Genomic DNA, 265,822 nt, shown 5'->3' with positions numbered 1-265,822 from the left:
TAGAGAAAGCTGCAGGGTTGCTATTGCCTTAGTCGGCAAAGTATCTCTCGGACTGCTATTGAATTTCCCTCGCAGCAAAATCCCTGAGCTGGAGGCCTATCCCCATTTTACAGAGAGGGAAACTAGAGGATTGCAGGTGTATTTTCCTATAAATTCCATTAGACCCGGTAGGGTTTACTTCCAATATGTATAGGTTTGCACTATAAGGGAATACTTGGGAGTAAGACCCAACATTCCAGGATAGCCTTCAGCATGAGTTACAGTATAAAATAAATTATTTTTTATTATTAAATAAATAATTAAATTTGTATTAATTACCGGTAAATTCACCCATAGATCTCAGAGTGGTTCAAAATACCTCATAAAAATGAGAACAACCCCCACAAACCATATATATATATATATATGTGTGAACACTACAGTATATTATATAAAACACTATATTTTTCAAAGTATTTTTTATTAATTTTCCAAATTATTACAAATCAAACTGAATTACTGTACTTTAATCGAATACAATTTCTTAAAATCAGGTTTCCCGCTCCTGTTGCAAACATATGCAGCGTGGGGGTGTCAGGTGGGCTGTTGCCCTGGGCACATTTGGGGGAGGCTAAAACAGGCGCCCTCCCGGCAGAGATCTGGCACACAAGGGCCTGCTCGTTGGGGGCGAGGGATGGGCTAGTGGAGGGTGAAGCTCATGCCCCACCTGGCGATGAGGGCCTGGTGAACATGCTCCTCCCCTGCCTGGCGCACATACGCACACACTCACCCTGGGTGCTAGTGGAGGTGCTATGCCTCTTACTCCTGCTGCTACTCCTAATGCAGCTTTTAAAGGCAAAGGCACCCTAGCCAAACAGAAAATGGCAACCCTATAACTGAATAGGTTGAATACCTCTGCCGCACCCTTTACAATTCCTTACAGGCTTTGCTGTAAAGGTAAAGGGTAAAGGGACCCCTGACCATTAGGTCAAGTCATGGCTGACTCTGGGGTTGCGGCGCTCATCTCGCTTTATTGGCCGAGGGAGCCAGTGTACAGCATCCGGGTCATGTGGCCAGCATGACAAAGCCGCTTCTGGCAAACCAGAGCAGCACACGGAAACACCATTTACCTTCCCACCGGAGTGGTACCTATTTATCTACTTGCACTTTGACGTGCTTTCAAACTGCTAGGTTGGCAGGAGCAGGGACTGAGCAACAGGAGCTCACCCCGTCGTGGGGATTCGATCCGCCGACCTTCCGATCGGCAAGCCCTAGGCTCTGTGGTTTAACCCACAGCGGCACTCTACTGTAGGCTTTGCTCTACTGTATATTTAATTTGTGCATTAAAATTTTACCTGCAAACAATGTCTGTTGATTCTGGGTGGTAAAAAAAGAAAGAAAGAAAGAAAGAAAGGCCACATTTTGAACTCAACATTTTGATTGCCTTTATTAAGAACAATGAAGTTAGCATTTTTACCATGCCAGTCCATGTGACACTTGTGTTTGCTTCCTTTCGCCACCACGAGGCCCTTCCTCAGTTGTTGTTTTTTTTTTTAAAACACGGTGTACATATTTCCTCTGCTTTTATGACTGAGGAAGGCAAATAGTGTGTTCTCTTTCCCCTTTAACTGCCACCTTTCCATCATGCTCCTTTTGCGTGCTGTGACCAGCTTGTTGTCCCTCCCTCCTGCATGCTTCTAGCATCCTCTGTTCTGAACATTATGCTCGGCAGTGACATTTGAACAAATATGTCAGGTCTACCTGGCATTTTACCCTTATGAACTGTCAGGCGGTAAGGAGAGGGAAGCAAAGAGATCTGACACATTTGTTCACATGGCCCTGTCAAGAACACTGTTGAGGACTTGGCAGAAAGGTAGCTGTCAGACGGCTTTGAAAAAAGGCAATTCACCTGTAAACTTCTGGGGAAAGGCAGCTATTCAGCTACAAGCTGGGAGGGAGGTGGAAAACCATTTCTGCTGCTGTCTGTCAAGGGGGCTGTTAACAATTCGCGGCCTTATCGTTATCCATTCTCCGCCTCTCTCTCTCTCTCTCTCTCAAGATGACTTACAGGCAGAATACATAACCAAGTATTATCAAGAGGATATTGTAGAGCTGGGAAAAGGTTCGGGAAACTGATACAGGGGCTGGAGCAACAACTTCCCTTGGAGGAAAGGTTGCAGCATTTTGGACTTTTCTGTTTAGAGAAAAGGAGGGGCAAAAGCGGTGACACAAAAGAAGCGTTTACAATTATGCGTGGAGAAGGCAGATAGGGAAATTTCTCTCTGTCTTGTAACGCCAGAAGTCGTGGACATCCAACCAAGCTGAGCGTTGGAAGACTCGGGACAGATAACAGAAAGTACTTATTCACACAGTCCATAGTTAAACTGTGGAACTCGCTCCCACAAGAGGCAGCGGGGACCACCAACCTGGATGGATTTAAAAGAAGGCTAGACAAATTCATGGAGAATAACATCAAACAATTACTGGCTTGATAACTGTGCTCCACCACCAGAGCCCAACTGCTTCTGAATTCTAGTTGCTGGAAACCACAGGAGAGTTCTGCTGTCTTCCTATCCTGCTTGTGGGTTTTCCACAAGCAGCTGGTTAGCCTCTGTGATAATATGATGCCTGACTAGATGGGCCATTGGCTTAAGTTCTTAAACTGCCTTTTGGCATAGCTCTGCTTCTCCTTTACACCTGTGGGTGTGGCAATAGATGTTCTGGACCAGGCTTCCTCAAACTCGGCCCTCCAGATGTTTTTGGCCTACAACTCCCATGATCCCTAGCTAGCAGGACCAGCGGTCAGGGATGATGGGAATTGTAGTCTCAAAACATCTGGAGGGCCGAGTTTGAGGAAGCCTGTTCTGGACTGTTGCCTTGCCTCGGTAAAGGACTGGATGAGAGCCAACAACGTGAAACTCGATGGATGCAACATTTGTATGGTCAATCCTGACCACATCTAAAGGGAGACCATGAGAAACTTCCTACATACATATCATTTGAAGAATACCTGCATGAGAAGGAAAACCATGCACTGCCAATTAAAAATCCATCAACTGAGAGATTGGTGGCAGCTGGCTAACATATCGGAATTGCAAAAGGTATTTTAGAAGTGCTTATCATTTGGGATGGAAATCACGTGTGTAATTTATTTCTGGAGGGTGGAGACTGAAAGCTTCTGTGTGTATGTCCTGTGAACCACTAAGAGGAAGAAGAATGTTTCAAAACTTCCTGCACCATCGGTCTCACCATTTAAAAACACAGGTGCTTTTGTCCTGGCTGGAAACAGCGAGGCATCTCAGGGGAGTTCGATGTTATGTTTTGCAGGCTTATTCATCATCTTGACCTAATCAGTTGGAAGGCTTGGTGGCAGAGCAAGCCTCTGGAAATGGAACCGGGGGAGATAAGACCAACATCCGTTCCTGCATTGCAGTAGAGGTCTCATATTGCAGCCCTCAAGATCCGTCTGTCTCACCCGCCGTGCAAGGCTGCGGCTGTGTGTATGGGGAGACGTGCAGTTGGAGACGACCTTCAGCTAGGGAATGACTTCAGGAGGAAAATAATACACTGGCCATGATTCACAAGAGACAGTCATCCGAACTGTATATCAGAAAGCAAGCTTCCTTCCTCCTCCCCCGCAAAATATTAGCAGCCGCTCCTGTCTGCCTGTGAACATGCAAGTGCCGCGCACTGATGTGGTTTTTTACCACCAAAGCACAGAAACAAAATTAACGGCAGGAATGAAACAGAGAGAGGCTTCCAAGATCCTTGCAGTCTGGTGTTCTCGCAAGAGAGGAACGTGGGGCTGAGCTCACACATTCGTTGAAATGCCCATATCTAAATACAGTATTCATGCTGGGTAACATCTATATAGTGCTTCCATACCTTTCAGCCTTCTGATCTGAGCAGGTGCTGCCCATATGCAGGGATGCACTCTCCTGTGAACGGAATAAAGAAAATGTTCCTGAATCGGACCACTGGTTCATATAGTTCAGCATTATCTGCACTGACTGGTCTTAGGTCTCCACAGTTTTGGGAGGGGGTTTTCTTAGTCCTATTTGGATATGCTGGAGATCAAACCTGGGACATTCCCCATATACGGCCTGTGAGAATGTTGACAATAGTTGGAGAGGATATATTGATTAAATGCTACCCTTCCTCACTCACGCTAGTGAGCTAGTAGCAGAGCACATTCCCTTGTACATTGCAAAAAGCTAGTTGATGGAATCGTGAGAATCATTTGAGTTAAGCAATCCAGTCTGGCTTACATGGCATGGAGAAAGCAGATACAGAGAAAAGTCCCCCCCCCCCGCATAACTCTAGAACTCATAGACATCCAACGAAGTTGAATGCTGGGAGATACATTCAGATAAAAGAAAGAACTTCTTAACACACTGCTTGTTTAAACTATGGAACTCCCTGCCACAAGAGGCAGTGATGGCCACCAACCTGAATGGCTTTAAAAGAGCATTAGACAAATTCTTGGAGGATAAGGCTTCTCAACGGCTACTAGGCATGATAGCTATCTTCTATCAAGAGACCATATGCTTGTGAATACTGGTTGCTGGAAACTGCAGGAGGGGAGGGGAGTGTTCTTGCACTCGAGTCCTGCTTGTGGGCTTCCCACAGGCATCTCCTTTGGCCGTTGTGAGGCTCTTTTTATGAGTGTATCAGCCCAACAGTGAAAGAAGATCAATAGGTCAGCGCAAGGACAGTCTGGGAAGATCAGAGGTTCCTCTCTGTCTACCCTTCACTTGAAAGTATGTTAGCCTACAGTGCAAGCTGAGCAGCACTTCGAACAACCAGCCTCCACTATTGGCTGCTAAAAAATATGCAGCCTTTGAACATGGGCTCATGCCTGTAAATTACTCTCAAAGCAATGTTGCATTTATTCCAGTGCACATGGCAGTTTATTTTGTTTTGGGCATGTTTCAGCCAAAGGTTTTTCCCACAGACTGTGCACAGATCTGTGTGTATGTGTGTGGTTTTTAAAGAAACTGTTATTAATTTTGCTTTGCTAAAGCAGCTGCTTGCTAATCACGCTGTCATCTTTGCCGCAGTACGCTCTGTGTGTACATGTGTGCTTTCTGTGTGCATGCCAGAACATGGTGGGTTAATTAAACATGGTGGTGCCATTGGCAAAGAGGCTTCTGTGTGTGAGTCACACACTTGCATTTGATTAGTAGTCTTCAGCGGAAGGTGAGGTTCCTTGTCCTGTCAATTTAAAGTGAGCTGAGAGTTGGCATAATTCCGCACATCTTGGTAATTAACACCCTTGAATGAGTCAACTGTGCGGACTAATAAAGTCAAGACCATTGGTCACATGACACACCCAGCTTGCCAGTTCCTTTGGCAGGAAATTTGGATGTAAGAAAATATGGGATTGTGCACCAAAATGCCAAAGTTCTCATGCATGCTTAAGATAGCAAAACTTGTACATAGAATATGGCCATTTATAAACAGCGACAGAACCATTAGGGTCTGGTGAACCGTCTGCAAGTTTCTGAGGCTGAAGTGAAGCAGGACTGGATCCTTGGATAAGAGGATACATGCAACCCACGGGTAAGAACAGATATAAAATTAATATTGTTGTATAATGTTGAATCTCTCAGAACGAGATGAGCCTATTTGAAATGTTGATAAGTGTTGCTTATGCAGCAGAGCAAACAAACATTGAAGCCTTAAGATTATCTTATTGTTGTGCTTTACTCTGATGTTTATGAGAATTGCTTCGGGCTTTGCTTACCTTAGAGAGATGGCATCTAGAAAACTGAGGATGCCGATGGGAAATAAATGGAAATGAAAAAAAGAAGAAGCTCGAATCCTCATGATTATTGCTAAGATTTATTACAATTTTATCCCACCCTTCCTCCAAGGTTTTCACCGCCCCATTTTATGCTCACAACAACCCTGGTAAGGCTTGTGAGATTGGGAGATAGTGACAGGCCCAAGGTAAATTAGGGAGCTTCAGGACTGAGTGGGGATTTGAACCTGAATTGTCCTTCCCTGAGATCTGTAACACACTGGCTATCAGTTACATCAGAGGTGGGGAACCTCAGGCATGTGGCCCTCCAGATCTCGCCATCTGGCCCTCGGAGCTCTCACCAGGCCACACATCTCCCCAAACCTGCCCCACACTCCGTGTTTTCCCCTAAGGCTGGAATCTTTCATTGAACCCTGACTATTCCTCTTGCTAGCCTAGATGGAAGATACAGAGTATGTGCAAAGTGCGCAGAAACGAGCCTTCTGTAGAAACTAACACTCATTGCTTTGGCTGCTTTCGCCTCTGGCCCTGTTTATCACTGATATGTGGTCCTTGGAAGGGAGCCCAGAAGGGAACCCTTGAGCTGAAAAGGGTTCCGAGATATGAGAGGAGATATATCTCAAGGGCTGTCACATGGCAGAGGGAAGAAGCTTGTTTTCTCCTGCTGTGGAATGTAGGACCCATACCAATGGCTTCAAGTTACAAGAAAGGAGATTCTGATGATGCATCTGGAATAACTTTCTGACGGAGCTGTTTGACAGTGGAGAGCCAGTGTGGTGTAGTGGTTAAGAGCAGCAGACTCGTAATCTGGGGAACTGGGTTCGTGTCTCCACTCCTCCACATGCAGCTGCTGGGTGACCTTGGGCTAGTCACACTTCTTTGAAGTCTCTCAGCCCCACTCGCCTCACAGAGTGTTTGTTGTGGGGGAGGAAGGGAAAGGAGAATGTTAGCCGCTTTGAGACTCCTTCGGGTAGTGAAAAGCGGGATATCAAATCCAAACTCCTCCTCCTCCTCCTCCTCCTCCTCCTCCTCCTCCTCCTCCTCCTCCTCCTCTTCTTCTTCTCCTCCTCCTTCCTTGGAGGTTTCCAAGCAGAGGTTGGATGGTCATCTGCCATGGATGCTTTAGTTGAGATTCCTGCATTGCAGGGGCTTGGACTAGATGACCCTTGGGGTCCCTTCCAACTCTACAATTCTATAATTCTATGAACCCTGATCTATATATAGCTATGCCAGGTGTGGTGGGGCTGAGTTATGGAGCTGCTGGTGTCACTGCAGCTTATCTGAAAGTCACCCCATTGAACATTAGTGGAGCTTAAGTCTAAGTGTGCTCAAGGTTATGTTGTTATCAGGAGAAATCCAGATTTGCCATGGAGTAGACAGCCAACAGAGGGCTGCTGCTAAAATCTTCTGTTCGTTGACATTCACACTTTGCATCTTTAAGTATACATTTCAAGTTAGGTGTGCACCTAGAAATGTGTAAGGAGGCTCTCAAACCACAGATAAAAGGGGTGATGCAGGTGCAGAGACGTTCTGTCTGATGACTACCTGGGAGAAGGAGAAAGATTTGCTGATTAAGGAACTCCTAGGAACTCCCAGCCTTGGAATAATTGAAGGCACCAGCCTGGGGTCAGCTGTGAGATGCTAATTCTATGGGCATGCACACATAGCCAGTTCCAGTGTAGACAATTGGAGCACACATTCTCATGGGAAATAGTAGCATGAGCAAAATAAGGAGCAGTCTCTTCCCCTAGTTAAGTATATTCAGACATACTGTACTTGGTAAGGATTGCTAATTAAGGAGTTGTATGGTTCACTCTCTCATCAGTGCCTCCAGAATGAGATGAAGAGAGTTTGATACTGTACTGGTGTCGGAATCCTTGGATTCCTTCCTTGCCTTGCAAGACTAAGATAATGGAATTCCAGTGATGGTATGAAGTGTACTTTATAAGAGAATCTCCCTAGAGCAATATGGGGTCTGAATGTGCAAAACAACCACATGAAAACTAGGAGAGGCGAGAAGCACATTTATGAAATTACATCACAGCAAAACGTTCTTCATAATTATTAATTGGAGCCTTAAGTCTGAACCCAGAAAAATTTCACACGGGTGCTTCATAATTCTTCCTGCTCTTGGATTGCCCCAGTGCCTGAAGCCAAATATTTTATGTTGCCATTTGAATTGGATGGGTGGGATTGCGCTTTCCCCTTTCCTGCCCCCACATTTGCAAGGACATGCGCTGGTAAGTAATACTAGGCGCTGCAGAAATTGAGGCAGTGGGAACAAATGCACAGCACTGAACATGCCAGCAAAAGTCTTCCGAGACTTACAGTGCAAACTTAACCATGTCTACTCTGAAGGGAAACCCCCTTGAGTTAAATGGGATCTACTCCGACAGGGAAGTGTATATAATAGGATTGTGTAACCTGAATCAATGTAAGATCTTTTAAAACATGGAAAAGGTGAGAATGCAAACAGGAGTGTGGATTCTAGAACAAACCCTGACATTCCACACAGGCAATTGAAATAATATACAGTGGTACCTCGGGTTAAGTATGCTTCAGGTTAAGAACGGACCTCCAGAACGAATTAAGTACTTAACCCGAGGTACCACTGTACAGCCTATTTTGAAACGAATGGGGTTACGCTAGAAAGGATTAGACTTACCAGTTATTTATCTCAAAACTAGTTGCATTCAATGCTAAGGCTGGGTTACACGTTGTACTGAACGCAGAGATGGAATGCAATGCAGTCCTGTAAGTGTCTACTCAGAAGTTTCACTGTTCTTAATGGAACCTACTCCTGGGTAAAAGTGCCTAGGATTGCTTCACTGGATCATCAAAACTGCAGTCAACCTTGACCCTTGACCATTGATCAGCCAAACTGGAACTGATGGGAACTGGAGTCTAACTTACCTAATCTAGTCTCCAGCAATGGCTGGTCAAATGTCCCTGAATCACTCACACAACTATCTGTAGCTGATCTTCCACAGTCTCTGATACCCCTAGATATATTGCCCTTTAGCTTGGAGGTTCCACTCTAAATCACTGAAATATTGCCTCCCCCATTTGTCTAATTCCTTTAAAATAAAAGAAAAACTCTACACAGTGCTTTTTTTTTTAGTATTACTTCACACCCATTGGGACGCGGGTGGCGCTGTGGGTTAAACCACAGAGCCTAGGGCTTGCTGATCAGAAGGTCGGCTGTTCAAATCCCCACGACGGGGTGAGCTCCCATTGCTCGGTCCCAGCTCCTGCCCACCTGGCAGTTCGAAAGCACATCAAAGTGCAAGTAGATAAATAGGTACCACACCGGCAGGAAGGTAAACGGCATTTCTTTGCGCTGCTCTGGTTTGCCAGAAGCGGCTTTGTCATGCTGGCCACAGGACCCGGAAGCTATACGCTGGCTCCCTCGGCCAGTAACGCGAGATGAGCGCCGCAACCCCAGAGTCGGACACGACTGGACCTAATGGTAAGGTGTCCCTTTACCTTTACCTCACACACATTATCGGCCTAAATCCATAACATAGGGCAGTATTATGTATGCATTGCAAATGGGAGACTTGAGACAGACAGATTGTGGCTTCCCTAAGGCCATCAGAACAGGTATAGCAGAGATGAGAGTAGGACTCAGGTTGTACCTGAGTCATAGCTGTCTAGCCTACAGTGCTGCATCACCAGGGCAATCCTACACGTGTTTTCTTGGAAGAAGGCCCTTTAAGTTCAACAGGACATATGCCCAGATAAGTGTATGTAGAGGTTGCCACCTAATTCTTGCTTGAAATCTAGCCAGATCCTCTCTGCCTCCTGCCGCACAAACGTAAATCCACGTTCTAAACCAGCCTTCTTCTCCCATATGAATTAAGATCTTCCACAGAGGACCTTCTCCAGATCTTTCACTATTGGAGGAGAGGTGGGTTGGGACTGGTAACCGAGGACAGAGTCTTCTTTGTGGTGGCACTCCGAACTCCATGACAAAGTTAACTTTTTATCATTTTGGTGCTAGGCTAAGCCCCTTTTTATTTCCCGGGCCATTTAGCTTGGTACTTTGAATGCTGCTTTTTATCTGATTTTGCAGCTGCTGCTGTTACTCACAGATTTCTTGTTATTACATTTGTTTTTCATTTTACTGTTGTGTTTTTAATCTGTGCCATGGGTATAGCCAAGGGGAGGGCAGGGAGGGGCAGCTGCCCCCCTAAATCAATTAAAAATACATAGCAAACAAACTGAGGTTCTGTCCCCCCCCCCCCAAGATGGCTACACCCATGATCTATGTTATAAATCATTCCAAGAATTTCTGCAAATGTTTAGAGTAACAATCCTTTGTGTGCTTATCTGGGATTAAGTCCCATTTAATTCACTGGGAGTTGCTCCTGTGTAAACATGGGGTTGTACCACACCTTACTCAGAGTAGACCCATTGAAATTAATGGGCATGACTAACTTTGGTCCATTAATTTCAATGGCTCCACTGTGCATAGGACTTAAGTGGATGCAACCTCTGCATAGGATTGTGCTATAGCTAAATAGTAATGCAATCTTATCCATGTCTACTCAGAAGTAAGCCCCGTTTGAGTTCAATGGGGCTTACTCTCAAGTAAGTGTGTGTAAATTGAACTGTAGCCTAAATATACTATCTAGCAGTCACAGCAAAATCAATTGGGGAACGAACTGTATATGTTAATTATGAAGAAGGCACACAGTCTAAATTAACATTACTTACATATCATGCAGGTGGATAAACCTAAATAGGCCTGATCCTCAGCTACTCTGTTTGGGCAAAGAACAGGGCTTACTTATGAAGAAACCAACACTTCTGAGGACAGAGGTAATTACACCAAATTACTGCACTCATGCAGACAAACCCAATTCCCAGTGGCTATATATAGTTGTGTAGATGCGAAATGTGAGTGTTTGTATTTTCATTAGGCAGCCATGTAATTTAAGATATGTCATGACACAAGCCAAAGGATTACAAAGTAATTTCTGAGGCTATGCCACACATAGAGGCAGCAGCCGTGACCACCGTGAAGGCATGATCTCATTCCTAAATACACGTTTCTCTGCCCTCAGCAATAGAGCACGAGCTTTAATTAATTCTTTTCCACTGGCAAATTGCACCCAGAATGTGTGCATTAGTTTATAATTCAGACTTCCACGCATTTACTCAGTATGTACCCTTCCTTTCCATAATGGATCACACAAGGTGGTTTTCTCCCTGAGCTTTTTGTACTTTTTAAGAAAAACAAATCCTGGCTCCAGCATATTTCCTGATCTTAGACAAAAATCAAAGAGAACCACCTTTTACACCTAGGTTCTATTTTTAAAATGCCAGCTGTGTTTAGATGTAACAGAAAACCTTGGTGAGGCTTCACACCAAATGAAGTCAGCATAATAAAATTAAAATAAACCCAAATCTCATTTTAGAGTTATCAGAATAACCTTCCGTGGGCCTTGGGTTGGTGTGTTTCCCTCTGCAAGAAGGGGCAGAAGATTAACTGCAGTTTAGTATGTTGTTCAGACCATAAACAGTGGTTAATCTTAACTACGGTTACTTGAAACAAGCAAGCTTCGTAAGCTGTGCTATGAATTTGGCCTGTTTCAACAGGTTAAACACAGTTCATCTGGGTATAGACGACGTGGCAGGTTGCGGTTAATCCAAAACTGAAGTGAAAGTTTCTGAAATCTCCTTGCAGATGTGCTGGAGGACAAGTGCAATAACTCATTCTTATTATGCTAAACTGTGGCTTAGCATTATGCCCAAACCAAGGCTGTTTAATGGGATTCCACACAATTTAAAATACATCCCATGTGTGCTTTTTTCCATTATCCACACAAACATCCATATCCAAATGGCAGCTTGCATTCCCCCCCTTTAATGTGGATTTTCCTGACCCATGGATAATGCAACAAGGAAGAAAATCACATAAAGCACATGTTGTTCAATTGTGGGTATACTAAAATGCATTATGTGGGGTTCTTTGGATGTGTGTGGTGATGTTTTGCTGGGTGCCATTTTTCACCACACACCCTACTTCCATTGACAAGGGCTCCTTAGTAGGCGCTGTGTGTGTGTGTGTGTGTGTGTGTGTGACTGTGAACATGCTCAAAATGGACCTCACAAGCCATAGTCACGAAAAAACCATACAAACAAAAACACAAAAATAGCAAAAACAAAAGCTCCAAATATCACCTCTGTGTTGTGTGGGTGCTCGGGACTCAGCAGCTGACAGACTCAACAGGAAGCCTCCAATCAGCAGCGGAGGACTCAATTTACAAACGGAACACACTCAACAGGAAGCGGAACACGTTCTAATTCTGAGGCAAAGTTCACAAACCGAAATGCCTACCTCCGGGTTTACAGCATTCTTAATCCAAGTTGTTCATAAACTAAGGTGTTCTAAAACCAAGGTACTACTGCACTTACATCATAGATATTTCATCTTATTAAGCCGAGATGAGCAGTGTGTCTGTGCCTCCTCTTCCATCCTCCATTCTCAGCATGGTACAATTAATTTAGGACATCATGGGAAACTTTGGTTACTGGGTTGAAACAAGTCAGGATCCACAACACATTTTGATTTTTATTTTTTTTAAGATCCTGGCTTGTTCCAAAACAGGTAACTATAGTTTTCTAGTTACAGGTATACCAAGAAAGAAGGGAAGCAGCAATGTGCAGGCCCCATTCATATTTTGGCTTATTAAGTCAAGCTACACATGTCAACCCAGGTGGCACGGTAGGTTAAACCACAGAGTCTAGGGCTTGCTGATCAGAAGGTCGGCGGTTTGAATCCCTGCCACGGGGTGAGCTCCTGTTGCTTGGTCCCAGCTCCTGCCCACCTAGCAGTTTGAAAGTACATCAAAGTGCAAGTAGATAAATAGCGGGAAGGTAAACGGTGTTTCCGTGTGCTGCTCTGGTTCGCCAGAAGTGGCTTTGTCATGCTGGCCACATGACCTGGAAGCTGTCTGCGGACAAACGCCGGCTCCCTTGGCCTATAGAGCGAGATGAGTGCTGCAACCCGAGTCAGACACAACTGGACCTGATGGTCAGGGGTCAATTTACTTTTACCTTTTACACATGTCAAAAGCAAGGGATAAGGAATCTGTAGCTCTACAGACATAATTCCCATAATTTATATGCCAATAAAGGTGTTGAATTGAATTGAATTGAATTCCCATAATTCCTAACCATTCAACATGTTGGCTGGGGTGGAGCTATCTTCACACATCTCAAGGGCTGTCACATGGAGGATGGAGAAAGCTTGTTTTCTCCTGCCCCGGAGGGTAGGGACTGAACCAATGGCTTTACAAAAAAGGAGATTCCAACTAAACATCAGGAAGAACTTTCTCATAGTAAGAGCTGTTCAACAGTGAAACAGTCTCCTTTGGGAGGTGTGAACTCTCCTTCACTGGAGGTTTTTAAACAGAAATTGTATGGCCATCTGTCATGGATGCTTTAGCTGAGATTCCTGAATTGCAGAGGTTTGGACTAGATCAGTGTTTTTCAACCACTGTTCCGCGGCACACTAGTGTGCCGCGAGATGTTGCCTGGTGTGCCGTGGGAAAAATTGAAAAATTCAAGAGAATTACTTTATATATAGTCAATATAGGCACAGAGTTAAATTTTTTAACATTTTCTAATGGTGGTGTGCCTCGTGATTTTTTTCATGAAACAAGTGTGCCTTTGCCCAAAAAAGGTTGAAAAACACTGGACTAGATGACACTTGGTGTCCCTTCCAACTATACAATTCTATGATGAAAGCTAGAGTCCAACAATATCTGGAGGGCCATAACTTCCCTATCTGTGGTACAAAACACAAGGACTGTGTACTAAATACAAATTGATTTGTTCATGTTTTTTTATGATACTGGTACTTGATATTTTGTGAGTTCTTACTCTCTTGCTCTCTCCCTTCGGAAAAGAGTTCCGGATAAAGAAGTGTTGTTCTTTTAAAGTTCATGGCTCTGCTAATGGATTGTTGGGAGAGCGAGGGATGGAGTTGCACTTTATTTTCTCATTATTGTACATGATGTCTTTATATTGGTTTGAGAGTAAAATATTAAACATTTATTTCAGGAATTGCCCTTGAGGACAAGAAACAGCTCAAAACACAGAAGTCTTTAGATTCTGATAATAAAAATTCCAGGGCACTTGCAGCCTTGTTTGTATTTTGGGTTGGTGGATTCCTGCTGCTGCAGTAATAGATTTCCTTTCCTTTCCTTTCCTTTCCTTTCCTTTCCTTTCCTTTCCTTTCCTTTCCTTCCCTTCCCTTCCCTTCCCTTCCCTTCCCTTCCCTTCCTTTCCCTTCCTTCCTTCCTTCCTTCCTTCCTTCCTTCCTTCCTTCCTTCCTTCCTTCCTTCCTTCCTTCCTTCCTTCCTTCCTTCCTTCCTTCTTTCTTTCTTTCTTTCTTTCTTTCTTTCATTCTCTCTCTTTCCTTCTTTCCTTTCTTCTTGAATTAACAGCCAACATTTATTGAGCCAGAAAATGTGTCATTGGAGATGAATTTACTATGTTTATTCATTTATTATATTGGAAGCCCACCTTTTAAAAATACATTATTTTTTCATTGAAAATAAAAACGTCAGCATCAAACCATAGATATTCTGTTACTTTAAATATTATTTTAAATAATTTTAAATATACTGTTGACGATATGTTTAGGTGCAAATTTTGAAACAATTCAGATAAACTTAATAGAAATGCAATACATCTCACCATAGTGGGGGAGACTGTGCAATCGAGTGACCTTTGTGCCTGCTCAGTCTGCTGCCTAGCTGCTGCGTGTTGATGGTCAACTTCAAGGCCCCTTGTGGCTCTTCATCCTTAAGCCCGGCTTGGACCAGGCAACCCATCAAGCAGAAGCTTCCTTCAGTTAGAGGGCCATCATCTGTAGGATATACATGGCTGCTTCTCTATGGTGAAGCTGCAGGGTGGTGGTCCACAGACAGGCAAAACACTGCCTCCTTCCCTACAGACCCTCTCAGATGCAGAGGTGAACTTCTTGATGACTCCATCACCCTCTGAGGCTCAGTGGCGGCCCAGGAGAGGGCCTACTCTGTGATGGCCCCTAACCTGAGGAACTCTCTACCCAGATGGCTGGCGCCTTCACTCTACAGCTTTCTGCAAGTGCTGAAGGCACCCTTTTTTCATCTTGGCTTTGACACTTGAGATGTATATTGTTAGGTCTCAGCCTTATCTCTGTGGATGCAAGTTGTCTTAAATTGTTATTAAGATTGTGCCTTAATTGTAACTTGCCTTGGCACCGAAGGGTGGATATAAAACAACAACAACAACAACAACAACAACAACAACAACAACAACAACAACGGAGGACCCCATGTGGCAGATGATCTAAACAGGTTAATGGAATGGGCCTTGTTCTCATTCTCCCTGCTGGATGCCAAAAAAGAGTTGAAACAGCCAGAGCAGGGGGCAGGTGCTAGGTACACTAGTGGGTTTGATGGCTCATAACACCTGATTGGCTCTCGAAACACTCATGCTCATTGGCTACATTCAAATGAAGGCAAGCTACTGCATTATCAACCTAAGCAAGTTTTGCTTCCTTTTTCTGGTTATCTGACTATAACTTTTGATTTGTTGTTGTTGTTCAGTCGTTCAGTCGTGTCCGACTCTTCGTGACCCCATGGACCAGAGCACGCCAGGCACGCCTATCCTTCACTGCTTCTCACAGTTTGGCCAAACTCAGGCTAGTCGCTTCGAGAACACTGTCCAACCATCTCATCCTCTGTCATCCCCTTCTCCTTGTGCCCTCCATCTTTCCCAACATCAGGGTCTTTTCTAGGGAGTCTTCTCTTCTCATGAGGTGGCCAAAGTATTGGAGCCTCAACTTCAGGACTTGTCCTTCCAGTGAGCACTCAGGGCTGATTTCTTTAAGGATGGATAATTTTGATCTTTCTGCAGTCCATGGGACTCTCAAGAGTCTCCTCCAGCACCATAATTCAAAAGCATCAATTCTTCGGCGACCAGTCTTCTTTATGGTCCAGCTCTCACTTCCATACATTACTACTGGGAAAACTATAGCTTTAACTATACGGACCTTTGTCGGCAAGGTGATGTCTCTGCTTTTTAAGATGCTGTCTATGTTTGTCATTCCTTTCCTCCCAAGAAGCAGGCGTCTTTTAATTTTGTGACTGATGTCACCATCTGCAGTGATCATGGAGCCCAAGAAAGTGAAATCTCTCACTGCCTCCATTTCTTCCCCTTCTATTTGCCAGGAGGTGATGGGACCAGTGGCCATGATCTTAGTTTTTTTGATGTTAAGCTTCAGACCATATTTTGCGCTCTCCTCTTTCACCCTCATTAAAAGGTTCTTTAATTCCTCCTCACTTTCTGCCATCAAGGTTGTGTCATCACCATATATGGATAATTGAACAAACTTTGTTGCTTTACATTCTTCATTAATTTATCTTTCAATTGTTATATAATTTTATGGTATTACTCCAAAGAAAAGTAGTGTTATGAGCCATCAAACCTCAGAAATACACTTTTTCCCAAAAGGTTTCTACAATTTTGGTCACTAGTATACATGGAAATTATTAAATAGTGGGTGGACATAGCAGACGACACAGTGATTCTCCAAGCAGCTCTCTTTATTCTCAGGCTGGAACAGAAATGAACTGAAGGGCTGAGCCAGCGTGCTTATATAGTACTCAGTAACATGCAACAGTAACAACTCTCTCTCTAGCTACCCAATCCGTGAGTGGCACTCTCAATCCTTCATTTGCATGTGTGGACCTGAGTGAGAACTGCAGCCACGGTAGGCAGAGTGAAACTATATACACAACACCCCTAGTGGCGTAGGGTGTGAACTTCAATACATAACAGAAATCTACTTCTGCCAAGCTACAAAATGATTGGCTATGTGGAACGTAAATCAATAGAAATGAAAAAGAGAAGTTAATTGTGTATGAACACATGGGAGGTTTTGATTAAGAGCCCGTACAGGGAAGTGGACAGAGGGTTTGGTACAAATCTCTGTTTACCCATGAGATTTCACTTTCTTGGGTTCCATGATCACTGCAGATGGTGACAGCAGTCACGAAATTAGAAGACGCCTGCTTTTTAGGAGAAAAGCAATGACAAACCTAGACAGCATCTTAAAAAGCAAAGACATCACCTTGCCAACAAAGGTCCGTATAGTTAAAGCTATGGTTTTCCCAGTAGTGAGAGCTGGACCATCAAGAAGGCTGATCGCCGAAGAATTGATGCTTTTGAATTATGGTGCTGGAGAAGACTCTTGAGAGTCCCATGGACTGCAAGAAGATCAAACCTATCCATTCTCAAAGAAATCAGCCCTGAGTGCTCACTAGAAGGACAGCTCCTGAAGTTGAGGCTCCAGTACTTTGGCCACCTCATGAGAAGAGAAGACTCCCTAGAAAAAGACCCTGATGTTGGGAAAGATGGAGGGCACAAGGAGAAGGGGACGACAGAGGATGAGATGGTTGGACAGTGTTCTCGAAGCTACTAACATGAGTTTGGCCAAACTACGAGAGGCAGTGAAAGATAGGCGTGCCTGGCGTGCTCTGGTCCATGGGGTCACGAAGAGTCGGACACGACTGAACGACTGAACAACAACAACATCATGTTTGACCAGTCGCCTTCTCTCATCCTAACTTACTTCACGGGGTTGTTGTGAGAATCTTGGTGGTGGTGGTTGTGGGGATAAATCCTATATGTGTGATAAATGACAGATGGGCAACACTGAGTTTGTGGGATCTGCTCGTTGTTTTTACAAGAAGTTTGGCAAATAGCTGTACTGGAAAGATTGTCTCAGAAACTTCAAGTAATGAGAGGTCAAAGAGAGACGGACAAGTTTTTGGCAGACTGGTTTTTGTTTATTGATTTTATAAATAGCCAGGAATCTGGTAGAACAGTTCCAACTGCATATGAAATGGTTTGGGTTTTTAAAAAAAGGAAAAATAGGATCATTTTAAGAAGGGTTAGAGGAATTAAGAAAAATGAAATGTGGATCTAATTAATGGAGTCATTTGTTTTTATTATAGGTTATAAAAAAATGAATGCTGTAAGGGAAAAAATTAGTGTTATATATTGTAGCAGATCGAATATTACATTACACAGAAGATTTTTAATCCTGCTTGTAGACTATATAGTGTTTTAAATAAATGTAATTTGAAGACTAAAAAAAAAACCTCTCCTAGTGGGGGAGGAGGGCTTAATTTATATTTATACTTTAATCAATATTATTTTCGTAATACAGTTTGCTAGGAAAAATATTTTTTAAAAAATGAATGTAGAAAAATTACAAGACTTCTGATACCCCAGGACCTGGAGCCAGGTGCAAAAGCGTGGCTGACCATTAGGTCCAGTCGTGTCCGACTCTGGGGTTGTGGCGCTCATCTCGCGTTACTGGCCGAGGGAGCCGGCGTAAAGCTTCCGGGTCATGTGGCCAGCATGACTAAGCCGCTTCTGGCGAACCAGAGCAGCGCACGGAAACACCGTTTACCTTCCCGCCGGAGCAGTACCTATTCATCTACTTGCACTTTGACGTGCTTTCGAACTGCTAGGTGGGCAGGAGCAGGGACCAAGCAACGGGAGCTCACCCCGTCGGGTGATTCGAACCGGCAACATTCTGATCAGCAAGCCCTAGGCTCTGTGCTTTAACCCACAGAACTTAATTAAAAAGTCTGGTCACACTAGAATCTACTTTCCCCCACCAGGAGGTTTTCTTCATATCAGCAGCCAAATTTAGAAGAGGGGGGGGGGAACCCTTTTTTGTTGTGATGCAACCGGGAACCAGAAACCTTGCTGATCTACTTCAAACCACTCAGAAATCTACCAGTAGATCCTGATCTATCTTCTGCCAAACCCTGTGGTGGTGATGATGATGATAACAATAATAATAATAATTTCATTTATGAATTGGTTCTTACGAAGCATCTCAAAGTGATTTCATCGTACAATTAAAAAATGTATAAAACAATTGTATATACATAAAAACAGATAAAACAATCACGAGTATTAAAAAAAACCCACCATTTCAAAACCAATACAGATCATGACTAGGAGAAAATAATATTCTCTTAGAATGCTGTTGAAAGAGAGAAGTCTTCAGCAGATGCTGAACAACAGCAGAGAAGGCAATTGTCTAAACTGTAACAGGAGAGACTAGTTCTAAAGGGTAGGTTCTGCCACTATAAAGGCCTGATTCTGACATTGTGTGGAAATGACTTCCTGATGAGATGGAATCTGTAGGATGCCCTCTATGGCAGAGCACAGTGATTGGTTGGGAATATAAAGGACGAGATGCTCTTTTAAGTATCGGAGTTCCCAAGCTGTACAGGGCATTACAGTATACCATTCTTTCAGACAGAGGTGATATTCTTTCCAATGAGCCGCTCAGCTGCCACTTTTTTTCACCAGTGACATTTTTTGGGTCAACTTCAGCCTCACATATATTCCCAATAGAGGCCATCCATCAAGATGACCAAAGCTGATTCAGTCCCAGGCTCAAACCAGTGAGTCTAGGGTGAGTCAAATCACCACTTCTTTCAAGGTGCAGGGTATTAATCTGCCCTGTGGAAATGTGCCCTGAATACCTCATGCCTTTGCACATTCTCTGAACGGGGCTGAATGGTTGTAAGCAAAACTTGTGTGTTTTTTTTTAAAAAAAACAGAGCTATACTGTCTCTAAACACTGTTTTAATTATTCTGGCTCGTAGGATTCATTTATTTTTTAATCGTCTATGAGCTGTTCAAGTTTGGGGGATACTGTGGGACCAGCGTCTTTGAAATAACTTCGTTTTCTACCTTCTGGTTTCTTAACAGCTCAGAGAAAAATAACTCTGGAAGGTGAAGAGGCCCTTCTCTCATTAAGGCTGTGTTTATAAGCATACTTACCAAGGAGGACATTCCAATGAAATCAAGGCTGGGTCCAGCTGCATCAGCCTCTGTAGTCAGCTGCCTGAAACTTAAGTGTGTTTGCATTTTCATTTTCTCAAACACAGATAGCTGAACTTTGAGACGACTAAAAGGAAAGGCTCTGAATGACTCAGGCTGTTGTGTGGTGGTATAGATCTCGCTTGCAAGTCAGGTCCTCTTTCAGATAAAAGGCGCAGCAAAGCCCGGCCGCCACTCTGCAAACCAGTTTGTACAGGAAGGCCACCGCCCCTTCTGAAACCTCGGTGTGACTGGGAAAGGGGGCTAAACACAGTTGTTAAGTTATTTCGAGAGATTAGTTATCGGAACCGGAGGAAAACTAGCCACAATGGCTGCCTGTTTTGCAAGAGAAAAAAGGACGGGCGGGAGCAGTGGTAGCAGGAGTCATTCCCTTGCCTCTAGGGTTGGTGTTGGAAGGCAGCATCTGTGGGTCAAAAGGCCCTGGGAGGGCCTACAAGGAACAGGAGAAGCTGTTCACACCTGCCCTGTCCCTCTGGGCAGTGGTGAGGATTGGAAATCTGCATCACTGCCCAGAGGGGGAGAACAGGCTGCTTGCTGTTCTTGCCGCTTGACAGCTGCCAGGTACAAGGAACAGCTGTCACCTGCTCTCTCATTCCAGGAAACAGACTGGAGAAGGAGCTCAAAGTAGATGCCTCTAGCAGGGTCAAGGAAGGAGTCCTCCACAAGTTGTATTGCCAAGACCTCCCCCTGTACTCACAGAACCTGGGGTGGCTCTGCTTGCTTTCCTAGCTCAAGAAACATAGGTGGTAGCAACAGGGATGTTGCCTTTGTTCAATCCAGTGTTGTCGTCGTACAATTCAGCAGGGAGAAGGATGGGGACAAAACCAGAATTAGAGAGCTCCCCCTCTCATTGGCTCTGGTTCCATTTACCGGTGGCCTCCTTGCACCCTGTCCCAATGGAAACCAGACTCCACCGCCCAAAGGTATTGTAAATTCCTTTACTAGGAATGAAACTTGGCCTGAACAGGTGAAAACTAGAAACCCTAATGACTAGAGATAAAGATTCAAAAGCCCAACCCAAAATATGCCCTAGTTAGTGGAGCACAGAGGTAAACAGGAAGAGAAGTGGAAATCTTATGCACTCGCACTAACTTGGGTGTAAGTCTCACTTAACTCTCTGGTATTTCCTTCCAAGTCAATGTGCCATAGGTTGGGTTGCACACCTGATAATGCCAGTTGTCCCTCCTCTAGAGTCAAAACGATGAATTTATGAGTCACAGAGTGACAGCACCTGGTGAAAAAAAATGTTTTGCTTTTCCTGACTTGTCTTTTACAGACTGGATGCATATCGGTTATGTAACTCACCCGTATTTCTGCTTTAGGACAACAGGAAAGATTAGAAAAAGTTTGTGATTCCTGTGCCCCTACATTCTATTGCTAAATCTGATGCAGGAAAATGAAGCAGTAGAGTTATTGAGATTGTCCAAATGGACTGTACCAGTTCAGAATATATACAGTAGGTTATGCCCTATGAGGAATGGTCGAAAGAGCTGAGAATAGCTAACCTGGGAAAGAGTAAGACGAGATGTGATAGCAGTCTTCCAATATCTAAAGGGCTGGCATGCAGAACATGAAGAGGTTGCTGGAAGCTCTTTTTAAGCCATCCAAATTGGTGCCCATCTCATGGGAGCAAATTCCATGGTTTAACTAAGCACGAGCAGCAGACTCGTAATCTGGGGAACCGGGTTCGCATCTCTGCTCCTCCACATGCAGCTGCTGGGTGACCTTGGGCTAGTCACACTTCTTTGAAGTCTCCCAGCCCCACTCACCTCACAGAGTGTTTGTTGTGGGGGAGGAAGGGAAAGGAGAATGTTAGCCGCTTTGAGACTCCTTCGGGTAGTGAAAAGCGGGATATCAAATCAAACTCTACTTCTTTTTCACTGTGTGGCGGAGTCCTTTTTTTGTCTGTCCTGAATCTATCAGCATTCATCTTCAATGGATGACCCTGGGTTCTAGCAGTAGGAAAGAAAGACAAAAATGTATCCTTATCCATTTTATCCACACCATGTATAATATTATGCAGCTATCCTCTTATCAAGTGCAGCCACAACATAGGTTTGTACGTCACCATGATGGCATTGGCAGTTTTGTTTTCAATTCCTTCCCTAGCGATCCCTAGCAACTGCTCCATAGTGGGTCAACATCTTCACCAAGCTACCCACTGCGACCCCAAGGTCTCTTTCCTGGTAAGTCACTGCCAGTTCAGATGCCAGGAGCATATAAGTGAAAACTGGACTTTCTGCCTCAATGTGCATCACTTTTCACTTGCTTGCATTGAACTTCACTTGCTTCCATTTTACTGCCCATTCAGCCACTTTGGAAATATCCTTTTGGAGCTCTTCACAATCCTTTTTTGTTTTAACCACCCTGAAATAATTTAGTATCATCAGCAAACTTGGCTTCCTCACCCTTGACTCTAGATCATTTATGGGCAAGTTATGGTCCCAATACCGATCCTTAGGGGCCTCTGCTTTTTGCATCCCTCCATTGGAAAAGATGGAGCAGACTTGCTCTCTGTGTTTATGAGGGCAGGCTTAGAACCAATGTGTGGACATTGCAGGGAAGCAGATACACTGGAAGAAACCTAATGGAGAGAGCTTTTTGACCGTGGAACCAACTGCATTGGGGAACCATGGGCTCTGCTTTTCCAAAGGTATTGAAATAGAGGTTGGATGGCCACTTGCCCAGGATGCTGTAGTTGCATCCTGCATTGGTCAGGAGGCTGGAGTCAATGACCTCTAGGTTCGCTTCCCATTCTTGTGATTCTGCAGTGTTTATGAATGCTCCTCTACTCCCTACAAGTAGAAGAAGTACACAACAGGGAGTGAGTTGGGCTAGAAGCTCTCTCTGTGGTTTACTTCTTCCTTTTACTTCCCTCTCCTGCAGCCATAACTGGTGCCGTGGATTCTACCATTTCATAATTCTACCACCTTGTTCTACTGGGGACTAGAAGATTCCAATGTATTTGCTATGCCATGGGGACAATACTTCATGAAGGTAGACACAGGGGTGTTTGTTACATTCTTTATTCTTGTAGGCTACTCTGTCCCAAACATTAGTGGTAACAATGGCTCAGTCCAGATGTGAAACTGCATCACCTCTTAACCCTGGGAGAGATTCAAAGCACTCCATTTACTTGTCATAAGCAAAGGAAGAATAAAACAATATTGGCATTTGACAGAGTGGTCAGGGTCCTCTCACTCCCAGATGTCCTGTAAACAACAGAATTAATGGCTCGACATAATATTTGGCTTATTTATTTTAGGGGGAAATATTACACCCCACCCTTCCAAAGCTCTTACACCACTCAAGGTGGCTTGCAACAATAACCCCCCCCCCAAACTGCAGGGGGATGGACTAGATGACCCTCAACTGCACAAAAAAGAAACTGATTTTCTAAAACTTTATAACGCAGAAAAATAAACTACCCCAGCTTGCCTGGGCATGATGCTACTGCTGCTTTTGAAAAAAATCCCAGTTTCAAGTGTATATAGCATTGTTCATTGTGTATACCTCACATTTCCTCCAAGGAGCTCAAGGTGGTGTAAATGGTTCTCACCCTCTTGATTTTATTCCCACAACAACCCTGCGAGACAGGCTGGGCTGAGAGAGTAGCTGGCCCAAGGTCACCCAGAGACTTGGGATTTGGACTCTGGTCCCCTAGGTCCTAGTCTGACACTCTAACCCATGGGTAGGCAGACTAAGGCCCAGGGGCCAGATCCGGCCCAATCGCCTTCTAAATCCAGCCCGTGGAATCAGCTTGTTTTTACATGAATAGAATGTAATTTAATTTAAAATGCACCTCTGGGTTATTTGTGGGGCATAGGAATTCATTCCCCCCCCAAAAAAATATAGTCCAGCCCCCCCCCCCCCGCAAGGTCTGAGGGACAGTGGATCGCCCCCCTGCTGAAAAAGTTTGCTGATCCCTGCTCTAACCACAACTACTTACTTCTAGGGAACTCTACAGCTCCCAGGCTTCTCGGTGGTGGTGTTGCGGAGTCACGATACCGAAACTGATGCAAGTTAAAACCATAAAATATATCTCCTATGCCGTGTTTAGCCTTTTCCAGTTAAGCAGCCAGGGCATGAAGTATGACCTCTTGGGTTCTCCTTATCAATAGTGCAAACTTTAGCTGTGAAACTTTCTCCCCCAAGCCAAAAGTCAAGAATACTGCTACCCCCCTTTTATGGGCTTCCCTAAGGATAACTCCCCACCCTCATGCTGGCCTCAAAGGAGTTCCTGCAGTTCCTTTGTTCTCTTCCAATCCCATGGAATCCCCCCCCCCCCAGATTAGCCCTCCAGGCCCTCCTCCCTCTTACTGATGTCACACTGTGCTCTGATCACCCTGCATCTCCCTGGAAACCCCCAGCTGAGACAAAGGCCCCTTTGGCATGATAATCCAAAGCATGTCCCACCCCATTTTTAGTATTTTAAGAGTTGCAAAGTCCCTTTTTCCAAGCATAAATAACAAAGCAATTATCAATCACCCATGCACATGATGTACGAGCAGGACAGATGCCCTTTCATTTGCGAATTAGGCCGATTAGTACTGTATTAAATTGTGAAATAGACAAGTTTCTCCCAAATCTCCCCCCTCTCTCTTATATTGTTGTTGTTGTTGTTGTTGTTGTTGTTGTTGTTGTTGTTGTTGTTGTTGTTCAGTCGTTCAGTTGTGTCCGACTCTTCATGACCCCATGGACCAGAGCACGCCAGGCACCCCTATCCTCCACTGCCTCCCGCAGTTTGGCCAAACTCATGCCAGTCGCTTCGAGAACACTGTCCAACCATCTCATCCTCTGTCGTCTGTCCCCTTCTCCTTGTGCCCTCCATCTTTCCCAACATCAGGGTCTTTTCCAGGGAGTCTTCTCTTCTCATGAGGTGGCCAAAGTACCGGAGCCTCAACTTCAGGATCTGTCCTTCCAGTGAGCACTCAGGGCTGATTTCTTTAAGGATGGATAGGTTTGATCTTTTTGCAGTCCATGGGACTCTCAAGAGTCTCCTCCAGCACCATAATTCAAAAGCATCAATTCTTCGGCAATCAGCCTTCTTTATGAGAAGCGATCAGCCCTCTCTTATACGGGGACTTTATATCACCCAGGGGTTGCTCAGACCAGGGTTTAGTCTAACATGAAAGTGGAAAATAATAATAATCTATGTGTTTGTGTGGTTGGGCATATGTTATTTAACAAGGAGGTAGTTTCTGAAAAAGAAACAGATGAGAAAAGAGAATTAGGAAATAAAGATGAATATTGGTTCCTTACAAATCTTCATTTAATCTCACTGTAAACATGTGGTACAGTGACAATAAAGTATTTCTATTTCTATAACCTTACATTAATAGTTTATTATGGGACTATGAGAATAGTGTATTAATTGACTAATCAAAGGCATTCATTGAATCACACTGAACTCTACTTATAAACAGTATGCAGCTATACAATCATTTACATACAGAAGAGCATGCAGTTGTGCCAAGGTGATTCCTCTCACATTATGCTGAGCATGTTAACTTTTCTTTTGTTTCAGGATGGGGGCCCTCAGCTTCAGTCATGCTTTGGGAAGGAAGTAAGTCTTGGCACCCAACTGTAGGTTAAGAAAGGGAGATAATCTCTTCCCCCAAATAACAGGAGGGGGGCATCCCCTTACTCCTCCATTCATTTATGTTCTTCCTTTCAGTTACAAAAAGGTCAGGGGTGGCCAAGGGGCTGGCTGCTTATGCAGAAGAGGAAAAAAACTTGTCTTAGAATAAACCCTGGTCCAGACCCTGCTTTAATGTGTCTATGATTGGCACAACAAAATAAAAAATAAAAAAATTCCTTCCAGTAGCACCTTAGAGACCAACTAAGTTTGTTCTTGGTATGACCTTTTGTGTGCATGCACACTTACTTCTTTTATTTTTTATTTTGTTTTGACTACGGCAGAACAACATGGCTACCTACCTGTAACTGGAACTATGATTGGCATGTTAGCTTCCACACATTTTGTTTCGATAGTCATCACTGTTACTGTTTACACTGGTGGGCAAACTTGACAGAATGTGGCCTGTTTTTATCACCCCCCCCCTTTCTCCGATACCCTTTTCTGTTTTCGGCATACGCACAGGAATTGCTGTACCTGTGTATGCATACCTTTATTATTATTCAAAACCTGAAATTCTTCCCTTGGGGGGGGGGTTCCCCAGCCGGTTTCTCCCACCATTCATCTGCGTCCAGCCAATCCATTACACTTAGCTGGTCCATCTGCACTATGCTGACCTCCATGTTGTCTTGACCTCTTGGTAAAACCCACCTGCCAGGAAGCTAACGTACCAGCTCCACTCACCCACAAGAACCATTTCTGTGTGATAATGAGACACTGGTGGTGTCTGTGGGTGTATAACAGGTTATTTTTACTTACTGAATTGTCCGCAAAGCGAGTAAATATGAATTAAATGAAGAAATTTGATGATGATGATGATGACGACATAATGTGGATGATATGAAAAGCATCTGAGCACGAACAGTACATGTTCCACAACAAGTTCCCATCTGGAAACCCACGTGTAGTATCATCCAAAATATCTATAAAGTTCCTGTTACATTTGTAGAGACACCTTTTGCACAGCCGTGACTCTTTATCATCTGGCAAAAGGGACAAAACAGGGTGGTTTTGAATTAAGGCAAGGAAAGTGCATTATCTTCACATGGGAACCCAAATCTAGGAGGGAAAACACCACAAGGAAGATCATTTACAACAAATGAGGAACTAAAACTTATTGGTTGAGCGGCTCAAGAAAGACTTGCAAATTGGACTTGATATAAAGCTTTCACAAAGCAAAAAAATAAAATAAAAATAAAATAAGTTTAGAGCTGCGAAGGAACATATGAAGCAAAAGCAGGAACTACAATATGTGAACTGGAAGTTCTTCCCCATGTAGTTCTACAAAGGCCAGCCTTGTTTTTTCTACCCTACTTCTTTGTTGGCTTGCATCCATCTCAGGTGAGGCGTCAAACGGTTGGAAGGTTGCAGCACCTGCCACTGTGGCTGTAGAGACCAATGGGGGAGACATGTTTTGCTGCAGCTGGGGCAGATGAAGATGTCTGGTTGTGCAATGCAACATTTATTTGTACAAATCAACATTTCAAGGAGGAAACTGGCTAATTCCTCATGCTGACCAGGATTCCAGAACTCTCACGTTTCCTGTAACTGGGTACGTTCCATGCAACACGGGAAATGCTAAGCTTTTACAGGGTATTGGTGGCTATTTCTCTCGCTTTGCAAAACTCCCAGATTAATTATGGGAAAGTATGGCTGTGAAGCTGGCTGGATCCCCTCTCTGAAGCTATTTTTTTTAGCATACCAGTTAATCCAGACCGTCCAGCTGCTCCTTCTGCTGGCAACCTCTTTCCAATGCATGCTTACTCTGAAGCAAATACAGTAATAGTGTTCAGTGAGGCCAACTCTCAGAAAAGTGTGTACAGAATCGAGGCCTTACAGCGGAATCCTATATGTGTCTACTCAGAAGGAAGTCCCGTTGTTTGCAGTGGGGCTTATTCCATAGGATTGCAACCTTAACAATCTTAAAAAAAACAAATTCTGTAAGGAAGATCTAAAATGTGTGTATGTGTGTGTATTTTACGCTTTTATCTGTCCAGCTGTGACATGAATATGTGCCAGTAACTAGGGAAGCTATATAAATTCTTAGGGTAAAGGAATGTTAACAATGCAGACATCAAACAATTAGGTCTATCAGTATTTGAAAAAGTATTTGGTAAGAGAAGGAGCTGTGTTTGCTCAGCTTCTTTGAAGGGAACATCAACTTCAATAGCGAAGTTGTTACGTTTATATGCTAGGTAAAGTCATGTAAAATTTGATCTGGGGAAAATGCATTTCTTCACCCTCCAACTGCCTTATCACTCACCATTATTCTCCCTTCTCAACTCCCTATTTCCTTGCTCCACTTCCCACCTCTCCTCCCACTCCAAAAACAATGAACACTGCAGCTTTGCATTCTGGGTAAGGGACTGGTTTGAGATAAGGGGATCATTCTCTGCTCCTGATGGAAATGATCCTTCCCCTTCTCAAAGCCAGCTCCTGGATGAAGAGACAAGTGTTGAAAACACGCTGCCTAGCTTTCAATTCCAACTTGAAGGTTTCCCACAGGTACCTGGTCAGGCACTTTGAAAACAAGATGCTGCACTAGACGGGACATTACCTGATCTGGCAGGTTCCTCTTATGTTCTTAAGACACTATTGCAAAGTTTATGAGCAGGTTCTGGAATCTCCCTACCTTTAGATGCGTTCCTTGAAATGCTTCTTGGATCTGTCATGTCAATGCTCCAAATTGCCATATTCCCAGTCATTGCTTACACAATGGCAACCAAGTGGTGAGATTATTGAATATTGTACTGAGAGCCACATAAGAGGAAAGAAAGCAAAATTGCTAGTATAATTGAAGTTGTACCTGTAGCTCTAGCCCCATCTGGTGACATAAATGTGAACTTGCTGTGTCCTGAAAAAATGCCTAAATTCTTTATTTGCAGCAGCAAGCAAATGAATGAATATGTGTAAAACTCTCACACTTCAGCTGCCCTTATTTACAAAGGACGAGCTCTGTTTTCTGCTGCCTGTCTGTACCCAGAACATAATTATTCCTAATTTGTCCTTGTTTTGGCTTTCTGGGGGTGCCATGTTAAAATGTCACATGGGAATCCCTTGCAGTTGACCACAGTGCCTGGAGACAGGCAGTCAAGCTGTGTATCTGTAGCAGTGACCAGAGGAGAAATGACTGCTGGGAGGAGATCAGAGAGAAGAAACACCATGGTGCATCTGAAGCAGCACAACCGGATGCCTTCATCTGCCCCAGCTGCAACAAAACATGCCTCTCCCACAGACGGATGCCAACATACTAAGTTGCTAGAGTAGTACAGTAATTCTTCAAAGCTCAGCTCCCTCTGCTGGGAGTCTCTTGAAGTTACATCTCAAAGTGTTCCCCAGCAAGCATGGCCAATGGTCAGGGATAATGGCAATTGTGGTCCAACAATACCAGGAGGACTGCAGGTTCCCCATCCCTTTTGTTTATCCATTCCCTGGAGGCCCGGTGGGATTTTAAATAATGTAGTCACTTAAAACGCTAACAATGAAAGGAATATGTCCAACATATAGATACTTATTAGCAGAACATGAAGGAAAATGGAAATTGAAAGATTATTATGAGATAAAGGAACACCTTCAGAGCTGGTGGCACTACAGGCAATTAAATAAAATCTTCAAGGAAGATAATAAGAGAGGATTCACTTACATAGTTTCCAAATTCCAAAAGGATATAATAGATGATAATTCTAAATTGTTAAAGAAGGGGTATGATATTCTGTTGGAATGGGAAACTAAAGATGAGGAAGTTAAAGCAGTAATGATTAACTGGGTGCAGGACATAGGTCATAACATACAATTTGAGGATTGGATAAGGCTTTGGAAAGTGAACTTGAAATTTACGGATTGCATACTGTTGAAAGAGAATTATATGAAAATGATGTACAGGTGCTACATTACACCATTAAAACTGGCCAAAATGTACAAAACAGAAGAAAAAAATTGTTGGAGATGTAAAGAAGGGGAAGGTACATTTTATCATATGTGGTGGGATTGTAAGATTATTTTTAAAAATCGGGAAATGATATATAATGAATTGGATTTTTTTTAAATAAAAAAATAACCTTTGTGAAAATAACAGAAGCCTTCTTGTTAGGTATTTTAGGACAAGAAATGCCGAAGAAAAACCGGACATTATTTATGTATGCTACTACAGCAGCAAGGCTCCTAATCGCAAAAAAAATTGGAAGAGTATAACGGTACCAAATGTGGAAGATTGGCATAATAATAATTATACCCCGCCCATCTGGCTGAGTTTTCCCAGCCACTCTGGGCGGCTTCCAACAGAATGTTATAATACAATAATCTATTAAACATTAAAAGCTTCCCTAAACAGGGCTGCTTTCAGATGTCTCCTAAAAGTCTGGTAGTTGCTTTCCTCTTTGACATCTGGTGGGAGGGCGTTCCACAGGGCGGGTGCCACTACCGAGAAGGCCCTCTGCCTGGTTCCCTGTAACTTGGCTTCTCGTAGCGAGGGAACCGCCAGAAGGCCCTTGGCAAGTAAAACTATTATCATATCAAAATATGGCAAGAAAGATAGGAGAAGTCAGGGAAACAACAAAAAAGAAAATAGAGAAAGATTGGAAAGCATTTAAAGATTATATACGGAACTCAGTGGAAAGGACCAACCTTCTGATAAACGTATGAGTGGACCCAACAAAAACCAACAAGGAGGAATAACAAGCTCAGGTATACAGAGAAACTTAGTTATAGAAACCGCAATAAAAGACTAGGCTGGAAGTTAGCACCAGGTGATGGGGGTGTGAAAGAATGCATTATGTTTATTTGTTTCATGCTTATATTTAATCTATGTATGTTAATCTATATTGTGTTCTATTTTCTTCTTCTCCTTTTCTTTTTTCTTTGATAAATGATAAAATGTGTAATATTTTTAAAAAACCTAATAAATTTTATTTTAATAAAAAAGGAGAAATACCATCTAAAGAACAATGGCAAGAAAAATTGATGAACTATGCAGAATTGGCAAAGCTAACAGATAAACTGCGTGAAAAGGACAATAGCAACTTTGGAAAAGAATGGGAACCTTTTACAACATACTTGCAGAAACAAACAAACAAAATGGACTCGTTGGCAGGATTTAAATAAACATTTACAACTTTATTTACAGAGAACAAGAAATATAATTAGTGATAACAGAACTTTATGTATAAACAGCAGAATGTAACATTTGGTGTAAGAAACCAGAAATAAATTGGGGGAAGTCAACAGGGAGGGGGAAACTAGAAAATGGATGTTAAATGATGATACTGAATATTTGTTATGAGAAAAGAAAATCAATAAAAATTATTATAAAAAAGAAAAAAAGTGGGAATAATCTAGCGATGCCTCCACTTCACAGGGTGACAGCATAATGACCCACCGATGGACCCCAGAAACATCACAGGTGTGGCAAGCATTCTTTCTTTGTAAATAAACTTGTACTCAGAAACTGTGACAGCAATAGTTAAATACCCTATACAGCAATGTATACCTCTTCCTTTTGGTTGTTGTTGCTCTGCTTAGTAACTACTCAGGTTTATTTAATATATACAAATTTGTATCTCCACTTTTTCTGGTGCCTGCACACCATTCAGGCTGGCTAACAATTAAAACCAACCTACACACAAATAATAATAATAAAGAGAGAGAGAGATGAAGCAGGCCCACGGAAATTTCCCTTTTCTTTTTGGGCCTGAGCTATGGGATTGAGGCATGTTTTTTTGGCTCCTGGATCGCTGCAGAACAGACTGGCCTCCATCTTTACTTTCAGTAACAACGCCCAATAAATTTGTGTTATCAATGCTGCTTTTGCAATTAAGCTTTAACGTAACCCTCAAGAGTTCACTTTTTGCAGTTCATTTCACATATGGACTGATTCATGAACACTTCCCCATATCCTATGATTGCAAGGTTCACTCAGAAGCCTTATAGGTGAGACACCTTGTCAAAAGCTTTTTGACAATCCATGAATACACTTACCAGATCTCAAGATGCTTTGTCTAAAGTGTTTTGCAATCCATCTAGTTTTTATGATATTTTCACTGCTGCTGTTTGTTTGCTTTATTGCTGCCTTGTCTTTGCTGGTTCAATGATATTGACTTAATAAATGCTTATGGCTTCCTTGAACTATGAGAAAAGGGCATTGTACAAATATTTTAAACATATAATCCATCACCCTCAGTGTCTTGGTCAGGTATGCTATAATTTACCTTGATCACTAAATTACCGGTACTTTTGAGACCTGGTATTTATGTAGAGGTACCGGTAATTCTGTAGAGAAGACTGCTGCTCCTTTTACTTTTTTGGTTTTTGTCTGCACAGGGTTTCTATCCAGGGAAAACCAAAGCTGCTCCAATTTACCTTTATTTGGCTTGGAGAAATCAGCATATGCCTTTACATTGTGACCTTCTCCTACATGGTACACTACATTCCTTTGACATCTTTGACTGGCAATCATTTATGTACAATCACTCATTGCCATGTTCCACCTGTCCTACTGATCATAAACCCATCTCCCTGTATTCCTAATGCTCAAATCACTGACTACCACAAACTAGACCCTTACCACATATCTCTGGTAAGAGGGTATCAGTTGGTTAGCCAAGGAATGCGCCTTGATTTCTGCCCTGTATGCATTGTTATTTGTATGATAGTATGGGTGAAACACTTATCTCATTACCTTCCAGCTGAGTGTCTTGACCAGTTTTGTCTGCCAGGCTTGGTTTTGTTTCTGTTGTTGTTGTCGTTTTTTTTTTGTTTTTTGTTTTTTTTAAAAGCTTACATTTTTACTAGAAGATCTGCACCCTGCTTATGTGCATAGGAGGCAAGTGAGCCAGGTTGCCCTAGCTTAGGTCCTAGATGTGCCCAGATATTCAGCTTGACTTTCTGTGAGGCTTTGTGAGCTGAGGCTCCTGCTCATTGAACTGTCTCCCTCACAAGCTAGCCCTAAATTTATGCTGCAGGCAGCAAGATTTCAAAGGCCTAGTTACATGGGGGACTGCAAGTTGAGGGAAGTCAGTAGGGAAGGGGGAAATAGAAATTTGAATGTAATGTAATGATTGCGGATATTGTTATAAGAGAAAAAAAACCTAATAAAAATGATTAGAAAAAAGACAAACACAAGCTGAACTTTTGAAACCATTGTAACTGTTATTGGTTGTGAGAGTTCTAGCTTCATATTAATTAGATCACTGAAATGCGTGCTCTCAATCCATTGGCCTATCTGTTTAAGCAGTGCTTATGAACAGGATGGAAGTTAGCAAAGATGGCCTCTGTTAAAAATGGGATCCCATGCTATGGGTGGTAAGGCTTTGAGGGAAGGGAACAGTCAACTGATCACATCTGTTGTGTAGGACAGCAGGACACATGTGTAGCCAATATGGTGCCCTCCAGATATTTTTGGACTACAACTCCCATCAGCCCCAGCCAGGGAGGAGAGGAGTTGTAGTCCAGAAATATGGTGAGGACAGCACAATACACACACATACATATTATCCAACACTGAATGGGTGAATGTTTGGGCATGAGAGAGGGTGCTCACATAGGAACATGACATAGAAGATACTGCATACACAAAAACATATCCTCAAAGTAGGCTACGTACCAGTCCTCCATACTGGGGAAATCCCATGTCAGATCTGCATTTCCCTCTCCTGTAAATCCATACACAAATACCACCAATATTTTCATGGTTACAACTTAAGGCCCCCAATTAAGTATACAACCATATCAAGGATTACTATTTTGTCTTATGAATTCTACACCATCCAGGAAGGTTTTAAGACAGGGGTCAGCAAACTTTTTCAGCAGGGGGCTAGTCCGCTGTCCCTCAGACCATGTGGGGAGCTGGACACATTCTACTCATGTAAAAACACGCTGATTCCCGGACCATCCATGGGCTGGATTTAGAAGGCGATTGGGCCTTAGTTTGCCTACCCATGCTTTAAGATCTCACATGAAGTATGTAATCCAGCCCTGCCTGTCCCTTTAGTGACACAGCTAAAAACGTCAAAACAAAGTAAAAAAAATTCCTTCCAGTAGCACCTTAGAAACCAACTAAGTTTATTTTTGGTATAAGCTTTCGTGTGCACGTACACTTCTTCAGATACACTGAAAATGCAAGCTGAACTGTGATCTGATTACATTTTCTAAACACGTTGCAGCCTTTGGACTCTTGTGGGGATTCATCATGAGTCACAAGATGCTTGAAGCATTGTTCCCCACTCAGCAACTCTCCACGGGCCCCAGCAACGAGAATTTCATCAGGTTGCAGATAAAATCTTCACGTGTGTGTCAGATCAATCAGAGAGTGCATCTGAATATCCCTGCTGTCATTGAACCAATCCTGTTACAAATTCCTTTGTTCAAACTGGGGAACCCCTCCCATACCAACAGGCCTAAGGCATTTACAAGACCAACTATAGAAACCTGAAACCTTAAAGCAGCTCAAGTCAACATGACTTTCAGCCTGACATTGTGACTGTTGTTGGCATACGAGAAGGGAGGAAACATTGATCAGGCTTTGTTCCCAGTAGCTAATAGTTTGGAAAACAGATGCAAGGCATCAAACTGGGGCATCAAAAATCGTAAATACAATATGGCGTATAATGTGCCCAGTGTAGGGTTTCCACATATGGGCTTTGTTAGGGTATCTGCCCATATTACCTAACCTAACTAGAAACAAGGTCTGGTTGAATTTCACACTAAACCTTGGCTTGTGATGATAGGAATGAGTTTCAGTAAGTCTAAGGCTTTTTTCTCTTGACTGGCAGCTGACTGAGCGTTTCCATCCGATCTGGGTGAACGAGGAGTCGACTACCAAAATAAGGGCGACTAAATGGTCTCCCGCCCTTGCCCAAAGATATGCGGATTTTATCCAAAAAGAACTTCCTGGGGTCCAGCCGGACATAGGACTAGCCACATGTGACCCCATCAAGTGTTTGAATTTTTTCTCCTGCCTGACAGGAGTTTTAACTTGTTTTTTTAATTTATCTGTGTATAGTGGTAATAAGGATTTTAAACTTGGCGCACCTTGGTTCAACTCCTCCTGCAAACAAGCCAGACTCCATCTACGTACTATATATAAGGACTATAAACTTTCTGGTGCTTCTACTTTACCTCCAGCTTACTCCCAGGCTAAAACAGCATACAAACAGGCCCAGAAAATGGCCAAACGGGAGTGGCAATTAAATCGCTGGCAGATGATAGTAGCGGCCTCAAAATCTCAAAATTCCCAGAAATTTTGGTCCTTAATAAATAGAAGAACGAGGAAATACCCCTTGGCGGTTATTCCGGCCCCTACTTGGGAACAGTTCCTGAGAAAGTACTTCTCCGTGGCAGAGACCTCAACCACTCACTTGGGTCCGTCTTTTAGTTCCCTTCCTGTTTGCCCAAATACCGACCCCACTGAAATTCTTGAACTGATAGCGCAGCTGAAAATTGGTAAGGCCCCTGGGCCAGATCTGATTCCAGCTGAGGCTATAAAGCTTCATTCTGTATGGTGGGCAGGGATACTGGCTAAAGCTTTTGATGCAATTAATGCCACTGGCTCGATACCAGCAATATGGAAGGAGGCCATTATAATTCCTATCTATAAAAAGCCCCCCCCCCGGTGACCCAGGGAACTACAGGAGCATTAGCCTGTTATCGATCATCGGGAAAATATACGCCCGTTTTCTGTTGGTAAGGTTGACAAAGTGGTCTGACGAGGCTAATTTGATTGGCCACGAACAAGCCGGTTTTAGATTAAACCGATCCACAACAGATCAGGCTATTGTCCTACATCACTTAGCCCAGAAATATTCGACACCCCGACGGGGCCAGCTATGCGCTGCCTTCATAGATCTGAAGGCGGCGTTCGACAGTATCCCGAGAAAAATACTATGGGATAAACTTGCCCGTTGGGGAATTGACAGAAGACTTTTGTGGCTTATTTCCCAACTTCATGATGGGTCTGTGGCCAGGGTGAGACTAACACCTGCTGGCGATCTAACTAACCTTGTGCCAATAAATAGGGGAGTACGCCAGGGTTGCATTTTAGCACCATTTCTTTTTAACTTATTCATCAGTGACATGAGGAAGCCTCTAGCCGACTCACACAAATTCATCCACGCTCCGCGCATAGCAGATTATCGTTGCCCACTACTTCTCTACGCAGATGATGCGGTGTTACTCTCCTACTCTAGGGTGGGTTTAAGGAGGGCACTTAAGATTCTTGTGACCTACTGCCATACAAACCACTTGTCTATTAACCACTCCAAGTCCAAAGTATTGATATTTTCAAGGAGTAGGAAAATCTATTCGTGGAAACTGGAGGGTAGGAAAATTGAACAAGTGTATAAATTCAAGTATTTAGGAATTTATTTTCAGTATAATATGGGGTGGAAATCACAAGTTGAATACTTATACAATAAGACAAAAGCCCTCACTCACTCTCTCCTCCGTTTTTTCTTTTCTGAGGGGGCGTTATACATCCCTGCGGCTTTGAAAGTGTACAACATTAAAGTGACGGCCACAATGGCCTACGCTGCCCCTTTATGGGCCGCTTTTGCAAATCTCGCACCTTTAGAGTCGCTTCAAAGCCAATTCTTACGTCGACTCTTAAAACTACCACCATGCGTAAGTAATGCAGCCATTCGCCTAGAAATGAAGATCCCCTCAGTGGAGTCAGTTTTGTGGAGGCGAGCTTTGATTTACTGGCTAACCCTTTGGCATAAACTCCCGAACCACTATCTTATTCAGTGCATGTGGCGGGATGATTTCACAAATCTGTGGGCTGGAAAAATCCATGCCAAATTGCTGACCTATGAGATCTCACCTTCTGATTTACTCAAATTAGATCTTACTGCAGCAAAAAGGTGTATAAACCAAATTCTGGACGATGTGGAGCTATATAAAAATCTCTTAACTGGTGGGGGAGTTTGTTCGCCGTTAAATATCGGCATTACCCCTATCTACAAAGTTCCATCTTATTTAACATCACTCACGGTTGCTTCACATCGTTATGCCTTCATTAGAGCTAGGTTTAATGTTTTTCCATCGAACGTGCTGAGTCATAGATTTACTAAGGGCCAAGTTTCTCCTATGTGTGCCTGTGAAAACAAATCAACTGAATCTCTACAGCATGTTATATTCAACTGCCCTATGTACAGATCGATACGTGCCAGTATATTAAATCCGATAATTCAGTCCATTGCTGATAAGCCAGTTGACCTACGTCTTGCTTGGGTTCTCCAAGATGTGGACCCTTATATAACTCTACAGGTTGCTAGATTCCTAACAGCCGTCATCTCGCACAAGAGACAAAATGGGATGTCAGCCGATTACTGATGATTAGATATGTTTTTTTTCCCAAAAATAGAATTAGACATTGGTTTTAGTTTTGGGTGCCTAAATTTTAACTTTAATTCTTTTTATATATGTTTTATCGAAGTGATAATATTGGTCCCTGTGAGTTGTGTTATTATATCCGCGGCCTGTATTGGGTTATCGTTTTATTTGATTTTATCTGATTTTTGATTGACTGCTTGTATTGTATTGTATGACGGGCGCAAATGCCGAATAAACACCTATCTATCTATCTCCAGCGACCATGAGGAGAATGGAAGTTTCTGCTTCTGTTTTTCCATTCACTGTAGTTTACCATTCTGCCTGAATCCTAAACTGTAGTTAATCTTAAGAGTTGGTTGAAACAAGTCAGCTTCAAAGCCATGTTTTGAAGTCATCTTGTTTCAAACTAGAAGAAAAAATGACTGCCAAGTGCTCCAGATGCCAGAAATCTACTGTATCGCAGGCCCAAGGCATTAAATTTCTTCTTTAAGAGTACATTTTTAAGAAACAGTGCTCACTTTCAAGGTATACTGCTGTTTAACTGCATACTAAATCCAAGCACTCCCAGATGTATACAGATTGGATGGGGGAACCCAGCCAGATGGGCAGGGTATGAACAAATAAATAAATAAACAAATAAATAAATAAATAAATAAATAAATAAATATTTTTATTATACACAGCTGTACTATCACGTGTTGATGCTTCTCAACAAGACTATTTACATGGAGCTAATTAACTATGTTTTTAAATATCTATCTAAATTTATGTCCCAATAATATTTAAGTATCAACACATAACTGTTTCCAGGAGTTAGGACAGTATATTTCATGCCTACAAAGATTATATTGCATAAGCCCTTGAGAATAACTACAGGTCCCTCTTTCCACATTTAAAACTTATTCACCAATCACTAAATATAGCTATCACCTCTGATTCCTTGTTTGGAACGAGATTCACCCTTAACTGACTGGCACAAATTTTTGCAGCAGTCAATTTCCATGTGAAACAAAACTGCCGTAGGCTATGTGTTGTTTGCAACCACAAAAAATCACCCTGGAACTAAGCTTTAGACAAGGGTGCCTTCCAGAGAACACTTAGGTAAAGCAGGCTTAACAGTTGATTCATTCTATGGAGCCTTTTTTCAAGTAAGAACCACCTGTTTGAGAAGAGGAAAAATGAGTTTTTGGGCCGATAAGCAAGTTATTAGGCAGTCTTCTAAAAGCTGGAGAAGCTCCACAGTGGCAGTTATTCACTTTTGGCCACTAGGTGCCTCATTGATCGCTTCCCCCCCCCCCCCCAATATATCAGACTCCTTTTATGGAGGTTGCATAGTGCAATTCAAGGTCTGGTTGCTAGAACATAATTATTGCTGTGGACTACAAGTCTGAATTTATTCTGAGACTGCCCAAGGCTATGGGAACTGATATCAAAACAACTGTACAACTGTCAATGGTTCCTCACAATGGCTCTACATGTCTTACTCAGATGTAAGCTCTGTTGAGTTCAATAGGGAATACTCCCAGATAAGTACCGGTAGCAACCTAATATTGGGAAACAACCCTGTTCAGTTACTTTAAAACACTCATTTTGTTTATTCACAACCCACATTGCACCCTTGCACAGATCACACAGATTCCCATGGGCAAAGAGGAGTGGAAGAACCATAGATACAGGATAGCTGGAAAAGTCTGCACATGATACACTGGAATATCCTGAACACTAGACAAGTGCAAAAGAATATCCTGAACAGAGTCTACATCGCCATTTTTTACATGAAAACCTCTGTTTCAGTCTCCCTATGCTCCCAATTATTGCCAGACTTTTAAAGCGAGGCACGGAAAGCACTGGCTTTTTTTGGGGCGGGGGCACAGCCGTTGTGGACAACTTGAGACAGGGCAGCTTACCCGGCAATTTCACAAGCAATCTCAACAATTCAAGATTTCTACCCACTTAGTAGACCCCTAGCCATCTTTAACTTATAACTTATAACTTTTTCTACTAATTGCTGTCAGTACAGACAGAAGCAGAACAGGAGGAGCGTATGAAAATAAACAAAAGCAAACTTCTGACCACGTTACAAAAATCACCGCTCCTTTTTCAAAAGCAAATCTAAAACATCAATTTATTTATGCTTTAAACGGAGGTCGTATTAAACTTCTCCTGGGTAAAGCAGCATAACTACCACTAAAAAAATAAAATAAAATAAAAAAGAAACCTACACGCACGAATTAAGCAGTATTCAGAGTGGAAAACCAAGAGGTCGCTATCCTATATAACAAATGCACCGTTTATTCTGCAGCTCAGCCAAACCTCAATGCAGAGACTCTGCAAGCCACGCCCCCTCCGGTTTTTAATTCCGGGTGCAGAGAAAAGCCAATAAGACTCCGCCCATAAGCACCGCCCTGAATCCAAGCAAAGGACACGTCAGCCGAATCCTGATGACCCGGATGTTTTAGAGGCTGCTTGGCCCAATTCTTCTTGCTTATAACTTTTTTTTTTTTAATGCTACACTGACTAACTCTCTGCTATTATCCTAACACTCGTAGCTCCGCGGTAGAGATAATAATTCTATCGAGAGAAACGGGGCGGCGGCGGTTGGGGATGTGGAACTGACAGGCGGCAGCGGAAGTACTCAGTGAGGAGAGCGGCCGTTGGTCGGCGGAAGTCCCGCCTCCCAGGCCGTTGCGCCGCGTGTGCTTTCGTGGGCGAGTACGGCAGCCGCGCGGAGTCAGTCCCGTTCTTCCTTTCGAGCTCGAGAGGCAGAAGGAGGCGGCGATGGCTCCCAAGGGCGGCAGCGGCGGCAGCAGCGGCGGGGCCCGGCAGCAGTCCGAGGAGGAGCTTCTCCTGCAGGATTTCAGCCGTAACTTGTCGGCCAAGTCGTCGGCGCTCTTCTTCGGCAACGCGTTCATCGTCTCTGCCATCCCCATCTGTGAGTGAGGAAGGGTTGGGTTGCCACGTCTCTCTCTCTCCCCCCTGGAAGAGCTGCTCTGTCAGCAGCGGGGGAGGCTCCTCCCGGGGCGCGGTCTTCGGGCGAATCCGGATAGGGAAGGCCTTATGTATTCGGTGTTCGAAGGGGACCCCCGAAGGTCATCCAGCCCAACCCTCTGCTGCAGTGCAGGAGCCACAGCTAGAGAGGCCCTGACGACCTTGTTGTTGTTGTTCAGTTGTTCAGTCGTGTCCGACTCTTCGTGACCCCATGGACCAGAGCACCCAGGCACGCCTATCCTCCACTGCCTCCCGCAGTTTGGCCAAACTCATGTTAGTAGCTTTGAGAATACTGTCCAACCATCTCATCCTCTGTCGTCCCCTTCTCCTTGTGCCCTCAATCTTCCCCAACATCAGGGTCTTTTCTAAGGTGTCTTCTCTTCTCATGAGGTGGCCAAAGTATTGGAGCCTCAACTTCAGGATCTGTCCTTGCAGTGAGCACTCAGGGCTGATTTCTTTAAGGATGGATAAGTGTGATCTTTTTGCAGTCCATGGGACTCTCAAGAGTCTCCTCCAGCACCATAATTCAAAAGCATCAATTCTTCGGCGATCAGTCTTCTTATGGTCCAGCTCTCACTTCCATACATTACTACTGGGGAAACCATGGCTTTAACTATACGGACCTTTGTCAGCAAGGTGATGTCTCTGCTTTTTAAGATGCTGTCTAGGTTTGTCATTGCTTTTCTCCCAAGAAGCAGGCGTCTTTTAATTTCGTGACTGCTGTCACCATCTGCAGTGATCATGGAGCCCAAGAAAGTAAAATCTCTCACTGCCTAGAATCACGGAAGTGCAGAAATGGAAGGGATCCCCTCCAGGGGTCATCTAGCCTAACCCCCCCTTACTGCAATGCAGGAATCTCAACTTAAAGCATCCATTTCATATGAGGCTATTCAACTTCTGCCTAAAAACCTCCCAAGGAAGGTGTGCCTCACCCACTGTTAGCAATGGAGATAGGAAAGCTAAGAGCTAAATGGCGCCTTAAACCTAGGATATGGGCGCCACAATGCACTTTTTTAAAAAAATAACAAGAATACAAAGCTGGAAATGAATGAATGGCAGCTAAAATATTACGTTCATTTTTCACATGGTCCAGTCCTTCCCCTGTCCACCCCCCTAATATTTTTAAGAGGGTCTCTTCTTCAGTCTCTGGAGAGTAGCTGGAAGTGGGAAGGCAGAAAAAGGTCCTCCTTTCCTTCCACTCTGCAGTTTTAATCTGCACCCAGAGCTCAGAAACTGCTCAGGCTAATGAAATTCCCTGTCGCAAAAATGTGCCTAGAACAATGGGAGTTTGTCGAAGAAGCTGAAATTACTGTTAGAAATTTCTTCCTGATGTTTAGTTGGAAGCTCTTTTCTTGTAACTTGAATCTGCATATATTCCAGCTGTACATGTTCTTAAGCTTAAAATGGTATTTCCTCTTCCTCTTTAGGGTGGTTTCTGGCCTTCTCTTAACCTCAAAGCTGTTATTCACTGTGGACACATATCACAGTGGGATATAAGAAATACTGTTGTTGTTGTTGTTAAAATATGTCTTTTTTTGAATACCACAAAGAGAATATGCAAATATTGTTATGTGGTTCATATTATCCACTTTGGTATAGATTGAGTGAGGCAAAAAAAAGTAACAGCTTGTAATATATACTTCAGGCTCTATGCAAGATTATAGCAGTGCCTGAATATCACTGATCCTCACTAAAGGGGATAATGTGCTGATGTGAGACAAATTAACAAAACTGGGGGGACAACAGAAACTGAGTTTCCTGTGGATTGTTGTTCTGCGTGGGTTTCCTGGGGAAAAGTGGCCAGGCAAAGGCAAAACCACAGACCTGTGCCTAGAAAGCACTAGACAAACCTAAAACTGCCCAAACCCATGTTTTCTAGGCACAGGACAAGTGGAAGTGTGGAAAGCCCTAAGTCAAGTTTCTAGGGTCTGCGTGTGTTTTAAGGATTTGAAGAACGAAAGGTTTCAAAAACTAGTAAGAAGAATAGACCACTAGGTGGCATTGCTACACCTTTGATGGGATTTATCATGTTCGTTGACTAGTTAGTAAAATGAAAAGAAAAGGCAAATGTGCTTGAAATCAGTTTCACGCAATGCTTCTGAAGCTATTCATCCTTGTGAGTGTGGCATTCTGTTACTTGTTGGGTCAGTCCAAAGATGACTTATTTCTTTCCTTTCAGATATTCCCTTTCCTTTATTATTTTGCACGGTGCTGTTCAGGCAAAGGAAGACCTATGTGGTAGAAGGTAGAATAGAAAGATTAGCCAAAACAGTATGTAAACTGGAGATAAATTGTTCAGCTAATCACATGAGTAAGCTGTCTTATTATAGAGGTGGGCCCGTTGGTCCATCTAACTAAACTGACTGGCAGTGGCTTTCCAGGGGTTAAAACTGGAGACACGTTCTGCGTGTAAAGCAGATGCTCTAGTGCTGAGCTGTGGCCATTCTTTTGAATGAAGAAGGAAGCTTTAACAATAAGACAGTATATCTAGTTGATAACGTCTTGAAGAAATCAAGTCATTTATGTGTTGAGGTATTGATGTCCGGCCTGCTGTGCCACTTACTGTGGAGACTTCAAAAATCTTAACCACCTGCACAATGTTTTGTCCTTAGGGCTCTACTGGCGAATATGGCACATGGATCTTGTTCAGTCGGCTGTTCTCTACAGCGTTATGACCCTTGTCAGTACATATCTGGTGGCTTTTGCCTACAAGAACGTAAAGTTTGTTCTTAAGCACAAGTAAGCATTTGGACAGTTCGTTTATATTTAGGATGCTTGGGGTGGGTTGTGTTTATGGGGAAAATGCATGGGAGCTAGCAAACATCTTGTGATATCCCCTCAGACTACATCACCCTGGCTACTAAAAACCAATTCAGATCAGCCTTGCTGTATTTTTGGAGATGGTCTTTGGAGGGTCTATGAAGCAAGACAGTTCCAGAACTAGGCAATATCCGTTATCCGTTAAAGTTAATATCATAGCTTTACATGACCTTTAATTTTGGACAAAAATATTTTGAATGGATGTCTTCTTTGGAAGAAAGACCAGGGTGGTCCAACTTTTTGTACCAAGTGGGCTGCAATAGTACACAGAACCCACAGGCCACACACTGAATTAACGTTTCTATATACTATTGTATATTATATACTATTGTATATACTATATACTATATACTATAGTATATGCTATATATACTATATACTATTTCTATATACTATTGTATATACTATTGTAAATTAAAGTGTTCACAATAGATTTAATAGAAACAATTAATATATAATTAAATATATACAATTAAATTCACAATTAATAGATTTAATTATTAAATGGATTTAATACTCAAACAGATGTATGCACTTTCGTTAAGAATGCATGACACAAAAAATAAGGCTTTAAGGTTTTTTTTTATCTTGAACATTGCCGAGGGCTGCCAAAAACACCTGGTGGGCTGCAGGTTAGACCATCCTGACTTAGACCCTAGTAAATATTCATGCATCCTGCTCCTAGTTAGATGGTTCCAACTGTTTGTTTCTCCATCAGTGAACTCTGTGTTGTATCTAACAGTTATATTTGGAGTAAACCTACAAACATCAATGGGCCTAAGTTAGTCTTGGCTATTCTTTTCAGTGAACCCATTAACATTGGTTACAACCCTGTGATTGGAACAGTTGAGATGGGGCTTGCTGGCCTTGTGGCTCCACAATATGGTCAGTGGGTCTTTCACATCACATTCCAGTGCATACCTAATGGCACTTTCAGGGTCATGTGCGGAGGGAATTTTATGAAATGCCTAGTATCCTTGAATTTATTCTGATACCTCCCCCCTCCCCCAAAAAATCTGGAATGTAAAATGCTTTCTCTTTCAGAGTAGCCCAGAAGAGGGAAGATGCCGTTTCCAAAGAAGTAACTCGAAAGCTCTCTGAAGCAGACAATAGGAAGATGTCACGCAAGGAGAAAGATGAGAGGTGACGGTCAAATGCATTGTACAGCTTTGTTTGCAGGCAGCCAGAATTGCACCCCTCTGTTCATAAAGAGGGATTTATTTCTGTGGTTTTCTGTTTGTTTTGACCGTTTGTTTTCTCTTTGTTTTCAACCCTACTTGACTATATAACTTGATGCATTAGAAATGCTTTAAAAAGCTCTTCAGTGGTGCTAGATTGAATACTTGGCAGTAACTTCCCAACCTAAGCTTCTAATTCTTCATTAAGTTACTATTTCATAGCAGGAGATTCAATCTTGCTTTATTAAGTTTGAGTTATGTGCTTTTTTTTTTTTAAAAAAAAAGATCTCTAATAGTTGGAAACAAAGGCTACATTCAGATAGCAATTTTTTTACCTTTCTCCTGATGCATCCATACATGATAATTCCAACATTTTATGCAATCTTTCACACAGTGTAAAAACTGCTTTTGGAAATCTAATGGAAGTTTGGCGCTCATTACTGTGTTTCAAAAACAAACAAACCCCAAACCCTGTTTGCCTATTGACAGCTGGCAGGTGCCTTCACTGTACTCCTTTTGACTCTTAAATAAAATATCCTTTTCCCAGAAACTGGAATTTAGCATCTAGGTCATTTGTCAGTGGAAAAAAATATGCCTAAATTGCTTGAAATTGAAATTGCTGCTTTTGCCTCTGCAGAATTTTGTGGAAGAAGAACGAAGTAGCAGACTACGAAGCAACCACATTCTCCATCTTCTACAACAATACACTCTTCCTGGTCTTGGTCATCATAGCTTCCTTTTTTTTGTTGAAGAACTTCAATCCCACCGTGTATCCTTTCCTTCCAAAAAATTTCAAGTACTTCGAGATAGATGGGTTGCATAAGTCAGGTGCAGTAGCTGTACTGTGGTACCTCAGGTTACAGGCGCTTCAGGTTACAGACGCTTCAGGTTACAGACTCCGCTAACCCAAAAATAGTACCTCGGGTTAAGAACTTTGCTTCAGGATGAGAACAGAAATCACACGGTGGCGGGAGGCCCATTACCTAAAGTGGTACCTCAGGTTAAGAGCGGTTTCAGGTTAAGAACAGACCTCCGGAACGAATTAAGTTCGTAACCAGAGGTACCACTGTACTCTCAAGGGATATAGTTTCAGGGCCTGTAATTCAAAGAAACCAGAAACATTATGGATACAGTTGTAGCAAGAACAGACAACTTTGCACATGCTACCACAACTGTAGAGCAAATAGTTCCAGGGCACCATGAGGACAAAGCAAATAGTCCTACCAGTAATAGAACAGAACAGAATATATGGACACTATTGTGACACAATTTTATTACAGTGACCAGCTAACTGAATATGCCTAAATTGCTTGAAACATTCAGCTAACTGAATGTTACTGAAGCGGAGGTACTTGGGACATTCAGGTTCTTAATCTGTGTAAAAGTTTCCAGTCCTCCTTAGGATTCTCCCACCCTCTGGAAATGTAGGCATTCTAAAAATAAAAAAATGCTTTTAATGGCAACTGCCATATGTCATTTTCTGGAAATATTTCCTCCCTTTTGCACGGCCACCAGTAACCCACAAACAGAAAGAAGCCTCTGTTGATGTGGGGAAGCTTTTGTGGCATTATTGATACTCATTCTAAACTCAGATATATAAACCAATTGCCAAATGGCACGTTAAACCCTGGTTACAGTTGCCACAGTAGAATGTCTAGGCACAATTAGTTCGTCAAGGAAATTTATTATTATCACTATTACTCATTTTATTTCTATATTCATTTTATTTTTTTTCCTTTATATTTTTAAGAGAAAATTTCAAAGTGGTTTGTAACGTCTTAAAACATCAAATACAGTAAAACAAAACAGAACAAAACAAAACAGATTAAAGCTTCAAGGAAAATACTGAATTTCGGATCCTTCTCTAAGTTACATTTACTTTCCCCATATTTATTTACCTACTTAATTTATAGAGCTGTCCTGTAACAGAAGTACTCTAGGAATCCAGTGTGGTTTGATGGTTAGAGTGTCAGACTAGGACTTGGGAGATGAGGGTTCAAATCCTCACTCGGGTCATGAAGTTCACTGGGTGACCATGGGCCAGTCACAGCCTCTTAGCCTACCTCACAGGGTTGTTGTAGGGATTAACTGAGGAGCGGGTGAACCATGTACTCTTTGGAAAAAAAGGTGGGCTATAAATGCAATAGATAAACTCTTCTGCTTACCTGCTTAAGAAACCTGGAGAGGCCAGCCAGATGGAGATGTCAGTCGCCAACCTGGCACCCAGAGATCTGCACATGGTTGCAATTGGACCCGCTCCAGGGGGTAATCTCTAACACCCCTCTAACACGCCAGTATCAAGGGGGTCAGTGTTTCCCCTTGGGCACAAGTACTGTTGTTTGTGCCAAGGTCCTGCACAGTACAAATGAGTTGTGCATAGGCCTTATGCTCAGGGTAGGTTACTTCAGATGTGGCTTCCTGTGGGGCTTTCTAACTAGCTGCACTTTACATGGGGGTCAATTGACAGGTTTCCTGGCACCAGGTAGCATTGCTTTCCAGCCACAGTGGCACATTCCTCAGCTGTTCCATAGGACTGGGCTATAGGTACCAGGGCAACAGCTTATTTTACTGGAGGGTGGCTGTCTAGGGCAGGGGTAGGCAACCTAAGGCCCATGGGCCGGATGCCGCCCAATCGTCTTCTCAATCCAGCCCACAGACGGTCCAGGAATCAGCGTGTTTTTACATGAGTAGAATGTGTCCTTTTATTTAAAATGCATCTCTGGGTTATTTGTGGGGCATAGGAATTCGTGCTTCCCTCTCCAATGGCAGTTGCTAGCTAGTCCTTTGATCACAAGCTCCTTTACTTATATAGAATCATAGAACTGCACTTGGAGGGGGGGGTCATCTAGTCCAGCGATCTGCAATGCAGGGATCTTTTTTGCCCAGCGCAAGGCTCAAACCCATGACCCTGAGATTAAAGTCTCGCACCCTACCAACTCAGCTATCTCACAGGTCTCTTGCTTCTGGGATGGGATGCATAGTACTGGGCATAGTTCTTGGACTTGAGATGATAGATCCCTATTTATGCAACATCCTATTTTTGTAGCATTTGTGATGGTAGTGAGCATTGGGAGATACACTTAACCACCCTGAGTGTTTGGGCTTTCATCCTTAACATGCCGCTTTATCAGAAACTACATCCTGTCCATCAGCGCTTCGTCTGGATTGATTGCTTTGCTGTCTACAGGTTCCAAGTAGACAGAATTGTTTGAATGGGTCAGTCCTTCCAGCCATACTCAGCAGCCTGGATAGAGAGGTGTTGCTTTTTTCTAGCTTGAAAACATGAGAAACTATTTTTTACGAGAAAACAGCACGGAAACACAGATTATGGTTCCTTCATAAAATAACAAAAATGAGTGCACCAGGTACTGCCATTTTAGCCCATGAAATTGTTTTTCAAAACACAAATATGTTACAAATAAGTTGCTCTTTTTTCTGCCAGTGAGATGGGCTTTGTTGACTTCGAGCAATGACTTCATCCCGTAACCTTTTGTAATCATGTTTGAATAAAAGCTTAAAAGAAAATACAGCCTGAAGCTTCTAACATTGTGATATTGTCCTGTTCTCTACATTGCAGTCTTTAAATTTTTTTTCACTGTTTAGTTGAACTTGCTCTTAGGAAAATGCATAGATTGCAGCCTTTGCCCAGCTTTTCCAGTCCTTTTATCTTGTGGGTAAGGAATGTCTTCCTTCTTGCTTCCATAGCTGAAAAGATTCTCACCCCCATCATAGGGTGAAAACTGAAAATGTGAGTTTCCATCATCTTATTCGGTTCAGACTTGTTAATTCACAGCAGTTGCCAATAGTGAAATAGCATGCCATAAAAATACATCCTACTTTAATTAAAACTGAACTCACCTTGTGCTAAACTGAAATGGGAGGAGTTTGAATATTCTAGTTTAGTCCCATGTTTCCCTTTCTGTATGCACCTCTTAATGCTATTGGGTATATGCCACAATTCTGGATCTGCTACATGCAGTAGTTTTAACAGTCTACCCTCCCCCAAAAAACCACTACCCTTCATATTATAATAACCAAATGGAAGCAATGATTGAAGGTGTAGCAACAAGGACAGAAGCTTAACAAAAGATGATTCAGTTAAGAGGAGTGATCACTGATATTATTAATTTGGTATAAATCACTGTCTAAAGAAATTTTGCATGTGGGATGCCCAAGGCTTTCTCCAGTAGTAGGAACCCTAGCATTTGAAATGAAACTGCATGTAACAGTCATCTAATAATTTAAGTCTGTGAACAAGGCCTGTCAATCAAGATGCCCAAAAGTTTTTCTAGCATGAGGTCACAAACAGTTAACATTTCTTTATGGAAGGGTGGGCTGCAGGTTCACCACCTGTTATCTTTCATTCTGTTGGGTGGCACCCCATTCCCTCTTTTTTTTTTTTTTTTTGTAAACTCTGCTTCCTTTAGGCCAGTGGTGGCCAAACTTGGCCCTCCAGCTGTTTTGGGACTACAAGTCCCATCATCCCTGACCACTGGTCCTGTTAGCTAAGGATGGGAGTTGTAGTCCCAAAACAGCTGGAGGGCCAAGTTTGGCCACCACTGCTTTAGGGTGCTGTATCCTCAAAACTATTGAAAATAAGCTACATATGACAGGTATGATGATGTCCAGGGCATTACCGAACTGTGTCAGGATTTCATTGGGCAAAAAACTTTGGGGATGTAGCAGTCGATTCCATGAATTAAGTTTAATTGTTCTCTTATCCTTTCTGCTGTCGATCAGCAGCAACTAGGTGACTTTTCTCTGGAACAGTGGTGATGGAATAACCCTTGTTAAATTGCTTAAAATGTGAAGGCATTGGAGGTGGGAGGGAGAAGCAGAGACAGCCTGAGGATTTCTGTGAAGCCATGTAGGCCGTTTCAGATGAAGAAAAACTTCGAATAAATCTTTCGAAGAAGAGAGTGTGTCTAAGGCAATCAAAGTTATCCTGACCTCCCTCTCCCCCCTGATCCCACTGCATTCCATACTTCAAATCAATGTACATTAATAGTCACTGCTATCTTATGAGAGACACTGCCCTTTAAATCTGTCTTTAGCTAATGCTCTCGATGAATGAACGTTTTCTTTCCTATCAGGCACTCTGCGTAATGTGGTTATCCCAACTGGGAAAGAAAAGTAATATGTATTGATTTTCAAGGTAATGAATCAGAAAGATCCAGTCCTATTTTAATCCTAATAATGTAGGCTCTCCACCACTACTCTCCCCCCCTCCCGCTCCACCCACTCCAAATTAATGGATCCAAAGTAATTAAGCTAGGTGCATAAAATGCCTTTATTATGTCCAAGCAGAAATAGAAAGCAGTTCCTAGTATACAGCAGCTGAATTCATTTACACAGACCATTGCTTTGATTAAACACATTAAAAGAGGAAAAAGTATATTTGTTCTTTAGAACTCAGTGCCTTCTGTAAACTCCGTTGCTAGGACTGTCCGATGAACAGTTCAAATGCAAAGGCCCTGCTCGATGGAGGGGAGGGAGGAGGAGGCTGCCATTCAGAAGCTTAAGCTTCGCACATGGTGGAACCTATATGTGCAAATGCACCTTTGCTGCTTTCTGTGAGAAGGTACATGTTTCATGTTCTAACCCAGACTTCCCTGTAAGTTCATTGCAGCGGCTGGAGCAAATCTTTGGTGAAGAATGAAAACGAGAGATCTGCTCGTGCCGCTGAAATGAGCTGAAGGAAGTTGTGCCGGGCAGAGAAAGACAATGCATTGAAGCTTTGCCGCCCAGACCAGATGAATGGAGTTGAGTACATGTGCATAATGACCCTCCCCACCAGGTGAACTGGAAGATTTGTGGGTATTGAACTTGGCTTTATGGCCATTTGCCTTTAGCAACAAGAGCAATTATCCACGAAAGCAGGTTTCACATCAGTTGCTCCAGATCCAGGCTATCGTAAGCAAAAAAGATGAAATGCTTGTTCACTATTTCGGGGTAAGGGTACTCATCTGAGAATGTTAGGTAATATGAAATTGCTGCTGATAAGGTACAGCAACAAAAAGGAAGCCCATTGTGTAGCAGTGGGTATTTAGTATGCTTCAGGATCTGGGTCTTGGGCTGCAATCCTATGGATTAGGCCCCACTGAGTACGCAGATTGCGGTTCGAGTCGGTCCTTTACAGTGCAGGCTGTAAAATAAAAGGATATTTGTACTTTCCATATAAATATGGTGTTCCCTGCTCAAAGGCCTTGGCACCTCCCCATCCCCAATTGTATGCACTTATATAATTTATTACAGGGGTGTGGAGCAACTCCAGATGTTGTTGGACAATTATCTGTTGGCCATGCTGGCTGGGGTTGATACAAGTTAGAGTCAAAGATCTGTAGGCTCTCAGGTTCCCCACTTGTGTTTCATAGTAAGGTAAAGGGACCCCAGTCACAGATGACTCTGGGGTTGCGGCGCTCATCTCGTGTTACTGGCCAAGGGAGCCGGCGTACAGCTTCCGGGTCATGTGGCCAGCATGACAAAGCCGCTTCTGGTTAACCAGAGCAGTGCACGGAAATGCCATTTACCTTCCCGCCGGAGCGGTACCTATTTATCTACTTGCACTTTTGACGTGCTTTCGAACTGCTAGGTGGGCAGGAGCTGGGACCGAGCAACGGGAGCTCACCCCATCGCAGGGATTCAAACCACCGACCTTCTGATCAGCAAGCCCTAGGCTCTGTGGTTTAACCCACAGTGCCACCCGTGTCCCTGTGTTTCATAGTAGTGGATCTCAAAATCACTCTCAACACTTCAATTAGACATGAAAAAGTGGACCTATCCACAAACGTAATAAAACATATCAGCTGAGAAGACCTCATTTCTGTTGGCCAAGCCCATGATAAGGTCTTTGCAGCCCACAAAATCAAAGTATTCGTGGAAAGTAAAAGATGACAGGATTGTCATGAAATGGTGCTTTCAAATGCAATGGTTTGGAGGGTTTCTAAAATACACATATGAGAGAGATATACAAATCGAGAGGCACAGAACAGCTGCATTTCATCACTGTAGGATCATTGCCAATTGAATACAACCATGCAAATGGAGCAGGATAGTGGGAAGAAGGGAGAGGAGATCTCCTTATCTGTATTAATAATCTGCCCATCGAATGGGACAGATGGATGCCAACAACAACACCTACCCATCAAATGATTGCTTTCAAGACCAGAACAGTGTGAGATCAGCCTTCTACCTGGCTGTTCTGCCTAGGGCAGATGGATCTTGTACTCCAAAACATTGGAGGGCATCAGGTTGGGGAAAGCTGTTTTAGACTCTTTCTAGCTCTTTGATTGCTGATGCTTATGGGCTGATTTACACACAACACTTGCAATTTTCAGTAATGCTGACTTCTAGCCACACTGCAAAAGGAGCTTGCCAAAACCAGCCAGCTTCCATTTGCACTTGGCAAAGCTTGCTGTTTTTGGCGTCCCACCACTGGTACTTTAAAAAGATGCTCTTGTCCATCACAGGCCATCCTGTGCCACTGGCATGTGCGTGTTAAGTCCAGTGCTTGGCAATGCTTACCATTAAGCAGCACAAGATCACTGAAAACCACAGCTGCCATGTGCCAAAACAAGGATTGGGAACCAAAACCCATGATGTAATGATGATCCTAAATACATATTGGAAAGAAAAGTGAGAAAAGGCAGGGGAGGTTGGGCAAACAAAAACATTTCCTAGGATTCATAAAACTGATGAAGTGCTTACAAATCGCATCAGGCTTTTTGATGGAGGTACAAAAGGGGAAATGGAACCCTTCCCAATCAGAAAATTGTAGAACCCTGCACATTTTGTACATTTATTATACATTATATTAGTTAAGTTTAAGTAATCAAAGTTGCAGTAACTACGTCTACAAGCTGCCAAAAGTAAAGCAGGTTTCTAATAAAAGAGCATTTAATTACGGCATTTTTGATTTGCAGCAGCAAAATGATTATGTGACTTTTACTTGCCTAGCCTAGCCTCTTTCAGCCTGATCCTAAGCACGTTGACTCAGGTGGGGGGACCTCTGTTTTGATGGTGCAAACCTCTAGGGGGGAACATGTGGCCCTCTCCAGATGTTTTTGGACTCCCAGCTCCCATCAACCACTATGGCCAGCCGTTAAGGATAAATGGGTGTTGTTTTCCAGCAACATCTGGAGAGCTGAAGGCAAACCACCTCTGCTTTAAGCAAGTGATAGAACTACAGTCTTTACTCTTTTTCTTTTTTAAATGCAGTAAAGCTAATGGCTACAATCCAGCTTAAGCACTGTGAAGTCTCTCCACACCCCCCATTCCAGGCATGTGCATTCAATCCTGTGAACTTTTCATTGAAATTAAATCCCAGTGTGTTCAATAGGGCTTACTTACTCCCTGGTAAGGGTGCATAGGAGTGTGTCAATGGTTGCTTAGCTTTGGATGGATCATGGCCATTCCCCCCAACCCCCCATGAATCTGGAGCTACCACATGCCTCTGAAATCCTAAAATAACTGGCAGGCACAGATGCCATCCTCTGTAATTCTTTGATTTTCTGTCTTTAAAGGGACATCCTGTCCTCCCCTAAACCAAGTCCAAACTAGGCTAGTACCCTAGAACTCAGATTCAGCATAAAAAAATGCAAATGGAAAAACCCCCCGAACTGACTCATCTTCGAGATAGCTCGAAGAATTTTTATGCTTGAAATTGTCTGATATGTGTCTTTGACCTAAGCCTTTACCTGTATCTGGCTTTTGTGTTTGTTGAAAAAATATATCTGTACATCCTTCTTCTAATTTCCAAGTAACAAAACTTAGAAGAAATCTTTTATTGTTTCTTTACAATGTGTATTTTCACTGCATAAATGGGAAGTGCCGAGAGGATAATAAGGTTTCAACAGGGAGCAGGCACGACCCGGCGAGAAGTTGTGCACAAACTCTGCAGAAATGAATGCTAGCGCACAATCTCATTCGTTTCAACAGGGCTTGTGCTGGAGAACCTGACCGTAGTAAAAAAGAAGAAGAAGCAAAAAAGCAAAGGCAATCTCAGCTGTAAAGAGAGATTGGCTGTGCTTTTGGATTCCGGCCAGGGGTGTAGCAAGGGGGTGTGTGTGGAGCGCCCCATGTTCCATAATGGAGGGGGTGACAAATTATCAAGGAACAATTACTGCCCTACTAGGGCGGTTCATAAAAAACCTTTTTTTTTTTTAAATGCCTGCTCCAAAGGTCTTATCTTACTATACTAGGGATTATATAGCTATATATGAAATTTCATGCATATCGGTTAATATCTTGACCCTCCTCCACCACTTGGCTGTTTTCCTATGTCGTGAAGGCTGAAATTTCAGTTCAGTGGAGCACTTACTGTTCCCAACCCTAACCCTGTGGAAAGCCATCTAATTAGACTTTAATTTGATTTTGAGATGTTTTTAGGAGGTAATTTAATTATTGTTTGATTTTATACCAATGTTATATATCTGATGTTAGCCACCCTGAGCCCGACTTCGGCCGGGGAGGGCGGGATATAAATAAAAGTTTTATTATTATTATTACTACTTGTTATTATTCCTTTGTAAGAAAATATGAAATAAAGTAAAACCATTTTTGCAGGGGGGGGAATCAATGGGGGGGTGGTGACAAGAAATTTCCCGCACCGGGTACCACCTGACCTTCCTACGCCTCGGGGGGGGGGGGGCAAAATTTTTTTTGCCCCCGGGTACCAATTTACCTTGCTACGTCCCTGATTCCGGTGCAGCACGGCACCTTGGAGAATCTAGTAAACAACAGAGACTGCCGAATAATTCTAACCGGATAGTATTGACTTGGTACTGTACTAAGTACAGAGTGCTATTTTAGCCATGCAGTCCAGTTTAATCATGCAATGCATTAGGATCTGTAGTCCTTCTTGGTGTAAGGTTTGTTTCCCAAGATGTTATCGATCTCGTTCACAATGTGGGACGTCATCTTCGGAAGAACCTGTAAGCATAAAAGCAGGCAGCATACGTTCAGGATCGTTACGTGCTTTCAGTTAACCAATTAAAACAAAAACAACATTTTGCTCCAAAGGGATGCAGGTAAAGATGTGTTATGTGATGTGTTCAGAATTTACATACGTCTGAATAAATTTGCCTGTTTTGATCATCCATTTGCTTCGGCTCATCACAAAGCAGGATTTTGTACTTGCCTGTATGGCACCAAGATTCTCTATTAGCTGCTCTGGATTGGAAGATCCTAGGAGGACAGAGCTCACACCCTCGTTACGTAGACACCATGCTGGGAAGACAGAAAAGCCCATGGCTGTGTTAGGGCCGGTATCGGCTGATGCTGGTGAGCAACCTTAGTTCAGAGGCTTATCTCATGCAGTGGTTAAGACCTTATCATTCGGACATTTTTCCAGATAGGTTTTTGGTTTTGTTTTTTTAACACCGCTGTGATAAGAAGAAATTATGTGGCACCTGGCTACAAACAAAACTTGCTTATGCCCCATTTGCAAACTCTATTGCTGGGACCTGTCAGGGACAGGCTAGACCATGGGTAGGCAAACTAAGGCCCGGAGGCCAGATCTGACCCAATTGCCTTCTAAATTTGGCCCGCAGACGGTCCAGGAATCAAGAATTTGTTCATTTTCTTTTTCAAAATATAGTCTGGCCCCCCACAAGGTCTGAGGGACAGTGGACTGGTGCCCTGCTGAAAATGTTTGCTGACCCCTGGGCTAGACACTGAAGAGTGGTCACTGTGTACAGAGGAGAGGACATCGGGAGAATGGGGTGTTGGAGACTGACTTGGATCAGTGACCTGGGGGAACCTGTAACAGCCAGGAGACGAGAGTCAGAGGCAGGAGAAGCTGCAGGATTGAAGAATGAAGAACAGGCGCAGGAGGAGGAAGAGATAGATCAGGCTGGTGTAGAGTCGAAGGCTTACACATCTCCTTCTCCTGCCTGCACCTCTCCTGCTCTGCTATCTTCCAGGACCAGAAGAGGATTGAAGAGAGAGGAGCAGAAGCAGGTTGCATGCTGACGCAGTCTTCACTTGCTTGTGTGTAGTTCAGGTGGGAAAGATACATAACCCGAGGCCTCTCTATTGCTGCAACAGCCTCACCGGGTGCACGGCTAAGAGTAGCTGAGGAACCTGTGACTGATAGACATGCCTTTTCCTAACTTGCAAGTGTACTTTTGACAATAAATAGTTAATTCTGCCCTCTGGACATTCCGCGCTGTGGCAGGACACCTTTTCAGCTCAAGGGCCACATTCCCTCTCTAGGCAGCCTTCCAAGGGCCACATGTCAGAGGTAGGTAGAGCCAGAAGCAAAAAGCAGGCAGAGCAGCAAAATAAATGAAATTAGGAGCACACAGGTGATAGTGCCGAGGTGAACCAAAACTTATTCTGTGCAGCCACTTTGGGCTACTGGCTTCTGGGGAACGTCCATTGCCATCACGTACCGCCTTTGCTTTCTCCCCGGTTGCAGATGACGAGAAGCTTGCTCCTTTGCTGGTTTGCAAAACTGTGAGGAGCGCTTCACGGCTTACATTGTCTAGGCAGCAGCCAGAGAAGTGGGATTGGGCAGCGTTGCTTACCTTGGTTTTCCAGTGTGGAGGATGCTTCTGGTAACTGACAGGAAGAGATGGAGGAGTGAGGTGAGGGGCAGGTTGGTGCAGTGCAGGTGCTGCGGCAGGAGCAGGGAATTAGCTCCACTGCTGTGTCCGCACCATGCCTGACTCCCTAGTGCCTCGCCCCTCTCCGCTACCAGCAGTGGCCTCAGCATTCGAAAGCCAGGTAACCAGCACTGCCCCCATCTTGCTGGCTGCTACAGAATCTGGATTGTTTTGTTTTCGTTTTTTTAAAAGAAAAAAAACTTATTCCTGCAGTGAATGTATTAGCTGATTTTTTGAAAAGTCATCTGCCAGGGCCAGCCAGAAGTGATATCCCCGAGGCTATTTGAACTTCATCGGACCATTTATGTCCCACCCCATCAGCCCTGTGAAACATTTAAATTGTGTCTTTGGCAAGGCAAGAACGAGACAGCACAGTTAAACATGATTAATGGTCTCTCTCGAATTTCTGCGCTGTGTTAGCTCTATTTTCGCAGCCTGAGTCAATCAGGGCTACACAGCTGTTGGGAGGGAACTGTGCTAGTGGGGGAAAGAAGTATAAAGGGGGGGGGAATCCAGTCCTGCTCATGATTATTTCATAGCAATCGCTAGCCCAACTTTGTTGCTGTCGTCCATAAAAAGAGCTATTCTTCCCACCCCCAAAGATAATGCAGTCAGTAGCTGTATCTAGTAGGCGACAAGGTACTTGGATGTCTTTGTAAATATTTGCATTCTATAACCAGGCTTGCTGTATTGTTGGGTAAAACAATAGACATCCTGGAAAATAAAGCATTTTTACCGCAGCAACAGGTGGAAGGAAATTAGGGGATAAATCACAAGTCAGGTGTAGAGCATTTCTTTTCTGGCAGAAAATCCCAGGCTTGATCCTTGGCATCTCCAATTAAAAGGGTCTCAGAGCCAGAGGATATACCGTATTTTTTGCTCCATAAGACGCACTTTTTTCCTCCTAAAAAGTAAGGGGAAATACCTGTGCGTCTTATGGAGCGAATGGTGGTCCCTGGAGCTGAATTGCCCAGGAGCCAAAAGCAGATTGTGCTTTTTATTTTACAAAGAGAAAAGGGAGTGTTGAAAGGACCCCGTTCAGCAGCTGATCAGAAATAGATCGGGAGAGAGATAAGAGTCCCGGCTCCCTTTCAGCCCCGCCCTCGACTGTTGAATGTGCTGCAGAGGGAGGTTGTTTGTTTCCCCAGCAACATGTGACTGGCTGATTAGATTATCTGACTGGAAACAGTAGAAATGGCTCCTTTTCCTTAAGATTTTTCAGAAATGTGAGTTAAACCCCATAAAAATGGGGCTTTTCCTCTTTGTGTTTCCCCCTTTGCAAAAGGAGCTTTGCTTTTCCCCCTTTGCAAAAAAAGCTGCAAAACCTTTAGCTGATCCTCAAAAATACAACAAAAAAACAAACAAACCAGGGCTTTTCCCTTTGCAAAAAAGCTGCAAAGCCTTTAGCTGATCCTAAAAAAAGGCCTTTTGCCTTTGCAAAAACAGCTGCAAAACTTTCAGCTGATCCTCAAAAAAGCCAGGGCTTTTGCCTTTGCAAAAAAGCTGCAAAACTTTTAGCTGATCCTCAAAAAAACAACAAACAAACAGGGCTTTTAGAGGAGGAAAACCAGAAAAATGTTTTTTTCCTGGGTTTCCTCCTCTAAAAATGAGGTGCGCCCTATGGTCCAGTGCGTCCTATGGAGCGAAAAATACGGTATCTGCCTGAGACCCCCAGGAGATCTACTGCTAGAATAAAAAAAAACTGGGCTACATGGAGCAACGTTCTGATTCAGTATAAGGCAGCATCATACACTAATTCCCTGCTAGGTCTCCATGGGTCACCTGGAGATTTGGCTTGCATCCATATTGGGAGGGACTTTGCAGGTGGAAATCGGGGAGAAGTTTGATCCAGTTCACATTTTTAGGTAAACTTACCTAATTTGTGCTGCCCAAAACAAGGTGTAAACTAAAACAAAAGCAATCTTCAAATCTCGCAGTTCTTTGAATTTTGCAATGCAGTTATCAAGTCAAGTAACACATACAAAAATGCATGTACTGGAATGCTGTTGTTCAGTCGTGTCCGACTCTTCGTGACCCCCATGGACCAGAGCACGCCAGACACCCCTATCCTCCACTGCCTCCGGAATAAAATGTACATAAAAATGCACAAATCAGTGGAAAAAATGCCATAAAAATGAATTATGTCGGGGGGAAACGGCTTTGTAAAAAATGTGTGAATTTGGCAAAACTGCATACAAATCCATGTATATTAGATTGAATTCACTAAAATGGAGATGAAATTTCACAAGGACTTGTATTTGAATTGCAAACTGATGTGGAAGTGTGGAGAACTGATAAAATTTGGAAAGTGAGAGCAACAAAAATTGACAGATTGGCCCATCCCTACTTGCAAGCGCAAAACCACAGGAGCTGAGAATACCAGTGTAGAGAATCAGTGAGGGACCAGGGACCAGTGTGTGTCCCACTTCAGCCTGAAAAACCCAAGTCTAAATCAGTACACTATCTTGCCTCTGTCAGTCATGGCAATGTCCTTTGCAAATATGAGAAGAACAATTATCCCCTGCCAGAAGCTGTTATCTGATCAGATTCTGCTTTGTGGGAATTATCTCAGTTACAAGGGGATCAGAAGGTTGGCGGTTTGAATCCCCGCGACGGGTGAGCTCCCGTTGCTCGGTCCCTGCTCCTGCCCACCTAGCAGTTTGAAAGCATGTCAAAGTGCAAGTAGATAAATAGGTACCGCTCTGGCGGGAAGGTAAACGGCGTTTCTGTGCGCTGCTCTGGTTCACCAGAGTCATGCTGGCCACATGACCCGGAAGCTGTCTGCGGACAAATGCCGGCTCCTTCGGCCAGTAAAGCAAGATGAGCACTGCAACCCCAGAGCCGTCCATGACTGCACTTAATGGTCAGGGGTCTCTTTTACAAGGGGATTTATCTTTATTGCCCTAACTGTGAACTGTCCTAGTTTTTTGAAATGACTTCCTTCTAAATCAGGGATAGTTAATGTGGTTCCTGCCAGATGTGGAACTTCAACTCCCATCAGCCCCAGCCAACATAGCCAATGGTCAGTGGCGATGGGAACAGTTGTCCAACAACATCTGGAAGCCGTTATATTGGAGACCCCCATAGCTTTTCATCTTTGCTGGCAAGTCTTTTAGCCTCTTTCCCAGAGGGATGCTGCATCTGTTCCTTAGGATTTCACGGTACCCTCAATTTGTTTCAATCAGGGTTGCAATTAATTAATGTTTAATTTGTTAATGATTATTTGATTAAACCCTTTTAATCAGCCAGATAGCGTCCCTAATTTAATCAGCCAGCAGGTTTTTGTTTTTTTAAAAAAATATTTTAAATGAAAGTACTATCTTAAAAGAGCATCCCCCTTTTCTTTCACATAGTAGGGATCTTCTAAGATTATGCTTGCTATGAAAATGTGGTGCACATTATATAGAAACACGTATGCTTCCTACTTCAGAAATATGGTTTTACCCCTTAAGTAAATATATGCAATCATAATCAATAACCATAAAGCAGCTGAAACTCATATGAGAAGGGGCATGGTTCAGAGGTAGAACAAAAGGCCTTAGGTTCACTCCTTGGCATGCATCTCGAAGTAGGGCTGGGAAAGAACTCTGTATGAAATGCTAGAGAATAATAAAAATAAGAATAATTTATTATTTATTCTGATTTCCCCAGCCACTCTGGGTCAATACTGACCTAGATCTGAGTATAGTTGTACCTTGGTTGTCAAATGCCTTGGTATTTGTACGTTTGTACGTTTCGAATGATCGAAACTCAGAAGTGAGTGTTCCTGTTTCTGAACTTTTTTTTGGAAGCCGAATGTCCGATGCGGCTTCTGCTATTGTTTCTGGCATGCCTGCACTATCGGAAGCCAATCGCAAGCCGCACCTTGGTTTCCAAATGTTTGGGAAGTTGAACCGACTTCTAGAATGCATTCTGTTCAAAAACCAAGGTACAACTTTATATGATAGCTTCCTATGATCCTTAATTGATCATAAGAAGCTTGATTAAGTTGGGTGTTGTTTCTTTATGCCACCCTCAGCTTTGGAAAAGCAGTATAGAAATGATTTAGATAAATGATGACACAACCTTGATGGCAGAAAGTGAGGAGGAATTAAAGAACCTTTTAATGAGGGTGAAAGAGGAGAGCGCAAAATATGGTCTGAAGCTCAACATAAAAAAAACTAAGTTCGTGGCCACTGGTCCCATCACCTCCTGGCAAACAGAAGGGAAAGAAATGGAGGCAGTGAGAGATTTGACTTTCTTGGGCTCCATGATCACTGCAGATGGTGACAGCAGTCATGAAATTAAAAGACGCCTGCTTCTTGGGAGGAAAGGAATGACAAACCTAGACAGCATCTTAAAAAGCAGAGACATCACCTTGCCAACAAAGGTCCGTATAGTTAAAGCTTCCCAGTAGTAATGTATGGAAGTGAGAGCTGGACCATCAAGAAGACTGATCGCCGAAGAATTGATACTTTTGAATTATGGTGCTGGAGGAGACTCTTGAGAGTCCCATGGACTGCAGAAAGATCAAACTTATCCACCCTTAAAGAAATCAGCCCTGAGTGCTCACTGGAAGGACAGATCCTGAAGTTGAGGCTCCAGTACTTTGGCCACCTCATGAGAAGAGAAGACTCCCTGGAAAAGACCCTGATGTTGGGAAAGATGGAGGGCACAAGGAGAAGGGGACGACAGAGGATGAGATGGTTGGACAGTGTTCTCGAAGCGACTAGCATGAGTTTGGCCAAACCGCGGGAGGCAGTGGAGGATAGGGGTGCCTGGCGTGCTCTGGTCCATGCGGTCACGAAGAGTCGGACATGACTGAATGACTGAACAACAACAATAAATAAAATTAACTATTGAAGACCACTGCGACCAACTCTCAAAAAAGGCGTTGGATAAGTACCTCCTTTGCACCACAAGTAGCTCACAGTGCCAGCCCAACTGAACATCACTAATGATATAGGTGGTTTTTTGGGGGGTGGGGTGGGGTGTTTTCATCTATGTGTTATAGTCATAATAATAGTCCATTAGTGGTGGAGTAAGGGACTACATTGTAATCAAAGAGGGATTCTCTACCCCACCCCCTAACATTTGTGGTATGAAAAGTTACAGGATTTCAGCAGAAAGTTACACGATATGCACTGATTGGAAGTGACGCAGTGTGACTGCCCCAAAACCTGAGCAGGCACAAACAGTATTGAATGCGGAGTTGTGTCTGACTTTGCTGATAGCATCATGAATACGAATAGTTATGAATGCACAATGCAAAAGACATCTGGAGGTGCCCAGAGAGGGACTCCCAGAATCACTCACCAACAGCCAGCTGAGGTAGGGTGCACCCAAGGCGTTCAGCAATGGGGAAGAGATCTTTCAGCTTCGATTGCTGTTTTCTCCCCTCCTCGCTCACAATCTTCTCCTTTAGCCACTGATAGCACTGGGGAAACAGAAGACAATAAGCTGTTAAAACTAAGACAAACCTTAGAACTCTGCAGTTTAAATCATGCCCAAATAGGAGCACTGCACTGTTAGAGCTGCTCTATAAGTCACAATAGGGATGTGGGTGGCGCTGTGGGTTAAACCACAGAGCCTAGGGCTTGCCGATCAGAAGGTCGGCAGTTCGAATCCCCGTGACGGGGTGAGCTCCCGTTGCTCGGTCCCTGCTCCTGCCAACCTAGCAGTTCGAAAGCACGTCAAAGTGCAAGTAGATAAATAGGTACCACTCTGGCGGGAAGGTAAACAGTGTTTCTGTGCATTGCTCTGGGTCGCCAGAAGCGGCTTAGTCATGCTGGCCACATGACCCGGAAGCTGTACACCAGCTCACTCGGCCAATAAAGCGAGATGAACACCGCAACCCCAGAGTTGTCCGCGACTGGACCTAATGGTCAGGGGTCCCTTTACCTTTACCTTTATATGTCACAATTGCCATGGGTACCGGCAACTCACTGTGTAAGCTGAGGCCATAGAGTAGCATTTCCCCATCAGCAACGGCAGGGGCGCTATGTGTAACATGCGATAGCTTGAGCACATGCAGTGAACACTAAACATTATGGCAGAGGGATGGGAAACTGGGCACAGGGATTTCTGCTGCAGTTGCCTCTGGTATGATGTGTTGGCCAACTCAGAGGAGTGTCTTCTCTGGGCAGTACCTGTTTTACAATGTTTTAGTGCTCTCTGGGTGAAAGAAGGAGCTCAATGAATTTATGAATGCTATGCGCTCTGGAGAGAAACGGGAAATGAGCTCCTGGCTCTCACTCGCAGAGCCAGCCAGCAAACAAAAACTCAGTTATCCTTTGGCCACAAATCTCTAGTGCTGGACAAATTCATTTCCCTTAAACCTGTGGAGCTTTGATGATTGCTTTCAAACATACCAAAATGATTTAAGTGTGCTTGCCATCCTTCAAAATGTCAAACAGGTTGCTGTGAGGGGCATGGGGGGGCGGGTTGGCAACAGTGACAGTATGTCACAGATAACAGGCTATACTAAACAGGCTGCAACAGCAGCCAGTCAATGTGTCTGGGCAATTCATGTCATATGTCCTTGTTAAGTTCCTTTAAAAAAGGCTTAGAAGCAATTCTGGATACAATTTGTGGCTGACATGCCAGCTTGATTTAATCAATAACGCAAGGAACGAAAACACTGATCTAAGTGTTTCAGAGCAGACTAAAGGCTGAGGAGGGACATCTGTTGGTCCTCAGTATATATATCGAGGCTGGGAAACCTTTTTCAGCCTGAGAGATGCATTCATTCCCTTGTGGGCAACCATCGGGGGCCATGTGCAAATGGTGGACGGTGTCAAGAGGCAAAAATGTGTAGCAGCACACAGCTGGCCAACTGTTTGATGGCATCCCAATCTGGTGCAAAGATGCACAGCCGCGGAAAAGTTTAAACTGTCTCTAGGTCTCCTCCACCTCTACCTCTTGCGTCGTGAAAGCCTATCATGCATTCTTTTTTATGATTTTTATTGGTTTTCCATACAAATTAATCTTATATATTACCTTACATTTACAACTTAACCTTCATCTTTTTCGACCTCAATCTTCTTACAATACAACACAATACAAAACAATACAATACAAACCACCCAGCAAACAAAACCCCCAACCCCAACCCTCCCACCTCATTCCCCCCCTGTACTTCCCCCCTTTCTTCCTCTGTTTTATTCTTCATCCTGATTGATTCTCACGGTTTTACACTTCTTAAAAGCCTATCATGCATTCTTATCTAGCCCCACACCATGAATCTTAATAATCAGGGAAGCAAGAAGAGATAACATGGAAACATGTATGTAACAGGCAACTTGGATGTTCTCCAAGAAGACTTAATGAAATCAGAATCTCTATCCACTTTATGAATAAAATCAAAATGGTAAGCAATGGGATAGGCTTGTATCTAATGCTAGTCATACTCAGCGTAGACCTCAGCAGCAATGTTCTCATTAATGCTGAAATCTTGATTGTGAAGGGAATTATTATTATTGTTGTTGCTATTTATTAAATTTGTATACCGCCCTTTACTTGTAGATCTCAGGGGAAATTATTTCCGTCATTCAAACATGTGCTCCTTCACACTTTTCACCTACCATCCTGAGCTCAGAAAAGACGTTTCTCTAGAGCATGGGGGGAAATACGTCGTGATTGTACAAGTGGTTAGCATGGGGGGAAATACCTTCAAAGAAGCCCTTGAGCTTTCTGGAATTCCATTGGCGTATTTCCCCGTGACAACCCCACAGGCGAGAGGGGACCACGTCATTGCTCCAACTCCTGCAGAACAACCAATCAGACAACGGATAGCACTGAGATAATGTTAACAAGATCCTGTAGACACCACACACACACACACACACACACACACGAGTTACGGATTACCTAAGCAAATAAAAGCAAATATATACCCGCAAATGATTAAAGTGCCATTGAAAGACTACATCATTTGGCCTTTATAGTTTAGAAAAACAGAAGACTGAGCTGCCAGGGGTTGGAGGGCCGGAGTCGACATGATAGAGTTTTATAAAACTACAGAAGGTGTGGAGAAGAGAGATGTTTTTCTCCCTCCTTCATAATAATAGAAATTGGGAGCATCCAATAGAACCATTGCTTAGTGGGCAGAACCACAGCAGATTCCTGACAGTGGGACCAGTGCTGCTTTACTGGGAGTGGGAGGGAGAGGGATGAAGGCCATATCTTGTGCGGATTCCCCAGCAGAGCTGATTCAGTATTCCCACAGCAGTCTCTGCACAGCTTCCACCTCTTTGGTAAGCGACTCCATTGCTGGGCAAGCCGCCCCCCAAATGAAATTGATTGGCAGGAGGTCAGGGAGAGGCAGAAACAAGCAATTCTTCCCGCAAAGCATAATGAAAACATGAAATTCGTCGGCACGGACATTGGGATGGATGCAACTCAGACGGCTTTCGGAGGGGAAGAAAGCAAATTCATGGAGGAGGATGGGTCTGCTGGCAGCTGTCATCATGAAGACTGAACGGGGCCTCTCCTTGAAAGGCAGTGGATATTAGTCACTGGGAAGCAACAATGGGGAGAGAACTATATATATATTTTTAGTGATTTAAACAATTTCTGTATCGCTGGACTACAATTGTCTTGCAAGGAGTGTACAAGAAATACAATACAGAAAAGGTAAAAATAATTGTTAACTATAAAATCAGACTTCAAGTTAAAATGCCTGCTGGAATAACAATAATGAAAAGTATCAGTAGGACCTCAGCTGGAAGATTGTTCCATAAAATTGGACCCACAACAATAATGCATGGCTTCCCCAAGGTTCATCTAGTCCAGCCCCAAGTAATACAGGAATCCTGCCCACCGATGTTCCTGAGTGGGCTCGAACCACCAACCTTCTGGTTAATAGCCAGATGCTTTGACCCATTGTGCCACTGGGGGGGGGGGGGTTTCCCCACGTTACTTGGATGTGGACGCGGTGGCGCGGTGGTCTAAACCACTTAACCTCTTGGGTTTGCTGATCAGAAGGTTGGTGGTTCGAGTGCACGTGATGGGGTGAGCTCCCGCTCCTCTGTCCCAGCTTATGCCAACCTATCAGTTCAAAAGCACACCAATGCAAGTAGATAAATAGGTACCGCTGCAGCAGGAAGGTAAACTGCGTTTCCATGTGCTCTGGCTTACATCATGGTGTTCCATTGTGTTAGAAGCGGTTTAGTCATGCTGGCCACATGACCCGGAAAGCTGTCTGTGGACAAATGCCAGCTCCTCGGCCTGAAAGCAAGATGAGCGCCACAACTCCATAGTCACCTTTGACCAGCACTTAACCATCCAGTGGTCCTTTACCTTACCTCTACTATTTCAAAGAGGCTTTCTCCCTAGTAAGTGTTCTAAGGATTGCAGCCCATGGCACTTTTTGGTGTGGGGAAAGGAACATACTAGAACATCGTAGTTAAGCTTCTGCTTCTTTGGCCTGACACCATGCACCACTATGGACCTGCTATAGGATTCTGATGACACTATACAAATTATAATAACAGAGGAAAGCCATCGAAGCAGCCAGTCAGACATGCTGTCACTTACCTCTTTGCACAGTGATAATTGCTGCTGGCAAGAGAACTATTGCACCTCTGATACTTATTGAACAGCAGGGGCTAGGAAATATTTCCCGAGTAGACACCCTTTGAATAGAAATGATTCGTTCCTCATTCCCACGCGAATATTAACAACGCAGCCTTTCAGACATTACCTATCTTGTGATACAGTTCCGGCAACTGAACCTCTACTTTCTCTCTTTGGAAAAGGTGGTATTCTGCTTGTTCACCACCGGGTGGAATCATATTAAAACTGCCTCGCTACAGAATAGGCTTCCTGCAGAGAGTCAGCAAAAAAAAAAGAATAGCACATTAGCGGAGAGTTCTCCTGGGAGAAATGACAGAGCATTAATCAAATCAACCTCTTCCAAGACTGTGCACGATACAGATGTTTTATTAGGGTTGTAATGTTAATACATTTGAACAAATGATTAAAAGAACATCGGATTAACTGGAAGCCCTTAAAAAAAAAAAAGAGTACAGTCGTACTTTGGTTCTCGAACGCCTTGCGAGTCAAATGTTTTGGCTCCCTAACGCCACAAACCGAAGTGAGGTTTGCGAATGATGTTTTGTAGCCCAACGTCCGTTGCGGCCTCCACGGCTTCTGATTCAGTGCAGGAAGCTCCTGCAGCCAATCGGAAGCCGCGCCTTGGTTTTCAAATGTTTTTGGAAGTCGAACGGACTTCCGGAATGGATTCTATTCAAGAACCAAGGTACAGCTGTACTTTAAAAAGGTGCAAATGACAGGGAACATCTTCTGCCCTGCTTGTGACAAGGCATCACTTAAATGCACCTGCCTGTACCGCGAACACATGCAGCCTGCTTTTCTTCTCTTGAATTGTTTTTCTTATATGCATGTCTATGTAGATTTCATCACTTCTTTCGAGATTTCTATCTATCTATCCCCCACCCCACCCCACCAATGATCACATTACCTACCACAGCAAAAGGGGTGTGGGCTGTCGAATTTTGGATTGCTTCCAAGTACGGTAGGTGGCTCCTAGAGCTGCTGCTGCTACCACAACTTACTCTGATTAATTAATTAATTAATTAATATACTACTTAGTGCCAAAATAGGCTTCTAAGTGGTTTAGAAAAACAGAGGAACCAGGAACACAAACACTGCTAATGAATACTTTCCCGCTGCAAGCTGGTTTTCAGCTCACCTTTTGTACTGTTAGGGGCATTACGCTTTTACTATGTGCCCATGCTGGTATGTTTCCTGAGTTGCTGTAAATAACTAAAATAATAATAATAATAATAATAATAATAATAATAATAATAATGATGATGATGATGTCCCAATGAGCACAGCACAGCTGCAGAGGGTGGGAAAGGCTAATTTCCAATTAACGCGGGCAGTCATCTTTCTGTCTGTCTGTATGTCTGTCTAAAATGATGCTTAAAAATAATAACCAAATATTGAATTAGTGCTAAGTGCTTATGCATTCATGTCCTTATAAATTCAAGCTTGATTGCCCATTGCTGAACACAAAACTTTTTTTTAAAAAAAAAAATACACAAAGTTTTTAACATTTGAACTGGAAGTGCAGATTGGAAGCACTTATCTAGAGAAAATGCACTAAAATGACAGCGAGTAGGAAGGCAGTGGGGAGTCCATTTGTTTAAAAAAATCATTTTAAAATGTGTTATGGAGCTATTACTGAACTTTAAAAAAAGTATATAGATGGACCCGTGCTTAAGAGATTTTAGCATAAATACAGTGGTACCTCTGGTTACAAACTTAATTCGTTCTGGAGGTCCGTTCTACCTGAAACCGTTCTTAACCTGAGATATCTGTTTAGCTAATGGGGCCTCCCACTGCCGCCGCATGATTTCTTTTCTCATTCTGAGGTAAAGTTCTTAACCTGAGGTACTACTTCCGGGTTAGAGGAGTCTGTAACCCGAGGTGTTTGTAACCTGAGGTATCACTGTAAAACTTAAGTGATAACAGGAGTGAAAAAGTAATAGCGAAGGTATGCTGAGGTGGGCAGTTGGTTTTGGCAATAGGGTTACTTTCTTAATATTTAACTGCACACATCAAAACCCCCAACCTTTTAAATAAATAATAAATAATAAATAAATAAATAAATAATGAGAAGTGCTATGACTGTCTCTACCAGCTATGTTCTTCTCCTCTTCTAAAAAAGCTAGACTTTTGGAGCCTGAGAAAAGACTGAAAAATTGGAAGGAAACACAGGAATGTAATGATTGGACGACGCACTGTGTGGATGCCCGTAAAAATGAGGGAGCAGACCATGGCAATTCCACACATCACACCGTGGTGCTGTTTCAATGCTTGCAGCTGTAATAACGCTGGATCCTCTTGCAAAGCTACCTTACCATTATTTCCATGGCACTCCAACGGGAAGTTCCCCAGTACATGGCCATGCCTTGGTTTATCACGTGAGTCATCGCTCGGACGATCTCTAAATTGGAAGAGAGAGAGAGAACAGAACCATATCATATGCAAGTGCAAGCAAGGTGGTTAGCAGAAATGTGCAATTGGGACCAAGGGTGTGTGTGTGTGTGGTGTGTGAGAGAGAGAGAGATGCAACAAGTTCGTACACTTAGCAATCCTCCCTAAAAGAAAGCTGGCCTTTTCTTATTTATCTTTCCGTATGTTGGCCTGCAGCTTAGGCTACAAAGGTTGGAGTCCAATCCTGCATTTATAAGTTCCAGTTACAGGTGGGTAGCCGTGTTGGTCTGCCATAGTCGAAACAAAATAAAATTTCTTTCCAGTAGCACCTTAGAGACCAACTGAGTTTGTTCTTGGTATGAGCTTTGTGTGCATGCACACTTCTTCAGAAAGAAATTTTCTATTTTGTTCCTGCATTTATAGATTGCCTCTTTTATGCGTTGAGAATCAAAGGTAACCGTGGAAGAAAAGGCTTCCCCCTTTACATATCAGGTGGTATGAACGTTCTTATATTTTGCGTGTGAAGACCCCCAGGAGCTACCCCATAAATAATTACACACATGACACAGAATTTAGTTTTAGGTTATTGGCATAATTTTGGCCACAACTTTATTGATTACAGATAGTGAGTGTTAGTTAAGGTAGGTAGCCATGTTAGTCTGCCATAGTCAAAACAAATAAAAATAAAAAAAATCCTTCCAGTAGCACCTTAGAGACCAACTAAGTTTGTTCTTGGTATGAGCTTTCGTGTGCTTCAGATACAGATACTGAGTGGTTTGTTTAGGCATTGGTTCGACTAGGCTGCACCTGACCTCAGCAGGACACAGCACTGATGACTGGGCCCACCATATCGTCAGTGCAGGTAAACACCATGGGGGAGCAACTGCTACGGGCACGTGACTCAAGCTCACCCCAAAATGCTCCCAGGGACTCTTGTGTGGTCCTATCCCTCGAAAGGGGTCAACAAAAGCATGGCGAATCCCTGGATTCCTTTGATGGAATAACTTTTGCCATTGGGAGGGCCCTGGTTCTCTGACCTGCCCTCCACACCACCATTGAACCAATGCCTAACTGCCAAACCTTACAAAGTTGTGATGATTTGCTACGCAGCAGGCAAACCCAAGTGGCACCAGCCAATCACCCAAATGGGAAAATTCCTACCGGGCCCTGCCCCAAAAGCAGACGACCCACGATGGCATAGCAAGGTCAAAGCAAGACCCTAAATATAGGGAAGGGTGGGCGGGTGATCCGGTGCAAGAAGCGAAAAGAGGAAGTTCAATGCAATGTGCAGCGGTATATAAAGATCCCTGGGTTAATACACAAAATTCCCATTGGCCAGATCTGCCCAACAACTGAGGGACCTCCAATCGAGTTGTTGTGGCTATCCAATCACTCCCACCCACACAACAGTGAGGTCAGTCCTGATGATCTCACCGCAACACGTGCCCTCTGTGAGGAGGACCCGATTTACGCAATAGTGCACAGTAACCCCCCACCTTATGCACATTTAACTTGTGCGCATTCAGCTTTTATGAGCATGGCAAAATAATATTTTTAAAAATATTAAACGGGGTGGGGTTCTGGGGAAAATGAACTTGGCAAACCCTCCCACCACTAAGCCCACTGGGTTTTGACTATACATAAGTTTGACTTTAGGTGTGACCCCCAGAACATATCCCTCACAGAAGTTGCAGACTTACTAAGAGAATATGCAACCATATACATGTCTGACCACCTGCATGTTGTTGACGCAACTAGAGTCAAAATAAGGATAGAGAAAGGATATTGAAACAGCTTTTGTAGATCTCAGTGTGTGCATGCCAACCTAGGTGTTGATGATGGGCCTATTTCTTTTTTTGGGCCCCCCCCTTTTTTTTTTTTTTCCCCCCCCCCCCCCCCCCCCCCCCCCCTCCATCACCTGATGCTCTCTGGCTGGTCATCTGGGCATCCTGGAATTTGGCCCCCTAGCTGCACCATCTTCATGAAATATTCACATATCCCATGATAGCCCTATGGCAGGGGTCAGCAAACTTTTTCAGCAGGGGGTCGGTCCACTGTCCCTCAGACCTTGTGGGGGGCCTGACTATATTGGGGGGGGGGAAATGAACAAATTCCTATGCCCCACAAATAACCCAGGGATGCATTTTAAATAAAAGCACACATTCTACTCATGTAAAACATGCTGATTCCTGGACTGCCCACGGGCTGGATTTAGAAGGCGATTTAGAAGGCCTTAGTTTGCCTACCCATGCCCTATGGCATGGTCACGATAAATAAACTCACTGCAGCCCACCAGGTTGTGGGTTAATATCGGGTAGATTCAGTCAACACACCTTGCAAATGTCTAAGAATCATCTGTCTCTAGATGTTCTGTGTTTACACCTGGATTTCTGTTTGTGGAAACTGAGATGCTGCTGGGCAACTTTGAGCCCCACATCACATCTCTGGGGCTGATCGCAGACGCAAAATATTATCCTTACTTTCACACAGATGAACCCTGGCAAATCATTACCAGGAATATGAAAGGTTGCCAAAGGCTATTATTACAAATTGTATTTGCTATTATTTTGTGAGAGGCCAGTGTAATTTATGTACAACTGAGGAGAATCAGCACATTTTGTGAGTTTCCTACTAAGCAAAACACACACCTGTCCACAAAGAGAAAAGTTTAAAACTTAAACAACACAAGAGGGCAGCATTGTAGAAAGAGATATATGGGAATACTAACTTTTTGGGGTTCTTTTTGCTTTTAAACTTCATTGCATCAATTTCTCAAGTGGAAATCAGCTTATTGATCCAAGGGCAAGTTGTGCAAGGCTTGCACAGTTGTGCTTTTGTACAAATACCTCTATTTGGGCCCAGGGCATGGTCTAAAGTGGCAACCTTGCTAAAGCTAAGCGAGATAAGTGCCTAGATCAGAGACCACCCAGACTGCAGCCCCATGCATGTCACCCAAGCAGAACATGGTCACCATGTGGATAGGCTTGTCCTCCATGAATTCGCCTAATCTTCTTTTAAAGCCACCCAACTTGGTGGCCATCACTGCCCTCAGAGGGAGCAAGTTCTATCATTTAACTGTGTGTTACATGAAGAACGACTCCCTTTTTATAGAAAGGAAGCCTACAATTGAAACATAAATAAATTTCAGTGGGTCGATTCCTACAGCCATTTTGGGACGATGGCTGTCCTGCTGGTTCTGTCATGAGGAAATTGGTGCGCTCACAAAGACTCTGACATGGCTTGTGCCCGTGCAGGACGCTGCAAGGCGCGAAAAGATGAATTCATCCTCTATCTGCATTTCCTGTGTGTAACTGCAAACAGAGCAACAGGAACACTAGGAGTGGTGTGTCAAAAACTGATCTAGACTTCATGCAGCACAGAGCACCACTAAGGAAACAACTGCCTCACCCTGTCTGGCATGACTAGAATTCTGAAAAGACCAAACTTTCATCCACAGTCACCATGAATTAAGGTAGTGATGACAACTGAACCGTCCACTGGGCCTCTGCACACTTCTTCTCCTCCAGCTTGCACTGTAGATCTTGCACTGAGCTAGGGGTTAGGCTAGATGACTGCTAAGGTCAACTCTATAATTCTTTGAGGTAGTTGACTCATTCTCCCTTAGGGCTGGCCATGTTTGGTTGTGGCTCTCCGTGGTGTCCAACAGACTTCTTTCCCAAGACCTGCTGCCTAGTCCTTTTTACTGGAGATGCCAGAGATCAAACATGGATGCAGATCACAAGCTCCATCATTGTGTGACAGTTTGAAAACAACCGCATCATTTTGTCTTCTATCCTGCGACACATACATTGGATTATTACAGTGCTGCTGCTGCCCTTCCCACAGCCCAGAATATATTCCATCTAACCCTCTGAGCTTTTTGAAATCACTGCAAGATCAGAAAAGCCAAGCCAACTAGTGACCAGAAAACAGTATACATGTTTTTTCTTTAATGAAATGTGTAAACTGTGCCAGTTTCTAGGTGCCTCGCTTAGTCATCCATCTATTGAGTTGACAGCGCAGGGGATGATTACATTAGTGCTTCTTAACGCCTCCAGGAATTTTTCACTGTAGAGTTTATTATCTCCCATGCCCCAGCCATTTATTTTTATTCAAGGCATTGTTGCTTTTTGGAAGTTAACTCTTTTATATCTTGCTGCACAATCTTTTGCTTGAACGAGGAAAACCGTATCAGTCAACACAGAGTTGCCAACTTTTGGTCTTAGGGGAGGGAAACACTTTGAGAGTGTTACTTCCCTGACCTTCAAAGAGTAACAGGGCCCCCCCAGTCATGGATCTCCCCACATTGCATCTCATGGGTACCTCCAACGTTTCAAGATAAATCCATCATAATATGAACCCATTTCACAGTAATTAGGCAGCAAAGGTGTGGAACAGTATGAACTAGGTCTTCTTTCATACAACCATAGATTGTAGAGTTGGAAAGGGTCCAAAGAGTCTGCTAGATGGCCATGCGACCTCAGTTGAAAAACCTTCAGTGAAGGAGAGTCCACTGTGTTCTTTCAGCATCCTCAGTCCTCTTTGTGCTCATCTTTCTGAGACGAAGGCCCTAACTTTCAAAGCAGGGACTGCAATTGTTGTGGGTGCTACAAAATTCCCATTCCACAGAAGAAAAATTGGCAATGCTCAGAACCACCCCTGCAACCTCCCCCCCCCCCACCAACCCAGGCAAAACACCTACAGTCAAAAGAAATGATACATATACAACAGAAGCAGGAAACACTCAAATAGACAACACATCACAACCTCCATATCGTTGAGCCTTTCATTCACTGGCACCTGCAGTCCTGGCTCTGCAGTTTCTAGTCTCTTGCCATTGCTATCCTATCTCGCTTCAGACCAATGCCGATGCTGTTGATTTTTTAAGAACAAATCATGATAGTAAAAGCAGGTTCCAGTAGCCAAAGCTGTTGCTGTACTTGAGCACTGTGGCTCGTTGGGAGGAAACACTGTATCGCATCCAGTCTTAATTGCACCCGTTTAGAAAAACAAAACACACAACAAGCCAAAAGATGGCTTCATCCCCCAGGGCCAGAACATCAGAACTTGTGTGTATGTGTGTGCGCGCACACGCACACACACATGAGCAGTTCAGAGTGACAGAGTGCACTGTTGCCATGGAAACTCCACACATGGTAGGGATGCCAACAAATTACCCCTGCCTTCCCTATTAGCAAGATCCCATGCACATTTCTTTGGAAATAATTCCTACGGACTACATTGGAAGTTACACCAGTGGATATAGGATTTCAACCTTATTCTCTTCACTTCTGATAAAGGAATAAAGCAATGCCTCTGATTACTGCATGTCCAGAAAGGAGTAACGAGAAAGATATTCACAAAAGAGGACTGAAGCAAAGTATTCTGGAATGTTCAGAGTTCCTGCCCGCCCCCCTCGGTATTGTTGCTGCATGTCACTCTAATCTCTGAGCAGTGTGAGATTCCAGGCATTCCAGGTGCTCACCCAGGGTTCCTGTTCCCTTTTGGAAAGAGTTACACCAGAGACTGTGGTGTCTTTATGATATATGGTTTATTTACACATACAGTATATACAACCTGAAACTACAATGGAAGGGTCCACAGCACTAACACCACCAAAAGGGTCTAGTTTCGCCCATTCCCGCAGCCTTGGATTCAAACAGAAATCAAACATTGCTCTCAAATGCTGCTCTGACTCTCTCTCCAGTTTGCTGCTTTATTTGTAGGCCACATCACTGCTAACTTCTGCTCTAAAACTCCAAAGAACTTTGTCCTTCTAACTAACCACAAGCTGGGAGGGACCCCAGCCACTTGCCATCTCACACAGAGTCCCTTGGTTTCTCTTAATGGCCCATCACCCAGGCTATCACCAACACATGAAGCTAGCCTGGCTTATATCTTAACATTTGATGGATCCAGGGGGTTAGAAGGGTCTCACACAGAAGATATAGAAAGCTCCCCCCCCCGGCCCCAAACTCATAACAATATGTTAGAGTGTTATTCTCCTCGGCATCTTTAATGCCATTTGTGATAGGTAACATAGATAATGGAATAGAATTTTAAAGCTGGAAGTGACCACAAGGGTCCCACAATGCAGGAATCTTTTGCCCAACGTGGGGCTCAAACCCACGACCCTGAGATTTAAGAATCTCCTGCTCTACCAACTGAGCTGTCCCAGGTCCTCGACTACTGTTGTAAATGGGCTAAAATAGCTTAGCTTCCTCCCCCTGTCAACTCTGTCAATTACAGTTCCATGGATATTGAACTTGCACAGAAGCTCCCTCTCTCTTGCCAGCGAATCATAGCAACGCTCCTTTCTGTGTGACACTCAAATCACACGAACAGCCGCACAGCGAGAGTATTTCCAAAGGACAGCGGTGCAAGGGATGTAATTATCACAAACACCATGTGGAGCTCTTTGTTTTCTCTTGTCTATCTGCCGCGTGCGCGCGCATGTGCGTGTGTGCAGCCTCCCACGAACTGCTTAATTCCCTGTCAGTCTAGAATGTGAACAATGAAGTGCGGTATCCATTATTCTTCCTTCACCCAGAGATTGACTTATTTCGCTGCTGCAGCCACCAATGCACACCGATGCACCTTCTTCACATATTAACCCCTCAGATATGCCCATAGGGGGGACGACATGAGGCAGCAGAGAATGGGAGGAGATGGTGAGAGGGTGGACCAAGTGGTGCTTGGCAATAAATCAAGCCTGAAGAAGGAAGAGTAGGATTGAGGAAGGATCAAAAGCTTGAAGGCAAACCTCCTTCCTATTCCACTACCCCTTCAGATTGTTGCTGTTCCTGAAGCAGGATGTGCAGAAGATAGATTTGGATCCACGGGTAGATTGTCATATGCCCTCTTTTCTCAGGGCACATCCTCTTTTTCATGGGTAGAGTCGTCATAGTTAAAAGTAGAAGTTGTTGTGTATTGATTCAAGGGTTATCATATCTGTATTACTACTGTCTGTATTCACATTAGGGGAAAGTAACTGCCTTCCTGTTCCAGAAGGAACAGCTACAGTACAATTGGTTCATTCAAGTTGCTGCATTTGGATCCTCATTCTTATTGGTTCCCACCAAAAGGCAGCTTTGTGACTGCTTGAGATTGTTCCCTCCAAAACATATCCTTTCTAGCCAGTCTACTGTCCATGTAAATGTAGCTTCCCTCTCCTCAGTTCCCCAGTCTTGTTTACTTGTATTTCACTTTGTGCAAAAGCGGCAAGTAAAGAAGTGTGGTGTTGACTTGTGGAACAGCCGTGAAGGCTGCTGGGAAAGGTCAGGATCATCCGCTAAGGAGAAAGAGCTGAGTGGCTGGCAGCAAGCAGCAAAGACAGTGCAAGTTCTGCTGATGCCATACATTGTACAGATTGTCCAACGGTAGGGACAGCTTACTAGGTGAACCATGAAGAGGGACTGTAGGAAATAAATGTCCCTAAGGCTGAAATCCTACACCTAGTTACCTGGGATGAAGCTCCATGTGACAATGAGATTTACTTCTGGGTCGACATGTATAGGATTGCACCAACAGCCTCTGGTGTAGTGGTTAAGAGCGGTAGACTCGTAATCTGGGGAACTGGGTTCGTGTCTACACTCCTCCACTTGCAGCTGATGGGTGACCTTGGGCTAGTCACACTTCTTTGAAGTCTCTCAGCCCCATTCACCTCACAGAGTGTTTGTTGTGGGGGAGGAAGGGAAAGGAGAATGTTAGCCGCTTTGAGACCCCTTCGGGTAGTGATAAAGCGGGGTATCAAATCCAAACTCCTCCTCCTCCTCCTCCTCCTCCTCCTCCTCCTCCTCCTCTTCTTCTTCTTCTCACCTTCTGGGTTGCACAGATGGCTGTCAGAGGTGCTGCCATTCTGCTGGCAATATTTCAAATTGTCTTCAGTGCCTCAAGTGGAAGCACTTAGTGGAAGCGTAAATACTTGTCACTATAACCAAGAGGGGGAGCTGCAAAAATGTGTAGACGGAGCTGACAAACCTCCCTCCTCGATCATCTGCTCTCTGATGTGTATTTATCCCTGCTGAGGATTAATGGGATAAGTCACGAAAGGGCTTTTACTGCTTGTGTGTTAGTGCAACGGAGAGGCTGGGCAATTGCCTGTACATCTGCAGAAGCAAACAGGGAGGGAGGCTTCAAAAAGGTGCTGCAGCCCTGTGGCTTGAGGCAGAAGATAAGGAGGGTGATGCTGCCTGAGCAGTCACTACAGAGGCTGTATCAGGGGCGTCACCGGACGAAATAAATCTTGCAGCACAACCCTTTGCACTTTTGTCTATTTAGAAGTTTAGCCCCAGTGAGTTCAGTAGGACTTACTCTCTGGTAAGTGTGTTTAGCAGCCGTGGGGATCCTTTTTCAGTCTGGGGGGCATATTACCTTCTGGGTGAATTTCAGGGGCCACACACCAATGCTGAGTGGGGAAATTAATAATAATAATAGGAAGCGATAAAAGATCAGACATTAAAAACTTCCCTAAACAGGGTTGCCTTCAGATGTCTTCTAAAAGTCAGATAATTGTTTATTTCCTTGACATCAGATGGGAGGGCATTACACAGGGCGGGTGCCACTGCCAGAAGACCCTCTGCCTGGTTCCCTGTAACTTCACTTCTCGCAGTGAGGGAACCGCCAGAAGGCCCTCAGAGTTGGACCTCAGTGCCCAGGCTGAACGGGTATAAATAATAATAATAATAATAATAATAATAATAATAATAATAATAAATACTGGGCTGAAGCCATTTATAGTATGGATTAGCTTCAGTTACAGCAGCACAAACTGTGCCTTTCACCAGTGGAGCCAATGTGTAATACTTTTCCTCAAAAGCAGGACACACAGGAAGCCCCCATTCCCTTCCTTTCTTGTGAGGTAGAACTGGTGGGGCTGTTGCATCAGCCTTCCTAGTTTTTATGCTCCAAAACAGCCTTTAGCTTATGGCTGTAGAAGGGAGATAAAGGCTACCTTTCTCCAACCCGCCTGTCAAAGCTGCAAAAACCCACCTTTTTGCCACACAGGATTTTCTCCGCTCTTAGTGTGTGTAGAATCGCAGGATGTTTATGGGCCCTTTAAGTTATGCTGCCTCAATCCTTTGATGTGGCACATTTCTCTTAAGAAAAACAGGTGCTCACAGTTCAAAGTGGGAAGCTTACAACAGGAGATGCTTGAAAAAGCATGAAGCAGATGGCACAGAACATCCAGGGTCAAAACAGACAAAGCAGAATGCTAACAGCTGAGAGGGGTATTGGTACAGATGCACATAGCCGTCAGAAACTAGAACTCGTCAAAAATGGGAATCGCAAGAAGGCAGCCTGGTACTTCTCTAGCTAACAAGAGCCGGGGCAGCAAACTCCATGCTGCTGCTGCTGCTTCTTCTTCTTCTTCTTCTTCTTCTTCTTCTTCTTCTTCTTCTTCTTCTTCTTCTTCTTCTTCTTCTTCTTCTTTTCTCTCTCTCTCTCTCTCTCTCTCTCTCTCTCTCTCTCTCTCTCTCTCACACACACACACACACACAACTTAATGTTATATGTAACAACTTAATGTTATATGTACCATGATTGCAATCCTGTACAAGGTTAGGCGTCTCAAATCCCATTGACTTCAATTATCTTTATAGTTAGTAGGTTACTGGGCTTTAAGAGGTTTTTAGCTATGTGCAAGATTGCAGGCCTGTTTTTATATTTCTATATATTATAACTGACTGAGCAAAAAGGTTATGTCTCCCTCCAAGATACAAGACATGTTATGCTCCGTGACCCCATCAACTGCGGGCAAATTTGCACTAGACTCAGTCTCCAGTGAAAACTCTCAACCCTACAACCGTAGGGCATTGTCAGCAAGCATCACATCAAAGCAGCCTTTCAGAAATTGATATTGGCATCCGTTCCAATTTACACTAAAGGGCTGCATCGTTTTGCTTTGCAACATCTTAAAAATTCATCTACGCAGAGATTAATCTACATGTAGGGAAATTGTTCCTGATCTGTGTATTTGGGGGGAAACAAAAGGCCATGTCACAGATTATGTGTTTGGAGTAAGGAGTTCTCCAGCTGAGCCTGGGCTCAGCAGAGGTACACTGACTGAAGTCATTTATCCTGGCTGAGATGGAGATAACTCTGGTGTAAGTCCTCTATCCTAGCTCAGCCAGTTCAGCTGGGACTCAGCCAAGGCTGGGGTAAATCCCTTAAAAGTGGTGTTTTTAGGGTGTGGCAGAAGGAGACTTGCTCCGATTTCAAACTCCATTCAGCCTGGTCATGAGATCTAGCAAACCAGCAGAAGCCACATTGGCAAAAAGCTTTATTTTAAAGGCTTATTTTCCCTCTGAGCGAGCAATGGTAAGATACATCAAAATAATTTACTCCCGTGTAAACAACACTGGTTTTCTATAGTTTTTATTGTGACCACAATCTCTGTAACATTTTATTTCCATAGTTGGAGACTGAGGCTGAAAAGAAATTGTGAAAACCCATACAAACCCCTGCAGCCAACTTTAATTTGTTTGACTATGTCAGGAAAAAGAAATATTTACATACAGGGAGTGGATGGCATCAAAGTTGCTGTGGGGATATTAATAATCTGGCCCTGGGGTTATAAAACACAGTTAACATATTCTTCCACAGAGCTGAATCCACACACAACTTTCTCAAGAATGGAAATGTGAAAGACTCCAAGAGATTAAGATTGAGATGTTTTTCAAGCAATTTCCCTCACATGAATACTTGAGGAGAGCCATTTTTCTATTGGGGCATGATTGGTATAAGCTCCTGAGCTGTGGCCAGCCAAGCAAAAACTTTTATTAAATCTCTCACTGACCTTCCATTGGGGTATTGTTGTCTGGTCGATTTGCAAAGACGACGTCCACATACTCAAGCTGCAGCCTCTGGAGAGAGCCTTTTAATCCTAGAAGTAAAATAGGGAAGCATTAGAAAGAGAGAATAAAAGAGAGAAGACGACGTGCGGAACCCATGACAAAGAATCTGATGACTCAAAAATATCATGGGCTTGAACCATCTTTAAATCTGTTGCAGAGATTGGTGACGTTATGCTGTCTATTAAAAACAACCAAAGCATGAGTTTATACAGAATTCATGGCCTTCCACATTTTTAATTTTTTTTTATAAAAAAATCATAATTACACTGAAACTTGGATTGGAGTCGACAAGCATTTAACCACAGTATCCTTCTGCGCTTGTCAAACTGTAGCCTCGGGGGACAAAGCTGATAGCGCAGATTTTGTTTCACAGTACATCTAATCAAAATCGTGTCAGAGTGAATTATTTTGCATACTCCGCCTCTCCCTGCAAGACTGCACTGGTATATTGTTCCATGGAATTAAGCCCTGCCACTCAGCGAACCAATAGGATTTAAAATCTGGAGGTGAATCTGGCACTCTAATACAGTATACAGTCATGATTTCCAACCTGGTTCAATGCTGCCGAAGGCAGATTGCAAACAGGTATCCCTGCAGCAGGGATGAGCAAACCCCTGTGAATTTTGATTTCCAAGTCTAAAGTTCAGTTCTTCTTCATTCCTACGTCAGTTTGTGATTATTATTATTTTAAGTGAAAAAGGTCCTCCAGAAAATTCACCAGCTTTTTAGCGCAAAATTCTCTCAGTATGTACATTTTTGTATGCAATTTTACCTAATATGCATATTTTTGAACTGCGCATTTCCCCCAATGCAACGCATGCATGCTATTCTTACTTACTGTATTTTTCCGTGTATAACACACCCCCTATTTTGGGAGACTACAATTTAAGAAAATGGGGGGAGATGGCCCAGAGCTGTTGAGCATTTTTTTTAGGGGTGCCCTGAATTGGGGTGCTTTAATAGTTGTTGCCAATAATCACTCAGCTGACTCACAAACGCTGAGAGTCACGCGTCAACAAAGCAAACAGGCGTCTGCCCGCTCGCCGCCAGCAATTGCCCGCCCAATTGTCGCAGCAGAAGCAAATCAGAAAGAGCCCTTGCCGCAGACGCCAATTGAAAGATACTCGGAGTCGAGTGTGAATTTCATGCTCTTTATTCAGCTCATAGTAGTGAGGAATGTAGTTCCCCCAAAACGTTTGCTATTGTTCTGGGACCAGTCAGACTGCTGCAATCTCAATCCTATTGTTCTAGGACCAATCAGCCTGCTGCAGTTTGGATCCTATTCAACTCAGTACATAACACCCCTCCCCTCTAAGTTCCAGTCCTGCCTGGGAGGTTGCATCCATAGTCCTCAAGGTACGCTGGTCGCCTACGTGTGCGTTGCGGCCTGGGCTGGTCGCCTACGTGTGCGTTGCGGCCTGGTCAGGGGTTCTGGTTCTGGCTCGTGTTCCAAGGCTGCTGGTTGTGATGGGGCTGTTTGGTCTGGCGCAACCAGCTCGCTCTGTCGTGGCTCTGGTTCCGGTGCCCCGGGCGATTTCGAATGTCTCCTCTCCGCAGACGCTAAAGAATATCGCCCTCTTCTTGGCATCGTTGGTGACCCCTTTAGCTTCTAGAAGAAAGGTGAAATGGGTGGCGTATCCTTCCCAGTCTCCTGATGCTGGGTTGAACGGCGAGAAGCTGCTGTCCGTTGCCATCTTGAGTTCCTTGGGACCCAGAGCTGAAGCCTGGATACACGGTGCGAGGCAGCTGTGTGGCAGGTGGCGTTGCTGCGGTGCTGTGGGTGGCAGTCAGCTCAGCGGGATCCCACCTTCGTCGCCAGTGAAAGATACTCGGAGTAGAGTGTGAATTTCATGCTCTTTATTCAGCTCATAGTAGTGAGGAATGTAGTTCCCCCAAAACGTTTGCTTTATATACACTATTTACACAATGGGCCCCACGTGATTGGCTAATTCCGGGATACTCCTGTATGCCAATCAGAGTGCAGATTCACTTCTACCTGGAGCTGGATTGGGTGGCTCCTGCGGACCAATCAGACTGCTGCAATCTCAATCCTATTGTTCTGGGACCAGTCAGACTGCTGCAGTTTGGATCCTATTCAACTCAGTACATAACACCAATCACCCACCAAACTGCCACAGCAACAGCCAATCCTAAGCAGCCCTAGCCTCAGACACCAAGCACCCACCCAATCACCAGTGACAAGCTGCTGCTCGCGGCTGAAACAAATCGCCCCTCCCCCCTCTGCGCTATCCATGTATAAGATGAACCCCGATTTTTAATATTCTTTTTGAGTAAAAAAAAACCCTCATCTTAGACATGGAAATGTATGGTATATATGCATTTTAATACACAGTTTGCCTTACTATAAGTATTTTTGTACACATTACTGGCAAAGTGATTGTTCCATCCGGACAAGTGTTTTGGCTTGCCAGATGGAGCAATCTCCCCTTCTCCTCACCCATCCAATGTTCTGGGGGTTCTCTCCAAGCCATTGGGGGTTGCATGGGGTAGGAGAGGGGGGAAAGTCCCATTGCCCTTACGCATGGCTTCCACAGGCAGGGCTCACTAGGTGCACCCTGCCCTAAGCACAAATCTGGTCTTAAACATGGACTCAGTACATCTTAAGCCACTAATCCTTAGCTTCAGCTCTTTACTTGCAAGCAACTGAAAAGCAGTGCAGGAATGGCAACATTGGTGGGCTGTTGCCAACTACTCAGATTCATTGAAATTAATGGACATAATTAACTCAGATCCTCTAAGTGTCCCTATTTTCGAGGGACAGTCCCGGATTTACAGAAACCACCCCGGTTTCTGATTTGATCCCGGAATGTCCCGCTTTTCCTTAGGACGCCCCTATTTTCATTGGAGAAATGTTGGAGGGTACGTTAACTTAAGTCCACTCCTTTCAGTAGGTCTACTCTGAGTATAACTGAGCTGGGAAGAACCCAAGGCTATTGCAATATTATGCCAAATGCAGTGCTTTTTTCTAAAAAAAATGTTTAGGGGTACTCTCATTTTCCTACTCATATTGAAATACTGCCCCTCAATGAAGCCAAACTTAGATTCAGAAAATGTTTAGGGGTATGCGTACCCCTGCACCATCCTCCCAAAAAAAGCACTGGCCAAATGTATGGGAAGCACTTTACCATAATAACACATTATCACATGCACACCAAATATTTTTTATTCATACTTATATACCTTCAATAATGTGTTTTCTTGAGAGTCCTCTTTCTGTTTCAGCTCTGCAAGGAGAAAAGGCATACATTTTCATGTGAGCATTGTTGTTCCATACCCTTTGACTTACAAACGGGATTCTGCTGCGTCAAAAATAGTCTCATAGGACATTTCGCTAATAGCTAATACCCTTGGTTAAAGCAAACAACTGGCTATATTGAACTGGTATCCAAAAACAATTATCACACATTGCTATATCAACCTGCTTTAAAAATAATAATAATAAGATTTTAACTTTGGCTTCAGCAATACATGAATAATTCTACATAAGTGCTTTTACAATTCACAATCCGGATCTGGTCTTTCATAGTTATCTATCTGTATCACTACATACGGTAGTTTGCCAGGGCAGAGAATTTAAATAGACCAGTCCAGTTGCAATGTGGATTCTCTCTGGGCTGATAGGTTAAAATTCTTAAGCAGAGAAGGCTCCCTAAATTAGGGTTGCCGTGTGTCCTCTGTCCCACAGACATGTCCTCTTTTTCAGGGTTAAAATTTGGGACAAATTCCATTTATTTGCTTTGAATGGCCGTCATAGCATTCTCTCTTTTTTTGCTCTTCAAAATATGGCAACCCTACCTAAATGGCCTGGGTGTTTTGAAAGCTGAAACAGCAACACTCCCTATTTGTACACAGCATATAATAATGCACAAGCAGTAGTGATCCAATAACAAAACCTCTCTCTCTCTCTGTGTGTGTGTGTGTGTGTGTGTGTTCACGCACATAAAACCAACCCAAAGCCTCTTGGTTCAATTAGAAAGACCATTTCCAACTTCCTTTTAAAAAAGCCTTTTCAAACAGAAATCTGAACGAAGTCAAATAACTCCAATTTGTGATGCAGCTCCCTGCAATACCAAAAATTCTCTTTCAGTGTTAGTTCTTAAAAAACAAACAAAACCAATGACCACAGCAGGGGAGGAGGAAGCCTCTTGGCCACCTGGGGGTGGGGGGTCCTGACGTCACGATACACGTCAGGATGGACTGCGCATGTGCGGAAATGCCACACATGTGCATTCCATCTGGGCTGGCACTGCTGCTCCCGCGGTGAATGAGTGAGCCGCCAAGCGAACGGTGGCTTGTGGGGCTGCCCCGTCTGTCCGTAAAGTAGCACAGACGGGGGTCGGGGGCGGGGCTCGGCTTGGGGAAAGCGGGAGGGGCTGCCGAGTGTCACCCCCCTCCCCTGGAACACGGGCCACCCCACCCCCATCGCACCTCCCTTGCTACGCCACTGGACCACAGGTTTCAGTGTTGCTTTTCTTCTCCTTCAACTCTGCTGTCCGTAATAAGAGCCTGAGTGTTGACAGTAAGACACACAGGGGTTTCTGAACACACGCACCCCCAGTTTCGGAAGTCCGTGGAAAGTTATACTGCAGCTAAAATTGCAAACTGGAAAGCAGCCAGACACACTTACTTAATAGGAAGGAGTTCAAAGATGTTTGGCATGTAGGCTACATTCAAAGTCTGCATTTTAGCTTAATTCACCAGAAGGAAATCTTCATGCTAATTATCCAGGATTAGATTCCTATGTATCAAAGAGACCATTTCCTCCCCTACGTAGCAAGGACATGCTATGAAAGGAGCTGGATTCTGATTAAACTCTCATCTGAGCAGCAGGAAAGAAGGCAATGGCTACCCGATCCCCAGAGGGTCCTCAGTTCCTGAAATGGCCATTTTAAGAGTGCAAAAATATTTTTTTGGCTTCATCAGCATGCTTTTGATTTTGTGTGTGTGTGTGTGTGCGCGCGCTTGTGTTCATTTTCTTCCCCAGCCTGCATGCTGCAGCTGGAAGATAGACAGGAACAGCCTTGTTTGTGGACTGCAATCTAAGAAGTATGATTTGAATTTTTAGTTTTCGCTTCACCGGAACCTATGGACTTCAAGCACTAGAGGGGGGGGTGGTCCGTTGGCCTGTTCTTATGTTCTTAAATTATTTTCTCATTGAAGGCAGCAAAATCACACAAGCACTGCACCCCTCTCTGCCAGTAAAAAAAATACAATAACAAAACATTAAATACCGTAACTGTTTCCTTCCCTTTTATGACACCTAAAATCAGTTGCCTCACTCTGTCTGTCAGATGAAGTGTTTTTATTTTAAATGACTTAATTTTTTTTTAAAGCCTATTCAACTTTGAATAATTTTGCCTACAGTTCAAAGGGTGGGTTGGGCACAACAGAAGTAATAATAATAATAATAATAATAATAATAATAATAATAATTTATTTCTACCCAGCCACTCTGGGCGGCTTCCAACAAAAGATTAAAAATACATTAAAACATCAGTCATTAAAAACTTCCCTAAATAGGGCTGCCTTCAGATGTCTTCTAAATGTCATATAGTTGTTTATTTCTTTGACATCTGATTGGAGGGCGTTCCAAGTAATTTTAGCCAGCAAGATTTGTACAGAGATCCTGTGAACAGGGAGAAAGATTCCCCCCCCCCTTTCCATTTAGGCCAACATGGGGAGAGAGAGAGAGAGGTGGTCACATTTTATTTTAAACAATATGGTCCTTTTGATCTGGTCTCGCTACAGGGAGTGATCTGAGCTTATATCTCAGGGGTCAGGCAGATATTTTTAACTTTCTGGCATTAAATAAAATGCTGCCATTTTTGGCAAAGGCTGAATATTATTTCCTCCTTACTGGTGAACATTATGCAGTATGCACACTTTTTAAACTGAGTTTGGAGGAATGAGTGAGATGCTATTTATATATACCGTATCTTTATTATGCCTGCAATCCTGCACCCATTTAGACTGCTGAAATTGATTCAAATGGTCTGTTAAGCAGCCTAACTGTGCGGAGAATTGCAATTTCATGTATGTATGTATGTATGCATGCATGTAATTTAAATCTTTCTAGGCTACCTCATAGGGAAAAGCCCTCTCAAGTTGGCTTACATTAAAAAAAGAAAAGGGGGGAATAACACAATTGCAATAAAACACTATCGTGTTAAAACAGCAGTTAAAACGTTTTATAAATGGCTTGGATGAAGGAATTGAGGGGATGCTCATCAAATTTGCAGAGGACACCAAACTGTGAGGGGTAGCTAATGCTGCAGAAGGCAGAATCAGGATTCAAAATGACCATAACAGATTGGAGAACTGGGCGCAAGCTAAGAAAATGAATTTCAGTAGGGGCAAATGTAAGGTTCTGCACTTAGGCAGGAAGAACCAGATGCACAGATATAGGATGGGGACACCTGGCTTACTAGCAGTACATGTGAAAAGGATCTAGGGGTCTTGGTAGACCACCAACTTAACATGAGTCAACAGTGTGATGCAGCAGCAAAAAAGGCTAGTACTATTCTAGGCCGCATCAACAGAAGTACAGTGTCCAGATCACTATGATTCTATGATTCTAGTGCCACTCTATTCTGCCTTAGTCAGACCACACCTGGAATACCGTGTCCAATTCTGGGCACCACAATTTAAGAGGGATGTTGACAAGCTGGAACGTGTGCAGAGGAGGGCAACCAAGATGATCAAGGGTTTGGAAACTAAGCCTTATGAGGAGTGCTTAATAATAATAATAATAATAATATTTTATACCCCACCCTTCCTGATCAAAACCGGGCTCAGGGTGGCTAACAACAGACATAAAACACTGATGAAAAACAACTTTTAAAACAGCTTATAAACAGCATAAATACAACATAAATGTGGCATCACCAAGGCCAACTGGCCAGATTAGTCTTGCTAGGGCCAGCAAGGAAACCAGGGAAGAAAATTAATGTGGGGTCTCAGTAGGGTTTCTCCATAGAAAAAGAGGAAGGGAAAAGGAAAGAAGGGTCAGGCGGAATAGCTCTGTCTTACAGGCCCTGCGGAAGGAGATCAAGTCCTGGAGGGCCCTAGTCTCATGGCATTCCACCAGGTTGGAGCCATCACTGAAAAGGCCCTGGACCTGGTGGAGAATAATCTGGCTTCTTTAAGGCCCGGGATCCTTAAGCTATTATTTTTCGTGGACCTTAAGGTCCTTTGCGGGACATACCAGGAAAGGCGGTCCCGTAAGTACGAGGGTCCTAGGCTGCATAGGGCTTTAAAGGTCAAAACCAGCACCTTAAACCTTGAAGAAGCTGGGTATGTTTAGCCTGGAAAAGAGGAGACTGAGAGGAGATATGATAGCCATCTTCAGATTATCTTAAGGGCTGTCAGTGTCACATGGAGGAGGGAACAAGCTTGTTTTCTCCTGCTCTGGAGGGTAGGACTCGAACCAATGGCTTCAGGTTGCAAGAAAGGAGATTCTGACTAAACAACTGGAAAAACTTTCTGACAGCAAGGCCTGGGGTCAGTTGCTCCCACTGCTCCCTAAAGTTTCATTTGGGGTCATTTGAAGGAGAGAATTGGGTGGCGATAAGAAAAGTTTAGTACTTCGCCCTTTTGCCTGCTGACCTTCCCCCATAATTATCTTGGCAAATGCTAAACATTACTTAGCACAAGGGTGGGGAACCTCCAGACGTTGTTGGGCAAACATAGCCAGGGATGTTGGGAGCTGGCCCAACCACATCTGCAGGGTCACAGGTTTCCCTCCCCAGGGATTTTTCCCCCAGCTGAAACTCTCCAGAACTCAGTTCCGGCACCTCTCAGGTGGGCGCCATTATCATTCTAAGAGAACAAGGGAGGTCTTCATCGTGAGTTCTGGCCCCTCTTTTTCTAGAAAGATAGTACTGCCCAACCTTGATATAACAAGTGGTATGAAGAAGCTAAGAAAGTGATGGGGAAATGTAGTTACAAATGTGAGCTAGCACACTTGTGAATCAGAATGGATGCCCATTAAATAGCCACTTAAACAGGCAATGGTTCCTAATTAGGATGACGGCTCAAGAAACGCATAGTCTGAAAGCTACCTAGGATAACTCCGCTCTCAGGTTTAAAAATTGACAGCTCTTCAAAGAAAGCAAATTATCTTTGAGGTTACACCAACCTAAATGCATTTTGATGGTACAAAGCCATGCAATACATTTTTTTTTTACTTTTAATAACAAATGTTTTCTACAACACAATGATTAAAAGGAAACTTACTTTCCTCCCCAGTAGAGTTTTGTTGTAATGACCAGACTTGACCTCCTAAACAAATAGAACACATAAAAATTGAAAAACAGGCCATTATGTTTTTTCCAACTGCATCCTTCCTAATACAGCCATGCCTAAAATTCACCCATAAAGACGAAAGGGAAACAGCAATAGCTCTTACATCATAAAAAACTCTTCCATCAAAACTGTGCAGTTATAGAGCAAGATCGATACAGAACCTGACAGAATGTTGGCACTGTGATCCACACACACAAAGGGTGTGTACACATTACTGGTTTAGAATGCAGCTAGTTCCTTATTTTTCTTAATTCAGATTTGGACCAGGCATTATTGCCTTTGCCCTAGTCATTCCCAGGCCGGCCGCTTCTTCCACATAACACCAGCAAAGAGCAACTTGGAGGAGGTTAAGCAGCCTGAAAAGTAGAAGAATACTAGGCTAGTGTTGGTCTGATTTGTGGGCAGGTTCGCCCAGGACCGGCACTAGGGCTTCTTGCGCTCTATGTGAACCACCTTCTGGCGCCCCCCCCCCCCGCCAAAGCCTGCTTTAGCGGGAGGTGGGGGTGGTGGTGAGGCAAGGTGTTGACAGCTCTAGACTTTTTGCATCTGCTTATTCCCTCTTCAAGCTCCCAGTAGCGACCAGGGACCAGCCCCGTCCCCGCTCCGGCAGGGCTAAAAGGCCTCGTCATAGGTGGCCTGTTTCTTTCTCACCCCCGACCCCGAGAAGGTGACGGCTCCCTTCTAAATCCCCTCATGGGACTTCACCTGCCGAGGCGGAACCGCCCCGCCTGCCCCGCCGCCCGCCCCACAAGCACCCGACCGCCCATGGGGGCAGGGGAAGGCCGCCGGCGGGGCCGCGCGGCTCCCCCCGCTCGCTGCGCTCAGAGACGGGGCTGGGCGGCCGGCTTGCAGCCCGCCCGGGGGCAGCATAGGTGGCAGCGGCTGTGCCGCTGGTGTGCGAGCGCCCGCCCGTGGAGGCGGGTTGAGGAGGGGGCGCCCGGTATGCCGGTGGGCTCGCGGGGGCACCCCTGGGGGGGGCCGGCACCCTGGCACGCCACGCCACCAGCCCCAACGGACGAGACAGGGCTGGCTAGCCCATCCCGCCCAAGCCTGGCCAGCGCCCCCTCGATTTTGGCGCCCTAGGCAATTGCCTAGTTCGCCTAAATGGACGCGCCGGCCCTGGGTTTGTCAAGCCTTTGTAAAGCAAAGGCCCAAGATTCAGAGTAGCTCTGTGAGTCCTGATTTAGTACTCCCAATTCTACCATTGCATACCAAGAATTGAATGCTTAAATCTTTACATTACCTCCAGCATTTCTTTTTTATTATGCTTCCCAAAATCACCTCGGCCCTGTGGGAGGAATAAAAAAGCCCAGATGCACCATTTGGAAGAAATGTTTTTGGACATAACAGTATGGTATCACACCCGTTTATCGTTTTATGCTAACTGTTACAGGTCTATTTATTGCATTCAGTTGTTCATTCATTCACAATATCAGTGCTTGAGTGATTTGCACAATTTCATTGCAAGTCAGTATTGATGCTGCTTTGAAATAATCCATCTGCTCCCCGCTGTATGTATAGGCACTTCTGAGCTTGAAGGATCACCAGCAATAGCTAGTCTTGATGCCACTTGGTAGTCATCTTCTAAATCTGGGATGGAGAACCTCCAGATATTGTTGGACTTCAACTCCCATCAGCCTCAGCTAGCATAGCCAGTGGTCAGGGATGATGGGAGTTTTTGACACATCACAGGAGGAACCATCTTGGCTTAATTAGCTCTTGACACATGTTGATCACATGATTTAAAAGTGTCTACTACACAGATTAAATACACATGGGTCTGGCCTAATACACATGAGTCTAATACACAGGGTCTAGCTATGTTTTAGCACTCATGGACTTAATTAAATTCTAACACCTACTGGACACAGGGATTTAAGGGTGTTTAGCACCTGCAATTCATAACAATATTTTATGTATGATGGAATAATTTTTTAAAAACAACAACAACCCAGAACACAACTGAAATATTCAGTTGAGAAATTAGCACATCAACACATGGTAGAGATTAGTACCAGACAGCCATAGGGCCATTTTTTCCCTAATGCCCCTTGTTACTAATGCATGTTTGCTAAAGTCTTCTGTTCTGGCCAGGTGCTGCAGCAGAGCTGCAAGTTAGTTTCTTTAACTGGATCCAACAAAGTAAGCACAGATACTTACTTTCCAGCTGCATACACCTCTGCTGTGTCAAACAGGTTTACTCCACTCTCGTATGCGATAGTCATTAGCTGTTCCGCAACCTTTGGGAAAGGGAAACATGACATTAGTCCTAGAGAATACGAAAGGTAGCATCACATTCTAGTGTGCTGTGCTGCAGAAACTACCCATAATAGAGCGCAGGTTTGCATAGAGAAGGACCAAGGAACTTCACCCAAACAAAACCCCAATTTTTAAACCATACCGAATGGAATAGCTGTCAACTTTTCCCTTTTTTAAAAAGGGAAATTCCTTTATTCCGAATAGGATTCCTCGCAAGAAAAGGGGAAAGTTGACAGCTATGGGTGTGGCAGTGCAGGAAAGAGGACTGCTGCTGCTTCTACTGTCACTCCCCATTTACTCAGTAGTGGCTGGTGCTCATTTGGACAGACAGAGCCAACTAGTTATGTGTCAGGGAACTGTCTCCGGCTCAGCGCAGGGTGGTGCAAGGGCTTTCGGGATGCTACAGAGACCCTCAGCAACACCTGAGAAGCAGCACTTCCTCTTCCAGCGGGAGCAGCAGCGATGCCTCAAATGGGGAAGGGGAGGAGGTTCAGGGAACTGGCAGCCAAGTTTCTGGGGATTTTAGAGAGACCTCACAGCCCACTGGCACAGAGGGAGGCCCGCCACTTCCGCCCCCCCTCCAATTGCGCAGAGGGGTGCCACGTAGGGAAAGAAGGAGGGGATTTCGTATCCCTGGACTCTTATGCTGGGGGAGAAACCGGAAAGGGGCACTCCCGGATTCTGCTGGTGGATGAGACAGACGTGATTTGTTAGCTCTGCACTGTAAATAGTTTTGCACAATGAAACCATTAAAAGGAAGCTACGGAGTTCGGCTGGTCACTCACGAGCAATTAACTGAGGGCTTTACATTATGGTTTGTCCCATCTTCCTCACTGCTGAAGTCTACATGGGCCACAATGAGACTAAGGAGCAGGAAGGTGGCAGGTAGAGCTACCCCCTGGACTGGTTCCCAGTAAGAAGGTGGGAAGTGGGGGCTGGCGAGAGCAGACTGAAGTGGGTGGGGCAGCACCCCATTCACCCTAAGGAACCAGCCTCCGCTGCATTTGTCACCCAAAAAAGTAAGAAGAATGAGAATTATAGCGTTGGAAGGCTTAGGATCTCCCACCTGCTACAATGCAAGAATCTTTCACACAATGTGAGGCTCAGACCCAACGAATGAGAGTCTCATGCTTTCCTGACTGAGCTGTTTTGAAGACACAAAGTACCATAAATTTGGCCTCCGCAACAAAGCAAAAATAGTATATAACCATATTCATTTCCACAGTTTCATGTTGGGCAGTCAACTACACATTTGAAAAACCAAGCATTAGCAGCCACAGCAGTAATTACAGACGTCACAAATGGTTGTGATTTATTTTGCAAGCTTATTCAGGGTCGGCTATGATGATGGAGCTAGCATAGCTGAATCAGCGTTGCCATTATATGAAGTACAATGGTCAGGGGATTGAAGAAACTTGACCATTGCAATAATGATGATGAAATAGCTGGTCAGAAGGAAATTATGAAAACCAGGCTGCTTGTTTTATAGTTGCATCAAAACGGCGTCTTGTTTTAGCGGCAGGAAAGGCAAACCGAAATGACCATTTAAAACAATTAAAAATCTCTCCATTGTAGGTGAATGTGCATAGTACATCCAGCATTTTTGAAGTGCTTTCCTTATTTATTCTGGGACTGGTGCCATCTCTTTCCATTGTTACAACCAGGCCCCATCTGTAGTATTGTATCGCTTATGACAGTTATAGCTTCCCTCAAAGAAATCTGTGAAGAGTAGCAGAGCTACAATACTCAAAATTCCCTGGGAAAATGGAGTGGTTGTTACTCAGATAACTGAAGCTCTGTGAGGGGAATAGGGGCATCAAATCACTCTCAGTGCTCTTAACAAACTACAGCTCCCAGGATTCTTTGGGGGAAGCCATGACAGTTTAAAGGAGTATGATACTGCTTTAAATGTAAAGTGCAGATAGGGGCCTAAAACTAGCCTGCACAACTCCTGACCTACCAAGCCAAAATCAGCTTATCTCTTGCTCACCGTAAGCAGGATAAACCCATGTGGTTGTTGCCTGAAGGCATGGCAGCAAAGCTCTCCCAACCTGGGCTCAGAATCAAACTTGGGAATACTGGAAAGCCAGATCTAAAATGAAATGTGCCTTTTCAAAGCTCCAAACTTTCTTGCTCGCTTGGATAAAAAAAAGAAGTCCTGGCTCCTCAACCATCTCCAACATCTTCCAACCCCCTATACCCACCGCCCACAGGTCCCAAACACACTCTCTGGTCCCTCGCCTCCTTGTTGGCAGTGCCACAGGAATGGTGACAATGGCAACCGAAGAGGCAAAATGGAAACTTTCTCCCACCCTACTCTCTGTTGCTCAGACTGATTGATGTTGTGGAGTAGATCAGGGTTTGGGGACTGGATCCAGCCAGTGGGACTGATTCTTATTTCCTCCGTTGATGGCTGGGTGGGACCAACCACCTGTCGGTTATCATACAGCCATAGCATTGTAGAGTTCGAGGGTCCTTTAGTCCAACCCCCAATGCAATGCCTGATGTCACCATGACCCAGAAAATCCAGGGTGGGGGAAATAGCGGTTCATTTCAAGGAAAGTAATGCAGGGCTCCTCAAGGGCTGTCGATTCATTCCTTTATTTCACAACATTTGGCTAACTGGGCTGCAACTGGAATGAGGAGTCCCAGGTCCATTTGCAGAGCTGGCTGTTACCGGTAAACAGGGTGAGTTAGTCCACCTCAGAGATATCACTAGAGGAGCAGAAAACAGTCTGTTTTGTATTTATTATTCTTTCTTGATCATCATGACAAAACCATGTTGATTTTCTGCCTCAGGTGCCAAGACTATTCTTGGGCTAAGTGTCTCTTAGGGATGTTTTCAGCTGAATCACACACGCTTCAGTTATGTCTGCTGCTGATCTCCCAGAAGGCAAAGTTACAGAGAAAGCACTTGTTATTTCTATTGCCAAACACAGCCTTCATTAACCTGGTGGCTTCTAAGTGTCTTGGACTACAACTCCCATCAGCCTCAGCCAGCTGGCTGGGACTGATGGGAGTTGTAGTTCAAAACATTTGAAGTCTATCAGGTTGGTGAAGGCTGGCTTCACTCCTGAAACTTAGACATAACAGTCTGCAGGTGACAAAGTGCTTGTAAAAGTCATTTGTGGCTGCCTAAGATTTTGGCACTTTATTTCATTCCCTGCAGCATTTCCTCCTGTCACAGTGTTCCACTTACTGGATTAGTCCCGTAATCAGTCATTGTCTTTCCCTACTGCATATAACCCCTCTTATTTGAAGCGAATAAAATAAGCCTTGGACAATTTGTGGAAGGGAAAAAAATATATCTCCATGTAGCAGTTTTTTCCTGGCCATTCTCCTGCATTTAAATGTTCTTCAAATGGCACTTCCGTGTCACTATTGCTTTTTTGAAATAATTTAAACTATTGATCAGAAGAAGATAGCTTAACTATAGGAGATGACAGAGAAAACTCATTCTTAAATGTCTCCCCCCCTTTTTTTTTTTACATCTCTAGTTAAGGCTTAAAATTGGGTTGTCAGGCCTTTAGTGCATTGATTGGTCACATTAAATAAAATTGCATGTTGCCGAACATCAATACAGGTGCCCCGTTTAAGGACTCTGAAGGAAAGTAATCTCCTCTTAAGGGAATGTGCTACCATGATGCCCTTGGTGAAGCCTTAATTTTAGTCCATTACTATGTTGGCATGACCAAAGAACTGAATCAGGGGAAACGACCTCTCAGTCACCTTCTGTGTTTCTGGCCTTTTACCTTATCTGCTGGGCAGGAATCACCAGGAAGACTGCATTGTAATAATGATAAGAATAAAACTTTTGTTGTTCAGTTGTTCAGTCATGTCCAACTCTTCGTGACCCCACGGACCAGAGCATGCCAGGCATGCCTATCCTTCACTGCCTCTCGCAGTTTGGCCAAACTCATGTTGGTAGCTTCGAGAACACTGTCCAACCACCTCATCCTCTGTCGTCCCCTTCTCCTTGTGCCCTCCATCTTTCCCAACATCAGGGTCTTTTCCAGGGAGTCTTCCCTTCTCATGAGGTGGCCAAGGTACTGGAGCCTCAACTTCAGGATCTGTCCTTCCAGTGAGCACTCAGGGCTGATTTCTTTAAGAATGGATAGGTTTGATCTTCTTGCAGTCCATGGGACTCTCAAGAGTCTCCTCCAGCACCATAATTCAAAAGCATCAATTCTTCGGCAATCAGCCTTCTTTATGGTCCAGCTCTTACTTCTGTACATTACTACTGGGAAAAGCATAGCTTTAACTCTACGGACCTTTGTTGGCAAGGTGATGTCTTTGCTTTTTAAGATGGTGCTTTGGGATTGGGATGTAGACTGATCTTCTCCAATCCTCTGGCCACTGCTGAGTTTTCCAAACTTGCTAGCATATTGAGTGTAGCACCTTAACAGCATCATCTTTTAAAATTTTAAATAGTTCAGCTGGAATATCATCACTTCCACTGGCTATCTATCTGGCTATATCTATCTATCTATCTATCTATCTATCTATCTATCTATCTATCTATCTATCATCATCATTATCTATCTATCTATCTATCTATCTATCTATCTATCTATCATCTACCATCTATCTATCTTTCTATCTATCTGTCTGTCTATCTATCTGGCTGCAAAAGATTGTGTATTTGACCTACAGAGGCAAGTTCTCTTTAGAGTGGGTGCTGAATGCTTGGGTTTGACAAATGTTAGGGTATAATTAGAACTTGCATGTTGGCATCAGGAATAGCCAGACCCAAGTGTATGCTAGGGGTAGTCAGAGGTGTGATGGACTCACTGATAAGCCTCTGTAAAAATGCTAGTAAAGTAGGCACACTTCCTGGGTTGTGTGTTGGACGTTGTAATCCTAGCCAAATCAGCAAGTGTTAATGAAGTCAGAAAGACTTCTTTGTGAGGTGACCTCCTGGGGTGGGGATAAACAATTAGGGGGTTCAGAGCATCAAAATATTAGGTGTTCACACAGCACAGGATCAAAGGATGTGAGAATGCAAATGTGAGGCATCTCCCTGTGTTAGAAAAGGAGAGCCTAGCCCTAGAAGCTATGGAGTGTGAGCCAGGAATGTTGGAACCAGGAAGCAGAGAGGTTACGATGGGATGTTCCCTGCAGAGCAAGAGAGGTTGCAAAGAAGGGACGCTGATGCTGCTACTATGGAATAAGCTGGCATGTTTTGGGGTGCTGGTGCTGCTGCTAGCCCCTCTGTTGAAGGCTCTAGGTTGCATGTACAGTATATGAAAATAAACCATATGTCATAAAGACACTATTGCCTCGATTGTACCTAATTTTCCAAAAGAAACAAAAACACTGGGCGAGCGCCTGAAGTCTCACATACCGCTCAGCTGAGACTGGGGCAATTCATAACAGGTATAAATTAAAAGGATAAGCAGAACAATGGAAGCTCACCCCAAGTGTCCTGTCAACGCAGGAAACAGTTTGTAAAATAGCATGGACTTAGTTCAGTAAATTAGCTCATAGGATGGAATCAATTCAATTTTTTTTTGGAAAGGTGTAAAATTAAATTTAAATTTGGCAAATATCATCATCATCATCATCATCATCATCATCATCATAGCGGCTATATATCTCCAATGCTGTTTTTCTACAGATCCATTTAACTACACATTCCCCACTTCTTGTCACCATTATTAGAAATCATTGCGAGGGCTTCTCAGCGGCACAATTTATTTCACCAAGCGCTTGCAGGCACAGTTTCTTTTCTCCATTGCTACGCAGTGCTCTGCCACTCTTCATTTCTGCAGCCGAGCAGGCTTATTTTGGAAAGCAACATAGGGCTCTAATCTACATGTGTCCCAAAGGAGACACTGAATAGTGGAGTGAATGCTCCAGTGGACTGCAATATTCCCACTACGGGGAACATCTGCCAGAATTTTGCAGGGGTCTTCAAAGTGCTCTTGTAAGTTGCACGGTGTTGAAGCACCAATGCTCTGATTTTAAAAGAAATAGGGTCTACACGTCCTTTACTCAGAGGTCCTAGTATGTTCAGTGGGGCTTACTCCCCACTGCTGCAGGATTGCAGTCTTAAAACAACAACAACGGCAGGAATTGTGCTTAGAGCAAAAAATAAATGACAAATTCCCCTATTCTAAATACGATTTCTTTGTTTTGGTTGCTTTTCAGTCCGATACAAGTGAGTTCTGAAGCTGTGCTGATAATTGAGTAGAGCAGTTAGGAGAGGTACCTGTGTGTTGCTTTATTTTAATCACTCATCTAAGTGACCCTCAAAACACAGAACCCACCATCCAAATTTCTAAGGCACTTCTAAAGTCTTTGGGAAGCACTGTGTATCTCAACAAGAGTTGAACCAGGGAGTAAAGTCCAGAATATTTGGGAGAGCACAGACCTCGGCCGTTCCTTAATATTTGCCATGTTGCAATGAAACACACATGAAAACCCACCCAGCATTTAGGGGGTGGGGGAAGTGCTCCCCCAAACAAGGAGCTTACCCCTAAAAGGTAAAGGTAAAGGGACCCCTGACCATTAGGTCCAGTCACGGACGACTCTGGGGTTACGGCGCTCATCTCGCTTTACTGGCTGAGGGAGCCGGCGTACACCTTCTGGGTTGTGCGGCCAGCATGACAAAGCCGCTTCTAGCGAACCAGAGCAGTGCACGGAAATGCTGTTTACCTTCCTGCCAGAGTGGTACCTATTTATCTACTTGCACTTTGACATGCTTTCGAACTGCTAGGTTGGCAGGTCAGCGGTTCGAATCCCCGTGGCGGGGTGAGCTTACCCCTACTTTTTTTTGGAAGTATTTTTATTAAAGATTTCTTGATTTACAAAAGTATGTGCAATGTCTCTCTCTCGTATTTTTACATGTATCATTTTTACAAATAAAATCAGTTTCATTTTTTGAGATATTGAGAAGAAGAGGGGGAAAGAGGTGGACAGAGGGAGAGGAGGGGTGGGGGTGGGGTCGGGTGATGATGTTTCTATTTTACTTAATATATGTAGGGTTTGATGTCAGCGTTGCTTGTGCAGGTTCTCTTTTGTTGGCTTATGTTCCTTTGTGTTCGCGTGTGTTCCTAGGCCGGGTGTGGTTGTTCGTTTGTGATTGGCTGTGGTGGTCCTTGTTTTCATGTGTGAGTGGGGTGGGTGGGTGTTTTGGATCAAGTTAGCCATATTGATTTGTATGCTGTTGGTAGCTTACCCCTACTTGCCCCCAATTGTTGGACTCATTAATACACACTGTTATTTTTCTTTCAGAGATTTAAGAACTTACCCAACTAGAAATATACTTTGCTCTTTCTGTGCCCTGCCTGATGTCCCCACCCCACCCCCGTGCTGCCACCACTGCCAGCAAGGCCAGAGGTCAGGTATGATGGGAGAAACATCTGGATATCCCCTATGCTTGCTTTAGTGATACACAGCTGGAATATTGATGGGGGCAAGCGCCTTTCATGTGTTCAGTACACCATTTTGAAATATTGTAGAAGCAGGGCCAGCGTAAGCGATTATGTGAAGGACAGGTGGTGCCCTTCCTTGGTGGACAGTAGCCAACTAGATTGGCAGTTGACTCTCACTTCTAGCCCATCTGAAGCAGCAAGCCAGGTTAGGAGGGGCAGGATAGGCTGTGAAGCACACTCGGCTCTGTCCTCTAGCACATTGACACCCTCTTCGCCGAAAGATCTGCTTAGCAGCCTCTCCCACTCTGAGCCCAGAAAAGTCCCCTCATAGGTTGTCTCCCTTATAACCTCCCTTCAGCTCATGTTCAAGCAAGAAAAACAAGTTTTTAAACCTGAAACCTGAAACACAGCTATTTACCAGCTTGGAGTAGCTATCAAATGTCAACAACTTGGACCCTGTTGTCCACCATCACGGGCCGATGTCATGGAGAGAAAAAGAGGCCAGTTTCGGCAAGCCAACCTTACAACGCGAATGAAAGAAATGGGCAGTGCGATCCTGCTGAGAAATGTTCCATTGAATTAAATGGGATTCACTCCCAGGAAAAAAATGTGTCTAGGATTGTAGCCTCTTAACCACTGTTTTAGCATAACATAGAGAACATAGAAAGGTGCGGAGAGGAGTGCCTAGGAAAAAATGAAGATAGTACCATGTTATCTGTGTAACCAAATACTACTGTTGCCAGTAGGAGAGGTCTTGTGTTCATAGTAATTTGTAGCTGGCGCCTGAGGTTATTGACTGAGCCCATGTTGGAGCTGAATTGTGAATCAGGTCTGCTAAGCTCACAACTCACGCTCCCCACTGCCCTGACCTCAAAATGTATTCTTCATATCCCCGTCAGTGGTCCACGGGTGTATTTCCTTTCAGGAACATGTTTAAAAAGGCATTTTAATTGGATTCGCAGAGCCATTTAATGCCAGAGGTGCTGTCCATTAAATTCCAGGTTCTGAAAAGATGTTCTGAAGAGCATGAAAAGCACAAATCCTTTTTCTTTTATGTATGATCATTCCTGTTGCTGGAAAGGACTCTTTACATTCTGTCATCTGTGCTTTGCCTTTTAATTAAAAAGACATATAAGAAATAAGGCGCAGTCAAATCTCATTTTTTTTGCAAGTTGTAGTTAAATGAAACTTTGCTTACCTCGTCTGAAATTTGACCTCCAAACGTGACCCACGTCCCTAGGAAGAAACACAGTTATTTGTTACTCTTTAGGACTTTCCTTTAATATACGATACACATAATAATTAGGAAACTTTCCCTCAGAGAATCTCCCAAAGCTGACTTGTTCGACGAGCTCTTTCCTAATGAGAATGTACTCCAAGGATGTTGAATGCTTTCAATTTAATTGCCTGACAAGCGACAGTGGCCCGGCTTCCGTTGCTTAAACAGCCTTGTCATAGCTAGGTAGGGATTTCTCCTTTCTGAATAGGACATGGATGAAATGTTTCGATAGGAAGAGATTACTGTCAGTGGATGCACTGCTCCTGTTAGCAATTATGGGTAAGTCAGTATGAAAAAGAGCCCATGGTGCAGCTAGAAGCTAGATTTGATCAGACATCCGCTCCACATGACAGTTCCCACATAAACTGCTCTGTGCAGAATAGGCGCAAGTCAAGCTCGCTTAATTCAGTTTGCAGCGCAATCCTCTACATGCCCTCTTAGGAGCAAACCCCATTGAGTTCAATGGGGTTTACTCACAGGTGAGAGAGTGCAGAAGCAAGCTTTCCCCTTCATAGCAACCACTGAATGTTTTGGAGGGCAACATCCTTCAGTCCCAGCCGTCGGCTCCCAACAGCACACTGGGGTCATGGATGTTGTAGTCTAAAAGGTCAGAAGAACAGCAAGCCTGGGAAGTCTGCTGTACTCCTTTGTTTACATGAGATATAAAACCTGAAGCGTACCTATTTAAATCCAGAGTATGCATGTGCTTTCAAAACAAACAACAAAACCATCGGAACAGGACTTCCCTGTAAGTAAATATTTTTATTGCAACTATTTTTATTGCAATTATTTCCATTGTTCTCCCTCTCCTCATTTTATACTTGCAAAAAATCCTGTGAGGGCAAGGTTAGAGCTTTATTCAACTTTATTGCCAGGTGGGAAGAAGAAGAAGAGTTTGGATTTGATATCCCACTTTTCACTACCCGAAGGAGTCTCAAAGCGGCTAACATTCTCCTTTCCCTTCCTCCCCCACAACAAACACTCTGTGAGGTGAGTGGGGCTGAGAGACTTCAGAAAAGTGTGACTAGCCCAAGGTCACCCATCAGCTGCATGTGGAGGAGTGTAGACACGAACCCGGTTCCCCAGATTACGAGTCTACCGCTCTTAACCACTACACCACACTGGCTCTCACACCACACTGGCTCTCACACCACACTGGTGGGGATTTGAACCCTAGTTCCCCAGGTCCAGGTTTGGTACCCTAGACATGAAACTGCTCTACACGAGCTTGCACTGTTAGGCTGTAATCTGTAATATGCAAAGGACTGCGCTGTTAGGATGCAATCGTATATACTAACCCCCCCCCCGAGAGCAAGTTCCATTTGACCCAACATGTTGCACAGAATCGCACCATTACACGTGTGTGTGTGTGTGTGTGTGTGTGTGTGTAGTTGTTGCATAGATTCTGGTTAACTGAAGAGAGGTTTGCTTTCCTGCATTTTCAGTGAACTGAAACACACCAGGATCCCTACTATGTGCCAGCCTAAGGATTGAGCCACGGAGCCCTATCGGTCAGTTATGTGAATGAAAACTTCAAGACCACACTTGCAGCAGTTACACAGCTGACTTCTGTATGTACTGCTAGATCTAAAACCAGCCATTACAGATTAATTTTACTCGGGGGCGGGGGCGGGGAGAGAGTATGATCTTGTATGAACACTCTGATAACTCAGCTAGTGGAGAGAGCAGGATGTCATGACAATGCATAGTTGCTGCCGCCAGCACTCATTGCCACCAGCTGTAGAGAGATAATACCCTGGGATTTGAAAAACACAATGAGAGCTTGGCTTATGTATATCACTGCATTGTAGACAACATTAAACCTATTCAGGCACTGTGGAGAAAAATATATACGTTGATTATCAGGTGAGGGAGAAGGGAAGGCCCATACACACTCACCCGACAAAGGTCCCACACTCAGGCTTAAGCAATATAGAAAGATAGAAGCTGCCTTCACACGTTCTTCATGAGAGCCTCATTCTCTGGCAGGGGCAGCAGAAAGGCAATTGTTGCCTATTGTGTCTTCCCCCCCCCACCAGCCACACACTGGGGTGAAGTCTATGGTGGGGAGTACAGTGGTACCCTGTGTTACGTACGTGATCTGTTCTGGGCCGCGCCACGTAACATGAGTGCACTTAACACGAACAAACAAAAGAAGGAGAAGAAAACCCGGAAGTTTGCTGGTTTTTGCGCTTCTGCGCATGCACGAAGTGCGCAGAATGCTTCTGTGCACCTGCACGCCCCCACGCATCGCACACTCTCCGCAGAGGACTTCCGGGTCGTGGAGGTGCGTAACCCGAATGTAAGCAACATGAGGTATGACTGTACAGCGATGGCGGATAAATTTGGTGCGGCTTGCCTTTCAGTGAGAACCTACCCAATGTGTACTTTCTAAAACATTATGCAAATTGAAACTTAGTTGGTTACAGCATGGCGTTTGTAACACGAAGGTTGCAGGTCTGGTCCCCTTATGGCAGAGGTTTTCAACCTTTTTTGAGTCCACGGCTCCCTTGACCAACTGCATTCTTTCTGCAGCACCCCTGTGGGGCTCAGGAGCCCAGTTATGCCACCCCTTGCCTGCAGAGCTGGCAACCTCTCACCATTTTTCAAACACCCTCCCTTGTGGAGTGTTCCCTCAGCTTCTTCTCCCTTCCCCTCTCCTTGGGAGTCCTCTGGGCAGCTGCTGCCGCCATCCCTGGTCTCTAAGCTGCTCCCCTCCCCTCCCCACCGCAAAGAGGGGTCGCTGTGGAGCTTATAGCCATGGCTGGTGCAATAAACAGCTGTGCAAGCCTTTTGGGAGGCAGAGATGCGAGAGGGCACCAGAGGGAGGGAGGGAGGGAAGGAAAGAGGGACAGAGGCCAGTGTTGCCTGCAGCACCCCTGGCCATCGTTCAAGGCACCCCAGGGTGCCATGGCACTCTGGTTCAAAACCACTGCCTTATGGGACAGCTGCACTTTCCTGCATTGCAAGGGGTTGGACGAGATGATCCTCAGGGTCCCTTCCAACTCTAGAATTCTTTGAAAGACAGCTATTTTCAGAAATTCACATTTCTCTGAATTTTGTGATACAATTTTCAAACAAAACAAACAAACAAACAAACCCCAACATACAAAAGTGTATATGTTAGAATAAAGTGTGCATAAGGCTTGGTGAAAATAACAGTAATGCATTGTAATAGGGAGAAATGCTGGGAGGCCCCCCCCCCCGGAAATATTTTGGGCAAAATTGTATACAAAAATACTATGTCTTAAGAGAAATGCATTCTGGAATGTAGATTGATGTTAATGAGGATGTCCTCCCCACAAAAGTTTGCAAACAGATGTGGAAAGGTGGCAAACTGAACATATGATTGGGGGAAATGAGAAACAGAGAAAAACTGAAATTGACATATGTTATGAGCAGCCGTGTGCAATCAGGGATCTACATTTGGGGGGGGGGAGCGTACATGCACAAAGCAGGTTTCCCTTGTGTGCCCCAAATAGTAAATGGGGTAGGGGGAGGTCAGCCTAGATGTGGCAGTAGGGGCAGCATCAGCAGACACAGCCCTCTTCTCTCTTCCGCAATATTGCAATCATGTGTGAAGGGGAATACATAGTTAACCTTAATACTAGATATAACTCATGCTTCATGGTGTCAAGACGAGTTTCGAGATTTCTGAAACCTCTCATCAAACATTAAGGTCATCATCCACTGAGAAGTTCTCCCGTCTAGGCCCCACAAGAATGATTGAGAGCAGTGCAAGATCACGCAAAGTTCGCAATAGCTAATGGCACAATCATTCTGTTAATCTTTAAAGGTTCTGTGTTTGTTTTCCAGTAATGGATTAACCCAGCAACCTCCCTGGTAGTGAAAAGTGAGTGTGAGAATGAGTTTTAAAATGAACATGTCTGCAATGTTGAAGAAATACTATTTTTCTCCTTAGTATTTTTCTTACTTCTTTTTATTATTTCAAATCTGTTTTTGCTCTTTAAAACGTCTTATCACACGTTTATGGGGATTTTGACACTTGGGACAAAGTTGTGTGTTCGGTTGTTCAAGCTTTCCAACCAGTGCCCTAGTCATTTGTTAAGGGGTATCCATTCCTTTAAAGGTAAAGCGATCCCTGACCATTAGGTCCAGTCGCAGACGACTCATCTCACTTTACTGTCTGAGGGAGCCGGTGTACATCTTCCGGGTCATGTGGGCAGCATGACTAAGCCACTTCTGGTGAACCAGAGCAGTGCACGGAAACACTGTTTACCTTCCCACCGGAGCGGTACCTATTTATCTACTTGTACTTGACGTGCTTTCGAACTGCTAGGTTGGCAGGAGCAGGGACTAAGCAACAGGAGCTCACCCCTTCGCGGGGATTCGAACCGCTGACCTTCTGATTGGCAAGCCCTAGGTAAACCCACAGCGCCACCCACGTCCCACATCCTTTAGGTATTTGATGAACAAGATCAGGGCAAATCTTCTGAAGGAAGATCTTTATCTCAGTTGGCATCTGCATTGGATTTGAATTGATTTTATACATGAACTGTTTAAACTGTAAATGGATCTTTTAAATTGTTTTTATATATCTGCAATTGTTTTAACTGTTTTTATATATGTTAACTGTTGTGTGTGTATAGATAGATAGATAGGATAGATAGATAGATAGATGCAATATGGTAGTAATTCTCTTGCTGTGTGATCTATCTATCTATCTATCTATCTTATCTATCTATCTATCTATCATCTACACACACACACCAGTTTAAACAGCTCATGTATAAAATCAATTCAAATCCAATACAGATGTCAACTGAGATAAAGATCTTCATTCAGAAGATTTGCCCTGCTCTTGTTCATCAAATACCTAAAGCTGAAAAATACCACAGATGAGTAAGAGCTCAAACAGCCTTTGCTTCTGTCACCATCACTTGAGTTTGCACATCATGATGCAGAAGGCAGGGTGCTGTAGTGTGAAAAAATGGGAAATTTTAAAATCACCCCATGTTCTTTATCACCAAGTTACCATGTCACTTTGACTCAATCACAGCCGCAAAGCAGCCCCAAATATGTCTCGCTCAGAAATGCCTATTTGTTAATATGTGCATTATCAGATAGTCGGAAAGGCTTAAAAATCAAATAATGCTCAGGGCCGGTTGAAGACTTTTTGCCGCCTGAAGCAAAGGACAAGATGGTGCCCTCTCTCATTTCAGCACAGAAGCTGACCCGATGGGCAGCTCCATCTTACTTGAACACTGGCGATGGGAGAGTATTCTTCACCAGAGCCAGGCCAGGTGGAATGCAAAGCTCTCTCCTTCAAAAGAGGGGAGTGGTTGGAGGGCTCAGGAGCAGCAGCCATGGGGCTCACAGCACAACCTACCTGAGGTGATGGCTTCAACTTTACCTAATGGTAGGGCTGGCTGTGATCATGCCCTCCCCAGTCTTTTCAAAAACAGTAGCTTGGGGTTTGGAGGCTGGCAGAAAAGCACAGTGCCACTTCAACAGCTGCTGCTTACCAGAATGGGCAGGGCGTCAAGAGAGGTTGGGGCTGTGTGGTCACACCAGGAGGAGTATAGGATTGGTTCCCCTGGTGCACCCATGTAGCCCCAGCCTAGGGAACCAACAACAAACCTTGACTCCAGATCATGGTTTCCGAGAAAACAAAGCATGATTCTGTGCTCACACCTCTTGACAAGCCAAGTTACTTGGCTTGCAGCTCCTGCGTGCTCAAAGATGAGGAACAAAGTAGGAGTGATCTGCTCAATGCCAGTAAGTCATAAACCATAGTCTACCATGGCATGTGAAAAGAGGTGACAGTACAATTCCTTGTAGACTCACCAAGCATCTCAGAAAATCTTGGCAAAAACAAAGACCCAAAGAAGATAAAAACGGAAAAGGAAATATTAGCGGCGTCAACTCACAAAACCAACTAACCTGCCTGGCTAAATAAAAACAACCCAGGAAAGAAACTCACATTTCAAAGCCTTAATGGTTTTCACTATTAAATGGGTGAATTAAAATGGTATTGCTAACTTCCGAATGACCTTGTTAAATATCGCTGCACATTTCAAACGGTTTAGGTTGACTTTGGGTGCAGAGGCACAAAGGAAGAACATGGAAAAAGTAATAATGAGCGCACTTTGTGGATTTAAGATAAGAATGTATGAATAGCAGAATGTATGGTCCTACTGAAGATAGGAGAAGGGGGAAGCAAATTGTCGAAATACCAAAGCATTTGGAGATAAACATGAATGTTGGAAGTATTCTGCACCTGCACATTCCTGATGGGTACAGTCTCTTTCTCTAACTAATGCCTGCTATTTACTCTAGCACTGGAGAATAGCTTAAAGGCAGATTCACAATGCTAATATGTTTCACTCTGTTAATTCCAATATTCAGCTGCATAGTTAAGCTTTGGAACATGCGGAAATAGAGTTGATCATTAGTAACATTCTTGAGTAAAATTAGCCTCTCTGTGTATTTCATAAATTTGTCCATGGTCCCCTCATACAAGCCAATTTGTTGTTGGAAAATTTATTTTACCTTTATTTATGTTTATGCATTTTGATGCATTTTTATTTATTTGTACATTGACATATGCGGGAGGCTGTGCACTAGGTGAAAGCTAGCGTACCATACTGCAGCTAAGAAACTGAGATGTAAGCTAGAAATTCCAGCGTTCAAATGTTACCCCTGTAGGGATGGGCAGATCAGTCTATATCTGGACCGTGTCAGTTTCTCATCTATTGATTCATATATCCATTCCATCTCATTTTTTCACATTCTTATTTTTCAATAAATATATGTATTCTATCTCAATGGGCACATTTCTAAACATGCTTTTAAAATCCTATAAAAAATTAAAAAATCCTTCCAGTAGCACCTTAGAGACCAACTAAGTTTCTTCAGGTATCCGAAGAAGTGTGCATGCACACGAAAGCTCATACCAAGAACAAACTTAGTTGGTCTCTAAGGTGCTACTGGAAGGATTTTTTTTTAATTTTTTTTTTTGTTTTGACTATGGCAGACCAACACGGCTACCTACCAGTAACTGGAATTTTAAAATCCTAAAATGTACATTTGACACATTTGTGATAATGAACAACTGCCAGGAGTTGTGGAGATTGCTAAATGTATGTGAAGCATTTTGAATAAAGCCCTAAACAGCTTTGGCCCTATTTACCTGAAGGAGTGTCTCCACCCCCATCACTCAGCCCAGACACTGAGGTCCAGCTCTGAAGGCCTTCTGGCGGTTCCCTCATTGTGAGAAGTGAGGTTACAGGGAACCAGGCAGAGGGCCTTCTCGGTAGTGGCGCCATCCCTGTGGAATGCCCTCCCATCAGATGTCAAGGAAATAAACAACTATCTGACTTTTAGAAGACATCTGAAGGCAGTCCTGTCCAATGAAGTTTTTAATATTTGATGTCCTATTGTGTTTTAATTTGTTGGAAGTCGCATAGAGTGGTTGGGGTAACCCAGTCAGATGGGTGGCATATAAACAAACGAACAAACAATCCAGTCAAATCAGCTCCCTGGTTTTCTGGGTAGCTTAGCTGGAAGCAATGAAACTGCTGGGGAGTGTGTCTATGGAAGGCTTGTGATAAACCCAACCAAACACTGACTAGAGCCCATTTTAAGGATTTAAGGAGGGTGCCTAAGAAACCATTGAAAGAGCTCATGTTCTCCAATTTAAAATATTACTTTCAGAGGTTGCTTCACCGTCCTTGAAATCTCTTGCAATCCTTTGCATTAAGCCATTTCAACCTTCCAGTAATTTCTCCATTATGTTTCTTTCAAAAATGACATGTTACCAAAGCAACCGAGGAAACCTGAAAATGTTTACATGCAAGTGCTTTAAACCTCATAGGCAGAGGCAACCTGTAAACACTGGGAGATGAAAATCCCAAAGCACAAAGAGCCAAGCATATGAGCATATTACTTCCTATTTTCGATTGGCTTTATCTATTAGTGGAGGAGCTGTCACTTATCTAGGTACCAGGCAGTGAAAACAGATGTTTACGTAGGAACATACAAAGCAGCCAAATGCCAGGTATCAAACTATTGGTCCATCTACCCCAGTATTGCCTACTCTGGCTGACACTGGCATTCCAGAAGTTCCAGAACTACAACTCCCATCATTCTTGACCATGGACTAAGCTGACTGAGGATGGGACTTCCGGCATGGTGCTCTCAAGTGGCGGGTTGGGGAATTCGCTCTGCCTCAGTGGAGGAAATCACTGCAGCTGGGCACCAAACTGCCATTTTATTTCTCACCCCCTTGCCTTCTGGATAATTTCCTTTGGAGATCTCTTTCAAAATATTGATAACTACATATTCAGAAATGGTAAACCATGGATTGGCAGTGGGAGCACTCCCTCTTCTTCTCATGGGCAAAAGTTAGAAACTCCCAGACCTTTTACCATTTGGTTCCAATCTGGCAAAGCTTACACTGAGGTTTGGACTGAGGCTGCACCCACAACATGCGACTCTGCACCTGTGGCCTGCCGGAGGTAGAATCTGTTTCTCATGTTTTATTACGCTGGCGCTTTTACAACGACATACGGTGGGTTTTTATTTCCCCGGTCATACAAAATCCTTTAAATGAATTTCTATGCCTTAAATGCCTTGTAGAAGATATGGACCCTGAGATTACCCTGAAAGTAGCTTAATACTGTGTAGCAGCCATAAAGCTCAGAGAACAAGCGGTGTTATCGCTATGAATAGGACCCGAAATGGCAATTTTAAGGCCATATTTTAATGCCCCAATTCTAATCTATATATTTTAAATGCTGCTGTATACGTATATATATGGTTTTGTTGTGCAAATTTTAATGTATTATTGATTTAGTAAGTTGGTCTGTGACCGTAAAAATAAATTCATCCATTCACCCACAACATGCCCTAATGTACACAGCACTGGGTACTACCGTTTAACACTCATCCTGGGAGCTGTAGCTTACCATTCAATTCCCAGCACACATAGAATCATAGAATTGTAGAGTTGGAAGGGGGGACCACAAGAACCATTTAGTCCAACCTCATGCAATCCAGGAATCTTTTTGGCTAATGTGGGGCTTGAACCCACAACCCTGAGATTAAGAGTCTCATGCTCTACCATTGGAACAGACTACAGTTCCCACAGGATTCTTTATGTGAGGGGGATGATATGTTTTGGATGTGCTTTGATGGCATGGTGTACTGTATATGCAAGCTTATGTTCAGTCTTTATTGAACATTTGTCCTGATTTATTTGTGGGGAGGTCCCATGATGACAAGCAAATCATCCTGACCCAACACGTTTGGTGCATTCCCCGGTCGCTTTCTTAACTATAAAAACCAGATGATGATTATTACAATGGTACCTCAGTTTAAGAACAGCCCAGTTTAAGAACAATTCGGTTTACAAACTTTACCTCGGTCTAAGAACAGAATCCTAATGGTGGAAGGGCACCGGCGGTGGGAGGCCTCATTAGGGAAAGCGTGCCTCGGTTTAAGAACGGTTTTGGTTTAAGAACGGACTTCCGGAACAGATTAAGTTTGTAAACTGAGGTACCACTGTATTAAAAAAAACTGCACCTGGATTTGTTGTGCAAGGTGACAAACCTTTAATCCACTTGAATAGCACAAACCTACATTTCCAATATGTGCCTGAATTCCTCCTGCAAAATACTGACAGTCTGGTAGCAACCTTAATGTGTTTCTCTAATGACTGCCAATTAGACTAAAAACAATCACTTCTGTACTCTTATGAAATATCTCTAGAGTATTCCAGCAAATATTGAAGGTTTAATCCTGCATTGTCTATGATTCACCTAAACACTGTCTACTCAAACATGCCCAGTAATTGAGAGATCTATGTAGGTGCCTCGACTCCCATGCTGCACAGCAATTTGTCTGATTCAACTCAGGGAGAAAGTAGCAGCTAACTGTCTCTAGCATGAATTGACTGGAATAACAAACAAAAGCTACCCTAGAATTGTATCACAAAACCGAAAGCAGCAAGCCTGAGAAACCAGGGCAAGAGATAAAAGAGCAATTTAAACATCAAAGGAAAAGCTAGAAATATTAATGGATTAAGGATATTGTTTTCTACACACAAGACAATCCTAAGGGTGGTGGAGCCAGCATGATAGGGGCAAGAGAATAAGGTCATTTCCAACGTTCTTGATCAGTTTGTTTCTGGAAGGGTAGACACTATCCTGTGGTGCTGAAGTCTTGGGTAAAATTGCCTCAAAGGTCCTATATTAATTATGGTGCTGTGGTCTAAACCATTGAGCCTCTTGGGCTTGCCGATCAGAAGGTCAGCGGTTTGAATCCCTGTGACGGGGTGAGCTCCTGTTGCTCTGTTCCAGCTCCTGCCAACCTAGCAGTTTGAAAGCACGCCAGTGCAAGTAGATAAATAGGTACCACTTTGGCGGGGAAGGTAAACGGCATTTCCGTGCGCTCTGGCACTCATCACGGTCCTCCGTGTACCAGGAGCAGTTTAGTCATGCTGGCCACATGACTCGGAAAGCTGTCTGTGGACAACGCCAGCTCCCTTGGCCCGAAAGCGAGATGAGCGCCGCAACCCCATAGTCGCCTTTGACTGGACTTAACCATCTGGGGTCCTCTACCTTTTACCTTTACATTAATTATAGCCCCCTTAAAAAACAAAGTACTTAAAAAAATAATAAGAGGATTCTCTCCTCCTTTCTATATTTTGAAACACTTGAGATGCTGAAATAAGGATATGTCACAGAATAGGGTGCTATCGATTATGTGAATGATCCCGAGTTACATAGATAATTCCTTAGGAACATAGGAAGTTGCCTTATACTGAGTCAGACCATTGTTCCATGTAGCTCATAGAATCACAGAACCGTAGAGTCTTCTAATCCAACCCCCTGCAGTGTAGGAATCTCAACAAAAGCATCCCTGATATTCAACCTTTGCCTTCAAGTATGGGAGCCCATCACCTTCCAAGGGTGTCCATTCCACTGCTGAACAGCTCTTACCATCAGAAAGTTCATCCTGATGTTTAGTCAGAATCTGCTTTCTTGTAACCTGAAGCCATGGATTTGGGTTCTACCCTCCAGAGAAGGAGAAAACAAGCTTGCTCCACCTTCCATGTGATAGCCCTTCAGACCTTTGAAGATGGTTATCATATCTCATCTCAGTCTCCTCATACTCAGGATAAACATACCCAGCTCCTTCAACCATTCCTCATAAGGCTTGGTTTCCAGGCCCGTGATCATCCTGGTTGCCCTCCTCTGCACACGTTCCAACTTGTCAATACCCTTCTTAAATTGTGGTGCTAAGAACTGGACACGGCATTCCAGGTGTGGCCTGACCAAGGCAGAATAGAGAGGTACTATTACTGCTTCATTATTATTATTATTTTTTAAAAAACCTCTAAGCGGTGTACAAACATATAAAATAAAACTTAAAAAACATTGATTAAAAAACAGTTCAAAACTGGTATTTAAAAGCATTCAAAAGATTATTAAAATCAACAAAGAGGAAAAAGAGTTAAAACAGATGTAACATTTATATGTCTGGATAGACCTGCCTAAACGAAAATGTTTTAAGCAAAAATATAATACAGCCAAGGAGCCTACCTGGTGCCAATAAGCAGGGTGTTCTGAAGCGTAGGTGCTGCCACACTAAAAAAGATTTCTTAAAAGTGTGAAATAGGTATTATGGGGCACTCATAACAGTGCTGGTTTTGTGGATTGATGTGGCCAAGTGGGTGTATTTGGGACATGTTGATAATCCCATCACTTCAACAGTATTTCCCTTCTCAAATAGGTTTTCTGCAGTAGTGCTTCAGTAGGCAGTGGAGCACCATAAAACTGATTCAAGATAACTGTTTGACCATACAATGATTGACTGTTGTAATCTGGTGCCAAGCACTCCATGACAGTGCTGTTCCAAAGGGCCGCTGCATTGCCCCCCCCCATGTGCTCTGCATATGCCCATGTGAACTGCAGCCAAAATGTATGACTCAAGATCTGGAGGTGGAGAGCAGGGTAAGAGCAGTTCATATATACTGGTATACTGAGCTTCTTTGGAACAATTAATGGATTAAGCATTTCCTCTTCCGAGCGGCGAGTGCGGCAAACTGTTCCCAAATATCAGACTGTTGCAGGCTTGCTGATAAATATGTTGTTACTAAAACGCCCCTGGGCTTAGAAAGTAACCGTAAATATTTGGCGTTTGCCAGTTGATTGCTAGCTAAAGGGAGCCATGAAGGCATTTTAAGTTATGAGCAAGTGAATTGTGGGTTGTGAGGGGAAGATCACATATTCACTTGGACATGTATGAGTCCCTCATCGCTGATTCTTTCTTTCCATGCATCCAAGGCTCCTTGTCCGCTAGGTCTTCTTCCAGAATGTTATTTTTCTAGTAACTGCTATGGCAAGCAGCCATGTGTTTCATTTTCAAAGGGCAAATCAAGCAAAATTGGCCTCTTTAGTTTTATGCTTCTGTATTATATTTTTACGGCAACAAATTCCATGATCTCCCTAATTCTATATCTTTCAAAAGAAGGGAATGGTCTGCAGGCTGCTTCCCCTCCCCCTTGTTAAATCAAAATCCACTTGCAATCTCTTACCACAACAGCTTCATATCTGCCTAAAATGCACATGTGTGTGTGTGTTTATGTTTTCACATAGCAAAGATATGTATTTGCTAGGCCACATTTGACTATGCACATAGAATAAACAACTCTAGTCCATTGGGCTAGATGAGCCTTTGAGGCCCTTCAAACTCTACAGATCTATGATTCTATTCAAATATCTCTAATTTTTTCAGCTGTAAAGTCCCGATTCTGGATTTGTCACCATCAGCAATTCCATGTCCCATGCCCACCTCCCCCATCAATGACAGAAAGCTGCCCGTTCAAATGCTATAAGGCAAATAGATGTGCAATGACAGGAGATCTGCATGACGAATTACTACATTTTGATAACTGGGAACTCTGCGTCTACCTTTAATGAGTAAAGATTTGAGCAATAGTGGTCAGCAGGTCAGGGCTGTGGCTGCTATCTGACCTCCCTTCACTGTTATAGCTGCGGCATACCAGGGAAAGGGCTGTGAGATGGTTGGTGAGCTGCAACCCAGCATGGTTGGGAGCACTGGACTGGCTCTGCTGGTGTGTTTGCACTGCTCTGACCTCACCGCAGCTTCCCTCTGTCCCAGTAAGCCCAGCAATGCTGGCGATGGGGAGGTCAGTGTATTGCCAAAGGGGCAATGGTTCTTTTAGGGTTTTGAACACAATGAAGACATAAATGGAGAGAGGGTTAAATATTTCATTAAGTACGTCAAACGAAGCTACACAGCTTTGTCATGATCTCATGCCTCTTTGCTTTTTGGGTTGCTGGGAACTCTCTCAGCAATGGGCATGACCCCTGAAGACCATCCAGAGGTTCTCACTAACACAGTCCCTGGGACTTATATACCCTTGCGGCCCATCTTCACCAAAGTTACATAAGCCACAGCTTGTGTTTGGGTAAAACCTCCACTTCCCATCAGAGTTGAAATACTAAATAATACTAGGCAGGAAGTCAACACAGATAACTTCCAAGGGCTCTTTCCTCCAGGTGTCAGCTGCAGCCTTATCTTAAAGATAAACATTCACACACATTTATATCCCATGAGAAACTAGGCTGCTTATTTGTGGAATAAACAGAATTAACCACTTAACGGCTCAGGATTTAGACATGATCTGGGCATGAGAGGGGCAATTGCTAGGCACCACCTTAATCTCCTCACGATAACAATTGTCTTCCACAATATCGCAAATACCATCCTCCTGCCCTGCCAGCTGCTACTGCTATTAAGTCAACACATTTTCATCCCTTCTAGCCATGAGGGATAGAACTTTGCTATTTTCAAAGGAGAGAAAAAAAGGTTAAATTTACATTACAAGCCTCATCTTTCCCTCAAAGGTAACTGAAGCCTAAGTGTGGGACAACGGCTGCAGTGTGAGAATTTAAAAATAACTAACCCAACACTGTATATAAACATATGCTGCTGTTTCTGCTAATAGCAGCCCATCTGGAAACTGCCAGATGCTGGCGAACGGCTAAAGGTCTAACAATTGAAGCGTGCTACCAAAGGATCTGGCCAATGGCACTGGCAGATCAACTAACATGCCAAATCCACACAGCAAAAGGAAGAGCAAGCTCTTCCTCTTTTTACACAGCACGGCAACTGTTTATATCTTACATGCAAAGGTGATGGGGGGCTGATGACGCGAGCGTGACATCATGTGTGATGCCAGGAGGAGCTTCAATGGCTGGCCGTTCCTCCTCCTCCAGCAGAGGTCTGCTGCGAACCTCCTTCCCCTCCACATCAGGAGGACGAGAAGGAGCCAGCCACTGAAGCCACACCTTGCTCAGCTTCTCGCTCAACCTCCTCTGCCCCCTGATTTTGGGGGACATTGGGGGGACTGCCCCCACCAAAAAATATTTGGGCCCCCCAAAGGGCTCAGCACTCATGAGTTGGCATCCCTGTGAGATGGGGAAAAACAGACAAGGACTCCCCCCAGTTTCATGGTGGACTTTGGATAGATCTGCTTGATTGGAGCATCGTCTTGTGTGCTATTTTATTAACCGATATGCATGAAATTTCATATATAGCTATATAATCCCTAGTATAGTAAGAGAAGACCTTTGGAGCAGGCATTTTTTAAAAAAGTTTTTTATGAAACGCCCTAGTATGGCATTAATTGTTCCTTGATAATTTGTCACCCCCTCCATTATGGAACATGGGGCGGTTCGCCCCCTACGCCCCTCTTGCTACGCCCCTGGGTTGAAAGCCACTGCTCTAATGGGTGAATATTGTTACAAACGTCAAGTGCCTGCCCCTCTCTCTGCCAAGCGGTAGCAAGAGCCCATGGGGTCCCAGGCACACACACAAGGTCACACAATGTCTGTGTCCCTTTGGAGAACCGAAGACACGGCGGAGACTGTTGTGCTTTAAGAAATATGGTTTATTCACCTATTTATACCTTCAGTCTGTATGGAGGAAGTCCAGATCTTACAGCAGGGCCCATTGCAGTGCAGGCAACCTTCTGCCTGCCTGGTCAAGATGGATCTCAGCCCTCCTTCCTCCTCTTTCCCAGAAACGCACTGCTTGAAAACTCCCTTTTCCTGTCCCCTCAAACACACACCCCATCACCTTGGTAACCTCTCACCTCCCTAGCTAAAGGATTCCTCTCCTCAATGGCCCATCAACACTTTTTGTCATGCTAGGTTTGCTCTCCACTAAGCCAGCCAGGCTGGTTTCCATGAACCAGCCTAGAAATTCCTTTGCTGCTTACATTCTCCTTTCATATCAAAAATAACAAAACCTGTAGCATTTATTAATTTCTACGGTTTACCCTACATCCAGAACACCACAAGATGTTTGTAACGGTTCTTGTTCGTTATATATTGCAAAATTAAATAAAAAACATATATAGAAAACATATCCAAACTAAACCAGAAATAAAAGAAAGTTAATTCTGTCTGAGATCCTAGGGCTTAAAGTCGGAATTTTACTATCTGTAAGATTCTCCCTTATCTGAAGAAGTGTGCATGCACACGACAGCTCATACCAAGAACAAACTCAGTTGGTCTCTAAGGTGCTACTGGAAAGAATTTTCTATTTTGATTCTCCCTTATAATAAGAGCCGTCAGAGCTCACGTTTACTTCAGAGTGTGACTGCTTTCAAGAAAGGCCAGGATCCTACGCATTACCATGTTTTTCTTGTTGGATCTTTAAGAGGCGTTCAAGTTAATCCCATACTAAACGCAGCGTTTTCTGCCCAGCCCTCCGCTTTGTGTAACTTAACTCCTTTCTGCTTCTTCTGCTTTCCCCTCTGTTCTTTAGCCTTATCTGAACAAGATTCCCTCTCACCTTCTCTTACACATTCATTCCTTTGTTCTGCCCATAAATCCTCAGTCCTTTCTTGCTCCCAGACAACAATGGTGCCTCTTGCTCCCAACAGATGCCTTTTAAGCAGCCGCAGCTGCATGCCAGAAGGTTTCCTTTGTCTTGCCTTCAACTCACTATTCCTCTTTTGGCCTGCCAGTACCGGTACTTAGAATCAGGTCAACTGCAAGAGCAATACCAAGGCCTCACCCCCTCCTTCACACAAGCCTAGTAACCCGGTGCAGTCAGACCACGGAGCCCTCTTTGGGCTCAGGAAAAAAAAGGTGTGCAGTGCATGGGCGTACCCAGGGAGGGGGCAGAGGGGGCAGCTGCCCCCCCGAAGCAAAAAAAAAAATTAAATGGTTATCGGCAGACTAAAAGGAAAAAAAGCTCAAGACTGGTCTTTCTCCCCCTCCCAAAATGTCAATAACAATTGATCTCTTCCGCTCTTGCCGAGGCAGTTGGCCACTCTGTGTGTGTGTGTGTGTTGCACTGGCTGTTTCCCCCTCCCTCATGCCGACAAAGAGCTGGTGTGCCTATCAGAGACCGGATCCTAGCCTGCACCCTGCTTGGTCAAATGGGGATGCAGGCTGAGACTTGGGCAGTGTCAGGGGGCGAATTCATCGTTGCCGGGATTCATCGTTGCAAGGGAGCTTGGCAAACTGAGTTTCCTTGCATGGTGAGTAGTTCCTTTGCGAGGACTGAGGATCCTGGGAAACTGAGTTTGAGGCTTTCTGTTTGGGGGGGGGGAGTTTTTCTGTTTTTTGAAGCTGCTTTTGTTTTTTGAAGCTGTTTTTGTTTTTTGAAGTTGTTTTTGTTTTTGAACCTGAACGACCATGGCTCCCCTCCCCCCAGTTTTGATCCTGGGTACGCCCCTGGTGCAGTGTTGGCCCTTGGCTGCTATCAGACAGTATGAAAATTTTTGCGCCTAAGGATGACCAAACCTGTCAATTTCCGTTTCTCATTTTCACACCCTTAAGTCCAATTTTCTGCACCAGTTCCTGATTTTATTTTGAAGTTTTCATGAACAAATGCCCACCAGCGTTTTAGTGCAAATTTCTCCTCATATACCATTTTGTATATTTTTATAAGCAGGCCCCCCCCAGAACATTGGGCATTTATACATGTTATTTTCCCTCATGCATGCATGTATCCATGCACACATTCTTCAAGTATACATCCATTTTTGGACACATTATTTGATTGGAGAACGGCCTCGGAAAACTCAGAGAAGTGATGATTTCGAAGGGTGGCTATATTTCAGTTCATATATAATGTCTTAGGAAGCACACATTAGATAGATTCGCCTTTAAATGTGAACTGAATCAAATTTCTCCACCAGCCTTAATTGCACTCTAACAAATTTTTAACTTAGGAAAAAGAAATTAGGTTCAAAAAGTCCAGTGATTTACCAGGGACTGTTATCATAAAATATATCCCTGGTAAACAGTGGACTTCAGAAGTAGATTCAGATGGAAGAGGAATTTGCCAGATTCACACAAACTATTTTTGTGTGAATCTGGCAAATTCCTCTTCCATCCGAATCTACTTCTGAAGTCCACTGTGAGAATAACAAAAGGCAGCAGAGCACTGTGATTATGGGAAAAGTAGTCATATAACTAAAGAAGGGTTTTGTGGGAACGAACAGGTTGCATTTCAGGCTATAGGGTACACTTTGTTGCCAGGGTACAGTCTTGAGGACATTTGGATATCTCTGCTCAGAAATTGATACATTTTCTCAGGATTAATCCAATTTCAGGTTGCACAAAGCCTTGGGAGCAGCCAAATTTGATTATTATGTTTTCACTCTCATCTATGGACCCCACAGCGTCGAAAAGCTTACGTCTCATAGCAACACAGTGAGCTATGCTAAGCTGTGCCAGATTCCACACAGTGGAAGGTTTTCAGAAAGAGCCCCCATACGATAAGCAAACTCTAGAGGTATGAATTTCAAAGTCGTCTTAGATTTAGAAGCAGTGAGCAAATGACACACATAGAACGCATTACTGGTTGGACCTGCATGCAAACTGGGGTCTCTTTGAAGCTATGGAAAATGTCACTGCCAGGGGCGCCGCAAGGGGGTGCGGGCTGCCCCTAGCTCCAGGGGAGGGGGGTTGACACTTTGGCCGGGCCCTCACACCCCACCCCGCCGAGCGGGCCCCGAACGGGGGCATGTCGCCTTTCCCCCCTTCAAGTGGCTATTTTTTGGCGGGGGGTGGGCCAGCGAGGAGGGGGTGTCACGCTGGCATGACACCCCCTCCTCGCTGGCCCACCCCTGCCGAAAAAAACCGCAGTGAGGGGGGAAGGAAGCAGAGCAGGCGCATCCAAGAGCCTACTCTGCTTCTCTTTTCCCCCTTTCCGCCGCTTTTTTCCGGCGGTGTGGCAGGCCAGCGAGGGGGGGTGTCATGCTTGTCACCCCCTCCTCGCTGGCCAACACCCCCGCCGAAAAAAGCCACGGAAAGGGGGAAATTCCCCCTTTCTGCATCCATGTGCATCGTGACGTCACAATGACGTCATGACGCACGCGCCGTGCCCCTCCCCCGGGGGTGCCTCTGCGCTGCCGCCCCTGGTCACTGCAATGCATGCTTATAGGGCTGGATTGTGCTCCTCCTATAAACAGAAAGTTGATGGATTTTTTTGGTCTACTGCACAATATAGGTAAAGGGACCCCTGACCATTAGGTCTAGTCATGTCCAACTCTGGGGTTGCGGCGCTCATCTCGCTTTACTGGCCAAGGGAGCCGGCATACAGCTTCCGGGTCATGTGGCCAGCATGACTAAGCCGCTTCTGGCGAACCAGAGCTGTGCACGGAAACTGCACAATATATGTACACCCATAAAAGAACACAGAAATATATCCCCTGAATAAGAAAACTGGAAGCGACAAATCTGAGTAGAAAATTTATTTTCTTTTGGGGGGGCACAACTCTGAATCTTGCTTGATTTGAAATCACTGTTCCTGAATCTAGCTGCACTTAAATTCATCATACACGGGACTTGAAAATGTTAAATAAATTGCTTTCTTGACAGCGCAGATTATCTGTTTGAAAGTGCTGTTTGATCTTAGAGGAACTAAAGGCAAAAATATGCAATATGTATGGAATGTAATATTTTTATATGCCCCTGTAGATGAACTAGATGCATGCAACATTGATACAGTTTCATAAGAAAGTGAAGTCAAATAAATGCACATGTCATGTATTCATGCAAATTTTCAAATAAAAAATAGTACTGCCCCCCCCCATTTGTGGAATACTCTCCTCAAGGAAATTCACCTGCCAGCACCTCTGCTAAAGCCCCTTCTGCCCTTAGAGAGGGGGGGTTGCAGTTAGCACGAGCCCTCCACGTGCACAGGGGATGCTTGCATCCCCTGCCGCTATTGGGTGGGCTCTGGGTGCAGTGCCCAGCAGGCTGACCAACCGGTGCAGCCGGCTAGGGCGTGCCCACTGCACTTAAGTGGGCTCGCAGCCAGAGCTCGCCCTCTTTCTCCTGGGCTCCCTTTGTTCCTGCTTTCCCCTGCCCACCCTCCCTTTAGGTTAGGCTTTCCTTGACCTTGCTATGGACTGCGGTTGGTCACCGTTGAGGGGCCTGGTAGGAATTTTTCCACCTGGCAAATTGGCTCCGCCTTGTGGTTTTTTCGCCTACCTCGTAGCAACTCGTCACAACTTTGGTTTGGCGGTTAGGCATTGGATAAGGTCAGGAAGGTTAGGAGGTGGGGGGGAGGACGGGCCAACACCTCCCCCCAAGTGCTGAAGGGTACTTCGTAAAGGAGTCCGGGGGGCGTGTCCGTGTCCGGAGCCGTGGGTGGTGAGGGCCTAAGGCACGCCCCAGATCGGTGATCACAGGGTGAGTCCTTAGCTGATGTGCAGCAGCAAGGGCTCACCCAACAGTGGTTATCCTTTCCTGGACTGCCAGCACGTCGTACTGGAGTCGGATATAGTCTAGCTAGATCCAATGCCTAAAGCCAATACCGCTCAACATCCGGAACCAATAAAGTTGTGGCCTTTTATTGTCCATTTAACCTTACTTATGGTGTCTTGTGTGTTATTTATTCACGGGAGGGGTCGGGATATCGACATGCAACATCTTTTAAGCATCAGGCATTTGATTGTGGCCTTATTTTGCCCATTAACCTAAAATCATGTGTCCTTGTGTTTTATTTACTCCATGCGGGTGACGGGTCATCGACTCGCAACATCTCTCTTATCTTTATGGGTGTTTTAAGTGGCTAGTTATTTCTTGCTGATCATGTTGGCATGCATGTGCTTGCAAGGGGTGGAGTGGGGTATCTGTTTGTTACTTTTAGCATTAGGCTGCAATCATAACCACACTTACCCGGGAGTAAGCCCCACAGAATTCAATATGATCTACCTCTGAATCAACATGGTTGGGATTGCATTGTGGGAGTATAATAATTTGCAAGTGCTTGTTGTCACCATTTTAATCTTGTGTATATTTTTCATCATAATATATTTTTGCATTATACTGGGCATCTAAGGAAAGGAATAAACAGTGGTAATAAGAGCATGGCAAACTCACTATTATTCACATTTTAACCTAGCGCTACCATCAACAGAATCATGCAGATGAACATGGCTAGTATAACTTATTCCCTCTATCCTTAAAGTAACAATAAAATACTCACCTAGCCCCAGACACGAAACTCTTAATCCAGACTTTCCAAGGTTTCTAGAATCAAAATAAGAAGACAATTAGCTCAAATTTCAACTGGTATAATAAATAAATTATATGATTACTGTTACCAGATTTATCTGTGTGCAGGCATGTGCTAATCGTATACATGTTTCACACACATTGCCTGCACACATACTAGTGAGCTTTACCTTCCCAATATCTGCACACCAGGTGTATACGCAATTTGTAAGATAGTAAGATGTGTGCATTTATTAGAAGTATTTATATATCACCCATTAATAAAGTTTTCCGGATGGCTTGTAGAAACATTAAGAGTACAATTGTAAACTGTAAGAAAAAAGGAGAGGAGATCTCGTGCAGCATGAAAACCTCAGTGGAAGAGAATAAAACCAAGTAATTAAACATGCGCCCCTAAAAGGCCCGGAAAAACAAACAGGTTTTCTTCTAGTCCAGAAAAGAGCAAAGGAAAACAAGTGTTGTCAGGGAACCCTGGTTTGTTAAACCCTATACAAATCTACAGTGGAGTCCCTAAGTCAGTTGGATGGTGCCTTGTAAGCCTCCTTCCAGCAACTCCTGCAGCCAAACTGGTGCCAAACATTGCTCTGCTTTCCTTTGGACCACATCAAGGAGACTGAGAGGTCTTGTCTTCTGGGCAGCCCAGGACCTCCAGGCTTGCCCCCTGGGGAGGTTGCTCTGGTGCGGCTAATGCAGCAGTTTGACTTCACCCCCAGAGTTGCACTCCATTGCCTCTTAAGGCAGACAGATGCCAACAACAACAAAACAACAACAACAACAACAACAACAACGTCAGGGAAATATTTGGGTTCACTACCCAATACCTTGTGGGTTCAGCCTGGACGGCCAATAAAATCTAGACTCCAGAGGTCAGCAAAACAGGACTTTTTTAAAAATTAAAAGCATTGCAAAAGAGGAAAGTATTATGCCAGGTAAAAGGCACAGTAATATTTACCCTTTGAGCTTTCATAAACAACAGGTATTCTGTCTGGCTAAGTCGTGTAGCATAACAACACCCTTTTGACATAGCAACGGCCTTCATAGTTCACCCTTCATCTTCCTACAGTTTCCCCTGCTTACCTGCTACTGTGACATTAACATATGAGAGCGCTGGAGGTGAAATAGTTAAACAGGTTACCTAATCAGAACCCGGGGGTGGGTGGAGTCAGAGGGACTATAAAACCAGCTCTGGGAGAGGCGAGAAGAGTTCATTGGTGGGTTGGTGGGTTGGAGTGGGAGTGAATTGGGAGACAGTCTGTGGGTAGGTTGAGTTAGTGTAGCAGAATAAGCTGAGTCGGGAACAGTTAGGAGGTAAGAAGACAAGTAAAAAGCGGAGAGGTGGTTTAGGGAGTGAGAGCAGGGAAAGGAAGTTATAGGTCTGGATAGGCACCCCATGATTGTAACTGACAGATCGTTTATGAAACCACACGCTTGTTAAACTACAATAAATAAACAGAAGTTTTATGTTACAATTTAACCCTGACTGGACTCAGTATTTTACCTGGTTGGTGGCAGCGAGAAATAAAGTGGTGGCACAGGGATCGATAGACTTTGAAACGTCTGGGGACCCTGTGTGATCGCCACAGCTACTTTGTCCTTTTTTCATGCTTCTCTTGCAAGCCCAACGTTCACATCCCACCCTGGCTCAGCCCTTCTCTCTCGCACTTCAATTTCCATTCTGTATTTTCTATAATTCCTGAAGCATGGGAGGAAAGGGTTAACCACTGCCCCTACGCATTGGGTCCTGATCCTAATTGCCCTGTGCGCTTCTTTCTCTCTCTCCCCCCCCCACCCATGGCTGCTATTTAATTTTTTCAAGCTAGACATGTTAATTGCAATTACCCAATTATCATCACACTTCATTTGGCCTTTAGGGAAACCCTCCTCCTTCCCTCCAGGCTCACCTCTGGCACGCAGACATTTCAACACCACTTTCAGAACTGGATGGATGACATGGCTTCTGATTCTCCAACAGCTTTTTATTGTTCTAATTTCATAACCCTGAAGTCTTAAGTATGGGTTTCACAGGCAAGGATAATTGCTGTAAAAGTCTGAAGTGCTAAATACCTCTCAAGAAGCGATATTGGATGGCTTCTTAATGTCTGCACAAAGAGGAAGATTGGAATGGGCTGGACGTTATTGGATTTGCACGTCTGAGGATGTGGAGACGATACTGTAATTTGGGGCACGGCTCTCTTCCGTTAGTCGTTTTCAAGAAGGATGTATTGTCTTTTATTACCAGAGAGGCTTCTGCTGAAGCTTCATGTTGTAGTTGGGGAAATAAGTAGATATATTTAGAGAAGTGTGACCTGACGTGAGGTGTGCAGCGCATCTTCAATTTTGGATATTCTAGCCAACATTTTGCATGCACTGCAGTAACAATGATTAATGCATTGGCAATATTTGTAACCCAGAGACTGCATTTTTGCACCAGTTCAAACTTCTGGATGCTTTGCAAGGCGAACCCACAAGCAAGGATTTACAGGAATCTGGTCTCGGTACATCTGTGATTTGGTGCGATTGCCACCCCCCGCATCAGTTATTGTGAGAGAACACACTCGAAAGACAGTAGAATTAATAAAGCAAGATGTCAGGAAAGATCACTATCATTAAGGCTAATGAGCATGCTACGTTAAACATGGACCCTGGCTCAAAGTGATCTCTGCAGCATGTAAACTCCCTTTTAATTATACCTTTCTGCTGGAGCACTTAAATTATCAGCTGTACTGATAGCAACTTGGGTGCTTTCCCCCTGTTTTGCTAAGATAAAAGGTATAATTTGCTAACAATCTCTCCACCTTTGATTCAAGAAACCGTCAGCAGCTCTAGCCTTCTGGGTAATTTTATGCAGCTGTGAGCATGCGTTATTTTAAAGCAAAACATGCCTGAAAACTGTTTTTCTCTTAATGTGGCTTACTTCTGCTGGAATCAAACTTAGCAGCTCAAAGAGCTGCAGACTTGGCCAAGAAATAATGCAGAAACAAAGTCTGCTCAAATTGGTCTTCATTGGGCCAAGCTGATGAAACCAGACCAATTTCCACGCATAACCCTTAGCACTTGAAATTTTGAGGAAATGGCTGCCGTGGAGGCACGACCTATCGCTAAATGGCAGCAGTGGGCCCACGACAAAACACGGCTGTGGGATAATGGCTGTCACATCTACAGGAACAGAATATGAGTCGAGGCTGCAAAATGAGGGGAGGACATGACCCCCCCAATCAATGGAGGAAAGGTCCCTACACCAGTCACTGTCACACTAACTCACACATACCCTCCAACATTTCTCTGCTGAAAATAAGGTCATCCTATTTCATACCTGCCAACATTTCTCCAATGAAAATAGGGACGTCCTAAGGAAAAGCAGGACATTCCATGATCAGGCCAGTGGTTCATCTAGCCCAGTACCCACTTCTGACAGTAGCCAACCAGATTCCTTCTAAAACCCTCCGAGTGTCCCAATTTTCCAGGGACAGTCTTGGAATTATGAAAGCCACCCCAGCTTCTGATTTCTATGAGGGAGCACCCCTGTTGCCTCTCCATGGCCACTGCCAGCCTCCTCCCTTGGGCAGCTCGTAGCGCCTGCTGGAGAGCAGGTGAGGAAGAGTTGAAGAGGCTGCCACTGGTGGGGCGCTCAGCCCCACATGCCGGGCTGGCTCTGAGGGGCAGGCAGAAGGCAGGACCGCCCTGACTGTGAATGAAGGGGGAGCAAGTAGTCTTGGAGGAGACTGAGAAATGTCCCTCCTTTCATCTGAGGAATGTTGGAGGGTATGAGAAAGACTCCAAACCTGTCTAACCCTGACAAGTACATTTTCACACAGGGGAAGCTGTGTATGCCTGTCCCCCCCCCCTCCAAAAAAAACCCCCATATAAATGCTGATGTGTGAGAGTCTTAAATACATTCGTTTTCTTTCATTACCTTGGCACCAATTTTCCTAACCAAAAAATGCCCCCCTTTAAAAGCCTTGTCCAGGTACAGCTTTTTCACAGAACACCGTTCATTCCTTAAGGTACATTGATTTGGATGGATCTTTAAACTCCACAAACTCAAACCCAAAATTACAGTGAACTCTGGAAATGAAACAATGGTGGCTGGTTTTTTTTAATACAGTTTTTTGTTGTTGCTTCTTTTCACTACTTATCAATTACCCAATGTAGTATTTAATATGCAGTAATGTTACAGCTGTCTATGTGGCTGATGGAACATTACAGGCTAGAGAGCTCAAAACTGATCTCGTGGGATGACGTAGAATTCTAGATTACTTTGTTGAAATGGTCCACCCACTTCAACTTGCTCTTTAGGGAACTCAAACCCATTTTGCCTTTTAAAACACGTATAGAAATTATTGTGTTTGTCTCTCTTGTGTGTGTGTGTGTTTTTTAAAGTCCACAACTGTCCTGTTGAGGGCTAAATTGCAATTCATTGTTGACTAATGAAATGTCCATCATTATGACAGGATGAAGCTGGATTGGAGGGCAGGACTGTACACTTACAAGACCCCCTGAACATAGGTGTGTTATATTCCTGTGAGATACACCGCACCCTTATGGGGCCTTGCTCTTAAGATTCTCTTCATCTTAAATATATATTAACACACGTCAGCATTGTATGCGTGTTCAAAGGGGGGAAGGCATGTAAATGTGGGTGTGCAAACGAGAGTTGAGAAAAGGAGGAGGGTGGAGGGAAAATGGGAAAATGGGGGTGCAAATGGGGTTGCACAAATGAGAGGTGAGTGTCATGGGAATGGGGCTGAAGGTGAAAGCAGCAAGGTGGCTGGGTCTGAAGAATAAGAGGGGAAGGTGGCTTCATGGCTTCATGAACCCCCTTTCATGAAGCCATGAAGCCACCTTCCCCTCCTATTGCACAAAAACAGGAGGACATATGCGCATGACGGTGAAGGGTTGAATGCAGGGCTTTAGAACAGAAGAGAGAAATGGCTTCAGAAACGGGGGCTGGGAAGATGGAAGGTGGAGGAATGGCAGAGTGGTTGGCAAGCCAAGCAAGCTGGGGCACAGCCCCTAGTGCCCACACCAGCATGTTGTCGATAAGCATTTAAACTCAGGTACATATCCTGGCTTTATTGTCCTCTGCTACTCCTCACCAGCTGCCACTGTCCAGAAGAGGAAAGAATGTAAGTAAACAGAGGTGAGCAAGAAGTAGCTTAGATACTGTACACATTCCCCACCGTGTGGTGACAATTTTCACCAGTCAACACGACTGTTCTTTATCCTGTTTTACTGTAGGGAGATGAAATCTCCCCCGCAGCTTGTTTGTCTCCATAACTGCACTATCCACGTGCTTATAAATAATTTGAGAGAGTGCCTAAGGCACGCAACAGAAGACTTCCATTATCACTTTAAATTTCCTTAAGCAGTCATTTAGCTTTACAGCTCCCTTCTCAGCAACCCGATGTTGAAGTGTTAATCAGGAAGAGAATCCACTGAAGGCAAGAAGCAAAAACTGTGTTATGATAACTAAGTGGTGGTGGGTGGAATGGATCTGGTGGGTTATCTAGATCCTTCTCTCGGCAGGCCATGTTCAGTGGATGGAGGGCCTGCCTCTCTGTCAGCTGACCTGCCTTTGCCCCACGTAGACTGTGGGGTAGGGGAGCCAAAACACCGCTGATCAGGCGACCTGCGCAGTGCTTTGTATGGACCATTGAGCATGGAAATAATGTTGCTTTCTATCCACAAAATGGCTTTTTTAAATAGAATAGATGAAACTTAAAACCCCTGGAGCAAACACTCAGGGTCATGGGTTTAAGCCCCATGTTGGGCAAAAGATTTCCTCATGGTCCTTTCCAACTCTATGATTCTATGATTCCTCTCTTAGCCAGGCTCTCTTGCTATTCAGTAAGCATGCCATCAAACAGAGTATTTGGCAGGTTATAGTCTCCTAATGAAGATGTGATGGATGCTATCATCTGCTATGGAAATGTTTGTGCTGCAAGACATTTAGTGGCGTAATTTTTTTTTTTGGCAGGTGTCAGTTGAAGATTTTTTTTTTTTTTTTGCAGGTGAAAGATTAAGGTTGCCTTGGCAGCACAGGAAAAACTCATCTGTACTCATTTTAAGTACACAACAGAAATGAAACTTCAAAATATTGTTTCACCGTATATTAAAAATTAAGGTACCTGCAGCACGCTCATTTTTCATGCAATGAAAACTGTCGCTGGCTCTCTGAGAATTAGGCTTAACAAAGCCAGTTATTTGGGGGGGGGGCACAGCAAAGCTGATAAAAAAATTGTAGGTGCTTTCAAAACATTTCCTTTCCCCACCCACCCACAAAAACCAAGCCACCCAGCAGAAGGCCAGTTGAGATGCCACAATTACAGACCCTTGTCTAAGAACAGGGGTGGCTAATATTTCTTGGTCTGAACTTAGCTACATTCAACCTCTGCCAATCCTCTGGGGAATGGATCCCAGTGGTAGGTGGGTGTCAGGCTGCCAGAAAAGCCCTTCCGTCTGTGGGGCCACCCCACACTCTTGTTCTCACACACATACACAGAGGACAAAGAGGCACCCAGCCCCTGCCCTTTAGGTGATCCATGCAGATCAATTGAGGATGGGAGCTACTCCCCCTCTCCATTCATCAAATGATCAGTCTGAGGACTAGGAAGACTTTGATCTGCATTGCTATCAGGGCTCCAGACTTTGCCCACGCCAATACTGTCTCCACTTTTCTTTTTCACTGCCAAAACCAGTGGAGTCTGGGGGAGTGGACTTTTATCCGGCCCCTGTCTTTGAATATGAGTTGGTGTAGCAAACAGGGATAAAACAGAGGGATGGGGAGAGTCTTTCAAACAGCAAAGTCATACGTGGGGTGGGCTCAGAAGTGTTCTCTCAGCTGGGCTCCAAGACTTGAAATTAGCTCAGCGGTTGGGAAAAGCCTTTTTGGATCTCCGTGTATGGAGGCGGAAGGGGGCAGAGGGAACATTCTCAGCTAGGTTCTTGGAATTGCAAAATAGCAATGTATTTTAAGAGCATTTGCTAGAGTTACTTTTAGTATTGCATAACAACGGGTGCTCCTGAAGAATAATCACCTGAAATGCAAGGCCTTGATTTTATTGCAGTGGTGGGGGACCTGGGTTCTCCAGGTGTTTTTTTGCACAACATCTCCTAACATCCCTGACCAACAAACATGGTGGGTGAGGCTGATGGGTATTGAAGTCCAAAATCTGGAGGGTCAAAGGTTCCACACTGATTTATCTTGTTGTAAGGTACTTGTCTGTCAGCCACCTTGAACTTTTGTAAGTGTATAGATGTTTTAACTAAATAATAAGTAAAAAAAAAAAATCCTCTTCAAACTTTTACTAGCTCTCCCCCAACTTAGCTAATGTTTTTTGAAGGCTGTCAGGGGAATGATTTGGGTCTGGGTGCATTCAGGGGGGAGAGCTTATGGTTTCATCGTTGTCATATTTATTTGCATGCTATTTGCCCACAAGGTTGCTCCCAGAGCAGCTTGCAACATGTCAAATGAAGTGTAATAGACATATATAACAAGATGCAGAGGCGTACTGAGCTGCTTGGCTGCCGGGGGCGGCAAGCCAAGCGGCACCCCCCGGGGGTGGGGCCTCGCTCCGTAGCATATGCGTCATGACGCATGTGCTATGAAGCGTAGCCTGGGCGGACTGTGCATGTCCGCACATGCACAGTCTGTGCAGGCTGCTGCAGAGATGCGCAGTCAGCCCGGACTACCAAGCCGCCGCCCGGCACCCTTTCCGTGCGGCAGCTGCTCATGCGGAAGGACTGCCGGGCGGTAGCTTGGGAGTCGCACTCGCCCCCAATGCCCCGCCCTCGCTACGCCACTGACAAGGTGCACAATGCAGCAATAATGTACAAAGCATGGAGGCTAGTAATGGATTAGCAGCTTTCCCCTCTGTCTTAGCACCAGCAGACATCTACAAGAATACCACTAGATGGTGAGCAATTTGAACATGCACCATGAAAACGTATGTGCCTTTCATTAACGGCTATTTGTTAACATTTGTAGACCCCTGCTCATAATGGGGGAAATGAAAATGAAAATGCTTTCACTTGCCTGAGGAACGCCAGCAAGGAATCTATTCAAATTTGCTTTGGCTTGGAGTTCCATGAATACTGGAGCCGCAACAACAACAAAAAATTCTCTTCTCCTGACAGGCTAATTTAGGCCACTTCCGCACCATACATTTAAAGTCATGGGTAGGCAAACTAAGGCCCGGGGACCGGATCCAGCCCAATCACCTTCTAAATCCAGCCCGCGGACAGTGTTTTTACATGAGCAGAATGTGTCCTTTTATTTAAAATGCATCTCTGGGCTATTTGTGGAGCATAGGAATTCGTTCATTCCCCTCCCCCCAAATATAGTCCGGCCCCCCACAAGGTCTGAGGAACAGTGGACCGGCCCCCTGCTGAAAAAGTTTGCTGACCCCTGTTTAAAGTTGTCTTGCACCACTTTAACAGTCAAGGCTTCCCCCAAAGAGTCATGGGAACTGTAGTTAAGGGTGCCGAAAGCTGCAGCTCTCTGAAGGGTCTCCTAACGACTCTCAGAATTATGAACAAATTACAGTACCCAGCAGTGCCATAACTGGAGGTGGGGCGGCTAGCTGGTTTTTTTGTGTGTGCCTCAAGCCTCAAGCAAAGCCTCAAGAGGGCCGTCATTGAGGCTCCCAGCCTCTGTGTGTGTGTGCCAAACTGGGTCTGTGACCTGGTTTCACCCCTGGTTCCCAGAATTCTTTAGGGCAGGATGTGAGAGTGCTTTAAATGTATGAGGTTACATCCACACTAGTCACTTCTTTAAAATGACCTTTCTTCCCCCAAACTCACTCTCCCATATAGTTTCATGGACAATGTGTAAGATGACCAGGATGAACAGAGAATGAAAAAGGGGTGACCATGTTTACTGTGACAAATTAATTCCCCTCCACCTTAATCTAAACACTTTTTTGCAGTGCTAAATCCAATGCATATTCCCCACGTAGGTGGAATTTGTCGCAAAGAGAACATTTATGAAGCAAATAAAATGAAATTGTGCTGTAATTGCTTCTTCAGCTTGTTTTATATGATAGAAGTGTACGAAATGTATATGCTGTCTATTTCTTTGATTCCTAAAGAGGATATAGCGTCTTAGAAGAAGTTTTCCTGTGTTTTCTGGCGTTTCCGAGTAAACGTATGTTGTTTGATTAAAACTTTTGGCCAGAGTTCTTATTTGGATTCTTTTTAGTGTAATTGCAAAACAGGCAAACAAACAAAAAACAAACTAAAAACACCACATTTTGTAGTACAGCAATTTTGTTGGTTTAAAAGGTAGAACACATCGAAGTAACGCAAGTCATGGCACGGAGAGCAAAAGAAGGTAAAACTGTCCTAGGTCATTTGTGATTCCCACACTCTTTGATGTCCTATGAAATACTAAACAGGCTAGCCGTCTCATTCATGGAAATGGCACAAACAGTTTATGAACTGTATTGTGTGACATGTTCAGAGTGTTTGCAAACTAGATGAAACATCTTATCCCGACTCCTGGGAATAGCAGGCAGTGTCTCTGTTGCCCGAAGACATGAAGATCAAATGAGAGTCAGATTTTTCATGAGCACACAAATATATCTAGCTGCAAGGGTGGCAGCCAACAGCCACCACAGATGCTTTTGGTTCCTCATTATGTGCCTAATTAATGATTATAGTGATGTGTAGTTATTGGGGTGCCCTGAGTGTGTGGAAAGGGGGCTGAATCAGGATCGCCCCTGCTGGTTCCACTCTCAGCCTCACGTGTGAATCTTGTATTCTACACCAGGACCTGCATACTTTTCAGATACCTTTATTTATTTAAAGTACAAGTTCATTAAAATCAATACTGTAAGCGACAATCAATCAATCAATCCAGCAGCATGCCTAACCAACTAAAATAAGCAAGTCAAACTAATAGGTCTATTTAGGAATGCCCTCAGCTCACAGAATGTCTGACCATTTTTAGAACGTTCAGCAACACACCCATGATATTTATGGTGGGAACCATTTTATGACACCATTTTTAATCTGTGATATTCTAATGTATTTTAATATTTGTTGGAAGCTGCCCAGAGTGGCCGGGGAGACCCAGCCAGATGGGCGGGGTAAAATAATAATAATAATAATAATAATAATAATAATAATAATAATAATAATAATCATATTTTATCTTTGTCACAGAAGTCCAATAGTGCTCAAAATTATTTTTTTATTTTTTATTATTATTATTATTATTATTATTATTATTATTATTATTATTATTATTATTTTCATTTTTTTAATCTGTCACAGAAGTCCAATAGTGCTCAAAAGGCAGGGCTGATCTGCACTTCCGCTTGTGCTGCTGCTTTCCCCTGGGGAAAACCACTCTTCCATGCTCAATTGGAGCAAACAGCAATTTGGGTTTTCTCCAGATTGATGTTTGCGCTGATGTATTGCGCTGATGGATTTCGGACCCAGAAGATGGTGTCCCAGATTTGGGCTGCATTGTGTTGGAGGGTATCCAGTAGCTGGGAGTACTGGAAATCTTTTCCTTTCTCTTTCCCTGTGGAAGTTTTTTTTTTTTAATAAAAAAAACTTTATTGATTAAAACACAATACATCCAATACATTCTCACAATAACATACAATATCATTCTTATCATACATTTCCCATTTTTTCATCCTCACACCCACCACCAAACACCCCTCTGACTTCCCTCCATCACTTTTTCGACTTCCATTATAAGCTATTTGTTCACTATTTATACAATCTTAATTTCTATATATTTCTATAAACATCTTTAATTCTTTATATTAATTTATTATTCTACAATTCCTTCATACCTCTTACTCCAAGCATATTAGCACTTCTTTCTTTGAGCAATGTTTCTCCATATACTCTTCATAACATTTCCACTGTTCCTTCAAATTTTGATTTGTTTGGTTTCTTATTGCTGCTGTCAGTTTTGCCATTAACAAATACTCATTTAACTTGCCTATGCACTCATCCTTTGTTGGGACCTGTTGTGTTTTCCATTTAGCTGCTATCACCATTCTGGCGGCTGTGCTAGCATACAAAAATACACTTTTCTTTCCACTAGGTATTTGCTCATCTAATAAACCTAGCAAATATGCCTCCGGTTTCTTTACTATTGATTTTTTCATCATTTTTGTCATTTCTGTATGTACCATTAACCAAAAATTTTTTATATCCTCGCATAGCCACCACATGTGCAATAGCGTCCCCACTTCTTTCTTGCATCTCCAACAAAGGTTAGACTTCAATTTTATACATGCTCGCAAGTTTCACAGGAGTTAAGTACCACCTATAATGCATCTTAAAAAAAATCCTTAATGTTATATGAAGCCGTGAATTTAATATCCTTTCCCCAAAATTTGTCCCATTGCTCCAGATATATTGTATGCCCAAGATCCTTGGACCATCTTAACATTGTCTCTTTTACTTCCTCCCCCATCAGATCCCACTCTAATAACAGATTATATGCTCCAGATAATACTTTTTTTATTATTTTGTATCACCACTCTTTCAAATTTGGAAATTTCTTTTGAGAAACCTTTCTTTATATCTGCATTAAACATACTGTAAAGCTGTATATACTGCCATTTATCAATTTCATAACTCCTTAATTCCTCAAATGGTTTTATTTTATATTTGCCTTCATGATTTTCTATTAATTGTCTATATGTCAGCCAAATTTTTGTTATATTTAATTGTTTCCTAGCAATGGCTTCTATTGGTGAGATCCACCAAGGTGTTTGCATTTCTGCATATCTTCCGTATTTTTTCCATACTTTGTATAATGCTCCCCTTAAGATGTGATTGGTAAATTCCTTGTTTATTTCTGCTTTCTCGTAATTAAGATATGCATGCCAGCCAAAGCTACAATTAAATCCTTCTAGATCCAGAATCCCATTTCTTTCCAATCTAATCCATTCACATACCCATATTAAGCATTCCGCTTCGTAATATAATTGCAGGTTTGGAAGCGCCATTCCTCCTCTTTCTTTCCTTTCTGTCAACAGCTTATATTTTATCCAGGGTTTCTTCAGCTGCCAAACAAATTTTATAATATCTCTTCTCCATTCATCAAAACAATTTTCTTTAATGATAAACTTCCTGTGAAAGTTTGTTTTTTGCTCCCTGACATCAGCTGAGAATTTGCACCCTGCTTAGCTTAGAAATGCTCCACCTGAGCTGGAGCTATTTGGAAGAATTAAGCTGCATAACACAGGCACTTACAAGCTTTATATTACAAGTTTTGCATTTCAGCATAGTGTAGGCATGCCAGTATTTCAAGATGCCCTGATTTCTTCAGTAAGCAGCTTTTGCAGATTGACACATCATTATTGCATTCATTTCGCCCCCCAGTCTGTTTGCTAACTACTGATGTACTAAATATCAGCAACTCCTATTATAGCATCTTTTTTGGGGGGGGGGTGATGTAAAACAGGACTTTCTTTGGAACATAGGGAACTCTGCAGCAGCCTTGCCTTTTCCCCAGAAAAGAGGCTCCTTCATTCAGCTGATAAAGGAGTAATGAATTTATTTTTTAGCTGGGAAATTACAGTGGTAGGGGAAGGACTACAGTTGTCAAATTTTGCATTTTAAATGCTTTGGTGTTGGGGTAGGATCGGTGACCAAACAAGAACTCTGGCACTTGAAGCAATGTCACGGTCACTCTCTCAGACCTGAGCAGCACCCCCGGATGTTTAACGGTCTATTGGTAACTGCCCCAACGACATATGGAATATTCGCTGCCACCAGCCAGTATTCACTCTGGCAATGAATAACTCACTTCAGATTCGGATTGTGGTAAAAATAAACATAAGTTTCTTTATTGTTTGTACAAAGCGTAATGGTTTCAAATGACTTGGTAAAACGTTTAATATAACTGTATGGTTATTCAGATAAGTATATTTCAACACTCTACCTAGTATTCCAATAACTATCCCTAATGCCTTCTGTTAATTATTCAACCTGCTCTAGCTCTGCTCATTAGCTCTATCTCCCTCTCTCTATCCCTCTCTAACTCAACTCAACTGCCTAACTTCCAACCTCTAACTGCCTTTTCTATCCTCTCTAACTGCCATCCTTCCACACTCTAATTGCCTGGAGAGCTCCCATTGGTCAAGCTCCTCCCTGCCAAGTTAACCCTTGGAGAACCTTTAGGGGTGAAACGCCACAAGCAACAGATTTTCAGTGTAAAACTATATTGGCTATATTGGTGATGGATTGTAGAGCATGTATCTCCAGGTCTCAAAGCCCCTTTCAGGCCCAGGAGGGGGCTGTGAAAGTGCAAGAAGTACAAAGCCTCTGGATTTGACATGATTTGTACAAATTAGAGACAAACAAAAAAGTTTAAAACTATTGCCTTGATCTGGATGTGTAAGCAGAAGAAGTACATGAAACTGGGGGCAATTTCGGGGGGGGGGGGATGAAAAATCTCACAGGGTGACTTCCGGTGGCGACGCCATCGCGGGCGGTCGTGGGTTGCCTCGGCAGCAAGGCGACCCAGGCCGTCCCGGGGGTTGGAGCCCCACTACCGCAAAGCGGGGCTCCAGTGAGGTGCGGGAAGAGCGTCCCGCGCCTCGGGCTCCCCGGCGGGCCCACTATGGCTCTGAACCCTTCCCCCGTTCCCCCTGTAAAGGGGGAGTGGGGGTGAAGGGACTACGGAGCCGGGCTATAGGGGAAATGCCCCAACCGGGACGGCGAAGCGGCGGCCGCCGCTCACGGTGAGCGACATCGTTCTCCCTGCAGAAAGTTAAAAAAAGGAAGCCTGGTGGTCGTGAGTACTGAACTGGATTTATTTCTGACATTTAACGACCCGGGAGGTATCACGGAAAGGAAGCCTGTTTCCCTCCCTTCGGTGGAAAGAAAATAACCGTATTGATAGACTGCTGTTACAGTGATGGTTACAATGTTTCAACTTTTGACAAGTGAGACTGTTTGAATTTCCCTTTGGGGGCTAAGACAGTGGAAAATATCTCTTTTTGGATTTGTAAGCCTTGCGTCCGGGCTTCAGGAAAAATGGCTGCGAAGGCTTGAGACTGAGCGGAAAAGTACTGGTATTAAGATGGAAAAACATTGAAATCTGACACCTATGCCCACTTCAGCCATGCTGGGTTTCGTTTTTGAGCTGGTCCTGGACTCTGGACTAACTGACGAACAAAGCATTATTTTTTTGAGGCTTGAACTGATGAACCAGAAACTGGTGTTGTTGAACCGGGATATGGCAGAAAAGGTATTTCCCACAGAGGAGACTTTTCAGGACATTGCTGCAATGGAAGAGAACCTTGGCAAAGAGCTGAAGGGGATTATGGAAGAACAGAGCAAAACGGCTTGGCATCTCCGAGAAGAAAAAGAAAAGTCCTGCGAGGGTGGCAGACCCAGGACGAGGAGGTTATATATATCCAACTTCTGGGGTGAGAGCTCGGAAGTGATGGGGAAAAAATTATTAAGTCTACTAACAAAAGAAGAATGGAATGTCGAAATGGAGAAGCTGGAAGGCGAAGAATTGTGTACCCTGATGCTCTATGCAAGGATTTCTGTGAACTGTGTCTGGATCTGTGGATGTACAAGAAAAGAGGACAATTTGAGGAGTGGTTCTGAAGTAAGAAGGAAAAGGAAAATGGTTAGAAGTGGGATAGGATGAATTGTATTGTTATCCTGAAGCCGGTGTGTCAAGTTATTTCTTTTTTAAGCTTTTGAACTAGATAAGGGGTATTCTGTTTTATTTCTTTATTAGCAGCAGTTTTAGGGAAAGAAGTTGTTTGATATGATTTGATCCAAGAATAATTTGTTAAGATATGATGAATAATTTGTTAAGATATGTTAATAATATGTTAAGATATAAAGAACAATATGTTTTGTTATTAACTATATGAAGTTATAATATGATTTGATTTTATACAAGATAAGGAGTGAAATATTATTGTAAACTAAAAAAATAAGATTTTTTGAAGAATGTTTAGTTTTGAATTTTTAAGTGAATTTAATTTTAGAGATATGAAGTTATTAAAGTAAATTTGGAATAGGAGCCGAAGGAGAGAAAACAGGGGAAGTCAATAATGATGATTTGACCAAGAATTTTTTTTTAAAGAAGAAGAAGAATCGTTGGTGTGTCTGTATTTGTTTAGTCATAGTGGTGGGTAAGTGTTGGGGTTAATGTTGGTGAAGGTGATGGAGTGTTTTGTGTTATGGAAAAACCAATAAATTCTTTATTAAAAAAAAATCTCACAGGGTTTTGGGGTGTTGATTTGTCCTTTTAAAAAACCCAAAACTTTGTGCCACTGCCTGTGGTGATGGAGAAGTTCCTCTTGGCAGTCAGTGGCTGCTATCTTCCTCCTGTTCTTTCCCCCAAATGCCTCTAGAACAAGACTACTTTATGACACAAATATTTTCCCGGGGGTATTCTATTTGCGCTGAGGAAGATTTGGAATACTGGTGTGAAATATGGAATGGTGGTCATCAGACTTCAGCTCCAGGCTTTTTTTGGGGGGGGGGAGTGTACCTTGCAAGAGAAACCCAGTGAGGTCCACTCCTCTCTTTCCTAAGGCACCACTGTCTACTCACCTGCTCCTCAAATGAAAAACAAACAAACCACTGTTTATAGGGGGGCTTAGAAGGTGCCCAATGGTGTCAGAGACAAGAAGTCAGATTCACCATCTTCAGGTTAAGCGTTAAAGGACTCTGAATCAGAAGGGGATAGGCACACAGGGCCAGCCCCCAAAGTGCTTCCGTTGGACAAGCCTGTGAGAGCCAGTGCCCCTCTCGCCTGGCAATGTGGCACTGCCATTTTGGTCTCAGAGACTTTATTGCAGAAGACCCTATGGGACTGGAGGCTCCTCTGCTCTGGTGCAATAAGAGACTACTGGAAACAGGGCTGGATCCCTTTAATTGAATCAGCATCTTCCAACACAGGTGGGGCTAACAATTATTGGATGCACCTGCTGCTCATTCTCAGGTTAGTTCTTCCTTTAGGGCATCAGAGTTCTGTGTTCCTAGTGTGTGGCCTGAGCTCTGCCCCATCTTGCAGGGCCTTGAGCCTGAACCATGCTTTACTTGGGCCTGTGCCCTTCCCCTGTCTTGTACCTCCACTATGAGTGGAGTGTCTTGCTTACCTTGTATTGGACCAAGTCTGGGCCTTCTCACAGAGCGGGACAGCACTAACGCTGGCCCTGGTCTTAGGGAATACCGGAGTATAATATTGGGCTCTATGATGGGCAGGCAGTATAACATCTCTGGTTTGGGCAGTATGACTATCAGAACCCTTGCGTGCTGTGGCCATCAACTCCATTGCCCCTTGGTCATGCTCATCAGTGACCTCCATCTGGAGAGAACACATTGGCCACATATAGATTTGCCTTGGACTGCTAGTGTGTGCGGCTGGCCCCCAACCTTTGCAGTCTATAACTTCACCACTAATTCACGAATGCCGAGAAAATCACAACCCAATGTGACTTTACTTTCAGTCCAAAATCCACTTAGCTTGACAGTAAGCCAATTTAGGATAGCAGCAGTAGGGTTGAGCCGCACAGGCATTCCTCCCCACTTCTCCATAATGAAGTCAAGGTAGATTGAGTTTTTCAAAGGGTTTGGGTATAACGATGAGCCAATTTCGTGAATGCTTCAACACGTGCCAGGACTGCAGTGCCGGATGCTAGTAAAGCCTGCTTTCCAGGACAGAGTGAGCTTGGGATCTGGGCAGGGATTCAGCTCAATCGGCAGAAGTTACTGAAAAGTCTGCAGCAACATTTCCTGGTGGGAGTGAATGTCCCCAGGGGCTTAGTTGGCATTTGCAGTATAGCTGTTAAAAATATGCCATTGTATGAGTGGGTAATAAGGCCCCTGTGGGCAAAAGGCATTACGCAGGTCCAAATTGTTAAGAGTCCATTCATTACATCGGTAAGAATAACCTCACGCTCACTGTAGCTCTCACCTTTCCTCCAAGCACATTCAAAGTTTTCACAACAATCCACAATAGCACTCTCAGATTTCCTCCTTCCCTGTCACCAAGTGGGCATGACTAGAAAGAAGAGAAGGGTAGGGAATGCACTTCCCTTTCTCAACATGGGGTATGGGAAAGGGCTTCTATAGGTGCAGCAGCTGGTGTGAAGCCTTGGATGGGGGGCAGCGGAGCTCTCAACAGGTATGAGGCAATGTGCAATTCTCCATAGCAGATAATTTGCTGATTTGGAGAAACTGAGTTCAGTTTCCCACAGAAATTGCCAATGAATCAATCTCTCAAGGCACTGGAACATAGGAACATAGTAAGCTGCTTTATACTGAATGAGTCAGAACATTGGTCTATGGGCAGGGATGATGCGTGTTGTAGTCTTAAACATCTAAAGTGGGTTGGAGTAACTGGACATGAGACAGGGTTAATTTACTTGAAGAGCATAAATCACCCTGTGGATGAGCTAATCAAAAGTGCAAGGTCAGCCAAGCCAGTTGCTATGGTAACAGCCCAGGGCCCTAGCTATATCTGTGATTAATGCAAGTCAGCTCACTTTGTTACTCTGTGAGTCATCAGTCTCTTAGTGTTACTTGTCCAGTGTTACGTCTTGAATTGTTGAACTTATTTAGCGCAGTGGAGACACTTTGTGCTTGTGTATATCTGTATCTGCAAAAGCCTTGCTGTTGTTGCTGTTTAGTTGTTTAGTCGTGTCCGACTCTTCATGACCCCATGGACCAGAGCATGCAGGCACTCCTGTCTTCCACTGCCTCTCACAATTTGGTCAGACTCATGTTGGTAGCTTCGAGAACACTGTCCAACCATCTCATCCTCTGTCATACCCTTCTCCTTGTGCCTTCAATCTTTCCCAACATCAGGGTCTACAAGATGCCTATATCTATGTCCAGAACTGTTTTACTGAGCCTTATCTTCTGCAACAGTAAACTATCTGGACCTTTCTCTGCTTCCATGTCATGACTGGTACTGGGAACAACTTCCACTGCATGGGTATATCACCTGTGATTCCCTTCATAGGGCACCATGTTGGCTACCCCTCATCTACACTGACTGACAGTGGCTTTCCAGGCTTTTCAGATGGGGAACATTCTCAGTCCTACCTGGAGAGGATGGTGCTTGGACCTGGGACCTTCTGCATGCAGAGCAGCTGCCCTACCACTGAGCTATGGCTCCTTGTGTGTTTTCCTGATTTATGAACTTGCTCCTATCTCAGCGATGAAAATTTACTAAGGATACTTTCATATATAATGGGTGTTGTTCAACTAAGTGTTCCTCAGATTCAATCCGCTGAAATTAATGCCCCCAACTTAGCTGTATCCATTAACTGCAATGGGTTGACTCTGAACAAAACTTAGCTGAATGCCACCCCATGGTTATAAATTTAGGTCATAACAGAACCAACATATGCCATGGCAGACCATAGGTCCATCTAGCTCACTATTGTCTATGCTGGTTGGCTTTCCAAGGCTGCAGAGAGGAGTTTTTTTTTTCTCAGCCCTACCTGAAGATGCTGGGGACTGAACCTGGGACCATGGGGAACAGATGCTCTGCCACTGAGCCATTCTCCACCTCCCAAGCCACCTGGAGGAAAGAAAGGCTATTCTAAAGACACAATGCAATAAGTAGGCTAAAGATGATCACAGTCCCATACTGAAGAGGCAAGACAGATGGAGTTGGGTTCTTTGCACATGCTGGGCATTCAGAAGACTTGTTGTCGAGTCTGGGAGGTGACCACATAACATTGCCTTTACATCACAGGGGTGGGCAGCATGAACCCCTAGTGTCACATGTGGCCCTTCGCTTAATTTCATGTAGGTGGCAAGGGGGGGGAAATGGGGGAAAGGTGGCTGGCAGAAAGAGAGGCATACAGGGAGAGAGATTAATGAAGGCAGCATCAACCAGCTTTGGCTCCAGCCCTACCCAACATCAATGCATGCCCCCCAACAGATTTAACCCTGAAGCAATGCATGTATCCCTCAGGAGAAAAAATGGTTTCTCATCCTTGGCATATAAGAACCAGAGAGAGAGAGAGAGAGCACAGATTGCTAGAATCTGAGGCACAAAGGAGCACAACTGATGCTGATCTAATGCCTGGGCTCTGTTAGTGGTGCAGAACATACTTAGATTTCCCAAGACTTTAGAATTCCTTGTGTGTATATTTACCAAACAGAGAGCATGAAATGACCAAGTGAAACTGCTTCAAGTTTAGAACTGGAATTGCAAAAGAAAAGCAAACCAAGCTGCGCTTTTGAAATGCCAAGTACTTGTTAGCTGGCAATGTCATGTTGTGAGATGTGACACAATGTCACGCCACAACTCTCTGAGAAATTAATCAGGTGTGATGAAACCCAATGGAGGAGGAGGCTTCCCTCTGGGGCTGAACACGGTGATTTGCCAGGAAGATTTTGAAAATGTGATCATTATTCATAAATGGAGAGGGCTTATTTCAATCGGCTCTGCTTCTAAATCCTGCTAATCTCGAAGGGCTTTCTGAACAGAACTACCTTGAAAGTTGCAGCTTTGATCATCTACATGCAGTGCATTTGATCCCTATGCTTGTCATCTTGGGTTGTTTCTCACCCAGCCCATATCCACACCATGCGTTGAAATAGTTTTGACCAAGGTTGTTGGATTTTTCTTGGCAAGATCACAAAAACACACACACCAAAAATTCCATTTTTGAGCTATTTTAAGGGGAAAATGGCAAAGTCAGCACTGCTGATGTGAGCTGCCATACAGCTGGATTTTCCTGGACATTTGGCCGATTTCCGCCCGGATGCTGCTGACGAACAAATTTGTTTGGGAAATTCCGGACGTATGGCAACCTTCATTTAAAGCACTATAATACCACTTTAACAACATCTTCCAGTGTTTTTGTTTTGTTTTGTTTTGGTTGTTGTTGTTTTTTGGTAAAATAAATCAGGTGCCAGTACTCATATCTTGATTTTAAAAAAAATCATCAATGCCAGCACACAATGACTGCCATGGACTGCAAAAAAAGAGATGGCAGTATCTGATACTGGAGAGTATCATTAAAAAAAAAATGCACTGATGGCTTCCTCCAAAGAATTCTGGAAACCTGTAAAACTATGGAGAGACCTGGTCTGAATAGAGATATTGGATTCTTGTCTTATTACATATGCTAAAGCTATTTTTGGTCATCTGCATACTTATCCCTTGCTTTTTCCTGTCGGACTAATTGCAGTCATTAACAGTCGTCAACAGGTTTACCACACCTATCAGCCAATCACCCATTCCCACCACCCTTCTGAGTAATACCCCTCCCCACCCTCTCACTATATTTAAGGGTCTGGTGACTTCTGTTTCAGTGTATCTGAAGAAGTGTGCATGCACACAAAAGCTTATACAGTACCCAGAACAAACTTAGTTGGTCTCTAAGGTGCTACTGGACATTAAGTTATTTATTTATTTATTTTTACAAAATGGACTTTTTGTGGTTAAGAAGAGGATGGGGAAATGCACTGAAAACTGGGTTGAATGAATAGGAAGATGTATACACACAATGCAAGCGAATCAGACTGATTGTTCAATGAAGATCAGCCAAACTTAGTGCTGTTTCACAATTTCGTCTCACTTTCACTCATTGTAGTTTCCCCTCACTTCCTGCCCAGGGCCAGTCACCAACTCTTGGTCTTCTAACCTACCTAACTCAGCTGTTGCGAAGAGGTATAACACGGCTGCAAAAGGTGCTTGTATCAAAGGAATCAATCTATCTATTACAAAGATATTAGGTAAATTCAGGTGTAGGGGATATTGTGCTCCTTTTCCTGATTCTAATGCTATTGCTTCTGTCCAGTTTTCTAATGTTCCTTCTATACTGCAGCACCTGTTGGGTTCAGGAACTGTGGCTTTTAAAAAACCATTATACCAGCACTTTGTGTTAAAATCTCCTGCATGCCAGTGGGTGTGGTGCAACACAACAGTGAACATCATTGAACAATGATGTTACTCCCCCCCCACCTTCTGCACATGTGTGCTTCTGCGCCCCCCCCACCCTCCCCAATGGTTCCTTCATGAAAACCTAGGGAGAGAACTGTGTGCTGGTATACACTGCCCCAGATTTCATCACTTTACTCTCATGATTTTTCAGCTTAATGGGGCTATAAATGGATTCCCTCCCCTGGAATCAAATAATATGGAAATGAGTGCTAAGCATGCACTATATTCCATTAGTTTTTCCATTGTGTGAAAGCTCAAGTATAATGTGAAAGCTCAAGTATAATGTGAAAATTAACAGAGAAGTATCGGGGGGAATGGAATGAACTGCAGTGTGGATGCAGCCACAGTTAGGCACTTGCTGTTGGCAGGACATTTGGAGGTGGCATGGCATTGGAAAATGCCTGGGGATTATACTCTGCAGTGTTTTTGTGTGAATCTCTCGCAGTTTGCTTTATCTGAAAGACAGATGCAGCTAGCAAGGGATCAGATGAAAGAGGGTACATTTACAGAACTCTGGTGCCTGTTCCTTGCATATATTGATAGGGGAATGGGGTGTGTGTGTGTGGGTGGGTGGCCTCCAGATACTCGAAGGTATTTCAGGATGGATTTGCTGAATTAACCAGATGGAGGGAAAGCTTGATTCTTGTATAATGATGTTTGTACTCAATGGCTCGTGGTATTCCAGTAGGTGTTTGTTGTTATAATGCTAACAATTAACAATAAAGAACTTTGGCTGCTGATTTATTTTCATATCCAATTCAAAACTCTGTTTATTACTTTTAAAGCCTTATATAGTTTGGGACCCCTATACCTAAGAGCACGTTTCCCCAGACCCTTTGATAATCATCTGAGACCCTTCTCTGCTGCCACCTCTGAAGGAGGTCTGGGGGGGGGGGTGTGATGAAAGAACAGGGTCTTCTTTGTAGTAGCCCCCTGTCCAGTGGAATGCTTTCCTGAGGGAGGCCCATCTGGTGCCAGCTTGGGCATCATTTGAGCACCAGGCAGATGTGTTTTTGTTTTCTTGGGCATTTGGGCAACACCAATGACTGGAAATTTTTAGTTACAGGTAGGTAGCCGTGTTGGTCTGCCATAGTCAAAACAAAATAAAAAATAAAGAAATTCCTATTCTGTGTTTTAAATATATTTATAAATAGCATTGCACTTTATCCCTGTTTTGAATAGCTCTGGGACTTTTCGTTGTGGGAAGGGATACATGCATTCCATACACCCATGATGGCCAAACTTGACCCTCTAGCTGTTTTGGGACTGCAATTTCCATCATCCCTGACCACTGGTCCTGTTAGTATTGTGTTGCCCTCCTCGGACACAGAGAATTCCAGATCAGAAACCCCAGTGCAACCAGAATCTCCCCTGCTCTGTTGGAGTCCATTACTGCTAAAGCAGGCTGTGCCCTTTTAAATGAAGAGGCTCCTCCCCATGAAGGCGGAGTTAGTTAATAAGACAGAGCTGCAGCTCCTATTTAAGGCTCAGCTGATGGATGGCTAATGCTGAAGCAATATCTGAGTTATCAATAGGAGCACAGCATGGAGCTTATCCAGGGCTAAAGTGCCTCTTCTGAGTCGATGCTCACAACAGAATGGCTATGGCCCCTCCCCAGCCGCTAACTAGGGCTTCTGACAGGAATTTCCCCCAGCCTGCCTGGAAATGCTAGGAATTAAACCTGGGTCTGTCTACAGGCAGAGCATGCACTCTGCCACTGAGCTATGACCCTTCCAGTGATAAGATTTATTCTTCCTAAAAATTTTTTGTACAAAGATTGGTGTCTCTTAAATGTGTCGTGTGTGAGAGAGAACTTAACAGGCCAAGTTCTCAGCTGAGTAGGTGAAGTTCTGACTTAGCGCATCTGTGAGAAAGGACAAAGAAAAGAAATAGGAGGAGGAGGGAAATCACGAGGAGGTTTGTCTATTGTTGGAGCCTGGAAAGTACATAATAATACAGTAAAATGATCTGTGCCCTTTGCAATCATATGACAAGTTGCCCGTGTAGCGCTCTGCAGTTTTTCTAAAGAGGTTAATTAAAATTGTTTCTCATATATCTGGCATGTAAAAAAACCACAGCTACACTTCTTTTTAAAAATCTGTCTTTGTTTGAGTCTAACATCTTGAGAAAACCAGGGGTGGAGAGGGCAAAAAGCCTTCTGAGCTATATAAGGTCAGCAGATGTAGATGGTGAAACCACACGTGGACTCCTGTTTCTCTATATAGCTCATGCCAGAGAAAGGGTGCAGATCTGAACTGACATTGACTCATTTGCCAGACATTAACCTCAATTTGATGTAACTAGGGAAAAGCTTGATCAATTTGTGGGGGGCCCAGTCCACAACGCTGTCATGTTTGCTGTGTGTTGTGGCCTGTTGGGTGCTTAATGAGCTGCCCTTTTTATTCCTAGCTTCATGCTCTCCTGTCTGAGCTATTCCAGTAGTCATAAATACGGTTGGGGTTTTCTTTCATCTCTCTGATAAGGTGACCATGTATCCTACTTTACAGAGGACCATTTTCTATTTGAAGGGCTGTCTGGGCCAAGTCTAATTTAAATATGTAGCAGCAAAAGAAGAGAGAGCAGGAGGGGCCTTCAAGCTATCCATCCCAAATCAGCATCTGGACAGCAACTTTTGCAGTTACAAAGGTCACTTTGTCACAGTCTCTGTTTGGGTGACCAAACAGAGGGGCTGGGAGGGGTGATGCATAAGAGACCCGCTCCCCTCTGGGCAAAATGACAACCTTAGCAAACAGTTCACAATTAAGAGGTAAGATGCACTGCAACTTATCTCATGGTGATGCTGCCATATGATCGTTTCATATGCCGGGTTGATCTTCAGTGAGCAATGAGTTGAGTATGAAAGAAGGACTGTCCATGTCACATGCCCAAAACTGAACTGCATGCAAGTGATCTAATTGGGTGACTATTTCCCACCTTCTCACCCACCCATAACTTCCCGCCAGGCAATCCTGACTCCATGATGCATATAAGATACTCATGTCCCCAAAGTGTTAGGTGGCACGTTGGAAGGATGCAAAGTGAGCGTCTTTGGTTTAGCAGTGGTGGGTTTTTTTTTAAGCCTTCAAAGGTTATGCATGCTAAAGGTTTTGTCATGAAACAGAACCCAGGCTCTGTTTGCTGTCTGGCTTTGCCACCCCTGCTGACCTCAGCTTCACATTAGGTCTATGTTTGAAGGTAGCTAAAATAATTATTGCAGCTTGTCACTTGCCACTTGCAACGGATACAAGGATGCCTCTCTGGAACAGATTTAAACACATGCCAAGGATGCAGTCGCAGAACCCAAAAACTTGTTATCTTCCTTCAGCGGATTCATTCTTCCGAATTTATGAATTACATGTCCTGTATATTTTATTCTCAGGCTAAACAAGAGTAGACTGTAGAAAAATGTGTGCATTTCCAGCTAACATTCACCTTATTGCCTTGCATTTGCTTTGCTTTGCTAAATTAAATAGTTGGAACCAAAAATAACTCAAATGGTCCACTTTCTTACTTAGACATTTGGTTGCCTATGGAAATATGAAACCACAAGGTGCCTTTCACAATCCCATCACCACCTAAGAAATCTAACGTTGAGTGATGGCTTTGCCTTCTGAGCCACATGGCCGCATCCCACAAACCACATGGTGGAAGTAACTGCTATGCTGTGATCTTTGCCAAGCTGGAATGTCTCACTTGTCACTCACATGAGGAGGCATGTGTCACTAGATCAGGGATGTTTGTTCACCACCAGCTCAGTCTAAACTCAACTACTACTGCATGCAGTGGAGTTGGGGGGGGGAGATGCTTTTCTACAGACAAATTCCACATGGTTCATGATGGCTCTGCTTAACTTGGACGTCTGAATGATTCCAAATCAGGTAGAGAAGCTGGTGATTACTATGAACTTCTAGATTGCCCCAGAATGATTGCTAAAGCATGCCCCTTGGGTTTCAAAATTAATCACAGAAGTCATTCCTTTTCTAGCAACACAAGTAGCTCTCTGCAGTACATTTACATCTTTGGGGTCAAGGATGTATTTTTTTAAAGTCTGCTAACCAACCACTGTTCCTTTCCTCTTTGGACACTTACAGAGCACTCCTGATCCCCAATCCATGCTGCTGAGAGAACTAGTGGTCGGATGTGGCAGATGTCTCCCTCTGATGGGCTCCTTTGTGGAGAGTGATGTGGACTCTCTGGAGCAACCAGGCAGTCAGGGAACAGTGGGGCTAAATGATGCACCAGAGCCACTGAAACTCTGGCACTTGTGCCAGCTAGGGTGAGAGGGGCAGCATGTTAGTGTCAGCTCCAGGCTGATGTGCCATTGGGCTGAGACACTCTTTGGCTGCTGGTCTGATTTAAGATCCACCAGATGTCTGGCTGGCTCATCTCCACCCCTCTCATCCCTGTTCTGCCCTGCTTGAGGGTTTTCTAATTGCCAAGGGAGAGTAGGGTTGTGGGGGATTTTCTCTTTACCTGCCTCTACCAGGCTCCTTGTTGCTCCTCTATTCTACTCTGAACTTAAAAATGGAAAACGTAATGCTGGTGGTCAACAAAAGAGGTTCAAAGACTCTCTCAAGGCAAATCTTTAAAAATGTAGTATAAACACTGACAACTGGGAAACACTGGCCTGTGAGCGCTCCAATTGGAGAACAGCCTCTACCCAAAGTGTCATGGGCTTTGAAGATGCTCAAACTCAGGACAGAAGGGAGAAGTGTGCTAAGAGGAAGGCACGCTTGGCAAACCCTCACTGTGATCAACTCTCACTTGGAAACCTATGTCCCCACTGTGGAAGGATGTGTGGATCCAGAATTGGCCTCCACAGTCACTTACGGACTCATTGTTAAAACCATGTTTACGGAAGACAATCTTACTTGGCTACGAGTGATCGCCAAAGAAGAAGTTGCTCCTCTGTTAGTAGCCCACTGCTCATAGTTTCCCAACCAGAAATAGTGAACTATAGTGTGGGATGAAGCAACACTTATGCCATGCACTAATGTATTATATCAAGCTTAGCAGAACTGGCCCCAGCCATGCAGCAAGGTGAAGAGTCTTGCTTTAGGTGGCACCATGAATAGAGGGGAAAGAGGTAGGCAAAAAGACTTTGTAAAGCATCATCCCTAGAAGGAGAGCACTGTATGGGCTATGTCAAGCAGCAAAATAGCCTAAAGTGGGGGGCAGGGAAACTGTGGTCATCCAGATGTTCTTGGATTCCATGAGCTCCCAATCAGCATGGCCATTGGTAAGGATGATGGGAGTCCACAACATCTGGAGGTTCATGGGTTCCCCATTTCTGCCCTGAGACTATTTCACACAACTGCTTTTCCACCAAGGAAAACCAGCATTCAGTGGGCAATGCTGTTGTGGCAGTTTTGGAAAGGTCCCACCCATTCCTGTGTAAAGCTTCATGACACACTCCACCACTAAACAATAGTCTGAATATTGCAATGCCGTTTTGTTGCCAAGTGATGTGTCCAAGAAATGCATATACCATGGTAAAATGTGCATAAAATCCATATAGCAATAAATGACATTCTATCAGGGAAAGCTGCTTTACAAAAAAAAAAAAATGTATTGTCAGGAGGTGTCCTACTCAGGAGTAGAACTCTGGCAAAGACACATGCCCGACTGGCATGTTCCCTCCCTCCTGGGAGCTTCATAAGCATTCTTCAGCCTGAACATCACAGCGACTAATGTCAGAAGACATTAGCACACTAACGGATCTGCAGAGTTTTGCGCAACTTGCATAACAGACCTCAGCAACACAGCATTGTGGCTGATCTACTTTTATTTACATATAAACACACATGGATCACTGCAACATGGCTCTCTCCCTCTCTAGCATCAGACATCAAAGAGAAAGAACAAAGGACAATAGTCCCACTTCAGGGAACACAATAACACAAAACATCCTGTCTTCGTCACTTCCCATTCCTGTGGAATCAAAACACATACCCAGTCATGTGATAGACAACAAACCCATGACTGAACACGGGGAATCAATCTCCAACACGTATTAGGGAACACTGCATACAAAAATGTAGTATTAGGAGAAATTTGCACTAACATGCTGAAAAAAATTAATGAGGACCTTTTTTTAAAAAAACAACAACAACGCAAACTTATGTGGAAATGTGGAGAGCTGAATTTAAGGGGGGGGGATGAGACACTGAAATTGACAGACCCTTCTCTAATATATATGTAGATATTGGGGTTGGCTTAATATATGAAAATTATCTCCCAACTTGTAGCAGTTGTATCTTCATATATATATTTTTATAATTCAAAGTCATTTCATTCCTTCTGACAAGATGCCAGAAGACACATTGATCACAGCAAACATCCCATGCACCCGATCAGTTCTTTACATAATGTTGTTCGATTTCATCTGCTTCACATGAACTGCCTTTCTCCTTTTACAGGTAGGTAGCCGTGTTGGTCTGCCATAGTCAAAACAAAACAAAAATTAAAAAAAATCCTTCCAGTAGCACCTTAGAGACCAACTAAGTTTGTTCTTGGTATGAGCTTAATTGCTCATCTTCCAACATTGTGTATGCAATCAAATGCCAACAGTGCCCTTCAGCTCTCTATATTGGACAAACAGGCCAAACCCTCCGCCAAAGGATAAATGGACATAAATCTGATATCAGGAATCAAAAGACAGAGAAACCAGTAGGAGAACACTTCAATCTCCCAGGACATTCTATACAAGATCTCAAAGTAGCTGTCTTAATACAAAGGAATTTCAGAGATAGACCGGAAAGAGAAGTGGCTGAATTGCAACTACCGTATATACGTGAGTATAAGCCGACGCAAATATAAGCCGAGGCACCGAATTTGACCACAAAAAACTGGGAAAACTTATTGACTTAAGTATAAGCCGAGGGTGGGAAATGCAGCAGCTACTGGTAAATTTCAAAAATAAAAATAAATACCAATAAAAGGCTTGGAAAGAAAGGGTCTCTTACAGGGAGGGCTCAGGAGGTAAGGGGGCATATTGTGGGTACATTTCAGGGGGCAAGGGGAATATTATGGAATGGATTAAGGGGGAAGGGGGCAGATTCTGGGAAGGTTTCAGGGTGGGTGGGGCATATTTAGGGAGGGCATGAGAGGCAAGGGGGCATATTCTGGGAAAGTTTCAGGGTGGGCAGTTTCTAGGGTGGGCAGAGCTGGGATGGGCAGGGGTTAAGAGGGAAGGCTTGGAAAGAAAGGGTCTCTTTACAGGGAGGGCTCAGGGGGAGGGGGCATATTCAGGGAGGAATTAAGGGGGGAGATTCTGGAATGGATTAAGGGGGAAGGGGGTTGATTCTGGGAATGTTTCAGGGGTGGTTGGGGCATATTTAGGGAGGGCATCAAGGGCAAGGGGGCATATTCTGGGAAAGTTTCAGGGTGGGTAGTTTCTAGGGTGGGCAGAGCTGGGATGGGGGAAGGGGTTAAGAGGGAAGGCTTGGAAAGAAAGGGTCTCTTTACAGGGAGGGCTCAGGGGGAGGGGGCATATTCAGGGAGGAATTAAGGAGCAGATTCTTGTAAGGTTTCAGGGGTTGATAGTTTCAGGGTGGGCAGTTTCTATGGTGGACTGAGCTGGGATGGGATGGGGGCAAAAGCAACAGGCTCTCTGGGGCTGAGCCGGCTCGCGCGCCTGCTCGTCCTCCTCCTGCTCCGGCTGCCCCTGTCGCTTCCTCTGTTCCCCTTCGGGGAGAAGGGACGGGAGGAGGAGGAGGAGGCGATCCTCGCACAGAGCAGTGACTGCTCTGTGCAAGGCATCGGAGAGGAAAAACATCGAGGAGCACTTTCTCCCCACTTTTCCCTCCCCGATGCCTTCCGCAGAGCAGGCACAGGATCATAGAGTCTCAGCGCAGTTTCTACAGTGGGCAGAGCTGGGATGGGCAGGGGTAGAGCAGGCACAGGATCATAGAGTCTCAGCGCAGTTTCTACAGTGGGCAGAGCTGGGATGGGCAGGGGTAGAGCAGGCACAGGATCATAGAGTCTCAGCGCAGTTTCTACAGTGGGCAGAGCTGGGATGGGCAGGGGTAGAGCAGGCACAGGATCATAGAGTCTCAGCGCAGTTTCTACAGTGGGCAGAGCTGGGATGGGCAGGGGTTAAGAGGGAAGGCTTGGAAAGAAAGGTCTCTTTACAGGGAGGGCTCAGGGGGAGGGGGCATATTCAGGGAGGAATTAAGGGGGGAAGTTTCTGGGAAGGTTTCAGGGGTGGGTAGTTTCAGGGTGGGCAGTTTCTATGGCGGACTGAGCTGGGATGGGATGGGGGCAAAAGCAACAGGCTCTCTGGGGCTGAGCCGGCTCGCGCGCCTGCTCGATACTTGTCCTCCTCCTGCTCCCGCTGCCCCGTCGCTACCTCTGTTCCCCTTCGGGGAGAAGGGACGGGAGGAGGAGGAGGAGGAGGCGATCCTCGCGCAGAGCAGGCACAGGAGGAGGGATCAGAGAGCAGGCACAGATGGGGGATCGGCAGGGCAGGGGAGACAAGCAACAAGAAAGGATCCCTTTCTTGCCGCTTGTCCCTTTGCAGCCGCCGCATCACTTGAGTATAAGCCGAGGGCGGCTTTTTCAGCCCAAAAAATGGGCTGAAAAAGTCGGCTTATACTCACGTATATACGGTAATCACCAAACTTAAAACCATGGAGAAACCTGGTCTGAACAAAGACATTGGATTCTTATCTCATTATACATGACAAAGCTATCTTTAGCCACCTCACCCCTTGCCTTTCCCTGTAAGACCAAATTGCAGTCGTTAACAGACATCAGCAGGTTTTCCACACCTATCAGCCGTTCACCCATTCCCACCACCCTTCTGAGTAATACCCCTCCCCACCCTCTCACTATATATAAGGGTCTGGTGACTTCCGTTTCAGTGTATCTGAAGAAGTGTGCATGCACACAAAAGCTCACACCAAGAACAAACTTAGTTCGTCTCTAAGGTGCTACTGGAAGGAATTTTTTAATTTATTTTGTTTTGCCTTTCTCCTGGAACACCTGTTTCCCCAATTAACTCGTAATATCTGCTCTGTATTGCTGAGCACTGGCGTAGCGAGGTGGGGGCGATGGGGGCGGGGCGCCCTGTGTTCCAGTGGAGGGTGGTGACACTCGGCGTGACCCCACCCTGCCCCGCAACGCCCAGCTGAGCCCCGGTGGCGGCCTGTGAGCAAGCCGCGGAATGAGGCCGCTCCGCCCTACGGCTTGCTCGGGGCCCGCCCGCTGGCGCCACTATGGAGCGGCATGGCACACATGAGCAACATGCATGTCGTACACACAGTGGATGCGTCGCTGCGTATGACACACGACACATACGTCAGTGCGTACGACGCCCGAAGCGTGCGTTGTACGGTTTTGCCACCCCGGGTGACCGAGGGGCTTGCTACGCCTCTGTTGCTGAGTTTAATATGCAGCTCATTAAAAAAGGTTCACCTAGTTCGTGATTAGGAAAAAGCTTTGTAAGGAGGGGGAGAAATCATCACATGGAAAAATATGCTGCTGTTAGCTGAAATGAAAGGACTTCTCTACCCTGGCGATCACATAAGCCTCGTTTATCAACTCGGGGATTATTTTAAGATCTGAAAAATGATACTCAACACTGCAGCGTGTGAAAAAGAAAAGCTAATAGCCATCTAAACTTTGTGTGACGGCGGCTCTTACTTAAATTATGGCTTAAACTCTTAGGCAAAGTGCTGATTAAGCAGAAGCGGTGGATTGAAATGTCAAGGGACGTTGCCACAGTTGGCTGCCCTGAAGCAGATTGCAAGACCCTGCTCTCGATTGCAACCAGGTAAATCAAGGATGATGTGATTGAGGTTAATGAAGTTCCAGTTGCATTACATCCTGAATTAGGCCATAATTGGGACTGCTGGTCGGTGAAAGAGATCTCCCATATTGAGTGATGCAATGTTGGTGCAGGGGTACCCAATGTTTTGTCCCCTGGATGATGTTGGAATATGACCCCCTTTCAGCCCCAACCAATGGTGAGGGAATTGGGGAGTTTTTAGTCCAGCAATGTTTAGAGGGCACCCTGTTGGCCACCTCTAAGAGATGAGCATCTTTTAGCACTGCAAAGATGATGATGATGATGATGATGATGATAGTGATAATGATGATGATAATGATGATAATAGATAATTTTATTATTTATACCCTGCCCAGCTTGCTGGGTTTGTGGTTTTAAATTCTGTAGGATGGGGCTTCCCAAACTTGGGTCTCCAGCTGTTTTTGGACTACAACTCCGATCATCCCTAGCTAGCAGGACCAGGGGTCAGGGATGATGGGAATGGTAGTCCAAAAACAGCTGGAGACCCGAGTTAGGGAAACCCTGCTGTAGGAAATGAGTGGGCAGCATGACAAAGAACCATAACTCATTTTTTCCCCCATTTTTGGAAGAAGAAGAAGGAGGAGGAGGAGGAGGAGGAGGAGGAGGAGAAAGGAAAGTGAGCAAGGTCCCTTGTAAAAAGGATAGGCAACTTAAGATGTTAGAATAGGCAGAACGTGTAGCCTTAACACAGAGAATAAGAGAGCAAGAAGAACGTATATTTAAAGAAGAGTGGAAAATATTTATTCAATATATGGACACCACTTGTACACAGCTGAAAACTCTGGTAGCGTTAAGATAAATTCAACAGAGTAGACATTATTTGATTGAGGTATAAGTGGAAAATTGATTTGAATGGTTATAGTAAAATATGCAGGAAAGTATACTGTATGTAATATGAACCATGGAAGGAGAAGAAGGGAAGTCACTGGATATTTTAAAGTTTGTAAAATGTTTATTTTGAAATGTAGAAAAATGAAAACTCAATTATGGGGAGAGAATACACACACACACACACACAACTCAATGACAGAGCATCTGATTTACACGGAATAAGGATCTTGGGTCACTACCAGCACCAGCTAAAAGGAAAGGAGCATTGGGAAGACATGGTCAGAAGACAATACTGGCCTAAGCTGATCAACATGGCAGGGTAGCTATGGGTATTTTATGCATGAGAAGAGGGGCTGCCCTTTGGGGAAAGGCCGTGGCTCAGTGGCAGAGCATCTGCTTCGCATGCAGAAGGTCCCAAGTTCTATCCCCAGTATCTCCAGGTGGGGCTGGGAAAGACTCCTTGTCTGAAACTCTAGTCTAGAGAGCCCACTTCCCGTCCACATAGACAATACTGAGCTGGAGGGATCAGTGGTCTGGCTCTGCAGAAGGCAGTTTCCTGTGTTCCCCTGCTTTAAGAATTTCTCTCAGTTTACTTCATATGCCAGAGTAAGGCTGGTGGGAAGTTGCTTATAGCAGCAGTGTGCTGAGAGTAGAAATGGACGGGTCAGACTGCATGCCTCTGTTACACTTGAACTCTGGCCTCCCAGGTGCTAGTCTGACACTCTAACCACTACTCCACACTGACTCCTCTTATATAATTGGATGTCCTACCTCCACTGGTGTCTCACCTGCCATTGGGGACCATTTCAGTGAAAAATTTCTGCCAAATCCACCAGTCACCACTCAAGGCAGCAACACCCAGATCTTCGACAAAGATCTTAAAGGAGCAGTGAAGTTCATATGAGTTCTTACAGTGATTCAGATACCAAGCTGTAAAAAAACTTTGTAACAAGTGCCTTATCTTATCATATGTGGTGGTCTTGTAGTAAGGTTAAAGCTTACTGGGAAATGATATATAATGAAATGAAAAGAATGGTTAAAATAACATTTGCAGCAGCAGCAGCAGCAACAACAACAACAACAAAACCAGAAGCTTTTCTTTTGGGAATTATAGGGACACAACCACCTAAACTGTATAGAAACTTATTCATGTATGTGACTACAGCAGGAAAATGTTACTTGCCCAAAAATGGAAAGAAGCAGAAGTCCCAGCAAAGGAAGAATGGATACAAAAGGAAGAATGGATACAAAAATATGCGGAAATGGCGAAAATTACCAGAAGAATAAGATATCAAGATAACAAACTTTTTATAAAAGAGTGGAAATAGTTTATTGAATATTTACAAACAAACTGTAAACAGATAAAAAATAGGCAGGATTATTGTAATAACCTGCAGTTTAATAAGAGTATATATTTAAAGAAGATGAATAAATGAGAAAAGTAAGTTAATTTGGATATGCAGAAGATATTAAAAAATAAATTTAAGGAACCGCAGAAAGAGGGGGAAGGAAGTCAAGCTTTGAAATGTCAAAATGATTGTAAAATTAGTGAAATTTATAAACTCGAAAAGAATAAATAAATAAATAAATAAATAAATAAATAAATAAATAGTGTCTTATCTTGTCCCCTGAAACAAATAGGAAGATAGCAGAGATTGGTGCAATGAGTTCCCAACAGCTGACTTCAATCAATATTCTGACTGCCATATTCTGAAACAGTGGGATGTGGTACTGAGCAGTTTTCTGAGCAGTTCCTAAGTAGCTTCCAAGGGCAGCCCTAGGCACACTGTATTGAAGTAGTCAAGACCAGGTGTCACCAGGTGCCACAATAATAGTTATGACTGGTTGTGGCTGGTTGGAAGTACTTGCATCACAAATAAGCCCAAAATGCATTTTGGGTATCATTTTGTACTTGTGGAGAGGACGCTTAATTTGTCCCTAGAGATGCAGGGTTAGGAAATGGTGGTAATTATTCATTTTTAATTAATTCTAAAATATTTGAATCAGTGAAACAACTTGCGAATGACTGGAGCTTAAATTTAGAGCTGTATCCAGGTAACAGGAATGCGCTGCACTCTGTCGCCTGCATAGTATGGTTATTTTAAGGGGATGATGATGATGTCTGTGTAAACTAACATAGGTGACACAATGGACTTGAGATTTGGAAGTGCTTGTCAGTGATACTGAATATAACTACACTTTATTAGTCATATATGAAATGCACCAGTGAAAACGCAAAGCTCTCCCTCTACCCCCTTACGGGGAAGAAGAGAAGGAGAAACAGACTTCGGTGGTGTACAGGTATGAATTCACCTTTGCAATTAGCATATGGAAGCACTCCGTGCTATTTTTCTAGAAAAAGAGGTATAGAATCATAGAACCGTAAGACCATCTAGGGTACCATCTAGTCCAACCCCATGCGATGCAAGAATTTTTTGCGCACTGTGGGGCTTAAACCCACAATGAAAACCCCCATGATCTACCGACTGAACTGACCATGGACACCTCCCTCATTCTCTTAGAATGGTGATGGTGCCCACCTGAGGAGAAGAAGAAGAAGAAGAAGAAGAAGAAGAAGAAGAAGAAGAAGAAGAAGAAGAGTTTGGATTTGATATCCCGCTTTATCACTACCCGAAGGAGTCTCAAAGCAGCTAACAATCTCCTTTTCCCTTCTTCCCCCGCAACAAACACTATGTGAGGTGAGAGGAGCTGAGAGACTTCAGAGAAGCGTGACTAGCCCAAGGTCACCCAGCAGCTGCATGTGGAGGAGCGGAGACACGAACCCGGTTCACCAGATTACGAGTCTACCACTCTTTTTCTCAATAATGATTTTTATTTGCATACTTTAAGGTTTCCACACACAATTCCAACAACTCTAATACGACAAACAACAGTCAAAGAGAAAGAAGAAAAGGAAAAAAAAGACCCCGACCCTTCAATAAAAATAAAGTTATTTACAATGAAGTTATATTTGTCCATGTCTTATTTTTGCACTGTATCTTATTGGTATATCGCCTCTTACACACTACCAAGATCGTAAAGTAATACATAATCTGAGTTATAATAACAACAATATTAATAATAACGATATTAATATTGATATTGAGAAATAAGGGGAAAAAAAAGAAAAAAAAAAGAAAAAAGTTAATACAAAATTAAAAATTCCAAAAAAGAAAAACAAGAAAAAAAGAAAAGAAAAAAAAAAAACCTAAAAAACTAAAAAAAACTTTCCAGACATGGTTTCCGACTTCCTGACAAACCCTTTAGCTTAAACAAAGGTTAATATGAATGCTTACAAACCCTTACTATCCCTTATACCACTTCTCAACTACATTCTTAAATATATCCTTGCTCCTCATTCTTTCAACGACCTCTTTCTGTACCCTTCATCCCTCGAATGCTGGCATGGTAGAAAAACTCTTATTATATTTCAACATATATCTTTTGTAGACCTCCCATTTGCCTGCAAATTCCTGCTTGGTGTTATCTCTTAGGTTATGTGTTAGTAAAGCCAACTCCGCAAATTCTTGTAGTTTGACCTGCCAGTCAGTGACATTAGGTGCTTCTTGATCCTTCCAACCCCTTGCCACTACCATCCTGGCCGCTGCGATCGCATACAGAAAAACTTCTTTGTACTTATTCGGTATCTCCTTGCCAACCATACTGAGTAGAAATATTTCTGGTTTTTTAACAAAAGAGACTGCCATCATCTTTTTAATTTCTTCATAAACCTGTCCCCAAAAGACTTTAATCTTTACACACCTCCACCACATGTGCATCAGGTCTCCATTCTCTGCTCCACACCTCCAGCACACGTTTGCAAGACTTTTGTACATTTTAGAAAGTCTGGCCGGTGTGAGGTACCACCTATGGGCCATCTTTAACATATTCTCTCTGATGTTATAATTTACCGTGAATTTTAGAGTAACCTGCCATAGTTTTTCCCACTCTTCTATGTTAATTGGATACCCCAGATCCTGCGCCCATTTAGTCATGGAATCTGTTATCATTTCGTCCATCACTTCACAGTTCAACAATATCTTATACAAACTTGAAATCAACTTGTTCTTATTGTTTAAAACTTCTTTTTCAAATCTTGAGCTTTCTTTACTAAACCCCGTGATCCTGTCTTGTTTGAACCTTTCTTTAATCTGGAAGTAATCCAACCAAGTTGGGAGGTATATTTTGATTTCCTCATAACTTTTCAGCTCCAGGTTCCCTTCTCTCTCCTTTAGCAATATGTTATATGTAATCCACTGACCCATTTCGTTGTTTTTCCTTTTGAATGCTATAGCCTCCAAGGGGGAAATCCATCTAGGAGTTTTCGCTTCGAAGTATCTCTTATATTTGTTCCAAACGTTATAGATTGCATTCCTTATTATGTGATTGGTAAAGCCTCTGTGTACTTTAGTTTTGCCATAGTATAAATATGCATGCCAGCCGAAACGTAAGTCGTATCCTTCTAACTCTAAAGTTTCCCAATTGCGTAGCAAGCACCAATCTCTTAACCATAAACAGCAGGCGGCTTCATAATATAGCTTAATATCTGGTAAACCAAAGCCACCTTCCTCTGTTGTTTTTATTAATATCTTATGTTTAATTCTAGGCCTTTTACCTCCCCACACAAATTTTGATATCTCTTTTTGCCATTTATCGATATTACTGGTTTTACCCATAATTGGCATCGTCTGGAACAAGAACAGTAGCTTTGGCAAGACATTCATCTTTATGACCGCAATACGACCTAGGAAAGAGAGATTTAACCTGTTCCATGTCTCCATTTGTCTTTTGATTTCGTCCCAGCACTTGGAGTAATTATCCTTATATAAATTTATATTCTTTGGTGTTATATATAATCCTAAATATTTTATCCTAGGATAGATTTTAATTTGTATTGACCTTTCCAATTCTTCTCTCTGAATCTTAGATAAGTTTTTGACAAGTAATTTAGTTTTTTCCAGGTTGAGCCTGAAACCTGAAACCCTGCCATAATCTTGGATTATTTCCAAGGTTTTTCTTAGGCTTTCACATGGTTGCTCCGTAGTTATGATTAAGTCATCCGCGAAAGCCCTGAGCTTAAAGCTTCTCTTCCCCAGCATTATACCTTTTATATCCTTTTCTTCCCTTATTCTTTTAGACATAATTTCTAGTGTTAAAATAAATAATAATGGGGATAGCGGGCAACCTTGCCTGACTCCCTTTTTAATCTCGCATTCTTGGGACGTATTGCCATTTATTATAATTTTTGCCCTCTGTTTAGAATATATTGCCTCAATCCCCTTTATATATCTTTCTCCAAAATCCATGTGATCTAACACTTCCAGCATAAACCTCCACGACACCCTATCGAAAGCTTTTTCGGCATCAACAGCCATGAAGGCTGCCTGTTTCTCCGTCCTTAACTCCAAATATTCCAATAAATTTATGATGTTTCTTGTGTTAGAATAAATATGCCTCCCCGGTAAAAAACCAGCTTGGTTCTCATGGATAATTGACTGGAGTATTTTTTTTTATCTTTCTGCCAAGATCTTAGCAAACAATTTATAATCATTGTTCAACAGGGCTATCGGTCTATAATTATTCATCATTTCCAGATCAGCTCCTTGCTTGGGGATAAGAGTTATGTAGCTATGTCTCCACGATTCTGGCATTACTCCCTCTCTCAATATCTTATTCATAACATTTTTTAGGGGTTCCGAAAGGATGTCCTCCAGTTTTTTATAATATAATGCCGAAAGGCCATCAGGTCCAGGGGACTTCCCTGGTTTTGCTTCTTTAATCGCAACTTGGAGTTCGTGAGATGTTATAGGAGTGTTTAACCTCTCTCTTTGTTCTTTGGTAAGCTTTGGGAGGCAGTTCTGTTTTAAATAATCCTTTATTTCCCTTCTAGTCTCACTTCCCTCACTGTACAATTTTCTGTAAAAATTTTCAAATCTTTTTTCTATCTCCTTTGGGTCAGTTATTATTTCCCCATCTACTTTGATTCTATTTATAATTTTCTCTGCCTCTCTTTTTTTTAATTGCCAGGCGAGTAGCTTCCCTGGTTTGTTGGCTTGTTCAAAAAACTTTTGCTTTAAATATCTTAGTTTCCACTCCATCTCTTCATTAACTATCATTGCGTATTGTGAATGTAGAATTTTGATATCCCTCTTGATCTCTGCATTGTCTGGCGTCTTGCATAATTGTTTCTCTTTGTTCCTAATACTCTCTAGAAGCTCTTGCTGTTTTTTGTCTTTTAATTTCTTTTGAACTATGCTTTGTTGGATGAAAAAACCTCTCAAAACGGCTTTACTGGTATCCCAAACTATATTTAAGTCTGTGCCCTTATCCAAATTAAATTCAAAAAATTCTTTTAAAGTCTGTTTTGCCTTTTCAATTATTTTTTCATCCCTGATTAATGATTCATTTAGTCTCCACCTTTTCACTCTTTTTCCTCCCCAACTGAGATTTACTTGTACAGCGTTGTGGTCCGATATTGTTCTGGGGTGTATTTCTGTTTTGCGTATCTTGGTTGTTAGATCTTTTGTTAACCAGATAGCATCGATCCTCCCTGCTGAATTGTTAGGGTAGGAGAAAAAAGTATAATCTTTGGTTAACGGATTTTTAAGTCTCCATGCATCTTCTAGTGTTAGTATATCTATTAATTGGAAAAAATTTGTTGGTAGCTTCCTTTGCTTTTTTTTTGTTATCTTTCCTGATCTATCTATTTCTGGACTCACCACCCCATTCTGGTCTCCTAGGAAGATAATTTTTTCCCCTATATAACTTTCCAATTCCTTACCTAATTTTTGATAGAATTCATTTTTTTTCTCGTTTGGCGCATAGAAACCAATGACTTTAATTTTCTCCCCCCTTACTGATATTTCTACAATCACCACCCTCCCTTGCGAATCTGTATATATCAACTTAGGTTCCAAATATGGTTTTGCGTAAATTACTACTCCATTCCTCTTAGAATTATCTGAAGACACGAAATCAAGTCCCAGTTTTTGACTAGATAGTACCCTGGTATGTTGTTTTTGTATATGAGTCTCCTGCAGGCAAATCAAATCTAATTTATATTTGCTGAGTATATGCTCTACCTTATTTCTTTTTTTTTTCTCGTTCAAACCATTGATATTCCAAGTAAGAATCTTTAGCTCCATTTAGACCTTTAGTGAATACTCCGTTTATTTATTTATTTATTTGTTTGTTTGTTTGTTTTATTGATTTTTTCCCCCAAAAAGAAGGTAAGGGGAAAAAAGAAAAAGAAAGAGAAAGACTTAATAACTAAAAATAAGATTAGGTTGTTTCTGCCTCTGCGGTGTCGGCCCCACAGATACACAAAATTATGTTTAACTTTACCTAAGTGCCCCTCAGGGCTCTTCCTCTTCTAGTGACTTTTTTGGCTCCTCCTCTGGCCCTCCCCCCAGCTGTCTCTTACCACCTAATTCTTCTCTGTATGTTCTCCAAAATCTATCCGCCTCGGGCCAAGTGGCGAATTTCCTTCTTTTCCCTTTGAAAAAGAAGGAAATTCCCTCTGGGAATTCCCATTTATGTACTATCGATTTTTTCCTAAGGACCTCTACCAAAGGTTTGAACTTGTCTCTTTTTCTCAGAAGCCTAGAAGGAACAATCTTGTGAATGATTACATCTGTCTCTTGTATTCTGAGTTTTTTCTTACTGCACGTCTGCAATACTCTATCCCTGATTTCCATATTGTTAAATGTAACCAGACAGTCCCCGGGCCAATTATTTTCTCTTGCGATTCTTGATTTAATTCTAAACGCCCTTTCAATTTTACTCTCCATTTCTCTCTCCTCCATTCCCAACCATTTAGCTAACTCTAATATCAATTTCCGCTGGATTATTTCATCTGGTTCTTCTGGTATAGATCTAAATCTCAAGGTTTTCTCCCGTCGATGCATTTCTATCATCGAAACCACTCTTAACCACTACACCACACTGGCTCTCTACACCACACTGAGAGGTGCCAGAACGGAATTCTAGCGAATTCTGGCTGGGGAAAAGGCCCTGGAAGCCCTAGAATTCTAGAATTAAGTGATATGTTAACAATGCTATAGATTGAGGCCCCAGCCAGAGGAAGTCCCAGTACATAAGGATGTAAGAACAGCTTGCTGGATCAGGCCAATGGCCCATCTAGTCTAGCATCCTCTCATAACAATGGCAAACCAAATGCCTGTGGGAAAACACGAAGCAGGATCCAAGCGCAAGAGTCCTCTTCCCCTTCTGTGGTTTCCAGCAACTGGTATACAGAAGCGTTTACTGTCCCTGACCAAGGAAACAGAGGATAGCCATTGTGGTTAATAGCCTATGCTTCAATCCAGGGCTTTATGGGAAGGACATATACTAATAGGGTGTATCATTTTAGGGGGATGAAACTTAATTTTGGGAAATTTCTTCACTGATGGGTCTAAAAAAAATTGGGTGTGTGTGTGAGGAATTATAATGTGATTGGACAACATTTAAGCTTGGCAAATCTTTGTTTAAAAAGCATATACAGTCATACCTTGGAAGTTGAACGGAATCGGTTCTGGAAGTCCGTTCGACTTCCAAAACGTTCAGAAACCAAAGTGAGGCTTCTGATTGGCTGCAGGAAGCTCCTACAGCCAATCAGAAGCCACAGAAGCCCCATTGGATGTTTGGCTTCCAAAAACAGGTCACAAACCGGAACAGTCACTTCCGGGTTTGTGGTGCTTGGGAGCCAAAATGTTTGAGAGCTAAGCTGTTCGAAAACCAAGGTATGACTGTAAACTGCTTTCGGAAAGTCAGGTTATTTTAACTTCTGAAAATGTCAGGTAATGACAAATAATCACACACACACACATATATCTGCAAGTAGTTGGAAATCATATTTAATTTTTTCTATGCAATTTTTTTCTATGCAATTGTACAAACATTTTACTTACCAAGGAAAAGTTGGTAAATTATAGTAATTTAACCAAACTATCTTTTGAATCCCCTAATCCTGTTACAACTTTTCAGCACCTGTCATTTTTGGAATTTGAAAGTTGAAAAACTCAACATGCTATAACTAGGCCACAGTTCATTCTCCAGCAACTCCAGTTACCGGTAACTCAAGCACAAAACCTTCTCATGCTCTAATAGGGTGGGCATGTATTCAACTTTACGGAGGAAGACTTTACTGAGACTGGGAGATTTGGAGAACTCCTCAATTCGAAGGGCTGTACAGTCCAAATCTGGTTTAAAAATACAGAATCACAAGAAGGGAGATCAGGAGCCCCAAAGTTCCCCATCAACAGTTAAGACCCGGACAGCCCACAGGTCAGATTGTCACAGTCTTCCCAACTATGGTGTCATGTATTCCTCTTATTGTGATTTTTTCCTCAAGTGGAGCTATACACATAAATTGGCATCTGCAAATGTTAGGCAGTTCTGTGACCTCTTTGGTCATCTTTTACAGTGATGCAGTTCATCTTTTTTGACAATGCATAAGTGGCCACTTTATACTCAGTCTTGAGAAGTTTAACCTGGTGAGTCAGGTCAGGAAGGGTTTCCTTTGTCTCTACCATTGCTATTTCGTTCATTAGTCTAAAAAGAAACAGAACTGCAGTGGCTGTTTGCAACCACATAAAGTAGATTCTGGAAGTTTTGGGCCTTGTTCTTCATTGGTGCCAAAGTGGCGGAGGGCTTTGTCTGCTGCCAAAAATAAGAAGAGATGAGCTATTCCAGGTGGGCAAAACTCAGCTCTTTCAAAGTTCAAAAACCAGCCTGCACTAGTCTAATACTTAGAGATGGGTGGTGGACTAGGTCTGGGGAGACCCAGACTCAGCTTCAAAACACTGTTCAGCCATGAAATTTACTGGGTAACCTTGGGTTAGTAATTTTCATTCAGCTTAAACCAGGGTTGTTGTTAGGATAAGAGGAGATAGAGCCATGTACACAGCTGTGAGCAACTTAGAAGAAAGGTGATCAGGAAAGGGTAGGAGAATGTAATAAAAAAAACCTAAATTAAAAGGAAAGCATTAAGTCCTTGAGCCAATTTTTTTTGGGAGGTGCTGATCTAAAGTACATGGTGTTCCTTTTTAATTTTTGCAAGGTTTAATTGTAACCCTTGGATAATATTAAGGGGAGGGAGGGAGGTGGGTCTTAAATACAAATTACAAACAATAGTGTGTGTGTGTGTGTGTGTGTCAGTGGCATGGTAACGAGGATGAAGCTTGTGAAGTTAACTCCAGCAACCCATGTAGAAAGCTTGGTAAGAACACTGTTTCTATGGCAACTAGGAGATGATGTAGGGTTGGCATTAACCTTTTGGCTGGAAGACTCAGCTGAGCTATGCTGGAGTGTATGCAAGTGAGTTACCCAATATATCAGAGAGAGAAAAGTTTTCAGAAATGAAATTTTCAAATCTTCTGAGGACAAACGAACAAAGTAACTGCATCCCTCTTATGTAGAAGGCACAGAAGTGACACGGTCTGCTTTGTAGGTTTCAACATTCCTAAATATTTTGTTTGCTAACCTCCTAAATGTCAAGAGAAGGGAGTCAAGGTGGTGTGGAGGGTTAAAACATCAGGTTTGGGTGTGTGAAGCCCAGGTTCAAGTCTCTGTTGACCTATGAGTATCCCTTGGTCTATATTTAGACCAGGCCCTTTTGAGGGCCAGTTCAGTTCAGTGAATAGAGCAGGAATGAGCAACCTCAGATCTGTAGGCTGAATGAGACCCTCCCTGGAAAATAGGGACACTTGGAGAGTGAAATATACTCGGAGTCAAGTGTGAATTTCATGCTCTTTATTCAGCTCATAGTAGCAATGAATGGATCTTCCCCCAAAACGTCTGCTATATATACATTATTTACACAATGGATTCCACGTGATTGGCTAATTCCGGGCTACTCCTGTAGGCCAATCAGGTTGCGGATTCACTTCCTCCAGGAGCCTGATTGGCTGCTCTTGCAGGCCAATCAGGTCACTGATTCACTTCCACCTGGAAATGGATTGGATGGCTCCTGCGGACCAATCAGACTGCTGCATTCTGGATTCTATTGTTCTAGGAACAATCAGACTGCTGCATTCTGGATCCTGTTGTTCTAGGATTCAGCTCAGTACATAACAGAGGGTCTGATATTGAAACTGAACTATTGTGCAAAGGTAAAATTTATATTCATTGCACCATCCATCTTTGTCTCTGGTTCCACTCGCCATCCGCATGTGGCCCTTGGAAGGCTGCCCAGAAAGCTCTCAGGCTGAAAAAGTTCCCCCACCTCAGGCTAGGGTATTATGCTGGAACTAGGAAAACATGAGTTGTTAGTAGACTCCTATTCCCCTCACAGAGCTACAATTCTCAGAGCTGCCTGGGAAGGTGGATTGCTTGTTAAACCACTCTGGAGAGTGTAGCTCTGTAAAAGTTACAGGTCTCTCCTAACCAGGATTTTTCGTTCAGCTGGAACTCTCCGGAACTCAGTTCCAGCACTTCTCAGGTAGGCAACATGGCCATTGTAAGAGAACAAGAGAGGCCTTCATGGTGAGTTCTGGCACTTCTTTTTCTAGGGCCTTCTCAGTACTGGCCCCGACTTGGTGGAACAGTCTGGCACAAGAGACCAGGGCCCTGCGGGATTTGGCATCTTTCCGCAGGGCCTGCAAGACGGAGCTGTTCCACCTAGCTTGTGGGTTGGTTTCAGTTTAACCCTGATGTTTCGTTCTTTTGGTGTGATTGGTGGGCTACTTAAAAATGAGGCTGCAGTTTAGATTTAATTTTAAATTGTATTTTAATCTGTATTTTAATGAATTGTTTTATGTTTTTGTTGTGATTTTATTGGTGTTAGCCGCCCTGAGCCCGGTTTGGCGGGGAAGGGCGGGGTATAAATAAAAATTTATTATTATTATTATTATTATTGTTGTTGTTGTTGTTGTTGTTGTTGTTGTTGTTGTTGTTGTTGTTATTAAAATATAGCACTGCTCCTAACAAACTGCAGTTCCCAGGATTCTTGGGGGGAATCCATGACTGTTAAAGTGGTATCATAATGTTTTAAATGTACAGTGCAGATGGAGTATGAGTCAGTCAGTTATCATGTGAGATTTGATCTGCAATGGGGAATGAACAAAAGCAAGCCTAAGCAAACATGCCCCTTAAAGCATGAACTTCTAAGTAAGGAATCCAAAGTAATGGGAGGCACCTTAAATTTTCAAAGAACTGCAGACAAAGCCTATTCTGCCACTAGGGGCTTTGTTTCTGTAGTTTAAAAGTTGTTTTTCTAAGTCTTTTTCAGAAATGTAGTGAGTCACGATAGTTAACCTACTCCGCTTGGGAAAATAATGCCCACTAGCACACCTCAGAGGGGATTGTCAATATGTTTTAAACGAGTTGTTTATAAAGCTCCAAAGGCTAGATGCTAATTCTGCCCCCACCTCTCCAGAACAACACCATCCTGCAAGCCCTGCGATGTTGTTCCACGGGGAGTCTCGCTTTGAATCGCGAGGCTCAGATTTCCCACTACGAATGAACCACCATGTGTAATGAACCACAAACATCTAGCCACAGGGAGAAAATACCCTTATACAGGAGACTCCGCAGCGAAGCTGCCACCAACACTCGGAGGCTTTGTATGTCTTACAATGACAGCGCCACATCTGCATCGTGAGCACACGCGGAGCTATGCGAGAGAAGCAAGCCTACAGCTAAGCTGCGGATGGCCTCAATAGGAGGAGAAGTTGTGGGGGAGGTATAAACAGATTTGCAGGCAGATTTTTTGACGTGTTTGACTTTCAAAGTGAGACAAAAGGCAGACAGCAAAGAGGAAAAGATGCAGAGGAAGGGAAAGTGTCTTAACACGAAAGATGGTAGCACTGAAGGAACCACAAAGGCCTGTCTAAAGAACCAGATTCCTCCTCTTACCCAACAATGTATACGTACTTCTTCTTCTTGTTGTTGTTCAGTCGTTCAGTCGTGTCTGACTCTTCGTGACCCCATGGACCAGAGCACGCCAGGCACGCCTATCCTTCACTGCCTCCCGCAGTTTGGCCAAACTCATGCCAGTCGCTTCGAGAACACTGTCCAACCATCTCATCCTCTGTCGTCCCCTTCTCCTTGTGCCCTCCATCTTTCCCAACATCAGGGTCTTTTCTAGGGAGTCTTCTCTTCTCATGAGGTGGCCAAAGTACTGGAGCCTCAACTTCAGGATCTGTCCTTCTAGTGAGCACTCAGGGCTGATTTCTTTGAGAATGGATAGGTTTGATCTTCTTGCAGTCCATGGGACTCTCAAGAGTCTCCTCCAGCACCATAATTCAAAAGCATCAATTCTTCGGCGATCAGCCTTCTTGATGGCCCAGCTCTCACTTCCGTACATTACTACTGGGAAAACCATAGCTTTAACTATACAGATCTTTGTCGGCAAGGTGATGTCTTTGCTTTTTAAGATGCTGTCTAGGTTTGTCATTGCTTTTCTCCCAAGAAGCAGGCGTCTCATTCCCCTTATCCACCAATCTTAGAACTCCATCAAAAATAAAAATAAAAAAGAGATTTGTTTGACATGACTTATTTTTGAGAAACCCATGCTGGGTCTTAGTAATCACAAGATCCTTTCCTAAGTGCTCACAGAACGACTGTTGGATTATTCTGATCTAGGACCTCTCTTGGTACCAATGTCAAACTCACCAGTCTGTAGTTATCTGGGTCTCCTTTCCCCCCTCTGTTGAAGATGGGGACAACATCTACCCGTCTCTAGTCTGCAGGGACCTCATCCAAGAATTCTCAAAGATCATAGACAAAGGCTATGAGATTAAACCTGCAAGCTCCTTTAGTACCCTTGGATGCAGCTCATCAGGCCCTGGGGATTTGGATTCATAGCAAGGGCAGTGGATCACAACTAAAATGATCTGCAAACTGGAACTAGCTGTTCCAGGGGTGCATCCTGAGTCATACAGCTGGTGTAGACACAGACATACACATATGAATGGTTTTTTTTCCACTTCCCACTCAAGCCCACCCTTGCCAGATTGACTGTGAGAGAGCTTCAGAATTCCTATGCATTATGTAGTGACTCTCCAAGGACTATTGCCAGTCTCTGAGTAGTGCTTGACAGATATATGCCTTGCTGGGAAAGAGCAGGCTACAAGCCTCTCTAATGGGAACAGAATGATGGATATTACTGCCTCCGACTATGCCTAGAGGCTGCCTTGTGTCTTCATCCCTTTGCAGTTGCCGGACTTGTCACACCATCTCCTAGTCTTGCTGAGTGCACAAAGGTGGTTGCAAAGCTAAATGAGACAAGAATGGAAAAGCAATTGATACACCAAAAGTGTTTCTTGCTAGGCCTGGCGGGATGAAGAAGTCAATGGCGAATAGCATATGCTACAGCGATTGATAAGAGCAAACATGGCCCTCGTGATATTTATTCATGCATTGCAAGGGGTTGGACTAGATGAGCCTTGGGGTCCCTTCCAACTTGACAATTCCATGATTCTGTGGTAGAACTGGGTTGTGATTCACAATCATTTTATTTTATTTATTTATCGAGGCACTGATATATTTTAAATCTTTCATAAATATTCAGGACATTTTCACACTTCCACTATTTATGTGCAAATGTGAATGCTGCCCAAATGGTATAGAAAGTACAAGAGAACCACTCTGAAAGGAGATGCAAGTTCAAGCCAATGCACGTTTTATTTTACAGGTGCAGGAAACATAAGGGGACTGGCATAGGAAGGGCGGAGTGTGGGGGCGGGGCGCCCCGGGCAGCGCGAACCCGGTAGGATTCCATCTCGGCTGCCTCCCCACCCGTGCTGCGTGCCCCGCCCCCAGAACGCACGCCACGCCCCTGCAGGCAGCGCACCACACCCCCAGAACGCGCGCCTGCAGGTGGTGTGCCCCGCCCCCAGAACGCATGCCAGCCCCGCCCCCGCCTGCTTTCCACCCCTGGTGCTGGAGCATGAAGCTCTGCCACTGCATAAGGGGCATCTTGATGCTACAAGTCCAAATCTAAGACAGCTTTCAAGCAAGATGGTGACCTCAGATGTGTTGGGGAATAACTCCCATCAATCCCAGCCTATATGGTCCAAGGCTGGTCCAAGGGCCATTCCATCTATCTATCTATCTATCTATCTATCTATCTATCGGAACGGAATTGTCATCAGGACTGCGACATGCAGGGAGGGGAAGGCTAAACCTCCTCCCCCAGTTGCAATCTCTGTGAAATCCCCACTTCTCATGGCTGTCCTCCCCAAGCTAATTGGACTGGGGTGAATTTCATGGAGTTCATTGCTGGGAAAGAAGGGCTCTCCTGCCCCTATTCTCCCCATGTCTAGTACTGAATTTCAAAAAACACACACAGCATTATCACATCGTTAATGCCTCATGTAGTAAGGCACCATGTATGATAAACCTGAGTTAGGAATGGGTAAATTCACCAATTTTGGTTTCCTCTCAGTTTCTAACTTTTCCAATCTTATATTCAGTTTGCTTCATTTCTACATCAACATGCTCTTTAAAAAAATCAGCATGAAAATTCATACAGATTTGTATACGTATTTCTCCTCATATACTCCGTTTTGTATGCAATTTCCCCCCAATGCAATGCATATGTGTTGCAAGCTGTTTTGCCTTTTGCGCATAATCTTCATTTCTGTGCAGTTTCCCCTAATATGCATTTTTAGAGCACATCTTTTTTTTCCTGTTGGCAAACGGCATCGGAAGATTTGAAGAAATGAACATTTCAACAAAGAGCTACATTTTGGTTTGTGTATTGTTTCAAGAAGTGCAAATGAAAAGGCAAACTGAATGAAGCTATATAATTACTATTAGAAACCAGTCTAATTTATACATTTCACATCATGAACTTGTTGCCTTCTCTGGTTCTTGGGAAGTGCTATTTGGAATGGATGCAGCTAGTAAGCCACCTGACAATTTTGCTTTTAATAACATTTGTTTTTACACTGTGAATCCAGCATTTGTGTGGCAGTGAACATACATTTGCTACAGGTCACTGATGGTGAGCTAGTAATGGGATCACAAGGTGGTGATTTGCCACAACCTACTTGTTACTTGAGGAGGAGATTGTGTCATCTGTCTTTAATACTCTTAACTGTCATTAAGCTATTAGGACATTTATTGCAGTGGTGAGAAGAGGGTTGCTTTCTGCTGCTTGAGGTTCAGCTGCCTGGTGCCTTGTGATGATTTTATTTCCCTTCTTTTTCTGCCAGCTGGATCTGGGTGAAGCATCTTATTGTTAGGTGGAACTGACTCACTGCGTAGGTTGGAGTCCCTACACTAACTTCCTGGCAGTGGGTCGCTGCTGCTTACTGGGAGGCAGAGGGAGAGGCAGTGAGGAGGTCAGTGCAGTGCAAATGCACCAGTGGAGTCCATGGCTGCATTGACGTCATACATTTAAAGCACTATACCACTTTCAACACACCTGGCTTCCCCCAAAGAATTCTGGGAGCTGTAGTTTGTTAAAGGCTCTGAGAGTTGTTAGGAGTCCTCTATGTCAGGAAACGGCCTACTCACACGTAGGACCCTGGCAGAGACACATGCCTGACTGGCATGTTCCCTCCTTCCTGGGCGATCGTTTGGGAGCTTCTCGACTTCTTCAGGCCCCAGACATCATAGTGATTGATGTGGGAGTACATCAACACACTCTTAGGCATCCGCAGAGGTTTGCGCAGTTGTGTAACAGACCACAGCAACCAGCATGTTGGCTAACCTACTTTATTACATATATACACAGTCGGAGCACTTGAACATGGCTCCCTCTCTCTCTAGCATCAGACAGCAAAGAGAGAGAACAATGGGCAACAGTCCTACTGCAGGGAAACACAGTAAGACAAAACATCCTGTCTTCCGTCACTTCCCACTCCCCACTCTGTGGAATGAAAACACATACTCAGTCATGTGATAAACAATAAATACATGACTGCACACAGGGAAATGACTCTCCCAGCACTCTATCCCCTTCCTGCAGCTATAATTCCCAGAATGATTTCTCTCTTCATGGGGAACTTTGGGAATTGTAGCTGTTGGAGGGGAACATGGTCTCCTAACAACTCTCAGCACCCTGAACAAGCTACAACTCACAGAATTCTTTGGGGGAAGCCATAACTGTTTAAAGGAGCAACACAGTTCTTTTAGAGCCCTAAACAGTACAGAGCCCTAAACGGCCTCAGCCCAGTATACCTGAAGGAGCGTATCCACGTCCATTGTTCTGCCCGGACACTGAGGTCCAGCGCCGAGGGCCTTCTGGCGGTTCCCTCGCTGTGAGAAGTGAAGTTACAGGGAACCAGGCAGAGGGCCTTCTCGGTAGTGGTGCCCGCCCTGTGGAATGCCCTCCCATGAGATGTCAAAGAAATAAACAACTATCTGACTTTTAGAAGACATCTGAAGGCAGCCCTGTTTAGGGAAGTTTTTAATATTTGATGAATTATTCTATTTTAATCTTTTGTTGGAAGCCACCCAGAGTGGCTGATGATCTGGCACTCCTGTTTGCACTGTGCTGACCTCCCTACCATGTCACCCCTCCCACTTTTCCTCCAAAAAACAACCCATCTGCCAGCAAACTAGTATAGTAGCTCCACTCCACCTGGTGTGCTGCTCCTGTTGTTGGGTCTCTCAGTTATGAACTATTTAATAACATGTTTAATGTGGGCATTGAATTGATCTTATTCAGTTGAGGTTGGTCCATTAGGTGCACTGTCTCACCAACCTCAGCTAGCCCTCACCTGCCTGCTGTCAGGGACTGGGCAGAGGAGGAGGAATGGTGGAGACCACCTCCTCATCCTGACCCTTCCAGGGAGAAGGAAGAGGAAGACAGTATAGATTTACAACAGGGGTTTGAGGGAGGTTGCAGCTCAGAGGCAGATGAGGGGGAAAGCTGGGAAATCATGGGAGAGCCAGAACAACACCCGGCTGACATGTTGTCATTAGAAAGTATTTCAGACTCTCCATCTCCCAGTACCTGGCGAGCTTTAAAAGTAGGAGAGCAAGGAGCTCAAAGACAGAGGGCATGTAGCAGCACCTGTAGAGGGGATGATGAGAATGACGAATGAGGAAGTGGGAGAGATGGGGGATGGAGAGTCACTTGGGACAATGCCATTATCCAAGAGGATGGGTTCTATAGCCTCTCTCTGTAAAGGCTGAAATAAAAAAGGACAGTAAGTAACTTTTCCTTGTCTTTATACTTTCCTGGGCAACTAACCAGGAGCCTCTGACAGCATCCTGACACCTGCCCTCTTTATTTATAATCACTCAGGGTGGCTCAGCCTGTCATTGACTCTGTCTCCACCTACTTCTGGTCTTCCCACCTTCCACCCAATGGGCACCAGCCGCCACGGATGGTTAACCTACCTCTCGGTATGTTTCATCCTTGTTTCAACTTTTGATATGTTTTAAATGAATTGTGAATTGTTGAATCTGTGATGATTATGAATATTGGTAGCACAACAGTGGACACTACTCAGAATAGACCCATTAAAACCACTCTCTCACTATATATAAGGGTCTGGTGACTAATTGCAGTCATTAACAGTTGTCAACAGGTTTACCACACCTATCAGCCAATCACCCATTCCCTTCTGAGTAATACCCCTCCCCACCATATATAAGGGTCTGGTGACTTCTGTTTCAGTGTATCTGAAGAAATGTACATGCACACAAAAGCTCATACCAAGAACAAACTTAGTTGGTCTCTAAGGTGCTACTGGAAGGATTCCCCCCCCCCATTAAAACCAATTGAGCTACTCCATGTATGGCTAATGTTGGATATCACCCATTGCCTTTAAATGGTTTAATCTGTTTGAATCCTTCTCACTACTATATATTTGTGGAAATGTGGTATACAAGCAAATTGGCTATGAGTACTCTTACTTTTACCCTTTCCTGACTATTTCTCCCAAGTCTATTGTGCAGCAAAGTTCCCATTTGCTGGAATATGTTCAAACAGAGCACTTCAAAAGAAAGTTGTTCTTTGAAATCTGGTGTGTAAGTACTACAAAGCTTAGTCTAGCTATCATTTCTGGAGCTGTGTTCTTTAAACGTTCAGATTTCCGTCTTACCCAAACACTCTGGAAGCCGCCATACTTTTCAGATTTATAACGGAAATACAGCCAATATCTGTACAACTCATGCTTTTGTGAAATATTTGCATGGGATCAACATGAGCACTGCTTAGCCTGAATACAATAAGCCATATACTTTTTTAAATGTTTATGCAGCATACAAAGTGAGTTAAAAAAATAATTCTGAAGATTCAATGTATAGGGATGGAATTTTCTGAAAATCTTGATGTCAAGCTTATTTGCATGGTTTTTTTTTAACCTACTTCCCATCTTGCACGTTAATCACGACAGGAAGCAAGTCCACACACCCTACCTGGTTCTGCTAAAAGTGTCAAAAACTACATATTATACACATTATTATACATATTATTATTTGCATAATATCATAAACACATACACTCCAGGTTTCCTAAAGTAACCAACACATAACATATAACAAAGCACATAACTGTATAAAATTCACATGCATTAATATAAAATTATGCTGCGGAAACAAGAGTACTGCACAGGCATATATTGTACGTACAAGTATTCTTATGCACAAATAATTTTGCTTCTAATTAGTCAGGCTTTCAGAAAATAAACTCTGACAGTGTATGAATGGCTCAGACATAAGCGGATGCTCAATACAAGAGGCAGCCCAGTCTGGACAAAGCAAGGAGCTGCTTCCTCCAGCTCTAGTTGGAAATTAACATAGGAGGGAATAAGGGATGGTGTCTGCCTAGTAATGAGGGGAGAGATGCACTGAGTATTAAAAAATAATGGTATCTTATCTAGGAAACACAGGAAGCTGCCGAATATAAGGTCAGACTATTTACTCATCTACCCAAATATTGTCTTTTCTGACTTGCAGTAGCTCTCTAGGGTTCCACATGAGCCCCCCCCCCAATATTACCTGTTACCTTATCCTTTAAAAACACACACAACTAAAACTGGAAATGCCAGCAATTGAACATGGGATATTCTGCATGCACAGCATATGCTTGGGGATCTGTAGCCTACTAGAATTTCAAAGCTGAATGAATCAGTTGTTCCTGAAGAAGAGTCTTATGGCCGACTAGTGGCAGCTGCCTCTGTTCACTTCGTTCACCAGCCCCTCAGCCTGTTGGAGATTCATTCCCCGTGTGCAGTCATGGGATTGTTGCCTTTCACATGACTGAGTGTGTGTTTTGATTCCACAGGAATGGGATGCGACGAAGGCAGGATGTTTCTCTTACTGTGTTCCCTGAAGTGGGACTGTTGTCCTTTGTTCTTTCTCTTTGCTGCCTGATGCTAGAGAGGGAGGGAGCCATGCTGAAGTCCTCTGTGTGTGTTTATATGTAAATAAGGTAGATGAGCCTAAATGCTGAGCTGCTGAGTTCTGTTACGCAACTGCACAAACCTCTGCGGATCCCTAAATGTGTTGATGTCTTCTGGCATCAGTCGCTGTGATGTTCGGGCTGAAGAATGCTTATGAAGCTCCCGAACGATCACCCAGGAGGGAGGGAACATGCCAGTCAAGCATGTGTCTCTGCCAAGGTTCTACTTGTGTGTAGGACATATCCTCCTTCCTTTACACTGCTCCAAAGCCCACTGCCTGTACACATCACCCAACCCCTCACCTCTCAGTTCACCCCACCCCATTTTAAGGGAGGTGAAGGCACTTCAGAGAGCCGTTTCCTGTTAAACCTTCCTGCAGCCATGTTTAACAGAGAGGGGAGGTGCTTCACAGAGCAGTTTGCCCAGCTGCTCTGTGAAGCACCTCCGCCCTCTGTTAAGCAGCTCGCTTGGTTCGCCTGCCATCCTGTTGTCACACTGGAGTTGGCGCGGCTGCCAAAACTGCAGCATAACAACAGCGTCACATTTTTATGCCTATAGGAAGAAATGAACTTGGCCCTTAATGCATTGTTCTCATTCATGTATTCAGCACCTTTGAAGTCTCCTTCTTTCGTCTGGAAGATTATTATAAAGAAAAAGCTTTTAAGGCAGAGTTGCAAAATGATGCTAAGCAATAGACAGGTCACATCCGCACCATGAACTTCAAGCACATTCAAAGCACTCGGCTTCCTGGGAACTATGGTTTGTTAAGGGTACTGGAAATTGTAGCTCTGCTAGGGGTAAACTACAGTTTCCAGGATTATTTGGGAGAAGACATGCACTTTAAATGTCCTGTAAAGTTATGGTGATAATGTGACCTAGTTTTATTCGACCCAGATTTAGTTGTGAGCCATTGGCCACATTGAACGACTTAAGGTCCATGATGATATATGCCAGGGGTGGCCAACTTCCAAGAGACTGCGATCTACTCACAGAGTTAAAAATTGGCAGTGATCTACCCTCTTTTGGAGGGTTCAGGTCAAAGTTGTTGAGCTTTTTTTTTAGGAAGGAAAGCCCTTTTTTAGGGGTTCACGTAAAAGTTGTTGAGCTTCTTTAGGGAGGAGGAAAGCAACATTGAGCTTTTTTTAGGAAGGGAAGCCTTGTTTTGGTGGTTCAGGTCATTTTAGGGGTGCAGGGCAAAGTCGTTGAGGTTTTTTTTTTAGGGGAGCCAAAGTTTTTTTGCTTCTTTGGGGAAGCCACTGATCTACCGGTGATCTACCACAGACGTCCAGTGATCTACCGGTAGATCACGATCTACCTGTTGGACATGCCTGATATATGCGCAACAGTGCCATTCACATCAAATGCCACATACAGCCAGTTCTATGAGACACCAGTGAATAAGTCCATCACAATGTGGAGAGTATATGCAAATCCTGGCTTCACACATGGCTCCTCCTTGCTGGATTATGTCTAGGGATCTCAGTTTTTCCAGGAAAATATAAATGAAATAGCAGAGGACACTCTGACAATAGGTCACACAACCATTTGACGTATTCGTTTCGACTGGGAATCTCCACTTTGGTAGAATATTTATGATTAAACGTCCTGCCAAAGCTGCAGCCTTTATTTACAGCTATACCTTCAAGTAAACATGAATATATTATGTAGCTGGCAGAAACTAATTTTAAAACTTGTGTGGGCAGAAGAACATTCAAGAACGTTGCTACAAACATTTTCAATGCAGTAGCTCTAGGGAGGTATGGATTGATCAAATTACGGCCTGCAGTTAAATGTCATGGATGGGGTGCCGTGTTCTGGGGAAGGAGAAGCTCTACTTTACCTTCCCCTTTCATTATATTTCTATTTTTTGCTACATCTTCTTTCCTTGCTTGCTTCAGCTGAACATTCGAGCCTGTTTAGCCATTATTTTGGAGCATGCAGGAAGCTGATTGAGGTTAACCCCAGCCTCTACACCAGCCACCCCCAAACTCGCGCCCCCCCCCCAGATATTTTGGGACTACAACTCCCATCACCCCTAGCTAACCGGACCAGTGGTCAGGGATGATGGGAATTGTAGTCCCAAAACATCTGGAGGGCTGAGTTTGGGGGTGCCTGCTCTACACATTCAAGGGCTAAATTTACAAGGAGTTGAAATGCATATACCCAAACATACGTAAGTTGTTGGATACGTAAGCCTAAAACTTTGCAATACCCGGGCTCAGGGCTTTCCCCCCCATCTGCAGCTCAGCTCCGGCAACTCTCAGGTAGGCACCATTTGCATTCTAAGAGAACAAGGGAGTAGTTCATGGTAAGCTCCTGCACCTCTTTTTCTAGAAAAACAGCACTTACCAGGCTGAACACACAAGCATTTAAAGTGTGGACAGGGGTGGGATAGGGGTGTATGCAAAGCCCTGACCCCAATGCATGGAGCTCCAGATAGAACCATCAATTTGCTTTTGAGAAGTAATTATGTACGGCTCTGTCTAACGTCTCTGCACTTCAATCAATCAGTCAATCCATCAACTAAGAGGTGTCTGTGGTTGGGAGGATGTATCTGCTTGTGCTGAAAACACAACCACAACCCTTGTGAGCTGCCAAGAAAATAACAGTGAATGCTCCACCCCTAGCCTGAGCAGGGATGGTTGTGCAGCCCAGACACTGTTCCGAAAATGCATCTCCAAATCTCACAGTGCGGTTCCCCAGCTGCAGAAACGCATACACTAAAGTGTGAATAAAAGTGTGCATAAAATAACATATAAAAATGTAATGTGCAAAAATGTATTACATTTGGAGAAATTGCTTTGCAAAACTGCATATTAGGCAAGTCTGACTAAAGAAATATGTACATTAGTAAAACTTTGCACTAAAATGCTGATCATTTTTTATGAAGCCTTAAAAACACACACACACACACACACACACTAATGTGGGGAAGTGCACTTAAGATTGGAAAAATGAGAAAAAGGTAAAACCTGAAATTGACAGATCTCTCATCGCATAACAAAGAACAAAAATTTATTATCAGCCAGGTTGCCTGGGTCCTCCTCACACTTCACCCTTGACTTAACCACAAGTGAATACAAGTTCTGTTCATCCTTTAATTAATTTCACTGCACTCCAGTGTCATTGTGCGTGTTGATATTAAGATGATACTTTAAAATTAATTGCTTTTTCAATAGCTAACTGATGGGGTAAGAACTGTGACAAGGAAGAGTGCCAGGAAGCAATACTAGAGGTTTTGGTGATTTTGTTCTAAGGCTGAGCTGCATTACAGGTGCCAAATTTCCACCCAGTATTATGTGTATTGTATATGTGTACACCCGTTCACAGTATACAAAATAAAGTGGGTATCATTATAACAAGAGCGGCCAACCAGATGCCTATGGGAAGCCCAAAAACAGAACTTGAGCACAGCAGTACTCTCTGCATCTGTGATTTCCAAAAACCTGTATTCAGAGACATACAGCTTCCAATGGTGGATAGAACGCGGGTGGCGCTGTGGTCTAAACCACTGAGACTCTTGGGCTTGCCGATCAGAAGGTTGGCAGTTTGAATCCCTGTGATGGGGTGAGCTCCCATTGCTCTGCCCCCTGCTTCTCCCAACCTAGCAATTCAAAAGCACACCAGTGCAAGTAGATACATAGCTATTGCTGCGGCGGGAAGTTAAACGGTGTTTCCGTGCGCTTTGGTTTCCCTCGCGGTGTCCCATTGCGCCAGAAGCGGTTTAGTTATGCTGGCAGAAAGCTGTCTGTGGACAAACGCTGGCTGCCTCAGCCTGAAAGTGAGATGAGCGCCACAACCCCATAGTTGCCTTTGACTGGACTTAACCACCCAGGGGTCTTTTACCTTTACCTTTACCTAGAACATAGAAACCATAGCCAGTAGCCATTGATACTATGCTGCAGATTAAATTTAGTTATGATCCCTGGATCTGAAAAAGTTTGGTGGCTTACTTGCTACGTACTTTTTGATACTTAGGAGTTCAGAGCTGTGTAAACAGTGATTTTTTTCTTCAGAGATCCCTATATATCATCCGAGCATGATTTGAAGAGCCCTGCTGTGTCAGTCCAAAGGTCTGCCCAATCTCGATTTGCATTTTTGGCAGTCTTCTCAGGAACGTAACTAAAATGTAGAGGAGGTGACATAAATGAGCCAGGACGAACAGCAGACAGGAGCTCGGATGAAGAATGGCTCTGCTTATCTGTCAGTTCCCTCTGCAATATTTTATGTCAGCACAAGAATTGGGACTGCGGTGATCCTGGATGGAATATTGGATCTCGGTCCTATTGGAATACCACATGATACCGTGCAGTGAGAGCTGCAAAGTTTCAGCTCCTTATAGAGGGAGTATAGATAGGGGGAAGGTGGAGCTCCAGCTCTGTCAATTGATAGGTTTATCATTTGGCCGACGACCAGCAAATGGTGATAAACAGAGGGATGTGAGGGCGATCTGGCTGCGACATCTGTCACCCCATTGATCGTCAGGGTTGATTCGGTTGATCTGGCTGGCTAGGCGGGTGTCCCCTTCCTCCCTCACCGCTCCATGTGCGTCCCTCCCGAAGCTGCGCGCTCGGTGGAAGAGGACGACCATCCCAGATAGAAGGAGTGTACCGTTCTTCGGTCAAGGGTATACGATAGCTGCGCTCCCCTGCTAGAACCTCCAAACAAATGGTGATAAACAGAGAAGTCATTTCTCCCTTTTGCCTTGGGCGATTTGCTTTCTCCAGGAAAGAAACAACTCAACATTGCTTTCCATAGATGTTATATCAGAGGTCACCAACCTTTTTTTGATCCTGTGGGTGTGTTTGAAAGTGGAGAAACTATTGCAGATACCATGCACACACCATGGCAAAGTAACGTATTTTTCGCTCCATAAGATGCACCTGAACATAAGACGCACCACGTTTTTAGAGGAGGAAAGGGGGAAAGCCCCGTTTTTTTGAGGATCAGCTCAAAGTTGTGCAGCTTCTTTTGCAAAGGGGGGAAAACCTCATTGGGGGGGTTAGCTCACAGTTGTGCAGCTTCTTTTGCAAAGGGGGAAAAGCCTCATTTGGGGGGGATCAGCTCACAGTTGTGCAGCTTCTTTTGCAAAGAGGAAAAGATCCATTTTTATGGGGTTCAACTCACAGTTCTGCAGCTTCTTTAGGAAAGGAAAGGGAGCCGTTTCTACAGTTTTCAGACAGATAATCTAATCAGCTAGTCACACGTCACTGGGGAAACAAACAGCCTCCTCTGCAGAACATTCAACAATGCAAGCCTGGGCAAGGGGGCGGGGCAGAAAGGGAGCCTTATCTCTCTCCCGATCGATTGCTGATCAGCTGTTCAGCAGCTTCCTTTCAACACCCCCTTCTCTCTTTGTAAAAAAAAAAAAAAGCATGATCTGCTTTTGGCCCCTGGGCAATTCGGCTCCAGGGACCACCATTCGCTCCATAAGACGTACAGACATTTCCCCTTACTTTTTAGGAGGAAAAAAGTGTGTCTTATGGAGCGAAAAATATGGTATACACCACAGCCTATGATACTGGCAACAACAGAATGTTTCTTTCAAGCCTGATTGAAGGGGAAGGGGACCCCATGAGATGTTACAACTAGGGATGCATATCTATACCCATTTTCCTGAGAATAAGCCCAACTGAATTCTACAGGACATGGTTCCATGGAGATCTGCATAGGATTGTGCTAAAAGTAACGACTTAGCTTGATTGCATATATATATATACCCAAATCTGTATCTTTATATCTAAATGTGATTGAAAAAATAGAGTAAGTTCATGGTGGTCATTTTGGTAACCCGCCAAGTAGATGGCTCTCCTACTGGTGCTAAGTCCTATCAAGTTGATGGGCCTTGGAAACTTGCTGGGGGGAAATATCAGTCCAAGGTTGTGTCTAGGGATACGGGAGAGATTTGATTCAGTTCACATTTAAAGGTTAAAAACTACTCAATGCACACTTTCTGAAACAATATAAGAACTGAAACACATCGATCCTTCAAAAATTCTCTGAATTTTTGAAGGATCGATGCAGGTACAATTCTCCAGCCAAGTAATATGCATAGCTGTCAACCCCCACCCCCTTTTTAAGGGAAATTCCCTTATTCCGAATAGGATTCCTTGCAAGAAAAGGGAAAAGTTGACAGCTATGGTAATATGTACAAAAATGCAAATGAGAAACTGTGCCTAAAAATGCATATATTAGTTAAAATAACTCAAAAATTATTATTATTATTAAGAAGAAGAAGAAGAGTTTGGATTTGATATCCCGCTTTTCACTACCCGAAGGAGTCTCAAAGCGGCTAACATTCTCCTTTCCCTTCCTCCCCCACAACAAACACTCTGTGAGGTGAGTGGGGCTGAGAGACTTCAGAGAAGTGTGACTAGCCCAAGGTCACCCAGCAGCTGCATGTGGAGGAGTGCAGACACGAACCCGGTTCCCCAGATTACGAGTCTGCCGCTCTTAACCACTACACCAAACTGTCTTGCAAAACATGTATATTAGGGGAAACTGCATACAAAAATTTGCACTAAAATGCTGATGAATTTTCATGATGACTTTTTCTTTTTAAAATCACAAACTTTATGTGGAAACTTGAAGAATGGAATTCATCCAATTCTCTTTTAAAGCCACCAGGTTGGCGGCCATCACTTCCTCCTGTGGAGGCAACATAATTTAACTATGCACTGAGTGAAGAAGTCATTTCTTTTATCTTCCCTGAATCTTCCAACATTCAGCTTCAGGTGAAGAAGAGGCTGGGACAGAAACTATGGCACAAGGATGGATGCCTGCAAATGGCAGAATGGTAATTGAAACCCGGGTCTCCTCTCCCTTCAGTCTCTTTGAATTTCTGGCTCCTGCCCACTCTCTGATACTGTAAAGGTTTATATTGGTCACTTTAGGGCCAAGTAGGAATTTTTGACCTGCCTGTGCCACACTGACTCTATGAACAGATTTTTCACCTACTCAGTACAGTAGCCCTGGTGCAAAGAGAGAGAGTTGATGTCAACTGACGACATCTGCAGGAAGGTTAACAGGTAGGGGATGAATTTAGGGCCAGCATCCTTGGGCACCTTTGAAGGTAATACACACATTTTGAGACTTGCCACTCAGGGCTGTGAGGCTGCGGTCAGGATTTGTAGTGTCTCTGGGGCTGGAGTTGTGGGGTACTTCTCTGCTCACCTCAAAGGGCTGGAACATAGGGAGAAAGGGAGGTTATATTTGTAAATTAATGAAATGTAGACCTAGTTCTACTCATTTAAATGCATCTTGCCCCTATTGTTTTCACCCCTGTCCCTAAATATGATTGTGTGGTCTTTCTACATGAAGCAGGCATTGCCTCTAGGCTGGTTCAGATCAAGGTGTGTAGCTTCTTAAGCAAAAACCTTGCCATTTCCACCTTCTCTGCAATGGGAATTCTGATGAAGGAATGCAAACCCTGCTATAATATCTACAAAGGAACTAAGTTCTCAGTGCTGCTTTTGTATCCACACACTAGTTTCCAAGAGGGGCCTCTTGTAGGTGCAGCAGGACAACCTTGAAACATGGCTATCCATGAAAGATTTGTCAGATCATTAGATCTTTAGTGGCAGATTTGCTGTTTAGCTTGGTTGCTGAGGCAACTGCATTTTCTATTTTTGTGCAGGTATTAGAACTAGCAGCAGCAGCAGCAGCAACAATGCAGAACTACCCGCTACCTTCCTTTGCAGGCTACTGATTCATACTGTTTGACCTTTCGTGTTTCTTCAGTGCAGATGCAGAACTTCCTCAGTTCACAAGCATTCTGCAGATTCATCCTTGAAGATTTTCAGTGCGTTTTGTTGTAAGGATTCAAAAAGCCAGGGAAGGCATTGCATTATATAACATAAACACATAGGACTTGCACAAATGCAGGCAAACACCCACACCACACAGAGATGCAATGGGACAGCTTAATATTTGCCTGGGTTCTTTTGCAGGAAATGCAGCATTATTGCACAACCTCAGGAGCATGATGATAATCTATCTGAAAGGATTTTTAGGGAACACAGATTTTGTGGCTTGTGAAAACTGTCACAAAGGAGGCATGCAAGCAGGCTGTTAGAAAGAGGAGCATAATCAAGTTCTGTGGGCAAACACTGTTGGCTTCCTAGGTGCCAGCTCCATGGGGCCCTGGGTGCCCGAGCACCCACACAGTTCCCCATGAAAGGGCTGGACACCCACAAATTCCAGTGCCAGGGCCATGCACGCTGCAAGGCACCCATGGCCCCAAGCACCCATGGTTGAAGGTAGGGCCGGATTTAGGTTTGATGAGGCCCTAAACTACTGAAGGTAATGGGGCCCTTTACACGTATATGTCCAGTTGTCCTTTGTCAATAACAAATTTTGGCTGTTTTTTGTGTTGAATATATGCTATATGGTAATTTATGGACCTAATAGGTATCTAAAGCCATTTGTACATAACAAAAGGCTAGCAGGCGGGGCTCATTGTTTACATCGTAGGGGCCTATGCAACACAAAACACTGTTGCTATATGTAGGTGTTGTTTTATTTGATTTTTATCTTATATTTTGGAAAAAGAAGAAGAAGAGGAGGAGGAGGAGGAGTTAGGATTTGATATCCCGCTTTATCACTACCCAAAGGAGTCTCAAAGCGGCTAACATTCTCCTTTCCCTCCCCCCCCCCCACAACAAACACTCTGTGAGGTGAGTGGGGCTGAGAGGCTTCAGAGAAGTGTGACTAGCCCAAGGTCACCCAGCAGCTGCATGTGGAGGAGTGGAGACGCGAACCTGGTTCCCCAGATTATGAGTCTACTACTCTTAACCACTACACCACACTGGCTCTCAATGTACATCCAGTGTTTTTTTCCTTTATTTTTTTTGCCCCCCCCCCCCAAGAGAGTGGGGCCGTTTAGCTTATACATAAATCTGGCACTGGTTGAAGGGCCAAGCTGGCACGCCTGGCTGGCTTGATAGTCAGAAATACTGTGAGAACATTTTTGAAATGTGGGTCAAGAAGCTAAGCCCATGAGAGCAGAAGTGATCACTGACATTCTTGGGTAAGGTGACAGAAATGAGGAAAGTCAAGTGACTGGGAGGTGGCAGGCATTAAGAGCGGTGAACAGGATTGTTCCACAGGGTTGTTTTGAGGGGGGGGATGGGCAGAGGGGAAACTATGTAAGCCACACCGAGTTCCTGGGAGGAAAGATGGGATATAAATATAACACTAAATAAAATTAAAATAAATTGACAAAGCAGTTAAAATTTACAAAAGTGTTTTAACCCCCCCCCCCCACACACACAAATACACCTAAAATAAAATCAGATAAAATCAGTATTGGAAATTAAATTGTAAGTGTAAATGATATGTCCTTGAATCATTACCTCAAACTGCGTTGTGAATTCGTGGCAGAAGTGCCATTAAATAGCTTTCTCACATACCCAGTCTCAGAAAACTAGCATGTTTTAATGACCCTCACATCACTGAGATGCTTGATTTTGCACATCTGCTTTTTTCACCATTTGGAGCAAGAATATGTTTAGTTTTAAAGCAAGACTTCCCAGCCAAAAGCCGCCCCTGTTTGTTTTTTGGGGGGGTGGGGGTGGGGTGGAATAAAAAAGCATGCAAATAATTATCAATCTTTACACTGTAATCATTGGCTCTGTCACTTTAATACAAAAGAAAACTGTGAAATATCCTTTAAAGCTGACACATCACAGCAGGATACATGCATATTTAAATTATGCATTTCAAGAAAGAAGTCAAAAATTAAGTTGTTTTCTGTTCCCATGGCAGCAAACTAGACATCTGTACCACCACCAGATTCATGGATGAGCCATATTGCAGCCTGATCCTGAGGATTTTCAATGGGACTGAATCAGAGGGAAGCCTTAACTGCTATGAATCCGTGCCCCACAGATGTTGTGGGACGTGATGGCTGGGGCTGGGGGGAGCTGAAATCCTCCAACAACTGGAAAGGTACAGGTTTCTCATCCCTGTCCAAATGGATACTACGCCCCATCTTTCTGAAAGTAAGGACGGGGGAGAAATTTGCTTTGTTTTTTGCATTTATAGGAGAACTTATCTAATTGGCATTTCCATGAACCAAAACACTGCCATGCTTCGAAATTATCACATTCCTGAATTTGTGCAGCCACGTAATGTGCACAAAATTGCATATACCATAGGAAAGTGTGCATATAAATGCATATAAAATGCACATACAAATTGTATAGTGTAACAATGGGTGTTAGTCTGGACTTCTCACATGGTTTATTTCTATGGCTCATGGCACTGGAAGAGTTGTCATGAATTTAATATAAAACATACCCCTTATGAACTAGGTGTGATAGTGGCGCAAGCTCCTATCTCCTATGTGACCTGAAAAGAAAAGCTAACATCCTGACTCTAATAGTTTGAAGAACTATGAGAGCACTAATTCTTGTATTTGCCAGGAAGGCCTTTTTAGCATTTATGTAAGCAGGAGCCAGGCTAGAAGCAGACAATGAAGGGCTGTTTTCGGGTAAATTTATGATCCAAGAATTACAGAGATAAAGATGTGGTCTTCCCAAAATTATGGTCATGTTCATGTCAAACCTACATCACAAAAACACAAAAAGTACACTAGAAGGAACAATTAGGGCTTTCTTGGCCAAGAGACACAGATGAGGAAACATAGCACCAAGCGAGAAAGAAGAAGAGTTTGGATTTCATATCCTGCTTTATCACTACCCGAAGGAGTCTCAAAGCGGCTAACATTCTCCTTTCCCTTCCTCCCCCACAACAAACACTCTGTGAGGTGAGTGGGGCTGAGAGACTTCAGAGAAGTGTGACTAGCCCAAGGTCACCCAGCAGCTGCATGTGGAGGAGCGGAGACGCGAACCCGGTTCACCAGATTATGAGTCTACCACTCTTAACCACTACACCACATTGGCGTAGTGGTGCATTGTGCTGACCTTTAAACTAAATTAAGAGTTAATTGGGAAACAAGGGTTGTTCCCATATGTGTGTGTGTGTGTGTGTGTGTGTGTGTGTGTATAACAAGCTCAACCAAGCAAGAGAGCAATAGAACCATAACTTTTATTAAAACAGTGGAAGCAACCAAGGCCTAGCCAATCAAGATTACAGCATCAGCCAGCTTGGAGGGGCAGGGTGGCACTGCTGCTTTCATGCAATGTTTCAGCAGCATACTTGTTTCCACCGTTATTTCCATTACTGATGAGAAAAGACTAAGCCTTAGGGTAGTGGAAGCACACTCTTCAAGATGTTGGGAGTCACCTCAAGCAGCAGAATGGGATGTGCCACCCATGGCGGAGGTAAACTAGCACCATAATGGCAGCCCAATTCTGTGTGTGCTTACTGAGAACTGAACTCCCAATGTATGCAATGGGATTCATTCAATCAGTAGTTAAGTGTGTTAAGCCTGCAGTCCTCATCACCATGTAACACCTATCGCACATCGCTTTTTGGACAATTTGGTCAAAACCGTAGCGCCATCTTAGAGCAAAACATGCACACGAAGAAAAGGTGTTGGTGGTTGCTACATCCAGAGCTGAAGCAACTCACTCCTGTATGCTCAAATAAATCTCATGTTTTATGCAGCTTAAAAAGGTAAATGTAAAGGGACCCCTGCCCATTAGGTCCAGTCTCGGATGACTTTGGGGTTGTGGCGCTCATCTTGCTTTACTGGGCCGATGGAGCCGGCGTACAGCTTCCGGGTCATGTGGCCAGCATGACTAAACCGCTTCTGGCAAACCAGAGCAGCACATGGAAACGCCGTTTACCTTCCCGCCAGAGTGGTACCTATTTATCTGCTTGCACTTTGATGTGCTTTTGAACTGCTAGGTGGGCAGGAGCAGGGACCAAACAACGGGAGCTCACCCCGTCACAGGGATTCGAACCGCCGACCTTCTGATCGGCAAGCCCTGGGCTCTGTGGTTTAACCCACAGCGCCACCTGTGTCCCTTCCTTATGCAGCTTAAAGTATGACTAAAGACACGTATGGATTCCTCTGTATAGTGCAAGTGAGAAGTCATATACAAACTACACCACTAAATATGTCCAATAAAATAAGTCAATAAAATGCTGTCCAGTCATACCAGACAGAAAGTATTAAAACTTTCTACTAGTGATGATCCAGTTTCTGAAGTTTCAAATATCCAGCCTGTGAAGGCAGTGGCAGATATGAAAACCCAACCTAATCTCCAAAAATAGTCACCAGTGCATATTAATGAAACAAATGGCTTAGCGCTGTATTGTATTTTGCTTTGAACTAGTTCCCATCCTGAGACTATGTAATTAAGCTCGTTTGACAGATGCACTGCAAGAGCCTAACCTGTGGGGAATCTTTCAGCTCAAGATATTCTGAACACTGCTAAGTACTACAGGTTATGTTACATGTACACAGCTGATGGGCACCAGAACCTTGAATGAAATTTGAAAGTTGCTAGCAGTTAGAAGAAGAAGAAGAAGAAGAAGAAGAAGAAGAAGAAGAAGAAGAGGAGGAGGAGGAGGAGGAGGAGAATCTTTTTTGTCTATTTAAGATAAATAAAATAGATCTCATTGTCTCCTTTGCCTTCCTTTCAAAAAACCCCCATCTTATAAAGTCTTGTTATAAGAGGGATTCAAGCAACAAGAGATACATTACCATGTGTTCCACCCTGTACCCGGCTGGGTTGTCAGCAGCAAAGATTTTTATTTGCTGGAGTGACGAGCACTGCACAGATGCCTATAATCAGCTCAGGCAAAAGAAAAAGAAGCCTGACAAAGAGTTCATATCCAAAGATTCACTTCTACATCACTTTGAAGCATTTCATGTGAATGGTGAAGTGGCCTGTAGTCCAGAGAAGCTTCTGGTACATTAAATTCGTTAGTTTTTTAGAGGGTCTGCAAGATTCATGGTTTCTGAAATCACAACATCACAAGCGGGACCTACAAAATAATATCAAAAATTCTTTCCAGTAGCACCTGATGAAGTTAAACAACAGATCAACAGAGCCAGACTCATACCCAGAGAGAACTTGCTGCAAGACAGACCCAAAAAAGAAAATAACAGAACACCACTAGTAATCACATACAACTCCCAAATTAAAACAGTACAACGCATCATCAGAGATCTACAACCTCTCCTAGACAATGACAGTTCTCTTTCTCAAGCTCTGGGAGGAAGACCCTACATCGCCTACAGACAGCCACCCAATCTCAAACAGCTCCTCACCCACAATAATACTACAACAGGACTCAACATGGACACTGGTACCAGAGCCTGCAATAAACCCAGATGCCAACTTTGCTGCCACATAAACCCGGACAACACCATTACTGGTCCCAACAACATCAAACATACCATCTCAGGACTATTTAATTGCTCATCTTCCAACATTGTGTATGCAATCAAATGCCAACAGTGCCCTTCAGCTCTCTATATTGGACAAACAGGCCAAACCCTACGCCAAAGGATAAATGGACATAAATCTGATATCAGGAATCACAAGACAGAGAAACCAGTAGGAGAACACTTCAATCTCCCAGGACATTCTATAAAAGATCTCAAAGTAGCTGTCTTAATACAAAGAAATTTCAGAAATAGACTGGAAAGAGAAGTGGCTGAATTACAACTAATCACCAAACTTAAAACCACAGAGAAACCTGGTCTGAACAAAGACATTGGATTCTTATCTCATTATACATAACAAAGCTATCTTTAGCCATCTCACCCCCTGCCTTTCCCTGCAAGACTAATTACAGCCGTTAAGAGTCGTCAACAGGTTTTCCACACCTATCAGCTGATCACCCATTCCCACCACCCTTCTGAGCAATACCCCTCCCCACTCCCTCACCATATTTAAGGATCTGGTGACTTCTGTTTCAGTGTATCTGAAGAAGTGTGCATGCACACGAAAGCTCATACCAAGAACAAACTCAGTTGGTCTCTAAGGTGCTACTGGAAAGAATTTTTGATTTTGTTTTGACTATGGCAGACCAACACGGCTACCCACCTGTAACTGGAACTACAAAATAATGTCGCCATGGGGAGTGTTCCCTGTTCAGGAGTTTAGCCACTCCACTCCCCCATCTTTTGTCCTCCTGTGGCCACTGAGCACGCACATATATTATTGGACTGTTCACTCTCCCCTTAGTTCTGCACCCCCACAAAGTTTTTTTAACCCTTTAAAAACCTCGAGAAACCTATTTGGCTGATACCTCTCCTGCTGAGTCTGTGGGGTGTCATTTTTAGTACATAAAACAGGGGTAGCCAGTGTGATGCTCTCCAAATGCTGTTGGACTCCAACTGCCATCAACTCAAGTCAGCATAGTCAATGGTCAAAGGTGATGGGGAGTTGTAGTACAACAACAACTGGAGGGCACCATGTTGTGGACAAAAGCAATAACACAGCCTGATCATTGGAAATAGCAAGAGCCGCAGAATTCTAGGGATGAAATCCCGTGCATGGGTATAGTGCAATTCTCTGTGCATCTCTTCTATGGTTAGAGATGTTAGTCTCCATGGTGTTTGCTAGGGCTTTTTCCCAGGTAAGCGTGCATAAAAACTGAGCTCAGCTGGGCTTACTTCCAAGCAAACACACATAAGATCTGAATGTGTGGCGAGCAAGGATCTAAAAACCACCACCTACACAAATTGCAGATCTGATAGCTTTTCCGTTTCCCAAAAATGTATTTCATGTGCCCTTTGTTGTTGTTTGGACTCATTATGTTATTTGAGTTTGTTTGCTTTCCCCAGGTTGATGCAGATTAGAAAGCTGCATTTGGAAAGCAAACAAGTATTGCATTTTCAATCTTTGAGTCATAGTTCATTTGGCATATTAGAAAGCACCCGAAGAGAGCAAATGCAATTTTTAAATATTTATTTTTATTACAGGCCTCTCCTGCCCTCCTGCTCAAAGGAGTCCAGGGCCGCAAAGAAAGAAATCAGCAAAAAAAAAAAAATTAAAAAACAAATGGAAACATGTTAACTATTTAAAAACATTAAGAACCTCTAAAAACATTTTAAAGCTGCCCCATAATCTCACAGCTAATAACTTTAAAATTGTCAGGAGTAGCATATTTCAGCCATCAAATGTCTGGATGAAGAGGAATGTTTTCAAGTCCCTGCTGAATGTTAACACTGAGGGAGACAGACACACCTCACTCATTCCACAAATGGGGAACAGCCACTGGGAAAGCCCTGTTGTGGGTCAGTGCCAACTGGGCAGCACCAAGGGGAGGCACCATCAACAGGGCCTTGGCTGATGATCATATGACTTAAGGTGATTGATAGGTCTTATTGTGCATCCTGGGGAGACTGGCATAAAAAAGTACCTGAGAACTAGTTCTACATCTGGCCCTGCAATACAATGCAACAACATGTAGGGCAATCTAGCACTGATAAGGGATGTTTGAAGTGTCAATGAAGCAGCTGAACGCAATGGAATCACTAAAAGGATGGCATCATTAGGGGAGAGATGATAGATCTTGGGTGTCAAGCTAGAGAAGGAAGATATATTTTATAGGAGAAAGAATTGTACCAAAAAGACATAGAAGACTTTGAACAGCCACTCCTAATTGCTGAATGTCTGACAGTCGATATACATTTACACAATGACTATCACTCCATCATTTGAAACTTCCATAATATGTCTAATCATCCGCAAGGTGTATTTGTCTGGGCTTTCACACTAATTACTACATGAGCTAGATGTATAAATCTAACATTAATTGTTTAACACAGTTTGTCTGGCTCCTCCTCCTCCTCCTCCTCCTGCCATCATTTTTGCAGGTATATCAGTTTTAAAAGATAGATGTGATCAGATGTCAATCAGTTAATTTGTCCTGATTTTTTAAAAAGAATTTTCCACAACTGGGACTAAACAAATTGGTGTAACTGGAATATTAATATCATCACTTGGTTATCAATTAAAAGCAATCAGGTAAAACTATTACCCTGAATCAAAGGCTATTTAATATGTTGTCAAAGGGGGTCTACCAGTGCTTTCAATATATCTTCTGGAAAACTTACAGCTCAGTGGTGGAGCATCTGCTTACATGAGAAGGTTCCAGGTTCAGTCTCTGACATTTCCAGGTAGTGTTGATAAAGATTCCCTGTCTGAAATTCTGGAGAGCCTCTGCCAGTCAGTGTAGACAATATTAAGAACATATGAAGAGTGTTGTGTTGGGCCTACATAGTCCAACATTCTGTTCTCACTGTGGCAACCTAGAGGCCTGTAGGAAACCCACAAGCAACACCTAAGAGCACTCTGCCTTCCTGAGGTTTCAAGCAACTGGTACTTAGGAGCAAACGCTTCTTACTGTGGAGGAAAACCATAGCTCTTAATGACCCTTATCCTGCATGAATTTGTCAAGCCCTCTTTCAAAGCCACCCAAGCTAGTGGTCATGTAGGAGCAAACTCTATAGTTTATGCGCTCTTTGAAGGAATACTTTATTTTATCTGCTTGGAATCTTCCAATATTTAGCTCCATTGGATGCCCACGAATTGATGGTGTTACAGGAGAGGGAGGAGGAAAATGTTTCTCTATTCACTTTCTGGATAGTTGTTTAAATTTCTATTATGTTACCTTTTACTCTCCTTTTCTTTAAACTAAAGAGACCCAAATGCTGTAACCTTTCTTTGTAGTGGAGTTGCTCCATCCCTTTGATAATTTTGGCTTCCCTTTTCTAACTCTACGTTATACTTTTTTTGAGCCAGATGGTCTGATTCAGTACTAGGCAGCTTCCTGTGTTGTGTCCCATGTTAGTTCCCATGAGTTCTTTGGCAGCTTGACAGGAATTCCTCATTGAGATGAAGAGCTGAAAGACAGCTCACTCACTACCACTGATCTTCCGCAGCACTAGCCACAAGAGGGTCGGCGGTTTGAATCCCCATGACAGAGTGGCCTCCTGTTGCTTTGTCCCAGCTCCTGCCTACCTAGCAGTTTGAAAGCACGCCAGTGCAAGTAGATAAATAGGTACAGCTGTGGCGGAAGGTAAACAGCATTTCTTTGCGCTCTGGTTTCCGCCATGGTGTTCCGTTGTGCCAGAAGTGGTTTAGTCATGATGGCCACATGACCCGGAAAGCTGTCTGTGTACAAACCCCAGCTCCCTTGGCCTGAAAGTGAGATGAGCGCCGCAACCCCATAGTCACCTTTGATTGGACTTAACCATCCAGGGGTCCTTTACCTTTCACCTACCTGTTGTGGGTAGTGCTATTTTTCTAGAAAAAGAAGTGCCAGAACTTGTTCTCTTAACTGCAATGGTGGCCACCTGAGAGGTGCCAGAACTGAGTTCTGTCGAGTTCCGGCTGAAAAAAAAGCCCTGGTCATGGGTATAGAAAGATCACAGGAAGTTGTCTTATATGTGTGCTGAGCCAGTTGCCTATGCCAATCAGCAGCAGATGTCCAGGGTTTCAAAGTGGGAGACTTTTCCAGCCCTACCTGGAGATACTGGGGATTGAACCAGGGATCTTTCGCATGCAGAGCACGTGACACACTCCCAGTTCACAATAAGTTGATGTCTACACCCAGAAGAAGGGGTGTAGACACCCAAAAGTTCCATATCAGCCCCTGATATGGCTACTGTTCCCTGGAGGTTGAACATTTGAAAACACTACATGACATCATTGTGTATCAGCCACCAGCACTAACAACCATTAAAATGCTGTGTTGCACATTAGCTGCCAAATATTGTTAAATATCAGCTGCTGGATATGAAATATTGAAAATGAATTCCCACTGCATGTCACACACAGGCATCAAGGAATTGGCAAATACCCTAAAATATCACAATTGTAATGGAGAATTTTGAGAGCAAATTCATTTCAACTCTCCATCAGCCCTGCTAGGTGCTGCTGAAAGGCTGGAGAAAAGGCAAGACCTTCCATATTTGCCCCGGTCATAGAATCTTAGAGCTGCAGAGTTGGAAGGGACCACAAGGGTGATCTAGTCCAACCCCCTGCAATGCTGGAATCTTTTGCCCAACATGAGGCACGAACCCAATAACCCTGAGATTAAGAATCTCAGGCTCTAGTGACTGAGCTAACCCTGCCAGGTTATGCTGCTGAGAGCCTGGAGGGAAGGCAAGAATCTTGTATATTTGGTCCAGTGCCCAGGCATCACCTTGTAGTAGCATATTTGGCCATAACATGGAAGGCAGAAGAGGAGGTGATGGAATTTGCAGTGGTCACTCAAACAGTTAAGGCCAGCAAGCAGTGAAAAAAGAGCACCTTAGTCACTTAGAGCACCAATGGAATTTAAGTAGGCAAAAATGTCATTACACAGGTTGGAATCTGGCCAGGCTTTTACAAAAGGAGTACCCAGGGGAGCATTCAATACTGCAAGTGGTCAGACGGGTCTCTCTTTTGCATCTCATTTGGAAGGCGACAGCAGAGCATCCTTCTCTTTCCTTTTTCTGTTTACTATGCAGAGGCATTGCTTTCCTTGCTTGGCTCTTCATTGTGATTCTAATAATCTAATATAGAACCAGCCTCACTGGGTTTTAGCAGGGGTGTTGTTAGCAGTGGTTGGTGGGGTGTGCGTGCACGCTTAGCTCTGGGTCCCTTGCACCGCACCATGCTTTGGGTCTCTTGGCCTGCTTTTTTAAAAATGCAGTCTTTCCATCCCTTTCACTAGAGTTCCTCCCCATCTGTTAATTCCTAGGCTCAGCCACAGTTGTGCAGGTCTTGGTAATTGCTAGACCAGCCTATTGCAATGTGCTCTATGTGCATCTACCTAGGGCTGCCATATGTCCGGGATTTCCTAGACATATCTGGGATTCATCTGTTGGAAATAGCGTCCGGGCTGAATTTCTGAAAATTGGTAAAAGTGTTGGGGTTGTTTTTTGGGGGGAATTTCCTTAGAAATAGTTCAAAAACTCCTCAAAAAGCTCAACAACTTTTGTGTCTGGATCTTCACTTTTCGAAATATGGCAACCCCATCTACCCTTAAAGCTGGTTCAGAAATTGTAGCTAGCACAGAGTTCTGTGGCCTGCCATACCAGTACTGAAAGCTCTGCACTGGCTGCTAGTATATTACCAAGCTAAATTAAGGATATGGCATTTGGTGTAGAAAGCCCTCAACAGTCTAGTACCAGGTTACCCAAAGGGCCAACTTGCCCCTTATACATGTGCTAGATCAGGCATGTCCAACAGGTACCGGTAGACTGTGATCTACCGGTAGATCACTGGACATCAGCGGTAGATCATCCAGAGCTGTCAACCTTCCCTTTTTTTGCAATGGGAAATGGCACTGGAATAAGGGAATTTCCTGCTATGGGTAGCTCACTGGTAGATCATTGGCTTCCCCCAAAGAAGCTGAACAACTGTGGCTCCCCTAAAAAAAACTCAACATTTTACCTCCTCCCTGAAAAAACTCAACAACTTTGACAAATCTCAACAACTTTGACCTGAACCCCCTCAAAAGGGGGTAGATCACTGCCAGTTTTTAACTCTGTGAGAAGATCGCAGTCTCTTGGGAGTTGGCCACCCCTGTGCTAGATCAACAGAACCATTTGGAAGAGTTCTCCTGCTCCTTCCACATGTTCACTTAATTTCTAGGTGAACCAAGACTTTAAGTGAAGTGGCACCAGTACCTATTGAAACCCGGCAGGTTCTGATATTTTGTTGCTGGTTGTAAATGTTTTTGCTTTGGCGAGTACAGTGGTACCTCGAGTTACAAACGCCTCAGGTTACAAATGCTTCAGGTTACAAACTCTGCTAACCTGGAAGAGTTACCTCAAGTTGAGAACTTTGCCCCAGGATGAGAACGGAAAACATATGCTGGCAGTGCAGTGGCAGCAAGAGGCCCCATTAGCGAAAGCTCGCCCCTAGTTAAGAACAGTTTCAGGTTAAGAGCGGACCTCCAGAACGAATTAAGTTCGTAACTAGAGGTACCACTGTATTTTTAGAGAATCAATTTGATTCCATGTTGGTTATTTGTTCTGTATTTTAATGATTTTATAGTTCTGGCAGACCAACTCTGTGTTACAAAGATGACTGCAAATGGGACCTGAATGCTGGCAACACCAATCCCACCATATGGGAGTCAAATCGTGCATCCACAGCGGTGACCAGAGGAGGAATGACTGCTGGGAGGAGCACAGAGAGAAGATAACACCATGGTGCATCTGCTCCAGATTCCTTCATCTGCCCCAGCTGTAGCAAAACATGTCTCTCCTGTATCAGTCTCTATAGCCACAGCAGGCACTGCAACCTTCCAACAGTTTTACTTTACCTCCAAAAGTGTGTTGCTCCATTATCTCCTAAGACAGACTGAGGCCAACAACAACCAACAATTTTATGATACTTTAACGTTTTCATCATACACCATCATGCTACTGTTTATGATCTGTTGGCTTATAAATATTCTTAAAAAGAAATAATAGCAAGAACCTTTCCCAAGGTGCAAGGCTCTAATATCATGGTTTTGTCTTTTGGAAACTGATGTTCCTTTTTTTTTATTAAGAAAAATAGCACCATCTGTTTGAGTGTTTGCCTGCTTTCCACACACTTAGCTTGCATATTTGTAAATAAAAGACGATTACCCTTCTCAGATTGGAACTGATTCTGTAGGAAGTTGCTTCTACCACTCAAAAAATAAATAAATAGGAAGTGTGATAGAACTTTCACCTTTAGTATAAACAGCAGTTTAACAAGGGCCTTTTCAGTGGTGGCACCCCAGTTTTGTGACGCTCTCTCCCCCTGGGGAAAGTAGAGTCTGTTCCCTACAATGACCATTTTTAGCTGGGGACACAATTGTGCACCCGACCTTTGGAGACATAAACAACTGGTCTGGTTGTGTTAAACTAGGTTTTTAAAATCTTTAGATATGTATTCTTAAAATATTTTGATTACTTATGATTACTATTATTCATTACAGTTGTGTACCACCCTTCATCTGTAGTTCTCAGGGCAGTTCACAGCATAAAAATACCAGATCAAAACACAAAACACACAATAAAAACAAGAACAACCAATAACCACCCACTCCCCCACTTTAGAAATGGTGTTTTTATTACAAGGCTTCCCTGTAGGTGTGCCGCTCAAAGCCAGATGCTCATATATCTCCAGGGAAAACATGGCTGGCTTTGTAGTGAACCCTTGGGTTTCACTTGTATTTGTTTATGATCAGGGGCGTAGCAAGGTAAATTGGTACCCGGGGGCAAAATTTTGTCACACCCCCCCCCTAGGCAAGGGAAGGTCAGGTGGTACCTGGTGCGGAAAATTTCTTGTCGACCCCCCAATTGATTCCCCCCCCGCAAAAAATGGTTTTACATTATTTCATATTTTCTTACAAAAGAATAATAACAAGTAATAATAAAAAACTTTTATTTATATCCCGCCCTCCCCAGCCGAAGTCGGGCTCAGGGTGGCTAACATCAGATACATAACATTGGTATAAAATCAAACCATAATTAAATTACCTCCTAAAAACATCTCAAAATCAAATTAAAGTCTAATTAGATGGCTTTCCACAGGGTTAGGGTTGGGAACAGTAAATGCTCCACTGAACTGAAATTTCAGCCTTCACGACATAGGAAAACAGCCAAGTGAACAGCTATTTTGGTGGAGGAGGGTCAAGATATTAACCAATATGCATGAAATTTCATATATAGCTATATAATCCCTAGTATAGTAAGATAAGACCTTTGGAGCAGGGATTTTAAAAAAAAAAAAATTGTTCCTTGATAATTTGTCACCCCCTCCATTATGGAACACGGGGCAGACCGCCCCCGCCCCCTTGCTACGCCCCTGTTTATGATGCAATATGACAAAAGAACTTGGGGGTATTCAGCTTCATCAACACATATGCAGGATAGCCCACCACTCCACAGCTGCCTGCAAAAACCAGCTAAGGCAGGGCTCCCCAAACTAAGGTCCGGGGGCCAGATGCGGCCCAATTGCCTTCTCAATCCGGCCCACGGACGGTCCGGGAATCAGCGTGTTTTTACATGAGTAGAATGTGTGCTTTTATTTAAAATGCATCTCTGGGTTATTTGTGGGGCATAGGAATTCGTTCATTTTTTTTTTCAAAATATAGTCTGGCCCCCCACAAGGTCTGAGGGACAGTGGACCGGCCCCCTGCTGAAAAAGTTTGCTGACCCCTGAGCTAAGGCATAATACTCGACTGTGCTGTGTCTATAAAAGCTACAAGTAGAGAAGCTTTGAAGGGAAGCTATATTCACTGACATGAGCAGGTCAGGTGAAGGCAAAAGTACAACCCCAAATGAAATATATCCAAGCCAAGGTGGTGGTGTAATTGGCCATTTCTAATACTAGCAGTGAATCCTGTTCATTTTGTCTGAAGGCACAAGGCATCCACCCAAACCAGTCTGCAAGTCAGAAATTGTTCAAAGGGTTGCAGAGCAACTGACACACCAAATTTTCTACCCAGAAATTCAAAATGTTGTAATTCATACTTTGAAATTACCCAGTTTGAATTTAGTTGCACCACACTAAAGACAGCAACTTCTATGTTTACTTAATATTGAGGTCCTATTCCCTGCTAACTTGAAGCCCGGGCATCATGTCTCTGCTGTCTATGGTTTCACCAGATATTGCAATGGGGAGAGCTAGAAACTTGTTTGAAAAGAAAATAGCACTAGACGTCAAATGCTAAATTTGTGTGCAGCGCTTCCACAATGTTTTATTGCACCTTTAATGTCACTTTGATTTCATCCCCACTTCTAAAACTCATATATGCACTGTATGAACTGCAAAACAGAATCCATTCACCGGCTGGAAAAATAGATATTGACTAAGAGCTGTGTGCACATTGAAGCCGTGATGGACTGCTCTAACATTTTCTGTAGCCTGCCACCATTGTTCCACGATCCATTATGAAGTGCACTGCACAGTAATGGTTTTCCGGAACAGAATAAAGAATAAAACACTCTATGCTTAGGTTACACTTGAGAGACTCCTTCAACAGTAGTCCTAATTTTTTTAAGTCACAATAGCTCACAGATGGTTCTTATGCCAAGTTATCTGAACTGCTTCTTTGGTTCCTTCTGGGTCTGCCCACAGCTTGCTAGCAATCGCCTCTGTATTATGATTCCCATACAATGAACTAAAGTGAGACTGGAGCAGATGCTGTACATGAGGTCATGCTCTGTGCTACCACCTCTGGCATGAACATACGATGCAGCGATTTCCCAGATGCTCTTGGCTGCACAGCATAGGACAAGGGAGCCCTGGATACAAGCAGTTTTCAGCTGATGAAATCAACAGCACAAAAAGAGAGAGAATTTCTTCTCCCAGTGCCCAACAGTCAAGGAACCTGGGCAGAAGGGAATTGTTGAAAGATACCAGAGAAGCCCCACAATCCCTGAAAGAATTTTGCCATAACAGTATTTCCCCATGCAATAACAGTCATTAACAAGGAGAAAACCGTGAGCATGGTTTGTTGCTGATTCTTTTTATGTCTTGCTCATCTGGAGACCAAGGCTGTGTATGCACTATACCTAAAAAGCACACACACACACACACCAATAATTCTGGGCACATATGCTTCAGGTTACATACTCCACTAACCCAGAAATAACGCTTCAGGTTAAGAACAGAAATTGTGCTCTGGCGGCACAGTGGCAGTGGGAGGTCGCATTAGCTAAAGTGGTGCTACAGGTTCAGAACAGTTTCAGGTTAAGAACGGACCTCCAGAACGAATTAAGTTCTTAACCCGAGGTACCACTGTATTTATCTACTTGCACTTTGACGTGCTTTCGAACTGCTAGGTGGGCAGGAGCTGGGACCGAGCAACGGGAGCTCACCCCGTCGCAGGGATTCGAACCGCCGACCTTCTGATCAGCAAGCCCTAGGCTCTGTGGTTTAACCCACAGCACCACCCACGTCCCACTGTGCTTTTAGTTGTACGTAAATGCTGATGCTGTTATTTGTAATTAATTATGAATGTAAGAAGAACCTCTGTGGAGCAAGTCAAAGGCCTGTCTAGTCCTGCATGCCATCCTTACATTGGCCAACCAATTGCCTATGAGAAACCCCAAAGCGGGGCCTGAGCACAACATTACTCTCCCCACTCGTGAGTCCCAGCTTCTGATGTTCAGAAGCACACTGTCTCTGACAATTGAGGGACAGCAGAGCCATTGTAGCTAGTAGCCATTCATAGCCTTCTTCTCCATTATTATTAATTTTTTTATGCTCTTAAAAGTTTTGTTGTTTTAAATGAAGCTCTTTGCTGTTTTCAGTACACCTTATAGTCTTATACAAAAGTAGGATCTTGCCATACATATAATAATAATAATAATAATAATAATAATAATAATAATAATATACTGCCCATCTGTCTGGGTTGCCCCAGCCACTCTGGGCAGCTCCCAACAAAATATTAAAAACACAATACAGTGGTACCTTGGGTTACAGACGCTTCAGGTTACAGATGCTTCAGGTTACATACGCTTCAGGTTACAGACGCTTCAGGTTACAGATTCCACTAACCCAGAAATAGTACCTCAGGTTAAGAATTTTGCTTCAGGATGAGAACAGAAAGCGTGCTCTGGGGGCACGGTGGCGGCGGGAGGCCCCATTAGCTAAAGTGGTACCTCAGGTTAAGAACAGTTTCAGGTTAAGAATGGACCTCCAGAACGAATTAAGTTCTTAACCTGAGGTACCACTGTAGAGAAGTTTCTTAAGAATTACTTCAGTACCTTAAAATGGATGATACACAAATGAATTCTAGGACTACCTTTGGAAATTTGTATCATTTCTGTGGAAAGGCTAGCAAATCAGTCTCTCGCTGGGCATTTAAATAGCTAAATGGTTTCCTTAAGAATGAAAAATCTCATGTGATTATATATTTTTTTTACTGTGCAGATGGATTTGTTTTCACACTCAAATGAACTGAGATCTAATATTTACCATCACAGTTGCTTGTTTAGGGTTCCCTTTCCACCCTTCCTTTCATTTTATCCTCCAGACCTCACATTTCCACATATGCCCAGTTCGACTGCTAAGAGCGTGTCCAAAACATTTTAGAAGTAACACGGACAGTGCCTTGGGGCTACAAATAGATGCTGGTTGAATGAGTAGCTTATCTTTCAAGCTTGTTATCTGATTTTTCACCTTCCTTCAGGAGCAGTTGAAATTTCTTTCTGTTCTCTAGTCTGCATCGATATGAAAAAGTATAAACATACCAGAGGAGAATCTGTCATCAGTAATGGGGCTCAGGGCTGCTGGTGAATTTTGTTCCTATGGAAGGGAGTCCATAGCACAGAGTTATCCACTAAGCACAAAATTTATGAAATGGGAAATTCACTGGGAATGCTGTATTGAAGGCAATTAAAGTGAGGGCACACACACACACACACACAGAGAGAGAGAGAGAGAGAGAGAGAGGGAGAGAGAGAGAGAGAGAGAGAAGGCTGCTTTCAAAAAACCATAGGAGATAGAGCCTTTTTTCTCCCAACCAAGCATTTCAACAAAAAACCTTTTCAAAGATTTGCAGCACCTATTAGGACGGCGTTAGAGGATATGGACTTTTTTTGGGCCACCGAATTAACGAACCATAATATGAATAGATTTAGAAGGACTGAAAATATTTTCACTGGCTTGTCAGGTTGCTGCCATCTCACATGGAGTGGAATCTGAGACTCCTGCAGGCTTTAATGCTTCTTTCAACAAGGTAACATGTGGTGCTATTGGAGAAGGCACTGTGCGCTGAACTGATTTGTTTTCGAGTTCAGTCAGGCCGTGGCCAAGCAGTGAGTCTGTGAGCTCATTTGCCTCTGTGGGCAGGGCCTGTTGCAAGAAAGGTCCCTTCCAATGCTACAATTCTATGATTCTAAACTTCGGATTGCATGCCATTTTGTTCTTCCTCGATTTGGCACCACATGCCAAAGCCTCTTGACAACGTACAATAAAATGATTAAGTACATCCCATATCAATTTAAGTACATCCCACATCATTGGTGCCAATGTGAAATTGATAAAACGAAGCCACAGCAAGGAGGACAAAGGAAACCAAAGAACCCTACAAGAAAAGAGCAGTCACCAACAGACTGACTGGGAACAAAAATTAATGATCAAGATAGCAAAAGTTGTTAAAAGCTCGCAAAAGCTAAAGTGATTGCTTCTTTTTGCCATCCTCCATACTTCAGCTGTAAGGCCTGCATCGTTGATATTAGGGTCTAGGTCAGGGACCCCCAGGCTAAGGCCTGCGGGCTGGATGCAGCCCGAGGGGCTCATTTATCCGGCTCCCAGCAACCCCCGCCACCCGCTGCCACCACCCGCTCTTACTGGCATGGCATGGCTGCCCACTTTCGGGTCAGTGGAGCGCCAGAAATAGCACATGTGCAAGCATCATTTCTGGCACACTTCAGGGTCTGCAGAGGCCTGTGCACATGCGCACAAACTGTTTCCGGCGCTCCATCGACCCGAAAGTGTGCCGGAAATAGCGTGTGGGTACGCGCTCCCCCACCCTCTGGCCCGCTGCTCGATCGGTGCTAGAGGAAGCGGCCCGCGGTCCGGTAAGTCTGGGGACCCCTGGTCTAGGTAGGCACATAGAAGTAGAGGCATTCTGTTAGGTCAGGGGTTGGGAAACTCAGGTCAAAGGGCCAAATGCAGCTCGATCTGGTCCTCGGAACTCTCTCCCATCCACACACCTTCTCTACAGGAGAAGGACACACCCTTCATGGGTTCTGCTTTGCACCGTAGGGTTTTGGCTTCGTTTGAATGTGTCCTTGGACAAATCTTTGGCTTCTCTAAATGTGGAATAGAGTGGGGTGTGTTTATAAACCTATCCTACTGTACAAAAATTACTGGGATGCAGCAACACTCAGAATGCCATCTGCTTCACTGGCACTCCAAAAAATATTGATGCCCCAAGCAAGTAAATGTTGTACATTAATTCACACAGGAAGTGTATTTTTTTATTATAAAGGAGCAAAGCTGCTTTGGCGGGGGGTGGGGGTGGGGTTGTGGTTGTGGTTTATGTAAATCTGTGCTTAGCCATTTTTATGCACGTGAGCTCGACCATTTCTCTGATGGGAATTTTTCTACTCAGGAACACCTCCCGCCCAGCTATTTTCCCACTCGTGGACTAGGGTAAATGTAGATCTGGAACCCCACAAGAGAGAAGGAAAGAGCTTGTGGGGCAACCTTGAACAGAAAAATAGCTCAATTCACATCCATCTAAATCTGCATGATTTCAGTGGAATGTCAGTTGCACCTCCTCATTAATAGGGATTCCCACCCTCCTGTGTTTGACTCTATAGCTGGTCTGTGATCTGGAACTAATCCCACAAGTTTGTTGTACGCATGAAGGGCTCTCTTCATTTCTGCATCACACATTAATTCTCTCTCTCTCTCTCTCTCTCTCTCTCTCTCTCTCTCTCTCTCTCTCTCTCCCCCTTTATATAAACCACTGACAGGGCCATTCTTTTCAGCTGCAGCAGTTCAAAAGCTGCCTACCAGACGTGGGAGGCAAAGTACTGTGTAAGTAAATGAAAGATTAAAATAATAAAGCACTAAAAAGTATTCTGTAAAACAGCTCTGACTTAGTATTATCCAGGTCTTATGGAGACTTAAAATTGGGCAGGTGTTCATCATTAGTAGGTACCGAAATATACTATTTCTAATACATAATTCTAAATAGCACCTACATTTTCTAAGCAGTGACATACCTGAAACAAAAAGAGTCAAAAATGCAAAAAAGAAAAGAAAAGAAATGTTCCCCAACAAAGGATGGCAAAGCTCCATGACCCATACCTTGGTTATTTGATTATTGTGCTCATATGAACCTAAACACAACACCCTTTCAATGTAGCTCAGGTTAAGAGATAGCAACTGGCCCGAGGTCAGTTGTATCTGAATGGGGTACCTGGAACATGTCATGGGTCCCAGATCAGGAATCATACAAAGCCTCCTACAACAGTAGCCCCAAGAAGGAGATGGATCCACTGCCTGGTCCTTGCCATGTAGATCCACTGTCACTGAAGTCCTCCTTGAAACTGAAGAGGCATCTCTGCCAGCAGACACTGATGACTGGACCACAGTGAGGATTAGGAAAGACACAAGGAGCCTTCTTGAAAATGTCTCCCCAACTTGAATCCCCACTGCCTAGCAGAACTGAACACCTGCAGGGAAAGGCACTGACTCGTTAACTGTCCAGATGCAGCACTCAGGCAGCGGGGTTTTCATCTTGGTCACCCAGCCCAGACTATCTGTCTTTTACTGCAAGGCACTGCTGAGACAACATCATATTTCTGCTTTGGATGAACTCTGCTACTAGCCATGGTCCTGAACCGTCACCTTGTCCAGGGTCCTGACTTTGCTGCAGTTTCCAGCTGATTCCATAACTCAAAGTGTGCTATTCTCCATTTTATTTGGGCCACTGCCTTCCCTTGGAGCTGCACATCATAATGGATCAGGATGAATCCCTGCAGCTCAGCATTCTAACCATTACACCACACTGGCTCTCCATACAGTTCTGTGCATTTGTTGTTGTTGTTGTTCAGTCGTTCAGTCGTGTCCGACTCTTCGTGACCCCATGGACCAGAGTACGCCAGGCACGCCTATCCTTCACTGCCTCTCGCAGTTTGGCCAAACTCATGTTAGTAGCTTCAAGAACACTGTCCAACCATCTCATCCTCTGTCGTCCCCTTCTCCTTGTGCCCTCCATCTTTCCCAACATCAGGGTCTTTTCTAGGGATTCTTCTCTTCTCATGAGGTGGCCAAAGTACTGGAGCCTCAACTTCAGGATCTGTCCTTCTAGTGAGTACTCAGGGCTGATTTCTTTGAGAATGGATAGGTTTGATCTTCTTGCAGTCCATGGGACTCTCAAGAGTCTCCTCCAGCACCATAATTCATTCTGTGCATTTACTGTAGTGCATATTCTGCAGTGCACCTGTTTGAAACTTTGGAAGATTCAGCATGGTCAGAAACACGCTATGCATGTGTGCCTCCAGTGTACAAAAATTGCAAATTTAATCCACTCACTTAGATTCAGATGGCTGTTTTCCTTCATGATCAAATCAGTGAGTTTTCCCAGTTTGCGATCTTAGTGAGGAGAGTATTTCTGGCTGTTCCTGGAAAAGAGTATGTATAGAACCATGAAGTTGAAGGGGGTCTTGTAGCCCACCCAGTTCAACCTCCTGCTTGATGCAGGACATACAGAGCTAGAGCATCAAATCAAATCAAATCAAATTTTATTAAACGGTCACAGACCATCTAGCTAGAGCATCTGATTGATGGCCACCTAGCACCTTGATGCTTGAAGAACTCCAGTGAGGCAGAGCCCACCACCCCTCTAGGTCAGGCATAGGCAACCTTCGGCTCTCCAGATGTTTTGGCCTACAACTCCCATGATCCCTAGCTAACAGGACCAGTGGTCAGGGATGATGGGAATTGTAGTCCAAAACATCTGGAGAGCCGAAGGTTGCCTATGCCTGCTCTAGGTCATTGGTTCCATTGAGAAACTGCTCTCACTATCAATAAGTTTCCATTGAGCAGAGGAGGCTGCCTTGTTCTGAGTCTGAGCATTAGTCCATCTGTATCGTCTATCCTGATTAGCAACTGCTCTCCAGGGTTGCAGATGGAGATCTCCTCCAATCTTACCTGGAGATGCTGGGAATTGAACCCGGGGGTGCTCTACCACTGAGCTACTTCCCTTCCCTAAGGGACCCTATTTCCCTCTCTATGACTTAAGTTTATTAGGACTAGTTCTGTACCATGATAAGTTTTTGCCCTCTTCATTGTGTGTGTGTGTGAGAGAGAGAGAGAGAGAGAGAGAGAGAGCGCTAATAAACTGTTCTTCAGAACAATAATTTCACAAAGCAGTTTATGATCCCTAAGATGCATTAATGACTATCAATAAAATACAACAGCAACAGGGCTTGCCTGGCTCCTCCCAGAATTGAGTTCCTTAAAATTGGGGCCACCACAGAAAAGGTCTTGTTCTTGTGTCCACTTTTGTTGATGGACATCTGCCATAAGATATGAGTAGGATGTTATGGGTGCTAGGGGTCTTTAAGGTAATCTGGTCCCAAATGACATTGAACAACAGAGGTTTAGATCAGGGTTAGCCAACGTGATACCCTCCAGTTTTATTGTTGAACTACAACTCCCATAATCCCTGTCCATTGGCCATCCTAGCTGGGGGTGATGGGTGTTGTTGTCCCACAACTTCTGGAGGACACCACATTGGCTATCCTTGGTTTAGATTATTGTTACTCTTTCCATTTGGGAGGTAAACAAAAACTGTAAAAATATAGGCTCCCTTCTTAATTCCTAGCCAATGTCAATTTGCTCTAAATAAGAATAGAAGGCTGTATTCCCAGGTGCTGGGATTATGAGAGAGGGAGGGAATAATCAGATACAACCTTCAGAAAGCAAAGTTTCTGCCACAGTGCATCAGAGCTGGAGGAGCAGAATTATCATCAATGAATTTGCAATCAAAAGAGGCTGGCCTTCAGAGAGATTAACAGATACGTAACTTTTTATTCCCCCGACCCTATACACATGCTACCATATGGCTACAGATTTAATAAAATAAGCTTCCAACTGTATAATACTTATTGCAATGTTGTAAGTTCCAAAGAAAATTCAAACACAGAAGGTGATTAAATCCTCTGTTTGATAAGTAGCTGTGTGCAAATTCAGTGAAAGGGCAGCTAGTTTACAGTGTCCAAACTTTACACAAGAAAGCTGTGGATATTTCCCAAGTATGCTCAGCTCTCACATTATATCGGTATCATCCTAAAGCAAACTGGTTAAATATTAACTCGAGAGAAACCTGCATACAAACAATATATTTAAAGCAAATATTTAAAAATCCTGGGAAGTGAAGTTTGTTATGAGTGCTGGGAATTGTAGTTCTGTGAAGATAAGTGACAGGGTTCCCAGGGTTCTTTGTGGGGATTTGTTTTAAATGCAATTTAAATGTATGGTGCATACACAGGCAAAATGTGCTCCTGATCAGGGTGCCAACTACCCCTGCCCTTTTATGCACAGCTCCATTCTGCACTTAAAGAGACAAACGCCCCATCAAAGACCCACCAACACAACAAACAAACAAACCCTTTCTCTCCCCATGTAGTTCTATGTCCCTCTGATTATTTATTGAAATACATTTCTAACTTCATGCAGAGATGGAAACAGTGCCCATAACAGACAGCTGGTTGGAATACCCAGCACACATGCCAACGTATCTTTTCTCAATATCCAATGCGCACACAGAGTTTGGAGGAAGTGAATCTCCTTCTGTCCTGTATGCTAATTCATACTACTTCAGGGGTGGAATGATGGGTAAAGGATTTAGATACACAAAAGCTACTTAAGATAAGAGGATGGGTGGATAGAGTGGGAGAAAACAAACACTTGCTCTTTGCCACAAGTCTCTGCCTTCCAGTCAACTCTCCTGCCCTTGTCTTTCCCTTGCAAACCTCAGCAAACATCACATTCTCCTGGTTAGTCATGCTCTGCCAAATTTCTTTAGAGAATGTGCCTAGTATATCCCAAAGTAGGTATGAATCAATACATATTTTTAAAGACTCTGCCCTTTACTTGATAAGAGGCTCCAGTTGTACAACAAAGTGTTTATTTCTGTAAGATTAAGGTAGTGTCCATAAATATATCTGTTTTGTTTTGTTGTAAATCACATTGGGATGTCTCACAAGTGATTTATCAATGAAATGAACAGCATACAGAGGTAGCTCTTTGGTGCTGTCTCTTTGTGTGACAAAGAAATAGAAATCTCAGCAAGGAGAGACAGGTGAAGACAGAGAGCTCTGCAAAAGAGAGGGGGCTTTTCCAATCGTTCCCTTTGACTCCTAAAGGGTCACTAGGGGCTGATGTGGCTTCAGTGACCAGGAGTGTCTTTTACCAACTTTGGCTAGTAGGCCAGCTACAGCCGTTCCTAGACAGGAATAATCTGGCCACAAGGGTCCATGCATTGGTCCCCTCAATACCTGGCTACCGCAATGCACTATCCGTGGAGCTGCCCTTTTACATTGGTCTGGAAGCTACAGTTAGTGCATCATGCTGCTGTGAGGCTGCCGTCTAGAGCTAGCCATCATCAACATATATGTGGAAACAGCTGCATTGGCTGCCTATGTGCCACCAAGTGAGGTGCTGTGACTTGTTTAGAAACTCCTAAACAACTTGGGAACAGGCTACTTGAGAGACTGTATCTCCCCTTATGCCCATGCCTGGCCATGACAGAAGACCTTCAGGTGGTACCGAGAGATTCTATGAATTGCCTTGCATCTCCTAGTAGCAGGGCTTTCAGGGTTGTGGCCCCTTTGAGGTGTAATTCATTATCAGTTGAGATAAGGCATGCTCCAACAACCTACTCTTTTAGATGCACGCTCAAGGCCTTTTAATTTCAGTCTTTACTGAATGAATTGTTAAAATCATTGTCTGCTGGTCATCTTCTAGTGTTGCAGTGTTATTTTAACCTTTATTTACTGTGTATTTTATACTTTAATTTGGTTTTCTGTACACCACTCTGATATATTCTAATGTGGGCAGCTGTATTTTAAAATAAGTAAAATAAATAAGGAATGGGTGCCAACTGATGAGAGTGTTGTAAGAAGGCAGGGGGTTCCTCTTTTCTTGGACCATGAATGGGTGCAGATATAGCCTCCAATACATGCTGTACCCCTCAAACAACAGTCTATGTAGTAGAGACTGCTGCCTCCCTGCTGCCTCCCTTACCACCCATGATCATTGCTACTTCTAATGGCTTATTGTGTAGAAGAGCTGGAGGAATGTAAGCCATCACAGTGCCCCCCTCCCAGATTACTCAAAAACTACTTGTAGATGTCCCCCCAGAATATAGAGACTCTAAACTAATTACAGGGACCTGTAACTACACTGCTCTTTGCCCTTATGTCCCATCACCAAGCACCAATATGTCTTCAGACCCTCAGCCATGAAGATAATTCTCTAAGACCTGGGCTGCTTGCTATGACAGTAATCATCTACCTCTGGAAAGCACAAGTATTCCCAGTAAAGAGGAATGTGGCACATTCTTTCCATCGTAAAATTTGCCTGCTAAACTAGTATTTGTTAACCAGTGTGACGTTTTTGAGAAGGAAAGTGATTTCACCTTGAGCTTGATCATACTCAACGAGAGCCTTCTTCCAGAGCAAGGGTGGCTAATGCCCATTTTGAGGGCAACTTTGAGGAAACTGTAGCTCAAGGGTAGAGTATCTGCCTTGCATGGAGATGGTCCCTGGTTCAACCACCAGTATCTCCAGGTAGGGTTCTGAAACCCTGGACAGCCACTACCAGTCATTGTAGCCAACACTGAGGTAGATGGACCAATGAATCTGACTCAGTGTAAGGAAACTTCCTAGGTTCCTATTTACCTGCCACACAATTTCCTCTCCCACCCAGCCCTTTGCAGTGACAAAAAGAAAAACAATGAACATATACACAATGCTGAAGTGGATGAATTGCCTTCTCCCTGGTCATCATTTGATGAATGGAGAGGGGAGTGGTGATAACCATCCCCAGTTGATCTCCATGGACTAGTTAAGGTGTATGCATGTGCAGCTGTCTTTGTGCCCACATGTGTGGGTGTGCATCCTGTGTGTATGCATGAATTTGCAAGTGTGCATGCAAGAGTATGGGCTGGCCACACCCACTGCTGGCAAGCATATTCTGGAAGTTTGGTGATTGCCTCAATTAGACCAACCCCCCCCCCCACCACAAAAAAAGGTTAGCCACCCCGTCATGTGGCTGCTAATAATGATCAGTTCCCTAGCTCTAATTGCTAAGCATTGACTCCAGCTGCAATCTTACTCAAAACTTACTTGGGAGTAAACTCCACTGAACACAGTGGGATTTAGTCCTGATCAAGCAACACAAAAGACTGTACTATCTGAGTAACTTTCCCAAAGCCACCCAATGAATCCGGAAATTTAAAGCCATGTCTCTTGGGTTCAACTCCAACACTATCCACTGCATGACATCAGAAAACTCTGTGGCTTGTTCAATGACTAAGTCACAACTCCGCTCATAAGAGAGCCTATGAATGCTGCCATCTCTCCCCCTTATTTTTTGGAAAACAAGCCATTCTGACATCAAATGCCGTATGCTGGAAAGGAGGCATTAAGAAAATAAGATGTGTGAGATTAATTGCAATTGATTGATTAGCCAAGCCAAAACACACACACACACACACACACAAAACTTCAGTCTGCAAAGTTTCATTTATGACAGTCTTCGGTTCTTTCTCCTTTCTACTTTGTAGAGGAGATGATTTGGGGTAACAAATGATATTTTATAGGGACAAGCATGTTGCTTTGCCTGCATTTCAGAAAAAGCAAATCCTTCCCTGTCCATAGGCAGCAAGTCACTTACAGGCCTATGAGTGATAATTAGAATACCAAAAACTATCTAACTTAGTTTAACAGGCTCTGCTGTTTTGCACCAACCAGCAAGTGCCTTGAGAGGCAAGCTTTTTTTCCAAACAGAGCTTGGAGTGTCACCTATTAATTCCAAGTCCTAAATGCAAGTAAGGCAAAAGGTAAAACATCCCTTGCAATGCTGCTCCCCTGAATACTTACTCTGTAGGATTCAAATAAACCAGAAAACCTAGAATACAGAATATAGGGGACTCTGCAAAAAAGAAGAAGACTGAAACCTAGGTAGGACTGGACTGGAGTGACTTTCTAAAGGCGTCAAACTTTTCTTTCTGCATCCATTTCTTGGACTCTAGAAATTTGTTGGTGGGGTTTATGCAAAGATTTCCTGGTTGGTTAGCAGACAATCTCTCGCAACGTGGGGGGTGGGGTGGGGGTGTGAGAGAAGACACTGAAACAGTGTGAATAAAGAGTTTTCCCATACCTATATTTCATGCCCGTCTGCTTTGCTGTGGACTCTTTTAAAGAAATGTGGTGCTGAGGGGTAAAGGTCCCAAGACTGCGAGCGATAATCGCCACCGTCCGGAATTTCGCCCGGGCTGCATTGACTGAGTTCGGGGTGGTGGTGTTCTGTTTGCTGATGAGTCTGTCTTCCCCATTCCGGTTCTTGAGGTTGTGCTCCGTGCACGCGATGGAGACTTGCATTGCGCTCTCGCCCAGCCCTCCTTGACAGAAGAGAGAGGACCCCTTTCGGGTGGCAGAGCACGACGGCGGTGCGCCGAAGGGGCCGGTCCCTCACAATGCAGCTGCAGGAGACTTCGGAGGGGCGCTCTTCAACTTAGGGCTCTGCTGCAGGACGGAGGCGGCCCGAGGCGCTGTCCCCTTCGCAAGTGCTGAACTTGCTAGAAAGCCAGAAACACCCAAACGAGCTGGCAACGCGCCTCTTGATCGATCCTCCACACTTTGCAAGGATTCCTCTCCCCGCTTGGATCCGGCTCTTAAATCGCCCCCTCCATTTGCTCTGTGGCTTTCAGAAACCTCGAGCCTGCATCGTCTTCAACGCAAACCCAAAGCAGCTGCATCGGGGCTGCTTCAATGCTGGCTTGACTCCGCTTGCTGGATCGAAATCAATGCAGGCGCGTACTGCAAAGATGCGTCTGCAACACCCGGTGGACCATGGAAATGCTGAACGCGCAAAGCTCAGGAGCCACCAAGGAGCACCGGATCACGGGGCAGGTCTCCGCAGACCCAGGATATCCATCTGAGCCTTGGTCGGCTCCTGCAAAAAAAGCCTCCTCGGGATTCCCTTGTCTCTCCCCCCCCCTCTCCTTCCACCCCCTGACAGCGAGGTGAAGCTGCACTGGTTAACCCGGCGCTGCAGCTGTGAGGCTGAGCATGCAGCGCTCCCTTTAAAAAGCTGGCAGAAAGCGGGAGAGGATGGCTGGCTGGCTCGCTGTCTCCCTTTGTGTGCAGCAGCAAGCCAGGCACTTGCAATGGGTCGGGCTGTCCGGATAACTGGCAGCACAGCTGAACGGAAAGGAGGCACCACCCCGCCCCCCACAATCACGCTGACTGCGCCCAGCAATGCTCCAGCATGCTGTAGCGTCTCGAAGTATGGTGGGAGGGGAAAGGAATTACTATTCCAGGGCACGCTGCCGAATTAACTCCTTAATCCCTCTCATCTGTCATGCCTAAAGCCCCCTCTGCCTTCGCAATCCGTCCCTTTCCAGGAGGGCCAGGGGTTAATCTCCTCTCCTCACAGAACAGGTCCCCGGCTAAAATAGATACCCTGTGGCACGCCCTTTGATCCCCGTCACACAACTCGCTGCAAAATCAGATTATCCCCAAGGACTGGGACAAAGGGACGGATGCGTGCCGAGGTGCAGGGCCGTGGTGTGAGTGCATGCGAGAGCCTTCAGACATCCGTCATGCGCTGGATTGCTGGTGTTTAGCTGCCCGCCCGCCCCCAATGCTTAGGGTGACACTTTAGGCAGGCCACAACATCTGCTCCCCACCAATGGGAATAAAATCCCACGTCCCCAAACACCTGCTGTTATGTGTAAAAAGGTTTAATTCTGCACATGTCAGTAGCTGGTCAAAGGCAGAGAGCAGCCATGTGCACAGAAGCTTCAGTCCTAATGAGCTGGAGGTGCCTTGTGGGTCAGTCTCTGTCTCAACCTCTTACCTCTCCATCTGTGAAATGGGAGCAAGAGCAGCCTGTTTTATGGAAAGAGCTGAGCTGCCAATCCGCCTGCTTGACTTTGATTACCCCTTTTAATTGTTTTTTTATATATATTAATGTAAACAATTTAAAGACTAATAAATTGAATTAATTAACTGATAATTCCGAACTGTACTGGAACTGGGTCTTCCATGTGGTGGCACCTTCTCTTGGCAACTCCCTCCCCTTGCACATCAGACAAGCACCTCCTCTATTGTCTTTCTGTGTCTGCTAAGTACATTTTGCTAAAGCCTTCTTTATCCCAGTTGGTGTCTGTCTTGGATTTGCATTGGCTTTAGGTACAGTACATGCTGTTGTTTTAAGCTGTGTTTTTTTATATACAGGTGACTCATAACTTAGGTGCATTTAACTTGTGTGCATTGTGTGCATTGACAAATATTTTTAAAGGGGGCAAAAGGGGGGCAGGCATCGGGGTGTGGTGGTGGTAGAAATTTTGGCAATCCCACCCGCCATTGCACCCAATGTGTTTTGACTTTATGCAATTTTGGCTTTAAGCAATGTAACCTGTCCGTAAGTTGAGAGTTGCTGTACTGTATATGTTGTGTGTGTGTGTTATTATTTTGCAAATTGCTTTCGGGTGCTTCATGGGAAGTGATCAATAAATGAAATAACAACAACAATAGTAATTTTTTGAATTAGTCGAAACAAAATAGAAAATTCTTTCCAGTAGCACCTTAGAGACCAACTGAGTTTGTTCTTGGTATGAGCTTTCGTGTGCATGCACACTTCTTCAGATAAATGAGAGCTGTTCCACAGGGGAATTTGCTACCAAGGAGTGTGGTGGAGTCTCCTTCTTTGGAGGTCTTTAAGCGGAGGCTTGACAGCCATCTGTCAGGAATGCTTTGATGGTGTTTCCTGCTTGGCAGGGGGTTGGACTGGATGGCCCTTGTGGTCTCTTCCAACTCTATGATTCTATGATCAGTCATGTGGCAATGCTGCAGAGCAGCTCTTGAAAATCTTGAAGAAACCCACCAGCCTAGCTAGGTAAGTGTAAGTGGGGTAGTTGAGTGCAGAAGAATCAGAAGACCACGAAAGGGAGTGCTGACAAGCACTGGGAGGAACAAAAAACTAGGAAGGCACCTCCAGATGGGTGATATTTTATTTTTATTTTTTGGAGGGCGGGAAGGTGTATTCTGCAACATGTCATTGACACATGAATAGTGCGTTAGATGTGGATTTATAGTGGGCAGTTCACACTTCGTTTTACTTTATTACAGTTGATCTGCGATGCTTCCTGAATGATACTACGAGATTGCCATCTAGAGGGGCACTCTTGTAGTAAAGCGCAACAAAAGCAAGACAGAGAATAAACACCCCGGAACATTTGCATCGTTAAACGTTATGCCATTTCAACAGGAAAGTATGGGGAGTGCACTGAAAGGAAGCAAAGAAGAAGAAGAAGAAGAAGAAGAAGAAGAAGAAGAAGAAGAAGAAGAAGAAGAAGAAGGAGAAGAGTTTGGATTTGATATCCCGCTTTTCACTACCCAAAGGAGTCTCAAAGCGGCTAACATTCTCCTTTACTTTCCTCCCCCACAACAAACACTCTGTGAGGTGAGTGGGGCTGAGAGACTTCAAAGAAGTGTGACTAGCCCAAGGTCACCCAGCAGCTGCATGTGGAGGAGTGGAGACACGAACCCGGTTCCCCAGATTACGAGTCTACCACTCTTAACCACTACACCACACTGGCCAAAGCAGTATAGTTCTTCCTATCACCACCTTGAAAGGTCTGCAGGCTCAAAGAGTATTGAAAGAATCCCATGTATGTGTGTGTATCTGCCCTGATACCACCAGGAACACAAATCAAGATGAATTCACAATAATTGGGAAATCTGTAGAGGCCCCTAGACCAGGGGTCAGCAAACTTTTTCAGCAGCGGGGTGGTCCACTGTCCCTCAGACCTTGTGGGGAGCCAGACTATATTGGGGTGGGGGTGGGGTGAACAAATTCCTATGCCCCACAAATAACCCAGAGATGCATTTTAAATAAAAGGTCACATTCTACTCATGTAAAAACACCAGGCAGGCTCCACAAATAACCCAGAGATGCATTTTAAATAAAAGCACACATTCTACTCATGTAAAAACATGCTGATTCCCGGGCCGGACTGAGAGGGCGATTGGGCTGGATCTGGCCCCCGGGCCTTAGTTTGCCTACCCATGGTTTGAGATCAGACTTGCTCCAAGAGTGAAGCAATAACAGTGCACTCCTCTTAAACACAAAAGTTTATTGATTATGAAACATGGACAGCATCTATATGAACACAGCCTGCAACTGAGAGATAGCAGGTGCCGCAACCATTGCATAAGCGTGCACTACAGTGCAAAGTTTTCACCAACATACGAGCATGCTTTTAAAGTAACGCAAAATCCATTGCTACAAATAAACTGGTTTAATCCCTCTTCCTCAAACAGGCTCACAAACTTCTCGCACAAGAAAAAAAATAACTTTTAGTCAAGTTCACCAGAGTAAGAACATCTTAAGATAAATAGGAATCCTTGGCTGCCAACACTCACAGCTCCTTGTCCTTCACCAGGAATAGAGGGCAAATTCAGTTTTGTTTCCATTCGAATGATGAACTACCTAAGTCACACTCCTTGAAACAAAATGCAAAGCAAAAAAAAAAACAAACCCCAGCTGTCCTTCAACATTCGCTCATCTCCAAATTTTGTGGTGTAGTTCTCCAAACCAAATACAGTCATACCCCGGGTTGCGCACGCTCCGTGTTGCGTACGTTCAGGTTAAGAATGTCCGCAACCCGGAAGCGTTTCCGGAGCACGTGCAACCCCTGGATGCGCAGAATGCTTCTGCGCACTTTGCGCATGCACAGAAGCGCTCAAATCGCGCTACTTCCAGGTTTTCGGTGTTTTCCCGTGTGTTCGGAATACGCACACCCGCGTTACGCATGGCGACCCGGAACGGATCGCATGCGCAACCCGGGGTTCCACTGTAATAAGTAGTAAACACATATCTTGGGGGAAAATGTGGGTGGAATTGCATCTATTAGTAAAAAAAAAAAAAACATACGAAAATGTGTTACGTTATGGAGCATTACTTGCAAAAATATGCGTATTATTTATTTATTTTACTTACATATTGCATTTATAACCCGCCTTTCCCTCCAAGGAGCTCGAGGTGGCATACAAGGTTTCCCCGCTCCCCATTTTACCCTCAAAACAACACAGTGTGGTAGGTTAGTCAAAACTACATATAAAAATATGTTTATTAGGAAAAATCTGAATGAAAATTCTGATGAATTTTCATGATTTTTAACAACAACAACAACAACAACAACAAAATTCTGCAGAAACGTGGAGAACTGAATTGGAAAAAATGATAAAATCAAAGAACTGAATCTGGCCATCTAAATTTTTGCCTTTTTTAAATATTTTACGACCCCAAGCTATATTCCAATATATATTTGACCATCAAATATATATTTGACCATCAAGAAGGCTGATCACCGAAGAATTGATGCTTTTGAATTATGGTGCTGGAGGAGACTCTTGAGAGTCCCATGGACTGCAAGAAGATCAAACCTATCCATTCTCAAGGAAATCGGCCCTGAGTGCTCACTAGAAGGACAGATCCTGAAGTTGAGGCTCCAGTACTTTGGCCACCTCATGAGAAGAGAAGACTCCCTAGAAAAGACCCTGATGTTGGGAAAGATGGAGGGCACAAAGAGAAGGGGACGACAGAGGATGAGATGGTTGGACAGTGTTCTCGAAGCTACTAACATGAGTTTGGCCAAACTGCAGGAGGCAGTGAAGGATAGGCGTGCCTGGCGTGCTCTGGTCCATGGGGTCATGAAGAGTCGGACACGACTGAATGAATGAACAACAACAAAGTGGTAAAACGTCCCTCAACTAAACCTTGGGTGTGGAGTTGGGAGAAGTCTGCTTCCATGGATCATTTTTTTTAATTATTTTTTTGAAAAATGCTATGGAGAATGTTTCTCCCAGTATGTTCTTAACAATGCCTTGGACGTATAAGCATTGCAGTGGCAAAAATCAATGTATTTCTTGGGATATTTCTTGTCCCAAGCTTTTTGTTTGTTTGTTTGTTTTCAATTAAAAAAAACAACCTCTGAGCCTTTAAAACTCCACCAATGGGTCATTTGTTGTTGGAAAAATCTTCCCTAAACACATGCTAGTTGGAATGAAACACACACACACACACACACCCCTCAATAGCAAAAATCAAGAGAGCATGGGATATTTTTTTGTACCAGGAAGAAAAATGTAAATAGCATATAAACATAAATAATTATATCTGTATGCTGTCTTTCCACAGTTCAAACCACACTCAAAGGCAGCTTACAACAAGAAAAAAATGCATAACTACAGCATAAGAAAAGTAGCCACAAATAATAAATAAAATGTAAAAAAATTGCAACCAAACTGAACAATTTCCGCATAAATAACAAGAAGATCTAAAAAAAGAGATACAAAAAAACCCCAATAGGAACAACCCCTGCCATTAACTCCACCCCAAACAACCCTATCAAGTGCCGAAACAGCAAGTATGGTGCAGGTAAGAGTGTCCTAGAAGGACTATGTTATAGGTCTACTTTTGAGTAACTTTTGCAATGAGAAGCCACCCAGAGTGGCTGGGGAAACCCAGCCAGATGGGCTGGGTATAAGTAAAATAATATAAATATTATTATTATCATCAGGGTGCAAAACCGCAGTGCCAAAGGTCTGGGATAACAAGCACTATGTGTTAAAAACAAAGCAAGGTGTCAAGGCGAGTTGCTGAAGACACAAAGAGCTTGTCCCCAGCTGGAGATTCAGATGCCCTGGTTCATCTTAAGACTTTTAAAAGTCTGCCCTTTTACCTTTTTTGCCTAAGGGCCCCCAAAGCTGCCTCTGTGCCCCCACCCTCACATTGGGCACAAAAGCATTTAAATGCCATTCATTATATAAAAAGCCACTTATGCATTAAATAGCAAATGCAGAAATCTGCATCCATAAGCTCCGTAACTATATATATCCCCCTGTGTTCTTCGTTCCATTTCTCCGTCCTGCAACTGCTACAATTATGTATCTTTTGTTATGCATGATGCTTTGCTTATCGCACTGAAGACAGTAAAGCGCGGAGTTGAAAAGAAGAGAGGACGCTGTGGAAAACCCAAATGCAAGGCTAATTTGAACAGTCGCAGCACCAAGTGGTCCATGGTGCTGGATGGAAACATCATTTCCCCTTTAGATCTAATGCAGAGGATGAATAATTCCTTAAACCACCTTCCTGATTAGAACCGCAGAGTCCATCTTTCCTGTAGGTATGCCTCAGCTGCAGAACCAAGGAAAGCTAGAGTCACACACAATTTCCTAAACTGAAAAGACACCGTATTGTTATAGATTTGAGGTACCAGAGTCTATTAGTGAATAGCAGAAATTAATAAACAGTAGTATTTAGATATTTGGGATATGAGGGGGAAATACAAGGTGCTGAGGACTTTCTGGTTTGCATCGCCGCAAACACAAAGTGACACAAAAAGGGGCAAAAATGGCAAAAATAGTGCGGAGATAGCGTCTAGAAATCCCACAAGGCTTTGCAAGTGCAATCCCAGGAGTCTTTGCACAGACCTTTGAGACCTGTGTAGAGCTGAAGTTTGAGCAAGGGTATAGAAGCAGCCCTGTTTAGGGAAGTTTTAAATCTGTGATATTTTAATGTATTTTAATATTTGTTGGAAGCTGCCCAGAGTGGCTGGGGGGACCCGGCCAGATGGGCGGGGTACAAATAATAAAATAATAACAATAATAATTATTATTATTATTTGTGGTGGAGTTGGGTGGATTTTTTGTTTTTTTAAGGGTTTTTAAAGGTTTTCCAGAGTTTTAGAGGGTGTTTGCAGGTTTTTTCAATGTTGTTCCCAATATACACAATTTCACTTATGGTAAATGCATGGTGCTTTGGAACATAAATGGAGAGTTGGCTGTACTAGGCCATTAAGAGCCCTTGGCAATGCAAAGGACTTGTCCTTTCATGCTGCTCAGCAGAATGGACAGAGAGAGGAGATCAGGAAAAGGTTGCCAGGGTAACTGGGTGTGATGTCACAGGAAGATTTTGAGCTTTTTGCACCAGGCTTGGAAGAGCTGGGGCTGAAGGGAATGCAGGGTGTGTTGGGAAGAAGGAGAAGGAGAACAAAGGAGAGGACCATCTTGGAAAGGCAGGAACCTAGAGGCTGAGGAACATGGCTGGCTATTCTAGACTCAAGCAGCAGGGAGAGACTCTCTTGAGATAACCATGGTGCAAGACCTGCAACTCCTTCAATCTACACTCAGGTTGTATATTTGTGAATAAACCATATAACTTAAAGTCACTACTGTCTCGACGGAAACATGACCCTGGGTGAGCACCGCTCTGCAGAGATTGAGGGTTGTTGTGCCACCTTTGTAACAATATAATGGGAGGACCATGGTGCAAAGCACGGGGAGGGTACTCTACCCTGTAACTATATGGTGTAAGCCCGACTTGTTTTTTTTTTTACTTAAGTGGCTGCCCTGAATTTGACAACAGAGGTGCCAGGCAGGTTGTATTGGAAGTGAGACTTGACTAGTGCCATCAGTGCTCACTAGGTCAACCTCTTATTGTGATTCTGCTTGATTTGGCTGTAGTATCAATTCCCTCCAGACCTCTTGAGTTACGCACATAGGGGCCAGTATTGCTGTTGCTGTTTCTCTCACCCAGGTCTTAATATTGACCACTAATGAGACTGATATTCAGGGACTGGAGAAGAATCAAGCCTACCTCCTTTAGTAGCATCCTCAGCAAGCAGCCATACAGAATGACTTTGGCTACTCTAGTTTCAGAGGCTAATCAGCCTGGCATGGAACAGAGGATATGGTATGAAGAAACTTTCCAGCTTTGAATGGTTGCAGGTGCCCTCCTGTCGTTGCCTACGCAGATGGCCTCTTAAAGAAACCCATCAAATCACAGCTGTTGAAAATGTTAGAGGAATGTTGTGGTGCTGCTTCTAGCAACCTACTCAGCATAGTCAGCAACACACAGCTTGCGTGGTTGGTGGCACAGCTGCGATTCAGAGTCACACTGAATGGTGATAGAACACTTTATGATTTAGCCAACTCTGCTCTACAGTCCATTGTTAGATCTCATACGAGGTATTATGTGATTCCTTGGATTGAGATCGGCTTGTCAACCCAGAAGGGTGAGACAGAGCAAGTGGTTTTTCTTGCAGCTGAGCTGAATCATTGTGCTATCTACTCTACTCTGAAGTTCAGCAGAATGGGACGTCCCTATTTTCTTCAGAGAAACGTTGGAGGGTATGTAATAGTATTAGCAGTGCTGATGATAAGAATAAAACTCTTCTTAACCATGCAGGTCCTATCAACGTTTAGGTAAGAGGGCTGCTATCTGCCATAGAACAATGTACCCCTTAGTGTGATAACAGCTGCTCTAGCAGAAGGCACCAAGGTAATGATATTGATGGGACAGAAATAGAAAAAGCCTGAACGAATCTGCAAGAAATGTTCAGGTGCCAACCTTGGAGCTGCGGAAGTTTACCCTTCTCTGTGGGTTGTGTGTTTGTAATCTGCCGGTTCCACTGGGCAGAGGGAAACGCATACCCAAACGGGCTCAGAAGAAAGGCCAGAATCCCACTGTGACTAATGCCGCCGCTGAGTTGCACAAGAGAACAGTAAATGGCTTGAAGAGATTACATCCCTCTCTGATTGCAAGCTGGAAGAAACAGTGTTTCCTCACATTATTTCCTGGAGCGTTGCCTAGGACGGCTCATTTAATTCCGTCTCCTTGCATTCAAATGACTAGGCTTTCAGAAGGAACGTGCTGCAATCCTTTATGGAGGGCAGCGGGCAAACGGGCTGCTGCCGGCTCGCTTCCTGCTCCTTTGATTGGTTATTCAGACTTGCATGCACAAAGCACATTATCTGTGCACAAAACACATCTTGACCTTTGGGGAGGGGGGGGGGGACAGCCATAGGACGTTAGCAAAGCATCTGCTTTGCATTCCGAAGGTCCCAGCTTCAATCACTGGCGTCTCTATCTAGGACTGGGAAAGGAACGCTGCCTAAAATCCTGGAGAGCCTCTGCCAGTCAGTGTAGACCAGAGCTTTCCAAACTGTGCGTTGTGACATGTTAGTGTGCCGGCTGCAGTGTGTAGGTGTGTCACATGAACACTCCCCATGCTCCTCCTCAGGCTGAAAAGGGGATAGTTTAACTTCCAGTTTGCTAGTAAAACTGAATTACTGTGTCATGAAGTGTGCATGCACACGAAAGCTCATACCAAGAACAAACTCAGTTGGTCTATAAGGTGCTACTGGAAAGAATTTCCTATTTTGTTTCTACTGTGTCATGAACTGATACATGTCTAAAAAGTCTGTCACAAACATGAAAAGTTTGGAAAGCTCTTGTGTAGACAACAGTGAACCAGACGGAACAATGGTCTGACTTTGTGTAAGGCAAGGAAATTTTGTCTTTTTTATTTTATTCTGTGATGACAAATTACAAGAGGTGTTAATCCCTTACATTTCATTAAGATAGATTTGAATTTTGGCTTTAAGACCATTCTTCACTATATTTTGTAATTTTATAAGCTGCCCTTGATTATATATATTTGATTATATATATTTTTCCTCTGAGTCAACAAAGAGCACTTGTGTTAATTAAAACCATCCAGATGTTTGAATCACATGATATAAAGGCAGTGCTTTTTTCTGGGGGGACACAGGGAGACACATACCCCTAAACTTTTTGTGAATCTAAGTTTGGCATCATTGAGCGTAGTATTTCAATATGAGTAGGAAAATGAGAGTACCGCTAAACACTATTTATTTACTTTTTTTTAGAAAAAAGCACTGTAAATAGGTAACCTGTAAAATGTAGCTAATTGTCAGTCGATAAGAAGTCCACAAACTCTATTTGGATTTCAATCGGTATATAGCATGTTGCTTCACACAGCAGTCAGTGCAAGAGCCCTACATATTTGGTTATTCTGATCTTGACATTCTGCATGCAATTGAATATTTTTTTTAATGAAACACTCGTTTTGAAGTATAACCTCATATTAACAGCAGTGCTATGTTAGTTGCACATGATATGAAACAGCACATCTGAACAATTTTTCTGACTGTTGTGGGCATTCTCTTCTGACTTTAATTGAGATGACTGTGTTTTGCATTGACAACCCTGGACAGGCGTGCCAGATTCCACCCAACATTGTGGGTGACCAACACATGTGTGTGATGTCACGTGTGTGTGTGTGTGACATCACACATCGTTGCCACAGTGGGAGGGGCCAATGGAGCGGCCCATCACAGCTGCAATGTGTTGGGTTGCCCGGCCAGGCACCCACAGTAAAAATTTTGTGGGTGCCTCAGCAACAGTGGCCCCCAAAAGATGGCACCTATGACCCTGGATCTCTCTGGGCAGCCTGATCCAGGAGCTGTCTCTATCTGACTCGTCCAAAGCCCAGTCAACCTGGTCCTGGTTTCAGCAGAATCTGGTGCACAGCCTTAGCTGAAGTGGCAGTGTGCCATTCACTGTACTATATTAGTCTCTACTGTTCCAATCCACAGTTCTAAAAATGTTAAATCAGGCTCTCTAAAGTGGCACACTTTTAAAAGGACAGCAAGTGCACTCATCACCCCAGACATCTCTTAAAGGGCAGAAGCACAGCGCCAAGACAAGGCTGAAGCAGTGTACTCCCTGCTAACAGCTGCTTATTGCAGGTTGTAAATAAAAGCAGAGTTTCCAAAACTCCGCTGCGAGACACCCTCTCGCACAGCCCAGGTGGCACAAGTAAGATTCAACAAAGCCAGTGGGACTACCTGTGATTAAATTTGCATAACCTAACTTTTATGGTGAAAAGGGATGCCTCCTGACTGTCACAGTTTTGTAGGGTGGATTCAAGCACATTCCGGAACAGAAGAAGAAGAAGAAGAAGAAGAAGAAGAAGAAGAAGAAGAAGAAGAAGAAGAAGAAGAAGAGGAGGAGGAGTTTGGATTTGATATCCCGCTTTATCACTACCCGAAGGAGTCTCAAAGCGGCTAACATTCTCCTTTCCCTTCCTCCCCCACAACAAACACTCTGTGAGGTGAGTGGGGCTGAGAGACTTCAAAGAAGTGTGACTAGCCCAAGGTCACCCAGCAGCTGCGGAGGTGCGGAGATGCAAACCCAGTTCAGCAGATTACGAGTCCACCGCTCTTAACCACTACGCCATGCTGGCTTGTACAGTTAAAGTAATGTGGCGTCCTGGTGCAAAAAACACACACGCATGTGCACTTTTTGCAGTTAGGAAAGTGATGAGGAAAATGCACTGAAAAAATACGGGGTGAACAAGTGGTTAAAGGGACGGCATATAAATACCCCACAAGCAATTCAGGGTGAATCCTTATTGTGATATAACCACCCTCTAGACAAATCAGAATCAATGCTCAATGAAGACTGCAAGCAAAATAGGTTGAAAGGTCAACTGGAAGTGTACAAAGGCATGGAATAGTGCGGTATTGATCATTTATACTGGAATGATATGGTGTTATGGTCTGAATGTTCTCTCAAGGGTGTCCCCCCCCCCCCAATTCCTGCTAAAGAGGCAAAAACTGATTGGTCAAATTTTAGCTTGGGAGACCCTCCCCCACACCTTATTTTCGAAGTATTTTTTATTAAATATATATGTGCAATGTCTCTCTCTCATATTTTTTACATGTATCATTTTTACAAATCAGTTTCATTTGTTGTGACATTGGGAAGAAAAAGTGAGGAAGAGGTGGGCAGGGGTGGGAGGATGGGTGGGGGTGGGGTTGAGTCACGATGTTTCTATTTTACTTAATATATGTAGGGTTTGATGTCAGCGTTGCTTGTGCAGGTTCTCTTTTGTCTGCTTGTGTACCAGCAGCATACAAATCAATATGGCTAACCTGACCCAAAACACCTGCCCACCCCACTCACACATGGAAGACCCCCTTCTAGCACCAACGTCCTAGAAGGGTCTTTCCTTTGTATGGCTAAGGAAATGGCAGGAGAATTTATGCAAGGGGGCTTAGCTTCTCCCTCCCCCTCACAGCTACAGAAATGTGCTAATTTGATGGGGGGAATGAGCAGTTCAGAGTCAAACAGAGGCGGTGCAGATCAGAGAGCTGAAATGCAGCTCTGGAAGCATCTTCAGAGTGCAGGATCCACCCCCATGGGAACAGTAAACTTTGGGTTAATAATCTGCGAATTGCCACCTAATCTCAACCATTATATTTGTAAATAAATGCAAATGCCCAAAACCCCACATAACCTGTCTTCGAAGGAAACCAAGCATCAAAGTAAGCCCTGCAAGACTTGAAACCTTGGCGCTCAGAGAATCAAAAGGACTATACATTTATTTAAAATAAAATAAAAAATGCTGCACAGGCTAGACAAATACCATCATGCACGGCATGATTTTCACAGGCATTGCATGTGGTATTGTGAGGTCCCCTCCAAAAGCACAATCTCTTGGTCAAATTTAGCCTCAGGAAAATCTAGGCAATAAGTCTTTCTTTGGGGGGGGGGGCTGGCTCCAGAGCCTCCAGTGACGTCTCTACATCCAACTTCTTTGAAGAGGAATTAGCAAGGATAAATAAATGTGTGCATCAGTATTCAATCTTGCTCCAAATATACACACCCGCGTGGATTCTCACATCCACCCCAGGTCTTTGCAAGCTGTCCTATTGACTTAATTGTGCTATCTGTGCCATCTGGTCTGTGCAAAAGTATGTCTTGCAGGAGATGCACAAACTCCAGCATGCTTGCAATTTATGCCGTCAAAATGTTCCAGTGTTTAACTGGTAGCCAGAAATTGACTGTATTTGTACTGTTACGTTTTTGCACAATTATTTATTATCTCACACACACACCTTTTTTTTTTTACTGTAAGGAGCTCAGTGCAATATATAGGTGTGTCCCCCATCTTTTATCTTCACAACAGTGCAATGTAGGTTAGGGTGAGTGATGGTGACTGGCCCAAGATCTAGTCAGGCACTACAGCACAGGGGCTTTTGCTATTGTTTTATGGTTATCCAAGTGGATAGCTCAATTGGTTAGAGTGTGGTTGCAGGTCCGATCCCCATATGGGACAGCTCCATATTCCTGCATTGCAGGGGGTTGAATTAGATGTTCCTCAGGGTCTCTTCCAACTCTATAATTCTATGATGGGACCACTAGGCAGAGAGTACATTTCCCCCTTCACCGTCCCCGATTGGTGCTGGCTGTTACAATCCCATGTTATTTTGATTGACAGTACTAGAATCCACGAGAATACTCGTCTGCTTTTCATAGCTGCCCTGGGGTGTCTTCATCTATGAAATTTAACTGGCAGCCTTAGCAGAGAGTGCTGTGTTTGAAGTGACAGAAAGATAGAGACCCTTAAAATTCCAATGGGCACATGATAGATCAACCCCCCCCCATGCTGCAGGGGGAACTATAAATGCTGATGTGCCACTTAAGAAAAAGTAATAGGCGGTGGCTTTTGAGCTCAGCGTTAAAATATAGTTCAAACTCTGGAACATTTGGAGAGCTTCTTGGCTTACTTTAATTGGATCAGCTAAACTTATAAATCTTCCAGGATGAAAAATATATCAATCTGTGTGTCGGCACATGCTTTCAACTGAGACACTCTGAGGACTGAAAGCACATTGATCAGTGATTGCTGAGAATTTTAAACCTAGCAATGCACGGCTACCCAGAAGTAAGCCCTATTGAGTTCCTTGGGGCTTACTTCCAGAGATCTGGATATAGGATGGCACCCTATGTTTCACATATCAAAAGGGCTTCTTAAATACATGTTTCTAAACTTGCACAGTTTCAGTTTCCTAAATATATGGAGCAATCACTTAAAGGGGAGGGTAATCTGCTTCTCGTTGCAATTAATATTTAAGCTGCCTCTTAGGAACAGTCATTTATAATCCAAGAAATGTGATTTATGGCCTGAGCCCATGATCAGATCTGTGCTTAAGAATGGGGCATAACTCAGGCTGTGGCAATAATGCAGAGTCACAGATGGACCCAGGACTGGGGCATGGCACAGATCCATAGTGTTCTGTTATTTTTGTAAAGCACCATTTTGGTAAGTTTGCTCAAATGCATCCCATGCTCCAGCAGAATGTGAGAAAGTGTTTCTGTAATTCCAGTCAGGCTTTGTGGCAGGCTGTGCATGATAGGACAGCCTCCAGTACTATTAACCCTCTCCTGTCCAACTCCATAAGAATGCTACAGGACCAGTCATGGTGGCCAATCATGTGCCTATTGGAAGCCAACAAGCAGGAAATCGGTGCAATATCACCCTCCCACTTGTGATTCCCAGCAACAGGTATTGATAGTTATAGATATATAGTACCTCTGTTACTGGAACTTAAGAACTTATTGGATCAGACAAGTAGCCCATCTAGTCCAGCATTCTGTTCTCACAGTGGCTAATCAGATGCCTGTGGGAAACTGGTAAGCAGGACCTAAGCTAAGCACAAAAGCACTTTCCTCACCTGCCAATCCCAGCAACTGGCTTTCAGAGTTGTACTGTCTCCACCTGGGATGCAGGTGGCACTGTGGTCTAAACCACTGAGCCTCTTGGGCTTGCCAATCAGAAGGTCAGTGGTTCAAATCCCTGTGACGGAGTGAGCGTCCATTGCTATGTCCTAGCCAGGACCGGTGCTAGGGCTTCTTGCGCCCTAGGCGAACCACCTTCTGGTGCCCACCCCCACCCCCCCGGCCAAAGCCTGCTTTAGCGGGAGCCGGGGGGTGGAGAGGCAAGCAGCAGTTTCTCCGCTGTAGCAGAGAGCTGCTGCTTGCCCGCCCCACACCCCGCCAAATCCTGCTTTAGCGGGAGCCGGGGGGTGGTGTAGGGGGCAAGCAGCACCTCTCTGCTAAAGCGGAGAAGCTGCTGTTCGCCCGTCCCACCCAAGCCTGGCCAGCGCCCCCTCCATTTTGGCGCCCTAGGCAATTGCCTAGTTCGCCTAAATGGACGCACCGGCCCTGGTCCTAGCTTCTGCCAACCTAGCAGTTCAAAAACATACCAGTGCAAAATGATATATAGGTACGCTGCGGTGGGAAGGTAAACAGTGTTTCCGTGCACTCTGGCTTCTGACACGGTGTAGTTGTACCATTGTGCCAGAAGCAGTTTAATCATGCTGCCAACGTGACCCAGAAAGCTGTCTGCAGACAAACGCTGGCTACCTTGCCCTGAAGTGAGATGAGCGCCACACCCCATAGTTGCCTTTGACTGGACTTAACCGTCCAGGGATTATTTACCTTTACTGTCTCCACCAGTGGAGGTAGAACATAGCCATACTTTTTTTCAGCTGGAACTCAGTTCTAGCACCTCTCAGGACAAGGACCATTATAAGAGGACAAGGGAGGCATTCATCGTGAGTTCCGGCATCTCTTTTTCTAGAAAAATAGCACTGAACTGTGCCATTGTGTCTAGTAGTCATTGGAGTAATGCATTTATGTGTGTTATCTTAAGCCAATCTCCTAACATGTTGTTTTTTATAAATAAGAAAAAGAACGAAGAACAAAGAAATGCCCTAAGTAAAATAATAACATGGAGCAAATTCTCTCAGAAATAAAACATAATTAGGGAACAGCACACTCCAGGACAGAAAGCTTAATTTCTCTGCACTAATTATTATATACTCCTGAAGTTTGAGGTCTGTCATGTAAGATCTAGGCAGGGGCCCTGGCTGAACAGCAGCATATCTAAACAGCCTGCCAAAATAGTCATCTGACTAGGCAATGGCTAGTTTCACATGATCACTTTAGCACTTGCTACCAACAATTTCTGGGCATGGCATGGATTCATGTGCTGAAACGCGTCTCACAACTAGTTTCAAGAGGCAGATGGCAGAAGCCACTGGGTGCAGAAAAGCAAATGTGATGCCAATGCATATCAGACCCCTGAGGCTTTCTTTGGAGTAAACTGCACGCGCACACACACACACACACACACACACCCTGCCACCTCCAATATGTTACAATAACATTCTAGCTCAATTTGTTTTCCTCCAAGTTAATGGAAAGTAGATATGGAGAAATACGAAAAATGTATTCTGCTCATGGTTGCTGTTCACAGAGAAGCTGCTGTCTCCAAGCTGGACTAACTTCAACTAGAGAATGTAAGGTCATCCAAGGACATTTTCACTTCTCTTCTTACTGTGGTTAGAGCCTTCTAGCAACCAGGAGGCTGGGGGCAGCTTGAGTCAGGGTCAAGCTAGACGTGCGGTGAATTGTACAAGTGGGTTGGATGCTGATGGGTAGAGTAATACAGCCACCCTTTGTGTTGGGCTGAGGTTGTGTGAATTAGGTGGAGGTGTTCCTCTGCCCAGCTCTCCTGGTACAGCCAACCTGCCAGCGGCTGAATGGGCAAGTGGACAGAAGGCTCACTGGTGAGTTCCTGGCTGGCAAGAGCCAGCAGAAAGTCCCTAAACAGGGTGTTCTGCATAAACTGAATGCATAAAATGAAACTATACAGTGGTACCTCAGGTTACAGATGCTTCAGGTTACAGACTCCGCTAACCCAGAAATAGTACCTCGGGTTAAGAACTTTGCTTCAGGATGAGAACAGAAATCGTGCGGCGGCATGACAGCAGCGGGAGGCCCCATTAGCTAAAGTGGTACCTCAGGTTAAGAACAGTTTCAGGTTAAGAAAGGACCTCCGGAATGAATTAAGTTCTTAACCCGAGGTACCACTGTACTTTCACACCTCTTGCCTATTTCAGTCAAGGCAACATATCCCTCCAGAGTGAGAGTGGAGGTCTGGCCTTCCCAGGGTTTAAATTGATGTACGAGGGCAAGGAAAGGCCACCACTCATCCGAAAACGTGTTCTGTTCTCTCTCAGCTTATAGTGAGCCTACAATAAGTTTATCAGTAAGTTCCAATTGCCATATTCAGCCTGTCACCTACCCAAGGCAAATCCTTCTTCGTTTTCCCCCAAATGGGCCATTTCCATTCATGATGCAATTAAGAATGTATTTTATTATTGGAGCCTGAATAAATGAGTGTTTTATTTTGCCCTTGGAAAATAGAGTGAAGCCAGACCCAGGTCCATGATGCTATTCTGTCGCACCACTTTCCTAGTGACTTGTTGATGTCTATTCTTCATTAAGGACATTCACATGTGCTCACAAGTAACACAGGGGTGTGTGAAAAAAACATTTTGGATTGTAGTACTCTTGATCAGATGAGCACCATACACTTCAAATTAATTTGATCTGTCAAGCTTCCTAATGGCATTCTCTTAAAGAATAATAGCACATACTGTAATGAACCTATATAAAAATTAATTAAGAATCCTCCACGAGTTCGATATAGGAAATATCAGTCAATGTCCTTTGCTGTTGCTCAGCCAATACTCTGGTTTCGAGGATACCAGCTCAGTCAAGAGCAGCAGGTGCCTAAAACTAATTGAAAACGTAATTTGAAAAGAAAAACTTGATCACTGCAGAAGGTACAACATAAACCAGATCATAATGATTTGGTGTAATATACATCACACATTAAACTACCCTCTGAAAACCTTTCCATATTAATGATGAAAGATACCAGTTACATTGTCTAAATAGTTACAGCCTCATTTATCACTAACACCACTCCTGCCCAAAATGATTTTTTATAAGCTAGCCATCAGGCAAGGAGGAAGCCGCCCGACTACCTGGGGCTGCAAACCCAGAAGCACCAGGGGGCGTAGTTTCGCTCCCAGCACACATGTGCAGTGTGTGTATGACGCATGTGTCGGACGCACGCTGCACGTGCGTGCTGTGAGCGGCAAACCCAGAAGCACCTGGGGGCGTGGTTTCGTTCCCAGTGCGCAGGCGCAGTGTACGACGCATGCGTCGGACACACGTTGTGCCTGCATGCTGGGAACGGCGCACTGCCAGTGGGCGAGCCCTGGACAGGCTTCCTCGGGGCCTGCCAGTGGTGCGCAACGCTCCATAGCGGCATGCTGCCAGCAGGAGAGCCCCGAGCAAGCCCGTCCGAGGCTGGCCCGCCGGCACCACGCCGCTCCCAGTGAGCAGGCACACTGTACAATGCACGTGTCGTACGCACGCTGCGCCTGCGTGCTGGGAGCGGCGCACTGCCGGTGGGCGAGCCCCGAACAAGCCCGTCCAGGCGAAGGTGAGCCAGGGAGGGGCACCCAGAGTGTCACCCTCTCCAGGGTGGTACCCGGGGCTCCCCACCCCCTTTGCCCCCCCTCTCTACGCCACTGCTAGCCATGAATTGTAAAAGCACAGTAAGAGAAGCCTGCCCCATTTTTTGCAGAATTCCTTCACAGGTATTTTTAATATTTTTTTTTGACACCACAGTCTATAAATGGGAAGAGGTTTAAGGAGTTCCAGTAAAACATTCCTTCAATTTGGCTTCCTTGAAATGAAGATCACTGGAGACCAATAGTGTTTTCTGCGATATAAATTTTTATTTATAATCATATACTGGCTGAGTATGAAATGGAAGGTTCACAGCATGAACATTCCAGCGGATCCTGCCTTCCCATCAGGTATTTTTTGCATGGGAGTAGAGCACCCAAGCCACAGCTTTGGATTCTGCACAGAAAGCAGTTCAGATCTCTGGCTCTTTCCAGTCCCAGTCCCAAGACTGCCTGGCCATACAGAGAGACCTTGAGGACGTCATCTCCACCCACCAAAAGGAACAGAAAGAAATAGCCACTTCAGTTCACCTTCCAAAAGGATCTCCAGCTAGATTCTGTACAACTCGTTGCCCTAGCTGACATTACAAAGCAGATCCTTAACAGAACAGATTATTTTCTTAACAAAAGAAACTGGTTTGAGCTTTTCCCCTTTCCCTTTTGCTATCTTCCTCTTCTGTGGAATTTTACAGCTTTAAATTCGCAGGAATGGAAGTGACCCTCAAAAGACATCCAACCCCACCACATTCCTATAACTGTTTTGAAGTCTTGGACCCCATAACTTTCCTTACTGGAAAAAGTCAGATTTTGAAAAAGAAGGTTTGTCGCACAAAGGCACCAAATCCATTTTTGTTGTGTGGTGTGAATTTGTCAGCCTGTGACTGAATCCCATCTGCAAAATAACGGCAGCTTGGAAGCAGCCCGAGAAGGTGAGAAATGTGGATTTCTGAAATGGGGTGCTTCAAAGTTCTTGTTGGTTAGTTTGTGTAATCGGTACATCCTCTAGTGCAGGTTTGCAACAGCACTCCATGTAAATGACAAGCCAGGAAAAGGAAACGAAGGTTCATTAACTGGATTATAATTTATAGGCCTGTACTTTCCCCATAAGAATCTGGAGAAAGTCAGTGGAAAAGAGCGAGGCATGCTCCTTCACGCCATGTGGCCCAAGTAACAAGTGCCATAACCCAATTTTTCCTTTCCTACTGAGCTAGCACTTCAGTGTTCAAAGCAGAATGCATGCTGCCAAGATGATAAAGCTCCATTGCTCCAGTACGAGGCCAGCATTATAAGAAAAAGCTCGCCGCCTTCCCAGAATAGACTCTATTGCGGAGGAGACTCATCTGTAACATCCTGTGGATATCGTTTCTCCTGCTGCAACGCGGATATGATTGGCACTGTGCAGCTGATGCCACACATCGAATGCCAAGCATTCCTCTGTGCGCATGAGTTCCCTGTGTGGCAGTGTGCTATCCCTATCAGAAGTGCCAGTGTGGTGTAGTGGTTAAGAGCGGTAGGCTCGTAATCTGGGGAACCGGGTTCGCGTCTCCGCTCCTCCACATGCAGCTGCTGGGTGACCTTGGGCTAGTCACACTTCTTTGAAGTCTCTCAGCCCCACTCACCTCACAGAGTGTTTGTTGTGGGGGAGGAAGGGAAAGGAGAATGTTAGCCGCTTTGAGACTCCTTTGGGTAGTGAAAAGCGGGATATCAAATCCAAACTCCCCCTCCTCCTCCTCTTCTTCTTCTTCTTCTTCTTCTTCTTCTCCTCCTCCTCCCGTTCAGAGTGCCAGGCAGTCAGCCCGCCATTTGCCATGGCCTTGGATTAGGAATCTCCAGCTGCAGAGTCCTCCAGCCAAGCAGCTCCTTCAGTGACCTTGAGCCCATCACCATCTCTTAGCCTATCCTACCTCACAGGGTTGTTGTGAGGATGAAAGGGGGGGAACCATGTACACCACCTTGGGAGAAAGAGGTGGTGTGTGTGTGTGTGTGTGTGTGTGTGTGTGTGTATATAATACATGAATAAATAAATAGCAGCAGCACCAAGGGTGAGAAAGATTCCTTCTAGTCCTTCTGCACATAGCAGCTTCTATACAACCGGGAATCTTCATAAGTCAGAGTTCCCAATGGCACAGAAGCTTATAAGCATCTCCAGTCAAATGCATGCAGGAGCTGTCTTCAGATATTTGCGCTCAGTGTGCAAAAGTCTCAAAGGAGCCTCAGCACATGGAGACAATCTATGCCTTTTCCCTGTAAGAAATGTCCTGCCTGTATCTAATTGCAGAGGCCTCCAACCAGCCCCTATCTTTTGAAAGAGACAGGCAGACTCAAAATGTCAACTGTTTCTTCAAACCTCCCAAGAAATATAAGCAGTCAGTCAAACCATCTGGAAAATCGGTTGTTATAAAAAGAGCTTTTATCTGCAGACTTCTAATCAAAGTAATTCATTCAGGAGGAACAGCAAATGAGTAATTACCCATGTTATATCACCAGTCTATATATTGATACACAAGGAAATTTTAAAGGTTCCAAATTAATACTGTAGGAACACAGGAAGCTGTATTGTACTGAGTCCAACAAAACTGCAAGTAAAATGTAAACATGAGGGAAAATGCTGTTGTTGTTTTTAATTCGGCCTTAAACAAACAAAAAGAGACCTGATGCAGATATGCAGTGAAAATAACTTAAGGTTCAAGACATGAGAAACAGAGAGACCAAGACTGACAGATCCATTCATTCCCTATCTGTCATCCCACACAAAAATCCCTGCACATTTCAGGAAATTCAGCAGACTACAACTCCTCAGAAAAAGTATCTATGCCTACAAATTTCATCAACTTCTGCAAACAATTTTTTAAAAAGTATAGGCCTTTGTTTATCTCCACATTCTAGTTGACAAAGAAGACATCTAATGTTTTTTAAATGAGTCAAGGTGACCACCTTGAATCCAGGATGAAGCATAATGTTACTCTGTGGTTCTAAGGCGAGGCAACTCCCTATCTCAGAGGTGGGGAATTGGACAACCCTTCAGAGGCCACTGACACATTAGGAAACCTGTGCATATCATCACTTGTAAAGTGTGGCACAAACATTTATTCCGTACTGAGAGTACGCCAATCAAGAAACGGACGCAAACCACACTTCCCCAACATGTACAGACAAGGGGAGGGCCATAGCTTGATAACAGCGTGTGTTGTGGTTTGTATGCACTTAGGTTGAACCTAGAATGAACTGAGGTTCAATCTCCAGGTAGAGCTTGGAAAGCTCCTGTCTGAAATCCTGGAGAGCTCAAGGCAGGAACAGGCAATTGAGCTAGAAGGACCGTTGGTCTGACTTGGTATAAGGCAGCTTCCAATGTTCCTACTAGGGCTGGATGATATCTGGTTTCCAACATCACAATATATCACCAGGTAAACATGGCAATAAACCAATATATCACGATATCTGAAATAAGGATGGAGCTATGTCGAGGCATTGGCTGGCTTCATGGTTTTTCCCACGTCGTGTTTTTTGCTGGCACCTGATCTTGTGATTCGCACAAGGCAGGGGAAAGCTGAGCCAGCAGAATTAACAGGGGCTGCAGGAATTGAATGAAGCCTTAGTTGGCTTCACAACTTCCTCACGTTGTGATTTTTGCATAGCACACACATCATGATTCGTGATGTATTGCCAGGTCAAAAATTATAAAACCGATATCACAATGTGGACTTCAAACCAGTTTGGGACAATATATCAATATATCGCCCAGCCCTAGTTCCTACAGTAAAATAAATGCTTCAAAAGTGAGAGGAGAGAGGGGGGAGAGAGAGAGAGAGAGAGATGAAATTACAGCATTTCAGACAAATTAGTTCTTGATCCTGGTAAGATGCAGTTAATCACCCAAACCATATATTCAGTACAGTGACTAACAAAACAGAGATGTTAAATTCTTGCAGCAAAATGTTTTGGCTTCCACCTTTATGAGCTGCTCTGGTTAAAATGATACTGTTTTTAAGGTGGAAGATGCAGGGCTTTGAGGGTGGGATGCTGAGAGGGGCTTCCTTTGCTGAACTGCAGTGGTGCTGGTACTATTCTCTAGGTTGAGGCCATGCATTGCTGATGTGTCTAGCATGTACATTTAAAAGTTCTTGCTTTTAACATCATTGGATTTATTGGCATCTCTGTAGCAATTATTGACAAGTCTAACAGCCTGTGGTTCTCCAGAATCGAAGTGTATAGCAACAGGGTTGCTCCATTTTTTGGGGTCAGAAACAACAATATATGGTTTCTAAAATGTGTGCACAGGCTGTTACAGATATTATTGCCAGGTTGGGAGGAGACTCTTGTATGAAACTGATCTCCAGCTGCCATCAACATGAATTAAAGACCTTTAAATGCTAGCACCAACAGAAGCACTGAAGATGGAAGGATCTCTGAATGGTCTATTTCTATAATGTTCTGGGCTGGGTTTCAGCAAGTGCTGAATATTTTTTTCCCTGCAGTTTTCTCAGAGTTTCCGTAACTCAATTCCACCAGGAAAGCTAGACCAGTCACTGATTAGTATTGCTTTACTATTTAACTTATACTAAAATGGATATCCTACCAATAAACTTAAATAAAAGCTGTCTTGGTAGCTTTTTCAGCCCCAAAGGGATATAGAAGGACATTTACAACATATGAAATTAAACTCTCAGTGGAGCTCATGCAATCAATAAAACAATAAAATCACAGTAAGGCAATAACACACTAAAATCACAACCGAGAGGCAACACATAAAAGCTGCAACACATAGAAAACTGCCTCAGCCTCCTTAAACCTCCCAGCTCTTTTCATTTAAGGATCACTTGGCCCTCCCAGGTTAATGTTGGCCTGCATACAAAACATCATATTTCATTTCCTAAAAGCCCTCTTTCACATAAGTCTTAGTTATATCAACAAAGGAATTCTTTGAGTCCCAGATCACACAACATAAATTATCCATTGAACCCAGACTTCTTGCTATACATATGTTTGTCTGTACACCCCTCCACACACACATACACAAATATGTACAGAAGCTACAATTCTGAAGTCTAAGTATCTGGCAAAGGTCAAATTTGCTCCAGTTACGACTGCTGTTTAGGCCAAAACATTCCAAAGATCTATTTCAAAATATAAGCTGCTTCCAAATTAGATGTTTACTCTAGAAATGCCATTTTTTGCTCATGCACTTTTTATGGGGGAACCAGACCACATCACTGCTAGCCCATTGCATTCTTGAATTTTCTGTGTTGTCCTCCCACTTTCCCCCCAAAAATGATTAATGACATTTTTTGTTATCTTAAAGCAGTGTTTTTCAACCTTTTTTGGGCAAAGGCACACTTGTTTCATGAAAAAAATCACGAGGCACACCACCATTAGAAAATGTTAAAAAAATTAACTCTGTGCCTATATTGACTATATATAAAGTAATTTTTCAATTTTTCCCACGGCACACCAGGCAACATCTCGCGGCACACTAGTGTGCCGCGGAACAGTGGTTGAAAAACACTGTCTTAAAGCACAGTTACAGTGCCACCCTGTCCAATGTGGACTGGCAAAATGCTATTGAGGGTTTGTTGTTGTTCAGTCGTTCAGTCGTGTCTGACTCTTCATGGCCTCATGGACCAGAGCACGCCAGGCACCCCTATCCTCCACTGCCTCCCGCAGTTTGGCCAAACTCATGCCAGTCACTTCGAGAACACTGTCCAACCATCTCATCCTCTGTCGTCCCCTTCTCCTTGTGCCCTCCATCTTTCCCAACATCAGGGTCTTTTCCAGGGAGTCTTCTCTTCTCATGAGGTGGCCAAAGTACTGGAGCCTCAACTTCAGGATCTGTCCTTCTAGTGAGCACTCAGGGCCAATTTCCTTGAGAATGGATAGGTTTGATCTTCTTGCAGTCCATGGGACTCTCAAGAGTCTCCTCCAGCACCATAATTCAAAAGCATCAATTCTTCGGCGATCAGCCTTCTTTATGGCCCAGCTCTCACTTCCGTACATTACTACTGGGAAAACCATAGCTTTAACTATACGGACCTTTGTCGGCAAGGTGATGTCTCTGCTTTTTAAGATGCTGTCTAGGTTTGTCATTGCTTTCCTCCGAAGAAGCAGGCGTCTTTTAATTTCGTGACTGCTGTCACCATTTGCAGTGATCATGGAGCCCAAGAGGGTTACCACGCCTTTAATTAAACCCATCCTTCTATGGAAAAAAAAATAGTTTTCTTCACCTCTAATTCTTTCTGTTTGGTGCAGCCCCAGTATTGTTGATGAATTACTAATTAATTGTCTCTTGATAAATCAGTTCTTGTTCTCATGGGAGTTAGTTACTGGGTTGTTGTTTTTTAAATAGCCAAAGACTTCTATTTCTCAGTAAATGAGAACAAAAAATACAGAGAAGATTCCAGGAATGCTTTCTCTCTCTCTCTCTCTCTCTCTCTCTCTCTCTCTCTCACACACACACACACACACACATACACACACACGTCTGTATACAAGGAACAGGAACTAACTATGTGATAATGTAGCACTCAATAATTATTAATGTTGCAGCTAAGCTGAACAGGAATCAATTAATGGCAGAAACATCTAATTAAAGTTGTGGGAACCTCTGCTGGTCATCACTTACTTCTGGGTAAACATTATTGAAGGCTCTTGGCCACAGGACCAGATCCTGATGGTAAGCACTGTGTTATATTTAGTGCTGGCTGGAGCCACCGATCTCATTCCACTTTTAGCTGGTGGCAGGAAAGCAGTACCTCAACAATGTTCAAGGTCCCCTGCCTAGCAGCAGCCTTAGCTTCATTCTCTTTGCTAGCGAACCAATTTAAACTGAAACAACTCCGTTCTGAGGAGGGAAAGACAGCAGACATCCAGGGGCTTATGACCAAGTCTCTTTGAAGCGATACCTTAACTGTGATTCCTGCTGGCTGAAAACACTAACACCTTCGTCAATATCTTTTCTAAATGCACTCCAGTCACTGCTAAGAGATTTACAAGGTTGGATTTGACTGAATCGGTGCCCACATAAGGCATGCAAAAGGTAGCATTTCAAATTTCAAGGGCTAAAGCGCTCAGAGAACTTCTGTTCTATAAAGGTCCAAAAGGACAGGGGAAATGAGTCAATCACCAATTACCATACAGAGGAGAGAGACCAAGCAGTGCTTACCGGTAGTTGCTAAGATCTCTCTCTCTCTCTCTCTCTCTCTCTCTCTCTCTCTCTCTCTCTCTCTCTCTCTCTCTCTCTCTCTTGCACACCACTCACACAGGTTCCTTTGCCCTCCTGCAGCTTCCTTCCCCACAGCATTGCTCCAGGCACTTCAATTAGCTCACTTTGGTACTAAGAGTTCAGCTAGAGGAGAAGCAAAAGTAGCTTTGGTAATGGAGGTAATGGACTATGTGGGATAACTTGCCTGAGGATTACCTGCACGGTCCCCACAGCTGAACTTAGGCTTCTGCTTTCACCATGAGTGGGGCTTGTTGTTGTTCAGTCATTCAGTTGTGTCCGACTCTTCGTGACCCCATGGACCAGAGCACGCCAGGCACGCCTATCCTCCACTGCCTCCCGCAGTTTGGCCAAACTCATGTTAGTAGCTTCGAGAACACTGTCCAACCATCTCATCCTCTGTCGTCCCCTTCTCCTTGTGCCCTCCATCTTTCCCAACATCAGGGTCTTTTCTAGGGAGTCTTCCCTTCTCATGAGGTGGCCAAAGTACTGGAGCCTCAACTTCAGGATCTGTCCTTCCAGTGAGCACTCAGGGCTGATTTCTTTAAGAATGGATAGGTTTGATCTTCTTGCAGTCCATGGGACTCTCAAGAGTCTCCTCCAGTACCATAATGAGTGGGGCAGAGCCTGGTTTAAACACAGGCTTCCTCAACCTCCGCCCTCCAGATGTTTTGAGACTACAATTCCCAGCATCCCTGACCACTGGTCCTGCTAGCTAGGGATCATGGGAGTCTTAGGCCAAAAACATCTGGAGGGCCGAGGTTGAGGAAGCCTGTTTAAACACATTTGTTTTAGCCATCATCACATCTAAGCTGGTAACCAGGTGTAGCGCTGATGGCCAAAGAGCTCCTCCTCTTCCTTCAGGCCTAACTAGAGAATTTAGTTTACAGGTAGGTAGCCGTGTTGGTCTACCATAGTCAAAACAAAATTTAATTTTTTTAAAAAAAAATCCTTCCAGTAGCACCTTAGAGACCAACTAAGTTTGTTCTTGGTATGAGCTTTCATGCGCATGCACACTTAGAGACATGTTAAAGCCGCAGAACAACACAGGAGTAGGGAATCTTTTTCAGCCCATAGCTGTCAACTTTCCCTTTTTTGCGGGAAATTCCCTTATTCCAGCTCTGTTTCCCAATGCAAAAAAAAGGAAGGTTGACAGCTCTGCTGAGGATCACATGCTGTTCTGGGCAATCTTCCAAGGGCCGCTGGTCAGTGGCGATCAGGGCCACAGGCAAAAGTTGACAGCAGTTTCTACACACACACACACACACACACACACACACACACACACACACACAAACATCATCCTTCTCCATCTTCCACCCAGGCAAGCAACAAACAATAACAGAGTTTGAGGACATATTTCAGCCAATCAGCAACACTCAAGGAGGGTGCAAAGCGTGGCCGGTGAAGGGTGTGGCACTCCAAGAGCCAGAGAGAGACACCAGAGAAGTGCATTGAAAAATTCGGAGAAGTGCTAGTTTTTAAGGTTTGCTGCATTGCAGTTTGCATCTTTTCCCACAAAAGTGCAAATTTGGCAAGTTCATCTTCAAATGCAAACCGAATCTAATCTCTCCTCCACCCCTGTCCATTAGACAATTTCCCATTTACATCCATAACTGAGAATTAGTCATCTTTACACCCGATGTGTTCTGAAATGAATCTAAACCACGAAGAAAAACACAATACAGCATAAAGGTACACCTGATCAAAAACAGCATTTATTTACTCTGATATTTTTTTCCATTCTTCCTTATGGTGCCTGTTTCCTTGGCATAGTATCTCATACGGCAGGTGGGCTGAAGAAAAACACATTATTGCAGTTCCCCAATCTCTCTGCCAGCAAATATTGAAGCATAGAGGAACACTGCTTTTATGTTTTGCAGTTTCAAAAGTACAGTAAATGAAAAATTCTCTTTTCTGTTTCAAACCAATTTGAGTTCCCTGCCTCTCTTGCAAAGGGATTTCTTCACTTTTTTCGGTTTTGCTGATCGGAAATGCTTTTCACTTTTGTGAACGTTGCATGGATAAGATGGTATGAGAGCTCACCAGTGTGTACTTAGCCCTGGGGTACTGCATTCTAACCCAAAATGCTTGATGAAAGAAGACAAGTAGACAGGACAGTTTCTGGGATAGTAACAACAGCCAAATGACTGAGATTGCCTCCAGACTTTTGGAGGACAGATTCAAACACAGGTTTGTGTGATTAAAGTGGATTACAATTGTCATATAACCTTCCCACAAACAAATCAGGATAAATTCTCAGTATAGACCAAATGCATACTCTAACCTCTGCATAGGTTTTGCGTAAGTAAATTAGGATGAATACTCAATAAACTGCCCAGAGACACTTTCAGGAAGTGAAAAGCACTATGCCTACAAAAGACAGGTAGAAAACAAATTGGGGCAATTCTCTTTTTACAGGTACTGTAATCAGTAGTATGGAAGCCACTTGAAAATGTTATCACCACTTCAGATTGCAGTTGTTCACACAATCAGCTCCCAATGAATTTGCAATGATTTTCCAAGAGAGAGGACTAATGTGAAAGGAGCAAAAAAGTACTTTCCACAAACAGCCAGGGGCGTAGCAAGGGGGGCGTAGGGGGTGGACCACCCCATGTTCCATAATGGAGGGGGTGACAAATTATCAAGGAATAATTACTGCCCTACTAGGGCAGTTCATAAAAAAAAACTTGTTTAAAATGCCTGCTCCAAAGGTGTTACCTTACTATACTTGGGATTATATAGCTATATATGAAATTTCATGCATATCGGTTAATATCTTGGCCCTCTTCCACCAAAATAGCTGTTTACTTGGCTGTTTTCCTATGTCGTGAAGGCTGAAATTTCAGTTCAGAGAACACTTTACTGTCCCCAACCCTAACCCTGTGGAAAGCCATCTAATTAGACTTTAATTTGATTTTGAGATGTTTTTAGGAGATAATTTAATTATTGTTTGATTTTATAGCAATGTTATGTATCTGATGTTAGCCACCCTGAACCTGACTTCAGCCAGGGAGGGCGGGATATAAATAAAAGTTTATTATTATTATTATTATTATTATTATTATTATTATTATTATTATTTGTTATTATTCCTTTGTAAGAAAATATGAAATAACGTAAAACCATTTTTGCAGGGGGAATCAATTTGGGGGGGGGTGACAAGAAAATTTTTGCACTGGGTACCACCTGACCTTCCTATGCCTCTGTGGGGGGGAGGGTGACAAAAAAATGTTTGCCCCCGGGTACCAATTTACCTTGCTACACCCCTGCAAACAGCTTCCCAAGCAGGGCAGCCACTCTGCTGTTTTCTGTTCAGGCAGCTACTGTGATATTGACTTCTATGCATGAACTGGACTTCAAGCAATAACTTGTTCCTGCCAAGCAAGCATGACGAGCCCACCAGCTCTGCCTTGCCTCAACCCATCTCCAATCACCTGCTGTTCGAGAATCCCTGGACATGGTTCAATGGATGGAAGAAGAGAGAGGAGGAGAGATTTTTGTGTAAGGAGAGAGGAATCAAGATCCGCTTGTTTTGCTCTCAGTTTGCTGTAACCAAATGTTCCAGGTTTTTCCCCTCTTTGCTTGTTTTTCTTTGATATGTAGAATCTTAATAAACTGTTCTTAAAAACTAAAGGCGTGGGGGAGGGATTCAGCTGCTTTTAAGATCACTTGTTGTTATTTCGTTTCTCTTTTTAAATCTCATAGGAACTATCACAATGACATTTTCTACAGCTACACCCTCCACCCTTTGAATCCAAGGGATGTGTGCCTTTGGCATACATATCTAGCTCATGGATTGTTCTGTGGCTTTTACGTGTCACTCACTTTTTATGAAAAGGGGAGGGGGATAATTACTTCAATGCCATATATTTCGGCCGTTGTGTGAGTGCCTGTGAAATTATTGCTTTAATAAACAATTGCACATTACAGTAGAGTCTGTTTGTCAGGCAAATCTGCTAGCTGACCAGGGCCTAACCTTTTAAAAAATTAGTCTAATTAGTCAAGAGAATAAAGCCACCACATGAACGCATTCTGGTGATGTTTTGTTGTGGGAAGGCAGGGAGATGGTCAGTTTTGAAACTGCATTTTAAAACATCTCCTAAGAGGCTTAAAATTAATAGGCTCTGGCTGAGCAATTTTCAGCCAACAGGACTAGTATGAAAAATCCCAAGAAAACATTAGTAGCAAATGTATAGGGAAGGTTCTTCTGTGGGACTATTAGTAGTGGTAAGGGAGTAATTAATTTTCCACCTGAGGGTCACATTCTCTTCTGAGCAACCTTCCAAGGCCACATGGCAGTGGTGGGAGGGGCCAGAGGCAAAAGTGGGTGGAGCAACAAATGAAAATGTCACCTTATATGGTTTGGGAGCCAAGTAATCTAAAATAGTGCCCTTCCCAATACCAAGCCTCTCGGGCCTTATGATCAGCATAGGAAACTCTGATGGTGGTGGGGAGGTGGTGTCTCCATTGGATGGAGGTGAGCCTTGACAGGGCCTTCTCAGTGGCGGCCCCTCATTTGTGGAATTCACTCCCTAGTTAGGTGCATAAGTCTCCCTCACTATTAACTTTTAGGACAAATTACAATAGTCCAGTTTACCCAGGCATTTGATGATTGAAAGTTCTGTCCCTGGTCACTGTGAAATTATTAGTGGTTGCTTTTAGGAGTTTTGGGGCTCTTATTTAGAAGTTTCAATTGTATTGTTTCACTGTTGACATATTCACTATTGACATCCTTTGGAGGATGATGCAGGATATAAATTCAATGAATGAATGAATGAATGAATGAATGAATAAATGTTATAGCATAGCAGGATAGTTTCTGGACACACTCACATATCCTTCATCCAGAGAAACAAGAGACATTATCAGGAAGGCCATGTCAGGCTATGAGAAGCATCTGCTTTTCATGCAGAAGGTCCCAGTTTCAGTCCCTTCTGGGAGAGGCCCTTGTCAGAAATCCTTGAGATCTGCTGCCATCCCTGGTAGACAATACTGATCTTGTGGATCAGTGGTCTGACTCAGTATAAACCATATTCCCATGTTCTTAGCTCTCCATGCCAGGTGGTGCTCCAAACAATGTGAAGACACAATAGACTAGAATAACACAGCGTGGTATAGAAACTGAAAAATCAATCTTGTCAGTTTTCTGGACTAGCTATTGGAGCTTGATTGTGCCTGAACCTGTTGCCAATGCTCCATGAAACCCACTGTGCCATATAGAATGCTCACACCATCTGTGCATTAGCAGAGGGGGTCAGTGCTAAAGAAGCCCATCAGCACCAACCTGATGTTTGTTGAGCTGAGTTTTGGGAGCAAAACATAAAAGAGATTTGAGAAGTGTTTAAAGCTTAGTGGAGAATGACTTCCGCTTCTGCTTCCTTGATTCCACACTGTGGTTGCAGAAGTTAAGCAGAGGGTAACAAGCTCTTTCGGAAGTCCACAAATGGATTTTGGGGAAAGGAGTTGCTTTTGCTACTTCAATATATACACTTCCCTTTCGTATGGATTTGAAACGTAAGTGAACATTCTGTGTTCAGCTCCTGCTGACTTGGAAAGCACCTTTCAATTGCGTGCAATTGTTCATCTGCCACATCTGTTTTTGAGATTTTCACACTTAGAGAGAATGCTTAACTCACTTAAGTTCAGGTTGAAAGCAAAGCCATTCATTATTTCATGCTGTTTAATTTAGTATGGAAAACAATGAATTGTTAATAAGGGACACTCATCAAATTCTCATAAGCTGATTTATTTATACAATGATTAGCTTTTCTTCCTCTCGTGCAATGTTAACAAATCCTGCTAATTCAGCTTATTGTTGAATAGTAGAATGTTAATACTACAGCTTATTCCTCTTCTTAGCTAGATGTTGTTCATTACCCTCCACCCCCTCACAACCTTTTGTTTATATTCTACTTCTTTAAAGCTTGTTTTCATGGTTAAATGGTGGAAGCACTCAGCAGGCAGAAACTTGCAGAGACCCTCCAAGGTTTTCCCAGGTTTGTTCCATTCTCCAAGGTGTTAAAAGCATGCATTCCCTTGGTTTTCATTGGGGGATCTGCAAGAGCTAAACATGAAATTGCTTAATAAAGACTTGCAAGATTTGTTATAGTTTATGAACATTGTGCAGTTGTCATACTTCCTTCATAGGAAGAACTTCCTGACAGTAAGAGCTGTTCGACAGTGGAATTTGCTGCCAAGGAGTGTGGTGGAGTCTCCTCCTTTGGGGGTCTTTAAGCGGAGGCTTGACAGCCATCTGTCAGGAATGCTTTGATGGTGTTTCCTGCTTGGCAGGGGGTTGGACTGGATGGCCCTTGTGGTCTCTTCCAACTCTATGATTCTATGATTCTATTTACAGGAGATGTATATTTTATTTTCAGGAACACACTCAGGACAAACTTCTGAAAGGTTGGACGAAAGGATATGCTAAGTTGTCATGTGTGCTGACTTGTCATGTGTGCTAGCACAGTGCTCAGATGGGAACGCCCTAGGTACTTGATGCACATAGTTCACAGGAAACTGGCATTTAAGGTAGTGCCAGTCCATAAGAACTGCTCGATTAGACAAAACTACATTTTATTCCAGTGTTCTGGTTTGAATGGTGGTCAAAACTATGTCTCCAGGGAGCAATTGTACCACATTACACTGAAAAACCCTCCTCTCCTGACTGTCTAAGGCCCTGTCATTTGCAGCCAGGTGACGTGAGCATGTGGTTGTCAGGGGTGTAGCAAGGGGGTGCGTTGGGGGCCGTCCACCCCATGTGCCACCCTGGAGGGGGTGACACTCGCCCCCCGTGACGCCCAGCCGAGCCCCACTGCCCAGTAAAAAGCGTACATCGACTTCTTGCTCGCAAACCTGCTTGGTGCGCGCTTTGCTTTTTCCGGCTCGGGTGGAGGCGAGGGGCCCCTCCCTGGCCCTCCCCTCGCCTCCACCCCAGCCGGAAGAAGCAAAGTGTGCGCTGAGCAGGTTTGCAAGCAAGCTGCAGAGCGAGGCTTTTTACCATGTGGCAATGCCGCCTGGTAAAAAGCCTCGCTCCACGGCTTGCTCACGGTTTGCCAGCGGTGTTGCTCCATAGCACGCATGCGCAGCGCATCTACATAGCGACACATGTGTCATACGTAGCGACGCTGCACATGCGCACTACAGAGTGACACCCTGCCCCCGGGTGCCCCCGGGTTTGCCGCTCCAGGTGGCCAAGCGGCTTCCTTCACCACTGGTGGTTATCATGCACAAAATGCAGTACCTGTGGTTGCTACATCTTTGTCCCCAAATTCGGGATGTCAGGAGGGGCACACCTTCTGGTCTGGTGCTCTGGCACCTGTCAGGTCGGTCACTGACTCATGCCAGTGTGAGCGTCTTTTGGTTCGGCACACTGGCACGATGACACATGCCAGATCACCAAAAAAACGGAACATTCCAGGACACAAACAGAAGCCGGGATTCTGTTTGCGTCCCGGACAGGACAATTGTAGGCATGTCACAGGAATCAGCAAGGTTCAATATATAGGAGACAAATTGGTGTTCCACATGTGTGGCTTAATATAGAGAGCACTCGGCACTGAAACTATGCCAGTAAGTCAAAAAAAAACACATGAGTTTGGCCAAACTGCGAGAGGCAGTGAGGGATAGGCGTGCCTGGCGTGCTCTGGTCCATGGGGTCACGAAGAGTCGGACACGACTGAACGACTGAACAACAACAACAAAAGTCAAAAAATATATGCACGTATAGTTCCTAGCAGATTTCTACACACATGGCTGTAGAAGGATTAAAAAAAACAACTCAGAAAGTAAGAAGGGGGTGTTTTTTGTTTTGCTTTGTTTTGTTTTGTTTTGTTTTCTAAATCCAAGGTTGGCATTGCCAGGATTTGCCATTGCTGGCACATGCCAACCCGCCGGCCTAACTGCTGACCTCTGGCGGAGGAAGAGGAGTGTGCGGGGAGCGCACCGTCCCCGGCAGCGCGATCCCGGTGGGGTGCTATCATGGCTGTCCCCCCACCCGCGCTGGGTGCCACGACCCTGCAGGAGCCCCCCAGGACACACATCACACTCCTGGGACATGCATCACGCCCCTGCAGGCGGCACGCCCCATCCCCGGGACGCACACCAGCCTCGTCCCCGCCTGCTCTCCGCCCCCCGGTGCGGGAGCATGAAGCTCCACCACTGCTGCTGACCTCACCTTTCATCTTGTCCTCCCCTGCCTGGCAGCCCTGTGGATTAACTCTAGTGGAAGATGGCAAGTGAAGGAGAAGTGATGACTGGGGTGAGGAGGAGGCATATCTATTCAGAGGAGGGCCGACATTGGCTAACAGCACAATCCTACCCATGTCTGCTCAGCAGTAAGTCCCATTGAATCCAATGGACATCACTCTTAGGTAACTGAGGTTAGAGTTGCAGCTTAAGTGACGGTAAAATAGAAATGATTTAGAGAGGCAACACAGACCTCCCCCCCCCCCCAAGCTATCGTTTCCAAATAGTATCCCATTTCTCCCAACAGTCTTCTCAATTGAGAAAAAGGTTGGAAGAAGTACCACATTCAGCCAAAAAGAGAACTGTGGGGAGGAGGCAACTATAATCTGAGAATAAGCAGGATCGGGTAAAAGCAACCAACTCCTAAAATGTGCTACAAGCTCAGATGCAAGCACCGCAGAACAACCCCAATGTAAGTATAAGCAGACCAAGACAGGACTGATCACAGACCAGCCAGAAGTCCAAGTGCAGTCATCTCACTAAATTAAAAGCACACTCATCATCTGTCAGTGAATGCAGGTACCTGTATAGCATCCCTGTGGCAGCTTTGACAGTTTGCTGTATCAGCAGTCCATGCATGAGCAAAAACTTCTCCAGTAGCTTTTGTTCTGCTGGGCTCCTTAGTTCTCCTCCAGGCCAGCATCTTACTGGAAGGCAATCTTTAGGAACCATTTTTTTGCCTCGTATCCTTCAAAGGTGTTTCACTAGACTTCTGCAGACCTCTTTTTGGGGGTGGGATATCAGTACACACGGGCTTGTACAGATTCATCTTCCAGAGCCAAGAGCTAAACCCCACTCCGCTCAAATGTCAATGCTTTCTGTCCACGGGCTTCTCTAGGAAACTCTCGCCATTATGCTTCTGTTTTCTGAAAATGCTGTTTGCCCACTAGATCCCCAGAAAATACTGCTCCATATTTTCCGTCCAGTCCCCCAGTAGGTTCTCCTCACCATCTCATTTTAATGGATGCAAAAAAAATGGACCACATGGTCACAAATGGTCAAAGGTTAGCTGGGAACTGCCAAGGGAATAGAATGCCAACCCTGTTTCTCATGCAATTATATTTAGATAAAGAAAAATATGTTTGTTTGGGATTCAGACCTCAGCTCCGAGCTCCCACAGAGTTTATTTAAAGTCAAGATTGATTGTGTCATTCCCAAATACCCTAATAATAATAATAATAATAATAATAATAATATACAGGTAGTTGTTATTTCTTCGTTGCAAAGAAACTAAATGTATTTTTCCTCAAGGTAGTTCTTACCTTGTAGAACGTGATATTTTCCCTAACGCTGAACTTGGAATGTTTTCTTGCTGAAAATAGTTCACCCCGTCACCTGCCAATCTATTCTGAGATGTGGTTGTGAGTTTATCGTGAGCTTGCTATGTCATGGTTTGGAATTGGTGCCTGTGGTGTCATTAGTGATGAGTTCACTTCACATTCTTATCAATCTCCATTTCTAACCCTTTTCCATTGTAAGAACGTCTTTGCAGTAGCTAAACTTCTCCCTCTGTATCACCAGAGGGCAAGATTGTTCACATAGCACCAACATTTTGTGAACTTTCCTTATTACTCCTGGGTCTTTGAAGGCTAGGGTTCCATTGCTTCAGGACATATAGATTATTATTATTTTAAAGAAAAGTTAATTTGATCACCTCTTCAGCAAGGCTATCCCTCACTCCAAAGACATGGTGAAACCAGCAGTACACCACACCTACCTTAGAAATAAGTCCAACCGAATTAAAAGGGGTTTACACCCAGGTGGGTGGGGCTATTATTTGCGAAACACCTTCCACATATATATGCCCCAAGGTGATTTACAGATGTACCATTTAAAGCTGATAAAATCAATTTAAAAACAATACAAGAACAACCAAGCATAGGTTTATGAACCAACACTAAACAAACACCTAAGGCAATAACTTTCTAAACTAGCTGGTAAAAGCTTGTTGAAACTACAATGTACCCAGTTATTTCCAGACAGTACAGATGGGTATTGATTATATTTATTTCACAGCCTTAAAAACTTTCCCAGGTTCTATCAATGCCGTTGAGTGAGTTGTTCTATTGGTGCTTCCCAGAGTAGCCTCTGATACACCTCTTTTGCGTTGGCTCCCCCCCCCCCTCCATAAGTTGAGGCACAGCATCAGACCCTTGAGAAGAATGTCCTCCTCTCTGGCATAAACATCCACAGAAGCTAGAATAACCTTTTACGGCTCTGGGGAGCTGTGTTGTAATAGCCAGGCCACCCCTAGCCTGGTCTTTCTTTCCGTCAGTAATCCATCAAACAGAATGTCATTAGATAATCAACTCATTTGATGATGATTCATGGCCTCAACTAATCTCTAAATCTTTCAAAAGCAGATCAGTCAAGATTGATCTGCAAAGAGAACATGCTTTGGAGAAGATTATATTTCCATGCAACAGAGAGACTTATTCCTGCTTTGCAAGCAGTGGTTGACCAATAACCTGTGGGATTTTGGTGACCTTGCCAATGCCAGTTGTTGAAATGTTTCACCAAGGTCTTATCTCCAATTCCTGGTTATAATACACAAGGTCAAAACTTGTTTTTTTTTTTTTATCAGAATTTATTGACATTTTCACAAAATAACACAAACCCAACCCACACCTACAAATATCAAAACAAATACAAATACACATAATGTCAGGATTCTTCTTCTTATCTGTATACCTTATTAAAAAAAAAAATCCTAGTTCCAAATCTTGACGCTTGACTTCCCCCGCCTGTACACCTTCGGTTTTAAAACAATACACTATTTCCTTAACAACTTTTCTCTATAAAAGTTTACCTTTACTTAAAAAAAAACTTGTTTTTAACATCTGCTTTGGAAACCTGATAGATATTGTTGTACTGTCTGCCATGCATTAGCAAGCATAGTTGGACAGATCCAAAATTCCAGCAGTCAGGCTGATATTCCAGCTTGCACACTTAGCAGGAACATCCTAAAATTGATTAAATTGTATCTTAGGACACACTGACTGTTTTCAAGTCTATAATTTAGCAACACACCTTCACTCTCCTGTTCTTTCTTATTTAGGGTATGTTCATAGATCTGTCACTTTGGGGAGCTGTGCTGGAGGCAGTTGCATGATGCCACAGAGGTCATTGCAATGAACCGCATTACTCTGAATGGCTAATCTTGTCTTGTCTGCTTGGGGAATTAGCAAGAGCCACACCATTTACTATGATTAAAATATGTACTTATGCAAAGTCGTTGGCAATGAGTAAAATGACTTTGTGGCTTAAGTACCAATACAAAAATATAATCTAGCACAGGTACCCCAAACTTGCATTGCCTGGAGCATTCAATGCTTATTAATCGAAATGTGGGAGAAATTTCAAATTGCCAACATCAACTGCAGACTTCTGCTATTGATCCTTTTTTAAAAAAAAAAAAAAAAATTTTTATTATTTTCCAAATATACCAAATTTCTACCAATTCAACATCAAATACACATTACATTATCCATTGCTCTGCCGAGCTATGACTCCCCTCCCCCTCGTCAGCAGGTTTTCTAGTCCAGATCCTGTCGCGCAGTTTATATTGCGTCCATATTATACTATGTCAAAGGTTTATTCCAGTCCTACTAGTGTTTTTAAACTTCCTCTGTTCAGTCTTAAGTACTCCACAAATTTACTCCAATCTCTTTGAAACCTCGAGTCCTCCTGGTTTCTGACCCTACCGGTCAGTTTTGCAAGTTCAGCATATTCCACCATCTTCGTCTGCCACTCATCAATCGTTGGTAACTCTTGTAATTTCCACTTTTGGGCAAGCAATATTCTTGCTGCTGTTGTCGCATACATGAACAATCTTTTATCTTTCTTAGCTATTTCATCTCCCATCAGCCCCAACAAAAAGGCTTCAGGTTTTTTTGGGAAAGTATATTTAAACATCTTCTTAAGTTCATTGTAAATAGATTCCCAAAACACCTTGACCTTATTGCAAGTCCACCACATGTGATAGAAGTTCCCTTCTTCTTGTCTACATTTCCAACACATCTTATCATGCATTCTATACATTTTTGACAATTTTACTGAAGTCAAATACCATCTATACATCATCTTATAAACATTCTCTTTCAATGTTACACACGCGGTAAATTTCAAAGTATCATTCCATAATTTTGTCCATGCATCATAATCAATATTACGTCCAAAGTCTATTGCCCATTTTATCATCACTTCTTTCGTTAACTCATCTTTAGTATACCATTCTAACAACAAATCATACATTTTTGTCAGGTATTTACCTCTACCTTCCAATAGCTCAGTTTGTAATCTAGATTTTTTATCTTCAAAACCAATTTTTCTATCCTCTAAAAACAGATTATTCACCTGGTGATACTGTATCCATCCTGTAAAAGTATCTTCGATCTGGTAATATGGTTTTAACTTCCAACCTCTTTCTGTTCTCATCAACAAATCCCCATATGTGGACCTTTTACCTTCCATATTAACTTTCTTCAAAGTAAGAACATCAATCGGCGAGATCCACCATGGGGTTTTGCTCTCTAGAAGTCTCTTATTCCTTTCCCATACTTCAAAGATGGCTCTCCTTATCACATGGTTCAAAAAACCTCTATGAGCTTTTACCTTATCATACCAAAGATAGGAGTGCCATCCAAATCTATTGTCGTATCCTTCTAAGTCCAGCAAATCGGTATTTTGCAATGTTATCCACTCTTTTAGCCAACACAAGCAGGACACTTCATAATATAGCTTCAGATCTGGTAAGGCGAAGCCCCCTCTTTCCTTCTTATCAATCAACAATTTGAATTTTATCCTTGGCTTCTGCTATTGATCCAAGAACTATACAGCAACACAGGAATGAGGGTCAGAGTAGGTTCAAATGGTGGTGTGGCTGATGCAAAAACTGCAAGAAATGAAGCAAGGTTGCCTTCTAGATATCACTTCTAGATATCACTCTTTTTAACTTTTATATTTATGATTTGATGCCATATGTAGCCAATGCAAACTCCCCCTCTCCAGTAATTAGGAACATATGATTTAGTGTTCTTCCATCTTTCCCTGTTGGGGCCTCAAAAAGCCCATCCATAAATTAATCTAAGACCAAGATGCAAATTTGGGCAGACACAGTGGTGGGTATAGATGATGCTTGGATCAGCAGGCTATAGAACAGGGTTGCTCATTTAGATGCTTGGGTGTACTCTTTTAATGAAACTCTCTCTTGAAAGTGTCATATGGAGATAGTGAAAGGAAGGTAAAAAAAGGTAAAGGACGCCTGGACAGTTAAGTCCAGACAAAGGTGACTATGGGGTTGCAGTGCTCATCTTGCTTTCAGGCCGAGGGAGCCAGTGTTTGTCCACAGACTGTTTCCGGGTCATGTGGCCAGCAGGGCTAAACCACTTCTGGTGCAATGGAACACCGTGATGGAAACCAGAGCACACGGAAATGCCGTTTTCCTTCCCACCACAGCGGTACCTATTTATCTACTTGCACTGGTGTGCTTTTGAACTGCTAGGTTGGCAGGAGCTGGGACAGAGCAACAATCAATCCGTTGCAGGGATTCGAACCACCAACCTTCCAAAAGTAAAGGCACAGATAAGCACAGGCGCATTGAAAGTTCTATTATAAAAAGGGGAAACAGCTGGTTGAACCTGCCCTAAAGGTATTTGGTAGCTTACCCAAATGCTTTATGACATTGGAATATGGAGCTCCGATTCAAACTCTGTTAAAGTTTTGGAAACTGTGCAGAACCATTTTTTTCCTGGAAACGATACTCTTTACCATCATGAATACTGTATCAGCAGCTGCTCTTCATACAGAATCTGGGTGGCTACCAATAAAGGCAAGAGAGGACTGTATTCAGTTAAATTATAACAATTTTAAAGTTTAAAAATGGCTTCTATGCCTATTGAGCATTTTCCTACTCTGTGCTATATGGAACCGGATGATAAATAACCTCCGGATAGCAGCTTGTCAAATGTTTTAAACTGTTGTTATTTTCCAGAGCTGAGTTCTGCTTTGACCTTGAATAAATTCAACTAAGGGATTGGCTCTTCTGGGTGGAATATGGACAGGACCTGCAACCAATTAGAAATGCCAAAATTTCCCTTGGTATCCATTATCTGTTAACCTGCCCCTTATATATAGACCCAATAGATCACTTTCTGAAACCTTTGTTCACACAAGCAAGCTGGTACACCCCAGCAGAAATGGTCCAGTTTCTTTTGAGTGACAACAATACCGCTGTAACACAGAGAGTGGCCCCCTCTCCACTGGCTGGGGAATAAAAATCAGGAAAAATGAGTTAGATAAAATTGCTATAAATTGTTGTGGTGGTTTGGAAGTTTAAGTTGAAATCAAGTTGGATGTGCGTTTGTTGGTGTCTCTGTTAACCTCTGTATTATATCATGGGTGTTGGTTCATATTATGGATGTATTATCTGTATTGCTTTATTGGTACTGTTGCTGTGGGTTTGGCTAGAACAATAAATTTATACTGAAGACGGAATAGTTCCTATTGCAGAGACAGAGAGAGGGGGGGGGCGGGAAGCTGGAAAGATGGCCTTATATGCAATAGAAGCAAGTGCTAGAGAATCAGGCAGGTAGAGTGAGTGCCTAAACACACCAGGGAGAGAAACTCAAATGCAAATGACTGGGGCTTGGACTAATGCAAAAGTCTGTAGAAAGTTTTAAGGCAGGGCAAAGTGCTCATAATTACCTGTCCAAAGGAACAGGGATGTGGCTGAGTCTAGGGCTGCTGAACATTGATTATGGAAAGTGGATTGTGGGTCCTTTTAGTATAAAGTGAGTAAGCTTGCACACTTTCTCTGCTTCCTGAAAGGATACCCAACAGACTCAGGCTATGACAGAGTGACTGAACGTAAACAAACCTTTATAGGCAGCCCCTGAGCCAAAGTCTAATTCCGTTCTGGGTTCCAAGAACCTTCCCAATAAAGTTCCAGAAATAGATAAAGCTTCCTTTGGGATATTCCTGGTTTGTGCCTCAAGCAAGGAAACAGATGGAAAGTGGAAGGAGGCACGGGAAGACTGAAGAAAGCTAGTGTCTGCAGGAGCTGAAGCTAAGGGTGCTAAAAGGCAGTGATTTCTACTCCAATCTGTATTTGTCACAATCAGCATGTTTCTGTTCTGCTGCAGTTCAGCTTCTTCCAAAATACCATGTTGGCCCAAATATAAGCCGCACTTTTTTTTCCAAATTCCGACCATGAACAGTTAAAGTGAAGCTTAAATTTGCAACCTTACAAAAATTGGCTTTTACGATATCATTGCTGAAACAGACATATGATAAAATGGAACGGGTGTGAGTGCCTGCAGAATTTTAAGGGAGCGGCTTATATTCTCTCTCTCTCTCCCCCCCCCCTTTGAATTTTAAAGGTGCGGCTTATGTTCGGGTGCAGCTTATATTAAGGTTACCATATTTTTTCCAATGAATCAGAGGACACTATACATACATACATACATACATACATACATACATACATACTACATGTTCGGGACGTTGATGCTGCAGCGATGGCGGTGGCAGAGGGAAGGGAGGTTTCACACTGCCTTTCGGAGCAGTCCCATCCCAACTCCTACTTGTGTGTAAGCAGGAGGAGGTGGGGATCCCTCAGCTGGGAAGAGAGGCTTCCCGTTGCCTATCTGAGAGATCCCTGCCCCCTCCTGCTTGCACCCAAGCTCTGATACAGCTGAGAGATCCCCGTGCCGCTCCTGCTTGCACGCAAGTAGGAGTTAGGAGGCTGCTCCAATAGGCAGCATGAAGCCTCCCTTCACAGCTTAGTTGGTGGGGTCAGGGAAGGTGGAGGCAGCCCGGAAGCCGCATCTTAGAGCCCCTGCACCACCATCGTATGGGGACTTCCAAGCAGCTCCTGAAGCCAGCCAGAGCCAACTGCTCCAGGCTGCTGAGACTGCTGCTGCTGCATTTCCTGAGGACATTAGATGAAATCCGGGGACATTCTGGGGATGAAATTTCTCCGGGGACTCAGGTCCGCTCCCACCTTACTGTAAAGCTGCCTTATACAATCAAGCTATTGGTGCACCTAGTGATTGCATCTGATTCTTTGCAATGTCCCAGGCCAGAGCAAAACCTATAGGTATGTGCACTATAGCTGAGGGCCTCCCAGATTATTAGTATACATTGTTAGCCGAGAGGATACATTTGAAACGTGACTGCAAACGATGCCATTGTTGAATTCTAGTATTTTAGTGTGTTGCATTGCTTCCACTCTTCATTTCTCCTGTTCCCCAGTTAAAATCAGTGGAGTCTAGTCCATTAGGGCCATGAAGGTCTTCATTGGTGCCCTCAGATAGGAGCATCAGTCTAAGTAATTTTTAACAGAGTAAGTCGACTCCAGCACTTCTAAAAAAGAACATTTTGCAGTATAATGTGCAATTTCTAAGCAATATGTGTTAAATGAGCCAGACAGACGGCTCTCGCCTATCAGTGTTCTTTGCCAATGAGTGATGTCACAGATGTTATGATTGATAAGTTACTTTGAAGCCAGGCCCTAGAAGTCCCTGGGATCTTAACAGGTGCAATAGAGGTGCCATTGGAGTGATGGCACAGCGCCCATTCCAGCAGGGACCCCAGATTCTTAAACAAATAAGTCTCTAGTCCTTCTAGAAAGGAAGGTATCAAGATAATGTGTAGATAACAAGCAGAGGGCAAAGTATTGATGCTTCTCCTGGTTCTGCAGCACACAGCACTTGCTGAAGTTGGAAGATCCCACTTCCTGATCCAACTGACTATGATCGGGGTGCCACCTCCAGGGGACCGAGCCCTTTGGGGCCCCCTATATTTTGGGGGGCAGGGCCGGTCATCCCAAAAGCTCAAAGGCAAAATGAAGAGCCAAGTGTGATGTGGCTCCATTGGCTGGCTCCTTTTCCCTCTTCCTCTTGCTGCAGAGGACAAGAAGGCTCTAAGCAGCCAGTGTGGTGTACTGGTTAAGAGTGGTAGACTCGTAATCTGGTGAATCGGGTTCGCGACCCCGCTACTCCACATGCAGCTGCTTGGGCTAGTCACACTTCTTTGAAGTCTCTCAGCCCCACTCACCTCACAGAGTGTTTGTTGTGGGGGAGGAAGGGAAAGGAGAATGTTAGCCGCTTTGAGACTCCTTCGGGTAGTGATAAAGCGGGATATCAAATCCAAACTACTCCTCCTCCTCCTCCTCTTCTTCTTCTTCTTCTTCTTCTTCTTCTTCTTCATCTTCCTACTGGTGGCAGTGCAAAGAGGAAGAGGAAGAGGAAGAGCCACTGGCCATTGAAGTCATTAGGCCACCACATTCGGCTTCATCCCTGGCTCCTCCCAACATTGGGACATCATGCGTCACATGTGAGATGTCCCCCCCCCCCCATTGCCATCATAAGCTATCGCCTCTGACTATGATGTTAGCTCTTCTCCTCCTTTCTGGAAGAAAAGATTTGCCTGGGCATTTGTTGTGGGATGAAGGAGAAGATGGAGAAGATGGATAGTTGCCACCCCTTTGGATTTTTGGAGGATGTTGTGGATGGGAGAATAGCTAAGGCCATTCCACCTCCTCTGTTTTGATAGCCCATGGAATGACTTCTTGAAAAGGAGGGGGTCAGACCCTCCAAGGGTCCCTATTTTCCAGGGACATCCCTGATTTAGAGAAGCCGTCCCAGTTTCTGATTTGATCCCGGAATGTCCCGCTTTTCTATTTTCATTGCAGGGACCCAGGTGGCGCTGTGGGTTAAACCACAGAGTCTAGGGCTTGCTGATCAGAAGGTCGGCGGTTCGAATCCCTGCAACGGGGTGAGCTCCCGTTGTTCGGTCCCAGCTCCTGCCCACCTAGCAGTTCGAAAGCACGTCAAAGTGCAAATAGATAAATAGGGACCGCTCCGGCGGGAAGGTAAACAGCGTTTCCGTGCGCTGCTCTGGTTCGCCAGAAGCGGCTTTGTCATGCTGACCACATGACCCAGAAGCTGTCTGCGGACAAACGTTGGCTGCCTCGGCCTATAGAGCGAGATGAGCACCGCAACCCCAGAGTCAGACACGACTGGACCTAATGGTCAGGGGCCCCTTTACCCTTTAGCTTTATTTTCATTGGAGAAATGTTGGAGGGTATGGAGTCATCCACCCCCCACACTGATTGAAGGCAATTCTGTATAGTGAAGGTTTTTTTAAAAAATGTTTAATGTTTTGTTATGTTTTTATATATGTTGCAAGCTGCCCAGATTGGCTGGGGCAACCCAGTAAGATTCATGGGATATCAATAGTAAGATTATCATTATGGAATGGGACGTCCCTATCTTCATCAGATAAATGTTGAAGGGTAAGAAGTGCTGTGCCTGTATTTCTTCTGCTTTCTTTGCTACCCATGGAAATGGTTATTGAAAGAGGGGCAGGGAAGCCTTCTTGTCCCTGGAGGGGTTTTTTTCTGAAAAAGTGGCGAGAGGAAGTGCCAAGGTCTACTTGCCTCGCCTTTGCTTTGCTGCCCACAGGTCTTGTGGCAGCAGTCAGCTGCTCTGGCCAGGGAGGACCTCTTGGAAAGTGTGCATGTTTGTGGAGTGCTGGAGGAAGAGCACAGGACCCACCCATTTGCTGTTCTGTTTGTTTCGTTTTTGCTGCCAGCCAGCTGCATGGAGCAGTAGGCAAGCACAGCTGTTCATTTTGCTTTCTGGCAGACATCTACTTGAGGGACATTTTGAAAATATGGGGGTGGGAGCAGGGTTAGAGGAAGAAATTCTGGAATTGTCCTGTTGCTGCTGTGCTTGTTTTGCTGCCTGCTGGCATGTGCTGCAGGTGGGCACTTGAGAAGGACATCAGTTGAATATGACGCTATGGAAGCCCTTTCAAGTTTCTGCTTCATGCCATAAGATTGTTCCAAAGCTGGTGTGGACGTGGGGGGGGGGGGAGCCCTGTGTAGAGTCACCATAATTATTATCACATTGTTCCCAAATGGTTTGGGAGCAGGGCAAACCCTTTTATGCAGATCCTCATACACTCCTAATCCTGACCTAGTCACATTTATTCAGGCAAACAAATAGGGACCCTGAAATGGCTGTGCCCCTTGGACTATATATCTGCCACTGTCTCAGACTGAGGTCTTTCCCAGTTCTACAATAAGAGCTCCTTTTCATTAGAAGACATTAGTGATTGAACATGACCTTAGATACACAAAGCATATAGCCTGCCGCTGTGCTATAAAGTGGTTACTTATTTTATCCATGCAAATACAGAGAGAGACATCAGCTGAGCACAAATCCTATAGATCTTAGATATGGGTCAGCAACAAGTGGCCCATAGGCCAAATTTGACCCTAAATTGATGTTATCTGGTCCCTCAGTGGTCAACCCCAGAAATAGAGAGTGGTGTGGATAAGAAGCAGCTAAATTAAGGGGGATTTTACATCAGGTCATTTTGAGAGTAGGCAGTGGGTATTTGCCCTGTCATCCTTTTGTCGATGCTAACTATAGTCTAAGACAGTGTTTTTCAACCTTTTTTGGGCAAAGGCACACTTGTTTCATGAAAAAAAATCACGAGGCACACCACCATTAGAAAATGTTAAAAAATTTAACTCTGTGCCTATATTGACTATATATAAAGTAATTTTCCCACGGCACACCAGGCAACATCTCGCGGCACACTAGTGTGCCGCGGAACAGTGGTTGAAAAACACTGGTCTAAGAGAAGGATGGGGGAACCTGTGGTCATCCATATGTGGCTGTACTGTAACTTAAGTCACGTCAGTGGTCAGTGGTAGCTCAACAACATCTGGAGGGCCACAGGGTCCTAATCACTGGTGTGGGAGAAGTCAAAGAAACTAATCCTAAAAATTGTATGGATATCCAACTCTTGTTTTTCTGTTTCCTTTCCTGGAATTTTGCTGGAACTTGGTTCGTCTTCTTTGTTCCGATTTATCTGCTTGGCTCAGTTTATGAAATCAATGTTGATTGCTGAGCTGAAATGGGGCACTGCTATTTTAAGAGCAAAAACTTGTTGCTTCCTGCAAAAGCTCCCCTCGCCCCCCTGCATTTTGAGAACCCTTTAAGCTGTGGGGGAACCAGAGTGAAGTCATAGGAAAAGCAAAGCTAGCAAGCCAAAATTCTCCCATTGTCTGACTATGCCTGATATATTAGAAGCTGCCCTCTGACCAAGTCACAATCACACTCTCAAAGTAGCCACTCCGTAACAACAGGCAAAACTGATTAGTGAAATGAGAGCTATTGCAAGAGGGTTTCCTGGTGTCTACCAGAAACAAACAAACCCACACCAACAAACTCGTATCTTTAAAATACATTAAAGCATCACCACAAAAGAAAACTTCTGTGAATCATTTGTGTACTCAAAAAGGTATCATTTCAAGTATCTTTCTTTCAAGGTCAGCACATTTAAGGAGCTTACCTGTGTGGCATGCCACTCATATAGGCTACGGTGTATTCATGGGATAACTCGCATGCCTTGAGGTACCAGGTCATTTCCATTTCACGCAGGAGGGCTGCCCGCCGGGCCTTTTGCTGCATCTGGTCCAAGGTTGTCTTTCTCGTGTCCTTTTCCACAGAGACCTTGTGAAAGTGTGTTGGCTTCTTCATCTCGGGGTTTCTCACGGTCCCCCCAGTACGAGCTGCAAGCATCTTGGTGCTTTGCCGGTTCAAAAGGCACACACCATCTAAGTCTCTGACCTGAAATCATACAAACTGATTTTTTTTTTTCCAGCAGGCACTTTCATCCCTCTACAACCTTATCCTGGTCGCAAAGCTGTAATCAGATACACATCTACAGGGCTTAAACTAGAAAGTAGAGCTGTACCCTTTCCATGGACACATCTGGTCGCAGCTTTCTACCTTTTGATGTCCTTGACTGCAACAAGCACTTTGATTTTTTTTTAAAAAAATAAAAATAAAAATCTGGAGCAAATCCGGAGCAGAGGCTCAGTGTGGTTCCTCTGTGTAAAAAGCAGGGGCAGTCTGCACATGCTCAGAGCCACTTGGCTACTACTTCACACATTCTATGACCCAAGTCTGGTAGCCCTGGCAGAAATTGGAAGGCAAGACTGCAGGAGATTGCAAATTCCATAACAAAGGGAGAAGGATGCAGGTTTAGCCGGATTTATGCAGCATGTGAATTTCACTGTGTACAGTCTTTATAGCTTCAAGGCTTGAGGTATGAAGATGGAGTTTGCAAAACAAATTAGGGCTCATTCATACTTCCACTTGCCCCATCGCTTTCCCCAGGGAAAACTTGCTGTTTCCCACTGAATCAGAGCAAATATCAACTGAGTTTTATCCAGATTGACATTTGCTCTGGTTTAGTGCTAAAGAGTGGGTTTTCTATGGGGGGAGTTGTGGGGCAAAGGCACAACCACTAGGACTTGTGCCTAGAAAACATGGGAACAGTGGAAAACTGCTTGGCCCCGTACTTTCTAGGCACGGGACAAGTGGAAATTTAGAGAAGCCCCACATCTCTGTTGGGGGCTTGCAAGCATCAGGTTACACCCCCATTTTTGACAACCTAGAGCCCACCTGTTGCCCAATTCTGTGGCATGCCATGAGAGAAACACAAAAGTTCCTGATGAAGCAGAAAACAGATGCAAAGAGAAGCATAACAGCCTTTATATTAGCATTTCTTGTTTATTTTATTAAATGATTTGTTTGCAAGATTACTTTATTAATCAAAAGAAGGTAGTGTTGTCTAAAGTCTGTTCAGTTTTGCAATTCTTTTTCGTAGTGACTACTTCTTCATCTGTCAAAAAGCCACTGAAATATTGCAATGAAACAATGGAAGGAGATATACGTATATATGCATAAAACCAGTAGTAGTAGTAGTAATTTATTATTTGTACCCCCACCCATCTGGCTGGGTTTCCTCAGCCACTCTGGGCAGCTTCCAACAAAGATTAAAAATACATTAAAGGTTATGGTTGGTATTCAACTAAGTTTTACTCAGGATAAACCCACTGGGTCCATTAATTTGCTCAAGGCAGATTAATTGGATACACAAGGTCCAGTAATTTCAATAGGTCCGCAGTGAGTAAAATGTAGTTGAATACCATCTCATGAAAAAAAGTCCAGAGGTTAACATAGCTGAAAATCCGTGGAACAAGGCAGGTTTCCTCAATCATGAATTGACATTGTAGAATTTCTGCACGGGTTTTATGTAAGCTAATCAGGTTGAATGCTCAGTTAATTTTTTTGTCTGGAGGAGCCCTGGCTTGCATCAGATGCTTGTCTGCAGCTTGTAGGATTTGAAGAAGGTTTATGCAAAACGGAAGTTCACTTTCTCATGCTTTTTATTTTGTGAAACTAACAGCACTACCCTAGGAATGGCTGGCAGCAGCCATGGTGCGTAGAGAAGCCCAAGCGCAAGTCTAACCCCTCCTGCCAAACCTGGACATTTCCTTTAAAATATAAAAATCCACCCAGATGAGCATGTCCAGGTTTTCCTGGACATATGGCAATCCTATATTTAGTTTAATGGGACTTACCTGGAAGTAAGTGTAACATTGTAGTTGCAGCACAGAGCTAGTTCAGAAATTCAGAAAAGACAGAGTTTGCTACTTAAAAAATTAAGTAAATACAGTTGCAGCGAATCTGAAGTATCAGTTGTTCATTTCATAACAGGCCATTGTCAAGGCAGATATTCCCTTAACACAACTGTTTAATGTTAGCATGCATTAATCCATTCAGGTGGCAATACCTTCTTGGCCACCCAGGGTAATCCCAAACCAGCCTATGAAAAATGTAGAACTGATACACAGTGGATGGCTTTGCTCCTAGAACAGGGATCTAATGGTCTTTAAATATTGATTCCGGGATTCTTCAACCGAATTTCCATAACCAGTTCGGTTTACTCACAGTCAGTTGATCAGCCATAGCCAAGCTGTTAATGTACAAACCAAGGCAAAGAATCCTTTGTGGAATTAATGGACACAATTTCCCCACTTAGCTTATGGGAGGCATTCAAAGACTTTTTTTTTTGCAAGAGTGTATATCGAATAGGAGATTTCAGAAAGGAGGAACAGAACGAATTTTCGCAAAGTACAGCTGCAGGACAATGGAGAAAGCTCTTGGACCCAAGGCGAATTCATTCACATACAATACAATAACAAAACAGGTCAAATGAAAGTGTGGATGAGCTCATTTATTTCAGTGGGTTTACTCTGAGTAACACATAATTGAATACCACGCAATGGTAATGCCAAAGGCCATTTGCCCTGAATTCCAGTTGCTGGGAATCACAAGTGGTAAAATGTGATTGTACCCAGTTCCTTTCAGGCTTCTTGTATGCACCTGGTTGGTCAGAACAGGAAACTGGTCTAGATGGGCCACGGAGCTCATCAAGCTGGTTCTTCTTATGTACTCCCAGGTGAGTGGGGTTAGGATTGCCACCCAGCTTGTCCCATTGATTTCAGTGGGTAAAGGTAAAAAGGTAAAGGACCCCTGGATGTTTAAGTCCAGTCAAAGGCGACTGTGGGGTTCCAGTGCTCATCTCACTTTCAGGTCGAGGGAGCCGCCGTTTGTCCACAGACAGCTTTCCAGGTCACGTGGCCAGCATGACTTGGCAGGGGGTTGGACTGGATGGCCCTTGTGGTCTCTTCCAACTCTATGATTCTATGATTCTATGACTAAACTGCTTCTGGTGCAATGGAACACCGTGACAGAAACCAGAGCACACGGAAATGCCATTTACCTTCCTGCCACAGTGGTACCTATTTATCTACTTGCACTGGTGTGCTTTCAAACTGCTAAGTAAGCAGGAGCTGGGACAGAGCAATGGGAGCTCACCCCATTGTGTGGATTTGAACTGCCAACCTTCTGGTTGGCAAGCCCAAGAGGCTCAGTGGTTTAACAAACTCAGTCTGGCTCCAACCTCGTGAGGAAATACTTTCCGGGCTGCTACAAATGTTTGTTCAAAGGACAGTAAGGTGAGGCCTGCTGGGTATCCTTTCAGCATGATCCTTTGTCTTGTAGGTGAGCTCCTGTTAGAAGGCCAGCTTGTTGTTTAAGGGAAAGGGACACAGTTCTGCAGTCCTGACTTGGGGAGGACGACGTCCCGTTCAAGCTCCTGTATCAAGAATCATTGACTAGTGTGGTGGTTGATTATGTCTTTAGATCTGTGTTTTTCCAAATAAGCAAGTCTCTGCTTCTCTTAACCCTGTGCTTTGTCTTATGAGGAGAACAAGGTTTTGATTAAATCCTGCTTTTAAGAAGCGGCGAGAGTGTTGCTTCTTCCGCAGAGCAAAGGATCCATGAATGGACCCCCCTCTTGGTGTTCTCATTATTTCGTTCTGTTATCTAGGAGCATGACTTTGAACCTAGAGGACTCCTATCTTGCATGGGGATTCCACATTTTCTCAGTCCAAAGTGTGTTTCCCAGTCAGTAAGCACTTTAGTGGCAAGTGCCTCAAAAGCAAGCACATTCATCCTGGCCTCCCTCCATTCTCGTGAAGATCTGCTGTTTCATCAACGCTGAGTTTATGCACAATCTGACACACAACAGAGCGACTTCTTGCATTGACCCAGAACAAACAACAGCTGTGCTCGCTTTGCTTCCAGGGTCCTTTTGTCTGGGTCTTGTCACAGAGAGTCGGATTAGAAAGTAATGCTTAGGCTGTCCTCTACTGGTGTGGAGACCTTCCTACACTTGGAACTTGACTGTTGGAGAAAATTAGGCCTGTTATTAACATTTCACATTAGAAAGCAGGGTGCTTTGCAGACAGGACCGGTGCTAGGGTTTCTTACTCCCTAGGCAGACCTCCTTCTGGCTCCCCCCACCCCCCGCCAAAGCCTGCTTTAGCGGGAGGTGGGGGTGGTGTAGGGGGCAAGCAGCACCTCTCCGCTACAGCGGAAAAGCTGCTGCTAGCCCATCCCACCCCCCGCCCAAGCCTGGCCAGCGCCCCCTCCATTTTGGCGCCCTAGGCAATTGCCTAGTTCGCCTTAATGGACGCGCCGGCCCTGTTTGCAGACATAGACCCACAGGCCTCAACTTGATTTCAATGTGTTATGGTGGGAATTGCAGCCCGAAACCTCTGAAGGGCACTGGGTTGGTGAAGGCTGCATCATGCTCCTTGGGTTATTTCCTAACACGGAGTGGCAAACCTCAGGCCCACGGGGAAAATGCAACCCTCCAAGCTAGGGGTTCTCTCCATGCAACCCTGCTCCCAAATCACACCCTGTCTCCTCATGCCCCATATCCTCCAACATTTTCCCGATGAAAATAGGGAAGTCCTATTCCATAGTAATAGTAATAATTTTATTATTTATTCGCCACCCCGTAAACTTTTTTTTTTAAAAAAATAATCCCTATACAGGGCTGCCTTCAGGTGTCTTCTAAAAGTTGTACAGTTACCTATCTCCTTGGCTTGGGGGTTGCATAACTCCATGCCCTCCAACATTTCTCCGATGAGAACAGGGACATCCTAAGGAAAAGTGGGACATTCCAGGATCAAGTCAGAAACTGGGACGGCTTCTGTAAATCTGGGACTGTCCCTGCAGAACAGGGACACTTGGGGAGGGGGTGTCTGGGAATGTCCTGTTTTTCCCTAGGCTGTCCCTATTTTCATCAGAGAAATGTTGGAAGGTATGGAGTTACGTCACCACCGAGTCACAGAGATAAGTAACTATACAGTACAACCTTTAGAACACACCTGAAGGCAGCTCTGTATAGGGAAGCTGTGTATGTTAGAAGCTTCCCAGAGTGGCTGGGGCAACCCAGTCAGATGGGTGGAGTTGTTGTTGTTGTTTAGTCGTTCAGTCGTGTCCGACTCTTCGTGACCCCATGGACCAGAGCACACCAGGCACTCTTGTCTTCCACTGCCTCCCGCAGTTTGGTCAGAATCATGTTGGTAGCTTTGAGAACACTGTCCAACCATCTCATCCTCTGTCGTCCCCTTCTCCTTGTGCCCTCCATCTTTTCCAACATCAGGGTCTTTTCCAGGGAGTCTTCTCTTCTCATGAGGTGGCCAAAGTATTGGCGCCTCAGCTTCAGGATCTGTCCTTCCAGTGAGCACTCAGGGCTGATTTCCTTCAGAATGGATAGGTTTGATCTTCTTGCAGTCCATGGGACTCTCAAGAGTCTCCTCCAGCACCATAATTCAAAAGCATCGATTCTTTGGCGATCAGCCTTCTTTATGGTCCAGCTCTCACTTCCATACATCACTACTTGGAAAGAAGAGAAGAAGAAGAAGAGTTTGGATTTGATATCCCGCTTTTCACTACCCGAAGGAGTCTCAAAGCGGCTAACATTCTCCTTTCCCTTCCTCCCCCACAACAAACACTCTGTGAGGTGAGTGGGGCTGAGAGACTTCAGAGAAGTGTGACTAGCCCAAGGTCACCCAGCAGCTGCATGTGGAGGAGTGGAGACGCGAACCCGGTTCCCCAGATTACGAGTCTACCACTCTTAACCACTACACCACACTGGCTCTCATAGCTTTACCTTTGTACAATTGTTGTTGTTGTTGTTGTTGTTGTTGTTGTTGTTAAACAGGACGTTCCTGTTTTCAACAGAGAAATGTTGGAGGGTATGAAACCCTAGAGAGCCAATTGCAGCTAGATTAACCAGTAGTGAGCTAGGTAGAACAGAGGCCAATCTATCTCGATGCGTCCCATGGTCCTGCTTTGAAGGTTGAGCATTCCGTTTTTTGAATGTGCATCATTAGTGTGAACATCATGCATTTGTTAAAAGGAGGGGGAAGCAGCATGCCTATCCCACCCTTTGCAGAAAAGCTATATCCACCCAGTTACATGTGGGCTGTTTCATCTGCCAGTTCCTGAAGTGCGATAGAGGAGGTCTACAAACCGATTGCCGGAGAAACCACTGTGCTAGGCTTGCTTTGTGGAGAGGGCCCGCTGTGTTCGGCTGTGTTCTGCAAAAAGCCTGTTTGAACAAAGGAGCCATGTGGTTTGTTTCCTGGCTTCTGAGCTAATAATAAACAACTTGTCAAAGGCCTCCCAAGGGGCTGTTGCCAGCCTCACCCATTCCCTGTGGGACACAGCTTAAGTGGGTGCTTCAGTTCGCTCCTCACAATCAACAGGTTGATGACATTTGCTGCTCCTATTTGAAATAATTTCCTCATCAAGAGATGCATGGTTCCCCGCAGGGTGTAAATATGGCCTCTCCATCCATAAAAAATAAACCTTCGGTGTGATAATATATAGACATCCAAACTTAGGCAAGTTTGGCTTTTTGAAATGGGGCTCTGCCATGCTGCGTCTGGTTACTGGGTTGTTGTTTTTTAGGACTATTCATAGGCTAGTTTCTTCGGGGTTAGCTGGCCCTCTTCTGGCCAACAGGCTGAAAAACATCCCACCTGGCAGGTAGCTGAAAACTATCTGCTCCTAAAGCTAGGTAGCTGTTTTGGAAAGGCCCTTTTGGTAACAATACAGCTCATGAAAATTCTTCTAGTTAACCTGGGCTTGCAGCAATTGTGGATTTTGGATTAGCTGCGCCCATCACCCACAAAATGCAATCACCAGGAAACACTCTTCAATAGTGACTAAACCACTGCTGTTTTCTCTTTGTCCCCATTCTGAAAGTAGTGGATATCACATAGTTCATGGAGGTGGGGGAGATGCATGTCCAGGAGCCAGATGTGGCCCTCTGGGCTTTCCTGTCTGGCCCTTGTAACTCTCCTCTGGCTACATCCCCAGACCCCTCCAAGTGTCCCTATTTCCAGGGACATCCCTGATATAGAGAAGATGTCCTGGTTTCTGATTTGATCCTGGAATGTTCCACTTTTCCTTGGGATGTTCCTATTTTCATTGTGTATGGAGTTCAGAGGCGTAGCGAGCCGCTTAGCTGCCGGGGGCAGCAAGCCAAGCGGCACCCCTGGGGGCGGGGCCTTGCTCCGTAGCATATGCATCATGACGCATGTGCTACGGAGCGCAGGCCGGGCGGACTGCGCATGTCCGCAGCAGCCTGGGTGTACTGCCCGGCCACGCGAGTGCAACTCCCAAGCTGCCGCCCTGCAGCCCTTCTGTGCGGGCAGCCACCGCACAAAAGGGATGGAATAGGGGTGCTGGGCGGCGGCTTGGGACTCCGGGTGGTCTGCGCATGTCTGCAGCAGCCTGGGTGGACTGCACATGTCCACACATGCACAGTCTGTGCAGGCTGCTGGAGACATGCGCTGTCAGCCCAGACTCCCAAGCCGCCGCCCAGCACCCCTTCCCTGCGACGGCTGCTCATGCGGAAGGGCTGCCAGGTGGCGGCTTGGGAGTCGCACTCGCAGGGGAAGGGTAGTGCAGAGTGTCACCCTCCCCAGGCTGGAACTCGGGGCGGACCGCCCCCAGCACCCCGCCCTTGCTCTGCCACTGATGCAGTTATCTGACCCAGAGCTGTCTGAAGGCAATCCTGTAAAGGGAAGGGTTTTTTTTTAATGCTTAATGTTTTATTATGTTTTTATATGTGTTGGAAGCTGCCCAGAGTGGCTATGGCAACCCAGTAAGATATGTGGGATATAAATAGTAAAATTATCATTATGGAATGGGACGTCCCTATTTTCCTCAGAGAAATGTTGGACCATCCCTTACTGGTCCTGCTTCACACTCGTATGTTTTTGCCTGGCTGCAATGTGTCCTTCAACTCTCATAATGCCTTCTGTATGAAGGACAGAAGTTTATGTGTGTACAAGCCTACTGTACAAATTTGAAACAGTTGCTCCACCCACTTTTGCCTCTGGCCCCACCTACCACTGCCATGTGGCCCTCAGAACATTGGCCAGAAGGGAATGTGGCCCTCAGGCTGAAAAGAGTTCCCCACCCCTGCCCTATTAAGGACCAATCTGGATTCTAGACACTAGACATCTTCACTGTTCTTTTCCTGTTCTTCCCACTGGAATGCTGTGAATGAAATACGATCTACACATGCCGTGGAATGAAATGTCAGGGAAGTGGAGGTGAAAGAATTGACTGGATTATATTAGGCTGTGAGTCATTTAAATTTTTTTTTAAAAAAAACTCACCAATCAGAAAATTAGCACAGCAGGGAGTGGATTATGAAATAACCTTCCACTCAGATGTTATTTTTCTCTCTCCCTCCCTTCTTACTGGAAATGTAATACGTGGGAGAACATTATTGGATTTATTCCCTGTCCATCAATAAAATATCCAGGATAGCTTACAAAGTTGAAAAACAACACACAGAGAGAAAGAGAGTAAAATAGAAAAGGTTTTCACCAGGTGCCAAAATGATGCTAGTGTAAATAGATGTCAGAGACTGGCTGTATGCAGGAGCGGCAAGAACCAAGCTGGGCAACCCCCAAGGGTAGAAGGGGGTTGGTGGTGGGACAATGAGCGGTCAGAGGGAGCAGAGGGAGAAGACAGGGAGGAGGTGTTGGAAGCTGAAGAGTTAACAGGGCTTAGTGAGCAGGAAGAGACTGTGATAGAGAGAAGTCTGGGATCAGGGGCAGAAGCTGAAGCAGGAGAGGAGGGAGGCCAAGTGGCAGAGATGAGTCCAGCTTGTGAAGAGGCATGGGTGCTTCCCCTTCCTGCTGTGACGAGCTCCCCTCCCCTCTGGTCTCCCAGAACCATGAAGAGGGTGGAGGAAAGTTAGCTTCACACAGACGCAGTCTCAGATTGCTTGGGGGAAACCCTGGAGAGGAGGGGACTTAGATGGCTGTGGGGAGGTGGGGATCTTCAGCCTCAGCAACAACTTCATGGGGGCAAGACCTGCCGGAGACGAGTCTGTGTGCTCATTAGGCCTGACACTCCTGTGCAGACCCTGTTTTGGCTAATAAAGAGTTAACTCCAGCTTGCTCAGTGTGATTTACTGCTGGCTCGCTCCTGTCAATAGCTGGTTAACCTCAGGGAGAGCATTCCAGAACTGATAGCCAGTGTTGTGCAGTGGTTGGAGTGTTGGACTAGCACCTGGAGGAACTGGGTTCAAATCCCTACTCTGCCCTGAAGCTTACCTTGGGCCAATCACCATCTCTCAGCCTAAACTACCATGTATGGGTGTTAATAAAATAGAGAGCAGAGAGAACCATGTATGAGGTTTGTCAACCTGCTTGTAAGGAGAAAGCAAGGCCACCAGATAGACCACACAAGCAACCAACACGTAGGAGAGTAGGTTTTTTTTGGCGGGAGGGGTTGTTGTTGTTTTTTTAAGGAATTTTTTTTTAAACAACCCCCTTCTCTGCAACAGCACAAGAAGCCCTGTGCAATGCAGCCACTTGGGGCAGCAGAATGACTTGGGCCAACCCTGAAATTACAAGAGGCTAACAAAACAAAAGCAAAGCAGTAACCATGGCAGCAAGATCATAAGCAATTAGTCTGAGAAAACAAGGCAAGAGTTTAAGCTGCCTCAGTGCTACGGATGGAGCAGAATCCATTTGCTTCAACCAAGGATGCAGCCCAGGACTTTACAAAGTGCTTCCTATTGCATTCTGCACACACGTGCACAGAGAAGATATTCACCATCACAAGAGAAAAGAGGTAATAACATGAACAGTTAAGATGTAAATGAGGCACAGTTGGGAACAAGCGTAGTGTTCCTCTATTAAGGTGAAGCGAGCAGTGTGTTGGTGTTGAGGCCTCAGTCCCAAAGGAATGCCGGCTATTAACTGGAACAGCTTGAACAAGTATTTCTCCTTTCCCTTGTGAAAAGCAGCTGTTGTATTTTTCTTGCCACAAACGGCGCTGAGCAAATTAGACAGACAGCATCTGGCTGTAATAATCGTCTCCCCACAATCTGAGCCTCTCACTTCCACTGTCCCTCCTTCCTAGAATTCCATTTGCAGGCTCATCCTTGGTTGACAAAACCTTTGTTCGTTGGGGCTTTTGAACTGGTGGGTTATAAAAAAGGGGTGTCTCGCCCTAGTTCCCCAAGCGGTAGGAGGTTCCAGGCAGGGTGGCCCCTTTTCAGAGTCTGATTGGCAACTTATCGTGCCTAATAGTTGTATGTCCACAAGGATGCATGCAGAGCATATTGGAAGCAAACAGGCTCCTAAGGCAGCACTGCCATCCATCCCGCCTCAGACTCTGTAATGATGCCTCCAGATGTTGCCAACTCCAGGCACAGGTTGCTTCCACAGGCATTCTACAAGCATTGGGACGCGGGTGGTACTGTAGTCTAAACCACTGAGCCTCTTGGGCTTGCCGATTAGAAGGTTGGCGGTTCGAATCCCTGTGACGGGGTGAGCTCCCGTTGCTCTGTCCCAGCTCCTAGCAGTTAGAAGGCACACACCAATGCAAGTAGATAAATAGGTACCACTGCGGTGGGAAGGTAAACGGCGTTTCCGTGCGCTCTGGCTTCTGTCACAGTGTTCTGTTGTGCCAGAAGCGGTTTAGTCATGCTGGCCACATGACCCAGAAAGCTGTCAGTGGACAAACACTGGCTCCCTTGGCCTGAAAGCGAGATGAGCGCGCAACCCCATAGTCGCCTTTGACTGGACTTAACCGTCCAGGGGTCCTTTACCTTTTTTTTTTTTTTGCCTTCTACTCTATAGTCATTGCTTTTCCATAATTAGCTGGATTCAGAATTAGAATGAAGGATTCACCCAAGTTCTTAATATAGTATGGTATTTTCTGGTAACACTTGGCCTCAGGCTGTTAGTTTACTTGCACACAAGTGAGTCAGGTTTACCAAAAGTCCTTTCCAATCTTAAGCAATGTTTCCCCCCTTAAACAGTCAGCCTGTTTTAATGCTTCCTGATGAGGATAAGTGGGGCATTAGTGATGTACCGGTATACTGAAACTACTTGAATAGCCTCGCTTAATTGCCTGGAGGCCAGTTTCTGTTTGGGGAACGGAGTGGGCTTTAATTACTGTTTCCTGATTGTTTTCTTTGAATTGCTACAGAAAAGTAAGGTTAGTTCACTATTAAAAAGAGAAAAAGAAAGAGAGAAAAGATAACAGTCTCCTCCTCACTGCATAATGTCCTCTCTGCATGATCAGGAACAATCAGGTTTTCCAGTCATGGGAAGAGAACCAGAGGCATATTCATACAGAGGCTAGTCTCCTCCCTTCAAAATACGGTAAATCTGTGTAGGGTGAAGCAGGGGTTGCTTTCATTTGTGAAAGCAGTTATAAAGTCAGAATATGAATCTGAGACTCATTTTATGAGTGTAAATGGGTTGGGAGGAATCTCCAAATTATTGTTTGTTCGCTTGCGTTAGTTTTCTATGCCAGTGTTTTTCAACCTTTTTTGGGCAAAGGCACACTTGTTTCATGAAAAAAATCACGAGGCACACCACCATTAGAAAATGTTAAAAAATTTAACTCTGTGCCTATATTGACTATATATAAAGTAATTCTCTTGAATTTTTCAATTTTTCCCACGGCACACCAGGCAACATCTCGCGGCACACTAGTGTGCCGCGGAACAGTGGTTGAAAAACACTGTTCTATGCCACTCTGTGCACTCCAATGTTTCCACACAATTAAAAAGAAAACACAGTTCAAATCATTAGCTCCTTATAAGCATATATCTCTGACCATATGAGCAAGCCATCAGCTTAAATGATACTTGTCCCACTCTGCCGTAACACACCAAGAATGCTTCCAATATGGACAATTTAGCAGCACCCAGATTTTTGCTGTTCTGCTTTAAGGCAGAATAGCAACTCTGCTTTCAAGAGACCAGTTTATCAAGCTTTCTTCCTGATTTGTTTGTGGGGGGAGAAATTCAGGGAACCCCTAGGACACCAGCTCTTTATGGAGCATTTGTTTTAATATGTTTATAGGAAGATTGTACAACGTCACACCAAGCAATTATTCCCTCCGTCCCTACTTCTGTGTAAGGATTGCAGTGCAACACATGCACGCCCCCCCCCCAAAAAAAACACCACTCCAGGGCAAGTATATGGTAGTGCTAGCAATGCACTTCAACTGAAGGGGGGGAATGGGCTTCATTCAGGGGCAGGGTGTCTCTGGCAGCCCTCCAGGTTTCTCCAATTTGCCCTCTCCCCAGGCCACACCTCCTTGAGTGCTTTTGCTTGACTGGAATGTGTTTTTCAGCTGTACTAATGCCCCTTGCTCAACAACTTTTTTGTCAGGATTTTCACTGTTTGAAATATGTTATCCTAGGTGTGTATGTGTATAGAAACCTCCAGGTTTCGCATGACCCAGATGTAAAGGTAAAAAAGGTAAAGGACCCCTGGACGGTTAAGGGGTTGCGGCGCTCACCTTGCTTCAGGTCGAGGGAGCCGGCATTTGTCCGCTGACAGCTTTCCGGTTCATGTGGCCAGCAGGACTAAACCATAGCTGTCAACTTTTCCCTTTTCTTGCGAGGAATCCTATTCGGAATAAGGGAATTTTCCTTTAAAAAAAAGGGAGAAGTTGACAGCTATGGACTAAACCACTTCTGGCACAACTGATGGGAACCAGAGCGCACAGAAACGCTGTTTACCTTCCCACCACAATGGTACCTTTTTATCTAATGCTTTATACCACTGTGCCATTGAAAGCATGCTCACTTATGGTTTATGTGGGTTGTATGGTAGCTGCACTTCTTGGGATAGGATTGTGTTGCGAAGAATTATCGAAACAGCAGAGAGTATTATTGGCTGTTCACTCTCTACCTTAGAGCATATCTATACCCACCAGGTGCCACAGAAAGGCATATCAAGAAACCCATTGCACCCTGGTCACCATTTCTTTGAGCTTCTGCCATCGGGATGGAGATACAGAACAATGAAGGCGAGAACGAGCCGTCTCAAGAACAGTTTCTTTCCGAGAGCAATTTTGGCCTTAAATGGAAACTCTGGACTCTGAAGTCAGGGGCGTCGCAGGGGAGGGCGGTGGGGGCCCCGGGCAGCGCCCCTGCTGGGGGTGACACAACGGGGGGCGGCCCCGCCCACTGGGCTTTAAAAAATTTACTTTAAAAAAAAATTAGGCTATTTTCGGCACTGCCGGGTTGGAGCCGCAGGGGCAGCCAGCGAGGAGCGGTGTCACCCCCTTTCGATGGCCGCCCCTGCGGCTCCGCCCCAGCAGTGCCGAAAATAGCCCCCCCTTCCAGCGGCGCAGCTCGGCATGGAGCCGGCCAGCAAGGAGGGGTGCCACCCCCCCTGGCTGGCCTGCGCCTTGCCTCTTTGCCGAGCTCCGCTGCTGGCTGGCTTGCGGAGCCGGGGCATGGAGAGGGACCGTCCCTCTCCCTGCCCCGACTTGCGCTCCACCAAGGGAGCCCGGGCGGTGGATTTGGGAGTCTTTGCAGCCCGCAAAGACTCCCGAATCCACCTCCCAGCACCCCTTCGTGCAGCGGCTGCTCACGCAGGCACGAGCAGCCGCGGCACGAAAGGGTGCCGCCGCCGGGCGGAGGCTTCGGGAGTCTCCCGAATCCGCTGCCCGGCACCCCGGATGAGGGGAGCGGCGGATGGGGACGGCGGTCGGAAGCGCTGAGCGCAGGCAGCCGCTGCAGCCAGTCGCCTCCCTCTGCCCCCGCTGGCTCCGGCAACCATGAACAGGGGCGCCGCTTCTTGCCCTTCGTCCGTCCCTGGCGGCAGCGGACACGGAGAGTGCCGGCGGGTCTGTAGCAACTGCCGGAAAGTGCTGAGGCAGGTGGGTGTACGTCGACCCCCATCACGCTCTCTCCACACACACACACACACACACACACACACACACACCCCTCCGCGCGTGCGCGCTCGGTGCTGTGGAATGTTGGGGAGCAGCGCGCGCGGAGCGGCCGGTGGCGGGGAGCCCGATCGGAGGAGGCGACTTCGCTCGGAGCGCTGCCTGAAGGCGCTCGGAGATGCTGCTCGTCGCTCCCGATTGCAGACCGTTGGGCTGCTGCGCCCGGGCCACGCCCCCTCAGCCAACTCTTATAAAGGGGGGAGGGAGGCGCTCGCCCCGCTGCAGGGGGGGGGCTCTTTCACCTTCGCGTAGGGCTGCTTGTGTATGTGTGTCAGTCAGTCAGGGTTATCCCAAAGCAAAGGATAGCATATATAATGAGGCGTTACATGTGTGTAAATGTGAAATCTGGTGCGCCCCCGGGGGCGGGGCGTCGCGTGCGTCATGACATCATGACGCACGCACGCACCGCAATGCCCCGCCCCCAGGGGTGCCTCTTGGCTTCCCGCCCCCGGCAGCCAAGGGGCTAGGAACGCCCCTGTCTGAAGTCATCTTATTT

The 265,822-nt window shown here is 44.1% G+C and overlaps 2 protein-coding genes across 2 annotated transcripts; one reads left to right on the top strand and one right to left on the bottom strand.

The window, feature by feature from the left end:
• Window positions 1-39,257: 39,257 nt before the first annotated feature.
• On the top strand, window positions 39,258-47,153 carry SSR3 (signal sequence receptor subunit 3). Its single transcript, XM_033150494.1, has 5 exons — window positions 39,258-39,570; window positions 42,239-42,365; window positions 43,491-43,589; window positions 44,262-44,393; window positions 46,756-47,153. The coding sequence occupies exons 1-5, from the start codon at window positions 39,417-39,419 to the stop codon at window positions 46,820-46,822; spliced, it is 579 nt and encodes a 192-aa protein (XP_033006385.1). The 5' UTR covers window positions 39,258-39,416; the 3' UTR covers window positions 46,823-47,153.
• A 6,168-nt stretch (window positions 47,154-53,321) lies between these two features.
• Window positions 53,322-205,269, bottom strand: KCNAB1 (potassium voltage-gated channel subfamily A member regulatory beta subunit 1). Its single transcript, XM_033150493.1, is given in 15 exon segments — window positions 53,322-53,554; window positions 53,763-53,851; window positions 60,526-60,646; window positions 62,879-62,973; window positions 64,913-65,009; window positions 65,011-65,034; window positions 67,101-67,186; window positions 77,975-78,061; window positions 81,234-81,277; window positions 86,289-86,333; window positions 87,601-87,645; window positions 88,518-88,597; window positions 97,191-97,228; window positions 117,783-117,826; window positions 204,440-205,269. Coding segments are annotated over 15 exon segments (1,206 nt in total). The 5' UTR covers window positions 204,661-205,269; the 3' UTR covers window positions 53,322-53,464.
• Window positions 205,270-265,822: the final 60,553 nt, after the last annotated feature.

This window comes from Lacerta agilis, chromosome 5, assembly GCF_009819535.1.
Source record: "Lacerta agilis isolate rLacAgi1 chromosome 5, rLacAgi1.pri, whole genome shotgun sequence".
Classification (NCBI taxonomy): Eukaryota; Metazoa; Chordata; class Lepidosauria; order Squamata; family Lacertidae; genus Lacerta; species Lacerta agilis.
The sequence above is the reverse complement of the archived record's forward strand: the minus strand, read 5'-3'. Positions and strand labels throughout refer to the sequence as shown.

Coding starts and splice junctions, on each gene's coding strand:
- SSR3 (XM_033150494.1), top strand. CDS start 39,417: ATGGCTCCCAAGGGCGGCAGCGGCGGCAGCAGCGGCGGGGCCCGGCAG. Junction 42,366..43,490: donor AAGTTTGTTCTTAAGCACAA/GTAAGCATTTGG, acceptor TTTCTCTTTCAG/AGTAGCCCAGAAGAGGGAAG. Junction 44,394..46,755: donor AAGAACTTCAATCCCACCGT/GTATCCTTTCCT, acceptor CCGCTTTATCAG/AAACTACATCCTGTCCATCA.